Source organism: Phacochoerus africanus, chromosome 10 (genome assembly GCF_016906955.1).
Source record: "Phacochoerus africanus isolate WHEZ1 chromosome 10, ROS_Pafr_v1, whole genome shotgun sequence".
Taxonomy (NCBI): domain Eukaryota; kingdom Metazoa; phylum Chordata; class Mammalia; order Artiodactyla; family Suidae; genus Phacochoerus; species Phacochoerus africanus.
Genome location: NC_062553.1, coordinates 101,681,280 through 101,969,637, shown reverse-complemented (window position 1 = coordinate 101,969,637; position 288,358 = coordinate 101,681,280). Strand labels below are relative to the sequence as shown.

General features: G+C 35.8%; 1 protein-coding gene across 11 annotated transcripts; it reads left to right on the top strand.

Moving 5' to 3' along the window:
• The first annotated feature begins 89,663 nt into the window (after positions 1 to 89,663).
• On the top strand, positions 89,664 to 287,899 carry BLTP1 (bridge-like lipid transfer protein family member 1). Of its 11 annotated transcripts, none has more exons than XM_047751650.1 (88): positions 89,664 to 89,752; positions 91,402 to 91,488; positions 105,236 to 105,357; positions 108,781 to 108,897; positions 109,895 to 109,973; positions 111,313 to 111,377; positions 113,747 to 113,933; positions 116,863 to 116,944; positions 117,317 to 117,510; positions 119,437 to 119,516; positions 122,488 to 122,638; positions 126,556 to 126,712; positions 127,274 to 127,352; positions 129,994 to 130,085; positions 131,405 to 131,522; positions 137,356 to 137,511; positions 137,761 to 137,858; positions 141,059 to 141,237; positions 141,405 to 141,511; positions 142,503 to 142,708; positions 149,968 to 150,195; positions 150,953 to 151,090; positions 155,021 to 155,200; positions 158,230 to 158,358; positions 160,594 to 160,713; positions 161,669 to 161,949; positions 165,234 to 165,484; positions 168,056 to 168,314; positions 169,011 to 169,848; positions 172,782 to 172,852; positions 173,362 to 173,535; positions 174,267 to 174,387; positions 174,740 to 174,883; positions 175,275 to 175,402; positions 175,728 to 175,927; positions 178,860 to 179,057; positions 179,725 to 179,936; positions 186,025 to 186,176; positions 186,614 to 186,764; positions 186,937 to 187,089; positions 188,742 to 188,982; positions 190,340 to 190,482; positions 192,546 to 192,765; positions 193,512 to 193,670; positions 195,755 to 195,930; positions 199,162 to 199,337; positions 205,549 to 206,255; positions 206,526 to 206,771; positions 207,514 to 207,607; positions 209,930 to 209,980; positions 214,308 to 214,514; positions 216,222 to 216,460; positions 221,462 to 221,706; positions 226,194 to 226,299; positions 232,066 to 232,163; positions 232,846 to 233,031; positions 234,188 to 234,356; positions 235,915 to 236,126; positions 237,222 to 237,420; positions 239,431 to 239,490; positions 241,691 to 241,917; positions 242,675 to 242,875; positions 243,060 to 243,190; positions 244,664 to 244,787; positions 246,672 to 246,781; positions 247,935 to 248,025; positions 248,570 to 248,632; positions 251,186 to 251,439; positions 252,018 to 252,233; positions 252,962 to 253,142; positions 253,597 to 253,798; positions 255,822 to 255,983; positions 256,795 to 256,934; positions 258,184 to 258,385; positions 261,997 to 262,197; positions 262,951 to 263,130; positions 271,145 to 271,282; positions 271,933 to 272,190; positions 273,052 to 273,202; positions 273,601 to 273,758; positions 273,874 to 274,066; positions 274,280 to 274,497; positions 277,439 to 277,690; positions 278,605 to 278,808; positions 280,407 to 280,601; positions 281,048 to 281,182; positions 284,303 to 284,468; positions 287,170 to 287,899. In XM_047751650.1, the coding sequence occupies exons 3-88, from the start codon at positions 105,261 to 105,263 to the stop codon at positions 287,384 to 287,386; spliced, it is 15,276 nt and encodes a 5,091-aa protein (XP_047607606.1). In that variant the 5' UTR covers positions 89,664 to 89,752; positions 91,402 to 91,488; positions 105,236 to 105,260; the 3' UTR covers positions 287,387 to 287,899. The 11 variants fall into 11 exon arrangements, with proteins under 11 accessions (XP_047607606.1, XP_047607615.1, XP_047607605.1 ...); XM_047751649.1 differs by having other exon boundaries at positions 89,691 to 89,938; XM_047751653.1 differs by having other exon boundaries at positions 89,692 to 89,938; positions 253,597 to 253,693.
• Positions 287,900 to 288,358: the final 459 nt, after the last annotated feature.

Genomic DNA, 288,358 nt, shown 5'->3' with positions numbered 1-288,358 from the left:
ATTAAAAAATAAAAAACAAAAGCCTGTTTTTATAAGTAAAGTAATAAATGACTCAGGTCAACTTTAAAGATTTTATTAATTTAAAATTTCTTAATGGATAGCATATATACAAGCTTCTACTTTTATAAGTCTTATATGGTGATGCACCAACATTTGCCTTGGGCTTCAGTATTTAGCCAACTTATGATTTTCAGTATTGCTTGGGTCTCAGGATTGTGAAGGCTGAGTAACCAAAAACCTGTTTCAGTGTCATTTATTATTCTATCACAGGGAGTGTTCTGAAATCAGTGTGCATAAAATGAAAACTGATATGAGATGGAAATTTAAAGGGAGTTTTATTATCTCAAAATCATTTTTGTTTGAATGCTACATTTGTAGATTCGAATGACAAATTTTTCTCAAGCAAGTAATATTCAGAATAAAAAATGTAAATAAGGGGAATTCTCATTGTTGCTCAGCAGTAATGGAATCAGCTAGTATCCATGAGGACACAGGTTTGATTCCCTGGTTTCACTCAGTGTGTTAAGGATCTGGCGTTGCTGTGAGCTGTGGTTTAGGTCACAGACATGGCTCGAATCTGGCGCTGTGGCTGTGGTGTAGGCCAGCAGCTGCAGCTCTGATTCAACCCTTAGCCTGGGAACTTCCATATGCCACCTTTTTTAGGTGCAGCAATAAAAAAACAAAAATTTTAAAAAAAAAGTAAGTAAGGGTAACTATCTGAAATCTTTATGTAGACATAGTGGAACTGCTTTGCTGAGAATGCACCATTTACCTGTGACCAAATCTCCAGGTTCAGGAATTAAAACAAAGCTGAGTCTTCATGTTAGTTGCTATTAGGGAAGAAGGCAAAATTAATAGTACAGCAGCTATAGCACCATTAGCAGGACCTTATGCTGCCAGAGCTGACTAAGAAAGTCTGTTGCTCCTACACTCACTTCAGTTGAAAGAATGAAATTATTTGGTATTAAAAATGTACAGTATAATTTTCCATAGCTGATGACCGTGCTAAAAAAGAATTATTGTCTCTGCAGTAAAATGTCAAACTTGTAAAATGTGGCTAATAAGTTCTAAAAATAAAATTGTAATTATAACATCAATTCAAATATATTCCATATACTTATATTCCAGAAGGTCATTTTGTGATGCTGATATTTGGCTTTAGCCTTGAGCTTAGCCACCTATTGATTTCTAACGTGCAGTCATTTAGCATCTGGCCAAAATGCATAGTCAGTGCATCCCTACTTTCTTATGTACTCTTCAAGCATTTTTTAAATGCAAATACAAGCAAATATTAGTATATATTCTTATTTTTCCCTTTCTAACATATGCACCACTTTGCATTTTAATATACTAGTTTCAAAATGCAATCCAGAATCTTGATTTTCCATAAAAAGGCAAATACTAACTAAAAGAAAGCTGTTGCAGAATACAAATGTCAGATATAGTAGTATTCAATGTGAAAGGCCTTCAAAGGGAAAATATAAATATGTTTTATATTGGCCAAAAACATAATTAAACAATAAGAAATTAACCATGAGTTTTTAGGCTTCTCTAACAACATGGCTTCAAAATTAAGTAAAAGTTGGTAGAGCTACAAAGAATAATATACATATCCCCAGTCCTACCAAGAGATGCTCACATAGCTCTCCCAGAAAAGAATAGATGGAAATTAATAAGTATATAGGAAGTTTGGATGACCCAGTTCCCAAATTTGCTCTAGTAGGTATGCAGGGAGAAAACATTATACCTAACAAAAAAAAAAGAATACGCATTCTTTTCAAATGTACTTGGAGCATTCCTCCAAACTGCTCATGTATTGACAAGGAAATATCAACAAGCGTTTATACTACACAGGCTGCATTTACTGACCACAATGCAATACAATTAGAGATTAGAAACAAAAATCTATTCAGAAATTCCACATCTGTAAATTTTAAAAATAAAAATAAAACTTCTAAATATCAGCTGAAAAAGGAAATCAAAATGAAAAATTCAAATGATTCAGAACAGAACAAAACTAAGCACTCTAAATAGTAAAAGTAATACGTAAATGAACTAGGCTTTCAACTCAATGTGCAAATACATGCACAGGTAAGGGGAAATTAATGAAACAAAACTGAAAGTTAATAATAAATAAAGGGAATTCCCATCATGGTGCAGCAGAAACACATCTGACTAGGAACCATGAAGTTGCGGGTTTGATCCCTGGCCTCCCTCAGTGGGTTAACAATCCGGCGTTGCCGTGAGCGGTCACGTAGGTCGGCAGCTACGGTTCCAATTAGACCCCTAGCCTGGGAACCTCCATATGCCATGGCTCAGCCCCTAAAAAGACAACAGACAAATAATTAATAATAATAAGTAAAATAACTAAAGGAGAAATAACAGGCAGAACAAAAATGAGAACTGACTTCAGGTAAAGGGAAACATTTTTTATCAGAAGAGAATAATACATATATTTTTATGCCAATAATTTTAAAAACCTAAATGGAAAATTCCTACAATTTTGTAGGAAAATATAAATTTCTAAAATTAGCTTAAAAGGAAACAGAAAACTTAAGTAATAGAAATTGAAATACTAGTCCCTCTTCCCCTGCAGCAATGGCACCAGGCCCAGGCAATTCTGTAGGTCATTTCTACCAGGCCTCGAAGGAACAGGTAGTTCTTTTCTTGCCGAACAGTTTTAGAGCATAAATGTGGGAAGCCACATAATTCATTTTATGACATATAACCCTGATAAAAACAGCCTCCATAGAAACAATAAGCAAATATCCTGTGTGAATATAATTATAAAAATATGTAAACATATTAATAAACTAAGTCATATAAAGTATTCAAATGGGATTTGTGTCTTTTAAAAATAGGATAACTAGCATTTGTCCCAAGAATGCTAATAAGGTTCAGCCTTAGACGAGATTTGAACCACCGTACCTCATTTCAGAAGGTATTAAAGAGGAATTCATATAAACCTCTCAAGAGAAGCCAAAAAATCTTTTGATTAAATTCAACATCCCTTTATGAAATAAATTCTCATAAAACCAAGAAACATCTTAACCTGATAAAGATTAGCCACCAAAATCCAATGGTAAGTACCATACTTAATTCTGAAACTGGGCTGGGGTTAGGGTAAGGCAAGTGAGGCACTCACCTCAGGCAGAGTAAAGAGGCACCAAAAAACTCAGTAACCAAGATAAATAAAATTTTAATGTAATTTAAAAAAAAATCAATACTGGAGTTTCCTTGTGGCGCAGCAGGTTAAATATCTGGTGTCATTGCAGCAGCCCAGGTCACTGCTGTGACACAGTTTCAATCCCTGGCCCAAGAACTTTCACATGCCACAAATGTAGCCAAAAAGAGAAATCCATGTTAATACCAAAAAAAAAAAAAAAAAAAATCCATCATGGTTTTAGAATAGCAAAGTTTTGTTTTATTTTATTATTATTTTTTTCCGTTTTATGGCACATGCATGGCATCTGAAGTTACTGGGCTGAGGGTCAAATTGGAGCTGTGGCTGGGGCCTACGCCACAGCCACGGCAACACTGGATCCAAGCGGTGTCTCCGGCCTACGCTGCAGCTTACAGCAAGCCTGGATCCTTAACTCACTGAGTGAAGTCAGGGATTGAACCTACGTCCACACAGAGACAATATCAGGTCCTTAACCTGCTAAGTCTCAATGGGAACTCCTAGAATATCAAAATTTTAAATGGGAGTTCCCGTCGTAGCGCAGTGGTTAACGAATCCGACTAGGAACCATGAGGTTGCAGGTTCGATCCCTGCCCTTGCTCAGTGGGTTAACGATCCGGCGTTGCCATGAGCTGTGGTGTAGGTTGCAGACGCGGCTCGGATCCCGCATTGCTGTGGCTCTGGCGTAGGCCGGTGGCTACAGCTCCGATTCAACCCCTGGCCTGGGAACCTCCATATGTCGCGGGAGCGGCCCAAGAAAGAGCAACAACAACAACACCACCACCACCACACATTTTTAAATGAAGGCCACGCAGTGCCAAGCCATGTTGGAGCCTGCGACTAAAGGAGATCTATGTTTCCCAATATAGATGCTTTTATGTATTGTTGGGGTTTTTTAATGCTTATTTTTTTCCCCAGAACATTAAAGTATTTGAAAAAAATATTGAAAATTGAAAAGTATGAATATTAAAAGTCAAAATATAATTTTTTAAATATTTTATTTATACCCAAACCAGAATTCCACAGTTTTTCTTTTCTAGATTTAAGGGAAGTTGACATGTCAATAACATTTTAAAACTCTATTGCTTTGCTTCTCTCATTTTCAATGGAGAGAATTGCCATTTTTAATAATTCTTCTTGGCCAAGTAACAATCTTAAGTAACCATTATTAGGGTAAAGAATAGGATGCATGGGGGAAAAATGTAATTGTAATGTATACATGTAAGGATAACCTGACCCCCTTGCTGTACAGTGGGAAAATAAAAAAAATTAAAAAAATAAAAAAAAAGAATAGGATGCAGAATTCCTAAATTATAGAAAGGGGAAAATGTCCAAGAAAAAACAATCATTATAGTAAAATCAGAAAAGAAGGAGAAAAGGGAATACCAAAAAAAGAGGTTATCAAGGAGTTCCCAAAGTGGTTCAATGAGTTAAGAACCTGACTAGTATCCATGAGGGTGCGAGTTTGATCCCTGGCCTCCCTCAGTGGGCTAAAGATATGGTGTTGCCGCAAGCTGTGGCCTAGGTCACAGACACGGCTCAGATCTGGTGGTGCTGTGGCTGTGGTGTAGGCTGGCAGCTGCATCTCCAATTCGACCCCTAGCCTGGGAACCTCCATATGCCGCAGGTGCAGCTCTAAAAATAAAAAAATAAAAATAAGTTAAAAAATAAAAAAAAATTAAGAGGTATCAAGTAAGATGACAAGAATCAGATTTAACGTTAATTCTATAATGATTGCAAAATGCCTAAATTTTTAATTATCAAAGATTATCAGATTGAGTAAAAAAGACATCTTGTATGTATTATTTGCAAGAGATATAACTAAAAGATTCCAAAACATTGTCTATTGATTGATAAAGAGTATCAATCAGTAGAAACAAAAAAGAGAGCAGGGTGCCAGTAATAAAGTAGGAAAAAGTAGAGTTTAAAGGAAAATGCGTTAAATGGAACAAAAATAGGAAATTAAAAAGGAAGCTGCAATGGCATTTAGCTTTTATTTGTTAGAAGTGGAACATAAAGCCAAGACTTTTTTGAAGGAACAGAGGAGAATTTGAACATTACAATTATAGTGGGAGCCTAATGCTTCTTTTAGACTTTGATGGATCAAGTACTTTAAAATATAGAACCATTACATAATACCACTAAGAAGCTTGATTTACAAGATATATTTAACTTTATAGAGGATATACATTCTACTCAAATGTCCATGAAACATTTCCAATAGTTGAATAGTTCAATATAGTCTCAAACCCAAAAGGTCCCGTTCTCTATCACCATATACAGTAAAACTAGAAATTTACAATTGAAAGTTAGCAAGCAAACAAGACCGAGAATTTCACATCATTGTGCTCTTCTAAATAACTCTTGGACTAGAGAAAAAAAATCGAAACTAAAATCGTACACTATTATGCATATATTTGGGTACCGTGTGTCAAGCATTTTTCTGGGTGCTAGAAGTGAACAAAGTCCCTAAAGGGATTTTACAGATTCATGAGGAAGACAAACAATAAGCACATAAGCCAATAAATATTTGCATGTGAAAAGCAAATGAAAAAAATTAAAGAAAAATAAAGCTGAGTGCGAGTAGACAGGGATGGTGGTCACAGAAGGCCTCTCTGGGAAGTTTACATCTGAGCAGAGACTCAGCATTGTGTAGGAGCAAGTCACACACCTCTCTGGGGAAGACCCTCCCAGAGAAGGAGCAGCCAGTAACTACCCTGAGTGGGGATAGTTGTGCCCAGTGAGCACCAGTCAACAAGAGGAGAGTGGCTGGAGGGGAGACATGGGGCAGCTCAGGGCTACTAGTAGGAACTTGGGTTTTATTCAAAATGTGATAGGAAGCTATTGATGAATATAGTGTGGAGAGGAATGTGATATGATGCATTTTTTTATTTTTTTTTTTACAGAATAAAATACATATATTTAAACACAATTACATTCACACAGATTATATCATAGATCTTAAGAAAGAGATTAAGTGACTCCCTCTGGAGAAGTGGAATGGAAAATAGGCAGAGACAAATAGGAAATTTATTCTATACATTATCCCATTTTGTATGGCTTTCATCTTTACTATTTAGTATTACCTATTACATTTCAATTTTTCTTTAAATTTTAGCATTATATTAAATTTGTATATATTATGCAACTAAAATTTATAAAGAAAAAGCCTTATATACCATTAGATATTATATATAGCATAATAAAAAGAATAACTTAACTGGTAAGAATAACAAAAATAATACACCCTCTGAAAATAAGTAAAATATAAAATGCATAAATTGGTTTAAAATCAGTGTAACTATATAAATATATCCTCACAATTTGTTACATCTTATTGATTCTTCAATATCACACACCATTTTAGGTGATGTGATAAACAAGACATTATAGACCTTACATTGTACCATGGAGAGAAATGGTTATTAATAATACAATTGTAGAACTGTATTATTTAATTATACAGTGGCATTATTTAATTATAATTATCATGAAGTCTTTGATGGAGAGGAAATCAGAATCAGATCTAAGAAGACTTCAGCATTCCAAGAATGATGTCAAATGACCCCCTTCATGGTGGATTATGCACTTATTTACTATGAGATATATTTCTTCTCCAGAGATTCCTTGTTTGTGTATCAATTGTAGATTTTTGGTTTGCAGTTATTCTGAAGTTTTGATATAAGAGTCTATATGTATATGAGATTGTTTTAAGTTGTTGTTCTTTTAATTGCAAGTTCATCTCCAGTGTCCTGCATTTGTACCCATCTCTTCTCATGATTTCTGATTTTGGTGGTATAATCGTGCATGGATGATTTCATATCTTTACTGTATATATACCTTTCCTGGTGAGCCTTGTCATTTGTGATATTTTTGTGTCCTGTTGCTGTCTTTTCTTTTCTGCCTAGAGAAGTTCCTTTAGTATTTGTTGTAAGGCTGGTTTAGTGTTGCTAAATTCTCTTAGCTTTTGCTTATCTGTGAAGGTTTTGATTTCTCCTTCAAATTTGAATGAGAGCCTTGCTGGGTAGAGTAATCTTGGTTGGAGGTTTTTTCCTTTCAACATGTTAAGTATATCATGCCACTCCCTTCTGGCCTACAGAGTTTATGCTGAAAAATCTGCTGATAACTTTACTGGGGTTCCCTTGTATGTTACTTGTTTCTTTTCCCTAGCTGCTTTCAAGATTTTCTCTTTGTCTTTAATTTTGGACAGTTTGATTAATATGTGTCTCAGTGTATTCCTCCTTGGGTTTATTTTATATGGTACTTGTTGTGCTTCCTGGGTTTGAGTGAGTGGTTCCTTCCCCATGTTAGGGAAGTTTTTGGCTATTATCTCTTGGAATAAGTTTTCTGTCCCCTTCTCCTTCTGGCCCCCCATAATACAGATGTTGGTGCGTTTAACGTTGTCCCAGAGTTCTCTGAGGCTCTCTTCATTTGTTTTCAATCTTTTTTCTCTTTTCTGTTCTGCATCTGTAATTTCCACTAATCTGTCCTCCACCTTGCTTATTCGTTCTTCTGTCTCCTGTATTCTGCTGTTAGCTGCTTCTAGTGAATTTTTTATTTGTTATTGTATTTTGCGTCTCTTCTTGTTTAAATTTTATATCTTGTATCTCTTTGGTTAGTGTTTCCTGTAAGTTATCCATCTTTGCCTCCAGTTTATTTCCAATGTCTTGCATCATCTTTAGCATCAACAATCTAAAGTCTTTTTCCTGGATGCTGAGAATCTCCTCATCACTAAGGTGATTTTCTGGGGTTTTTCTTTTCTCCCTCATCTGAATTATAGTTCTTCATCTTTTCATTTTTATAGGTTTTTGGTGTGGTGACCTTTTTACAGATACTTGAGTTGTAGCCTCTCTTCCTTCTGGTGTCTGCCCCCCTTGTGGTTGAAGTCAGTATGGGGACTTGCTGTAGGCTTCCTGATGGGAAGGACTGATGCTTGCCCACTGGTAGGTGGAGCTGATTCTAATCCCTCTGGTGGGTGGGGCTTAGTCTCTGGATGGGATTAGAGGCAGCTGTGTGCCTGAGGGGTCTTTAGGCAGCCTGTTTACTGAGGGGCAGGGCTGTGATCCCACCTGGATTTTTTGCCCTGGGGCTTCTCAGTGCTGACTGATAGGTGGGGCCAGGTTTTCCCAAAATGGCCACCTCCAGAGAAAGGCATGCTGCTGAATATTCCCGAGAGCTTTGCTTTCAATGTCCATCCCTCACAACAAGCCCTGTTTTCCCAGGATGTCCTTCAAGAACTGCAGTCAGGTTTGACCCAGATTCCCATGGAGACCTCACTCTAGCCCTGGGACCCAGCGCACGTGAAAGTCCATGTGCACCTTTTAAGAATGGGGTCTCCGTTTCCCCCAGTCCCTTGGAGCTCCTGCACACAAACCCCACTGGCCTTCAATGCCAGATGCTCCAGGGGCTCTTTCTCCCAGTGCCAGATCCCCGCACGTGAGGGTTTGATGTGGAGCTCAGAACTCTCATTCCTGTAGGTGAGTCTCTGTGAACCAGTTAGTTTTCAGTCTGTGGAGCTTCCCACCCCAGAGGTATGGGGTTGTTTATATCACAAAATCACTCCTCCTACCTCTTAATGTGGCCTCTTCTTTTTCTTCTGGAGTAGGGTATCTTTTTTAAGGTTTCTGGTCCATTTGGGGTGGAGATTGCTCAGCCTCTAGTTGTGAATTTTGTTGTTTTTAGGAGAGAAGTTGATCTCTAGTCCTTCTATTCTGCCATCTATGATGCTTATTTTTAAATGTTATTTTTTATTGAGGTAACATTGGTTTGTGACATCATATAAATTTCATGTGTACATTATATTTCTACTTCTGTATACTCTATAGTATGCTCACCACCAAAAGTTTATTTTCCACCTGTCACTATACAGTTGGCCTCCTTTACCCATTCTTGCCCTTCCTACTCACCCCTTTCCTTCTGGTAACCACTACTCTGTTCCCTGTATCTGTGAATTTGTTTGGTTTGGTTTGTTCATTTATTTATTTATTTTTATATTCTATGTATGAGTGAAATCATGATATGACATGTATTTTTAAAACTCGCTCTATTTTTCCATTGATATGAAAAACAAACCACAATGCAGTGGCATTGGGGTTGATGATGGTTTGGACTATTGTGAGAACAGTGGAGGTGGTGAGAAGTGGTTGGATTCAGGATGCATTTGAAAGCTAGAGTAACATGATTTGGGGTAACTAGTTGAGAAAGAGAAAAATTAAGGAGGAGCTCTATGTTTGTGGCCTAAGTAACTGGTGGGTGGTGGTACCACAATTTGAGAGAGAGAGAAGGGGAGAGGGAAAGAGAAATAGTAAGTTATAAGACTGATGTTTTTATTTAGGTCACTTTGGAATTTTCAATGCCTCAGTATGAGGCTCTTCATTAACACTTTATTGATGACCGTAAAAAACAGGGGATTTGCCTTAGATATTACCCAAGAAGGAAGAGCAAATAGAGTGTTAAAACTAAAAATAAATATATAAATAATTAAGAAAAACAATTCATTTACCTAGAAAGCAAGGACCAAGCTCTGGGTCACTTCAACTGTTAGAGGGTAGGAGGATGAACAGGAGTCAGTAAAGAAGTTGCCAAGAAGTAGGAAAATTAGGAAAAATGCTATCTTGAAAGCCAATGGAGGAAAGTTTCAGGATGGACAGAGGTGATCAAATTCCACTTCATCACATCAGTTGAGGACTAAAAATAAATGACTCTTGGATTTACCAGAACAAAGTCACTGGTGATTAAGGTCGTTTCAGCATGGTGGTAAGCTAAAAAGCCTTACTAAAATAAAGAGAATGGAAGGTGAAGAATTGGAAACAATAAATATGGACAACTATTTTGAGGGATATTACTATAAATGAGAGCATAAAGATGGCAAGGTCACTGAGAGTATAAGGCCAACAACTTTTTTTTTAAGATAGGAGATACTGTTGCTGTGTTAAGTTACATGGAAATGTAGAGAGGACAAAAATTGATGAAGCTATTTACAAATAGTAATAATAAAATTATAATTCATCAAATTCAATAGGCTTGGAATAAAGCAGAACTCAAAAGAAAATTTATTTAATTTATTTTTTAGGGCTGCACCAAGGCATATGGAAGTTCCTAGGCTAGGTGTCGAACTGAAGCTACAGCTGCTGGCCTATACCACAACCACAGCAACTCAGGATCCAGGCCACATATGCAACCTATACCACAGCTGACAGCAACGTGGGATCCTCAACCCACTGATCGAGGCCAAGGATCGAATGTGCATCCTCATGGATACTAGTCAGGATTATTACTGCTTAGCCATGACAGAACTCCTACTCCAGTGTTTAAATAATGTTATTATTAGACATAAACAAGAAACAATGAAATGAATTAAGTACTGACTTCAAAAAGCTAAAGGAGAACAAAAATTAAACCAAAGGAAAGGAGCAAAGAATTACTAGCAATAAATTGAGAAATTAATCATTAAAAAAGAACCAATAGATTAAATTCAAGAGCTGGTTCTTTGATAAGACCAAGAAAAATAAATAAGCATTTGGTATTTTTTCCAATAAAATGAGAAATATACTGTATCAGGAATTTAAAAGGAATATAATCATAGATATGAAGGAAATTATAAAATCGTAGGAAAATAATAATAACAAATGCAACATGTCACTTGCCATATCACTGTTCTAAGTGCTTCATATACATGTGTGTGTGTGTGTGTGTATAAATATATACATGTATATATATACACACAAAATGATTTAAATCTTACAACTTGATAATTATTTTTTTAGCCCAATATTAAGATAAACTAAATAGGAAGAGGTTAAGAAGTACCAAAATTACTGACCCGGTAAGTGAGAGACTGGGATTCACATCTGTCAGCCTGGCTCCAGAGTCTGGGCTTTCTACGTTACAGCATACAGATTTGGTATGTAAGGCAGAAGCCTGTGACAACAAATAGGAAAATGTAGATTTCTCAGAAAAACAAACTGCTGAAATTAATTAAAGAAAAGGTAGAAAATCCAAAAAGGTCAATAGCCATGGAAGAAATTGAAAGGTTAGTCAAAGATTAATGCCTATAAAATCCCCAAGTTCATATGGCCTTATAGATAATATCCTATGTTATTTTGAATGTTTCAAAGCCTGAATTAATAGAAAGCTTTAGGATTCCTTTTTATGAAGCTAACACAACCCTGACATCAAACCTGATGGAGGTAGCAGATATACATATTCATATACACAATTAGAGCTCATTTTTACCTATTAGTAGAAATAATAGCTAAGACATATATAGTGCTTTTTATATACTAGGCCACTCTAAGAAGTTTACAATAGTTCATAATATTGACTCACCTAAATTTCACAACACCCTATTATTGTAATTTTATAAAAGAGGGAAGCACACAGAAAACTTAAGTGACTTACCCAAAGTCACATTGCAAGTTAGTGGAAGGTAGTTAATAGCGAAGCTGGGATATGAACCTAGGCAAACAAAATTGATGAAACATTAGGAAATCTACTAATTCTATTCATTACATCAGGAGAATAAAGGAGAAAAGCCATAACACATTCATAAATGTTGAAAGGCACTTGGTAAAATTCAGAGTTTCTAATTAACAAACACATGAAAACATTCATGATGAATTAGAAATAAAACAGAGCTTTCTTAGTATGTTCAAGAATATATCATAAAGTGAAAATTATAGTAAAACACTAACTTCCCACTACAATTAGGAACATTAATATTAACTACCTTAAAATAAGTAAAATGATATGCTATACATTTATTGAGGGATAAGAAGAATTTCACATGTTTGTATCCAAAGAAATACCTGTTTTTATAAACAATTCACACATAGTACCTTCTGTATTTTAAGAATTAACAATTAGAATTCTGTTATTAATCTCTTCATTTTGTGGGGTTTTGTTGATATCTGCTATTTCTTTTGGGGAGGTTTTGCTATTTCTTAGGCCTTTTGATAAAACAATAGACAAAAGCCATAGAATAGTAATCTTCCAAAGTAATATTTTGAGGATTTCGTGGTCCTTTCCTCACAATTTCTCCTACTCTCTCCCTCAGCTCCAGCTCCTAAGTCAGACATCAGTGGTTGGTGGGATGATTAGCATTTCCAGATTTAGCAAGTAAAAATACAGAATGGATACCCAATTGATTTGTAGTTCAGATAAGCAATTAATTTTTTTAACGTATCCTCCTGAAATATTTGGGACATACTTATACTAAAAAGTATTTATTATCAGAAATTATAATTTACCTGGGCATCCATTCAGTATTTTATCTAGTTGAACTAAGGTTGATCGCAGGTGTCAATTTTGCATTGTCTTTTTTTGTTTTTGTTTTTGTTTTTTGTTTGTTTGTTTGTTTGTTTGGTCTTTTTAGGGTCACACTTACAGCACATGGAAGTTCCCAGGTTAAGGGCTGAACTGGAGCTGCAACTGCAAGCCTACATCACAGCCACAGCAGTGCAGGATCCAAGCTGTGTCTGTGACCTACAGGACAGCTGATGGCAACGTTGTATCCTTAACCCACTGAGCAAGGCTGGGGATAGAACCTGTGTCTTCATGGATGCTAGTTGGGTTCATTACCACTGAGCCAGGAGGGGAACTCAACATTGTGTCTTTCTGAAGCCATGGCTAGCCACAAGATTGAAGACGTTTCAGTACCAATTTTTCCTATCTTACTCAAATTTCATCTATAAATTCGAGTTTTACAGTGAATCTAAGATAGCTGGTTTTCAGCACTCTCACATATGGATATAAGTTCTTAAATATAATTAAGCTTTATTTTATTCCTGTCCATCAACCAATAGACAGATCTCTGACTCTACATGGAACAAGTAGATAAGTGAGTTTTTTTCTAGAGATATTAATGAGAAAGACAGAATTGCAGCAAATGCATTTTCAGTATCTATACCAATAACAGGGCCCCAGGGAGCAGTAGGTACTCCTCTTAAAAGAATCCATCAAGTATAAAATTAGGAAATGTGTCCTCCGGTGGCACAAAGTGTTTATGTCCTAACAATCGTATTTTAAAGACTTGAGCTTCCCAGGGTTCATATTTAGAAATTCTAATAATCACTAATTTGAAAGAAAAAAAGTGAAGTGTCTTATTTGTACATAAACTAGTTATGCAAATAGACACTGTGAGGTTTAAGGGAAAGTATATGGCTTTTAACTAAAATAAGACCTGAATTCTCACTCAGGTTTGACTACTTGCTAGCAGTGATTTTTTAAAAGATGTATTTTTTATTTTGAAATTTTCTAAACCTACAGAAAAGTTGAAAGGATAGAACACAAAAAGTCATATGCTCCTCATTTCAATTCACTGTGTTAATACACACACACACACACACACACACACACACACACACACACTTCCCTTTTTCCAAGTCATTTCATTGTAGACCACAGACAAGGTGACATTTCACCTCTAGATACCTCAGTATTCATTTAAAAAGTCAATTATAGCTCTACCCCATCCAGTATAAATCAAGGTTCCTGCATTAAATTGGCTCTTTTTATCTCCTTATATGCTCCCTCAATCCAGAACAGTTCTCCACTTCCCTTGGTTTTTTTCCACAACATTGAATTCTTTGAAGAGTTCAAGTCAACTCTTTCAGGAGATTGGACCACACTTCTGGAATCTGCTGATTCTTTATGAAGATTTTCCAGCCTTAACACAGGGAGGTGATGTCATGTGTAGCTTTTACATCATGTCCGGAGACAGAATGCCATGATGTCAGGTTGTCACACTCTTGGCACTTTTCATTATAGAGGCACATTTTCCCTGTGGCAATTAGTAAGTAATTTGTGGGGTAATCATTTGAGTTCATGTAAACATTCTGTGTCTTGATAAATCTGTACCTCTGTGACTTAATTATTCATTAATAATTCATGTCTGAATCAGCTATCATGTATTATAAAATAATTTTCCAATGTTATCATTCCTTCTACACTTATTAGCTGTCATTCTACTGTAAAGAAGAACTGTCCCTTTCTCTTCACCTCTCTTTTCTCATATTACCATAAACTCATGATCTCTCTCTTTTTAAAAAAAAAATTCAGTGTATTACAATCCATTACCATCATTTTTCTTTTTGATGCTCAAATTGTCCCAAATTTGGTTAGCGGGTGGCACTTTGTGCTGGCTCCTGGGTCCTTTTGACATGGACCCATTAATCTTTGAGCACTTGGTTGCCTTCTGGCACAAGCTATTCTAGGCTCACTGTGTACTTGTGCTTTCCTTGCCTCATACCTGGAATCTTCCATTACTCCAAGGGGATCTGATTCATTTAATTGGAAATAAGCTTTAGAAATCAAGATCTGGGAGTTCCTGTCATGGCTCAGTGGTTAACGAATCCGACTAGGAACCATGAGGTTACAGGTTCGATCCCTGGCCTTGCTCAGTGGGTTAAGGATCCGACGTTGCCGTGAGCTGTGGTGTAGGTTACAGATGCAGCTTGGATCCCGTGTTGCTGTGGCTCTGATGTAAGCCAGTGGCTACAGCTCTGATTCAACCCCTGGCCTGGGAACCTCCATATGCCCCGGGAGCAGCCCAAGAAATGGCAAAAAGACAAAAAAAAAGAAGAAGAAGAAGAAGAAGAAGAAGAAATCAAGATCTGGTTTCTGGATACAATTGAAACAGGGATGTTAGTTCTTCTAGGCCCCTTTACCGGGGGTGGGGTGGGGGATGTATATATATATATAGTGTATCTTGAAATCATGAATTCATATTAATATGTAGAACTGAAATCCAACACTGTAGGATTCTTTATCTTTAGTCTCTTCTTTGTAACTTCTTATCCCTAGGTAAAAATCAGCTGAGGTTTCCAAAAGCATCAAAATAGTTATGCATTAATTCTATCCAACATTCACACAAAACAGAACTACAACAATATTACCACCAATAACAAATCTTGTTAAGTACAATTGTAAAATAATTTTCAATGTCCTTTTATTTCTGACAAAAGTATACAATCTAGAGCATATGCTTAGAAGTTACTTGAATGAGGAGTTCCCGTCGTGGCGCAGTGGTTAACGAATCCGACTAGGAACCATGAGGTTGCGGGTTCGGTCCCTGCCCTTGCTCGGTGGGTTAACGATCCAGCGTTGCCGTGAGCTGTGGTGTAGGTTGCAGACGCGGCTCGGATCCCACGTTGCTGTGGCTCTGGCGTAGGCCGGTGGCTACAGCTCCGATTGGACCCCTAGCCTGGGAACCTCCATATGCCGCAGGAGCGGCCCAAGAAATAGCAACAACAACAACAACAACAAAAGACAAAAAGACAAAAAAAAAAAAAGAAGTTACTTGAATGAATTTTTGTCTGTATGGATATGTTATTCATTTTCATACTGTTAAAACCATTTGTATCTATTTGTATTTCATTTTAGTGCTTGATTTTTCACACTTTTAAATTTAGCTTTATATTTGAAAATATATAACATTGACAATTGGCAAGTCAAAACTATATAAAAAGCTATATTCAGTGAAGTTCCTCTCCAAATATCCTTTACCTTGTTCCCACCATAGATTGATAATAGATGATAGATAGATAGGTAGATACTCATATCCTTAGATCATCTTTCTTACACAAAAGGAAGCATACTATATATATTCTTTTATTTCTTGTTTTTTCCTCTTAACATTATATTCTGAAAATGATTCCATATCAATTTTTTAAAATCTTCTTCATTCTTTTCATAGCTACTATTATTCTTTTGTTTATTTAATCAGTCTTTTATGGATGGGCATTTAGGTTGTAACAATATTTTGCTATTACAAATAATGCCACGATGAATAACTTGTGCGTATGTTGTTTTGAATTTGTGGAGATGCATGTTAAGGGTAAATTCCTAGGAGTGAAATTTAGGAGGCTTAAAGCAAATACTTATATAATTTTATTAGATGTCAAATTTTTCTTCATAGGGATTACAACATTTTGCATTCACACTGACAATGGATAAAACTGCTTGGCCAATGGAATATGTTGTCAAGTTACCAATCTCATAGGTAATAAGCAATAAACTTAAAAATATTTTAAATATAGGAGTTCCCGTCGTGGCGCAGTGGTTAACAAATCCGACTAGGAACCATGAGGTGGCGGGTTTGGTCCCTGCCCTTGCTCAGTGGGTTAACGATCCAGCGTTGCCGTGAGCTGTGGTGTAGGTTGCAGACGCGGCTCGGATCCCACGTTGCTGTGGCTCTGGTGTAGGCCGGTGGCTACAGCTCCGATTGGACCCCTAGCCTGGGAATCTCCATATGCCACGGAGCGGCCCAAGACCAAGAAATAGCAAAAAGACCAAAATAAATAAATAAATAAATATTTTAAATATAGAAGTATAATCACAAGCAAGTTAGACTCTCTGAGATTTAATTTCCTAGTTAACACAAAAATATCCATCTTAAGATGTTGTTCTGATGACCAAATATACATAATAAATAGATTTATGGGTATATTAAAAATCTATGACTTGGCATATAACAAATACTCAATAAGTGGTATTTACTATATATTATTTTGTATTTAATAGGCAATAACTTTTAAGTAACGTATATATCTTAGTAAATAAGTCTTAGTAATTAACATGGAAAGCTGTCATTCCTATGACAATAGAGAAAATAGGATCAGAGGCTTTAAAGATCATTAAAGGCAAATAGTTATCTCATATTCCATACTTTAATTGCTTGTTAGTTACTTCTAGAGTGTTATGTTAATAATGATGAAGATGACAAATCTTTGTCACACACGTTTCCTATCACCAATTTGGTTAATTTGGTTAAATTTGGTTAAATTCATTAATTTTATAGTGAGAAACTGAGGGCAAACAGATTGGAATATACTATAGATGATACAGCAAGGTAATGTCAAAGTCAAGATTAAAAAATAAATTTCCTAACTTCCAATGTCATGCTTTTTCCATTGTACCATGGCATACTTCCTCCCTCCTTTTTCTCTCTCTCCTCACCTGCTCCCCCCCACAGACATACCCTCAAAATTTTTCCTTTAGTTACACAATTGAACCCTCTTCCTGGAAGAAAACTTTAGACTAGTAATCACATATCAATTTTATATTTGTAAAACTTTGCTATAATATGATTTAGGCTGGGGCTTGCTTTGTGGTGTTTACATTGTGGGAAATGATCAGCAACTTGCAAAGGGTGATCCTTCCATGTTTGTACAGCATGACCACATACCAGTCAAATTCCTGTCCCTGGAACTGAGGAGATATTCTGCAGAGTCAAGGAAGGGAAACGGTTATCAAGTTTGTGTTTGGGTGATTTAATGTGAATGGCAAACTGAAGGATGAACAACTTTTCAAATGGAAAAAACTGATCATAACAGGCATCTTACGATCATTGATTCTGTTGTTCATTCTTACTTTTCCAAAGTGTGAGGTCTGTTTGTAAGCAGAGGCAGTGAGTCAACATTCACTGTGTGAAGAGCAGTGTAGTGGGAGGCTAAGGGTTACACGAAGAATAGTCCAGCTGCAGAGGCAGAAAGTGAAAAACAAAATGACAAGCATTGCTACAAAGCAATATATCAAGTGCAAGTTAATACACAGTTACACCTTATCAAGCCATCAGTTATCTGATGACCTCAACTCTGGAACATAGCCTTAGAGCCTGAATATGCAAAACAGTTTCTGCACAAATGAAAATTCAAGGTAGAAAATGTACATACTTTACCAGAACCATCTTATTTAGTCACAATTCAGAATACTGTAAGGACTCTGGCTTTTATTCTTAAGAAAAGAAGACTTTCAGGGTTTTGAGCAGAGAAGTAATAGGAAGATGGGATCCCTCCACCTGTCATGTTAAGAACAGACTATGAGCAGAAGGGATCAGGGGTAGAAGTAAGGAAACCAGTTAGGAGATTATTGCAACCATCCAGGAAAGAGGTGATGGAGGCTTGCATCCAAATAGAAAGAGTATCATTGGTAAAAACTGATCAGATTCTGGATATATGTTGGAAGTAGGGCCAACAGGATTTACTATTAGATTGGAGGTGGGGATTGAGAGATAGGGAGGTATGAAGGATGACTCCATTTTTTTCTGGGCAACTATAATATGGCATTGCTAATAAATGAAATGGGAAAGACTGTGGGAGGAGGAGTTTGGATAGAAAGATAGATGCTTTCCCATAATGGTGCCTTGGCATCAAGAAAAAGCTGATAGTTATAAATGGCATAATATAATAAAATTCATTGAATTAAAAATAAAAAGGCATAATAAATAGGTGATATATCGTTATAAAAAATTACCTTTAAAAAACTATACAGATGACTAAACATTGGTAGTCAAAGAAACAAGCTTGTCTTCAAATTATTTTCCTTGTGTGGAACAGATCGTCCCCTCAAAAAACCAGAAAAATTAAGATGTTTTCTTTACTAAGAACTGAGAGGACACAACATAAAGGAATAGTTATATTTAATTGGGCTAATTCAGGGAAAATCTTTTGAAGTAGGAACAATTTAACCCAGAAGAAAGATTTCCCAAAAGAATGGAAGGCGGAGGAATCTTAGAAAAAGATGCTGCAGCTTAGAGAACTCAAGCAGCCTCCAGCTAAAAACCAAGCCCATTAATTCAGGGAGATGAGAGAGAAAATGGATCCGTGGAGGCTCTGAGAGAAGGAGATGGGTTGAATTGAGGAGTCACAAGTAAGAAAAAGAACAAGTAGTTGGGCATCAGAATTTCTGGGGCCACCACTGACCTGTTTGGCAAGTGCCCACTTCCTCTCCAGAGAGGCGACTAAATTGTGTCAAAGGCACCTTTATGCCTCGATTAAAATTCTATAATTCTAAATGAGACTTCCTCTTAAAGCCTGGGAAGGGGTTATTATTCAGAAGGTATGAACCAACTGTTCACCACCTTCAATAAGGACCGGATGTGAAGAAAAAGAAGGATAAGAATATTGCCTGTTATTAAATCTCAGAATGAGGTCCTGAGAACAATCTGCCACCAGATTAATCTTCTTCAGCTCTCTTTTGTGCCACTGGCCTTTGCCAAACTCCCATGGTTTCTTATTGCTACCAATTCAAGTCTCACATGCTAAGACCTCTGCTGTTTGGCCCCAAAGTGTCTGGGCAGACTCATTGTCCACCCTCCTTCCCACATGCTTAAGGGTGTGGTCAGTCTGGCTGCCCATCAGTCTTTCAGCATATGGCAGTTGGGGTGCCTTTGCTCACGGTAGTACTTTCTCTCTGGACTGACTCTCATCCCAGCTTCTCCTTCTCCCAACTCCTTCAAGACCTAGTAAAGTCTTCCTAGGCTGAAATGTGTGTGTGTGCGCGTGTGCGTGTGCGTGTGTGTGTGTGTGTGTGTGTGTGTGTGTGTGTTACAAATAGCATGGCCATCCTGCCTCCTGGCTTCATTACCTTACATATTCATTCATTCATCGATCATCTCTGGTGCACTTAACATGCCCCTCGCTGTATCTTAAAGCAGCAAAGTAGCCATAAACAAATGGGTGGGTATTCTCCTGGTACTTTTAGAAAATACGGCAGAATGGCTTCATATTGGCTGGGAATAATGTGAAGTCCTGTTTAAGAGGCAAGGAAAAGATGAAAAATCTGATGCCCAGTTAATGTTCACCAGGTTCCAATTTGATATGCATGTTCAGCCTTCTTGGTGAGTACCCAAGGACAGATTTTATGATGTGATGTGTGCTGGTTAACTCCGGATACCAACTTTGATAGAGCGTATTTTTGTTTACAGGAAAACCAACGAAAATGAAAAAAAAAAAATCAGAAGCACAAATATATGTTCTTTCAGATTATCTGTGAATTCTAGTCACCAAATAGTGCCTTTACAATATACCAAACAAGTGGCAATTATATGTATTAATAAATCAGCTGAAATTAGGAATGGAGGAAAGAAGGGGAAAGTAGGAAGGGGTGAAGAGGAGGGAAGAGCAATGTGAAGTTTTCGGGAACACATAAGAAAGACGATTTAGTGCCCAATGAGAGCCTGAATTAAAGATCTCCTATTTTACAAAGCACAATTTAAAACATGAATGTATTCCTCAAACTTTAAGAAACATTTGAATTAATTTTGAGGCAGTGCTCTTATTTCACTCTGAGAAGGGAAAAAGAGAGAGCTGATCTTGTTAGTGATGGCAATGAAGCTGTATGTCATTAGTGAAGGGTAACAAAATATGAAGACCCAGGATCTCAGATCTGTCCAGTGAGCAAAATAATTTGGTTTATTGATGGTAGCAATATATGCCTAACTCTGCATGGCCAAAAGTATATTAAATTAAATCCCATTGGCTTATTATTTGAGATCTTTATACAAAATGATTTCTAGTCAAACCACTTAAGTATTTTGCATTTCCTCAGCATTGGATGTTTTATACCCAGTCTTTGTTAGCTATGGTCATTTACTTTTATGCTTTATTTATGATAATTCACTCAGGATGAATTGTCACTTGGTAAGATCATCTTGCTGGAAAAAACACTGATAATAATAACCTGATGCAGAGGAAAATGATGCCATTATAAACATATATTGGCATTCCTTTCTTCTCATCAGTTTTTGAATTCTTAACTCTTTATGGCTTAGACCTAGATCTTCAAAGGAGGAAAAAATAGTGAACAGTTTTTTGTTTTGTTTTTTTAATGCTGTTAATTTCCAGCATTTCTCTCCTGAAACTAGTCTACAATATTCTCATCATTTTTAAGAAGCTCTAAATCCCTATTTGGTAAAATATTTTATTCTTTACTTCTTTTTCATCCCAGAGTTTCAACCCCTTAAAATAACTAATTGACAAAATATAGTGTTTTATTATGGAGAATGATTGCATCAGTAATGGATTAAAGAAAGAACCTAAAACATTCCATTTCATACAATAGATCTACCTTCTCTATGGTTGTTATTCCCATGAGAATTTCTTTTATTCCTAAGAAAGAAGGGGAGGGGAGTACCCATGGTGGTTCAGGGGATTAGAATGCAACCAGTATATGTGAGAATGTGGGTTCCATCCCCGACCTTGCTCAGTGGGTTAAGGATCCAGTGTTGCTGAAAGCTGCAGTGTTAAGTTGCAGATGCAGCTCAGGTCTGGCTTTGCAACTGTGGTATAGGCAGGCAGCTGCAGGTATGATTCAAGCCCTAGCCTGGGAACTTCCATATGCCAAGGGTGTGGCCCTAAAAAAAACAAAGGGTGTATGTGTGTCTGTGTGTGTTTTGATTAATTTTTGAGTTTTCAATGTTGTTTAATCTTCAGCCTAGATGATTATCTTTGTTATCTGATGGGATGACAACAGTGTAAATACTGGACCATAAACATTTTGCTAATCCTGCAAAAGTAGTTACATGTAAATAACACAAATGACTAAGTAAACAGTGCTTTTTATTAGATTTTGCCCCAATTAAAATAATTGTGTCAGATCAGAATTAATTTCCCTCAGTAAAATTCCATAGCATCTCGATGCCAATCCATTATGTATTGCAGACTCTCTCATATACTAGCAATGTGGAGAGGCATGGGGAACCCACTGGTAAGCCACTTAGCCCAGAGGGACCTAACCTGGGTCAGGGAGAGGGCGGTGGTGATAACTAAGCTAAGACTTTTTCTTCCTAACAAAGAAAAAGAGAAGAAGAAATGGTGAGTAGAAATTCTCCCCCAGTCACAGCACTGACAGTGACCATGCCTGAAGTGGAGCTAGTCAAATTGCCTAAAAAAGGGGTAAGACCAGGAGAGAGGGCAGTGCTTTTTGGAAAGCTAAGCAAAGGTGTTAAGAGAGAATGAAGTGGACAGATAATGAGGAACTAGAGAAGGGCATTCTTACCACTCATTTTAAGTCAAACTATGTATCTATTAATTCATGTTCTATAAATAAGGTGAAAGTGAACAAAGAATGACAGAAAAAATTCCCAGGCAATTATGAGTACCGTTGGCCATTTAGATAATTTTAATTTCATATGATTCTAAATTGCCACTTACACATTTGTAGTGTTGGAAGAACCAAATTAGAAAACTCTTGTGTTCAACCCATTTAGAGCCAGATATGTATGGTGCTGGCTTAGCCCAGTGGAGAGCCCTTAATTGGTTAGCTTGATATTTGGTTTCCTCAGTGCACTGTATCATTTTTATCTCTTGATCCTTACTTAGATGCTAGGATACCAGAACCTGGGGTGAATCTGCCTTTAATTAAGTATTAAGGGTTTCAGTCTCCAAATTTACTATACCCAGGCTCTATCTACTTAGTCTACTTAGTCGTACTGATCTTTGTTCTCAACACCTAAAACTTAATTAATGGAGCGAACACCTGCCTGGTAAGATCAGTCTTCCTCACAGTAAAAACCTAATTCAGTTCCTTCTAATGAAAGTTTAATGTATATTCTGTTACATCCTGTGACACAGCAGGGACAGAAAAATTAAGAGTAGCAGGATACCGAGATGGAAATTAAGGAGTCAAGCTGCAAGGAGGGAAGCAGATCCAACTTCAAATGGGAGAAAATTCCGCCAAGCGCCACTACACTATATCCAGAGAGTACAGTCCTGGCAGGAGCTGGTTATCATCCAGAAAAGGAAGACACAAGGAAGGGAGGGAGAAGGAGGCCATCAGCATATCTGGAACATTTCATTTCTCATAAAAGAAAAAAATATAATGCAAATACAGCAAAATGTGAATATTTGTTAAATCTGGGCTGAGGCATGTGTACATAATAAACCAATGGTTCTAAGATAAATGGCCCCCAGATTAGCAACATCGACATCACTTAGAAATGCCAAATCTCAGGAGTTCCCGTCGTGGCTCAGTGGTTAACAAATCCGACTAGGAACCATGAGGTTGCAGGTTCGATCCCTGCCCTTGCTCAGTGGGTTAAGGATCCAGTGTTGCCATGAGCTGTGGTGTAGGTCGCAGACATGGCTCGGATCCCATGTGGCTGTGGCTGTGGTGTAGGCCGGCGGCTACAGCTCCAATTGGACCCCTAGCCTGGGAACCTCCATATGCCACAGGAATGGCCCAAGAAATGGCAAAAAGACAAAAAAAAAAAAAATGAAATGCCAAATCTCAGCCTCTACCCCCGACCTACTAAAATGCTGGAGTTCCTCTGTGGCTCAGCAGTTTAAGGACCCAGCGTTGTCACTGCTGCAGCTGTGGTCACTCTGTGGCATAGGTTCATTCCTGGCCCTGGAAACTTCACTATGCCATGGGTGGGGGGGAGAAAAATAAATAAATAAATATGTCGCTGTGATGATAGGAGAGTCCTGACAGGGATGTTGGTGGAGGGCGGCTATAGGGAGAGGTCAAACTGGTCTTGTGTCATAGGGCAAAGTTGCAGGAATACGACCCTGGTGCCTGCAGAATGAAGATGGGGTGGGTAAGGCCTGGTTTAGAACAAAAGTGAAAGGCAAGACTGTCATTTACAAGGAATGTTTTTCTTAAAAAAAGAGAAAAACAACCAAGGAATGGTGCTGAGCAGGTTAAGCAAGATTTTTAGGTACAGGATAAGGCAAGGACCTTGTTTGTTGGGTGGAGACTTAGACTAAGACCATAGAGGGGCCTGGAGCTGGCAAGCAGGGCCGCTTCAACACCTGACTGCTTAGCTGCAGCAAAGCTGACTTGGTGCTTAAATGCCTGGGCTACTGAACTCCCCTTTTCCCCTCCCCTCCTTTTCTTCCTGCTTCATTCTCCACCTAGGCCAGACCACAGGCAAACCTGTAGGTGGGGGCCAAGGGGTTTTGTAGCAGCTGAGTTGCGGGGCTAGGATGGCAAAGAGTGAGGCAGATCCCGGCCTTTAGACAAAACTTTTCCCTGTAACAAAACTCCCCTCTCTCCTTGCCTATTCCAGACCTGGGCAAAAAAAGCAAAGATAAATTAAAAAAAAAAAAGTAACATAATTTAAACTGTGTACAATATGTTTTGATGCAGAAAATCAAAGTTTTCCAACAGTCAAGATCATGAATTAAAATTTCGCACAGCCTCCAAGTCTTCAGATTTGTCTTGAATTAACCCAGATGTTTTCCTCATCCTTTGAGTTTCTCTGAGCTGTTCCTCCCCTGCGTACTCCCTCTTTCACCCCAGAAAGTTCTTAAGGCTCCTGGAGTTTAATGTGCTGACCTAACACTCCCTGCCAAGACATTAGTACTAATGGCCCGGTCTGAAGAGGTTGCTGTATTAAGACACCAGTTCTCACTACTTGAGTCACATTTACCTTGGTGAAGAATCCCTTATTGTTTTGCCTCAGATGGTGGATGCTGAGAAGGAAACAAAGATGCAGGGGACTTGAATTCTAACCTTTTTTTTTTTTTTTGGTAAACTTTAAATCCAATTTATTTAGATACCTGGTTTTAAGATCTATCACATTTGGAAAAGATATCACACAAGGATAGGTAAATCAGAATGAGGAAAGTACATCAGTAGGTGTCTTACTAAACAATTATTTTGTTGTTGTTGTTGTTGGTTTTGTTTTGTTTTAGCCACAGTGTCCAGTGACTTGATGTGGGATCTCAATTCCCAGACCAGGGATCAAACCCAGGCCGGAGTAGTGAAAGCACTACTAGACCCCCAGGGAGCTCCTCCCAAACATTAACATTTTTTATTTCTCAGTTCCATAAACATCCTAAAAAGGCACCCCAGGAACATACAGCATACTTGATAGTTGGGCATCCAAGTATTAAATCTGTGTAGATAAGATGAATCAAAATTATTTTTTCTTATTTTAGATAAGATAAAAACAAGTATTAATAGTTGTTCTTGGAGTTCCCATCATGGCTCAGCTGTAACAACCCAACTAGTATCCAGGAAGACTTGGGTTTGATCCCTGGCCTCATTCAGTGGATTATGGATCCAGTGTTGCTGTGAGCTGTGGTGTAGGTCACGTTGCTGAGATTGTGGCCGGCAGCTGCAGCTCTGATTCAAATCCTAGCCTGGGAACTTCCACATGCCGCAGGTGTGGCCCTAAAAAGCAAAACAAAAAAAATTATATTAATTTTTCCATGACCCAATTGATTATGTGCCTTTTGGGGTTCATATACAATATGCCCATAACATTTACAGCACACATTGCAAAGTTCTTGCATTGTAGAAATAAAGCATGTAATTTCCCCATAAAAAGAAATAGGTACAACAGGAAAATGGAAGCCATTCACAGATCCTTAGTGATAATACAAAACAATGAAATTAATTGTATTATTTTAATTATTTTTTAATTGGGTATAGTTAATGTATAGTATATGTAAGCTCTAGGTATACAACATAGTGAAGGTTGTATTCCATTTATAGTTATTATAAAATATTGGCTATAAATATTCCCTGTGTTGTATACATATTTTTGTACCTTATTTATAGTAGTTTGTACCTCTTAATCCCCTACTCCTGTGTTTCTCCCCCTTCCCTCTCCCCACTGGTAACCACTAGTATATTCTCTGAGTCTGTTTCTTTTTCGATATATTCACCCATTGGTTTTATATTTTAGGTTCTAACTTTTTAACATTGCTTTTGAATTAATCACACATGGCACATCAAAGACACGTCACTATTTCATCAAACACCTATACACCCCATGGTTAAGTTTATAGAACCTCGTCGAATCAAGTGTTTTATTCTTTCACAGAGATTTATTTAGCACACCCGGAAATGTTTTTGTTGCACTTTTGTCATTTACAAAAGTATAAGAATAACATCGTATTTCCTCACAAGGATTTCTAAAATCTCTGAGATCTACTAAAAGGCAAATAACTCTCATTATACTGTATTTGAATTATAGTTAAGAATTGATATTCTTTTCATTATCTTCCCTTTCATACCATAGTAGAAAAAATCCCGGAAAGCATGCCGTATAAAGTTAGAGGATCCAGAACAAGGGAAAACTTTCCCAAATGAAAATTATAATTTTATAATAGTGAAAATTATTCTGAACATAACTTTACTGTTAGTAGGTTTGTAGGCAGAATAATGCCACTGCAAATTTGTCCACATCTGAACCCCCACAATCTGTGAATATGCTAGGTTCCAGAGAAAGGAGATTGAAGGTTGCTAATAAGTGGTTTTAAAAGGGGGAATGGAGCCTAACTTATCCAGGTGGGCCCAATATGATCACAAGGTCCTTAAATCGGGAAAGGTGGGTGGGGGTAGAAAAAGGGAAAAGGGTGAAAACAAGTAAAATGGCAGAATGAGGACACAGCTGTGACGTTGCTAGTTTCAGAGATGGAAAGGGGCCACAAGCTAAGGCAGGAAGCCTCTAGAAGCTGCAAAAGGCAAGGAAGTGGATTCTCCCTTTGAGCCTCCAAAAAGAAGGTCGCCTTGCGAATACTTCAGTTTTAGCCCAGTGAGATGAATTTCAGACTTCCAATCTCCAGAAATGTAAGATAATAGTAAGTTTGTGTTGTTCTAAACCAGTAAGTTTGTGGTAGTTAGCTATAGCAACAATAGGAAGCTAATAGAGTTGGTTTCTGGGAGATTGGGTGGAAAAGTCAGAATCTCCATTATCTAAGACTTACTTTGAAAACTCCTCCATCTTGCACACTGCTAAAGGCGGGGGCGGGGGAGAGTGGGAATGGTAGGCTTTCTGAGGTTACACTGGCCAGGTTCTCCTCTCAGTCTCTTTCATTGTGAATCTTCTTCTAGAGAGAATTCCTGGGGACAGTAGAGCTGGGTTAGGGTTGACTAAAGTTAGCTCCAAAGTTAGCCTTGAAGCCAGGTACTAACTTGAAGTCTAAACCCTGGCTTCTTTTTGTTTTTATTTTTTTCTTTTTTGGCTGCCCCACAGCACCTAGAATTCCCGAGCAAAGGTCAGATCCGAGCCACAGTTGTGACCTATGACACAGCTATGGCAATGCCCAATCCTTTAACCCACTCTGCCATGTTAGGGATAAAACATTCATCCTGGTGCTGCAGAGATTCCACCAATCCCACTGGGCCACAGCAGGAACTCCTGAACCCTGGCCTCTTAATTTGTAAATGAGGAGATTAGATCAGATCATTTCAAGAGAAAACCAAGTCAATCTCTGAAATGCCCTAATCCCCTCAATGAGGAGATTTGGCTATATAGTTATCACTTCAAGTATTAAAAAGCCTCAAAAATTAAATCTGTATGTTGCTTGGTTCTAAAGAGTGAGGACTGTGGATATTCTGCTCCATTTGACTATGTTTGAAAGGCCTCTATTTTCTATACTAGAAAAATGGCTTCTGAGCTTGATTTATAATTGCTCCATTGGGATTAAACTATGACCAAAGTGAAGCTCAGCAGGATAGGATTTTGTAACTGGCAATCATATGCAGGGGTGGGATATCTTCATGCAGATGGGGTTCTGTCTGCCACTCAAGTGATTCTGCAACTGATAATTTTCCAATGTCCCAGCCACAGTGCTTATTGAAGAATGGATGGATGGGTGAATGAATAAATATATATGCTATGTGCTTCATTTACCCCACTCTCTATACAACCCAGATGGGAAATGTGAAAAAACAATGGTTGCCTTTGGCCCACAACACACCTGATTTGCATTTCCCCATCCATGCATTTTCTATCAAATAGAGGAGGTTTTCCTTTAAAAAAATTAAATACTACTTTGAAAAGTATCATTCTCATACAAATGAAATGAATTAGAAAGAATATATATTGAGTCTCATTTAAAACAAATTAATATTTCTAAGGAAAAATGATGGGGAAAAAAAAGTCTGCCTTGGACTAAGTTGTAACAGCGTGAAGAACTGACTCAAATGCTCTGCATGCCTCAAATTTGCATAATCTGTCTCTTCTCTTGCCAACTCATTTTCTTCTATTTTTATGATTATCTACGTTCTGATATTGACTCTTATGTCATGAGTTTTTCAAAGTGATCTTTTGTTTGAATGATTTGAGATCGGCTGTGTAAAAATGCATTGGCTAATACCATAAAGCATGAATGAATTAATCTCCTTACTTTATTCCCTCCACCATGTGCAACTAATATGGCATCAGAGGTTGACCTTGATGGGTAATTAGAAATAAGAGAAGAAAACAGGCAACAGGTTTTCAGATAGCAACTATTAGAGGATTCATTCTTTTCCCAAAGGACTGAGAATTTTAAATTTTCATTTAAAACATTTCTTAAATAGAATGTAAATTACTCACAGAATAGCCTAACAGTATATGGTATAAAAATAATACCTCTTAGGTCAGTTTAAGATCACTTGACCTTCTTACCAAAGTAGAATATAATCTTGGGAAGAGCTCATTCTTCTTTTTTTCCCCATCCTGAATGTTATAGCCAAATTGAGCAAAATTATACATTTCCTACTTTCCATTTCCCATGATGCTGGAATATTACCCAGGAAATAAACATGATTGAGTCTGTTTATTTCCTAAAACCATGAGAAAAATGTGAACTGCTTGGAAAGTTACACCCAAGGGAAAAGACTCATGCCGAGATCACTGACGTTGTGAACGTGTTTGGTTACTTTTCTCAAGAGCCCACTTCTCATCACTGGATTCGGAAGCCTGCAGCCCTTGGTGAAACAGCTGTCCAAGGTCAACAGAGTGGGGAAAAGGACTGAGCTTTATAGATCCTCTTTAGTGTCTAAAGATGTTGACTGTGGCAGAAATAGTGCACTCAACCTTCCACCTCTGCCTGCCTTACAGAGCAGGAATTGTGACATTTGAGGTATAATTTCCTAGATGGCTTTAAACCATCTTGAATTAATTTGAATTAACTTGAATTAATTTCTTCTATTCCCCAAGCTGCCTTTGTTTACAGCTGTGGCTGCAGCTCTTGTGGAGTTAATTCTTTGTTTAGCTTGCTTGCAGTTAAATGTATAAGTAAAGTGGCAGGTTGTAAAGGAGTTTTGGGACAACTGCCATCGCAAGGATAGGGAGTTGCCAAAGAGTAAGAGAGGCATAAGCAGCTCTGCTGTGTAGTAGGCAGGACAGGAAAATAACGGAGGAGGTGGGGGAGGAGAAAGGAAATAGGAGAGCTCAGTGTCTGAGAAGTATCCAGGGAGAGCACAGGGACATGGAAAGCTTGAGATGGGTAAAGGAATTCAACAACAAAACAGGATGTAACACTCTTGCAAGGCACAGCAGGAGAGGCAGGGTATCTAGCTGGATTGCTTTAGAAACATTCCTCTCTTGCCCAAAAGGTCAGGAAACTGGATGAGATGTTAGCTGGCTGAGAAGGCAGGACCTGTGGAGCATAGTAACAGCTCAAATGAGACCTCTTCGTTATATTTCAGTATAGATGCTACAGGCCTTGAAATTTAAAAAAATTAGTGGCAATAAAGAACGGTTAACAAGAATATTTTAAATGTTGCCTTGAAAAGAAACTCAAATCACTTTCCTTCTCTTGAGAAAGCTGTGCTAGCTTCTTCCTTGCAATTTCCTTGCTTCTTGTGACACACTGCTTTAGGAGTGTGGCTTTCCTCGTGAGGTGCTTTCCAGATGTGGCTGAGACCACTTTAGCTCTCTGGGGCCCATGTCCCTTTCTCTCGGATATATAATATCTCACATCTCCCTGTTGTCTTGACCAGATGTTCTCTGCCTGTTGCTGGCTTTTTCATCTATAGAAATTTTCATAGAGTAAAGGTAGAATCATGGCAAGTCACTGTCACTTAGCCACTTGCAATGTTACAGTAGCCCTAGAACACAATCGAGGGATCATCTAGCAACTGCTTCATTCCCAGTAAGTGTTGAAAATGCTGAAGCCCCTCCATCTTCTCTCCCTGTTACATCATTGTCTAGAGTTTTAAAAAATGTTTTTATTATAATAAGATGCAGGTGAAGTGGTCCAGAATAATCCACTGTGGCATACAAATTATTTTGTGGTAAGGGTTTTTTTTTTTTTTTTTTCTTCCCTTAGCTCCCTAAAAAGTAGAACCTCACAAAGGGACTTCATTGTCTTAAATCCTCTCCCCGGGAGTTTTCCAATCAGGGAAGGGTGACACTTAGCACTGGAGAAAAGTCACATACCACATACCACACCTAAACAGTTATCTTAAAACTATCACTGTTTCCCATCTATTCTCCTAAAAGCCCAATTATTTCCTAAAAGTCATCTGTGTTCTTTCCTCCCTTTCCTCTGTTAAAATGATATGTAAGTCTCAAATTCTTCCCACCTCCTTGATTCATATTTTTTTATGAACTCATATTTACGTGATTAAATTTTGTTTTTTCTCACACTTTTAATTTTTTTTTATTAAAGTATAGTTGATTTACAGTGTTGTGCCAATTTCTGCTGTACAGCAAACTGACCCAGTCATACATATTCATACATTGTTTTTCTCATATTATCTTCCATCATGGTCTATCTCAAGAGAGTGGATATAGTTCCCTGTGCTATACAGTAGGGCCTCATTGCTTATCCATTCTACATGTAATTGTTTGTATCTACTAAACTCAAACTGCCAGTCCATCCCATTCCTTCCCCTCCCCACACCCTTGGCAACCACAAGTCTGTTCTCTATGTCTGTGAGTCCTTTTCTGTTTTATAGATAGTTCCTTTGTGCCATAATTTGGGGTCCTGCAAATTGACAAAAAGCAGATAAGTGACTTACTTCACTTAGAGATTCTGATACTGAGTAAAGCAGGTCACTAATCTGTCGTTCGTCGGTTAGTTTGCAGGCTCCCAAGTTTGAAAGCAAGAGGCTAATTTTTCTTCTTTTACTTTCCCTTGTCATTTGAGTGGGGTGGGTGGGGTGTCCAACATGTCCACTAAACTCATCTGCCGGCTATTTGTTATAATCACACCATTTGATTTCTTAACTCTATTCTTTATTCTGGAATTGCCCATCTCTTCTCTCTCCTGTTTTTCCTTCTGTTCCTTATAAAACCCTCTTTTCAAAATCAGCCAAAATGCTATCTTCACTGTCAAACCTTTCCTAAAAGTTCATGTAGAAACTACATTGTGTTTGAACATTGATAGACAAGGATTTGAACTTCTGATCCATTATTTATTAACTAGGTGGGCTTGAAATTCCTAGCCGTCCTCTCAGTCTCAGCTTTCCAATATATCTAAAGGGGGTAATGCCTACATAATAAGGTTGTTGTAAGGATTAAATGAAGTAATAGCTTACTTAAAAAACACTTAGCTTGTAGTAGCTGGTAAATAAACATAGGTTAATTTCATTTTTATTCTTCCAAATTCATACTGCCTTACATTATAGATATTTAAATATGTGGTTTTTACCACTTACTGGATTTGTTTCTTGAAGTACACATACATAAATGCGTATACCTGTGTGCGTATGTTTATTGTGGGTGCGTCATCTAACAGGTGATTCAAGTTAATATATGAAAGTTTACTTGGGGGTAAGGTTTTTATATATTATCTTCCAGGGAAATAGTCTTGATTTATTTTAATCGTTATCTGATCTTTCATCCAAGAAATATTAACTCTAAAGGCATAAGTGTCAACATCTTTTCTCACAGTACAACTTTTATTTCACTTTAACTAACCAATCTTTAGTTCTTTTATACATTAAAAATATTTCCTCCCAGCTTCTGCTATATATGACACAACCTCTGAAAGCAATGTTATTGAATCTTTGACCTCAGCTCTATAAATGTTTTTGTGTGCTACCTAGAGCCATAAATATCCTGGACCCAAAAACAAAAATAAAAATGTGACTTGAGGGAAAGAAAAATATCCTTGATGGAAATACAGCATCCTGTATTTAAGCACTGTAAATAGTGCTTATGTGTTTTAAATGAACTCTTGCATACTCTTTCTTATTTGGTCTTTAAATCCACTAAAAGGGAAATATGCTATAATTTTAATTCACAGATGAGGACATCAAAGTTCTAAGATAGTAGTCAGCAACTTCAGCCCACTTTTTGCTTTTGTGCAGCCTGTGGCTAAGAAAGGTTTTCACATTTTTTAAATGGGTGGGAGAAAATTTTTTAAAAAAATAATATTTCATGACATGTGAATTACATGAGATTCAAGTTTTGGTGTTCATTCATAAAGTTTTACTGGAAGACAACTCTGCTTGTTTAAATATTGTCCATGGATACTTTACACTGCAGCAGCACAGTTGAGTACTTGGAACCAGAGACTCTCTGTTCTCAAAGATGAAAATATTTACCAATTGGCCCTTTACAGAAAAAGCTGGCTGACCCCAGCTCTAGGAGGTTAAATGATTTGCCCCAAGTTACACAGCTTGTAGGGTGAGGCTTTACAACTTGAATCCAGCTCCTTTGGCTATCTCAGAGAACAGGCTCACTGGCTAGATGTCTCTCTGCTTTTTTTGATGAAAAACAGTCAGGCTTCTTTGCTTTAATTTCAGTTGTAAAATGCTTCCATGGTAAGTGCAAAATCTGAAGATGCAGCCTCTGAGTGCAGCTGAACTGAGTGCTTCCTTCTCCCCACTAATCAGACAGCTCCACTCCTCTGCCCCAAGCCATCCTCAAAGCTAAAGTGTATCACCTGCAGGATGCTTATCTCTTCCAAAACAGGATGAGACTTATTCTTAGCCTGAACCCAGCCATGATACTTAGCAAATATTACACCCCTTGCTGTTCTTGTGACTAAGGAAAATCAAAATAACGTCAGATGGAGAAAGAAATACCACCGTCGTATCATACTTTAATAGTGGCTTCTCCTTAAAAAAAAAAAAATTAAGTGTCTGTTGTATTTGTTTTTACTGTATATACAGAAAATGCTTTAGAAACCAACTGCTTACCTTTTCTGCTTCATAAAAGGTTTTAATAGTAAGCTTACAATAACCTGGAAGACAGCCAGGTGTTTTCAATAGGAAGTTGTCAAAAGGATTTGAACAGGAGTAAGATGGCTAATTTGGGCACTTTTCAAAGTTATCATTAGGCCATGGTATCCATTATTTTCTTTTTCTGTATGAATTGTCATAAAATTGATGATGTCCTTATCCAAATATGAATACATAAGCATATTAAAAACCCAGTGAATTTTTGAAACACCCTAAATTTTGAAATAAGGCCCATTCTACCTTCCTTGTGTTATTGCTCATAGCCAAGAATTGATCTACTTTAATGTTAGAAAACATGGTATGTAATGTCTTTTCCGAATATTACATGACATACTAGGATTAATTATCTATTAGGTGTTTATGTTCTATAATTCCTCCTATATATTACAGTTATTAATGAATTTGTCAGGAGAAAAGGCAAAACATATACTACAGTAAGAAAATTTCTGGGAAATACAGCTAGAAGGCAGTTTATTGTATCATCATCATCACTACTAATAAAAGCCTATGGGAAAGACATTGGGTTTGATTTTTTTAAATGAAGTATAGTTGCTATACAATAGATGTTATAGGTGTACACTGTAGTGATTTTTAAAGGTTATATTCCATTTATAGTTAAAAATATTGGTTATATTCCCTGTATTGTACAGTACATCTTTGTAGCTTATTTTATTTTTCCTTTTTAGGTTTGCAAGTGTAGCATATGGAAGTTCCCCAGGCTAGGGGTCCAATCAGAGCTGCAGCTACCGGCCTATACCACACCAACACCAGATCCAAATCGAGTCTGTGACCTACACCACAGCTAATGGAAACACTGGATCCTTAACCCAGTGTTGAGTGGGGCCAGGGATCAAACCCTCATCTTCATCAATACTAGTCGGGTTCGTTTCCACTGAACCACAACAGGAATTCCTATAGCTTATTTTGTGCCTAATACTTTGTATCATATTATTCCACCCTGGACTTGATTTTCTACTAAGCTATCAGCCAGGAAAACTTCTGTCAAGGTAGTAATTAATCAATAATACAATGAATATGGCAGAGATTGTTCACCTGCCTTGGTGTGGCAAAGTCATGAAGCCCTCTTAATATATACAAAGCATTTTGTGACATATCAACCACTGCAGGTTTTGTCATTGTTATTTCGACATGATTTAAGATTTACAGAAAGGCTGCAAAAATACTGCAAAGACAAAATTTATGTATAACCTTCACCTAGATTCCTCAAAAGTTAACATTTTACATTTGCTTTATCATTTTTATATAGATAGAGGTAGATGAGTATAATTATGTTTTTGTACCACTTGAGAGTAAGTTATAGACATGATGCTCCTTTATCATCAAATGCTTCAGTGTGTCTTTTCCTAAAACCAAGGACATTCTCTGCATAACCACAGTATAGTTATCAAAACTGGGAAATTAACTTCGATACAGTTAAATTGGGAAATTAACTTTGAATTACAGATCTCATTCAAATTTTACCAGTTGTCTCACAAATATCCTTTTACAGGAAAAGAAAAAAATCTGGCTTATGATTCAATCTAGAATCACAAATTGTTTTGGTTTTCTCTTTTTAGTCTCCTTTAACCTGAAATCTCCAATCTAATGCCCTTGACACTTGGAGAATCCAGGGCATTTATTTTGGGGAACATCCATTTGTAGATTCTGATATTTTGTCATGATAAGATTCACACAGTTTAGGGTGGGGGCAGGAATACCACAGAGTTACATTTGGCCCTTTATCAGTGCATTGTATCAGGAGATGTGTGAGATCTATTTGTCCAATTATAGATAGTATTAACCTCGAGCTCTTGGTAAATTCATATCCACTGGGGTTTTTCCCCACTAAATTGTCTATATTTTCTTTGTCTCTGTGGAGTTACATTTAGACTGTATCATATCCTTTTTCTAATCAAACTTTTAATCAGTAATTTCTTGCCTGAAACAGTTATTCCTATGGAAATTGACAAATGGTGATATTTTTCAAATTTTATCATTCCTTTTACATATATGACTATACGGAAGAGGTTTTCCCTTCTTGCACACTTATTTATGTATTTATATTAGAATAAATATGGATTTATTTTATTCAGTGAGTTATAAACCATTATTATTGTTTATTTTGATTAAGGAGGCACCAAAATTTCGATCTTTGTTCCTTCCCCCAATTTTGTGCATCCTCCTCAGTGTGTTTTCCTTTAGAGCCTATTGTCATGACATGAGATGGCCCAGCATCAAAAATAGAAACAGGAGTTCCTGTCGTGGCGCAGTGGTTAACAAATCCGACTAGGAACCATGAGGTTGCAGGTTCAGTCCCTGCCCTTGCTCAGTGGGTTAAGGATCCGGCGTTGCTGGGAGCTGTGGTGTAGGTTGCAGACACGGCTCGGATCCTGCGTTGCTGTGGCTCTGGCATAGGCTGGCAGCTACAGCTCTGATTCAACCCCTAGCCAGGGAATCTCCATATGCCGCAGGAGTGGCCCAAGAAATGGCAAAAAGACAAAAAAAAAAAAACCAAAACCAAAAACAGAAACAATTACAAAATTTAAATAGGGCTAAGGCAAGTGAGACAGGCTGGTGGGAGCCTTAACTGAGAATTTTTGAGATGAGCAGTAAGGCCATCTGACTGTTGATGGTAATTTTAGCAGCATTGTAAAGGGTGCTTCAGGCATACAAGACAGGAGTTGGAGGAAACCATGAGAGATGAGGAGAGCATTAGGTCTGAAAAAGACAGAAGGGATTTTTAGTGTCTCTGGGAGACAAATCAATAGGATTTGGAAACTGAGTATAGATGTAAAGGAAAAAGAGGTTTAGGTCTGGATAACTGGGAAGGCAGTGGTGTCACAGGCAGAAACAGAGGGGATGCAAATGAAGACAAGTTTCATTTTAGACTGTCATACTCAGTCTCCAAGGTTATACCCATGTGAAAATGCCCAGCACTTGAAAGTAGAGACCTAGGGCTCAGATGGGAAATAACAGTAGAGGAGTAGACTTGGGAATCGTGAGGGACTGAGGCTTTGGAGGTAAATGAATTCATTTTGCAGGAGGATAAAGCCAAAATGGAAGAGAAGAGGGCCAATTTCAGGGATGCCTATAATTAAAATGTCAGTGGTGGAGTAAGGCAAAGACATGACACAAAATAAAACTATTAGAGAATTTTGTGATGTGTCAGCAAAACCTGGGTAAAAGACACCTTTGCAAGTGAAGGAGCAGTAAATGAAGCCAAGTTCTGAGGTTTAACAGAGTGAAGTATGAGAAAAAGCCCTAAACGTGGCAGTTAGAAAATCAGGGTCATCTTTAAGAGAACATTCTCATTAAATCAGTGTGGATAGAAGCCAATATACTTGTAAGGTGAGGTGAGGAACTAAAACAGTAAACATAATCTTCAATTTTAGAATGTTGGGCAGTGAAAGGAAGATAGAAAGTGCCTAGGATGAAGCAGGAACGAGAGGATTTTTCTTAGGTTGGAAGACAACCATTGCTTTAGTCTAATGCACAGGTTTATCTTTGGAAAACAGAAAGTTGATTCTACCTGGATTATAGGAGAAAATAATGGATGAAATTATAGAGAGGTCTTGACATGGAAAAAAAGGCTGTTTAGCAAGGCTGATTTTTCAAGTGAAATAACCTGATTTTCTTAGTGTAGTCAAAGTGAAGGAGAGACAATGGATTCAGCAATTTTTGAAGCTTGGAAATGATTCTGAAAAATGGCCATAAAGAAGGAAATATGCTTCATAATAATGTGGCAGCATTTTTGTATATGTGAAAATCTGATCGTGTATTGACCATGTTAATGATAGTTGAGTACTTTAACACTTCAGATTCTTTATAGACAGAATAGGGAAATACAAGTGAATGAGTAAATTGTGATTGCATCAGTCTCCTTAAGAAAGCAAGTGTCAGGGAGTTCCCGTCGTGGCGCAGTGATTAACGAATCTGACTAGGAACCGTGAGGTTGCAAGTTCGATCCCTGCCCTTGCTCAGTGGGTTAAGGATCCGGCGTTGCCATGAGTTGTGGTGTAGGTCGCAGACGCGGCTCGGATCCTGCGTTGCTGTGGCTCTGGCATAGGCTGGTGGCTACAGCTCTGATTCAACCCCTAGCCTGGGAACCTCCATATGCCGTGGGAGTGGCCCAAGAAATGGCAAAAAGACAAAAAAAAAAAAAAAGAAAAAGAAAGAAAGTGTCAGATTCCTGTTGTGGCTCAGAGGTAACAAACCCTGACTAGTATCCATGATGTTGCAGCTTTGATCTTTGGCCTTGCTCAGTGGGTTAAGGATCTGGTATGGTCACAGATGCAGTTCAGATCCCATGTTGCTGTGGCTGTGGAGTTGGGTGGCAGCTACAGCTCTGATTTGACCCCTAGCCCAGGAACTTCCATATGCCAGGCGTGCAGCCCTTAAAAAAAAAAAAAAAAAAAAAAGCATGTATCAAGTCAAGATTAAATGTGCAAGAGATTTATTAGGAAATTCCTGTGAAGCATAGAAAAGAGAGAGTTAGAGAAGGTGCGAAGAAGCAGTTTGACCCCTGTGAAGGAGAAGGGGAAGAAAGGGAAGATGAGGTAGGAAGAGTCTCAGACTTAAATGCAATTCTAAGTTTGGCCAAGCCGTTGACAAATCCTCCAGCCAAAGTCTCTGTTAAGGGAATTTCCCATATTGCAAGAATGGGCAGGCTTTGGTATTCTTTCCATGGTCAGTCTTTAGTTGAAAACAGCCTGCAGGAAGCATGGAATGGGCCTGTGGGTTAATCCAGAGAGAAGGCACCTCAGTTTTGCTCTGCAGAAGGGGATTTGAGTGATTTCCATGGCTTCTAAGTGAGCATGTGGTGAATATACATATTTTGCAAGACTAATTCCTTGGGGGAAAATCACCTGAAAGAATTCCCAGCAAAAGCTCCAAAGATGGGGCGAGCTGAAAAACATAGACTGGGAGAATTTGTCAATCTCTAATCTGTTGTGATGGAGGGTTGGAAATTGAACCTGAGTGGATGGACTCAAGGGCCTTTAGTTTTGAACTGCTGGGTCAGAGAGAGAGAAGTAGAAGCAACATCACCTTAGGACAACTTTGAGGAACTTTCAGCACTAAATTTGAATAGGCAGGAAGGAAGGAAGCCATGCAAATGTGCCTGAACAGTTGTGCAAACTTAATATGAGTAAAAGTCGTGTTACATTAGAATGAGAGAATTGGGGGTTCAATGAAGGTTTTTACTGCTTCCCTGGAAAGTTTAAGAGCCTATCCTCTATGAAGTTATTTCTAGGTTTTCCAACAGGGCTGAGATTAGAGTGAGGTGAGTGAGAAAGGATTGTGTAAGTGTGGGATTGGATCCTTTCTTTATTTAACATTTTGATACTTGTGTTCATCATGGATTTTTTTTTTTTAATTTCTTTATTTATCTTGATTGCTGAGGTTTTGGCACCTTCTTAAATACTGAGGGGAGTGCCTCACTTGCCTCAACCCTGTTTCAATTTTGTAATCTTTTCTGTGCTGGGCTGTCTCATGTCATGGCAACAGACATTAAATGGAAACACACTGAGGATGTAAAACTTTGGGGAAGAACAAGGATCTCACTTTTGGTGCTTCCCTGATCAGATATTGGATGGCTTGGTGCCCTGTATTAATAGAGAAGTTGTTTCCTGATGGGTGAATGAAAAGATTGGCTAAAACATTCAGGACTCAGCTGAAGTTGGATAAATTGAATTTTTAATGGCTCTAGATATTATGGGGATCTTGCCAAAAGTTAAGGACTAGCAAGGGCTATGCCAAAGAACTGGGGGGAGGTAATCCAGGATATTGGTCATTACCTCCATCACCCCACACCCTCCTTTTATTCTTCAGTGTAGCCTTTGTTCATCCTTAATTTAGAGTTAACCTCAAAAAATTTTTCTTGCATGCTTCTAAAAATTCTATCCAAACTATGTGTCAGTACCTAGAACATTGCCTGGAGAATAGTAAGCACTCTATAAGTATTTGTTGAATGAATGAAGGCAGAATTCATTGGGATTTTTAAGAGACATCAACGTCACTTTGGAGGACAAACAAGAAAGCTGAAAAGTAATTTTTTTTTCTCCTGCTTATCCCAACTAAATGAAGTCATCAGGTCATCTTCACTAATTTGTCGCCTCCAGTATGTTTTAAGTGTCCTGTTGCTTTTATTATAGATAGTACTTAAAGATTCTCTACTTTGAAAGTTGCTATATTAGTCTGAGTTCTCCGGAGAAACAGAACCAATAGCAGAGGTAGATAGATAAATAGATAGATAGGTAGGTAGATAGGTGGGTAGATAGGTAGGTAGGTAGGTAGAGGAATTTACTATAAGAAATTAGCTCATATGATTATGAAGAGTGATGAATCCAAGAACTATAATCAGCAAACTGGAGACCCAGAAGAGCCAGTAGTATAAACTCTAGTCTCTGTCCAAATGCAGGGAAAGACTCAGGTCACAGCTCAAAGACAGGCAAAGAGAAAGAATTTTTTCTCACTTAGTCTTTTCCTCAATTCAGGCCTTCAAAGGATTGAATGAAGCCTATCCACATTGGGGAAGGCAATCCACTTTATTCAATCTATCAATTCAAAAGTTAACCTCACCAGAAACACCCTCACAGACACAAGCAGAAATAATGTGTAACAAAGTATCTGGCCACTCCACATCCCATTCAAGTTGACACAGAAATTAACCTTCATTGTTGTCAATTGAACATCTAAGAACAAAGTTCTTTTTAGATTTTTAATTGAAGTATAGTTGATATACAATGTTGTGTTAATTTCTGCTGTACAGCAAAGTGACTCAGTCATACACATATATACAGTCTTTTTTTTTTTTTTCTTTTTTTGTCCCACCTGTGGCATATGGAAGTTCACAGGCTAGGAGTTGAATTGCCAGCCTGTGCTGCAGCCACAGCAGTGTCAGATCTGAGCAGCATCTGAGACCTACACCATAGCTCACAGCAACGCTGGATCCTTAACCCACTGAGTAGGTCTGGGGATCGAACCTGCAACCTCATGGATACTAGTAAGTTTGTTACCATTGAGCCACAATGGGAACTCTAATAAAGTCTTTTTTATTTTCTTTTCCATTATGGTTTATCCCAAGGTACTGAATATAGTCCCTGGGCTATACAGTAGGGCCTCATTGCTTATCCATTCTAAATGTAATAGTTTGCATCTACTGATCCCAAACTCCAAATCCATCCCTCTACCTCACCCTTCCCTCTTGGAAACCACAATTCTGTTCTCCGTTTCTGTGAGTCTGTTTCTGTTTTGTAGATAGGTTCATTTGTGCCATATTTTAGATTCCACGAGCAAGTGATATCATATGACATTTGTCTTTCTCATTCTAACTTCACTTAGTGTGAGGATCTCTGGTTGCACCCATGTTGCTTCGAATGGCATTATTTTGTTCTTTTTATGGCTGAGTAGTATTCCATTGTGTATATGTACCACATCTTCTTAATCCATTCATCCATTGACAAGACATTTAGGTTTTTTTCCATGTCTTGACTACTGTAAATAGTGCTGCTATAAACATAGGGGAGCACATATCTTTTTGAATGAAAGTTTTGTCTGAATATATGTCCAGGAGTGGGATTGCTGGATCATATGGTAATTCTATTTTTAGTTTTCTGAGGAACCTCCGTAGTGGCTACACCAATTTACATTCCCACCAACAGTGTAGGAGGGTTCCCTTTCTCCACACCCCACTGGAACATTTGTTATTGGCAAACTTTTTAATTATCAAAGTTCTGTGAATAAAATATTTAAGTGCCACTTCCTTAGAATATTCTTATGAAGATAACTTCCTCTAGGTGGCTTTAACGCAAATGGAAATAAAAATTAGACTTGGAAGATTACCAAGTTTTCAAAATTATAAGTTTGCCTAAATGAGACCATTTATAAAGGCAAAATTGTAATTTAAAAAAGAAAGAGCACTTCCCATTTTAATACTAAGCATCCATAATGTATGTAAAAGACATAGAGTTCATTGCCCCCCTGGGCCAAAAGAACCATCTCAGTTCTGATTGTGGGTCATCATCCTTCAAGGTATGAGTGAAGGGGCAGAGGCAAGAGATTTCCATTTTCAGCTAATGGGTTATGTCATTTTAAAATAATTTAAATTATTTTTCTAACTCAACTTTGGACTTTTACATTTATTGCTCTGAACTCAGTTATTCTATTGTACAATTTTTGTGTTCAATAACTTTTGAGTGGTAAACAAGTGGGGACTACAGAACTGCTACCCTATGGCCTTGTTCACACTCTGTATGGGGTTATGTTCAAAGAAGCACAGTCCTAACAGTCCTGCCTCTGATTACTTCCCAGGTGTTGGACCTTTATTTTTAATAAGTGAGTTCAAAATTCATTTGAAACTCTTCTTGTGGAAAACATTTAATCTTCACTTAGAAAATTATGTTTTCAAGATTAAGTAGGCAGTTACAAATTTTTTTAAAAATGAGGCACAGTTGTATTATTTTTGGTTGTAAAGATGATATAACAATGGCAACATTTCTTCATATCTGTTTTCAAAATGGAACCTCTTTTGAAAAGTTCTTTTCTGATTCATTTTTTCCGAACATCACCTTTTCTTTGGTGCAGATGGATTTAAAAAATGTTTAAGTAAATTCTACAGTCAAGTATGATTAGATGTAATTATTTTAACCTCTTAAAGTGTCCCAGTAAAACCTGCGCTACCATTAGAAGATTTATCTCTGACATTTGTTTTCATTTACTTGTGCTTGTTATATGGTCTCTATCTTTGATCTGAGGCTTCTTTGCAGGAATATTTTTGAGGCCACTAGTCCATTTTATAACCACATGAAACAGTAGGAGCATGTATTGTTTTGATGGTCGCCCTGGGAATTTAGCTTCATTTTGGAGTCATTTGTGAATCCAGCCTAGTGAGGCCAAGGAAATTCCAGCTCTGAGTCACAGCAGAGATATTTAGATCCTTCAAATTCTTCAGAGTGAAGCAACATCAAAGCAAACAAACCTTTCTCTTGCTGGTATTGCTATCTTCTCCTAACATAACTGATGCATTATTTTTCAAAAGGGTGTCTTCCTCTTTATCCTGCCTTACCCAAAGCACTCCCCATATATAGGAAAGGCTAGTAGGGAATGAGGACTCAAAGAGGAGGGGAAAGAAAATCCTGTCCTCCCACATTGTCAGGGTCAAACCTGGCAGGGTTTAGCACATGCCCCACATTAAGTACATGTTCTGCATTAAGTTGTCATAGCGATGTACTAGCGATCTTTTTGTGATCTCATTGGATGTTAGGTCCCATTAGTCTCTGACATGCTCAGAATCAAACTTGGCTTGAAAGACCCTCCTCTAGCACTGACATTCCTTGAGTCTATGAATTTGGGTGCTTGGCGAAATCTGCCCGCCTTGGTCGGCAGCGCTGCACCTGGGTGATGTGCTGGGTCTGAGTCCTTACTTGCCCCCGTATCTCACTCTATATTTTGTGGAATACAAGAAGTGCTTCAAAAGATGAGCCTGAAAATGGATATTCGTGAGAATTAGAAACAAATCGCCGCAGGGAACTAACAACAGAAAAATACTTCAATCTGCGAGGAATTGAAGCAACAGTTCCTGTTGGGATGTACACAATGGGCACAGCATGTGAGCAGCTATAAAAAACACTGAAGGAAAAAGTGTATCTATGAAAAACAACTTTTAAAAAACCCACAGAGCTCAAATGGTAGTTACAGAGGGTAACTACCACAGAAAATCACTGGGGTCAAGAGAGGAAATCTATGGCATACATTTCAAATTTAAACCCAAAGTAAGTTTTGCCAGGCTTTGTCTAACTCAGGGTGCCCACAAATCCCTCTTCGTGAAACCAAAGGTCTTTCTGCTTCTATCAGCCCAAGAATCACATGGTCAGTGTTACCTTGTCCATTTTAACATCATTTAATTAATCACACTGAATGAGGAGGATGAGAAATCCAGGTTCAAACCTCAATCAAAAGGCATTTATTTCTAGATTAGTGTTTTTTAAAATTTTTTATTAGACTATAATTGATTTACAGTGTTGTGTCAATTTCTTCTGTGCAGCATAATGACCCAGTCACACTATATACACATTCTTTTTCTCATATTATCTTCCATCATGGTCTATCCCAAGAGGCTGCATATAGTTCCCAGTGGTATATATTAGGATCTCATTGCTTATCCATTCTAAATTTAATAGTTTGCATCCACCAAACCCAGCTCCAGTCCATCCCACTCCCTCCCTTCTCCCCCTTAGCAACCACAAGTCTGTTCTCTATGTCTGTGAGTCTGTTTCTGTTTTGAAGATATGTTCATTTGTGCCATATTCTAGATTCCACATATAAGTATAGACTAGTATTTTAATAAAGGTCAAACTTGTGAGATGTTATGCATAGGGACTACATCATCACCATATTATTTTTCACATGTCAAAATATCCTGGTGTCTCAAGACAAGGTGACTCTGAATTGAATAAAAAATGAAAGTAAAAGTATAAGCCTATAATCATCATTTAATATTATGTATGACAAGAAGAAATTATTTTAATTAAGGATCACATTCTTCTGGGGAAAAGGTTTTTTTAAACATCATATTTGACATATAAATCTTATAGTGACCCAGAACCCCCATTTTAATGAATTTTTTTATATTTATAGTTGTACAACCATCATCACAACCTGATTTAGAACATTTCCATCCCAAATCCCCACTCTATACCTCCCCCCACAACCCATTCCCTTTGGTAACCATAAGTTTTTCAAAGTCTATAAGTCTGTTTCTGTTCTGCAAAGAAGTTCATTGTATCCTTTTTTTAGATTCCACATATAAGTGATGGCGTATGATATTGTGTCTCACTGTCTGACTAACTTAGCATGATAATTTCTAGGTCTATTCATGTTGCTGCAAATGCCATTATTTCATTCCTTTTTATGGCTGTGTAATATTCCATTATGTATATGTACCATACCTTCTTCATCCACTCCTCTATCGATGGACTTTATCTTGCTTCCATGTCTTAGCTATTGTATATACTGCTGCAATGAACATTGGGATACATGTATCTTTTAGAGTGATGGTTTTCTTCAGATAGATGCCCAGGAGTGGGATTGCTGGATCAAATGGTAATTCTATTTTTAGTTTTTTGAGGAATCTCCATGCTGTTTTCCATAGTGATTGTACCAATGTATATTCCCACCAACAGTGTAATAGAGTTCCCTTTTCTCCACACCCTCTCCAGCACTTACTGTTCATGGACTTTTTGATGATGGCAGTTCTGGCTGGTGTAAGGTGGTACCTCATAGTAGTTTTGATTTGCATTTCCCCAATAATTCGTGATGTTAAACATTTTTATGTGTTTTTTGGGCATCTATGTGTGTTCTTTGGAGAATTGTCTGTTTAGATCTTCTTCTCATTTTGGGGGAGTATTGTTTGTTTTTTAGGTATTGAGCTTCAGGGGGTGTTTTGGAGATTAATCCTTGTCAGTTGCTTCATTTGCAAATATTTTCTCCCATTCTGTGGTTTGTCTTTTCATTTTGTTTAGGATTTCCTTTGCTGTGCAAAAACTTTTAAGTTTAATTAGGTCCCATTTATTTATTTTTGTTTTTATTCTCATTACTCTAGGAGGTGCATCTGAGGAGATATTGCTGTGGTTTATGTCAGAGACTGTTTGGCCCATGTTTTCCTCTAAGAGTTTTATAGTATCCACTCTTGTATTTAGGTCTTTAATCCATTTTGAGTTTATTTTTGTGTATGGTGTTAGGGAGTGTTCTAATTTCATTCTTTTACATATAGCCGTCCAGTTTTCCCAGCACCACTTATTGAAGGGACTGTCTTTTCCTTGTTATATATTCTTTTCTCCTTTGCCATAGATAGTTGGCCATAGGTATGTGGGTTTAATTCTGGGCTTTCTATCCTGTTCCACTGACTTATATTTCTATTTTTGTGCCAGCACCATACAGCTTTGATGACTGTAACTTTGTAGTATAGTCATAAGTTAGGAAGCTGGATTCTTCCAGCTCCATTTTTCTTTCTCAGGATAGCATTGGCAATTGTGGATCTTTTGTGCTTCCAAACAAACTTTAAAATATTTTGTTCTAGTTCTGTGAAAAATGCCATTGGTGATTTGATAGGGATTACTTTGAATGTATAGATTATCTTGGGAAGTATTTTCATTTTGACAATATTGATTCTTCCAATCCAAGAGTATAGTATATATTTCTATCTGTTTTTGTCATCTTTGATTTCTTTCATTAGCATCTTAGAGTTTTCATAGTAGAGGTATTTTGTCTCTTTAGGTAGGTTTATTCCTAGGTTTTTTTTTTTTTTGGATGTGATGGTAAATGGGATTGTTACCCTAATTTCTCTTTCTGATCTTTCATTGTTGGTATATAGAAATTCAGTTGATTTCTGTGCATTAATTTTGTATTCTTCAACTTTACCAAATTCATTGAGGAGCTCTAACAGTTTTCTAGTAGCATTATTAGGATTTTATAGGTATAGTATCATGTCATCTGAAAACAGTGATAGTTTTACTGCTTCCTTTCCAATTTGGATTCCTTTTATTTTTTTCTTCTCTGCCATGGCTAGGACTTCCAAAAACATTGAATAGTAGTGGTGAGAGCGAACATCCTTGTCTTGTTTCTGATCTTAGCAGGAATTATGTCAGTTTTTCACCATTGAGAATGATGCTAGCTGTGGGTTTGTCGTATATGCCTTTATTATGTTGAGAAAGATTCCCTCGCTGCCCACTTTCTGGAGGGTTTTATCAGAAATGGGTGTTGGATTTTGTCAAAAGCTTTTTCTGCATCTATTGAGAGGATCATATGGTTTTTATTTTTCAGTTTGTTAATGTGGTGTATCACACCGATTGATTTGCAGATTTTGAAAAATCCTTGCATCCCTGGGATGCAAATGTTTTCAACTTTTAAAAGTCCCTTGAATACGTGTTGTTGTTGTTTTTAATTGTCACTGAAATTAGAAAAAAAAATCCACATTAATTTTATGACTTCCATTTTCCTTTTTCTCCAGAGGTGAGGTTTGCTTTGCATTAAACTGGGAACAATAAATTATCCTTTCTAATCTGTTCCTAGTTCAGCTCGTACCTAGATGGATTGCAGAATGTCCCAGAATCATTTGTAGCCTATCTTAGAGAAGAGTTTTGTTACCCTATTTCTGAAACAGTGTGATAAAAAACTCTTGCCAAGAATCATAGTGTCAGAATTCTCGTGCAGTGCACTGGATTAAGGATCCAGTGTTGTCACTGCTGGGCTCAGGTCACTGTTGTGGTAAGTGTTTGATCCCTGGCCCAGGAATTTCCACATGCCATGGGCATGGCCAAAAAAAAAAAAAAAAGAATTATATTGTCAGAATGTCTTTTATTCACATATTTGTCCTATAAGATTGCACTATAATATGTCTTTTGGGGATTGAAAGGAGTTCTAAAATTAGGGGATGCACTTGTTATGATTTTTCATTGCATCAGAAATCAACTCCAACTTTTAAAATTCAATTAATTTAAACAGTAAAAGGGAATTATCAAAAAGGGTAAGAGGTGGTCGTAGAATTAATGAGAAATCTAGAAAACAAGAACCAGGCAGTTCCCAAAGTGATAAAGCAAAGCCAGGATTAACCCCTGTCATGGTGGCTTGCTTGAGACTTCCACCCCTGGCACTGGTGCCTCTGGACAAGTTCTATCCATGTCATTGGCCTCTATACTCCACAGCTACTAGCTGAAACTCTCTTACTGACCCTGTGCCTTCAGGTCAGTTCTTGAAGAGCCAAACTTCCAGAGAGAAGCATCTGATTGACTATCTTTAGGTCAGATGTCCAGGACAATGGAGGGAGAAATACCTGCCCTTACCTGAGGGTCTTCTTATTCTTTTTTTTTTTTTTTTTGGTTTTTGCTTTTTAGGGCCATAGGTGGTGCAGCACATGGAAGTTCCTGGCTAGGGGTAGAATCAGAGCTAAAGCTGCCAGCCTACAGCACAGCCACAGCAATGCCAGATTCTTTTTTTTTTTTTTTGTCTTTTTGCTATTTTGGGGGGCCACTCCCGTGGCATATGGAGGTTCCCAGGCTAGGGGTCTAATCGGAACTGTAGCCACTGGCCTACGCCAGAGCCACAGCAACACTGGATCTGAGCTGCATCTGCAACCTACACCACAGCTCACGGCAATGCCGGATCGTTAACCCACTGAGCAGGGGCAGGGATCGAACCCGCAACCTCATGGTTCCTAGTCGGATTCGTTAACCGCTGCGCCACGACGGGAACTCCATCAATGCCAGATTCTTAACCCACTGAGTGAGGCCAGTGATCGGACCCTCAACCTCATGAATACTGAGCCACAGTGGGAACTTCCCCCTCTGTTGCTATAAAAAGAAATCAGGCTGAGTCCTACCTGCTTTTGGATTCCTACAAAATAAGAATGTTGGGAAGCTGGTCAGCCCAAACAACAAATACCCATTACAGAGGCCACAGATGGGTGCTACAGAGGAATAGGGTCACTTCACTCAGTTATACAGGATGTTGCGATGAGGGAGTATAGAAGCAGTGAACCAGCATGGATGTGAGAAAGCAACACTCACCAATAAAAAGAAATTAAGTATGAAATTAAAATGGAAATTTTCAGACATGCAAGATCTCAAAAAAATTCACTTTTTATACACTTTTCAGGAAGCTTCTAGGACATGTACTGCACCAAACAAGGAAGTAAACCAAGAAAGAGAAAGGGATAGGGACGAGGAAACATTGTATCCGAGGTAGGAAAGTGCTGTGAAGAATGCCTAGGATGACAGTAAAAGAAGATCCTAGGTCAGAGTTGAGCAACAGACCTAGACATCCCACCAGTTCACAGTGGAGCAGGAGTGGAAGGATGGAGGACTCAAGGATCAAGGACTCCAAAGAGTGGGAGGTGACGTGTGGGTATATGTGTGGAGATCTTTGAGAATACACTAGTGACAGATGCATTAAAAAACCTAAGCAAGTGAAAAATGAGTTACTAACTCTAGATAAGATGTAAAATTATATGAGGGATGAAATATAGTCACAGTCTAAATGATTCAATCATAAATAATACAGGTATAGTAATGCAAACACTGAATATTGATCTAATAAATTATGACAGGAGTTCCCATCGTGGTGCAGTGGTTAACGAATCCGACTAGGAGCCATGAGGTTGCAGATTTGATCCCTGCCCTTGCTCAGTGGGTTAAGGATCCGGTGTTGCCGTGAGCTGTGGTGTAGGCTGCCGGCTACAGCTCCAATTGGACCCCTAGCCTGGGAACTTCCATATGCCGAGGGAGCGGCCCAAAGAAATAGCAAAAAGACAAAAAAAAAAAAAGGAAAGAAAAAAAAAAGAAATTATGACAAAACTAGATTCTGGGATTTGCTTTAAAATAGTGTGAGATGATGAGGAAAATGGGGTGGAGTGAGGATGGGGCGGTACTAGACATAGGTTAATGGTTGCTGGGGTTGGGAAATGGGTACATGAGGGTTCATTGTACAATATCCTTTTTGTGAGTATGTTCAAAATTCTCCATAATAAAGAGCTTTTTTAAGTGATGCTATAACTACATTGGAAGGATATGGGGAGAAGGAGGTGTTGGATAGGATTATAAGAGCGCTAATCCCCATCTTCCATAGTAGGAAGTCCATAGACAGTGTTTAAAACTAAAACCTCAGGAAGTGTTTGAATATCTATGTTACTCAGAAATATGGACATAGGAGTTCCTGCTGTAGTGCAATGGGATCAGTGGTGTCTCTTCAGTGCTGGGGTGTAGGTTCCATCCCTGGTCCAGCACGGTTGGTTAAGGATCCGGCATTACCGCAGCTGCAGCATAGGGTGCAGCTTTGGCTTGGATCTGATCTCTGGCCCAGGAACTACATATGCTGCAGGGTGGCCAATAAAAAAGGGAAAAAAAAAAGAGAGAAATATGGATGTAAACATCAGATGGTATAGCTAAGAGATAAAATCAGGTGCCCTAAGGAGATGGGATCAAGGACGAGGACTTGTAACACAACTTGACTTTTAAAGCCATGTGTGAGTACATTTTTTAAAATAAAAATTAAATAATAATAATTATTATTATTTTATTTTTAGGGCCTCACTGCAACATATGGAAGTTCCCAAGGCTAGGGGTTGAAGTGAAGCTATAGCTGCCACCCTACAGCACAGCAACAGCAACATGAGATCCAAGCTGCATCTGCAACCTACCGTGTAGCCAGTGGCAATGTTGGATCCTTAACCCACTGAGTGAGGCCAGGGATTGAATCTGCATCCTCATGGACACTGTGTCAGGTTCTTAACCCACTGAGCTGCAACAAGAACTCCAAAATTAAAATATTATTATTATTATTATTATTGCCACACCTGCAGAATATGGAAGTTCCCAGACCAGGGAATTGGAGCCAAAGCTGTGACCTATGCTGCAGTTGCAGCAATACTGAATCCTTTAACCCGCTGCGCTGGGGGATCAAACCCATGCCTCCACAGTGACCTCAGCCATGAAAATCAGATTCTTAATCCACTGTGCCACAGCAGGAACTCCCAAAAATTGAATTATTAAAATTCACATAAAATAGAATGAGATAAATTAGGAGTTTGAGGTTAATGTATATACTCTACTACATATAATTAAAATAGGTAAATGACAAGGGCCCTACTATATAGCACAGGGAACTATACTTAATATTTTAGAATAACTTATGGAAAAGTATCTGAAAAAGAATAACTGAATCACCTTGCCGTGCACTTGAAACTAACACAACATTGTAAGTTAACTCTACTTCAGGGAAAAAAAAACTTTTTAAAGTTCATATAAGAAAACTTTAAAAGAAAAAAAGAAAGCAGAGGAACTAGCGTGAAAGAGTTAGACCTTGCTGTGAACCATTAGAGAATCTTCTGTGGGTTGAATGAGCAGATTCCCGGAAGAAGTCAAGGACAAGGATGAAATCAGGCCAGGAGCTAGACTCGGCCCACAGGTGAGCTTCCTCCACTACCCAAGATGTCCATTAACATTAACAAGAAAAACAATTCGGTCATTACAAATATACTCAAATATCTAATATCGCAATACTGGCCAGCATCTTACAAGCTAAATTTCTAACTTTGCAAAGGTAAGAGTCACTAAATATTCCTGGGGCTTTCTGGATGCTGCTTCTCCTGACTAGAAGAAAGGTCCCAGTGAAGCTCCATTCTTTCAACACATCTTTGGACTTGAGGCTGTTCTTTTCCTCATAGCCTCCACTGGCAGATAATTTTAGTTTGCAGTGATATTAAATATATTTAATAATTGATATGGGATAGGTCATGATCAGTTAGAGGGGACTCCAGCCATAATGCAGACCAGGCATTAATCATTTGGTTGTTGGACTGTGTGGACATCCTGAGGGTCAGCCAAGTATCAGGCCTGTCTTAAGAATCTTAACACTTGGCAGCTGGCCCAGATGGGAAGGCCATATTTCATGCAGGTCAGAATCACCTCAAGTTTGGATCTGCTTGGGACCAGCACCATGGGATTTTAGCACTTTTACCACAACTTAGCCTTTGGAGAGAGGGATAATGCTTTACTTATTATGTGCGTAACTATTATTCCTCATGTTCACTAGTCTGTTGAATGGCCCAATGCATTTTTGGTTTTCACCAGTTTGCCATTTTTCTCCACTCTACTATCTCCTTAATGCCTATCTTCCACTATTACCAGATGTCTTTCGTTGTTCACTGCTGAATCCGCATTGCCTAGAATGGTGCCAGGCTTGTAGGAGGTGCTCCAGTGAATAGTCACTGTGTCATCTAGGAAAGAGGAAAAGTATTTTATGCTGAGTGAGGTGAGGGGAAATCTGGAGGAAGATCCCTAGAAATCTGATACGATCTTGAAGGAGGGCATTACATGTATGGAAATCATGTCTAAAAGACAGCACCCTGGGGGTCCCATTCTCATCTCAAATGGCAAGACTGTGCAAGTCAAAGAGACTTTTGATAGCCAGGTGTGTTAAGAATAGGGCAGTGGGTGCTTAGTGCTTTTGCGTTCTCCTCAGTCTTATCTGCCAATAGCAGTCAGGGTTTTTTTTGACAAAGGAAATTGCTCTGCTCTTAGGTAAGCCTAACTGCCTTATTCTTAGCCCCAATTACTTCCTGATCTCAGTCTGAACAAGACCCTTTCCCCTACAACCCCAACATGTGCGTCTCTTACTCCACCCTCTTCAGGTACATTTGTCCTTGGTTTGACAACTCAGTTTGACAACTGAGTCAAGTGTTGCTTTAATGCTTTTATTCTGCTCTATGTCCACATTCAACTGTCTTAGATTCTAAATTCCAGGAAAGCAGGGAATGAACATGTCGTATTAAACAGTCAAGCAAATGCTAGGTATAATTGTGTACTCCACAGGTTTCTAAATATGATGGTAAGGGACACTGAGATCTGAAGTATAGGTGATAATAATAGCCCCTTCTGCAAACTGGGATTCTTAATCAGGGATTCATAAACTTGGGTGGAAAAATTATATATATATATATTTTACTATCTCTAACTGAAATTTATGCTGTCTGCAATTATTAATGCAGGCAACAAGCCACAGAAGTATCAGTTATGCATGCGACTTTGTTTCCAATAGAAATCACATACTCCCTTTTCACATTACACTTACTGTAGAGAGCTCAAAATAATGTTTATGCTAATCACTACTTCAAAATTCCAGTAGAATGTATATTTTGCCGAAATAAAAAAATTCAGTGGTTATTAGACCTGCCACTAAATCTTGCTCTTTGTTGCATTAATAGAGAAGTATATGTAATATATAAGTTTGTCTTTCGAAAATATTTTGCTGACTATGCTTAATATCATTTATTTCCTTTGAAATCCTATGTATTCGATTTTATGTTTTTCAAAACACACTCTGAGAAGCAGTTTATAAGCTTGGACTGTTCAAGAGTCCTGGCACACACACACTGAAAGGGAAGATTCCTCGTTCTGTGAGAGCACTTGACATAGCTATTCAATCATTATCATAGCCCTGAGAGTTAGATATTATCATTCCCCACAGTATAGATCATGACACCAACCCTTAGAGAGATTGGTAATATGCCCAAAGTCAAAACACACAGGCAAAAATGCAGCAAAGTCAGAATTAGTCAATCTGACTCCAAAGCCCCTGCCTTAATCACCACACCACAGCCCATCTTCTGGGTATCATGAGACTTGTGTGCAAAAAATTATTTTATGAATTAAAATGAGGTTAATTTCTGGTGTGAAATGAGTATTTAACATTTCTAATGTGAAATGTAAAAATATTAACTTTAGTATCAAAAATGATTCTAGTTATTTCTGAGACTTAAAAATTATATTTCCTGATTACAAAAGTAATATAGGGATAAAGTGGTAGAACAAAGCAAGATCATAGGTTCTCCTTCCTCTAATAATTAATGAAATGAATAAAAAAAATTAGTCTAAGAGGCAGCAAATATTCATCTCCTGTGATGCAGCAGATACTCTTCTAGGTTCTGGGACTATGGCAATGAAGCAAAGTCCCTGCTCTGCTCTCAGTTCACACCAGCTCCAAATTCCACCAGTAGCAAGCAAACATGGAAAGAGCCTTATGGAACAAACTATCTTTCCAGGAAAGAAGATCCAGATATAAGTGATAGGGGTGGAGTAGGCACAGGTAGTTGTAGAAGTCTGAATAAGGGACCATTGATAAAGGAGAAAACTTAGGGAGATCACCATAAGTTACTCAAGAAAGCCATCAGAACAAGGCAGGCTTGCTTGAGTAGTGGAGGTGCGAGACCTGCCTCAGGTTGTTGGGTGAGGGATGGGATGAGGCCTGCATTCAGATTCAAACCAGGGCCAGGAGTTTGAGGACCGCCCTTCTGCTAATATGAATATACACCTTACCTGATATCAAGGAGGAGTAACTACTCCCAGAAAGGAAGAGACAGTCTTTTCCGACCCCCACTCCCCTTGGCTGATAAAACTGTAGACACCTAATCCTCAGGGCAGTCTCCTTGCCTGCTGCTTTCATCTCTCACAAGCGACCTATCTTAACAAATCTATTTCTTGCCTATCACTTTGGCTCTTGCTGAATTCCTTCTGCCAGGAGGCATAAAGAAATTGAACCTCAGTAAGTCCAGACACTGGGTGAGTGATTCTAATTTAAAACGTGGGTTCAAGTCCCAATGTGGGTTTAGGCTGGGTTCAGGCCATTAGTGCTGGGTTCAGGCCATTCAAGTCCCAGTATGGGTTTAGGCTGTCAGTTTCATAAGGAAACATGATCAGACTTCAAACCTTGTTCCTGCCTCCCAGGAGTAGTCCTCAGTGCAGAGGAAGGGATTTCTCCTTACAAGGTGACAAGGTTAGGCAGGCAGGTCTAGTAAGTCCTAGAAAAGACTTCATAAGTTAGCCCCTATGTGCCACCATAGCACCTCTGCAGGGGTCAGAACTGGCACTAGGGTTTGTCACTTTCCAGGGTACTAAAAATGCTTGAGTTGGGGTTTTTTCTGCTTCGTCCATTTGACAAATATTTTTAAAACACAGACCTAACTGATAAGAAGCCATTCATTCTTTTCTTTTTTTTTTTTTTTTGTCTTTTTGCCATTTCTTGGGCCACTCTCGCGGCATATGGAGGTTCCCAGGGTAGGGGTCCAATCGGAGCTGTAGCTGCCAGCCTACGCCAGAGCCACAGCAACGCGGGATCTGAGCCGCTTCTGTGACCTACACCACAGCTCACGGCAATGCTGGATCGTTAACCCACTGAGCAAGGGCAGGGATCGAACCTGCAACCTCATGGTTCCTAGTTGGATTCATTAACCACTGTGCCACGACGGGAACTCCCCTAGAAGCCATTCATTCTAAGAATCAGAGGGCAGAGATTTTAGGCTAAGGGAACAAGGAGCACAAAAACAAATTTGGAGCATATAATGATTAGTTTTCTGTCTCAGTTTGGCTAGTATAGTTGTTGCTGTGAAGGTATTTGGTAGCTTTGATTAACATCTTCCATCAATTAACTTCAAGTAAAGAGATTACCCTGGAAAAATGTTGGTTAGTCTCAGCCAATTAGCTTTAAGGCCTTAAGAACAAAAACAGGTTTCCCAGGAAAGATTAAATTTTGCCTCAAGACTAAAGCATTAACTTCTACTTAAGTTTCCAGCCTTCCCTATGGATTTCAGACCTGTCAGCTCCACAGCTGTATGAACCAATTCCTTAAAATATATGTGGACTGAGAGACTCCGAGAGAGAGAGAAATGTATGTATGTGTATAGTACGTATATTCTATGTGTATATACCCACACATACACACAATCCATCTCATCATCTGCCCTGAAGAACCCAGCCTGCAAGGATTTCTGCCAAGATAGAGTATATCATACTCATTCTAGCTTTCCTGGAAAACAGTGACTGATACAGAGGGTTTGAGGAATCGAAAGAAGGCCATGTTATCAGGGCACAATGAAAATGGAGTGGAAGATGGCTTGGTGGGAAAGTGATAGGTGAAAGGACAGAGAGGTAGGCAGTAACTGAGTTATTTTGAGCCTCTTAGATTCCACAAAACAGGAATCCATGGACGAGATGATGAGCACCAGGTAAAGTGAGGAAAGAAGTCAAACTTTTACAGGTCTGAAAATTAAATTAGGTTTCTTGCTTATCCAATTGGCAAATATTCCAAAGACTGACAACCCACTTTGTTGTTGAGGCTGTGTGAAAAAGAGCACTTTCAAATATGTCAGGTGGGAGGTTAAAATGACATAACCTCTCCGGAGGGGAATGTGAGAATATCTAACAAAATCGTGTATGCATTTATCACTTCATCAAGCCATCAGACTTTACTCTGAGGATGTACATCCATAAATATGAAAAACATCAATTATTTGCAGCATAATTTGTAATAGCAAAATAGTGGAATCAACCTAAATGTCTATCCATAGGAGATCAGTTAATAAACTAGTGCCTGCTCTGCATGTAGTAGAGTCCTATGCAGTTGTTTTTTTGTTTTGTTTTGTTTTAAAGAAAATTTCTATATATTGATATGGAATGATTTCTAGGTTATTTTGGTAAACGAAAAGCAAGAGGCAAATGAATATAGATAGAAATCTAACTTTTAAATAAGCAGGAAGGGGAAATAAGAGAGTGTGTGTATGCGTGTGCATGTGTTTGCTTACTTTTGCAAAAAAAAAAGCAGGCACTAAGAAAATGTTTTTTATGGAGTCTAAGGGATGAAGATGGGAAGGAGACTTCCTTGAATATAAATTTTTACATAGTTTTGACTTTTAAATTATGTAAATATTTTATATAATCCAAAACATAAAATTAAAACAATGTGAAATGTGCCACCCAGATCCTCTTTCAAGGAAGCAGGCTGCCCAGCTGTGGGGAATGCAGACAGCAGACAGCCTCCAGCTGTCAGCTCTGTCAGAGTTTGCCTCCTCTGCTGATGAAAGGCCTCCTGCAATGTCACACCCTTCCTGGGGCGACCACATCCTGTGACTGAGCCAGGGTGGAGGAGGAAGGCGGGGCGGGGGGACGGACGGGGCTTAAAGGCCCAGAGCTCCCCCTCCCCAGGTTGGCTGAGACTTTGTTTGGCATCAGAGTTTGTCTTCTCCCTTTTCCTAAATCCTGTTTCTTCTCCCTTCTCTTCACAGGTATTAATCTCTAATAAACACCTTGCACCCCAAATTCCATCTCAGCGTCTGTTTCCCAAGAACCCGGCCTGTAATAGTTGCAGCCAAAAGCTGGATTATCACCACCTGGCTGGTAATGAAGACCCCTTCACTGGTGGCAGGTGGAGCACAGCAGCCCCTGGCACAAGGTGGTGTTCCAATTGTTCACTGGTGATGAGTTGGAAGGGTGTACTTGTGAAAGGAAATGCACTATTGAAATGCACTTCTCACTGAGAAGCACAGAGGAAAAAATGGCTCTGAGGATTGCAGCATTGGATGGTATTGCCAAGCTCCTCTGAGCCCCTACAGAAAGATAGTGAAGAGCTAAGGGCCAGTTAACAATTAAAAAGGCCTCTGGAAGCCTAAAGTCCTCTTTGTTTACAAACAAATAAACTCAACTCCTATAGCGAGAGAGCCGAGAAAGTTGAGGATCAAGTGCTGAGTGGCTGAGTTTCAGAGAAAGTTTATATCCAACAATCTCAGTCTGTTACACTTAGGTCAGGGCTCTGATGGAGAAAACTTGGGCAACTGACTCTGGGATGGAGACATCTGAGCCAATGCTTCTAAAGATTTTGACCCCTTAGTTCCCCTGAATCTTCTGATCCTATAGCAATGTCCCACTCCTCCCTGTTGAAAGATAGCACTACAAACACATGGGAAGAAATTGCAAAGGCCTCTTTCCCACAGTAAATGCCAACCCTCAGGATCTTCCCATTTCCCCTTTGGGTCTTTAGGCCTATAATTAGGGTTAAATCACAAAATAACACAGATGGGAAAGAGCCAGGCATCATAAGGAGGGACAGAAATTATACCCTAAAGGAGCTGCAAGACCATGGTAGCAGGTATTGGGAGCTGGGAGAAAATGTATTGATTGGATTCTGAGGGTGCTGATCAAAGGAAGAGTTTATTAACTAGGATACAGTTAGTCCACTCAGATACAGGAGATGGTGTGAATTCTCTCTTAAAATGATGCCTAGAGGCATGGAAAAAGCCTGCCTACATGGTGCCCACATCATGGCCCACAATGAGCAGAGCTGAAATGCCAGAATTTCTGTGGTAGACAGTATAAGGGAGGGATTAAGAAGATCAGGGAAGTGAGCATGCTTGGATGGATATAGTATGGTGATGAGAAGACTTGGCAGGGAGGCCCAGAGGATGTACCATTTACTAAGTCTGTGAGAATGAACTGGTGAAAGGGGCACCAGCATGAACAAAAATTTTTATGGGGGATCCTCCTCTACAGGTCAGGGCTGCTGGGAGGACAAGAATGTTACAGAACTTGGCTTACTGATAGAAATTAGGATAGCAGCAAGTTCTGGTTGTGGCTCAGTGGGTTAAAAACACAACATAGTGTTTGCGAGGATGTAGTTTTGATCCCTGGCTCTGCTCAGTGGGTTAAGGATCTGGCATTGCCATAAGCTGTGGCCTGGGTCACAGATGTCACTCGGTCTGGCATGGCTGTGGCTAAGGCATAGACTGGCAGCTGCAGCTCTGATTAGACCCCTAGCCTGGCAACTTTGATGTGCCTCAGGTGCAACCATAAAAAAGACAAATGAAAAAGAAAGAAATGAGGGAGTTCCCGTCGTGGCGCAGTGGTTAACGAATCCGACTAGGAACCATGAGGTGGCGGGTTCGGTCCCTGCCCTTGCTCAGTGGGTTAACGATCCGACGTTGCCATGAGCTGTGGTGTAGGTTGCAGATGCGGCTCGGATCCTGCGTTGCTGTGGCTCTGGCATAGGCCGGCAGCTACAGCTCCAATTAGACCCCTAGCCTGGGAACCTCCATATGCCGCAGGAGCGGCCCAAGAAATAGCAAAAAAAGACAAAAAAAAAAAAAAAGAAATGAGGATGACAGAATCCCAGAATAACAGAAGATCAGATGCATTTAAGAACCAGAGGATGGCAATTATTGTAATGATGAGAAAGGTCAGATTGGAGCCCACAAAAAATTACAGATTATTAACAGTATACAGCATCCCCAGGGGTGAATTAAACGGGCAGCCAACAGAGGAACTATTTAGCTTATACCAGCAGAAGCAATGAAGAGTAGATGACCAAGGGGTGAGCAATATGATTCCTTGCCCAATTCTGCACCTGAGCTAAGTTTCAGATGAAAAACTCATTGACTCAGAGGTGGCAGGGTCCCAGGGGGGAAGGACCCCATGACATCACAGCGAAAAACATGGTGATGGTTTCCCCAGTGCCTCCCTGAAGAGACTTAGAGCCTTTTGTATGAGTAACCATGCACTGAGGAAAAAGCAATATCACACATTCAAGGACTGATAGACCCAGTGTCTAGGTGACATTGTAATCTGGAGTGGTGAAGTGTCATCATGGTCCCCTGTTAGTGTATAAATATATTAGAGGCCAATTAACAGAGTCCTGGTCAAGATCAGGCTTACACTGCGTTCTCTGAGTCCCACTGGTTCCACTAGTTCACACCCATTGGTCATTTTCCCAGTCCCTGAATTGAAGTCAATGTACTTGGTAGTTAGCATAACCCTCACAGTGGTTTCTTGCACTGTGGAGTAAGAGTAGAGAAGACCTAGTGGAAGCCTCTAAACCACCCCCACCCCACCCCCGACCAAGATAACGGATATAAAACACAGTATTGTTTCCCAAGAGATCAGAAATTAGTGCTGCCTTTAAGACTCTAAATGATGCAGCAGCAGTGGTCCCCATCCATTTAATTCACCAGTCTGGCTCCTTCAGGAACTAGATTAATGCTGGAGGATAATTATAGAGTACCACAAGCTCAACTAACTAGTACCCCTGATTAGAGCCACCATGCTGCATGTGGCATCTTTGCCAGATGAGATTAATCTGGCCTCATATATATAGTATGCAGCTGTTGATTTTGTGAACATATTATTTTCTATCCCAATCAGGAAAGAGGATTGAATGGAACAGTTTTACTCCAGAACTCTATTAGCTCTGTTATGCTCTGCCATCATATAGCCTGAAGAGATCTGGACCATCCACAGAACATCACATTAACCCATTACATTGATGGTATTATGTTGATAAAGCTACATAAACAAGAAGGGGCTTGTATGCTGGAGGCCTTGTAAGATCCATGTGTTCCAGAGGGTGGACAGTAAACCATGCGGAGTTTCAAGAGCACGCTACAATGGGAAAACATTTAAAGTTTCAGTGGTCAGGCTTGCGTTGAGATATCTCTTCTCAAATAGAAGTCTAAAGTATTTCCTTTTGTACCTCCTCCCATAAAAAAAGAAGAGACAGGCTTTGGGTTCTAGAAGCAGCACTTCTCTGGCATGTGTACTGAGTGATGGATGGCTGCCAGCTTTTAATGAAGCCCAGAGCAAGAAAGTGCTCTGCAGTATATCCAGATTGCTACATAAGCCATGCAGCCACGAGCCATATGATTTGCAGAACCTATGGTGTGAAGATATCAATGGCAGGAAAAGATGCTGTGTGGAGTTTCTAGCAAGCCCCAGCAAGGAAATAACAAAGCAGGGCCCCTGGGGTTTGAGAGCAAGACCATGCCAGAAAATTAGTACCTGGCATGCTACTTGGGCCTTATGGAGGTGGAATGCCTGACCATGGGAAACCAAATAATCATACATCATGAATTGCCTCTCATGAGAACTCACAAATTCCTAAAATTGAGCAGGCCAGCAATAATCTCTCAAAAGATGGAAGTGGTACATTCACCACGACTAAGCACTGTCAGGGCCAGAGGGCACAAAGCAAGCTACATGTGCAGGTAACCCAGACTTCCACGATGCCCACTGCTGTTACACCAGTGCCTGTCACTCAGGTGCAAATGGAGGGGGAAAAAAATGTCTGATCTTGGTTTATGGGCGGGTCAGCTCTACATGTGGGCACAAGTTGCGCTGGAAAACAGCTACACTATGCCTCATTCAGAGGAGGCCTTGGCAGTGATGAGGGACAATTATCTCAGTGAACAGAGGCCTCACCAGCAATGGCTTGGCCAAGATGATCAGTGACAAGGAGGACTGAGGTAGAGGCATGTGGATGGACATTTGGAAGCACACACAAGGTGTGAAGTTTTTATATCACACTTGATGTCCACCAGAAAGTTTCACTATGAGAGCCACCAAGTAGACAAAATGATTTGGCCAGTTGATGCCCACCAAAGTACTGGTATGAGAGGAACAAGTAACAGTGTGATATGTTTATTTCCTATCACTAACCACTGAAATGACCTAACAGCCATAATATTCTGGTAACAATGAGTACATCTAGCTCTCAGATCTTGGTTTTTAAAATACCAATATCCATTAAAAAGGATGCAGGAACCCTTGGAGAAATGGTTGACTCCAAATCTGGGACAGAAAATGTACAAGGTGAGCCTGGAATATTTTTTCATAGCCAAAGGGCAAGAAAGTTCTCAAAAGGCCACAAAAGCCAGCTTGAAGGAGTTCCCACTGACTAAACTTGGGACAATTTGAACATCAAATTGAACAATGATGCTAATGAATTTTAACACATTGAATAAAAGACAATCGTAAGTTCATAGTGTTCTTTACTAAAAATGGAAGGAAGGGAAGAGACCTTATCTGCAAAAGAGTACAAGCCTATAGATGTAGTAAAATGATAAATAGAAAAAGCACCACTTTGCAACCACTGATTGATATGAGTAGTAATCATTAATGGATGCTAAAACCCCTAGGTGAAAAGTTATTGCGGAACAGGATATTCAGACAGTTTTCTTTTTTTTTAATTATTTATTATTATTTTTTCCCACTGTACAGCAAGGGGGTCAGGTTATCCTTACATGTTTCAGACAGTTTTCAAATATCATGCCACAAATTACTTACTCAGTACAAAGAAGGGAAAAAAGATGAAATTTTAAATGACAGTGGAGAGATTTGATGGACACCAGTGTAACCAAGTGATAAAACTTTGCCTTATCAATAACAGAATAAATGATATTTTTACCTCTTGAGAGGTACTGAGAAAAACACAACATCACCTAAGCTATGCTCTTGCCAGAATGTTTAACCTTAATATAACCACAAGCAAACAGTCAGGTAAATCCAGATTATGAGACAACTTACACTAAAACTAGGTTTCCAAAATGTCAGTCATTAAAAGCAAAATAAAAGGTGGGGATCTTTTCTACATTAAAGAACATTAAACTCTCCTATATTAAAGAAATACATTATATAACATTTGCTTGGATACTGGATCCAAAACAAAAACAAAATGAAAAATAACTAGAAGCACATTTGGTGGACAACTGGAGAAAACTGAGTATCAGATAGTATATTAGGTTAAAATGCTGTATTATTGCAGCACTATTCACAATAGCCAAGACATGGAAACAACCCAAATGTCCATCGACAGATGATTGGATTCGGAAGACGTGGTATATATACACAATGGAATACTACTCAGCCATAAAAAAGAATGACATAATGCCATTTGCAGCAACATGGATGGAGCTAGAGAATCTCATCCTGAGTGAAATGAGCCAGAAAGACAAAGACAAATACCATATGATATCACTCATAACTGGAACCTAATATCCAGCACAAATGAACATCTCCTCAGAAAAGAAATTCATGGACTTGGAGAAGAGACTTGTGGCTGCCTGATGGGAGGGGGAGGGAGTGGGAGGGATCGGGAGCCTGGGCTTATCAGACACAACTTAGAATAGATTTACAAGGAGATCCTGCTGAATAGCATTGAGAACTTTGTCTAGATACTCATGTTGCAACAGAAGAAAGGCTGGGGGAAAAATGTAATTGTATACAAGTAAGGATAACCTGACCCCCTTGCTGTACAGTGGGAAAATAAAAAAAAAAAATGCTGTGTTATTTTTTAATTTCTTGAGTATAATGCTGCTGTTGTGATTATATGTAGCAGAATGCACTTATTCATAGGAGAGATTTCCTAAAGTATGTAGGGATAACGTGTCCTGAGAGATAAAGGGACTGTGGCAAAATATTTGTTAACTATGGTAAATTAGGTTGAAAGATAAATGATTGTTAGCTTTACTATTTGTTCATTCCTTTTTGTTTCTCCCTTTTTTTTTTTAATGGCTGCACCCATAGCATATGTAAGTTCCCAGGGCAGAGCCTAAATCTGAGCCACAGACACAACCTATGCCACAGCCGTAGCAACGCCAGATTCTTTAACCTACTGCACTGGACCAGGAACTGAACCCAGGCCTCCACAGCAACCTGAGCTGCCACAGATTCTTTTGTGTACATCTCTGGGAAAGAAGCCAGATCCTGAGGTCACCTTGGGACTTCAGTTGTCTCAGCTTTTTTTCTTTCTTTCTTTTTCTTCTTAAATTATAGTTGATTTACAATGTTGTACAACCAATTTCTGCTGTACAGCAAAGTGACTCAGTTACACATTCTTTTTTATTATTTTCCATTAGGGTCATACATTCTTTTTAAAAATATTATTTTCCATTATGGCCAGAGTTTTTTCTAAGTAATTCATCTTTCCAACCATATTGCCACCAGAAGATCTAGGAGTATCCTTTTTTCCCTTTTTTCTTTTTTTTTTTTTCTTTTTCAACATTTCATTATGAAAAATGTTTATATGTATGGTAAGTTTGAAAAAAACTTAACATTTATATACCCACCATCTAGACTGTACCATTACCATTTTACTATGCTTGCTTTATCACACATCTATCCATCATCCCTCTACTCTGGATGGGAACACTCTTTTTCTTAAAGTTGTAGCAAAGTCCTTCTTACGTGAGCCCTGAAGATAAGCTCTGAGATCTGAACCGTGCATGAACTGGATATTAGAGATAAAATATTGAAAATCCAGCATTTCCTAAACTGTTATAACTATGGAATTAAGTTTTGGAAACACATAGAACTTTCTCAAGACAGGAAAGAAAAAATGGCATAGTTAGCATCTATATAACTGTCTGTTGCATAAACATTTCCTTGTTGTTAACATTTCTTATTCAACAAATCAAGATGGAGTCAACAATATAAAATAGCTGTGTTTACCCGCTCTGGGGGCAGTCATGTTCTCCACTATTGGCCTTCCATACTAAGCTGACTACCTTTATTTAAGAAAATGAAAAAAAAAATTACAATCCAAGCATTTTGGTTTTCTGTGCTTTTCCTATGAATATTTTGTACATAATTACACACAGGCTCTGGGTTGTACATAGCATTTTTCTACCACTACAAAGAAAAAGAGTATCACTGGTCAGGTCTTTGGGATACAAACGGCAAATACCAATAGCTCACCACTCTTTGTCCTTAATGAGTTTCATTTGAAGTTTTAGCTGGGCCCATGTCTTGAGATACTTCCCCATACATTTCTCTTCATACTTGGGATGATAAACTTCTCACTGAAGTGAGAAAATAGACCCACAAGTCTTTAATGTGCTTTTGAAGGGTCGTAACATCACATGCTCCTCCTATTTATCTTCTGCTTTTATGTTTCTTTTTACTCCCTTTCTTCACCTTTCCATCACCTCACATCTTAGGAGAGATGAGTCAGAGCTTTGTAAGGCAAGCTTTTCCAAACTCCACACTATGTTCTAGGTGTAATCATTCTTGAAATGGTTGGTTCTAAATGGAATCATAGCTTGAAATGCTAGTGAAGATATTAAAAATAAGACCAGTGAAAAAGTTTATTTTTTCCTCAACAATAATGAGCCACAATTAGGCAGGAAAAGATTTTGTAATTAAGGTTTCCAACAGTTATTCTCAGGATTGAAAAAAAATTCACCACTTATCTCACATTTACATATATTAATTATTGTTTTAGCAAAATGTTTTATTGCCATCTAGAGAATGACTTTTTAAAAATATGTTTTGATTCCATTCGAAAAACATCCAACTGAGTTATTCATTTTAAATTGATCTTTCTGGAGTTCCCGTCGTGGCGCAGTGGTTAACGAATCCGACTAGGAACCATGAGGTGGCGGGTTCGGTCCCTGCCCTTGCTCAGTGGGTTGACGATCCGGCGTTGCCCTGAGCTGTGGCGTAGGTCGCAGACACGGCTCGGATCCTGCGTTGCTGTGGTCTGGCGTAGGCGGGAGGGGGACAGCTCCGATTGGACCCCTAGCCTGGGAACCTCCATATGCCGCGGGAGCGGCCCAAGAAATGGCAAAAAGACAAAATAAATAAATAAATTGATTTTTCTCACTGGAACAGGGGAGCAATAGCAAGATCATAGAATGTTAGTTACAAGGCACTTTGGAGATCACTCAACACAATCCTTATCTGGCTCATTAAACCTATACACAGTATCCTCAGCGAGGTCAAGAATTGAAAGATCCACCCATAAAGATCGTACTAGAACTACTTGTTTTTGAGGGATATTGAACAAGAAACTTGCAATTCTCTTTTGAAAATGAGTCCGAAAGGAGCTTATGTTGTGACTCAGCAGGTTAAGAACCTGGCTAGTATCCATGAGGATGCGGCTTCCTATCCCTGGCCTTGCTGAGCAGGTTAAGGATCTGGTGTTGCCACAAGCTGTGGTGTAGGTGGCAGGTGCAGCTCAGATCTGGTGTTGCTATGGGTGTGATGTAGACCCCTAGCCTGGGAACTTCCATATGCTGTGGGTGTGGCCCTAAAAAGAATTTTAGAAAAGAAAAGAAAAGAATATGAGTCTGGAAAAAGTCATCTGGGATAGTAATAACAAAAACAGCTAAGAAGCCAAATTCTTTTTAAAAAAATAATTTTCTCATTTGGTTAGTGCAATAGACCTGCTCAACCTCACAAAAACAGCCAGAAATTGTTTTTATTAGATGAGAAATGCAATGTAAGGATTAAATACTATATGTAAGAAAGAAATATTTCCATGTCTACTTGTGTACTTGTAGTATTTGTTTTTCAGGTGCCGAGGGGGCAGAGAATTGAAATAATCTTTCTCCTTACTCTTAGCACATTATCAATATCTGTTTATATCCCCATATTTTTCACTCATCTTAGGCCTCCATTCTAATTAAAGACAATTACAAGGATAAATTAGTTCATAACTATACATTTATCCTTGTAAAATATGTTACTGGATGCAGTGCTTTGATGTGTGTAGCATTGTGCTATAAATCTCATTCATAACACTTTTACTATTTTTGATGCCTATAAGGCTTGCTTCTCTCTGGTGCATATTAGTCCATGGTATGCATCTATCATATTCTACATATCCATTCTTCCAGCTTCCTGTTCCCCACAATCACCAGCAATGCCACAATGAATATCTTAAAAAATAGCCCATCAAGAACTTATAAAAAGATTTTTCCAGGATACACCAGAAAGGGATCACTGGGTCACAGGATGTGCACATACCTAATTCTTTGACCATGATAAGATCAGATCATTTCCAGGATGATCTGACACCAGCAATGCACCATTACTCATCAAACCTCAGTATCATTCATCTTCATAATTCAAAGAACATGATAGTTTAGTGTAGCATATTATTAAAAATTTCCATTTCTCTGGTTATTAGTGAATTTGGGACCCTTTCGGTATGCTTATTGGACATGGGCTTCTTCTTCTATGAATGTCCTATGCCCATTTTGCCATTATACATGAACTTCAAATTATACCTTCACTTGGTTCTTACATTCCATTGTTTTGTTTTTTAACTTAATGATTCAGTGATTTTAAAATATTGCACATATTTTTTCTTCATCACCTGTCTACTAAAGTTACAGGTGGTATCTTAGCCTGAACGAAATTGTTTCTTTCAATTTTGCTATAGTCAACATCCATTTTCCATCTTATTGTTTGCCTTCAGGGTCCTGTGTGGGAAGCCTGTCCCCAACCATATAGCACAAATATATCTTATAGCACAAATATATCTTCCTATGTTTTCTTCCACTAGCTGTATTGACTATCTATTTATACAAGAAAAGTAGGAGTATAGTTTTATATTTCTTAATATAATGACTAGTTATTCCCAGCATCTTGGAAATAGGCACCTTCATTTCTCCATTGTTTTGCAGTATGAATTTTATATATCAATTGCCATACATACACAAAATCTGTTTCACTGCCCTATTTGTTCCAGTATCATATTATTTTTGTGAATAAAGTTTTGATTTAGTCATTACCTAGTAAGACATGCCCCTGCTCATTCCTCTTGTTTATTAAAATTGATTTAGGTATTTGTGGGCTCTATTCATCACTATAAAATTTATGAGTTTTTTGAGTTCCTCATACCATCAGCTGCATTTATTGGGGGAAGGGGATAATGGCATTGAATTTACATAGTAAACATAATTCATACTGTGCTAAAGTAAAACATTATGAGCATAGCTATCTCTTCACTTACTCAGGTCTTTTATATCCTTTAAAATTTTGTTCACAAAAGTTTACATACTCTTTTTTTTTTTTTAAGCTTTTTAGGGCTGCACCTGCAGCATATGGAAGTTCCCAGGTTAGAAGTCAAATCGGTGCTGTAGCTGCTGGCTTATGCCACAGCCACAGCAACTCCAGATCCAAGTCTCTTCTGCAACCTACCCCACAGCTCATAGCAATGCCTAATACTTAACCCACTGAGTGAGGCCAGGGATAAAACCCACATCCTCATGGATACTAGTCAGATTCTAACCTGCTGAGCCACAAGGGGTACTCCTACATTCTTTCATTAATGCTTAGTTCTGTTAATGTTTTTGTTAATATTGTCCTGTTTTCTGTATTTTTTGTTGAAATTGTGTGGGTTTTTTTTGGGGGGGTGCTCCCATGGCATGCAGAAGTTCCCAGTTGAGGGATCAAACCCATGCCACAACTGTAACCAGAACCATAGCAGTGACAACTCCAGGTCCTTAACCTATTGAGCCACAAGGGAACTCCCTGAAATTGTGTAATGAAGGTATAATATAATATTTACATACTGTAAAAAACTGGTACCACTGCTTTTGAAAGGAAACTAATTTTTATAGTAGGTTCATGCTTATAAAATGAAGATACTTTTTAAAAAAATTTTTTTTATTACTCAATGTATTTGCTACATTTATAGTTGTACAATGATCATCACAATCCAATTTTACAGGGAAGATACTGTTAAACAGTGTGTGTGTGTGCAATCTGTCTTTTTCCATGGGAAATCCCATACACATTTCTAATCTTCATTTCTTTCTGCTCACGATTCCCATATTAGGTTTCTTTCCCCCATTATTGAAAAAACACGTCATTTAAAGAAACTAAAGTGATAGGAAGTCTTGTATAACCTCCATATTTACATACCTTTCAAGTTTGTCTTTCATTCAGATTCTTCTCAAGTCTGACTCATTTCTTAACTCAAAAGAGAGGGACTTTCAAGGTGTTTTTGGACCCAAAAGCATAAAACCTGATTTTACTATCTACTAACATTTGTGTCAGGTGCCAGGGAAACAATTGGTTTGTGTAAACTGAGATGAATCATGTTATAAATTGTTGAGCTTTGTATGAATTGCCATTATAGTTTAGGGAAAAAGTAGCAATGGACTGCCTTTGATGACTGGATGAATGGAACAATAATTCAATTACATATTACTAAAGTAGGAGTTTCTGGAAGAGAAAATATGATGAGAGTGCAATAAAAGTGTATATTAGAGAATTACATCCTTGATGTATAGTAACAAGTAAACAAACTAAAATATTTTCTTCTAATGAAAATGCTGACACCAATTTGTGATCTCTTTCATTATTTAGTATGTCCCATAAAAATTGCTATTGAGAATTACAGCTATTGCTGAAAAGTTTCAGTAATTTTAGAATAATAATTCAATGGCAATATGTCCAACATTTAAACTTGATTGAGATAGAAAAAAATTATTCCAAAGTAATAATATTGGGTAATGCACACTGTTTCCTGTGCCCATACAGTGAAGTGGGGACCTTTTGTTGTTATTCACTTTTGCTGTTACTCAGAACTGATTCTGCTAAGGAGAAATGATAGAAAACTTACATCAAATTTAGTAGATGTATAATTTTATTTTGCATATTAACTCATGAAAAATAGAATCAGTGCTATATAGATTTTCTGTCTAGACAAGCTCACTCCTAAATTCTCTGCTTCTAAAATATCTATCTTCCAGGAGTTCCTGTTGTGGCTCAGTGGGTTAAGAACCCGACATAGTGTCCATGAGGATTCGGGTTCAATCCCTGGCCTCCCTCAGTGAGTTAAGGATCCGGTGTTACTGCAGCTGTGGTGTAGGTTGCATATGCAGCTAGGATCCTTGCATTGTTGTGGCTGTGGCATAGGCTGGCACCTGCAGCTCCGATTTGACCCGTAGGCTGGGAACTTCCGTATGCTTCAGGTGTGGTCCCAAAAAGAAAAAAGAAAATAAAATACCTATCTTCCAAATAACTTATGCTTTCCCACCAATGCCATACTTGTATTTTCCCTTACCTCATTTTGTGACAGATGAAAAAGTTCATCTTTCAATTGCAATTGTGTTTTTTTTAGTCTATGGGACATATCTTCATTTTGAAACATCCTCCCTAGGCTTCCTTGCCATTGTCTTTTTGTGGATTCCTGCCCACTTTATTGGCCATTTTGTCCCATTTTGGCTTAGTCTTCTTTCTCTATTCCCCTGATAAATGCTAGAGACTGGCACAGCTCGGTCCGAGCTACCCTTAAATTTCATGCCCTACTTGCTTCCTGAGTGATCCAACGCATTTTCTTAGCTGTAGTTACCAAATGTATGCAAATGACTACTATCTCTGGTTAGGTGTAGAGGGTCACCTTAAAAAATGAAAACACGGAGTTCCCATCGTGGCGCAGTGGTTAACGAATCCGACTAGGAACCATGAGGTTGCGAGTTCGGTCCCTGCCCTTGCTCAGTGGGTTAACGATCCGGCGTTGCCGTGAGCTGTGGTGTAGGTTGCAGATGCTCTGGCATAGGCCAGTGGCTACAGCTCTGATTAGACCCCTAGCCTGGGAATCTCCATATGCCGTGGGAGCGGGCCAAAGAAATAGCGAAAAGACAAAAAAAAAATGAAAACACATTGAATAAACTAAAAAGTCATATTTTTATTTAAAGACACAAAGAAATATGAATGAACTAAATTCAGAAATGGACAAGCCCTCATGAATGAATAGAAACCTAGGGTTTCTTTGTCCAGGGAGATGTTTGCTGAGTTTTGAGGGACAGGAGGGTAGAGGCCATAGCCAGAACTCTGCTGGACAAGGAGTAACAAGTCAATTTTTTAAATTTATTTTTTAAACTGTTTTATTTAAGATGAAATCTATACCATTTGCCCATTCAAAATATATAATTCAATGTTTTTTAATATACTCACAGGGCTGTGCAATAATCATCACATTCTAATTTTAAAACATATTTGTACCCCTAAAAGAAACCTCATACACATCAGCAGTGAATCTCCATCCTCCTCCTCCAGCCTAAGCAACCACGAATCTACTTTCTATAACTATGAATTTATGTATTCTGGATATTTCGTATAAATGAAATTATATAATATATGATCTTTTGTTACTGGCTTCTTGATGTTTTTGAGGTTAATCCATGCTAGAGCAAGTATCAGTACCTCTTTATTTTTATTGCTGAATAAAATTTCACTTTATCAATATAGCACATTTTGTTTATCCATCTGTCAGTTGACAACATTTGTTTCCCATTTTGGGTTTTATAAATGATGCTGCTGTGAACATCTATATATAAATTATCTGTGAACATGTGTTTGCAACTTTCTTAAATATATGCCTATGAGTGGAATTGCTGGGTCATATGGTAACACAATGCTTAACATTTTGAGGAACTACCAAGCTGTTTTCCAAAGTGGCTGTGTCTTTTTACATTCCATCAGCAAAGTACAAGTGTTCTAGTTTTTCCGCATCTCCTTCTACACATCTGTTGTTTTGATTATAGCCATTCTAGTTAGTGTGAAAAGGCATTTGATTTCCACTTTACTAATGACTAATGATGTTGAGAATCTTGTGTTCTTATCAGCCATTTCTGTATCTTTTTGGAGGAATATATATGCAAATAATTTGTCCATTTAAAATTTGGGTAATATATATTTTTGTTGTTGAGTCATAGTAGTCCTTTATATATACAAATTCCTTATCATGTATATGATGCCAAAATTCTTCTCCCATTCTATGTGTTGTCTTTTCTTTTATTGATGATATCACTTTAAAGGTTTTTAATTTTAATATAGAACAAATTTATCTTTTTGTTTGTTTCCTGTGCTTTTGGTGTCATATTTAAGAAACCATTGCCTAGCTCAAGTTTTTGAAGACTTACTCCTGTATTGTCTTAGAAATTTTATGAGTTTGTATTTTACATTCTATATAAATTTGCATTCTTCATTGAATTGCCGTTGCTCCTTTGTCAAAGATCAGTTGACTATATTTGTATGGGCCTATTTGGGGGCTCTCTTTTCTGTTCTATGATCTATGTGTCTATTCCTTCACTAATATCACACTGTCTTGATTACCGTAGCTTTATAATAAGTCCTAAAATTGGCTAATGTGGGTCCTACAACTTTGTTCTTCTTCTTCAGCGTATGTTGACTCTTTGAGGTCCTTTGCCTTTTCATATAAACTTTAGAATAATTTTTTTTATATCTACAAAATAGCTTTCTGGTATTGCATTGACAATTTATAGATGAAGGTGTGATAAACTGACATCTCAACTCTACGAAGTTTTCCAATTCATAAATAGAGAATATTTCTATATTTAGATAATCTTTGATTTCTTTCATCAAAAGATTTAGAGTTTACTGAATATATATCCTGTACATTTTTTGTTAGATTTGTACCTAAGTATTTCATTTTTTGGTGCTATTGCAAATGATATTTTTTAAATTTCAAAATTCAATTATCAATTGACTTTTTTGTATTAATCTTGTATTCTGTTACCCTGCTCTATTCACCTATTAGTCACAACAGTTTTCCTATTGGTTGTAGGGGATATTTGACATATATTATCATGTCATCTTTAAATTTTATTTCTTCCTTCTAAATATGTATACCTTTCACTTTCCTTTCTTGTCTTATTGCCCTAGTTAGGATTTCTAGCAAAATGCTGAATAGGAGTGGGCATTCTTTCCTTGTTCTCCATCTTAAGGAAACATACATAGTTTATCACCATTAATAATGATGTTAACTGTAGGGTTTTTGTAGGTATTCTTTATCAATTTGTGGAAGCGTCCTAGTTTGCTGACAACTTTTATCATGAATGGATGTTGGATTTTGTCAGTGATTTTCCTGCATCAGGTGACATGATGATGTGATTTTTCTTCTTTAGCTTATTGATATATGAGTTACATTGCTTAGTTTTTGAATGTTGAACCATCCTTGAATACCTGGAATAAACCTCACTTGGTCAAAGTGTATAATCCTTTTCATACATCATTTGATTAAAATTGCTGATATTTATTGAGGAATTTACATCTATGTTCATGAGAGATATTGGTTTATAGTTTTCCTTTCTTGTAATGTTTTTATCTGGTTTTAATATTAGGGTAATGCTGGCCTCATAAAATGAGTTAGGAAAGATTCCCTCTGCTCCTATTTTCTTAAATATATTGGGGATAATGTGTATCATTCCATCCTTAAATGTTTAGAAGAATTCACTAGTGAAACTACATGAACATGGTACTTTATTTTTTTGAAGGGTACTAGTTATTGAATTCAGTTTGTTTAACAGATACAGGATTCTTTACATTTCTATCTTTCTTTATGTCAGTTTGGGTAGTTTCGTCAGATTCATATAAATTATCAAATCTATGGGCACAGAATTGTGTGTAACAGTTTTTTTTTAATCCAGTTAATGTTCATGGGTTCAGTAGTGATGATCCCTCATTCATTTCTTTTTTTTTTTTTTAATTTTATTTCACTTATTTTTTTTTTTTGGAGATTTGTTAATTTACTATTTTTTTTTATTTTCCCACTGTACAGCAAGGGGATCAAGTTATCCTTACATGTATACACTACAATTACATTTTTCCCCCAGCCTTTCTTCTGTTGCAACATGAGTATCTAGACAAAGTTCTCAATGCTATTCAGCAGGATCTCCTTGTAAATCTATTCTAAGTTGTAACTGATAACCCCAAGCTCCTGATCCCTCCCACTCCCTCCCCCTCCCATCAGGCAGCCACAAGTCTCCAAGTCCATGATTTTCTTTTCTGAGGAGATGTTCATTTGTGCTGGATATTAGATTCCAGTTATAAGTGATATCATATGGTATTTGCCTTTCTGGCTCATTTCACTCAGGATGAGATTCTCTAGCTCCATCCATGTTGCTGCAAATGGCATTATGTCATTCTTTTTTATGGCTGAGTAGTATTCCATTCTGCATATATACCACTTCTTCCGAATCCAATGCTCTGTCGATGGACATTTGGGTTGTTTCCATGTCTTGGCTATTGTGAATAGTGCAGCAATGAACATGCGGGTGCATGTGTCTCTTTTAAGTAGAGTTTTGTCCGGATAGATGACCAAGAGTGGGATTGCAGGGTCATATGGAAGTTCTATGTATAGATTTCTAAGGTATCTCCAAACTGTTCTCCATAGTGGCTGTACCAGTTTACATTCCCACCAACAGTGCAGGAGGGTTCCCTTTTCTCCACAGCCCCTCCAGCACTCGTTATTTGTGGACTTATTAATGATGGCCATTCTGACTGGTGTGAGGTGATATCTCATGGTAGTTTTGATTTGCATTTCTCTTATAACCAGCGATGTTGAGCATTTTTTCATGTGTTTGCTGGCCATCTGTATATCTTCTTTGGCGAACAGTCTATTCAGGTCTTTTGCCCATTTTTCCATTGCTTGATTGGCTTTTTTGCTGTTGGGTTGTATAAGTTGTTTATATATTCTAGAGATTAAGCCCTTGTCGGTTGCATCATTTGAAACTATTTTCTCCCATTCTGAAAGTTGTCTTTTTGTTTTCTTTTTGGTTTCCTTTGCTGTGCAGAAGCTTTTTAGTTTGATGAGGTCCCATGGGTTTATTTTTGCTCTAATTTCTATTGCTTTGGGAGACTGCCCTGAGAAAATATTCATGATGTTGATGTCAGAGAGTGTTTTGCCTATGTTTTCTTCTAGGAGTTTGATGGTGTCCTGTCGTATATTTAAGTCTTTGAGCCATTTTGAGTTTATTTTTGTGCATGGTGTGAGGGTGTGTTCTAGTTTCATTGCTTTGCATGCAGCTGTCCAGGTTTCCCCAGCAATGCTTGCTGAATGGACTTTATTTTTCCCATTTTATGTTCTTGCTTCCCTTGTCAAACATTAATTGACCATAGGTGTCAGGGTTTATTTCCGGGTTCTCTATTCTGTTCCATTGGTTTGTCTGTTTTGCTATCAGTACCACACTGTTTTGATGACTGTGGCTTTGTAGTATGTCTTGAAGTCTGGAAGAGTTATGCCTCCTGCTTGGTTTTTGTTTCTCAGGATTGCTTTGGCAATTCTGGGTCTTTCGTTGTTCCATATAAATTTTTGGATTGTTTGTTCTAGTTCTGTGAAAAATGTCCTGGGTAATTTGATAGGGATTGCATTGAATCTGTAGATTGCTTTGGGTAGTATGGCCATTTTTACAATATTGATTTTTCCAATCCAGGAACATGGAATATCTTTCCATTTCTTTACATCTTCTTTGATTTCTTTGATTAAAGTTTTATAGTTCTCGGCATATAGGTCCTTTACCTCTTTGGTCAGGTGTATTCCGCCCTCATTCATTTCTGAGATTTGTAAATATATCTTGTCTTTTTTTTTCTTTCCTTTTTCCTTTATTTATTTATTTATTTATTTAATTTATTTATTTTTTTGTCTTTTTGCCTTTTCTTGGGCCACTCCCACGGCATATGGAGGTTCCCAGGCTAGTGGTCGAATTGGAGCTGTAGCCACCGGCCTACACCAGAGCCACAGCAATGGGGGATACGAGCTGTACCTGCAACCTACACCACAGCTCACAGCAATGCCAGATTCTTAACCCACTGAGCAAGGCCAAGGATGGAACCCACAACCTCATGGTTCCTAGCTGGATTTGTTAACCACTGAGCCACGACGGGAACTCCTTCTTTTTTCTTTTTAGGACCATACCTGCAGCATATGTAAGTTCCTGGGCTAGGAGTGCAATCAGAACTACTGGCCTACACCACAGCCACAGCAACACTAGATCTAAGCCGCATATGCAACCTACACTGCAGCTTGTGGCAATGCTGGATCCTTAATCCACTGAGTAAGGCCAGGGATCAAACCTAAATCTTCATGGACACTATGTTGTGCTCTTAACCCACTGAGCTACAATGGGAGCTCCTATCTTATCTCTTTTTTTTCTAGTTAGCCTGGCTATAGGTTTATAAAATTTATTGATTTTTTTTGCCAAAGAGTCAGTTGTTGGTTTTGTTAATTTTCTCTAATGTTTGTTTGTTTTCAATTTTATTGGTTTCTGGTCTAATTTTAATATTTACTTTTTTCTGCTTTCTTCTAAATAAAATTTCCCTTCTTTTTCCAGTGTCATAAGGTAGAAGCTTAGGTTATTGATTCTAGATATTCCTTTTTTTATAATACTGTTTTAATTCCATAATCGTTTAATCACTGCTTTCAATACATCTCACAAATTTGATAATTGTATTTTCATTTTTATCAAGTCAAAAATATTGTAAAGTTATTCTTAAATTTTCTTTTTTTTTTTGACTGCTATGTTACTTAGGAGTGTGTTAATTTTCAAATATTTGGAAAAATTTCCAGCTGTCTTGTTGATTATAAATCAATTAAACTAGAAGTTTAATTCCACTGTAGTTTGAGAGCATACATTGTATAATTCCTATTCCCCACGTCCAGGATGGGGTCTATGTTGGTGAATATTATATGTGAGCTTGAAAAGAATGTGTATTCTCCTGCTATTGAATAGAATATTCCACAAATGTCAGCAAGATGAACTTTACCGGCCATGCTGTTTGATCAATTATTTTCTTACTGACTTTCTGATGTATCAATTAATGGAAAAGGAATATAGTTGATTTATAATGTGCCAATTTCTGCTGTACTGCAAAGTGACACGGTCATATATATATATACATACATACATACACACATACATACATTCTAAGCAAAGGCATCTTTTAAATCAATTAAGAATAAGAAAAATATAATGATTTATTTTACCCTAATTTACATGGTTTCTGATAAGAAGTCTTTTGTAATTCTTACCCTTTTTTCCTTAAAAGACAAAGTGTTTTTTTTATCTGACTTTCAAGATTTCTTCTTTAAGTTTTCTGTGGTTTCTTCTTTAAGTTTTATGTGTTTTTGTTGTTGTTGTTATTTTTGTTTCTGTTTTTGCTTTTTTTGGTATTCATTCTGCTTGTTGGTGTTGTCTAAACTCCCCAGATAATGTATTGGAGTCTATTAGTAACTGGGGGAAATGCTCAGTCATCATTACTTCAAATATTTCTTCTCTTCCTTTTTCTTATATTCCAAATGCATCTATTTTATACCTTTTAAAATTGTATTTTAGTTCTTTGATGTTTTATCCTATTTGTTGTCATTCTGATTTCTCTTTGCATTTCATTTTGGGCAATTTTTATTTACATATCTTCAAGCTCACTGATTTTTTCCTTGACTACCTCCATTTTATCAATGAGTCCAGCAATGGCATTCTTCATTTCTGTTAGTCTTCTTAGTTTCTAGAACTTAGAGTGCTTATTTTTCTTATACTGCCCATATTGTAGTATAATATGTTCTTCCATGTTGCCTACTTTTTCCTTTAGAACCCTTGATATATTAATCATAGTTATTTAAAATTCATATCTGATAATTCCAGCACCTGTGTCAGTGCTGTGTTGATGGGCCTGTGTGCATCTTGGAGAATGATTTCAAGACTACCTATTTGTCTTGCTCTGATTGCTCCTGAGTAGGTATAGCCTAGCATATGTACACCCCTTTCTCACCCAGAGTTGTCTATGATCTTAAGAAAGTTTCTGCCTCTTTCCCTGTCTCTTTCCATTAAAGTTCTGGCTGCTATGCTATTTTGCTTATATGAAAACTAACAGCCTTTTCTTAATTGTCCTCCACCAAAATCTCAGTTGTTTTCATTAGGCATGGAGTTCTCCACTCTGTTCCAGATAAAAGTTCCTTCAGGCAGAGCTCTTTGTCTTTCCCCCTGGGCAGAACCCTGGCACCACTGCATTAACATTAAAGGAAAGAAACTGCTCCCCCTCACCCACAAGGGCAGAAGCAAGCCCTAGTTTTCTCGACCTACTCCTCCAGGATGGAACCACCTCCCTACAGCCTGCTGGGGCTGGGATAGATTAGAGCCTTAGTATTTTCAGACTGCCATGCCTGAAGTAGCACTTCCATCCTTGAGGGGAAGCTGTGTGTTGACTACTGCTAGTACTGTCTGGAATAGAGCTACTGTAACGTGAGCGTGGTGAGGAGGGAAATACCAGAGCACCTGACCTTGTGGTCACCATAATCCCAAAGTGGAAATAAGGGGGAGAGGAATCTTATTCTTTGTTGTAAATACCTGTGGTAGAAACTTTATAATGTGGAGCTGAGGGCGGTTGTGTAATGGAGCAGATCATGGTACATATGTTCCAGGTTCTCACTGTTCTTACCTAAGATTATATTTCTTTAGTAATGTTTATTTACTTGCTGTATGTTCTTGGCATAATTTCCAGAGTCTTAGAATGATTGATTTTATAATGTTCACCAGTTAAATCATTGTTAGACTGGGAAGAGGCTCTGCTGAACTCCTTACTTCATCATTCTGAAAGTCCTGCCTTAAACATGTCCACCTCTCCTTTTTAACTATTGCAGGCATCCATTGTGGCAAATTGGAATCTGGAGGAGCCACAATAAAGGATTAGTCCTCACTACTAGGCAGAAGCTAAAGAAAACTGCTTCCCCATCTTCTTCCCCAGATGGATGGTCCCAAGGAACATTTCTTATAGAACTGTCAAGGATAGCCAACTTTTGTATCTGTTCCATTTCTATCCTTGCTTTTCTTCTTCACTTCCCGATCCAGCAATTTTTCTCAAGCCTCTGCCTTTGATTCTGCTAAAATACATGCCATGCTTTGTATCATACTTTTTGCTTTATAAATAACTTACAGTTTCAGCTAACCACTGCAATGTGCTAAGTTAAATTATGAAAACTAGCAAAAAATGTATTCTCTGGCTTATAGATTATTATGAGAATGAAAAATTATATTAAACTATATGATTTTAATCTTAAAGTCTTTACCTCTAGTTCTCTACATTATGGTTTACTTTTCGATGTTATTATTCATCAAAATGCATACAAACACATGCATTTGAATTAAAAATTAAGACATTTTTTAACAGAAAGTCTATCTGATTTGGCTAACTGGAATAATAATGAAGTCTAACTTTGCTAATTAGATTCAAATAGACATTTTCTATAAACAAGCTTAATCTGAAGCTCTAAGATTTTGGCAAAATGCATTTAAAGCACATGGCATGATAAAACATTTTATCAAACATACTGTATGGGAAATATTCTGAAGTTAACAACATTTCAATTTTCTCAAAAGTTTTTGAGTGTAATGGGTTAAACAAGGTGCCTCTAAGTGAAACAAATATATAGTTAATATTTGAGAAGTTTTGGTAAATTCCTCTTAGAATAAATGACTAATGGCTAGGTAACAAATCATTTTGCAACTCTAGAGGTTTCTTATTGGTTTCTAATTCTTAGTATTAGAAAGACCTAAAATCAAATAAATAATTTTCGATGATAGATTATGTGTTTTTTCACACGCAACTCTGAAGGAGTTCAAAGAATTAAGTGATATTCATGTAATAAAACTTCTTTCACCGCTATTTCCTTCTTTATATGAGTAAGGTTTCTCAGAGTCTACATCAGTGCACATGAAAAAATAAGAATAAACTGGTCTTCTTCAAGCAATCAGTAAGATTCATCCACAGATGTACTAATACGGGGGAAAAAACACACTTTTCAGAATTACAGAAACATTTTCAGTATAATTTACTTCTTATGTAATAAATTTTGCCAAAGTTTATAAAATAGTTATTTTGGTTAGTTGCCTTAATTATAACTCAATTCAGAGGGGAAAAATTAACTCTTAGAACTTTCTGGTCACATGGAATTTTAGAAATTAAGTTCATGTTTATACTTTGTTGCAAAAAAGAAAGAGTCAATAAAATACTTATAAGCATTTTAAATATATGTTAAATCAGGTAACATTTTGCCAGGGAAATATGGTGAAATTATAAGTTCAAAAGGAAAAAGAAATGATACAAAATTTTTAACTGTTAAAGAAGAGTTTGTCCATTATTATTTTTAAGTGAATCATAGTGGGTGTAAATGACTATGGTATTTAGATCTCACTGAGTATATTTCAAAGACTGATATTGGCTGTTTTTTAAATTTGTTTGCTGTTTTTTGTTTTTGTTCTGGCCATGTAGCAGCTTGATGTGGGATCTCAATTCCTAGACCAGGAACTGAACCCAGGTTGCAGCAATGAAAGCACAAAGTCCTAACCACTAGACCACCAGAGAACTCCATGTATTGTTTTGTTTTATTTTATTCTACTTTTATTTTTATGTCCACATCTGCAGCATATATGGAAGTTATCTGGCTAGGAGTTGTATCGGAGATGCAGCTGAGGCTACACCACAGCCATGACAACACTGGATCTCAGTGTATCTGCAATCTACACTCCAGCTTTTGGCAGTGTGGGATCCTTAACCCACTGAGCAAGGCCAGGGATTGAACCCCCATCCTCACAGAGACAATGTTAGGTCCTTAGCCCACTGAGCCACAACACAAATTCCTGATATTGCTTTATTTTAAAATGTCAGCCCAGCCTGGAAAATTGCATCATTTGCAAACATCTAATCTTATAATAAAAAAATTAAAAATATTAAATGTGAAGGGGTATATTGCTTATGAAATCTTTCAGGAATACACAAGCAAAAGCATTTGAAGACCACTGACCTGGACCTAGCTGACCTGACCTAGTTCACCACCTGGAGTTCAGCCCCTGAAATAATGCATAGAGAAAACCCCCAAACCTGCAAGTTGACCTAGAACCTTGAAATGGCCTTCTGCTGGAGGAGACAGAAAATAGCCTGAACAGAGAACATAGTGAGTCTCATGGAGATTGAAGTATAGTGTAAAACAAATTGGATGACAACTCTTTTTAAAGTCTTTCATGGCTTCCCATTGATTTAGCAGAAATTCCAAACACCTAATCCCAGCCTACATGCTTGATACTCAAATTTGTTGCATGGAATAGCAGCAGCAATATCACTTAAGAGTTTGTTGAAAATGCAGAATCTCAGATTCCCACCCCACACCTTGAGGCAGAATCTGTATTCTAAAGAGATCGCTGGTAATTTGTATGTCTATTAAACTGTAAGGTATACATGATCATAAATAATTTAGATAATGTAGAAGTAGTCAAGGTATTTAGGTATTTAGCTTAGAAAAAGCTGATGTATGCTAGAAATGAAAGAGCAAGATCTGGAGTTCCCACTGCGGCACAATGGAATTGGCAGGGTCTTGGGAACACTGGGACAACAGGTTTGGTGCCTGGCCTGGCATAGTAGGTTAAAGATCCAGCATTGCCACAGCTGCAGCTTAGGCTGCAACTACAGCTTGGATCTGATCCCTGGCCAGCTACACCATATGCTGGGGGAGGGGGGGCAAGAAAAAAAAAAAAAAAGCAGATGGCACAATCTTTCAAAAACACCCAAAATATTTTTCTACATCATCAATGCTATCCTTCTGTCCCACTCTCTCCCTTATTTACTGTGCCTCTGATCAAAAGAATCCTCTATCAATTCCTTTTGCACTCTAATTTTTTCTTGCCCCTAGTGACTTCTACACATACTGTAGGAATTCTGCCTGGAATAGTATTCCTTTCCTTCACACACAGTCTTACTCTCATCTTTCTGATCTCTGCTCAGAAGACACCCCCTCAAAGCTACCTTTCTTGATCACCCTCCTGAAAGTCTCCAGTTCCCTCACTGTCCCCTCTTCCTCTCCTACATAGGCTTTAGCACAAAGTGTAAGTTATTTATTAATTTTTAACTTTTTATACTGAAATAATTGGACTCACAAGAGGTTGCAAAAACATTATAGGGAGTTCTGTGCATTGCTTACCCAGCTTTCCCCACTGACATCTTATATAACCATATTACAAATTTAAACTAGGAAATTGACATTGAGACAGCAAACGTTAAAACTGTAAGTTTTGCCTATCTCTTCTCTTTGTCACCCTATTAAGTTAAACCCAGTCATTCCATATAACATTTCCTTGTTTGATTTCCTTCTTTGGACTCATATATTCTACTCATTATCTAGAACTACCTAATTTATTTTTTTTCCTTGGATGTTTTCTGTCTCCACTCTTAGGACGTAAGTTCCCTGAAGGCAAACAATTTGTGCAGCATTGTATAACCAGCACATACAGCCGTATTATAATCATTAAGCAGAAACACCGAAATTGCTCGATATATATTGATTTGATATGTGAATGGATGGAGGCTGAGATCCAGTTCCAGATATCATGATTGATTTGTATATTAGTAGTTGAGGAAACAAACATATTACAAAATTAATTGTATTCAACTAGTAGATAAATACATTCTGGAGATCTAGTGCACATAATGGTGATTATAGTCAAATACTATATTATTTATTTCCAAATTGCAGAGACTAGATCTTGAATGTTCTAAACATAAGAAAGAAATGATACTTACATGACGTGATAGAGGCGTTAGCTAAAGCTATAGTGGTGATAGAGGTGTTAGCTAAAGCTATAGTGGTAACCATGCTGCATTATGTTAATGTATCAAATCAACAAGCTGTATACCTTAAACTTACAGAATGTTACATGTCAACTGAAGATCCCCCCCCCAAAAAAAGTAATTGTAGAATTCAGTACTTCTCATGAACACATTTTATTGTTGTCATATGTTAAGGGAAGGAAATATATAACTTCAGTTTCCTCCTCTACAAGACAGGAAAATATAGTAATTCAGACTTTGAAAACTCAAGTCTCAAACATTATCCTTTGTTGACCCATTTGGTTAAATATGTGCAAAAATTGTTTAGAATGAGGATAGTAGCATATATCGTATTTCTGTAAGATAATTTTTTTCAGGCAGATGATTTTCATTTCTGCTTCTTTTTAGTTGGACACAGATAGCTGCTTTTTGAATTGTATAAAAAAGTTCTTTATTCAGGTGGGGAGGAAGATTACTGATCTAGAGTTCAGCTGCTGGACACTTGAAAGCCAATACTTGAGGCAAATGTTAGTAGAAAAGAAAGGTTGCTTTATTCAGGAGGCCGGCAACCTAGGGAAAAGACGGGCTTGTGTTCAAAAGCCAACTCCCCTCTGCTGATCAGGGGTAAGAACTTTTAAAGGAATTTCAGTGGTATGTTGGTGGAGGGAGAGTGCTATGTGCAGAACACCACAGCTAGCTCTGATAATCATCTTGCAATTGGTCATGCGGTGGTCTGATCAGTGTCATCTTGACTGTTTTAAGCACAGTGAATCTTCAGTTCCAGGGTTGGTTTGTTCTCATTTCCTTGAGATTAATTCTTTCAACTATGTGAGGTAAGCAGCTCATGTCATGGCTACAATCTGGTCATCATGTAGCTAACTTCTTCTACCAGATGGGGGTTTCGGTATTTGCAAAACAGCTCAAAGAATATGGGACAGAATATACCTACAGCTCTTAAGGAGAAACTAAAGTTCTTGTCTTTGTTTAATTATTATTTGGTCTTATTTGTGTCCTACCAAAGTGCTTGTATAATTCCTTCAATTTTGAGTGTGCCCTTGCACTATTCCAAGATACAAATTTTAGTTGGGAAATGCCTGAGACATCTCCCTCCAACTGCTCCTTCTTATTCAAATGTGATCACAATAGGTTTCCAATCTGTTCACTTTCCCTCTGACCTGGGACATGACACCCAGGAAAGGTTCTTCTCAGCACTGAGAGACAAAAGGCCACTGAAGGCTCATAAAAACAAACAAAGTAAATAAATAAAATAAAATCTAACTCTTGATCAGTAATGCTTTCAGAGCATGATCTTGATCAAACTGGGGAAATATGAAAAATAATAAAGACAAAGGACTAAAATGGAGTCAGAAGACCAGAAGGGGGAGTTCTCATGCACTTGACATTAATATAGTTTGCAACAGGAAGAGACTACCTTGCATGTCCAGCAGGAAATTACCTTATTCCCACCAGCAGGAGGAGAAAAAATATTTTCTCCTTGCATGGCAACAGCTCAGCCAATGAGAGACTGTCACAACTCAGCCAATGAAAAGCCACTATACTTCAAACTCCCAGTTTTCTCCAATGGACTTTTTTGTTTATAGCAGACCCTCACAACTTTATCCTCAATAAGAGTTTCCTCTCCTTTGCTTTCCCAGACTTGCATGTTGTTCAACATAGTTGCATGTCTTAAATTGCAATTCTTTGTTCCTGAATAAATCCATTTTGCTGCTAAAATAACTACCTGTTTTATTGTTTTTGGTTAACAGTTTTAACTATAGTAATTATGATGATATCACTCAACAAGTTTGAATATGTGGTTTTCATAGAAAATGTAAGCTCCTTCGAACATAATAGGTGTTGGATTATTATGTATAGTCAAGTACCAAAAGTGTTATATAATGGTAACTTTAAAAGTATTGCTCAATAGGGAGTACCTGTTGTGGCTCGGCGGGTTAAGGACCCCATGTTGTCTCTATGAGGATGTGGATTCAATCCCTGTCCGTGCTCAGTGGGTTAAGGATCCAGCATTACCTCAAGCCGAAGTGTTAAGTCACAGATGCAGCTTGGATCTGGTGTCTCCCTGGCTGTGGCTTAGGCCACAACTAAAGCTCCAATTTGATCTTTAGCCTCGGAATTTCCATCTGCTGCAGGTGTGGCCATAAGAAGAAAAAAAAAAAGTATTACTCAATAACTGGAATTCCAATGTAAAGCGTGCCATATTTTACATTCAAACGAAAGGGGTGACATTGATTTTAAACACTCTTTGACACATTTGTTTTTAATGTAGATTTCTGTGTCTGAACCTAATTTTTCCTGCTTTCATTTATTTTAGTAACCCTTTATTGAGTGTTTACCTTATGGCAGACACAATGCTAGGCCTGAATACAAAGCTCTGTAAGACAGTTCCCTCCTTAGAGAATTCACAATCTATCGGGGCAAAAAGGTATTTAGAAACAGAAATACTGGAAAACATTGTAATACATCTTTATTGATTATGTAATGGCAGCACAAAGTTGGTATGAGCTCTGATTCTGGAACTGGAGTGCATACCAAGGTCCATACCAATCAACACTGCTGCAGTTTCCATTGCCATTAGAGAGAAGCATGGGACATAGGAATAGTCAATGAGACACAAGAAGACCTTGGCTGAAATTTCTGGAGAAGAGATTCTTGCTCTTTTTTGCTGATCAAAAAATGAGGAGGAGTTCTCTTGTGGTGCAGTGGGTTAAGGATCTGGTGTTGTCATTGTGATGCTGCGGCACAGGTTCGGTCCCTGGCCTGGGATTTTCAACATGCCAAAGCCCCAGCCAAAAAAAAAAGATAGATAGATATATATGGGGAGGGTGTAGGAGTTCTGCTACCGTCTTGCTACAATAGGAAACATGATTTTGAAGTCCACATAGTGAATGGTTTTGCACATAGATTATAGCCAAGCCTGGTCCTAAAGACATATATGGCATGGAGCCTCAGCCTGGCCTGGACCCAATCTACTCCTGGGGTTTAAAGCTTATGAGGACCAGTACATGACATTTACTTAGGCCAAACTTATGTTAGTTTTCTACCAGATAAAATCAAAAGAATTTGAACTTAATGTGAATTGGGGGAAAAATGCCATTAACAGGAATCATTAGACTGCAGTAAAAGGATTAGAATTTAACTTTTGGTTTGTTCTCTGTCTTTACCACTGACTATAAAAGCTCTTCAAGGGGCCGAAGCCATGTCTACCTTGACTTTTTCTGCATACTTAGGACCTAATCCAGTGTCTCATACACATAATTTTAAATATTTATGACTGATGTGAAGAAAAATAGAGACATAAAATGTCAAAATAAATAAAGAAGACTTTGAAATAGTTTTTTTCACATTTGACCTGAGCAATGGAGATACAGTGATAAGATGATTAATGGATTGTAGAAGACTGTAGCTGCAAAGGCAATAGAAAGAGTTTATTAGAGAGATAAGATGCTGTCAGGCTAGTGCACAGGCCAAGAGCAAGCTTGATCAATACTAAGGGAGAAGGGGAAAAAAAAATTAACCATCAGCCTTTTCTAGAATACATACAAGACCAAATGATAACTTACAAAATTGTAAACTTTACACATTTCTAAAAAGAATGATAAGTGAATAAAATAACAAAATACAAAATAGGGGTAGCAAGAGTTGTTTTGTTTCTGATTAACAAAGGTTTACTGGACACCTACCATGAGCTATGCTCAGCTAGGCACTGGATACATCACATTGAACAAGAAGGGCTTGGTCCCTACCTTTGGGGATACTCATACTAGTATAAAGAGATGGATGATAAACAGGTAAAGTAACACAAATTAAGAAATAATAAATTTTAGAATAAGGTATGTGGAGTATATATTTCAAAGACTTATACAAGAGAGAAAATGAGACTAGTTCTAGGAAAAGATCATATTTGTCAAGCATTATGGGCTGAAATGTGTCCACTCAAAATTCCTATTTGAGGTCTTACCTCCCAGAACCTCAGAATATGACTATATTTGGAGAAAGGGCTTTTAAAGAGGTAATTAAGTTAAAATGAAGCCATAAGAGTATTTAATTTGACTGGCGTCTTTGCAAGAAGAGGAATTAAGACAAAAAAGGAGATAACAGGGTCACACTTGTGCAAAGAAAAGGACCACGTGAGGACACAGTTAGAAGGTGGCCATCTCATACATGTATATAAATGTTATTCTACCTTATGTGCCATCAACTGGAAATTTAAACTTTTGTCCAATTTAGTCTTTTGACCAATACATTTTTAAAGTCAGTTTGTTGGCTTTGGCCTATTTACTTATTATTTTGCACACACACATATATTTTTGCTCTTCATCTTCTTTATAACATACACTGTAGATAATGTCCTATCAGTGCATTTATAGCTATCACAGTTTTTCACTGCTCTACAGATTTTTAAACTATATTTTTAAACAATCTTCTAGAACTGAACATGTTTAGGTCATTAATAATCTTTTACCTTTATAAACACTAGTTAGCATTGGCTCTATTGTCATTTTTGTCAGTGTGAAGATTTCTATATGATTCCTTTCTAGAACTGAAATTGCTAGGTCAATAGATATGAGCACTTAAAGCTTTAAAGAGTTATTTCTGTATTGCTCTCCATTGAGGCTAAGTCAATTCATATGCTCACCTGCAAAGTAAGAGGGTATCTATTTCTTCAAACTCTTTCTAATATTGATCTAAAAAAAATGTTTTTAGGAGTTCCTCTTGTGGCTCAGCTGGTTAGGATCCAACAAGCAACCATGTGGATCCCTGGCCTTGCTCAGTGGGTTAAGGATCTGGAGTTGCTTCAAGCTTTAGCATAGATTACAGATGAGACTAGGATTCTGGGTTGCTGTGGCTGTTGCATAGGCTAGCAGCTGCACCTCTGATTAGACCCCTGGCCTGAGAATTCCTATATGCTGTGGGCTGGTCCTAAAAAATGTTTTGAGCTTTGTCAATTGAAAAGAAAAGAAATGACACTTCAACTTTAGCTTTAATTGGCCTTTATATTTTTATGAGAATGAAGAGACATATATTTGACTTAAATATTAGTTTGTTTGTTTTAGCATTGGTGGCTCCTGGGACACTGGTATCACAGAAGCTTGACTTGTGGCCTGCATTGGCTGGGGATAAGTGAAATGAAAGAAATAATTTCAGTTGGCAAATATTGGTAAATAATACAGGAAAACATTAATGGTTTTGGGGAAATAATACAGGAAAACATTAACAGTTTTTTGTGTTTTCAATGGATTTATTGATGTTACTTTGGGGGGGGGGGGCGTGCACCTGCGGCATATGGAAGTTCCTGGGCTAGGGGTCATAACAGAGCTGCAACTGGCAGCCTCCATCACAGCCACAGCAATGACAGATCCAAGCCATGTTTGTGACCTACACCACAGCTCATGGCAATGCCAGATCCTTAACCCACTGAGCAAGATCAGGCATCAGACCGACATCCTCATGGATACTAGTTGGGTTCATTATTGCTGAGCCACAAAGGAAACTCCCTCTTTTTTTTTTTTTTTTTAATGTGAGAATTACCTTCAGATTTGGTATGGTGTTATAAACAGTGTATAATAACTTAAGGAACAGTCAAGGTTGTACCTATAGAAATTGTGGTTATAAGAAACTATTAAATGGTAGTGAAATAAAAATCTGAATTAAGCATTCACATCAACTTTAACATATTAAACTTGGTGGCATTAAATTCTTTTATACATTAAAATATAGACAAAATGCTGTTTTAACATCCTTGTTTTCTGTAAAATAGTTGTATTACTGAACCAAACTTGGGTCCACTTGCTGGTGTACAGAAAAGTCAATCTACTGACAACAGGTTGTAGTGAAGGAATGTGCTGCGTTTATTGCAGGGCGCCAGGCAGTGAGTCCAGGCAGCTAGTGCTCAAAAGGCCCAAACTCCCCAATGGCTTTTTGGGAAAGGTTTTTAGAGACAGGGTGAGGGAGAGGGTTGTGGGGTGTGTGATCAGCTCACATTCTTATGATTTGTTGGTAGTGTGGTAATTGAGACTCAACATCATCAACCTGGTTCCACTGGTCCAGGGACTACATGCTTGTGGGCAGCATACAGTTAACTTCTTCCACCTGGTGAGGGTTTCAGTATCTACAAAACAGTTCAAAGGATATGGCTCAGAATACTCTCTATATAGCCTTTGAGGAGGAACTAAATGTCCTTGATTTGTTTAATGGCTAAATTATTATTATTTTGTCTTGCTTGACTACTTTCCTTTATTTTTGCCTTTTTTCACTTCTCTGATTAAATTTATTCTTCGAAACTCCAGCAGGCTTAGGAGGCTAAAGTCTTTCTACAAACAAGACACAGGCAGAGGACATGGGGAGTGCTGATTATGTCCCAGGAAGGCCCCATAGAGTCCTGCTCAGTTACAGTTGTGGTTTTACATTATTATCTGTTGCAGTACTACATTTTAAGAAACTTTTTATTTTATTTTAAACTTGGAACTAGTATGGAGTAGTGAAATACAGCAAGTCTTGGAGGTGGACTCTCTTGAGTTCAACTTCTGGTTCCACTTTCTAGTTTGTGTTATTTAACTTTTTTAAATTTCCTATTCACAGTGGAATTTACACTATGGTTTGTGTGAATCAAATGAAATAGTTTATATCAGGTAGTAGCCAAGTACCTGGCAATTAGTATATATTTAATTTAAAAAATTATTAGTATATAATTCATTTAGTTTTTGAAGCACATTTTATTGTACTCCAGGGTAAAACATTTTCATGATGAAAATAGTGTAAATAGAAAGCGGCTAAATTTGGTTAATTTGGTGGCTACCTTTGTGGATTATTTTGAAAGTATCCCTTCGATCCTTAAGTAATCTTTTGATGGTGCATGAAATTATACTGTTAGAGATTTGTTCCATTAAATCTCTTTAAACTTGAAGATTTTTATTGTCTTTAAGGTTTTTATGTAAAAGTGAAATATCCCTCAGGAGAGGAGAAGGATAATTTCAGGGGGACCATGAGATCCTGATTTAATTCAACTTGAGGCTGGCCTTTGTATGTGAACCTGTGAGGTGCAAATGAGAGTAACAAAGGGGACAGTTAAAGTTGAAAGAGGTGACTATTACCTTGATCCCAGCTTTAAAAAAATAGTCCTCTTCAGTGGGCCAAAAGAAATGAAGAACAAGAAAATGTCATATCTTTTTTTAATAAACAATGGACCACAATGAAAACCTATATACAATTATTCATAGCAATTTTATTTGTAATAGCCCAAATGGGAAACAACAAAAATGTTCCTTAGCAGGTGAATGGTTGATCAAACAGTGGAACATCCCTACACAGAATACTACTTAGCAATAAAAAAAAAACACTCACTCACTACATGGAACAAGCTGGATAGGTCTCAAGTGCATTGTGCTGAGTGAAAAAAGCCCACTTCTAAAGTCACATACTGTATCCTCATGCATATTCTTTAAATGATGAAATTACAGAGATGGAAGATATATGTGGTTTCCAGAGGCTGGTGATAGTACAGGGAAGAGAGTATGTGTGACTACAAAGTGGTGAGGTAGCATGAGGGGATGTCTTTGTGGTGACAGAATAGCTCTTACCTTGTTTGCAGTGATGATTATATGACTTTACATGTGATAAAACGATATAAAAGTATATATACACATTACCCATGTCAAATTCCTGATTTTCATGTTGTACTATAATTAAGATAAAACCATTGGGGGAAATTGCGTGAAGGGCACACAAAACCACTCTGTACTACCTTTGCAATTTCCCATGTATCTATTATTACAAAGTAAAAATTAAAAAAAAACCCAGAAAGATCATTAGAGAGCTTCCATCATTACAGCAATTCTCATGGAAGTCTCTGGATGGCGATAGTTGCTTTTGAGTTGCTTTTGTACCCTATTTTAGTGGCACAATGGTGAATGGTGAAAGTAGGTGGTAGACAACTGAAGGGAGTAAACCTTGTCATGAAAATTAGTGAGTCAAATGAAATGTCAGATAGCTTAATGATCTCCACAACATCAAACACCTTTAGAATAAAAGGCTTTTAAAATAAATAATTCATTTTTATGATGCTGTCTAACACATATCTGTAATTACAGGGTGGCTCTTGGTGCTAAGGATGAAAGGAAATAGAGTCAGAAGCTTTCTGATTCCAACTCTTCACTCAGTGGTTAAATGAAGAGCACAGTGAATATCACCTCCCTCTCTCCTCTTTCCTCTTAACACTTTCATCTTCACTCCAGAGTAATTTAGTTTCAGTTTAGTTTTTCATTTGAGGAACCTGGATCACATCTCGGCAATTTCTAGTTCAGAGAATTTGTGATGGGGCAATTTTCCCCTGGGGCAAAATTAGATGTTTGATTTAGCAAACTTGGATTCTTGTGGGGGTTTTGGAGCCTTACTAGGAAGTAAAGATTAAGAATGACTGAGATTTTTTCAGACTTTGAAAAAGACTATTGCAATTAATTTCTCTGTGTAAGTACAGAAATAAATTCTAAAACGTTATTTCGAATAAGGGACGTAAGGGGTGCCCTGGTGGCAGGTGGAAGTAAGTAAGATAGTTATATGCTTTTTCATTCTTGGCTTTCATCCAATCCTTTCATAGGCCTTCTATTTCCTTATAGGCAATAAAGGTTAACACCTGTACCTCATGTGTTCAGCCTTTTCTGGCTTTATCTTAAATTTGGCTTCATAGCTGTCACTTTTGAGGTAAAAGTGAAACTCTCATTTAAAAATGTTAGGAGAGTAGCACTTCAGCTCAAGAGGGAAGTCAGAACTAGAGATTGTAGACATTTAGAGTTTGAGTCAGTATATGGTAGTGCCTGGGAGTGAACTTTGGAGTCATACTGATTGGGAACCTTAGCTCTCAAGTTTGGCAAGTTATGTAACCTCTCTGTACCCTAGTTTTTAATTTGTTAAGTGGAAATAAGTGGGCATAATAAGAGTATTTATCTCACAGGATTTGGGGAGTATTAAATGAGTCAGTAAATATAAAGTGCCTGGCTCCTGCTTGACAGTGTTAACTATTGCTAGTATATTACGGTTTACATTTCTAGTTGTCTTATGTGCGTATTTCACATCTGCTCCAAGCAATCAGAAAACTTCTACACAGCTAAGACTTTTACACTTTTCTTATTACATTATGTACAGTATCTGTAATAAGCCTCTAACTCCAGGAAGTCGTTTGCTTGGGTTCATTCTCTAATAACATGAAGAGTCTTTCTCTTTAAAAATGGTGAGCCACTTTTCATTACTATAACAACAACAGACTTACTTGAAGGATTCACTGTGGCAGCGTTTCACACAATCAAGCTCCCTTTACTGCTAGAGTCATAAGAGTATTATTGCTCTCTATTCTGAGTGGATTCAGTTCAAATCACAGCACATGATTTTTCTTTTTGTTAGCCATCTGTCCCAAACTGTGCTCATCTGTCTTCTGACCTCTTTCTTAGACCAGGAAGCAAAACGACTTCAAATTCGCTCCTAACCTCCGCCTCTAGGCCCAGGCTCCGCCCCCAGCCCGGGGAAAGGGCGGGGCTCAGGTGGCGTGCCTCGAGGCGCCGGCGCCGTGACGTCTGACGTTACCAGTTGACGCAGCCGCAGTGCCGCCCGGCCCTAATTCGGACCCCTCCCATTCTCCTCCGCCCCTCTCTGGGTCAGTGGCTCCGGGGTCCCGGGGTGGACTTGGGGCGGTGGGCGCGTGTGGTGGGGTTAGAGGGTCTGGGCGCGGACAGAGCTCTGCAGGCCGGGTCCGGCTCAGTGCTGCAGCTGCCGCCCAAGGCCCTCGGCGTCCCCAGGAGAAAGACCAGAGCAGTTCCGGGCCGCCCGGGCGCTCGTTCAGGTGAGGGGACTGGTCGGTCCGGGGAGGGTTAGGTGGGCAGCACTCTTCAGCGTTTCTGTACCTCAGCCTGGCCAGAAACTGGGTATTTTGGCTTTGTCGCGGCTGACTGCTGCGGCGTTGACTCATCTTTTACTCTTTTGCCATCCTTACCTGCAGCAGGGGGGACTTGTACATTGTGTGTCGGAGGTCAGTGAGAAGGCCTGGAAGGGCCATGACAGTCAGATGACTGGGGGCTCAAATGCAAGAGCTGGCCCTGCAGATGGTAATAAGGCGGGTGGGCGACGCCCACTTGCTGATGCGTGGGCAGGACCGTGCACCTGCAAGTTCAGGCTACAGCCTATTTAGCACCGGGCTACAGGAGACCCCATACTGCTTAATACGGGGTCGATTTTGGACCAAGGGCTGTGGATCTGTAGAAACTCCCTTTACTCCCGAGCAGTGGTTTGTTTTGTATTCTGAATTGGTGCTTGCTGAGTCTACACTATGGAAGAGTACATTTCAGTGGAAACATCTTTGACCAAAGGAAGGTGAAGAAAAGTTAATTTTCCTTCTGTGGAATTGTCCCCCTTCTGTCCCTCTTGGCATTAGTTTTGACTGTAGCAGGATAGGGGGCCGCTTGTTAAAGGGAAAGAGTTCTTGTAAATTTCCTCTGTAAGGAAATCATTGTTTTCCGTGACTGTCCAGGAGTCTGTTTCAACTGGTTTCATGTTGCTGCTTTCCACTCCGTGCATAGCAATAAAGCTGATTTAAGTTAACTAGATACATGAAGTATAAAAATAGACGAGTTAACCAGAATATTTGTTATATAACTATTGAGTAATACATGCTTTATGTGCATGTTATTTAATCATCATAACAATTCTATCATGTAAAGTCCATGATTACTATCATTTTACTGATGAGAGAAGTAAATCCCATAACCCTAGAAAACAACTTGTCCAAAGTCAGAGCTGTGATTTAGATCAGATAATCAGACTCCAGTTTACAGTTCCTTAATCAGTATGCTTTACCATTCTCAAGCATCTTGGGTATTTGCAAGGTGATTTTTATTTGATAACAAGTGTGCAGGTGCTGCGAATAGGAGGGAAACTGAGGCATCATTCTTGTCAGCAAGTTTGAGAGAACATGTTTTTCATGGTGACACCTGGAGTATGTTTTAAAGGTAGAATTTGACTTATAGAACCTCTGACTATCAAAATCATACTCTTTCCATAAGTACAATGGTTTTGAAACCTATAGAAGACTGTAGTTTGGAGATTGTGGTCGTATTCTAGTTTTAGGAGTTTTTCTTGCTCGGAAACTTTAAAGAAGGAGGTGTAATATTGGACTAACATTAAAGCTTTCCTTGCATGTGCGAGTGTACACACAAGTGCATGTGTAATCAACTCATTTAATCTGAAATGGTGAAACTGCTGATAAAGCAGAATATCTTGTATAATTGGTTAAAATGGTGTTCTTTTCAGGTTTGTGAAGATGAAGCACTGCAGGAAGGCCTTCTGAAGATCAAGAAAAGGAAAAACAGAACATTACAGACTGAAAAAAGCAAACAGGTAAATATTTGGGGTTTCAATTCAAGTTCAGAGGAAATCGTCTGACTTTGTGCTTTGTAATTAAACCTGCTTAAATGGCCTAGGAATGGGGGTGGGGTGGGGATAGTGTATAATGTGACCTGCCAATCACTTTACTTTTTGAACTATTGCTCTGTGATCGACAGTTGAGTCATGTGTTTTGCTTGTGTATTGGCAGGAGAAAGCCAAGGGGTTGATTCTATCAAGTGTCATCATTCTTTTCTCTCTCATTCTTTTCTTGCTCATTAATCTGCCCATGTTATAAAGAGTTTTAAAAAGAAATTAAGAAAATTAGTTGAGTTTTGGGTTCTTCATAGAATACTGTACATGGTTGAACTTAGGTATATTTTTTACTATGAGTTCTAGTAGAAGACATGGTTAAAACATGATTAAGAAAAGCTTAATTCATTTCATAAATACTGAGTACCATATACCAGGCTTTTTTTTCAGGATTCAGTTAAGAGTAGTGGTCATCATGGTCCTGGAGAGTACTAAGGTAGTGAATTTTTTTCTAGCAGATAACATTTTTGTGAACCCATAACTTTTTTTGAAGTTTCATATACAAGGATGTTTTTGGTTTATGTGAAAGACTAGGAAAACAGCACTACTCACATGGTAAATGTTTTATATATATAAGAAGTCATTTTAGTTAATAAAGGAAGATGCTCTACTAGAGCTACTTTAAGGTACAGTGGGAGACAAGGATTCTTATAAACTTCATTTTAGCATACTCTTTTTCAGGTTAAAGATATCTTCTTATCCATTCATCTGTTGATGGGTACTTAAGTTGTTTCCATATCTTGGCTATTATAAGTAATGCTGATATATATGTGTATATACATATATATATGTAACTGCTGTTTCATAAAAACAGTATGAACTGTTTATAAAAACAATGAAACTTTGTCATTTGTGACAACCTGGATGCACCTTGAGGATATTGTGCTAACTGAAATAAGATGGAGAAAAACAGGAGTTCCCGTCGTGGCTCAGTGGTTAAGGAATCTGACTAGGAACCCTGAGGTTGTGGGTTTGATCCCTGGCCTTGCTCAGTGGGTTAAGGATCCAGCATTGCCGTGAGCTGTGGTGTGGGTCACAGATGCAGCTCAGATCTCGCGTTGCTGTGGCTCTGGCATAGGCTAGCAGCTACAGCTCCGACTTGACCCCTAGCCTGGAAACCTCCATATGCCGAAGGAGTGGCTCAAGAAATGGCAAACACACACACACACAAAGATGGAGACAGACAAATAACATATGATTTCATTCATGTGTGGACTATAAAAAACAAACGAATAAACCAAACAGAAACATAGATACAGAGAACTGAAGAGTGGTTAGTACAGGGGAAAGGATTAGGGCAAAATGGGAAAAGGGGATCAACTGTGTGGTAATGCATAGAAACTAAATTTTTGATGGTGAGTGCACTATAGTGTATACAGAAGTACAAATATAATGTACACATGAAACTTCAATCAGTGTGACCTCAGAAAATAAATTAACATGGTCAGATAGGCAACAATCTGGAGGATGATTTGGAGAGAGATGAGGTCAGAAGCATGGCTGTCAATTGGAGGCCTTGTAGTAATCCAGGTGGCAAATGAGAATTAGAAGCAAAGTAGTGCAAATGGGAATTAAGGCTTGGAGATGGGTTAGATAGATGTAAGATCTCACAAAATTACCATTCTCATACTTTTTATTAGTTATCTACCCCAAACTTTGTGGCTTAAAATATTTATCTCAGAGTTTCTGTGAGTCAGGAATTTGGGAGTGACTGAAGTGGTTGCTCTGGCTTCAGGTCTTTCATGAAATTGTAGCCAAGATCTTGTACTCAACTGGGGCTGGAGGATTTGCTTCCATGATGGTTCATTCACCTGGCTGTTGGCTGGAGGCCTCAAATCCTTACCACATGGACCTCTCTAGCACTCGTTAAGTGTCCTAATAAGGCAGCAGGCTTCTTGGAGCACATAATCCGAGAGAGCAAGGAGGAAGCTATGATGCCATTTTTGACTTAGTCACACACACCACTGCTTTGCCATATTTTTTTAGAACTGCATCACTGAGTACAGCCCACACTTGGGAGGGGAATGAATTAAGCTAAGCTCCACCTCTTGGAGGGAGAATATAAAATAATTTTTGGACATATATAAAAACTACCACACAGCTTCTTTCAGTTGTCAGTTTTTTAGTTTTTTTGTTTTTATCTTTTTAGGGCCATACCTGCAGCATATGGAAGTTCCCAGGCTAGGTGTCAAATCGTAGCTGTGGCTGCTGACCTACACCACAGCCACAGCAAAGCAGTATCTGAGCTGGGTCTGAGACCAACACCACAGCTCATGGCAATGTTGGATCCTTAACTCACTGAGTTCAGGGATGGAACCCGTGTCCTCATGGATACTAGGCAGGTTAGTTACCGCTGAACCTTGAGGTGACCTCCCAATTGTCAGTTTCTTTAAGGGGCAAGTAAGCTCTTTAAAAATATGTAGACATAGCCTTTATGTCCAAGTGAGAGAGAAGTGCAGAAAAGTGGGGAGGTGGTTCAGTGAGATTTGACTCACTTTACAATTCGGCCTCCTTTGCCACTAATTAGGCTCAGTAACTTGATGATGTGTTGCTTCCTATAGTTTAAAAAAGTGGTTGCTGACCTTTGATTTAATGGAGGATTCTTTGAGGAGAAAAAGGTGCCATAGTGGGTAAAATATGAATTTTTTACACCAAAATATGGATTTTGGTAACATTAATAGTAGCTCCTAAACTAGAATTTAGAGCTAGAAGGAAGGAACTCATTTTTCATAGTAAAGAAATTGAGGACTAAAAGATAATTACAGGTTGATTTCTGTGTTATACTGCTTCATCTCATATTGCCTTATCTGTTTACCTATATTGTATATACTGCCTCATACACAATATGAGAGGCAGTATAACACAGATTCTACAGCGAGACTGTCTAGGTTTTTTTTTTTTTTTGTCTTTTTGCTATTTCTTGGGCTGCCCTCGCAGCATATGGAGGTTCCCAGACTAGGGGTCCAATTGGAGCTGTAGCCACCAGCCTATGCCAGAGCCACAGCAACGCAGGATCCGAGCCGCGTCTGCAACCTACACCACAGCTCACGGCAACGCCGGATCGTTAACCCACTGAGCAAGGGCAGGGACCGAACCCGCAACCTTATGGTTCCTAGTCGGATTCGTTAACCACTGCGCCATGACGGGAACTCCGAGACTGTCTAGGTTTAAATCCCAGGTCAGCTCTGTCTTAGCTATATCTGTGTCTAGCTTCTCACAGCAACTATTTGCTCATCTATAAAATGGTGAATTGTAAATAGGTAGTTATTTCTAATTATTAGATCAATAAATAAGTGTATAGAACAGTGCCTGGCACACAGCAAGCAGTGAATAAATGTTAGTTTATGGTAGTTATATTTTTATAATGGTAAGTTGATACCATGGAATGAACATTTCAAAGAGTAAGATAGCATTGTTCACAATGTTTACGTTCTAGACTTTAGACAACTGACCTTATTGAACTTTTGTCACTTTTTATGTATATGTACAGTATGTTTCTGTTCAGCTCTGTATCCTTTTAAAATACTATGTTGGATATCAGCAGTAGTATTGTGTAAGATCATACATGCATTAAACTTCCTGAAGCAGCCTCTTTTTACAGTATGTACTCAAAAGCTCATTTTCAATTGTAACAGTGTTCTCAGCTCATAGGAATTGGCTATTAAATGGACCTTTTGGGCTCTTTGCACAGCAGCATGCTAATAAAAAATATTTTCTTTGAACTTGATGAGAGTGTTGGTAAACACACATGGCCAATTTCTTCCTCCCTCTCCCCCATATCCAAAGACCCTATTTTATTGGGTGAGAAGTTTGGATAGGTATTAAGTGGGATTTTCTAGGAGTTCCCATTGTGGCTTAGTGGAAACGAATCTGACAAGCATCCATGAGGACGGAGGTTTGATCCGTGGCCTCGCTCATTGGATTAAGGATCCGGTGTTGCTGTAAGCTGTGGTGTAGGTTGAAGACGGGGCTTGGATCTGGCATTGTTGTGGCTGTGGTGTAGGCCAGTGGCTACAACTCCAATTCAATCCCAGCCTGGGAACCTCCATATGTGGTGGGTGTGGCACTAAAAAGCCAAAAAAAGAAGTGGGGTTTTCTGATGTAAGTGACTTAAGGCAGAAAATAATAGAAGATTAAAGGTCAGATAAGAAAATGGAAATACTAGTTTTATTACAAGAAACCTTTAGGATTTTGCTTTGCGGATGCTAGTTTTTTAAAAAGTTTTTTTGCCTTCCTGTGTATCAAGATGGAAGGAATATATAGCATTCTTTTTTTTTTTTTTTTTCAGGGCCACACTTGTGGCATGTGGAAGTTTCCAGGCTTGGAGTCAAATTGGAGCTGTAGCCAATGGCCTACACCACAGCCACAGCAACATGGGTTCCGAGCCACATCTCCCACCTACACCACAGCTCACAGCGACGTTAGATCTTTAAACTACTTAGCAAGGCCAGGAGTGGAACCCTGTCTGCATGGATACTAGTCAGTTCATTACAGCTGAGCCATTGCTGGAACTCTTGTTGATGACTTGAACAATACGCTGAAGGTAGTAAATACTTGTGATGGACTCTTTGGAGATGAGTAAAATTTAGAAATCATGGTTTCTTCTAAATTCCAAGAAGCTGAAGTTGGCTCTTTTTATCCCATTGTTAGTAGATGTGCTCTCTACAGGTTTTTAAGAGTTTTGTTTGTTTTTGTGCTTTCTATGAGTATTTAGATGAACCAACATAAATTTCTGGCTATAGAAGAAAGGTTTGCTAAAGTGCAATATTTTTATTGGATGGTATGACTTATTAAATGTTAAAAATTCTTTCATATGTAAGATGAACCATTTTTTTAGTATAGATTGTGATATTAAAAAGTGCTTTACATTTGTTTAGTTTGCTGATTTATACTGTTTGAATTACTGGTCACCATATCTGAATACTACTTCAGCAGTAGTTGCCTGGTGACCAGTGTACTTTGGTATTTGATCTGCTTTTAAGAATCTCAATGGTGTTTGTAGAATTATATTATTTGTATTAATGTGTTCTTGAATGTCATTTATGTCAACTAATTTCTTTAGGTTATAGATTTCCGTTCTTTAGTAAATATATATTTTTCTCATAAGGAATGAGATACATTTTAGTCATTGTTTACTGGTATGCATTTTATTTTTTCTTAGCTTTCACCTTGTGTTGAAGTGATTTACAAAAAAAAAAAATTAATGGTAGCTTAGCTACCGCTGTTTCTTGTCAAGCAATGAGTTTTATGTTTGCTCTTCAAGGAAGAGATGGCCATTTTACAACTTGGAAAGGGGCTCAGATATTCAGTAACTTGCTCAAGTTATTTCACAGCTAAGGAAAAGATAGAGGGAATTGAAGGAGCTTTCCATTTCAAATCTGCTTTAAAGCCTACTCTCATTCCAGGATACCATTTTTTTTTTCTTTCTGATTGTTATTTTACCACTTAAATCTGTTGGTCTTGGAGTTAGTTAATAGTTAATATGTCAGACTGTGCTTGATGCATGTAGAATACTGGTGCTGAAAGGGACCTGGAATGACTCTTTCTAGGTAGAGAAGATTATACCTTATCTATTTACCTAAGAGGATAATTGCCTATTTTGCTTAAATTAACAGAATAGTATATTATATGTTGCTTTATGTACACAAAGCTGTTGACCCTGTCCAAATTTGTTAAGGAGACTACTTTTTTTTCCCACCATCTCTTTTTTCAAGTTTTCCCATCTTCAGGAATCTCAAGCCTTTTAGGATATTCTTGAGTCCAGCTTATTAATGAGAAAACTAATCTAAGGAATTGATTTATATTAATAACATGGGTTAATAATTAATGGTAGCTATTATTGATACACTCTAAGGGTATCTTAGCATTTTAAGAGAGAATATTGGTTGGTACTCTGTTTGAAGAAATGGATGGTGGGATTTTTATGCTTGTATCCTGATGGGCAAAACTTTTTAGGCATAGAGGGCTCTTAAAATCACTATATGTTAAGTTCCAGTAGTGTCTTAAATGTAAACGTTTACATATTTCTTTTCCATGAGATGTTCAATTACAGGTCCTTCCTGTATTCTGTTTTGTATATTTATTTGTATAGCATCATAGAATTGGAAGGAGCATCTCAAAATTACTCATTTCAGGCCCTCTGCCTTTTGTTGGTGAGTGCTCAGACAACTTGGGCTGTTATAGAAACAGTCAATAAATTTAACACTCTTAAAATTTCATTTTGGATAAAAATGTTGTGGTCTGATTTGTGTTTTACTTTTGTTTTGAGATATCATCATGCCATAGGAAAGGTAAGCAGTCTGTGTGGGCAGTTTCTTTGTGTTGGTATTTACTGAGATCATTGGGTCAATTACCTGGCTTCTAAGTAAGGAGGACATAAATGACTTTGAAATTGGGACCCCAGCAAAAGTATCTCAAGATAATTCTACAAAAACCAAACGGTAGCTTGAAAGTTTTCAAGTTAAGTATGTATTCTGTAACAGTTAATGTAAAATCAGTCAAGTTTGTCTGTGGATAAACAATGCAGAAATATGTACAGAGTGCATACTTTACAGAATTTCTACTGTAAAGAATGCTGCTGTGTGCTAATAGGTATTCATGCTTGATGATGATGAGAATGTGAATGCTGATTAAGTTCAAAAAAGAGCTATAAAGTTGATTTACTTTCCAGCTCTTGAAACGCATGTAGTTTCCTTTATGGAAAACGAACTGTGATTAGATCAAGAGAATTTTAATATAATGGTCTGAAGATACAAATAATTGTGACTTATACAAATAATTGTGACTTTATTGTTGCAGGAGGGATTTGAGTATGATTAATTTTTTCCTTTATTTTTATTATATTTTGAATTGAGTTATCAAAATGTTGGATGTCCTCTTTTTAAACTCAAGCAAATGAAACCCAAATTTTCTTGAGTGTGAAAAAGATCAGTTAGGAGTTCTTTGGCCTTGAATACAGTGGAAATACTTGCTTAACTTCGTGAGTAGTTTATAATTACGTACTTTCTATAGTGATGCATTTATTTCAGTCATTTATGAAACAAGTATTTGTTGAGAGGCTACTGCATACCAGGAACTTTGTTGAATATTGTGTACTCAAATGAATAGGGCAGACACATCCTTAAAGAGCAGTTAGATGTTTGGGGTGGGAGGAGACAGACTTCTAAACTGATAATTATAATACAATGTCATAAATGCTAGGTACAATTACCACTGTGGGCATCTGGAGTTTACTACCACTGGGGAACTCTCAGAGACCAAATAGAATATACCTCAGAGTTCTCCCAAGCCAAGAGCAGGGGAGCTGCAGGTGTTTACCCACCAACTTCCTAGCCATCATTGACATTAACTCTGGCATTTCTGGCTTGCCCCAAGTACAAACTTGAACATGTTCCTACAGTCAGAAAGCAGTCCACAGCAGGGTATTATAGGTTTCACAATGAAGCGTCTTCCTGCATAAAGGTGAGTGTCCACTGTATATGGGCAGGACACCAATGGGATTGGTTACCAGTATCAGGCATTTATACAGTATATTATCTGTTGTGTGCCAGGTGTTCATTGCTCTAAATGCTTTACATATCCAAACTCATCGGTTCTCATTATATACTCTGTGAGGTAAATACTGTCAGTGTCCTCATTTTACAGATGAAGAATTAGAGCACAGAGAGGTTAAATAACTTACCCCTGGTCATACGACTATAACGTCAGAACTGGTATTTGAACCCTCCTGGTCTAATACATAGTCCATACTCTTAATGCATTTAATGGTCTGCTTTTGGAGCAATACACAAGCAGGACCTTTTGACTCTTCTGTTTTTCCCTGGTAACTGCTTCCTCTTTCTCCCTTCCTCTAATTTCTTTCCTGCTAGTGTTCTTTACTTCCTTCCTGTTTATAGCTTGCTCATCTCCTTTTTCTAGAGCAGTGCAGCTGTTCTTCCTTCCATTTTTATACTCGGGGCTATCAAATAATTCTTGCTAAGGCATTAACTGATCTTTCTGATGTTTTGATGAAGGCTTTGAGTTTGATATCATTAGGTATTTGCATTTTAATTTTATAAAAGGACAGGGATTTAAAAACTATAGAAAGAAAGACATGGTGGTAGAATGACAGATGACCAAGTTGATTCTTTTGGGTTGGGAGATACCTATTCGTAGGCCGTAGTAATAAGGAGAGGCCGAGAGATGTGTGCTTGGGCAGGAAAAGCCCCTTTCTCACCTGTTTTGTCCTGTCTTCCAACCACTACCCTCCGTTTTTCTTTTGAAATTGTGGGAAGTATTACATGACAGTTGTAAAACATTTAAATAATAGGTATGAAGAGTAAAAAAAAGTCCTGCTTTACTCATCCTTTTCCTTCCCTTAAACCGCCTCCCAGTGTTCTCCTTTGAGGTGGCCACTCATGGCTTTGCTAATGTTTCTGCAGATTGGTAAAAGTAGGTACATATACACACACCTTACATATGCCATATATATCTATATGGTAGTACATATGTACTACATACAATAAGATAGTCTTTTCTTTTTAAACATAAGTGGACTACTATTCAGTTTGTTGCTCAACTTGTTTTTCTTCTGCTGACATTATGTATATCCTAGACATTTCTCTGTATTATCCCCTGTAGAAGTATTTTGTTCTTTTAAAAAATGCTGCATATTATTTTCTATGGCAAGAGTGTACCATGATTTACTTAACTGTTGTTTCCCTATTATTTGACATTTTCCCCTATTTTCTCAGTCTGATATATAATGCCGCAGTGATTATCCTTGAAAAAACATCATGTCTAAGTATTTCTCAGAAATAAATATAGCCCTAGAACTGAAATATTAAGTCAAAGTCAGAGCATGCTCATTTTTATAGTATCTGATAAATTGTTCTTCTTAAGGCAGTTTACTCCCCTTGACTATGTATGACTACCCATTTCCCCATACTTTTGTCAATATAGTTGCTTGTAATCTTTCTAATTTTTGCATTTATGACTAGTGGGTGACAAATTGTGATTGTCCACAGTTGGTAATGACATTGATTATATTTGTGAATTGGCTGTTTATATATTTCCTCCTATTTCTATTAGATTATTTGTATTTTTGGTATTGATTTGTAGGATGACCTCTATTCTTGTAGGACCAAAGCAAGCTTTGGTCTTCTAAGACTCTGATGATGCAAGGACTAAATGTTTTATTCCTTTCTGTTAAGGGGAGAGAAAATAGGTTAAATGTAGTATTTGAAAAGATTTTAAAAGTAATTCATTTTGGAAAGTAGTCTTGGAGTTCCTGTCGTGGCTTAGTGGTTAATGAACCCGACTAGGATCCATGAGGACGAGGGTTCGATCCCTGGCCTTGCTCAGTGGGTTGAGGATCCAGCATTGCTGTGAGCTGTGGTGTAGGTCACAGACGAAGCTCATATCCAGCTCATATCCCATTTTGCTGTGGCTGTAACGTAGGCTGGCAACCACAGCTCAGATTCAGCCCTTAGCCCGGGAACTTCCATATGCCGAGGATGCAGCCCTAAAAAGACGAAAGAAAAAAAAATAGTCTTTCGTAGAAAGTTATTTCTGAGAATGGTGGTAATAGTGATAGTATTAAATAAGGAGCTTTGATAAGTCTCTGGTTGGGGCTGTGTTTGGTTAAACTTTCACTTTTCATTTGCTTTTCTTTGTACATCACCAAAGTAATAATTGCCACAATTTTCTGATGTGGACAGCAGTTTTGAAATGAATGCCATGGATTTTAAGAAGGATGAAGAGAATATATGTGCATCATGAAACTATTAAGAGAACATGTCTTAAAAATGTAGATCAGTGTTACTTATGTAGTAGATAAAATAGGCAATATAAAATGATATGATACTTGAAAACAGGTGGTTGTGTTCAAAGCAGTATCACTGATTTTATGGATATGAAGATGAATAAAACAGTTTCTCTTGGTTGTATCAGAAGAAAGAGGCAAGATAGATTAGATTCAGGTTGTGCATCTTTGGCAGGAATATCAAGGAAATGAAGCTGTTTTATTAAAAATGCACTATTTTGGAGTTCCCATTGTGGTGCAGAGGAAACAAATCCGACTAGGAACCATGATGTTGCGCGTTTGATCCCTGGCCTTGCTCGGTGGGTTAAGGATCCAGCGTTGCCGTGAGCTGTGGTGTAGGTTGCAGACGTGGCTCAGATCTGGCGTTGTTGTGGCTGTGACGTAGGCTGACAGCAACAGCTCCAATTAGAGCCTTAGCCTGGGAACCTCCATATGCCTCGGGTGTGGCCCTAAAAAAAAAAAAAAAGTGCACTATTTTGATTTATCCCCAAATTAGATACTTTGATCACTTAATTAATTGCCACCTTTCTCAAAAGTTCCTGTTCTCCCCTTTGTCATTAATAATTATTTTGGGAGGCAGTTATTTTGAGACAGTATGAGTATTCTGTTGCTCATCAAAGTTTAGTTGATTGTATTGGTGTGATTCACAAATTTGTATTTATTAAATGGGTTGTCATTTATTATTATTATTGGTTTTAATGCTTAAATTGTCCCAGATTTTGCCAGTGACAGCCTCTTTAATCTGGTTTCTGTGTCCTTCCGACATGTTTCCATCATTCTTTGAACACTGTCCTTTCTGGAAACAAGGCTCATCTTGACTTTTCCTTGACCTTGTGGAATCAGCCATATCTTCAAGGAGCCCTTTCAATGGAAAATGTTCTTTTTAACTATCAAGGCTTTATCTGTTGTTTTCTGTTAAAGATTTTTTATTTACTAATTGGACAAATGTTGGTTAAACTGTGTGATACTGCAGTTTTCTGACTTTGCAACTTGAATACCCTCTTTCTACATTCTTTTTGGCTATGGATTATTATGTGATGGGTGGTCCAGGTGATTTTACATGAGGACTATAGATTCTTTTGCTGGGTACATCACTTTCCCTTGGATTTGATTTTAAACAGACTCCCTTTTATGTGTAGATCTGAATGCCGGAGCACATCCCTCATGAAGCATCTCTTAGGAATCACAAGCTGCTCTTTTCCTCTTTAGTAGTGTGCTGGTGATACATCTTTAAAATGGTAAAAATAAGTGTGAAATAGGTGCAGATGTTATTTTATAATATGTAAACCATTATGTAGTATGTTAATGTTTGGTTTTAGATTATAGGTCTTGTCAAAATATTTTCTCCTTTTAAAATTATTTCTGTTTTTTAATCTACAGAACTAAAAAAAGGAAGGGAAAGCTCATGTTGTGAAAGTTAGTCTCCAAATTTTAAGTTGCCAGTGACACAGTTTTCAAAGCCTTGAAAAATATGATATTTTACCATTTTATTGAAATGTAATTGACATATAGCATGTATTAGTTTAATATATAGCATAATAACTTGACATATGTATATATTGCAAAATGATTGTCACAGTAAGTTTATATATTTTTTTTGTCTTTTGTTGTTGTTATTGTTGTTGTTGTTGTTGTTTGTCACAGTAAGTTTAGATAGCATCCATCACCTCTCATAATTACAAATTCTTTGTTCTTATGATGTGAACTTTTAAGATATATTCTCTTAATAACTTTCAAATATGCAATACAGTATTGTTAACTATAGTCACTATGCTGTTCATTACATTCCAGAACGTATTTATCTTATAACTGGAAGTTTGTACCTTTTGACTCTCTTTCTTATTTCCCCTACCTCAGGCCTCTGGCCACCAACAATCTTTTCAATATGTGAACATTTTTAAACTCACCTTGTAAACTATAGGAAAAAAATGGTTATTGAAAAAGGTAAACGTTAAAAAATTTCTCTAACTACTTTGTCCTTAAGGTTTTCATATATCACTTTTTTTTTTTAATTTAGGGCTACACCGATGGCATATGGAAGTTTCTAGGCTAGAGGTTGAATCAGAGCTACAGCTGCTGCCTGTGCCACAGCCACAGCAATACCAGATCCATGCCGCATTTGCAACTTACATCACAAGCCGCATTTGTGACCTACACTGTGTCTGCGGCCTACACCACAGCTCTTGGATGTGCCGGATACTTAACCCACTGAGCAGATCCAGGGATTTAACCTGTGTCCTCCTGGATACTAGTTGGATTCATTACCAATGAGTCAAAACGGGAACTCCCTCAATTTTAATAATAAACATTTAGTTATTGAGCTCATTTTAAAAAAATAGATCTTTGAGTCTACATTATACTGAGATTTCAACAGCATAGAAATATGAAATATAGTAATCTCTTATAGATAATATCTGCTGTCTCACCCAGTTTTTAAACATGTTTTGTGGTCTGTGAAGATAGGATTTATGGTGAGTAAGCAGAAAACATTTCAAAGAAGTTCACAAGCCAGCTGTACTGAACTTCAATTAAAAAGTTGTCCTCACATATTCTTCCTGCTTTAAAATCTTTTTTTGTGGTTGTCTAGATTTTTTTCCTTCTGATTTATCACAAAATAATTTTTTTATAGGTGGGTTGGATTAGTCATGTTGTATCATCAGAGCAGTAATTTTCTTATTTCTTAGATCATAAAATAACTTTCATTCTTCACTTTTTGCTCATTCTTAGTACATATATACACATATCAAATACACACATATACCTTTACAAAATGTACATACATTTTTCATGTCTGCTCACAATTTGATGTTGTATTGTAATACAGTCAAATACCTGAGCATCTGATAGCAGGAGATATGCTTACTGTCCAGACTCTATCCAGAGTGAATCCAGAGTAAGAGGATTGTTCCCCCTGGAATATTGGGGAATACCCATTTGATGGTGGTTAAGAAGAATTGATATGATTTAATATATAAATATCAAGTGACAGCTTTTGGGACAAGTCTAGATGAATTTGGCTAATGTAGATGATTAATAACTTACTCTCTCATTGTTGAGATAAATATCTTTGATTAAATTTGAGAATAATAATATCCCTCCTATTTTAAGCTAGAGTATAGTAACTGAACCTGAGTCTCTATTCATACTCAGAATGGTGAAATCAGAACATTAAAAATATGACACTGGGAGTTCCCGTTGTGGCTCAGCAGAAACAAATTTGACTAGTATCCATGAGGATGTGGGTTCGATCCCTGGCCTCGCTCAGTGAGTCGAGGATCCAGTGTTGCCTTGAGCTGTGGTGTAGGTTGCAGAAGCGGCTGGGATCCCCCCTTGCTGTGGCTGTGGCCTAGGGTGGCAGCTGTAGTTCTGCTTTGATTCCTAGCCTGGGAACTTCCCTATGCCATGGGCACAGCCCTAAATTAAAAAACAAACAAAGACACAGTTGTTTTTCATTTTATGTAGTAAAGTGGACATGTTTTTTATTGTTATATTTTTGCATTCTTGTCATTGAAGGAGCCAGAATGTGATTTAGTAACTTTCACATTTATTAAATTTACCTTTTTCGGAGTTCCCATCGTGGCGCAGCGGAAATGAGTCTGACTAGGAACCATGAGGTTGTGGGTTTGATCCCTGGCCTCGCTCAGTGGGTTAAGGATCTGGGGTTGTTGTGAGCTATGGTGTAGGTCACTGATGTAGCTTGGATCCTTTGTGGCTGTGGCTGTGGTGTAGGCCAGCAGCTGTAGCTCTGATTCGACCCCTAGCTTGGGAACCTCCACATGCTGCTAGTACAGCCCTAAAAAGCAAACAAACAAACAAAAAAACTTTTTCCTCCCTTATATATATATATGACCTCTTTCATGTCTTTAGATGCTCTTCTGGAAAAACTTCAGTGATGGATCAAAGGAAGAATGAGAGTATTGTACCTAGTATCACTCAATTAGAAGATTTTCTTACAGAACACAATTCCAATGTTGTTTGGCTTCTTGTTGGTAAGTCGAATATATTTTCTTATACTTTAGTGATAGTTTTTCATGTATGAATTAACAACTGCCAGATTTTAAGCAGTGGTCAACTGAAGTTAGAATGTTTATAATATCATTTGTTTATTTTTTGGAAAGAAGATTTTATTCTATGTTTCTATGAACATTTGCTCTGGAACCTGCTCTGGAAGGCTCTTTTCTTTAGACTGCCTCCTTGTCTGACCTAGGGGAAGTGGAATGAGAAGAAAGACATTGAGCTTATTAGCTTATCTTTGCTGTTTCAGGTTTGCTCCTCCATTCCCTGTATCAACTTACATGCAGACTTTTATCTGTTGTATTATGAAAGTGATAAGTCCTCATGGTAAATATGTTTTTGCCTAATTATTCTTATCTCTTTGCTCACTTCTTAGGCACTTGGCAGTGGGCATTTCCAATAACAATTTTTTTGCCTTATATTCCAGAACTTTTCTAGGTGTATACAAACAGTACAAAACAGTGTATAATTAAAGTGCAGGGAGAGGGAAGGAATGTGAGTGAATGAATTAATATGAATACATGAGAAGGAGAAATACAAACATAATGCCAAGGGAGAGATTGCTTACTATATAGGCTGTTACTACCTGGGAAGTTTTTCTGGAGGATTAGTGTTCGATTTGAATTTTAGCATAGGGATTAGAAAGGAACAGAAAAGAAAATAGGAAGGGTAAGATGGGTGAGAGAAGAAAGGGGGAATAATGGTAATATTTATTGAGGTAATCATTGGTGGTATTTATTGAATGTCTTCTGTGCCATATACCACAGGCATTTTGCATATATCATCTCACTTAAAGGTAGGTGTTATTTTCCTCTTGAGGGAATCGAGGCTCATAAAGATTAAATAATTTACATAAGTTACATAGCTGTTTTTTTCTGAGTACAGACAGGCTTATGCTTCTTTCATGACACCATAGGATGTGTGGTAAGATTACAGGTGGAGGTGAAGTTTATATAAAGGGAATTATAATGATTCATGATTTGTAGGTAGGATTGGATTACTGTTTAAAATTCAAGCTTTTTTTTTTTCTAATTGATGAACAGGAACTGTTGTAAATTATCATTAATGAAAACTTTAAAAAAGTAAAATAAAATGCAAAACATTAGCATGAAATATAATTTCATAAAAGTAGCATTGGAAAATTACCTTTTAGTTTAAGTAAAGGCAGCCTTCTTTCTTATTTCCTATGTGTCCCCTCTTTTTCACTGAGAATGTCTCTTTTTCACATTGTACGTGGCTTCTTTCTTTAAGGTGAAAATACTAGCAACAACAAGAAAAACATTGAGGGGTTGTTTAATGCTTCTGTTTTACCAGTGGCTTTAGCTATTGAAGTGGGGGGTGGGAGACGATACATTGAAAAGACCACAATTTCCAGGTGGTTTACTATAAGAGGCATATGTTCTCAGCAAATACCTCTTGCCTTTTTAAAGGGCCCATAACAACCTGCCATGCACACAGTGATTTACAATAAAAATTAATACAAAATGACTTAAAGCTTAAAATATAATGTCCTGTCATCAAAATAGCTGTTCAAAAGAATTATTCTAGAAATAATTTTTATGGACAAGTTAAAACACTTGCTACCTCAAAGCTATTACTGTCAGTTTAAGCTACCTTGAGGAATGCTGTGACCGCTTTGTTTTATCTAAGTTAAATAATTTTTTTAAATTATGAACTGAATATGATGTTGCTAAAAGGTTACACATATTAAATTGCTTTTGAATCTTGAAAATGGTTATACTTTTAAAATAGAAAAGTAAAAGAAAGTTTATCAAAAAATGCTTTCTTGGAGTTTCCGTTGTGGCTCAGCGGTTAATGAACCTGACTGGCATCCATGAGGATACAGGTTCAATCCCTGGCCTCTCTCAGTGGGTTAAGGATCTGGCGTTGCCGTGAGCTGTGGTGTAGGTTACAGATGTGGCTTGGATCCCATGTTGCTGTGGCTCTGGCATAGGCCGGCAGCTACAGCAGCGACTGGACCCCTGGCCAGGGAACCTCCATAGGCTGCAGGTGCGGCCCTAAAAAGAGAGAAAGACAAAAAAAAAAAAAAAGCATTCTTGTGTTTTGCCTTTTGTATATTCATAAACTTGTTTTTTGGGGGGAATATTACATTTTATAAGTGACTATAAATTTTCATAAAAAAATAGTCAAATGTAGACTATCATTTACAATAGCATACTTAATGGCATTCTTTTTTTTTTTTTTTTGGCTTTTCTAGGGCTGCTCCTGTGGCATATGGAGGTTCCCAGGCAAGGTGTCTAATCGGAGCTGTGGCCCCCAGCCTATACCAGAGCCACAGCAATTCGGTATCCGAGCTGCGCCTGTGACCTGCACCAGAGCTCACGGCAACGCCAGATCCCTAACCCACTGAGCAAGGCCAGGGATCAAACCCCAAACCTCATGGTTCCTAGTTGGATTCGTTGACCACTGAGCCATGACGGGAACTCCCTTAATGGCATTCTTGTTTTTTAATTTATTTATTTTTGTCTTTTGTCTTGTTGTTGTTGTTGCTATTTCTTGGGCCGCTCCCTTGGCATATGGAGGTTCCCAGGCTAGGGGTCGAATCGGAGCTGTAGCCACCGGCCTACTCCAGAGCCACAGCAACGCGGGATCCGAGCCGCATCTGCAACCTACACCACAGCTCACGGCAACACCGGATCGTTAACCCACTGAGCAAGGGCAGGGACCGAACCCGCAACCTCATGGTTCCTAGTCGGATTCGTTAACCACTGCGCCACGCCGGGAACTCCTTAATGGCATTCTTAAAAGTGTATTATTGTCATCAATTTCAGCAAAATAGTGTAAGGTTACCTATATAATATAGATATATTATAGGTTAAAATTCTCACTTCTTTCCAGTAGTTTTTTTACAAGCAGAGACAGTTGATTTTTTTAAAAAGTGACATTTCTCTGATGTAAGAAAAGTCATTAGCTTTCTTTTTAGGTGAGTGCAGCTTTTAGGAAATAGCTTGGGAATGAGCTTTTAGCCTAATAAAAGTAGATTTTTTTTTCCAGAATATTTAGAAATACTGGCTTTCTCTTCCCAGAATATCTTTGTATATGTCTAATAACTAAGATAGTACAAATTAGTGAAAAAGGAAACAGAACAAGAAAAGCAGTTTTACTTGAAACAATGATTTAATTGATATGATTGGAATCTATGTTTTTATGGCTAATAACTAAGGAGAATGAAGAAAGTTGAATAAAGCAGAATCAAACTCTAGTTTTAAATAGTCAACTATTAAATTATAAGCAGACAAATTACCATATGGAAGTAAATCCTATCATTTCTGAACATGATAAGTGATCTTTTACTAACAAATTTTTATTAAGATATTAAGGTGATTGAAAGGAAACATAGTGAAATTTTTTTTTTTGCATTTTTTTTCTCCCAACAGCTACCATCTTGTCCTGTGGATGGATTATTTATCTCACATATTATAATTCTCGGAATGTCGGTCTTATTTTAACACTAGTTCTTAACAGATTGTATAAGCATGGCTATATTCATATTGGTAAGTTTGATTTTATCTTCTTTGTAGTTTGGAGATGTATATTGTAAATTAATATTTTATAAACAGATAGTAGCTTTAGAAACTTACCTGTGTTTCATGAAAGTTAAATTAATGTAACTGAAATTTCTCTCACATAACACTCTGACTAGAAGAACTACCATTTGGTTACATCCTATATCTCATTCTTATTTCTTAAAATGTTTCTTAGTAAGCTTTGACTTTTTTTTTGTTTATAAGAGATACTCATTAAAATAATTTGAAAAATCTAGGCACATATAAAATATGGAAATACAAATTTCTTAAAATTCCACCAGCCAAAGAAAATTTCTAATGCCCGATAAAGTTTTGTGTTTTTTTTTTTTTTAAACTGATACTTAATATAACTATAAGCGGAATCATTTTGTGTATTTCATTTTGCAGGCTGCTTTATTAATTTAGTTTGACTACTTACAAATGGAAAGTTTGCAAAGAGATGGGAGGATGTAATAGGAAGTTATACGCTTTGGAAAGCCCTAAACCACTGGGAGAAAGGGCTGAGGGGTCACCTGTTAGAATGTTTCTAATCTTCATTAGAGTTGAATACCTCTTCATGGTTATAAATAAAGCTTCTCTCAAACATAAATAGTCTTTCATTAATTAGAGGTGATGACTGGTTCCTGGAATCACCCAGACTAATGGAGAAAAAAGGTGAATTAGTCACAGCTTTAAGTTTATTTAATGGCTGTGCCTTATTAGGGGAATTATCGATAGGAAGCAGCTATTTAACTGATATCCTCAGATAGTTATTTAGTAGCTCAGTTCATAGTGTTGATATGTATGGCCCTTTTTTATATTTGAGGAAAAAATGAGAGAATATTAGTAAGGATGTTAAGAAGGGGGCAGGGAGAGAACATTTAATTATTGAATGAATTGAATGCTAAGATTATTTAAAGCTTTAAGGGCTCTACTATTTTTCAAAATGATTATATTAATTGCTGTTCTTTTCCCCCTACAACAGGCTCATTTTCTTTCTCTGTTCTTTCTGGAAAAGTCATGGTTCGTGAAATCTATTACATTACAGAAGACTTGTCTATTAGGTAAAAAAAAATAAAGAATCCATCTTCAACAAATTTAAGATATTATAATTTTTTTGATTATTAAACTATTGAATATCATTTGCTTTTACATATTAAAATGTTACATTTTTCAAATAAAAAATCATAAACATAAGAAATTATTATTTCCAGTGACTCATACCTGGTGAATTAATTTTTTCTAATGTTTCTCTCATTGGATTAATTTCAAGTTTAGACTGACAAAAAATTGGGTAACAGCTTATAGAAATGAATAATCTTTTATCATCACTAGTTTAAAAATTGAACCATTAGATTACCTGACCATTTTTGTTGTAGAATTCATCGTGGTCATTCGTTATATAAGCATAGGTTGGGAATATTGATAATGCTCATTTATTAGCTCCATATTATATGTTTTCAGAATTGTTTAGCCTTTTTTAACATTTCTGATTTTGCCTTAAGGAAATGAAAATCTGAATATAGTAAGAAATGGTAGTTCTCTCTTCTATAACCTTTGAAAGAAAAGCTTAGTCTATTTTTGTGATTTTATTAAAATGTGTTACTTAGCTGAAACTTGCAAATTTTCAGCTAGTTGAAAACTGCTAGGGTTTGGCAGCACTCATATCTCACTTAAAACAATAGAGACAAATTCTTCATGAGTCTAACATTATTTCCAAATTAAAAGTAAAAAGTGGAGTTCCTGTTGTGGTGCAGCAGAAAGGTTGAGAGTTCAATCCCTGACCTTGCTCAGTGGGTTAAGGATCCGGCGTTGCCATGAGGTGTGGTGTAGGTCACAGACACAGCTCAGATCTGGCATTGCTCTTTCTCTGGCGTAGGTCGGCAATAATAGCTCTGATTAGACCCCTAGCCTGGGAACCTCCATATGCCGCAGGTGCGGCCCTAAAAAGATAAAAGACAAAAAAAAAAAAAGTAAAAGTAAAAAGTAAAAGTTAGGCTGTAATTCCATCCTTTTGGGATATGAATGAAGGAAAATCTTTAAAAGTTTCCCTTTAATGTTGCTAATATCTCCCTTTCAAGATTTGGCTTTCTGTTTGTATACTTTTCACACCACTTAAAAATATCACTTAAAAGGAGAACTTTTTTTCTGTTAACACTTAATTTTTTTGTTAAGTGTAGTCTGGTATTACAGTTACCTAAATAGAAGAATCTAACTTAGAGCTATGCAAATCTTTTCCTTGCTTAATTTGAAGATTATAAAACAGGTAGGTATGCTAGTGTCCTGTTGAAATTTTTCCGTATTTCCTTATTATCATTTGCCTGCCTTTTATAATAACTAACTAGGAAATGAGTTAAGTAAATTGTTATTTAAGTTGTCGTTTTTATAATTTATCTTGCTTAGAATTCAAGATGGATTTATAATTTTTCGGTGGTGGAAAATGTATAACCCAAAGCAGAAGCAACATGGTGAGTTTGCTTTTTTCATGTGTTTGAGATCTTCTATCATACAATCCTAATTTTCATTTGTAGATATTGAAATGTTTCACATTTTATAATAGATAAAAATATTTTTTTTTGGTCTTTTTTTGTTGTTGTTGTTATTGTTGTTGTTGCTATTTCTTGGGCCGCTCCCGCAGCATATGGAGGTTCCCAGGCTAGGGGTCCAATCGGAGCTGTAGCCACCGACCTACGCTAGAGCCACAGCAACGCGGGATCTGAGCTGCGTCTGCAACCTACACCACAGCTCACGGCAATGCCGGATCCTTAACCCACTGAGCAAGGGCAGGGACTGAACCCGCAACCTCATGGTTCCTAGTCGGATTTGTTAACCACTGCGCCACGACGGGAACTCCAAGATAAAAATATTTTTAAAAGCTTTGGAGTTTATAAAATTCTGATTTTAACACCCCTTTGTTGAAAAATCCTTCAGCAGCTTTCCTCTTGTATGGTTAAATTTTGTTACTTTAGCCTATTATTTATTTAGAATTTTTCCTCTCCATGACTCTTACCCACATTTCTAGCCTTACCTCAACCTCATACTGTGATTAAAGTGGCCTTCCTACACTTTCTTTTTTTCCTGCATTGATACTGTTGTTTTAAGAATTTTTTAATGATTTTTCTTTTTTCCATTATAGTTGGTTTATAGTGTTCTATCAAGTTCTGCTGTACAACAGAGTGACCCAGTCACTCACACACACACACACACATTCTTTTTCTCACATTATCCTCCATCATATTCCATCATAAGTGACTAGATATAGTTCCCTGTGCTGTACAGCAGGATCCCCTTGCTTATCCACTACAAATGCTATAGTTTGCATCTATTAACCCCAGACCTCAGTCCATCCCACTCCCTTCCCCTACCCTCTGGCAACCACAAGTCTGTTCTCCAAGTCCATGAGTTTCTTTTCTGCAGAATGGTTCATATGTAGTCTATATTAGATTCCAGATGTAAGTGATATCATATGGTATTTGTCTTTCTGACTTACTTCACTTAGTTTGAGTGTCTAGTGCCATCCATGTTGCTGCAAATGGCATTATTTGGTTCTTTTTTATGGCTGAGTGGTATTCCATTGTGTGTATATACCACATCTTCATCCATTCATCTGTCAAAATGGCTTAAAGACTTAAACATAAGACAAGACACCATAAAAACATTCTCTGACATCAACTGTACAAATGTTTTCTTAGGTCATTCTCTCAAGGCAACAGAAATAAAAGCAAAAAGAAACCAATGGGACTTAATCAAACTGACAAGCCTTTGCATTGACAAGCAAAGGAAACCATTAAAAAAAAAAAAAAAGACAACCTATTGAATGGGAGAAAATAATTTCAGGTGATGCAACTGACAAGGGCTTAATCTCTAAAATACACAAACAATTTACACAACTCAACTGCAACAAAACCAACAACCCAGTTGAAAAATGGGCTAAAGACCTGAGTAGACATTTCTCTAAAGAAGATATACAGATGGCCAGTGAGCACATGAACAATGAGTGCTGTCTCTGTAGCACCTTGGATTGCTGCTGAGACATGGTTTGATCCCTGGCCTGGAGCAATGGATTAAGGATCCAGCATTGCTGTAGCTGTGGCATAGGTCACAGCTACAGCTTTGGCTTCATTCCCTGGCTGGATCCCTGGCCTGAGAACTTCCCTATGCTGTGGGTGAGGCTGAAAACAATGCAGAACAAAACATGTATCCCTTGTAACAAAAGAAAGCACTGACTGTGGTACCTGTCTTCTGCCCCTTTTTGGTTGCTATGAGATGCATTGTCTTAGATTATTTCCTTAGTAGAAAGTAGCCTCTCCTATCACTTTATAGGTGGATTTGTTAATTACTGTTGTTACTTATATTTAATGTAATTATGTCTTTTATTTGAGATTATCGTTTGAATCTTTTAGCATTGTGTAGTTTTAAAAAATAAACTAGTGTGTCTGTAATGCAGAAGTTCAAATACTAATGTGATGTGTAAATGCATCATACTTTAAACATTTTAGTAGTATATTTTAATATACACTGATGGCTACATTGGGATAAAGTTTTACTCTGAAAATGCACCATACTGTTCTTAGCATAAAATGTTTAAATTTTGTTGTTATACAACCAGAATGTAGAAATTCAGATTGTTTTTAGAATGCTAGATTGAAATACTGTAGTAAATCAGCTTTTTTCTTTCTTTTGCCAGTGTTTGATTATTTTTAAAATATGATTCTCTTATCATAGGATTTTGTTCTAAAATAAATTGTTCAATTAACTGTCAAGTAACTTAGATTAATTTTGACTAAAGTTTTAAAAATGTTGAGTAAATGTTGTTCTTTGTAATTGGCATCTTTAGATCCAAAAGCAGAAACCAGATTATACATCACAGTCAATGACTTTGAATTTCATGTCTATAATCGTTCGGATCTTTATGGACGTCTTCAAGAATTGTTTGGTTTGGAGCAAACAATAATTCCACCCAAGAAAGAAGAAGATAAAACACGAGAAAATGGAAGAACAAGAACCCAGTCCAAAATTGAAAGGTTGATTGTCACATGCGAATTTATTAATCTTCAGCATTTAAATATTTGCTTTTATTAGAGTGTTATTGACATTATCCACCTAAACAGCCTAATCTTTGCAGATTATCCACAAATTTTATTCTCATAAATAATTATATAATTCTTTAGGAAATTCAAACAATACAGAATTATGTAGTTTATAAAAACAGTCCTGGACTACTTCTGCTCACTGGTTCTACTTCCCTCCATGTCGATAACTATTGCTCTTAATTTTTATCCTTTTGAGTGAACATACATAAATCTATACAAACAAACGTATTTAAGATGCATATATGATTATATGATTTTGTTTTATCTGTTTCTGAGCTGTCCGTTCTGTTTCATTGACCTATTTGTCTGTTCTTTCACCAATACTGCAGTGTGTTGATTCCTGTAGCTTTACAGGAAGTCTTGAAGTTGGGTGGTGTCAGTCCTCCAACCTTATTTTTCTCCCTCAATATTGTGTTGGCTATTCTGGGTCTTTTGCCTTTATAAATTTTGTGCCTTGTAAACTTTATAAACCTTCTGCCAAAATAATTTACTGGGATTTTGACAGAGATTGCATTGAATCTATAAATCATGTTGGGAAGAACTGACAGTGTTGTCTTCCTATCCATGGAGATGGATTACTCTTTGGTTATTTAGTTCTCTTTGGTAGCTTTCCTCATATTTTATAGTTTTCTTCATGTAAATCTTGTATGAAAATTGTTAAATTTATATCTAAGTATTTCATTTCCCGTGGTGCTAGTGAATGGTATTATGTTTCTGATTTTACATTCTACTTGTTCATTACTGGTACATAGGAAAATGACTAATTCTTGTATATTATTAACTTTGTATCCTGCCATTTTCTATAATCACTTAATTTAAGGGTTTTTGTGATCAGTTCTTTCAAATTTTCTTGATAGATGATTGTGTCACCTGCAGAGAAAGTCTTACTTCTTCCTTTCCAATATGTATACGTTTTCTTTCTTTTCTTTTGTCTTATTGCAATAGCTAGAACTTCTACTACAAAGTTGGAAAAGAGTGGTGAGAGGGGACATCCTTGCTTTGTACCTGGTCTTAGTGGGAAAGCTTCTAGTTTCCTCACTATTATGATGTTAACTGTTGTTTTTTTGGTAGATACTCTTTATCAAGTTGAGGAAGTTCCACTCTGTTCCTAGTTTACTAAGAGGTTTTAATCATGAATCATTATTGGATTTTGTCAAATGCTTTTTCTGCATTTGTTGGTATGATCCTTTCATTTTTCACTTTTAGCCTCTTACTCGATTTTTGAATGTTGAGCCAGCCTTGTATACCTAATAGTTTTTTTTTGTTAAAGTAGATGATATTTAAAGGTATTAGGTCCTAGGCACTGAGCTGAGGTACTGGGGACACCAAGAATATGAAAACTGTTCTATCTTAAAATTTATAGCCTACTCAGGGGTTAGAACAATTAATAGTCAATTTTAGTGCAAGAGATATAATATATGGCCAAGAATAGAATTCTCTGGGCACACGTAGAAGGATTAGTGGAGGTTGGAAAAGGGTGAATGAATTAAGCAAAGGAAGAGATGAAGGGTCTTCTGTAGAGAAGAAACATCATATGCAATAGAGAAGTTGTCTTCTGAGGCTGGAGTAGATTACTTGATGGGGGATAAATTAGACTAAGGAAGTTGCCAGGGTCCAGGTGTCAGAAATCTGGCTTTACCATAGGTCAGCAGTGCTGTATTGCGATTGGAAGGAGATATGACTCAAGGCAGTGAGACTAGATAGAAGGATGTTGTAATAATTCAGGGAAGAAATGATCATCAACTGGGTTGTTGGCAAGAAGGGAGAAGTGAATGGATTCCAGATACACTTAGGCACATGAATACTTGAGAGTGATAGATTAATTGTGGAGAACAAATGAGAATGATGAGTCAACTGTGAATCAAAAATTTTAATTTAAGCAGTGGTTAGTCAGGGAACTTTAGAGGAAGGGGTAGTTAGGGGAGGTGGATAGTGAGTTAGTTTTGAATTTTTTTTTTTTTCTTTTTACAACCATACTCACAGCATATGGAAGTTCCTGGGCAAGGGGCCGAATCAGAGCTGCAGCTGAGGCCTGTACCACAGCCACAGCAACAGCAATACTAGATTTGTGCCGCATCTGTAGCCTAAGCCAGAGCTTGTGGAAATGCTGCATCTTTAACCCACTAAGTGAGGTGAGGGAATGAACCTGCATCTTCACAGAGACTATGTTTGGTCCTTAACGAGCCATGGTGGGAACTCCAGTTTTGAATTTAGTTTTAAGCACAGAGGGCCACCTTGCTGAATATTGTTTCAGAATCGTGATTTAGGAGTTAATGGATTATTGAAGAGATAGGCCTTGAATTTTCATAGGAAGTCTTTAGTGAATTACTGTGAATATTTCACTTCTTAAATTTTGTGTACTTGGTATATGGCTAATTTCTTTTTTCTAACTCTTGGTTTATCCTTTTCATTTTATTGGCACAAATTGGTAGAGGTAGGGAGGGAAAAGGATCAGAAGTGCTTCCAAGACTTAAAATGACTTGTACCTTGGCCATTTTTGTTTTAATCATAATTTTGATTCTCTTGTAAAATGACATATTGTAGTATAGTGGGCATAATGGTGGCTGTAATGACAATACATCATAATTTATATGTTTGTCATTAAAGCTTCTTATTCTAAAACTATGCTTTTGTTACAGCTTGCTTACATAAAAATTGATGCATGATAGAGTACATTCTAAGAGATATTTTAGGGGTATTAGTGTTCCAATAGATAAGCATTGTTTTATTTACTGAGTAGTCATTAGATGTATTTGAAAATGTACAGCTGTATTAATAATGTGTGTTGTAAGGAAGTCAGCTGTGTTCTCAAGTACATAAGTTGTTCTCATATATGTCCATTTTTGTTTTATTTTCTCAGAGTTAAAGTAAAAACAGAATCTCAAGACCCCACATCTTCATGGAGATCACTTATTCCAGTCATAAAGGTCAATGTGAGCACTGTAAGTAAATTCCACTATAGTTAGTGTTTAATGGGTTAATAACAGAATGTTTTACTTTTGCAGATAAAATTTTCACTTAAGAAAGCAATTTTGTAGAATTTTGGGGGGTTCCATTTTTCATAAAGTGAAAGAATTATTTCAACACTAATACCACTTTAGCACCAATATATAGACCTTAAAGGCTATTATTTATTTATTCAGAAATGCTTAACTTACTAAATTGATCAGTGAGGTAATTCAAATAGTACACAGTGCTAAAGTGGAATCATTTAGTAGTTATTGAAAATGCTTGTTAGAAGGTAAGCTAAGAAAAAAATATGGCCTAGATAGTGTGGCATAATATCATTTATCTTTTTTTTTTTTTTTTTGAAGGGACGTTTGGCCTTTGGAAATCATTATCAACCTCAAACTCTGTGCATCAACTTTGATGATGCTTTCTTAACTTATACTACGAAACCACCTTCTAGTCATCTTGACCAATTCATGCATATTGTGAAAGGAAAGCTTGAAAATGTTCGGGTCATGCTTGTTCCCAGTCCAAGATATGTTGGTCTTCAAAATGATGAGTAAGAAAGTCATAAAAATAACAAATAACTGCTTTATGTCTATTATAGACTATCATTTAGAATCTTTGGTATCCTTATTCCTTGCTCTAAGCTGGGCAATGATTAGATACATTTCTCTATTAAATCAATTGATAGTATTCCATTTTTATAAGATAAATAGATATGCTGTCCATTGGTAAACTCTGATTTTATATATTTTTCTATAAGCTTATAACTCTAACTTTTCTATCCTTTTCTCTTCATTGTATTTGGGAAACTTATTTTGGACAATTAAGCCTTGATGTTTGTATGTTAGAAAATATTATACCACAGGTAGGTTTTTATTTTCAGAAGGGCTGCAAAGTAATAAATTGAATGAAGTCATTATAGTGAAGTAGTATTTGAGTTAGTCAAAAGTTGAAAATTAAATCAAAATTACTCTTAGAAAACTGATAAAGTTAGGACAGTTTTGGAACTTGCTTGACATGTAAGTCTCAGTTTTCCAACCAGATTGCTTTCCTTCAGTGAAATAGTTGCTTGCATTTTGGAGACACATTATAATAATGATGCATATTAGAGTCCCACTCTCAATTGTGGTGGGATGCTTCCATTCCAGTGGACTAGGACCCTCAGGTAATAGCAGACATGTCACTTTGGTCTGATTCCAGGCCACATGCTCACGAGTGTTCATCTTTGTTATTCTCAATCTCTTTTTTATGCAAGAGCCTCTGTGATTGAATCTGTGTAATTTAAGTATTCATATGATGAGCGTCCACTGTGCTTCAGCTTCTGTCTTTGTGTGTCAGCAATACTTAGTTTGATGTTATGAGAAACATGATTTTTAGTTCCACCTTTTTGCTAGCTTGCTATTAGATTTTTTAGAGGTTGTCTAGAATGATAAATATTCTCTACTTGAGTACCAGGGAGGCTGTGGGTTTCACTCTTCAGGATCACTGAGTTTGTTAAGCATCTTCTGGAATGTGAATCATGCACACAATTACATATTTATAGGTATAAGTTGTAATGCTGAAAAAATAAATCTGGCTTTTTGGAAAACTACTACAGAGTAAAATGAAAAAACGTTCTAGTATTTGTGTAAAAATATTTAAAATTGTTTTTTTCACTCTCTAAAAGTCAGCATGGAGATTGATGATATTAAACACTAAGCTTTGTGATTTAATACATATTTAGAAGAAGATTATTGAATTTATATATATTATCTAATGATTGAAAGGTTAATTTTGATATAGAAGGAAAATATTGTAGTGTATCACAAAGAGAAAAGTTGTTAAAGCAACTGAAAATTTATAGTTGGGAGGGAAATTAATTGGTGATATACAAACATTCATTCCAGAGTTCATGATGTTTGCTTTAAGTTTGTTTCAGTTTATTTCAAGTTGATCAATTTAATATTCTTAGAACTAGGTAATATAAAGTTGATATAAATGACATAACATTTTTTCTTATTTAATGTTTCTGAAAGGTTCTACTTTATTTTATGGATATTTAAGGTATTTCTTATTCAGTTTTATGGCCTTATTAATATAAAATGGTTGAATTTTAGGTCTAATTTTCAATTTATTGTTTCAAATATAGCATATGATTATTCCAATGAAGAGAATTTTTTTCCCATTGTATTTAATTAAACTTTGTTTTAAATTGATTTCTCATTCAAAACTTAAAATGGAAAATGTAAAACAGATTTTTACTTCTTGAACCAATTTACTGATCAAAAATTTTTCAGTGCTATTTCATTATATACTTTAATATGTAGAAAACAATTATAGAACAACTTACTGTATGTTGAAAGATGTTTTCCCTTTTCGAGATGCTGCACTTGATTACTTTTTGTTTTTTTGTTTGTATTAACCTATTACCATCATTAATTAGAATACTGAACATTTTATACTCTGGAAATGTACTTAGCCTTCACCCTCTTTTGTATAGACCACCAAGATTGATGGGAGAAGGATTTGTGGTGATGCAGTCAAATGATGTTGACATCTACTATTACATGGATGAGCCAGGTATTACTTTTGATAATATGCTTCATAGATGCAATTCTCTTTCTTACTTAGGATATAATATCAGTAATGGTATTTGTGATTAAATAGTGGTAAATGTGGATATAAGAATACCTACCTAAAAATATTTGTGTCTTGTCAAAAGTTGAATATTACCTTAGTATTTTAGACCAAAAGAGAATAATATGGTAATATTTGTTTCAATTCCGTTTTTGTAAATATACCTCCAAATTATGAATACAAATAATAACCATGAGTGAAAACCTTTAGAGAATGTGGGGATAGTTACAGTAGTTCATTCTGGCTTAGGAAAAAAATCACAGTAAGTTAGAATTGAGCTTTAAAGTTTAAGGATTGCAATCCATCTAGTTAAAATGCGTCACAGGTGGCCTCAGTTTTATAAATGTAGCTAAGTATTGGATTTATTTATTTATTTATTTGCCGTTTCCGGCCATACCTGCAGCATATGGAAGTTCCTAGGCTAGGGATCAAATTGGAGCTACAGCTGCTGGCCAACACCACAGCTGCAGCAGTGTAGGATGAGAGCTGCATCTGCGACCTACACCACAGCTCACGGCAACGCCAGATCCCTGACCCACTGAGCAAGGCCAGGGATCAAACTCACATCCTAATGGCTACTAGTGAGATTTATTTCCACTATGCCACAATGGGATTTTTAGTTGTTTTTTTCCAAATTCTCAATTTTTTATACATTTTAGAAGGCTTATGAGGTCAAAGTATTTTCAAAATTAGGATGTTATTTGCCTTTTTTTTAACCAAAAGCTGTGGTGGGTAAAACTGCTGGTGCTTTAGTATGATTTAAAACAGTGGCTCCAAACTACACTAGTAATCACTGTCTTTTCCACTGCTACATATTCACAATAAGACAATTGCCAGTGTTACTTTTCAGTGTCTTTGATTAAGCAGTAAAATTTACTTTTATCAGATCTTTTTTTTAGGGCTGCACCCGTGGCACATGGAAGTTCCCAGGCTAGGGGATGAATTGGAGCTGCAGTTGCCAGCCTACGCCACAGCCACAGCAGCCCAGGATCAGAGCTGCGTCTATAACGTATACCATAGCTCGTGGCAGTGCTGGATCATTAACCCACTCTCTAGGCCAAGAATCGAACCCTTATCCTCATGGATACTACTCGGGTTCTTAATCTGCCAAGCCACAACGGGAACTCCTACTTTTATCAAATCTTGACCCTTGAGTGAACTTCTCAATATTCAGTATGATAAAATAGTAAGAATACATAATGTGCTAGTGCTGCATACCAAAATATACTGGTGTTTTGAGGAAGAGCACTGTGTGATGAGTTCCAAGCTAAACTGTTTGCTCTTTTCATGAAATACTAGGTTTGCTTGCAAGAGCAAATAGAGACAAACAGTGGTTTTGAGCTTTCATGTGAAAATTAGAATTTCGGAAATAGGAGTCTTCCATTGTGAGTTTTGTAACTTTTCTGATGAGATTACCAGTGATGTTAAGAATATGGTTTTGTAAATGTTTAATAATGAGATTTATCTATGTAGGGGAAAATGCATGTTTCAGGGAACCAGTATTTTCCAAATGACCAATTCATGATCAGTAAAAGATATATTTAGAGTGCAAGAGAGGTCAGTACATTGTATCAGAGTGTGAAAAGTTTAGCAATACAGTTTCAGATTCCATATTGCAAGTAATATTTAAGAAATTACCACTTGTTGAGTAGGGATGGATTGAGAGTTTGGGATTAGCAGATGCAAACTACCATATATAGAATGGATGAACAGAAGGATGCTGCTGTATAGCACACAGATCTGTATTCAATATCCTGTAACAAAACATAATGGAAAATAATGTGAAAAAGAATATATATGTGTGTGTATATATATATAGCTGAATCACTTTGCTGTATAGGAGAAACTAATACAACATTGCAAATCAACTATACTGCAATAAAATAAAAAAGAAATCACTTGAATTTTGGTGTAGGACCAAAGAATATCCAAAATTACTTGAAAAAGTTATTAACATATTGCTCGCTTTTCTCTCTCTCTATTTGTATGAGGTTAGGTTTTCTTCAGATTATTGAGTAACATATTAAATGAAGAAATAGCTATGAGAATTCACTTGTTTTCTGATAGGCTGGATATTAAAGAGATTTGCCAAAATAAAAAATGCCAGAGTTCCCGTCACGGCGCAGCAGAAATAAATCCGACTAGGAACCATGAGGTTATGAGTTTGATCCCTGGCCTTGCTCAGTGGTTTAAGGATCTGGTGTTGCTGTGAGCTGTGGTGTAGGTCAGCAGACGCGGTTCAGATCTGGCAATGCTGTGGCTGTGGCGTAGGCTGGCAGCTACAGCTCTGATTAGACCCCTAGCCTGGGAACCTCCATATGCCGCAAGTGCAGCCCTAAAAAGGAAAAAGACCAAAAAAAAAAAAGCCAACATTTCTCACTAAATTAATTTTTAAAGAAAATGTTATTTTGATTAAATATTTTCCTTAAAAATGAAATTAGGAGTTCCTTCTGTGGAGCAGTGAGTTAAGACTGACTGCAGTGGCTCAGGTTGCTGCAGAGGTGTGGGTTTGATTCTCATCCTGACACAGTGGATTGAAGGATCTGGTGTTGCCGCAGCTGTGGCTTGGATTCAAACCCTGGCCTGGGGATTTCCATATGCCATGGGTGAGGTCATACAATGAAAAAAAAAATTTGTTTTTTATTAAAATACATTTATTTTTACATATTTTCATAAAATTTTATTAAACATTTCATTATGTAATGAGTTTTTTAATATAAAAATATTTCAGTTCTAATTTTAAATACAGTCAATTTTGATATAATGCAAAAAAATTTCTCATATGGGAGTCTGCAATAATATTTTAGAGTGTAAACTGTTCCTGAAATTAGAAAATTTTAGAACTGTTGATCTAAGGAATATTTTTAATGATTGTTTAAGTCATTATCTTCATACTTTATATTCTGCAACATAGGACTTGTTCCAGAAGAAGCAGAAGAAAATATTGAAGGAGAAATGAGCAGTGAAGATTGCAAATTACAAGATTTACCTCCATGTTGGGGACTGGATATAGTTTGTGGTAAAGGAACAGATTTCAACTATGGGCCATGGGCTGATAGGCAAAGGTATTTGATTAAATTATATTTCTAAGTCAAATATATTGGGATAATACTCTAATTTTTTTTATTAAAAACTGGCTTAGTATTTTTATAAGCTGTTTTATTCTGGCAGGGTAATATATCATTAAGCATTTAAATTCAAATAACTTGTAGAGAAATTGGCATTAGCATGTTTGCTCTAAATGACGAGCTAACTCATTAGAAAAATGGTGAATGAGCAGTGTATTTATTGCTTCCTTTGTTTTCTCTTTTGTTTTTAATCCATGAATATGCCGGGGATTGTTGGGACTATGGAGATTCAAAGCCAAAAGACATAAATAGTTCAGTTTTAGGAAAAAGGAAACAAATTTATTAAGTGCTGTAATAGAGGTAAGTATAAAGTCTTGATGAAGAACTTAGAAAGGCTCTGTATTAGTTTTCTAAAGCTCCCATAACAAATTACCACAGACTGTGTAGCTTAAACAACAGAAATTTCTCACAGTTCTGGAGGTAGGAGTTCTGAGATCAAGGTGTTGGTAGGATTGGTTCCTTCTGAGGGCTGTGAGGTAAGGGTGTGTTTGAGGCCTCTTTCCTTGGCCTGTAGATGGTCTTCTCCCTGAGTCTTCACATGGTCTTCCCTTCTGTGAGTCTTATAGGTCTCTATGTCTGCATTTCCTCTTCTTGGAGAAACATCAGTCGTGTTGGATTGGAGCCTACCCTAGGGACCTCATTTTAATTTAATTACCTCTCTAAAGACCCTGTCTCTAATTACGGCTAAATTCTGAGGTACTACAGATTAGGACATATGATATGTCCTATATGAATTTTAGGGGGGATACATCCAGCCCATGACAGTTGCACAACTCATTGAAGAGGAGAGAATTGGGGAATGTTTTTTGGTAGCAGTAACATGTGAGTTGAGTTTTGAACATAAATAGGAATTAGCCAGGAAGGCTAAATAATCAAAGCAAGGAAAGAATTCTGCAAATACATGATGGCAGTGGAGAATTATCTCAGTAAGTTCTATAGGTTGTTAAGAGATTTGTAGGTAGTTAATAAATATAGAGATTTTACACTGGAGGTAATGGGAAGTGCCTGAAAGGTTAAAAAAAAAAAAGGTTTTTATGTCTTATTCTATTAATTTTGAAGTAATTTTCTTATTTTTAATATATTACGAACATCTATCTACTTACTGAAGAATTTGACATTTACCACTAAGAGGGAACATATAAATTTTCATGTAAATAAACATTGTTGAAAGCTAGTTTAGTTTTTCATAAACTAGTTTGAATGGAGAAATAAAAGCCAAATCAGTCACTTGAGGCAGATATTACTGGGCCATTAATGGACTAATAAGAGTGTGGATCCTAACTTGATGTACTGACTCTCTTTATAATTAATTGTTTTAAAAAGTGCTTCCTATCTAGCATTGTTAGAAAGATCATATACTTTGTCAAGTACTACGTGCTATTAATCCTGGTATCTCTAGTATTCAGGAATACTTGGCTCCATTAAGTAGCTATTTAAATATTTAACAGTTGTATGGTAAATGAATGTGTATTATTTGAAAATTTGCATTTTGCTAATATAATAATTGTTCTGAGGTAGATTATTAGACTATGAAAGTAATCCGAGCTTAAAATTTCAGGTTAGAAAACAAATCTATATTTACTATGGAATAGTTGAAAAATGAGGGCTTTTACATTCCATTAAGTAACAATTACATTTATTGTATTTGAGAGAAAAAAATTAAAGTAGTGCTTTAACACGTAAAATATTTTTGCATTTTAGCATTTGAATAAAGTGTAATTCTTCTTAAACTGTATTTAATTTTATTGTATTTAGAAAAACTATTAGGCTATATTTACATGAAAATCCAAGCTAAAATTATTGTAATACATAGCCGTATAATTTCTGGGGTAATATATCTGTAACATAGAGAAATGATACTGAAGACAATGTGAAAAAATTGTGCTTTACCTACTCTCTTCAGTGGATCCTGTCACTGCTAGGAGAGAATAGCAATGTATTTCTTAACCTGGACTTAACAAAACCATTCAGATTTATTTAAAAAAAAAAAAAGAAGAAAGAAAGAAACTTAACATATGGGTTTAATTTCCTTACATGAGTGATAATAGTACTCATCTCCTCCCTTCCATGTACAAATTATGTATTTCCTCTTTTGGAGTGATTTCCTTTTGTCCTTCCCTATTTTGAGTTTTTACACAAATATGAACTGTGATCAGAAATGACAGGTCAGTTTGCTTAGCATCTACCTGTTATAAGAAATATAGAAAGAAATCTCAACCGTTTAATTATTGGATAGTTCACTTAGCATTGTGAGAAGTTTTTAATCTCTGATGTAGCATGACCTTATTTAGCTTGCAGATTTTAATATCACCTTTACCTAATTTTCTGAATCTTTAAGGTATTCAGCTTTTCTTTTATGATATTTAAGAGTTTTCATGACAGAGTAGAAATGCAGTCTTTATACATCTGTAGTTAATCCTTAAATGATTAATAATGCAAATATTCCTGACCTTATTTGGCCTTTTATTGCTTTCACTTCAGTTGTTTTCATTTTTTTCACATTTGAGCTCTATAACTCAGTGAGAGACACAGAGACAGATATGTGATTTCATTATACCTGTGAGAAAATGAAGATGCAGAGAGGTTCAGTTATTTGGGCAAGGTAGTGAAGCTCTAGCGTCTAGAGCCAGGGTTCGAACCAACCCTTCAAGTCTACTGCTCTTTTCATTTTATCCTGCTATCTATTTATAGGCTATGATCATTTGCTGCTCAGATGGATTCCTTGTCTTTAATAGTGTTAGTTTTACATATTTATGTGTCTTAGCCAAAACATTTACAGACCTAATTTTCTTTTCATGTACATTAATTTAATGATGTCCAGTGAAAATCTGTGATGGATCAATTTGCAGATTTTGTTCTGTTCATCGCATTTTTTCCTAGTCAGTTTATCTCAAGCAGCATTTCCTGTTATGGAGGATTCCTTCCTCAACTCTTCTGTTTCAAAGTCACAAACTAGTACCTTTTCTGAATGTATGTGTAACATGCTAATTTTTTATAATTACGTAGAAGACTCTGAATTGAAAATGTTTGGGTTTGTTAAATCTTTGTCAAATGATAAGGGTAGACAAATACATTAGAGCCCTAGCTTCCAAATACATGTCTACTTTTTAGAAATCTGTTGTTCTTTAGACTCTTATCGTTATAATATTGATTAAAATTGATTATGAAAATAATAGAAATAATTGCCATTTTTTTCCCTGTGCCTTGTACTGCTAAGTGTTTTTTGATATATGTTGTCATTTAATCTTTGGATCTATTCTGTGAGACTGGTTATGATAACCCTATTTTACAGATGAAGAAGCAGGCAAGTGACCCCAGAAAGGTTAAGTAACTTGTCCAGTGTGAAATAATGATTCTTATTAAACCACCCTTCTTCAGCTCTTTGTTTGCCATTTGGATCATTTATATACTTGTATTTTCTCACAGTATACTTGAATAGTACAAATTTGGTTTTACCTATGGCCTATTGGATAGTAGTATTTTTTTTTTAGTGCCACACCCATGGCATATGGAAGTTCCCAGGCTGGGGTCGAATTGGAACTGCAGCTGCTGGTCTACATCACGGCCATTGCAACACTGAATCTGAGCCACATCTGCGACTTTCACCACAGCTCATGGCAATTCTGGATCCTCAACTCACTGAGTGAGTCCAGAGATTGAACCCAGATCCTTACCCCACTGAGCTGGTCCAGGTGTCCAACCCGTCTTCTCATGGATACTAGTCAGGTTTTAACCCACTGAGCCACAATGGGAACTCCAATAATACAAGGTTATAACACTGATTTTAGTCGCTTATCAGAGGTAATTTTATTTGAATAACATGTCATCATTATTCTTTCTTTTTCCTCGTATAGAGATTGTTTATGGAAGTTTTTCTTCCCACCTGATTATCAAGTTCTGAAAGTTTCTGAAATTGCACAGCCTGGAAGACCAAGACAAATCCTTGCTTTTGAACTACGAATGAATATTATTGCAGATGCTACAATTGACTTGCTGTTTACCAAAAATAGGGTAATTATAGAAATAACATGGTAGAAAACAGTGTTTAAAGAATTTATTTTCTTTTTTGGCCGCACCCACAGCACATGGAAGTTCCCAGGCACACCCACAGCAATGCCAGATCCTTAAACCACTGTACTGGGCTGAGGCTCGAACCTGTGCTGCCTCAGAGACAATGTTGGATCCTTAACCCATTGTGCCACAGTGGGAACTCCTAGTGTTTAAAATTTGAACATTATTTTCTGAATATTTTTCTAGTAACTAATCCTATGTTGATTCATTTTTATGAGCTTCCCCTGACCCCCACTCCTCATAACTGTATGTATGTTACTTTCATTAAGAGCTAAATAGTAGAAGGAAGTTCATTGATATTAATAAAGCTTCATACTGTGGTCTGATTCATTTTCTTCTTTATCTGGCTAAATTGTTTTAGTATATTTTTGGTATAAATTTGAAGTTTTGCTCTTAGGAACTTTTAATACCTATTTAATATTAGTGATTAAGTTTTATCTGTGAAAATAACTGAAAAGTAAAGATAACTGTCTCCTATAAATTAATTTTTTCATTTGGTAGGAAACAAATGCTGTACATGTGAATGTAGGAGCTGGCTCATATTTAGAAATTAATATTCCAATGACAGTTGAGGAAAATGGTAAGCTGCAATGAGTATTTTTATGTTTTAAATGCTTAGTAGGGGAATAATTAATATATAAATAATTGTTAATCCTTTTAGACTAAAATTAATGGAATTTTCTTTTCAGCTTTCTATTATAGTATGTAATTATTCATTCACCTAGAGAGAAAGGAAAAATATTTTAAGCTAGGTCTTATTATTCTGTACTTTCATTATACCTTCTCTTTTGTAAGATTGCACATAGTTTGCTGAGCATATGCTTTTCCTGTTAGTCTGTTGCTCTGTGAAAGCAAGTACTGCGTATTTCTTTTCATTGGTGTATACCTGGTGCCAAACCCATACCTGCACATGGTCCATGGGCAGAAATTACATGAATGACTAATAGGTTTTGTTTTATTTTCTCTTTTCTTTATGGCTGTACCCACAGCATATAGAAGTTCCTAGGCCAGGGATTGAATCTAAGCCTCAGATGCCACCTGAGCTCCAACTGTGACAAGGCTGGATCCTTTAACCCACTGTTTCAGTCCAAGGATTGAACCTGTGTCCCTGCAGCAATCCAGAGTAGCTGCAGCCAGCTTCTTAACCCACTGTGCCACAGTGGGAACTCCTGTGCTTTATTTTGGGTTATATTGTTAGTAGATTTTTGTTAGGGATTAAGCTGGGTATTTTGAATGAATAACTATTAAGAAAGCAGAACATTTCATATTTAAAATATTAAATAATGCCCTGATAACTGTCATTTCATCTGAGCTAAGGTGATCTAAGATCATTATACATTTGAATTTGGGGCTCTGATATGGGTTAATCAATAACATGATTAAATATTTTTTGTTAAATTTATTAAAATATTATATAGTTTTCCTCATTTCTCCTTCTTCCTATCCTCTTATTACTTTTGTAATTGAGAGCAGTTGAAATAAAATTATGCTTTATTTACTCACTTCCTTGAGAGTACAGAGAATAGTAACTTAACTCATAATTTTAAATCACTAACCAGCAATGTTACTATTGCTATGTATAGAGTAATTTTTATGTAATTCTTGGCTTTCTTTCCTTATTTCTGTCTTTCATCTTGTTGCAATGTTAAGAAAAAAGCAGGCAAAGGGGTTGACTAGATTCATTAATTTTTATAAAAAGTTAGCAGTTGAGTCTGCTTGCTTAGATAATTAATTGAAAAAGTGACTGAGAATGGCATAGTATGTCTTTTTGCTGTAACTTTGGGGCTATTTCGATAAAGAACTAAACCTTATTTTAACTACTTTTAAACTAATAACCATACTGAGTCTTGAGGTAGGTGCTTCAGATTTTCTAGAATTCAGAGCAGTCAGTTGGAAAGAAGCATTTTTTAGGTAATTCAGTTACTGATGTATAGGATCTATAATTCTATAGTGGAGAAGGCAGTTGGAGGTTGCACAAAATTGAGAATGGTTCAATTAAGGGAATGCAGCTACAATTTTGAAACGGATCATGCACATAGGAAATAATATTTGTGCAATTTTTTTTTTTTTTGTAGTGCAATTACTGGTGCACCAGGGTGAAGGGTCCATCTGAGGACTGAGGCATCAGCATTTTTTTTTTTAACAGTCTCACGAGCTTTTTTTATTGAAGTATAGTTGATTTACACTGTTGTGTTAATTTCTGCTATCCAGTAAAGCTAATCAGTTATATATATATATATATACACATATATATACACATATACATATACACACATATATACATATATATACACACTTTTTTATTTTATTTTTATCCCAAAGTTTAAAAAGAAATTTTTTATTACAGTTGATTTAGTGTTTTGTCAATTTCTGCTGTACAGCAAAGTGACCCAGTCATACATGTATATACATTCTTTTTCTCACATTATCGTCCATCATGTTTCATCACAAGTGATTAGATAAATAGTTCTCTGTGCTATACAGCAGGATCCCATTGCCCATCCGCTCCAAAAGCAACAGTTTTCATCTACTAACTCCAGACTCCTAATCCATCCCACTCCTTCCCCCCGGCAAACATGAGTCTATCCTACATGTCCATGATCTTTTCTGTTTTGTAGATAGATCATTTTACCATATTTTAGACTCCACATATAAGTGATATCACATGGGGTGTGTCTCTCTCTTTCTGACTGACTTCGCTCAGTATGAGAGTCTCCAATTCCATCCATGTTGCTCCATATAACAAGGCCCATAGCATTGGTGTTCATAAGAGTGCAATCCATCAAGAAGTGATGTACTCAGAACTTTTGTGCTTTTATTCAGAATGGGGCTGTGTTGTTTAGAAACTGTCATTGTATAAGGAGTAGTTGAAAATGATGAAAGTATGTACCCGTGAGTCAGTGAAAGACAAGACATGGAAGCTGTCTTAAATAGCTACACACTATCATTAGAAAATAGACTTGTAGTTTTGTATTGGAAAGCAAAATCAGAATAGACACTGTATGATAATGTATCTTTTTTCCATCAGAGCTGACCCAAATGAGAAAAGTTACCTATTAGATAATATATTGTAGATTATTGGGGTGTATTTAAACAATGACTGATCACCATTTTTAATGGATTCCTTCTTTGAGTGGTGGGGGGAGTTGTTTCTAGTCCAGATTTTTAATTATATAAATATTTTTTTAGGTTCTTAATTTTTATGTTTTCACTTCTTTTAGGTTATACTCCTGCAATTAAAGGACAACTCTTACATGTTGATGCCACCACCAGCATGCAATACAGGACTCTTTTAGAAGCAGAAATGCTAGCAGTAAGTATATGATATGCATATGTATATACATAAAACACAAATTTGGTTTTAATTTTTTAATATAAAATTTTAATGGTCTAAAGTCATTAGATGGTCTGTCTTCTCATTCAAGAACCAGCAGATGCTCTTGACCATCTTGGGGGAAGAGGAGTAGATTGCCAGTGCTGTGGGCTCCCTTGAGCATCTCTCTGTTGCTCTTCTTTTTAGGAAATGAACATAAAGGAATGATACATGGGTTTTTGGTTTTTAAAAATGTGAAAGTCGTTAGAATATTATTTTAAAGTCCATCGTATGGCTAGATTAACTCTCTCTTATGCTATAAATAATTTCTTACTATATATTTTCTGTCCACACTGGGTTCTTTCTCAGGGCTTAATAATTCATTGACCCTATACTTGATAAATAAGGTAAAAGGAAGAAAATCTTATTGATACCGTGAATTACTCCACATTAGAAGCAAAATGAATATGAAAAGGCTCATGATGAAAATTGCAGATCAGGAAATCATGAATCAAGCAGATTTTTTTTTTGTCTCAAGGACAACAACAATAATAACAAAATTACTGTGTAGAATGGCTGTTATTTAAGGAGGATTCTTTTATATTAGATGGTACCATTAGGTCCTCAATTGTCTAAAAAAGCATATTTACACATGATATATGTAAAGAGGAAAAATTTGCAATTACCAATAATATATGAAATATTATAAATATATATTAAATTGACATATTTAGCATTTTAATGAATTCATAAGCTATTGCTGATAAAGCACTGTGCAGCAATGCTATACCTGGTCAGGGGTAGCTCTTGGCTTTGCAGAATTGCCAAGCTTTGGCAGGTGGAATACAGCACAAAGCACCATGTCAGATTTATAACTACTGTGCTGTTAAATGAGAGCTCAGGAGGCACTGGTGGTCAGCTCTCTGTGTGACAGTGCGCATTGCATTCTGCCTTCCCTTACCCTGAGCTTGTCACTTAACAGATTATGTAAAAGGAAGAATTAAGGTAGTTGGCTGTTGCTCTGTTTTGCTATAGCATCAAAACTGTAGCCTGATTTGTTCTTAAAGTTTTTTGGCTACATCATGGGTTAGTATTTCAATGATTTGGATGTAATATTAAAATCTCTAAGGGGCCTTCTGTTCAGCTTAGTAGGAAAATAAGTTTTAATTACCAGTTTGTGTGAATTCATTTCTAATGCTGTTCACATAATGTGTAGGAAAATAAGTTTTAATTACCAGTTTGTGTGAATTCATTCTAATGCTGTTCACACAATGTCACATTTTAAGCTCTAACCTTTTTACTTAACATGTGGTTTGCAGTTCCACATCAATGCCAGCTACCCCCGAATATGGAACATGCCACAGACATGGCAGTGTGAATTAGAGGTTTATAAAGCCACCTACCACTTCATCTTTGCACAGAAGAACTTCTTTACAGGTAATTTGCTAATAGGTATAAATACCATGAGATTTATCACAGTGAACTAGTTTATCTTCAGTGAGTTTTTCTTTCAGACACAACCTAGGGATTTGATGACATATTTCGTACTTTCTTACTTATACTTCTTTTGGGGCCAAGAATATCAAAGGAAAATTTTAAATATAGATATTTTTTGCTCTCTTCTAATGAACAAGGAAAATATGAACCCCAAATTGAGCTCAGAAGTAAGTGAAAGAACTCATCTTGTGTCAGTGTAGTGGGGAATAAGATGGGGAAGATGAATCCGCTTCTCTTCTTGAATTAGGCATCATCATGGCTTATTTACTTTTAATTATTATAATCCAGACAGTATATTCAGATAGCAAATATGTTACTTCTGTATTTGGAGTACCTCCTTCATTCCCTTCCATTAGCATGTGTCATTGAGTTGATGCTATCACTAATTGGAAAATCTTTTATTTTTTGCAGCTTATTGTAATAGCTACTCATTTTATGATTATCGAAACGTGGAGTTTTAGTCTCTGAATAACATAAATATAAGTAGCATTATTGAGCCTTCCTATAAAAAGTTTAACCCTACAGAGTTGGTCTGCATTTCCAGGATCAGTGCTATGCCAGAGATCCTAATATTGCTTGATTGATTGCTACATTTATCCATTCATCCATTCACCCACCCATTGTTTACAAGCATTCTGTGATGAGTACTATTAGATATTTGTGGGGATAGCAGTGATTAAGATATTTATAGGTTGTCATGTCCTACTTAATTAGCAGTATGATGTTGGCCAAATTGCCTAATAGTTTGAATTTCAGATTCTTTATTTTTTTATTTATTTTGTCTTTTGTCTTTTGTTGTTGTTGTTGTTGTTGTTGTTGTTGTTGCTATTGCTATTTCTTGGGCCGCTCCCGCGGCATATGGAGGTTCCCAGGCTAGGGGTCCAATTGGAGCTGTAGCCACCGGCCTACGCCAGAGCCACAGCAACGCAGGATCCGAGCCGCATCTGCGACCTACACCACAGCTCACGGCAACACCGGATCGTTAACCCACTAAGCAAGGGCAGGGACCGAACCCGCAACCTCATGGTTCCTAGTCGGATTTGTTAACCACTACGCCACGACGGGAACTCCAGATTATTTATGAAAGGAGGGTTAACAATTTCTAACCTAATTTTGCTATTGTTAGAGTTTTGGCCTTTTGTAATAATGCCATTACTACAATACGTTTAATCATTACTCTTTTATATTTTTTTTTTTTGCTTTGATCAGGAGCCTTATCTTGGGGATTAGATAGAATGATTCCTATATTTTTGGAGTTTATATTTCTTTCCAAAGCTCAAGTCAGAGGCCCAGTAGTAAAAACTTTGACAGAGTCCCTGACAAGTTAAGCTTTTGTCAGTGAAGCTGAACATTTAATGAGTAGTACATAATTCAGATTTATGAAAAAATAGCTAAAATTTATAGTGTGTATTAGTGTCTGTCTCTTTGCTAAGAAGGTTCACATATTAAGTCATTGAATACTCATGATAACTCGCAGGGGTAAATTTATTTTCATTATGCTTATTTTAGAGGTGAGGAAAGTGAGTTACGGGATGGTCAAGCAAGTTTTCCAGGGTTACATGGCTAATACATTGGTCAAGCTAGGATTCCAACCCAAGGAGTCTGGCTCAAGAATCTGCTTTTGTATAGATAACTTCTTTGCATAGCCTTTTCTTTCTCACTTAAGATTTTGTTGTTTCTAACTTTGCTAATTTTTTAAAATATATTTCAGTTTTTCTTTTTTTGTCCATAAATTTAAAATTATTTATTTAAACTTAACCCAGCATTTTTAAGCATTCAATCCTCCAGAATTTCCCAGTCTGACTTTATTAGTGCTAAGAATAGTTGGAGTAGAAGTATAAATTTCTCAAGATTTAAACTTTTAGACTTTAAACTTTTTGTTTAGATTTAATATTGTAATAAACAGCAAGTACACATTTCCTAAATTACAATCGTTTTCCTAAATTATTTTCTTTCTCTAACGGTAATCTTTATGCTATTGAAATTCACTGTTTTTAGTTGTTTTTTTCCCTAAAATTTACTTGGAGAAATTTTAAGAATATAGAAAGGTAAAAAACTTTTAAGTTCTCATCTCCTAGATTTTTTTTTTCCCTTTTTTTAGGGCTGCACCTGTGGCACATGGAAGTTCCCAGGCTAGGGGTTGAATAGGATCTGCAGCTGCAAGCCTACCCACAGCAGCTTCACATCTGAGCTACATCTGTGACCTACACCACAGCTTATGGCAACGCCAGATCCTTAACCCACTGAGCGAAGCCAGGGATCAAACCCACATCTTCATGGATACTAGTTAGGTTTGCAATCTGCTGAGCCCTAACGGGAATTCCCCTCATCTCCTAGGTTTAATAGTTGTTAACATTTAGAAAAACTGCTTCCAGAATCTTTCTGGAGTCCTTTAAAAACTTATTTCTAAAAAAGTTACAATCAGAAAATGATACTAGTTTAGCCTCAGAGAGAATGTACTTGGTGATAGTGTTTGAATTTCTTTTCTCAGTTTGTTTTTTGCCTTTTGGGGGCTATGCCTGCAGCATTTGGAAGTACCCAGACTAGGGGTCAAATCAGAGCTGAAGCCGCTGGCCTATACCACAGCCGCAGCAACACCAGATCCGAGCCTATGCCACAGCTCATGGTAACACCAGATCCTTAACCCACTGAGAGAGGCCGGGGATTGAACCTGCAACCTCATGGTTCCTAGTCGGATTGGTTTCTACTGCGCCACAACGGGAACTCTCTTCTCCTGTTAACTTAATTATAAAGTGAGTTGTAGATGAGTTTTTTGTTTTTTGTTTTTACCAGAATAACATTTAGATTACCACCTTCACAACTTTTAAAACTGTTCTTGAAATGAGTAAGGCAGTCATCAAGAAAGTGTTTTCTTTTTCTAATAAATTTTTTTGGTGAGACCATCTGGTAATGAGAGCAGCTTTTGGTTTAAAGAGAAATACATATTGGAAATAGTTTTTGAGGTTCTTAGTAAAAATATTTTGTTACAGTAATTTTTAATATTTATCAATAAAGATGTTATATAAGCTGATAGGAAAACTGTTGCAGATTATGTTCAAATTTTAGATGTTATTAAAAAACTAATAAGCCTTGTTAAAATAGAAATTAGCTAATAACTTCAAAATTACATTGTTTTCTTTAGATGCTTAGTAGATTATTTGAACTTGTGTTTATTTTACTAGTAGTTTTTTACATAGTAGAAGTGTAAAGTAGATAAACACAACCAATGTAAGTTGAGTCGCTTATGATAGTGATTCAAAACAAATATAAACCATGATCTCAACCCTCAGAAAACTTAGGGGGCTATTGCTTATGGTCATTTCTTTATCAGTCTCCACTATATTGGCATGTGCACTAGATTTAGATAAATGAAATAGTATATTACAGCGTGTATTGACTGTAGAGCCTATGGTTTCTCTAAAGCGTCATGCTGTTGTTAAAGACGATTAGAGTTTTCCTTCAGCAAAGAGGTTACCAGAGAGTGTGTTTATTTTAGATAAAAGTTGAGAACCAAAAATGTTTATGAGGAGAAAAGTGAGAACATGTTTGATGAGTGATGAATTTGTATTGTGCAGTTGGGTAATTCCAGATAACTTTTGGGCATCTCCCAGGTGCTGAACACTGTTAAAGAATAAAGTTAGATAGTAAGCATGTAGTCAGGTCAGTTAGGTAGGATGACATGTAGAAGTAAAAGTTTAGAAGTAAGCGTAGATACTATAAGGTATGATGAACTACTGTGATTACTTATTAAATGAAATAATACATTTAAAGTAACATTGAGAAGTGGAATTTCCCTTTGTCTTGTCTTAAAACAGGTTAATAGCCATATGCCTTTTATTTTTGGTATAGTAAAACCTACATCTTACTAATTTATTATTGAAATTTGATATTAAATGTATTATTTTGCCATTTTATCAGGAGAGGAATTTCTCTCTAATATATGTGCACAAGTTTCTGTACATTGCAGCTGTATTTTAAATGAGTTCATGTGATATTTGACTTCTGATTTCATCACTGAATCTAATATTTTTCAGCTTAAAGATATCCTTTAAAATTCAAAGACAACTACTTTATTTAATTATTTTTGCCTATTATTTTCCTTAGAATATCTTCAATAGTAAGTGCTATTATTTCTTGAGCACTTGTGCACCTTGTGGCAGTTTCTGTGCTAAAACTTCACAAGTGTCATCTGAATTTTCAGAATAAGTTTGTGAAATTGTCCCTGTTTTGTAAAAGAGAAAACTTACAGCATTTAAGTCATTTGTTGAAGATTACATAACTTATAAAATGATAAAGCCAGAATTTAAACCCAGGACCATCTGGTGTCAGTTTGTGCTGTAGTAATAGTACTTTCAGTTGTTTCTATTTCTCAAAAACAAAAGTTCTGATTTCCCGTACATAGGATTGTGTTATATGCTGTGAATATACAAAGATGAGCTTGACATCTCTCTGAGGAGACCATTTCTTATATGCTATTGCTGGTAGTATACAATGCATGCAAATGATTTGAATGCCAGAAGGAAAAGTAAAGGAAAGCACTATGGTAGAACATAGCTAACATCTTTATTTAAAAAAAAAAATTTTTGTTTTATTGAAGTATTGTTAATTCACACTAAAATCTTTATATAAAGAGCTTTTGCCTGGTGAGGTTAAAAAAATTAAGGTACAAAAAGATAAGCAGACTAAGTATCTGAACACAATTTTAAAAGGCAACACTTAAACCATATAGATCAGCAGTACAGTAAATCAGCAATCAACAAAGATGATTGACTCTTATTCTCAGAAGGCCAAGTTTTTGTTTTGTTCACATTGTATCCCCAGAATCTAAAACAAAGTCTGGCACACAGGCATTTTGTACGTATTTGTTTGTGAATAAAACAACATGAAAAAATTTAAAAAATATAAAAAATGAACAAATGAAAAAATGTTCAACCCTACTTGTAATTAAGAAATTCAGTTAAACTGAGATATCATTTTTTATCAATACCCCCCACCAAAAAAAAAAAAAAAAAAGGGAAAGGGAGAGAGGTAGAAAGGAATAGACTTCAGGAGTAGGTGCAGTGAAGTAGATAATTGACCATACATTTCTAGTAGGAGCATAAATGGATTCACAACTCTTAGAAAGCAGATATTTAATTTATAATAGCCTTGATAAAATTCATAAATTTGTACCTGGCAGATTTACTTTTGGAATCTATCCTGACAAAATAATCCTGAATATGCAATGAAAATATACATGGTAACATTATATATAACAAAATTTGAAAGAGTCTAAATATCCTAGTACAGTAAATGGTTAAGTATATCTTAGCAAATCTCTTTAGTGACCTATTATTAAAATTTTTGTTAATGTGTATGAAATAGCATGGAAAATTGAGTTCAATGAAAAAATATATGTATATATGTAAAGTATGTGTATCCGGAATAGTATAAATATATATATAAAAAAACTGGAATGAGATATATCCACAATATTAGATATTTGGGTAGCAGAATATCAGGTGATTTTTTTTTTCTCTTATATCTTCTAAAGTTTCTTTAAAAACATAATAGGTCTGTGAAATGCATTGAAATTTTCTTCTTTGGAACTCTTGATTAGTAAACATATTTACTCTCAAATCATTTAGCTACGTCTTAATTACTTTTTATATTTCAGTATAAAAGGTCCTTTTAGTTACAATAGAAAACTTCACTTTTGGTGTTAGAATATTTGTATTTCATCTTCTAAATTTCAGTTAATTTTACATTCTGTCTCCCACCCCAACAATTTTAGATTTAATTCAAGACTGGTCAAGTGATAGTGCTCCTGACATATTTTCATTTGTTCCGTATACATGGAATTTTAAAATAATGTTTCATCAATTTGAAATGATTTGGGCAGCTAATCAACACAATTGGATTGACTGTTCCACTAAACAACAGGAAAATGGTAAGTACTTAGAAATCATTAAGAATCCTGTTCATTAAGACAAATACCAAACAAAGAAACTTTGTATTGATTTTACAGTTTTAATAGATACTAGAAGATCTTTTTTCCATTGTGTTGTGAGATTCTCAAAGAACTGTTTTAGAATTTGTATTGTACTAAGCATATGAAATTTAATTTTGTTCAGGTGTATATTTAAGGAGGTTTTTATTTAAAAATTTTTTGAAATTAAATTTTTTTCTTTTTTTGCAGTGTACCTGGCAGCCTGTGGGGAAACACTAAACATTGATTTCTCTTTGCCTTTTACGGACTTTGTTCCAGCTACTTGTAATACCAAGTTCTCTTTAAGAGTATGTATAATTGGATACATTGTTTATTACACAAGGTTTATTAATAAGTTTGATTTCCCAATGCTTATCTTTTTTTTTTTTTGGTCTTTTTTTGCTATTTCTTGGGCTGCTCCCACGGAATATGGAGGTTCCCAGGCTAGGGGTCTAATCGGAGCTGTGGCCACCGGCCTTCACCAGAGCCACAGCAACTCGGGATCCGAGCCGCGTCTGCAACCTACACCACAGCTCACAGCAACGCCGGATCGTTAACCCACTGAGCAAGGGCAGGGACTGAACCCGCAACCTCACGGTTCCTAGTCGGATTCGTTAACCACTGCGCCAGGACGGGAACTCCTCTTTCTTTTTTTTTTTTTTTCTCTCTTCTTTTTAAGGCCTCACCTGTGGCACATGGAAGTTCCCAGGCTAGGTGTCGGATTGGAGCTGCAGCTGCAGGCCTACTCCACAGCCATAGCAACTCTGGATCTGAGCTGTGTCTGTGGCCTTTGGCTCAGCTTGTAGCAACCCTGGATCCTTAACCCACTGAGTGAGTCCAGGGATTAAACCTGCCTTCTCACGGACACTATATCGGGTTCTTAACATGCTGAACCACAATGGGAACTCCCCCAATGCTTATCTTTACTCTTTCCTGCCCACCCTGTTGCCACCCTGAAATATTTTAGCTTTCCTCTATTGTTCACTAACTTCAGTGTCAAGGAATTGCACCTGTTTCTTTTTTACAGTTAACTCTAATGTTCTACCATTCCCCTAAGTTCCCCCAAGCTCCCCTAAGGAATTGGACAATAATATGGAAATATAGGTGTACCACAGTGTTCGTAGCAGCATTATTTACAATAGCCAGGATATGAAAGCAACCTAAGAGCCCACTGACAGATGAATACATAATAAAGATGTGGTATTGGAGTATTATTACTCACCCATAAAAAAAGAATGAGATCTTTCCGTTTGTGACATGGATGGACCTAGGGAGGTATTATACCTAGTGAAATTAGTCAGAGAAAGGCAAATACTGTATGTGACCGCTTATTTTTGGAATCTAGAAAACAGAACAAATGAACAAATAAAATAGAAACAGACTCCCAGATATAGAAAATAAACTACTGGTTACCATTAGGTGGTAGGGATAGGGGTGCAAAAAAAAAGGAGATTAAGGGGTACAGACTACCAGTCACAAAATGTGTTAATTGCAGGGATGTAATGTACAAGCACAGGGAATATAGTCAGTATTTTTGATAACTTTGTATAATGTTTAATCTATAAAAACATTGAATCACTCTGTTGTACAACTGAAATGAATATCATAAGTCAACTATACTTCAACTTTAAAAAATTGAACAATAAAAAAATATTCCTTGAGTCAATTATTAGAGCTCATTTACCTCTGTGATTAATCTATATGTAGTATTTCCTATTGAAAAAATCCATGTGCAAGTGGAGTTGCACAGTTCAATTCTGTGTTGTTCAAGGGTTAGCTGCATTTTATTCCTAATTGTAAACGTGAATTCAAGGAATATATGACAAATACCTTTCTTTTATCCAATATCCAGTTCTTTTATCCAAAATCCAGTTCTTAGGAGTTCAAAATGTTGTGGAACACCTAATATGTAATCAATAGTAGTTGCAGTATTGATGATGGTTATGGTGGTAAAAAGTAGCAACAGTAAGAAAAGCTAACGCCTATTAACATTTTCTTTGTTCTAGACACTATTCCAAGTGCTTTATGCATAGTAACTCATTTAATTCTCAGAACAATCTTGAATTAGTTGTTGTTATCTGCATTTATGGCATAGGAAACTCAGGAGGCAGGTTTATGGAACTTGTCATTTAGCTAGTGAGGGCCAAGTTGGTATTTGAACCAGAAGATACAACTTCAGGCTCCATTTTTTTTCTTTAGACTTGCACCTGTGGCATATAGAAGTTCCTAGGCTAGGGATCCAGCTACAGCTGCCAGCCTAGGCCACAGCCACAGCGATGCCAAATCTGAGCTGTGTCTGCAACCTGTATTATAGCTCAAGGCCAGATCCTTTACCCACTGAGGGAGGCCAGGGATCGAACCCACTTTCGCTGCACCACAATGGGAACTCCAGGCTCCAATCTTTTAACTACTCTTGTGCTACCTGTTAAGAAACCAGGCATCAAGATGAACAAAGATTAGGGGACCTAAAGAAAAAGTTAAACTCAGTGACGATCCTTTGATGTAATTCTTTTTATTTTATTTTATTTTATTTTTTATTTTTTTGTCTTTTTGCTATTTCTTGGGCCGCTCCCGCGGCATATGGAGGTTCCCAGGCTAGGGGTCGAATCGGAGCTGTAGCCACCGGCCTACACCAGAGCCACAACAACGCGGGATCCGAGCCGAGTCTGCAACCTACACCACAGCTCACAGCAACGCCGGATCGTTAACCCACTGAGCAAGGGCAGGGACCGAACCCGCAACCTCATGGTTCCTAGTCGGATTTGTTAACCACTGCACCACGACGGGAACTCCTGATGTAATTCTTAAAAGCAAATTGAGGAGCCAAGACTTACTACAATCAAAAGAGACAATTATATTGTAAAAATTAATAAAAATACAAAGCATATTCTACCTGAGCTTGTATTGGTGAGATGGTTTTTAATTTCTTTTTTTGTGTGTGTCTTTTTGTCCTTTTTAGGGCCACACCCATGGCATATGGAGGTTCCCAGGCTAGAGGTCTAATCAGAGCTGTTGCTACTGGCCTACACCAGAGCCACAGCAATGCCAGATCCGAACCACATCTGCGACCTACATCACAGCTCACGGCAACGCCGGATCCTTAACCCACTGATCGAGGCCAGGGATCAAACCCGCAACCTCATGGTTCCTAGTCGGATTCGTTTCCACTGCACCATGACGGAAACTCAGGTTTCTAATTTTTTTTAACTGAGTTACATGTGAAATATTCAAGGATGGGATGGAAGATAACCTTTTTACTGTTTTCTAGAAACTATGCTCTTTATTTCCCTCATTTTTTTCCTTGACTTCATAAGTAGAATTTAGTTTTAGTTAATGTAAAACATTATTCCACTTAACTAACTATTCAATGTAAAATCTGCCATTTCTAATTTATTTTTATTTTCTGTTGATTAGTTTCAAGATTATCGTAGTTAAGCTTGCTTGTTAACTAGTAACCTAACAAATTTATGTATTTTATTATTTTGGGTTATTATAAATTATTTTGTAGGGAGAAGATGTTGATCTTCACTTGTTTTTACCAGATTGCCATCCTAGTAAATATTCATTATTTATGCTAGTAAAGAATTGCCATCCAAATAAAATGGCTCATGATACTGGTATTCCTGCTGAGTGTCAAAGTGGCCAGAAAACAGTTAAACCAAAGTGGAGGAACATTACTCAAGAAAAGTAAGTGTATAATTTAGTGATTTAAGTATATTGTGTTTATGTGAAGAAATTACTCTTATAATTCTTTTAGAGATTAACAGTAAAATTTGATTATCTGTAACTAATGTCTGTAATGTAGTTAAAGGAATACGTACCTGACTAGAAGCTTTATTTTTTACTTTTCAAAGGGCTGGTTGGGTTGAATGCTGGACTGTCCCAAGTGTCATGCTTACAATTGATTATACATGGCATCCAATTTATCCACAAAAAGCAGATGAACAGCTAAAACAATCATGTAAGTGTTTTTATATAATTCACACTTTGAAACATTTGGTGTTACAATTAATAAGCACTAAAGATAAAAAAAAAAAACATTTGGAAATGCATCTTTTCTTCTGATGTAATTGTATACATTTAAAATCTTTTAAAGATTTTGGTATAATTATACCTAACTTTCATTGAGCATTTACTATATATTAAGTACTAGACCAAGCTGTTTCCTGGATAATTTATCTTATTTAGTCCTTAAAGCAATCCTGTGAGATAAATATTATTACTGTTATTGTCATTGTAGAGTGGAGGAGATATGCTCAGAAAAAGTAATTTTCTCAGGGTCTGCTGAGCTAGAAATATCAGAGCTGGAATATGAAACTAGGTGTATGTGAATCTGTATAGGTGCTTGATTTTGTGAAATGCTAGTTTCCTTAATGCATTTGGACAACTATCAAATCATTTATAGTTTCTCTGAGACTTAAGTGCTGCCTTACTGGGAACCAAAAGGAATTAGTCAAGTGAAATTTCTTTTAGGTATTTTTCCAGTGAATTAAGTTTTAAAGAATAGTTTTCAAAGCTTTTTTACATATGGGGCTTGATAATGGTCACACTGCATTTGAATAGCTATATACCTATTTGTGTGAAAATAACTTGATAGTTTAATGTCCAAGTGTAGTTAAAGCCTAATTGTGACCTAGATTTACAGCATATTGGCAAAACTTGATGAGAATGTTGTCTTTGTTAATGCGAACTTTTCATTCATTCTTCGTAGTCTGATTTATGTATTTTTATACGTATTTCAATGAAGTCTGTTCTTTATTGTATTCTCAATTATTAGTATTTCAGGTTCATTTTCATTGTATACTACAGATATTTTATCAGTATTAGTTTTCATATTTGCAATGTAGAGTTTCTTAGTGAATAGTTGCTTGAAAAACTTTTTAAGAGGTAGAGGTGCTTTTCCCCCTCATTCAGACATTATTCTTTTTTTTTCCCCCCTCAATTTATTCCAGTGTCAGAGATGGAGGAAACAATGCTCTCTGTATTAAGGCCATCTCAGAAAACAGACAGAGTGGTTTCTTCTCCCTCTACTACTTCTCGTCCACCTGTTGATCCCTCAGAACTTCCACCTGATAAACTTCATGTAGAAATGGAACTTTCTCCAGATTCTCAGATAACTCTCTATGGACCTCTATTAAATGCCTTTCTGTGTATAAAGGTATGGTTTTTAAAAGAACTTAGATATTTTTAAACAAGGCAAAACACATCTGATGGAAATCGAGACTATTTGAAAGAGCCAGTTGGATGATTTAAAGTATTGAGGATATATATGTTGATTACACTTATGGTGTTAGATGCAATTACACAATTATAAAAATAGTATACTCCTCATTTTAGCATTTTTTGGGGAGCAATTAGTATGTTCTAGGAATTGTGCTAGTTGCTGTAGAGATGATATAGCATCTGTTCTTAAGCTAGAGGGGCATAGCATGATAGACATGTGTATGTACAGTTTTACTGCATCATAATTAATTCAGTAGCGGAAGTATAAGAAAACCTTTTTATCTGAGGATAATTGTACCTGGAAAAGGCTATTTCAAGTGAGTCACTTAAAAACAGACAACTTTATTTCATAGTAAATAAAAAGCAAAGATTTGTTTGGAGCTCTGTCTTGAAAATTGAAGCAAATATATGAAGATGAATTCATTTCAAAGTATGACAAATTTAGGCTCTTAAGAAGTATGCACTACTTCTTTGAGCAATGACTGAATCAAATAGTGATTCATTTTGGTATAATTTTTCCACACAAATTGCATGATTGTATAGTATGATAGCACTTGAAGGTTGCTGTCTCTAGCATGATTACAAAGAGAGGCTATTTTGAGAAAAATATCTGAGCACTTGTCAATTTCTATACGTTGCTTTTATTCTTTTGATACTCAAACCATACTTTTAAGAAGTCCCCAGCAAAATGACCACTAATTCTTGCTGATTACTACCCTTTATAGGTAATTTCTCTAAGCCTTCCAGATTGTCATTTATACTGCTTGTGTTACCTGTGATTTGAACAATCATCCAGTATCACTTTCAGCAACTTCATGAAATTTGCATATTTCTAAGATCTTGCAAATTCACTTTACTTTACATTTTCATTGTACCTTTGGGTGTTTACTACATCTGATAAAGAGAGACTAATTGTTCTAACATTACCAGTCATGAACATTTAGAGTTACTTGTGACATGGATGTTTGTGTGAGTCTAATTTTATCAATGCATACCTGTTTGTTTCCTTTTGTAATTTCACAATTGCAGAGGTTTGAATATTGAATGCTTGGCTAACAAGGAATCCTGTAATGTTCAGTAATAGGGATAATTCTGGTGAGGGTCTAGGATGATCCAGGTTGGCCAAGAAAGGACAATCAAAGTTTGTTAGCAAAAAAAAAGGCTGTTTGGAAGAAGTGCTAGCTGAATAAGTTTTGAAGTTTTTGTGAGTTACTGTATTAGATTTACTAAAAACTATTATAGAGCATCAGATAATATAATTTAAAGTAGAAGATACAAGGGGAAATGCATTGATTGATTGATTGATTGATTGCTTTTTAGGGCTGCACTCACGGCATATGGAGGTTCCCAGGCTAGGGGTCTAATTGAAGCTACAGCTGCCGGCCTACGCCACAGCCACAGCAATACCAGATCTGAGCCATATCTGCGACCTACACCACAGCTCATGGTAACACTGGATCCTTAACCCACTGAGCAAGGCCAGAGATCGAGCCAGCAACCTCATTGTTCCTAGTCGGATTTATTTCCCCTGCGCCATGACGGGAACTCTGAAAATGCATTTAACATTTGTAGAAACCTATAGTTTCTGTTTGTTTCCCCAGAGTTTTAGAGATTCTGGAAGGTGTAATTCTGATTCCAACTGGGGAGACATGCACACAAACATACACACAAATGTTTTTTTCTCTCTTTGTGACCGATTTTCTGGTCAGTTTTGAATACTATTAGAGAGGTATTAACTATGGTTTTTATATCACCACATGTATATTGAACCTCAATTATTTATTCATTTATTTATTTTTTGACTGTGCCTGCAGCATGTGGAAGTTCCCAGGTCAAGGATCCGAACCTGTGCCATAGCAGTAACCCAAGTTGGTGCAGTGACGATGCAAGATCCTTAACCTGCTGCACCACGAGGGAACTCCATTTTTTTAATTTAAAAAAATCCATAGTAATATATAAACAAAAATGACTGTAACAAAGAACACAAAGAAAAACATCTATCTTTATTTTGGACTTCCTTATAAATTCTACTCCATGTATGTTACATATTTGGTAGTTTTTTTTTTTTTCTTTCTTTTTATGGGTGCGCCTGCAGCATATGGAAGTTCCAAGGCTAAGGGTCACATCAGAGCTGTAGCTGTAGGCCTATGCCATAGCCATGGCAACACCTACATTGCAGCTTGTGGCAACACTGATTCCTTAACCCACTGAGCAAGGAGAGGGATTGAACCTGCATTCTCATGGACACTATGTCAGGTTCTTAATCTGCTGAGCCACAACGGAAACTCCTATTACATATGTTGGCAGTTTATTATGTTTTGATGCAGACTGTGCATTACAGACTTTATAACAGCTTTTTAGTGTCAAAAGTTTGTTGCACTGAATATTATATTGGTATTTGTATTCAAGTGAATTTAGAACTTAATATGAAGCGTCTACTGAAATAAATTGAAACTTTTTTTTTTGTTCTTTTAGGGCCGTACCCTCGGCATATGGAAGTTCCCAGGCTAACGGTCGAATCAGAGCTACAGCTGCTGGCCTACGCCACAGCCACAGCAACGCCAGATCTAAGCTGTGTCTGTGACCTGCACCACAGCTCGTGGCAACGCAGGATCCTTAACCCACTCAGCAAGGCCAGGGATTGAACCCACGTCCTCATGGATCTTAGTCGGGTTCGTTAACCACTGAACCGCCACAGGAACTCCCAAATTTAAACTCCCCCCCCCCCCGCTTTTTAGGGCCGCACTCTCAGCATATAGAGGTTCCCAGGCTAGGGGTGCATTCAGAGCTACAGCTGCTGGCCACAGCCACAGCCACAGCCATAGCCACAGCAATGCAGGATCTGAGCCGTGTCTGTGACCTATACCACAGCCCATGGCAACGCCAGATTTTTAACCCACTGAGTGAGACCAGGGATCGAACCCACAACCTCATGGTTCCCAGTGGGATTCCTTTCCGCTGCACCACAATGGAAACTCCCAAATTTAAACTTTTTAAGTTTTGACATTTTATAAAATATTTTCTAACCCCAGTGCGGGAGGGTTCTGCTTCCTTTTATTGGGAATATATGTAACTCTTTAAGTTTTTCTCTTTTTCTTTTTTTTGACTTAGTGTCATGCTGACATGGGACTATTATCCTATATGAAATAGCTATCTCTAATATTTATTTTCTCATCAGTTTTAATGTATAACTTATCTTCAGCTTAGTATCAGTGTTAGAACTTTAAAACTTTTTGGAAGTTGAGTTTGAGATATGTATAATGTGTGTATACATAAAAGAAAACAAAGAGAATATGAAGATTTATGTAACTGAGATTTTATGTTTTTTTTTTGTTGTTGTTGTTACCAAAATTAAACATCAAGAAATTCTAAAGGATGCACTAGAGGGGGGAAAAAATTACTCTATATTGATTTAACTGTAAAACTGACTTCCAAAATCTATAAAACAAACCAGACTTGACATCACTACTACAAAGAATTCTAGGAAGAGTATATAGTGAACATGCATTGCAGTTTATGAGGACGTTTCTGTGAAACTGGGAGGTCTTCTGAAGATGCAGAAAACATTGCAACTCTGTTGGCCCAAAGTCATTTCAGTCATATTAAACTCCGTATCATTTCATACGTTGGGGACACAAGGTTGGATAACAGTGCCACTTGTATTAGTTTTATGAATTGTCTTCTTTTAGTCTTACTAAGTTTTTCTTAATGGGAGAAGGAATCCTGACTCTAAATAGTATATCATTGGTAGCAAATAGAACTGAGGATTAAGGTATATATGGCATATATGTTTTATTTAAAAATCATTTTCACAGGGAATATAGCCAATATTTTATAATATCTATAAATGAAATGTAACCTTTACAAATTGTGTAAAAATGTTAAAAAAAATAGTGTTCTTGAACAGAAGTTGGCTATCAAGTTTCCATTAAAAAAAAACTTTAATAGTGAAAATAGAGTGCTTGTAGGGTTTTTTCCTGCATTTCCAATTTTATTAGCTGTCGTCTTTTAACTCTTGTTGATAATTCTCCCCCCACCCTATTTTTGAGAAGTGAGTATTATTGGAGGAGTGTGAATTTTTAGCTGGGGGAAAATGGCAGTCTCCTTTACTTGAAGTAGGTTACTTGACACTCAAATAATTAAATATCTCTAGGAAAATCTCAGAAGACTCTTAAATAAATTGAGAATGTTGCTTATTCTATCATTCTTAAAGTTATACATTGTACAAACTTGACAAAAGAACACATTTTCCCAATTCTGTAAGCCAGTGTCCCCCCCCCCCCCCCAGGATTGTTTAAAATTGAAATAGAATTTTTATTTGTATTTGTAAATATTTGTGTACATTTACTAATGTTAAAATATCATAACTGTTTGCCACAATATATTACTACTTGCTAGATACTTGAGTCAACCTTTTGGTATTTTTTTTTTTAAGTGAATTCTTAAGAAATTAACCATTACAGACGGAATTCTCATATTAAAAACCCCAGGAAACTTAAGTCAGACACCCACCATTAAACATTTAACCTTTGACTAACTTTTAAGAGTTACCGTTTTTAGGAGTTCCCGTCGTGGCTTGGAGGTTAACGAACCCGCCTCTAGCATCTGTGAGGATGTGGATTTGATCCCTGGCCTCACTCAGTGGGTTAAGGATCCAGCCTAGCTGTGAGCTATGATGTAGGTCACAGATGTGGCTTGGATCCCGTGTTGGTGTGTCTGTGGTGTAGGCTGGCACCTACAGCTCCTATTGGACCCCTAGCCTGGGAACCTCCATATGCCGTGGAGGCGTCCCTAAAGCAAAACAATACAAAAGAAAAAACCCTCAAAAGTTACCATTTTTAATAAGTAAATTTTGTTGATAATGTTCAATATGTACAAATGAATTAACTCAGAGAAGGCTCCTAGGGTTTTATAACTCCTTAAAAACAGTCACTTCCACCATGTTAGGAATTCATTGTTTCCTGTAGCATCTGATATATTTCTGTTTCAGATATTTAAGTGGAGATTGGTTTAGTAGCAAATTGAACATTATGCCCAAGAGAATCTTTTTCTTTTTTTCTTTTTTAAAATTTCATTATAGTTATACAACTTTCATGACAACATAATTTTAGAACATTTCCATCCCAAACTCCCAGTCCACCACTCCCTTCCCCCCACCTGTGGAATCTTTTTTTTTTAATTGTAGTAATCTACAAGAATCTTGTTGTTGTTTTTTTTAAGATAAAAAATTATAAGAGACCACAAGGGTCTTTTAAGAATTAGAGATTATTAGTCTAGGATTATTGAAAATTAGCTAAAATAATTTATTTCTAATGATCTGTTAGTAACTCTTAGTATGTCGAAATCTAATAGACATGAATAGTGTACATTGACTTCTTAGATCAGTTGTGTGGAGGGAAGTTGAGGCAGAGATGATGGGGTCTGGAGGCCATTTGCAGATAAAATCACCAGATGGATTTTTCCATTTTCCACCTATCTCTAGACTCCATGACCATTGTAAACCTACTGAACACATCTCCAAGACTGAGGTGGCATCTCTATTTTGAAAAGGCTTCTCAGATGATCTAAGGAGAACTACTGCTCAGATGTTTCTAATCTTGAATATCTCTCTTTTTAATGTTGATTGAAATCAGATATTTTTAGTTTAAAAAAAATTTTTTTCTACTGTACAGCATGGTGACCCAGTTACATATACATGTATACATTCTTTTTTCTCACATTAAATGTTCCTTCATAAGTGACTAGAGAGAGTTCCCAGTGCTACACAGCAGGATCCCACTGCTAATCCATCCCGAAGGCTACATTCTGCATCTATTTACCCCATGAGATACCACCTCACACCAGTCAGAATGGCCATCATTAATAAGTCCACAAATAACAATTGCTGGAGGGGGTGTGGAGAAAAGGGAACCCTCTTGCACTGTTGGTGGGAATATAAGCTGGTACAACCACTATGGAGAACAGTATGGAGGTATCTTAGAAAACTATACATAGAACTACCATATGACACAGCAGTCCCACTATATCCGGACAAAACTCTACTTAAAATAGTTTTAAATATTTAATGTTGGGATTTATATAAAAAGTGATATTTATTTGCCTTTCTTTTGTGCTTGAATTTGTCCCTACTTCAGAGTTAGCACAATTAAGTCAAGTAGATTCTAAATAGCATGTATATTATTTAGAGACAGATAATAACAATAGAGAATTGATGAAGAAGCTTCGGTTCTGCAAGTTAGTAGATTTGGGATTTTAATATTTGTCCTACCAGTTAACTGAATGACCTTAAGCCCCTCAATATCCTTTCCTATGAAGAAATATTAATTGGCCTGATGTTCAAAACCTTTGCCAGAAAATAAATGTGTCAGTAACCGAAGTGCAGAATTTATCAAAATAATTGACTTGGTTTTAATATTGAGCAATTTTAGTTAACAGCATTAACTGGAATATTTTAACAACTTTTGATTACTACTGACAGATCAAATAGGCAAAATTTAAATTCAGAATCAATGGGAAAAAATTTCAATTAAAAAATTCAAATTCTGATACAAAAGAAACCAGAATATTAATATTTCAAACACTTCTGAAATTATAATGCTTAAGAAACCAGTATGAACTATGTGAAAATAAGTTTTGGTAACTGTTTATAACATGTTTTTGTCATCAGTAACCAAAACTGGACATCCTTATTAAGTCTGTTAAAACATTCCTGATAAATATCTCAACCAGAATATATTAATTATAGATTTACCTAAATGGATTTAGCCAAATTGATATTTAGTGATATTATTTAGTGATATTTAGTGAATCTGCTTCCCTCAAAGGTTATCACTGGCTATTTTGCCTCAGAATTCTGAGAAGCACAGATTGAAAACCATTGAACATTACAAATCTTCATAGGTTTCTTTTAGAACCTAAATTGAAAGTTTTTGTTGTATTCGGAGGTTTTGATGTTACTAAATTTTACTTCAGATTTCTTTGCCTTTTTGTGGGTTTTGCTACATAATATTTGCTAATCAGCCAAGTGTATGTCTTAAATACATGTATCTTGTTTACATTTTAAGGCCATAGACTGATGCTTTTAATTACATGAAATAGGTTAAGAAAATATTTAGTTTAGAAATTTTGGGCTCTGAGGTGAAAAATTATTATTACATATCTCTTTTGCTAGCAGTTTATTCTTAATATTTATAGGAAAACTACTTTGGGGAAGATGATATGTATATGGATTTTGAAGAGGTTATTTCAAGTCCTGTTCTGTCACTGTCAACATCATCCAGCTCTGGGTGGACTGCTGTTGGAATGGAAAATGACAAAAAGGAAAATGAAAATTCAGCCAAGTCAATTCATCCACTTACCTTGCGCCCTTGGGATATTACTGTACTTGTTAATTTGTACAAAGTTCATGGGCGTCTTCCTGTTGTAAGTGTTTACATATCAAAATAATCTGGAATTTATCTCCTACCCAGCATAGGAGAATCTTATCTATGTGTGTGCACACACTTACATTTAAAAATTCAGATTCAAAAACTTCCAAATTTATCCTTTTATCTTTATAAAGCTAGTTTATTATTTTCTTCATAATATAGTTACTTGATCACTGATAATTGTACTTTCTGGTTTTCTTCTTTACTTTAGTTTCTTCTTTGCTGTTCTGTGTAACTTTAGAACTTGACATGGCACTGAGTTGCTAAGTTTATAGCTAGCCTGATGGATAGTCCAGGATGTTACATTTTCTTACTCTAACTCCAGATCAGTTTGGGACTGTATGGTGGACCTATTACAAAATCAAGATCTAGGGTTGCCCCAGGAAGTTGAATTGGGTCAAAGTAAGGATGACCCTTGGGCCTATAGGGGCTGACTTGTAATGAGATTATATTGCCTGAAGAACTCATGGCCCATGGAGCCAGACAATGTATGGAGGGGTGGTTCTAGAATTTGTGCTGCATCCTGGGTCCATGTCATGTACCTAAGTTTGCACATCAGAGAAATCACCTCTGGTGCTTAGTGAACCTGATATCTTTACTGGGGTATAGAATAGCTATTTTTGTGAGTAAGCTCTGTTTCTCCTTTTTAAAAATCAAAGTCTTTAATTATATAAATGTAATTTTTATTTTCCTGTGTTTGCTTGGTCTTTTTTTTTTTTGTATCTTGATGATGGTATTTTGTTTGACTTTAGCATGGTACTACTGATGGTCCTGAGTGCCCTACAGCTTTCTTGGAAAGACTATGTTTTGAAATGAAAAAAGGATTTAGGGAGACCATGCTGCAACTTGTCTTGTCACCTCTGAATGTGTTTGTCAGTGATAACTATCAGGTAATGTGAAAGTGAATTATGATAGTTTTATTAAACACTGATTTATTATCGCTATTTATGGGGTCAAAACAACATGTTAACTTCTGTGCATGGAATATATAGCTCTTTAAACTAGAAACCTTTAATTTAATTGTACTAAGAAGTTTTGTATGTGTGTATATAGGTATGAGAATTGTTTCAAAAATCTTAATTTCTCTTTTTTTCCCTTCTGTTCCTTAATGTGATCCCTAACAATTATATTTTATGTCTATTATTTTTAGAAATGGAAAGTACTTTTTAACTTTCTCATATATTTATGGACAGGAAAAAATAATTGTAGAAAACATTGGTAGATTCTGTTGAAAATCACAACCTAAGTGTTAATTTTAAACAGTACCATAAATCTTGAAAACATGCATTAACTGCATGGTCAATGATTTATTCTTTTCAGCTAACAAACCTATAAAGTATTTGGTTAATTCCTTCAAGATATTCCAGGGGATCTTTTGGAAGAGAACCAATGACATTTATCAAATGAGAATATTTTACATTCCTGTGTAGATTATTACATTATCGTTACTATTTTTTTTTTTAATGCTAGTGGCTTCTCCTGGCATCTACGATTACTTTAGGGATCTTCCCTAATTTTAGTCAAGTTGTATGCTTTAGAAATATGATGGATTTTAAAAATTATAAACAGGAGGGTTTATCTGACACCCCCCAAATCATCAGTGAACTCACTGTGGATTCTGTGTAGTAACTGATCATCTTATTTACCCTCTTATATTTCCTCTTTTCATTCTTTTGCCATACTAACTACATTTTTTCTTCATGAAAGTTTAATTATTATGTATTTATATATAAATGCATAAATATGTTTGATATAGCTGAGATCTAGTTGCTAAAACTTAATGCTTAATGTATGCTTATTTTTGTTCAGAATATGTTTCTTTTTTAAAAACATATTTCAGAGGAATTATAGATTTACAGGAGGTTATAAAGGTAGTACAAGAGAGTTTCTGTGTTTTCCCCATGTTGATATTTTACATAATTATGATATATTATCAAAACCAGATTGATCTTAGTAAAATATGTGTGCATAGTTTTGTGCCATTTTATCACATGTGTAGATTTTTGTATAATTGCCACCAAAATCAAAATACAGAACTGTTCTTTTTTTTTTTCTGATTATGTGTTGTATTTATTTATTTTTTATTTCCCCAGTACATTATTTTTTTTCTACTGTACAGCATGGTGACCCAGTTACACATACATGCATACATTCTTTTTTCTCACATTATCATCCTCCATCATGAGTGACTAGATATAGTTCCCAGTGCATGGCAGGATCTCATTGCTAATCCATTCCAAAGGCAATAGTCTGCATCTCTTAACCCCAAGTTCCCAATCCATCCCACTCCCTCCCCATCCCCCTTGGCCACCACAAGTCTATTCTCCAAGTCCATGATTTTCTTTTCCATGGAAAGGTTCATTTATGCCATATATTAGATTCCAGATATAAGTGATATCATGTAGTATTTGTCTTTCTCTTTCTGACTTAATTCACTCAGTATGAGAGTCTGTAGTTCCATCCATGTTGCCGCAGATGGCATTATTTTGTTCTTTTTTATGGCTGAGTAGTATTCCATTGTGTATCTATACCATATCTAACTAATCCAGTCACCTGTCGATGGACCTTTAGGTTGTTTCCATGTCTTGGCTATTGTGAATAGTGTTGCAGTGAACATGCAGGTGCATGTGTCTTTTTCAAGGAAACTTTTGTCCGGATATATGCCCAAGAGTGGGATTGCTGGGTAATATGGTAGGTCTATGTATAGTTTTCTAGGGTACCTCCATACTGTTCTCCATAGTGGTTGTACCAGAACTGTTCTGTCATAACAAAGATCTTAACTTGCACAACACTTAATTTGTCATGTGAAATTTTAAAAATAACTCTTGTCCTGTGCTTTCTAGTTAATGGGTCATTAGAATTGGTTGTTTTTTTATTTTGGGAGGTGAGTGTGTAGAAAGGAAGCCTATTTCCTTTTTCAGTTTGTTGAGGAAATTAATAGAGGTAAAAGGGAAATATCTTCTTATGGCTAAGTTCTGAGAATCTTGAGGGAGTATTTCTGGTTTCTTATGAGTACCTCTGGCTTCTTATGAGTACCTGGTGATACTTCAACTTCTGTTTTAATCACTGTTTTCTCAAAAGACTTTACTACATGTAGTAATTCTGGAGATTGATTTTTCATTTTGTTGATAGTTTCCTTTGTTATGAAGAAGGTTTTCAGTTTGTTGTAGTTCCACTTGTTTATTTTTGCTCTTATTGCTTTGTTTTTGGTATTAGATTAAAAAATAATAATCACCAATTGAAACTATAGATTGTTTTGGGTAGTATGGACATTTAAACAGTACTGATTTTTCCAGGCCGAGATCCACATGTATTTTTGAGCTCAAAAGAACTTATCAAAAACATTGTATGGAGAATTATTGAATCTCAGTGCCCAAAGTGATTTTATTGACCATCCTCCTGGCTGCATCAGATAAAATATAACCGATACTGGAGAAGTTAGGTGATTTTATATACTATCACAGCCCTTAGATAAAAATAAAAAATGTATCAGAGAGTTTCTAGGACTGTTATTATGATCACAATTTGAAGTGACTTCAAAAGAAATTCTTATGAATTAGATTTAGCCCTGTCCTTAAAAATACTTCTTTATGGAGAGTTCCTCCTGTTGTTTGGCAGGTTAAGGATCCAGTGTTGTCTCTGCAGTGACTTAGATGGTTGCTGAGGTATGGCTTGATCCCCCATTTGGCGCAGTGGTTTAAGGATCTGGAATTGCTGCAGCTGTGATGTAGGTAGTAGCTATCCCTCAGATTCAGCCCCTGGCCCCAAATTTGTTTTGTAGCAAGAAATACTAACCCTGTAAGATGGCCTTCATGCACACACCAAAAAGACTATCATAGTAAAATTAGATAAATATTATCAAGTCTTAAAAAATGCTGCAAAGAGAGGTATGAGATGCTTCAGTAACAAGTAATTGTTTTGAGATAAGAGCATGATAAAACTTGCCTATTTATTTATTTATTCATTTATTTATTTATTGGCTGTGCCTGCAGCTTATAGAAGTTATCTCTGTGGTGGTTTTGTAGAGTATGAAACAGATAGATGTAAAAGTGAGTGCTACGAGTCTTTGCAGAGGTCCCAGCAAGAGGTCATATTCTTTGGACCAGGATGATAGCAGTAAAGCTGGAAGAAACTCAGTGCATTTGTGAGAGATTGGGCAGTAGATTCTATAGAAATTAGTGACTGATAGGTAGAACATTACCAAACTTGATTTTGTGTTCCTGATAACAATCTGTGGAACTGCTATTCCACTGAGCCCTATTTTAGGGCATACCCTTTAGCTTTATGTAAGTCTTAGAAATTTTCTCTCTGAAGTGTTCCTTTTTAGTTGTGAATTTATAATTATTTTCTGTAAAATGAATTTATCTTTTCAATATATATATGGAATTCTCAAAATCTTTATGAAAGATGACAAAGCTAGTGCTTTATGGTCTTAATGGTCTTTGTTTTCCATGTTATTTCTTCTTTTTAATATTTTAACACCATGATTCCTGCCTTTCCATGAAAGACAGGCCTCTTAAATTCCGTCAGTCAGAATACTTGTTTCATTTTATTCGTCGAGGCAGTTACCAATTAGAAATCTGCATTATTTTTAGGACTTTGCTGTCTTGCTTTGCATTTGGGCGCTTATGGATATTGTCACTAAAACAGCTTAACTCTGACACTTTTGTAGGTACAAGGTTGTGTTAGAAGCTTGTGGATTCCAAAGATTTATTTTCCAGATAGCATGTTTTTACCATTTGTCTCTGGGGAAAAAGAGCAACCAGAAATTATAATGCTGATTTTTCTGATTCTTCTTATGGTCTTATTATTGTTTTTAGCAGCGACCCCCTGTGGATGAAGTGCTCAGGGAAGGTCACATCAATTTGTCAGGTCTCCAGCTGCGAGCACATGCTATGTTCTCAGCAGAAGGTCTTCCCTTGGGAAGTGATTCCTTAGAATATGCATGGCTAATTGATGTGCAGGCTGGAAGCCTTACAGCTAAGGTCACAGCACCACAGGTATGTTCTCCGAGTGCTAGCTCCTGATTTACTTTCTTTTACTCACCCACCTCCCCAGGAATAAGTTGTATGACCATTTGAATGTTCATTGCATTTGCCATTCAGAATTTTCATAGCAGTATATGAGTCAGAGACAAGTTCACTTTTCTGGGCTACATAAAATTGACAAGTGTAATGTTTTGTAATTCTACATAATACTTTTAAGAATTGAAGACTTTGAGAAAAACTCAGGAAGAAATTTCTGGAAATCAAATTATATATTATTAAAATTGTATTACTTGTCTCTCCATTGTTGAAACAATCTTGTTTTCCCAGTACATAGAATAATTTTCTAGGAACTTTACCTTCTTGTATATTTCTTAAGTATAATTTGAAAATAGCATTTATGATATTAAGGTGGCGTGATTTTTTACTTGTCATATCCCAGAGCAAGGGACTATCATTTGTACCTTCACTTAGTGATGTGAATAGTAATTTAGAAAAGTAAAAATGAATTTATTGGTAAGTGAATCTGGTCTGTAGTGCAAGTTGTGATCCTTTTGGATAAGCCCCCCTTCCCCCTCACTGTCTGACTTAGTCTTTAAAAGACTTGGAGGCCATAAGGGTTACAGGCAGCTCTCCCTATCCACAGGTTCTACATCCATGGATTCAACCAACCAAGGATTTAATCAACTGTAGATGCGAAGCCTATGATATCAGAGGGCTGACTGTATTTAGTTCTAGAAACAAACCATCGAAATTTAGTTGAAAAGCTGCATTACTGTAATATTTTACCTGTTGAGCCACATGCAGGCATATCTCATTTTATTGTGCTTCACAGATTTTGTGGGTTTTTTTTTGTTTTGTTTTGTTTTTTACAAACTGAAGGTTTGTGACAACCCTCCATCAAATAAGTCTGTTGGCACCATTTTTCTGACAACATTTGCTCAATTTGTGTGCCTTTGTCACATTTTGGTAATTCTTACAATATTTCAAACTTTTTCAAGTTTTTTTTTTTTTTTTGTCTTTTTGCCATTTCTTGGGCCATTCCCGCAGCATATGGAGGTTCCCAGGCTAGGGGTCCAATCGGAGCTGTAGCTGCCAGCCTACGCCAGAACCACAGCAATGGGGGATCCAAGCCATGTCTGCGACCTACACCACAGCTCACGGCAACGCTGAATCGTTAACCCACTGAGCAAGGGCAGGGATCGAACCCACAACCTCATGGTTCTTAGTCAGATTTGTTAACCACTGCGCCACGATGGGAACTCCTCAAGTTATTTTTTTATGCTGATCTTTGATTAGTAATCTTTAATGTTACTGTTGTTAAAAGATTATGACTCACTGAAGGCTCAGATTAGCATTTTTTTTTAGCAATAGAGTTTTTTGTTTTTTGTTTTTGTTTTTGTTTGCTTTTTAAGGCTGCACCTGCGGCATATGGAGGTTTCCAGGCTAGGGGTCGAATCAGAACTGTAGCTGGCAGCCTACATCACAGCCATAGCAATGCAGGATCCAAGGTCTGCAACCTACATCACAGCTCATGGCAAGGCCAGATCTTCAGCCCGCTGAACAGGTCAGGAATCAAAACCTCATCCTCATGGATGCTAGTTGGATTCATTAACCACTGAGCCACTATGGGAACTTCTAAAGTATTTTTTAATTAAGTATATACTTTAGTTTTTTATACATAATGCTATTGCACACTTGATAGGCTACAGAATAGTGTAAACATAATTTTTACATGCACTGAAAAACTGAAAATGCATGATTTGCTTTATAGTGATACTTGCATTACAGATTTTGTTAGCATGGTCTGGAACCAGACCCACTGTAACCATGAGGTATGCCTGTATTTGTAATGTGTATTTCGTAATTGGCATTTCAAAGACTGGAACGTGGTAGAAATATACATACTCATTTTTTAACAAAACATTACAGATTGGGTGTGAACCACATACAATTTGGAGGTAGGTAGTGGCTACAAACAGCTGAATGAAGACTCTAGATAGCTTGTATACCTGAAAGAAATTGTTGGAGGGAAGCAAAAATTAAGATTTTAGAAATAGGAAAATGAATGGAATTGAAAAGGGATATTTTATGTAAAAATGAATGAAAAGAAATAGATAATAATGGATGTGTACAAATAGTGCTCACTGGCTCCACAACTGTCTTCTTATCTGTCATTTTCTGTCTTTAAATATACTAGTAAAAACTGAAGTGCATAACAAAACAGCTTGTTCCCTAACAAGCATGCAATGAAGCCATACTCACCTCCCAAGACTGGACAGAATTCTTCTAGTCTAAGGATTTCCATAATCTCATATAAGCTGCCCTTATCAGAAGATGAAACATTTTTCTTTCTTCTTCACTAGAATCTTGGCATCATTGTTTCCTGCAAGATTCATGAATCTATAGGCACTTTTCATATTTATTCTATTCTCTGCATGTTTTAAAAGTAAAATTCATGTTCTCTGAGAGATTGTTATATACATTTTGAAGTATTTACTCATGTCTGTATTGTAAACAATTCTAATCAATTATAAGATTAATTTTTTTAACTTGAGATTTGATGTAGATCTAGTATGTACTTAAGCTTCAATTACATAGAAGTCCTTTACTCTTCAAAATACTTGTTTTTTCAAAATTGTAGCTTTATAGATACGAATTTACTTCAAAGCTTGGTTTATTATTAGGTAGAGAATTTTAGGTGCTTTTCTGTGCAAAGGATTCCAGTTAGTCGTGTAGAAAGCAAGATGTAACCATGAAGAAAAGTACTTGCTTAAGAAGATGCCAAAGTTGAATTTTTCAGTTGAAATGAGTTTTCATTTTGGCAGTGCATTTTGTCATTCACAAATTAAAAGTAGCACAGGCTTATAAATGATGTAATGGTATAAAAATTACGATATTGGCTAGCAAGGAGATTATTTAGCAGGTATAAGGCACTATTGGGGTTCTTTAAAGCTGTATTAATATTCGTGATAAGCTTTTGAACACTGAACACTTCTTTAGAATGCTAACAGTGTTGTCAACCTGTCCTGGCTTATTTGTAGCTGGCTTGTCTCTTGGAGTGGGGACAGACATTTGTTTTTCACGTGGTATGTCGGGAATATGAATTGGAAAGACCAAAATCAGTAATAGTATGTCAGCATGGAATTGATCGTCGGTTCTGTGAATCCAAGGTATGTTAACAAATATGTTAGTAGTATTAGAAATATTTTTTTCAAAACGAAAGATTGAGATGCTGGCTTTAAATCAAACACACATTACATCTAGTAAATAACAAAGTACATTTTTTTCAAGTAATTACATTACTTTGCAAATTCATAACTATTTGTTAGTTGTAAATATCTAAAATACAAAGTAATTATTGAGATATACATTCACAAGTAAATGGAGATATTAAGACATATCTCTTACCTTTTTACTGTTAACATTCATGTCTTGTTGCATTATTACACTAACTCTTTGGGATATGGATATGGCTGTGTATTTATGTAAAAGATTTAGAAATTGAAGAAAGAATAAGGTTAAATTAATTATGTGACATTCTTTGCAGACCCTTCTGAAACCTGTTCTATAATGTGATTAATGTTGGGCATTTGCTAAGTTTCCTGATTCCAAACGCTTTCCACGGCATGGTACTGCCGTGACTAAGGGTCATTACAGTACCTTCAAAAGGTTGTGAAAAGTAGATGGTAATTCCTAAATGCATGTATAGTGGTAATGAGATGCAGAATGTTATTTTGCAGTAAATACTATACTATTCCTTATGAATTTGTGGTGGAGTGCTTTTTTTTTTTTTTTTTCCGGTTATACTCACTTCAAATAACCTGAAAAACATGACAGGTTCAAAAAAGAAAAATAACTTACCCTAATTCTATAGCATAGAGATAGCCATCACTAAAATTTGGTTTTTCTTTCTAGTTTTTTTCCATGTCTTTTCTTTTGTGTTATACAAGCTATATTTCTTTGCTGTTATGTTAATGTGAATTGAAAGTAATTCATAGTGCTTTTAATTTGTCTAAAAAAATCTGTAACCCATGCTTATTTACCAATAATAAAGGAAACAACTGTAATTGGTCATAAAATTATTTTTTTCTTGTTATAAACACATAGCCGGGCTCTAGAGACCAAGTTCCTTAGTTGTTAGTTTCTTGTGGATAATTGGTACATGCTTGTAGTCATGTCTCTCTCTCTCTAATACTCAAAGATTGTAAGTTGCATTGTAATGTTAAAAAGTCAACTTTATTAAAGCATAATTTGCATACAATAAATACACCCTTTTAAAATTGCACAGTTTGAGTTTTGACAAATGTTACATATACTGTTATAACCATTACCACCAGTCAAGATCTAAAACATTTCTGTCACCTTAGAAAATTCTCTAGTTACGCTTTGCTGTCAGCCACTATTCCAGGCAACAGCTGATAGGCTTTCTGTCATTTTAGATCAGGGTTTTGTTTGTTTTTTTTTTTTTTGCTTTTTGTTTTTGGCTTTTTAGGGCCACAGTCGCGGCATATGGAAGTTCCCAGGCTAGGGGTTGAATCGGAGCTACAGCTGCCGTCCTACTCCGCAGCCACAGCTATGCCAGATCCCCCACCCACTGATCAAGGCCGGGGATCAAACCTGCCTGCTCATGATACTAGTTGGATTCATTTCCGTTGTGGCACAGTGGAAACTCCCAGAGGGTTTTCTTTAGGTCTATTTTGTGTAGAGGAAATATATTAGTATAGAGTACTGAGAATCATGCAAAGACATCTGCCTTCTACTCCTGACTCTGCCATTGATGAACAGGGTACATGCTATTGAGCTGGTGATTTGTTCAGGGCTCTCATTTCCCAGATTGAAGTTGGTGATGTGTATGTTTTCTTTGAACCTAATCACAACTAAATATATGTTTTGGGAGTAAAACAAAAATAAATGGATTTTCCTATATAGCATCATAAAACTTACAGGTTATGTATTTGTGGATGTGTGTAAAAAGGTGCCTGTGTGTGCACATGTGTGTGTAAGGAATATGGAATACTCTTACGAAAATCTTACAACTTTAAACTCCTATACAGTTCTTACAGGCCTGTGACATTGTATATCAGTTGATTTTTGGCTGTTCTTTTTGTGTCCCAATAACAAGTTATATATATACTCTGTCAGTTTGGTATTGCCACTTGCCACTTTTGAATAAAAATGGCACATGGTTACTTACTGGTTTTCTAATTGGTAAGACTTTAATTGCTGATTATTTCATGTATCATTATAAATATATCTAATCATAAGTATATATAATTATAAAATAAAATTCGATTTCTTAAAATATACACATAACCAGAATTTTATTTATTTAAATAAGCAGATTTAAGTATTACAATAATGAATTGATGATAAAGAATTAAATGTTCAATCCCTTTTCATTTTAGTTGAGTTGTATTCCTGGGCCTTGTCCAACTTCAGATGATTTGAAATATACTATGACTCGTTTAGCAGTAGATGGAGCTGATATTTATATTGTGGAGCATGGCTGTGCTACAAATATAAAGGTACACATTTATTTCTTGACCAGTGTAATTCTTTTTTCTTTTTACCAAACCAAGCCTCCATTTCTTGAAAGAAAACACATATTTATAGCTTGTCATCTCAGAGAATGACAAGAATAAAATTCCAGGAGCTAGCTTTCTATGTTTTTACTCATCCATTTATCTTCTAGTATTTTCTTTTTAAGGCATTCTTTCATGACTTTTTTTGCTCTAACTTAATTGTTATAACTTTGCTTATGGCAAGGATATGAACTAATAGGTTTCTTTTATGGCAGGAACACAAGTTTTTCAAAAGATTTGATTTTGGTAATAATGCCTTTAGGCTTTATTCATTTATAATAAATGCCTGGTTCCTGAAAACATTTGTTTGCCACCTCTGCTTTAAGGGTTATTGTTTAAAACTAAGCCTTGTGGAGTTCTCATCATGGCTCAGCAGTCAACGAACCCGACTAGCATCCATGACGACATGGGTTCAATCCCTGGCCTCGCTCAGTGGGCTAAGGATCTGGCATTGCTATGAGCTGTGGTGTAGGTCACAGACACAGCTCAGATCCTGTGTTGCTGTGGCTGTGGCGTAGGCCAGCAGCTCCAGTTCTGATTCGACTCCTAGCCTGGGAACCTCCATATGCCGCAAGTGCAGCCCTAAAAAGACAAAAAAATAAATAAAAATAAAATAAAATTAAGCCTTGTTAAGATTCTGTGATTTCATTACTTCCTACTCTTCTAACATTTCTTTGCTCCTCCTCTAATTTTCCTTTAAACTTTTCTTTTATTTTTAATCCTCTTTCTTTAATTAAATGTTTATTTTTATTCTTTGCATTTATATTTTCTATTTCCCTTTTCCCCTTTCTTCTATTTTTCATGCAATTTGAAATAATTAGCTACTTTCTAGTTTATTGTATGTTGCTTAAAAATACAGGAACTATAGTTTTGTTCCATTTCCTTCATTCAACTTTAGATGGGTGCAATTCGGGTTGCAAACTGTAATCTCCACAATCAGTCCGTCGGGGAAGGAATAAGTGCTGCAATTCAGGATTTTCAAGTGAGACAGTACATTGAACAATTGAATAATTCCAGAGTTGGACTTCAGCCTGCAGTACTACGGAGGGCCTATTGGCTTGAAGCTGGGTCAGCCAACTTAGGACTTATTACTGTTGATATTGCATTAGCTGCTGATCATCATTCTAAACATGAAGCACAAAGACATTTCTTAGTGACTCATGATACCAGAACTAAAAGGTGAGTGAAATTTAAGAATGATAGTAGTCTTAAATTCAGATAAAAGTTACTAGATAATTATAAAGGAAATTCCACTGGTAGGAGTGGAATAATAACATCTTAAAGAAAGGCTGGTGTATACCTCAACTGATATATAAGGACCTGATACCTAAATAATTACATTGTATATATATCATCTCTGATGATGGTGTGGTTGCTGGAAAAAACATTATTTTCTGATTTCTTTCTAAGTCCATGCTGTGTATGTCGGCAGTGAAACAAGGAGTTCCCATTGTGGCTCAGCGGTAACCAACCTGACCAGTATCCAGGAGGATAGGGTTCAATCTCTGGCCTCTCTCAGTGGGTTAAGAATCTGGTATTTCCGTGAGCTGCTGTGTAGGTCGCAGACATGGCTCAGATCTGGTGCTGCTGTGGTGTAGACTGACAGCTACAGCTCTCATTTGACCCCTAGGCTGGGAACTTCCATGTGCTGTAGGTGTGGCCCTAAAAAAACTAAAAACCAAAAACAAAAAAACAGTGAAACAAATTTAAATTACTGATCCCCAAATAACATTTTGTAAAGCACTACACCCCTTTCTCTCTCACCACAGCTCTCTACTTTCATCATTTCTAGTAAACACCATTGCTAATCAGCATTTATTCTACAAAACTCCATCTTTTGTACACTTTCACAACTGCAGGGAAGATTGAATGTACCTAAACCTTAAGAAATGGTCCTTAAGAAATTATACTGCTTTTTTTAATAATTTGTTTTTAAATGAATTGGTGCTCTCTTTTATTTATTTATTTTTTTGGCCACACCTTGGGCATGTATAAGTTCCTGGGCTAGGGATTGAATCTGTGCCACAGCTGTAACTGGAACCACAGTAGTGACAACACTGGATCCTTAACCTGCAGAGCCATGAGGGAACTCCTATGTCTGCTTTTCAAAAACTTGCCAAAGCCTCTTACTGAATCACATTTGTTTAAAAATGACGGTATGACTTTTTCCATCCCTGTCTCCTCCATTATAAGTTTATGAAGCTTATTTTAAAAAGATAAAACTATTAAATAAAGGAAAATAATTATCGTAATCCTACCACACTGAATTTGTTACATTTTTCCAGTATTTTTAGTGTATTTTTCTTATACTTAAAATATCCTGTATTTACAGTTTAATATTCTGCATGTATATAATGTTGCCCTTAAAAAAAAAACCAAAAAAACAAGAGAGGAATTCCTGCTGAACCTCAACAGATTAAGGATCCAGCGTTGTCTCTGCATTGGCCCAGGTTTGATCCCTTGCCTGGAACAGTGGATAAGCTTCAGACGTTGCCACAGCTGTGGCGTATGTTGTAGCTGTGGCTTGGATTCAGTCATTGGCCCGCAAACTTCTGTATGCTGTGATCCTGGCCAAAAAAAACCCCCCCCCCAAAAACCAAGAGAGCCAGTTTTTTGTTTATTTATTTATTTATTCATTCATTTATTTATCTATTTAAACCAGCACAAGGGGTTTATTTGGGAATACCAGAGAATGGCAATTTGGGACAAGCAAACTGTGATGAACCATAGGAAAGCCTGGAGAACAGAGAAGAGGGGCTTGCTTTTACAGAGGAAGGGAGTTTGGAGGGGCTATGATGGTTCTTCACTGGATGCAGCTGTTGGAGTGAAAAGTTCCTTTTAAACAAATGGTAGTACACCCACAAAGTATATTATGCTTTATTTAGCATTTGCCCGTATATTAAATATGTAGGTTGTTTCTAAATTTCTCATAAATCATAGCAAGAGAACCATTTTTGCACATAAAATCTTTCCCACAGTTTGCATCAGGTGCTTTTTATATGTTATACATGTATATTTTCCCTTCTGTCTTCTCTAGACCGATGTTGCTCTTCTAACTTGATATATTCATTCCATCTCATATTTCACATCTTGAATACTATTTTTTAAAAGAGTGCCCCTGTTTTCTTTGTCACAACACCCTCTTCTTTACCTCAGAGCACTTACTGTAATTTATGATTAGGTATTCTTGTTTATGGCATTGTCTTTGCCTCTGTAAGTTTTATATGGATAAGACTGTATCAGCTTTGCCTAACATGATACAGACACATAATAGGTAGGTTCAAGAAATATAAATGAATGAATGTAAAATGAAAATGGTAATACCTGTCTGTCTTCTTGTGAGAGTCTCAAGGGTCCAGTGAGATAAGGTGCGTGAAAAATGTATAGAAAAATGAAGTGCAAAAATGAGGTTTTATTATTTAAAGTTTAAAAAAAAAAAAGGGGGGGGGAGTTCCTTTTGTGGCCCAGCAGGTTAAGTATCCAGCTAATATCCATGAGTATGAGGGTTTAGTCCCTGGCCTAGCTCAGTGAGTTAAATGATGCAACGTTGTCACAACCTTGCAGTGTAAGTTGCAAGTGTAGGTTGTAGACAAGGCTCAGATCTGGCATGGCTGTGACTGTGGCATTGGCCAACAGCTGCAAATATGATTCAACCCTTAGCTTGGGAACTTCCATGTGCTGCAATTGTGGCCCTTAAAAAAAAAAAAAAGCACCAAAGAAGTAAAAAAAAAAAAAAAGGAATAAAGATAAATTTCCCAGATTTATATAATATTTTTTTAAGAAAGAAGAGATAATAAATGCTGATAGTTTCATATGTAGATTAATCACTGGGCCTGATGAATTTTACAGATATTTACTCTTATTGTCTTAATTCTGAATACTTAATTCAGAGTTCTTATTACAAAATTATTATATATTTTTTCTAAAATTATTTTCTAAAATGCATTATTTTGATTTTGTTGAGAAATAATTTCTTGCCCCATATTTATGATATTTTGGTATACTAAATTTACCATGTGAAATAGACTCTGAAATGCTAAAGGGAATAAATTATCTATTAAGCATAATATGTACTAATAATTTTATGTATCTTTTAGATTAGTGTTTAATTTTTAGTTCTTTTGAATGTTTACTCTGTTTTTAAACTGGATTTAAATGTCTTAATTTTATATATGCTTCTTTTTTAGCTCTTTTTTGTTTTTAGATGTATGTTGTATATCTCATTTTTTTTCCTACTTGTTTTCATTTTTCATCTCACCATGGTGAGACTGTTGTTTTTTCCTCTTAGAAAGGTAAAATAATAAAAAAGACATTCTACAGTAAAAATAAAACCTTTGTGTTTAATTTGTCTTTTAAAAATATTATCCATTAACTTTATATTTAACTGATTATCCTCCCAAAAGTTTCTCATGAGGTTTTGCTATGTTGTTCTTTTGTTTGTTTCATTTTGGGCTTCTGTTTAGGTTGTGGTTTTTGTGGCCAGATGATACCCTGAAGAATAAGAGGTGTCGGAACAAGTGTGGTTGTCTTGGTGGCTGTAGATTCTTTGGTGGCACAGTAACTGGCCTAGATTTCTTCAAACTTGAAGAGTTGACACCTTCCAGTAGCTCTGCATTTTCAAGTACAAGTGCGGAGTCTGATATGTATTACGGACAGTCTCTGCTACAGCCTGGAGAATGGATTATTACTAAAGAAGTTCCCAAAATTGTGGATGGTAATGTGTTGTCAGTTATGCTAAACTTTTACTATCTTTGTCCTTTTGCTCCTCTGAGAGAAGTTCAGTGTTTAAGCTTGTTTGTTCAACTCAGTTTTTTGAGCAGTCATATAGGTACGGTTTAGTATAATCTTTCCTTGTTTTGCAGGTGATTTAACTAAAGCCAGACAAAACTAGCACAAGGCAAAAGTAGATGTACTTTTCACATCTCCTGTTGTAAACATGGGTGATTTTTCTTGGCCCAACTTATTCTAAATAGTTTCTTATCTTTCATTTCCCTAGAACCCAGATTCCAGAGGTATACTTAGGAATATTTATACTCTTGGCCCTCATGCTATCAACTACTTCTGCAAAATATTCTTCTTATCATTAAAATTGTACATGTCAAGAAGAGAAATGTGGTCTTTCTTAGAGCCTGTAGGATAACTTTGCCAACACATGAATTTGGTATGAGCAGTGAATGGTGGCTTTAGGTATATTAGATTTATATTTATCTAATGTCTTTTCTCCAAAGACTTCAGAAATGCATTTTCTTTTGGGTCTTAGTTGTGTTTTCCTACAATTAAGTTGCCATGCTTTCAATAAGTGAAATACAGTAGAAAAGTCTTGATATTTTGCCAATATTTAGCCTTTTCCCCTTGATCCATTTAAAAACAAAAAACGTTGACTTAGCTCTGCCTTTTGTCAGTAGAAAGACAGATAGGAAGCAGTAGTTTTAACTTTAAGAATTTATTGGGTTGATTTCCCATGTATCAGGAGCTCTTATAGAAAAGAGCTGGACTATTACATATGCCAAATACGTGTTTAAATGGTTTCTCATTGAATATTAATATCTATGTTATTTTAAGGTTGCTTGACTTCAACAGTTTTACCAGAATAAGAGCAGATTATCTTATAAAATCAGCAAATACCAAAACTTCTTTACATTTAAAGGACAAGAAACATGTTAAATAAAATTTAACTTAGCTGTCTTTTTATGGTATTACTTTTCACATTTGAATGTTTGTTTTTAAAGGTTTTCATAGGCATTTCTTATTTCATCCCCAAGCTACCATGTGAGTTTTTTCTTTGCCCTATTTATAGTAACTAAGGTTCATCATTGAGACCGAGTTGCACAAATGCATACAGTCACTTATATGGCTGAACAGAAACTAGAAGCAGGGTCATCAAAGCCACTTTAGTTCTCTGCACAATACTATAGCTGCCCCTACTTATAAAGACTTTGCTTGATTTTCTAAATTGCAGATAAAAATTTAGCCATCAAAAAGTGAAGACAGTCTACAGAGAATTTATACATGGTATAAAAGGTGGAAAATAGCAAATTCTCTTACAGTGAACAAAGGAAACCCCATTATAATTCTTATAATGAATAATACGGAGTGTTTGTGTCTCCTAGTGACTCTCTTGGGAGTAAGTTTCTTATGAAGTGAAGATTGGAATTAATCCCTACATAGGTACCTTACTTTCAGATTGTTGAGTTTTCCAGAACCAGTTATAGATGTACAGTGTCAGGATAGAGTCAAGGGGGGCATATTGGTAGAACTAAGAATTTCCTTGGAACGTCAGTGAATGGTAGTTTCCTATCACTTAGAAGTGAATCAAACATTTTTCTTCTGACTATTCCAACTTTTACCTTTGTGGTAGTGGAAGCAAATAATATTACTTATATTGTAAGTTCTTAAGTCTTCTTGCCCCTTAAGTTCCATCCAGAACTGTCTTATGCTTGGGAAGATGTTTTCTCCTACTAGCAGGTTCTTCTTTCTTGGGTAGCACAAGGATGGCTGGAAGAGAGGGAAGTAGGGCAGTAGCTATTTTTTTGTATCTAAGCAGCCTTAGAACTCTCATTTTATCCCTCCACCTTCCAATTTTCATGACACCATCACAGGGCTATGATAAAAGGCTGAGGAAATGTTCTAGATTGACAGCTGAATGCTGAACAATAAACCATCCTAGATTGGATCTTGTCCTGGAGACATCAGAGGTATTTTCAAGGACCTTATGGGGTCAGTTGTGAAAATTGGAAAGCACATGGTAGATAAAACAATAGCATGGTAATAAACACCAAATATTACAAGTTAATAATTATATTGTGGTTTTGTATTATTCTTAGGAAATATAAATGTTTAAGTATTTAGGGTAAAAGGCTACGATTACGCTCATGTGGTTCAAAAAGTATTACATCTTTTATAATAGAATACATAGGGCAAAATGTTTGAAACAGGTAATTTCAAGTAAAAGATTTTTAGTGGCTTTATACCACTCTTTAAAGTTTTCTAAGTTTGAAATTTTTCATGTAAATAGTTAAGAAAAAATTCACTGTGGACTCTGGATTCATACTTTCCATAGGGTTTAGCATATTTTTATTTGAAGTTAATTATGCTTGTGCAAATAATTATATCTGTCAACCTCTAGGCTTGGAACTTCCATATGCCGCAGGTGCAGTCCTAAAAAAAGAAAAAAAAAGTGATTATATACTTAAAAGATAAAAGATCGAGTTCTCATATTTTTATAAATTGCTTTTATAATTGCTGAAATTATCATGTTTATGTAACCTACTGTTTATTTGTTTAGGAAATGTGAATGGCATGAAGAGGAAAGAATGGGAAAACAAATCAGTAGGAATAGAGGTAGAGAGAAAAACTCAGCACCTTAGTCTTCAAGTACCATTACGATCTCATAGCTCATCCTCTTCCTCAGAAGAGACAAGTAGTTCTAGTGCTGCACAGCCTTTATTGGCTGGTGAAAAGGAGAGTCCCTCTTCAGTTGCTGATGACCATTTGGTTCAAAAAGAATTCTTGCATGGTGCGAAAAGAGATGATGGCCAAGTAAGGTCAGTGTTCAATTAGATTTAGAGACCTGATCATAATAGGATTATATGTGTTTAAAATTGTAGCAAGAAAAACTTCTCTCAATTCACCTATTGTAGAAAATTTTTTCTTGTCCTGAATTTATTTTTAAAATCCATTTGCTGTTTTTCTGATTATTAAAATAATACATATGTATTCATTCCAGATGTTAGGAAAACACAGAAGAGTATAATAAAAAATGACTTGTCATCCCACTACTCACTGTGAACCATTACTAACATTTGCATGTTATTTTTCCAGTGTAGCGAATATTTTTTGGTCCTTCTCTTGGCACCTTAATAGTTGACTACTAGAGAAACACACTTTCCTCTAGACTGGATAGCACATTTCAGAGTCCTCCCATCTCCTTGTGTCTATTCCTTCTCAGTTGCTATTTCCATATCCTCTGTTTTCCTTACCCCCACCCCTTTCTTCTTTCTCTTCCTCTGATGGTCTGCCATTTGTTAAATGTTGCTGACACTCAGGTTTTTGTTCTCTGTGCTATTTCGCTACTTTGTGTGGATATTTTAATGTAAAATTTTACATTTTCTTTATAACAAATGGTTGAGATTACAGAAAAGATTTTGTAATTACTTCTATTTATTTATTTTAATACTTCTATGTATAGAGAGAATTATATGATGTGCAATTAATAGTAATAGTTTTGCTTTCTGTTTTAGTATTCCTACAGAAATTTCAGGAAACAGCCCTGTATCTCCTAATACTCAGGATAAGTCAGTAGGTCAATCTCCTCTGAGATCTCCCTTGAAACGACAAGCCTCTGTATGTTCTACCCGACTTGGAAGTACCAAGAGCCTTACTGCTGCTTTTTATGGGGACAAGCAGCCTGTTACAGTTGGAGTCCAGTTTAGTAGCGATGTCTCTCGAAGTGATGAGAATGTACTAGACTCGCCAAAACAGAGAAGAAGTTTTGGTTCATTTCCATACACACCGTCAGCAGACTCAAATTCATTTCATCAGTATCGATCAATGGATTCCAGCATGTCAATGGCTGACAGTGAAGCCTACTTTTCCGCAGCTGAAGAATTTGAGCCCATTAGCAGTGATGAAGGCCCTGGAACTTATCCAGGTAGAAAAAAGAAGAAAAAGCAAGCCCAGCAGATTGATTACAGTAGGGGTTCCATATATCACAGCGTAGAGGGACCACTTACTGGCCACGGAGAAAGCATTCAAGATCCCCGCACGCTGCCGTTCAAAACTCATCCTTCCCAGGCTTCCTTTGTTTCTGCATTAGGTGGAGAAGATGATGTTATAGAGCATCTGTATGTTGTAGAAAATGAGAAAACAGTGGAGAGCGAACAGATTACTTCTCAACAACCTGTGATGAATTGCTATCAGACTTATCTTACACAATTCCAGGTAATTAACTGGTCAGTGAAGCATCCAACCAACAAAAGAACCTCTAAATCCTCATTGCATCGTCCCCTCGATCTGGATACACCAACCAGTGAAGAAAGTTCGTCATCATTTGAACAACTTTCTGTTCCAACTTTTAAGGTATAAGCCAAACCATTAGTTTCCACTGATAAGTGTATTTAAGAAAATTGATTTTTAAGAAGTTTAAAAAAATACTCTCTGTCATTTTGCTACCTTTCTGAAAACTAGAATTCCTAAAGTCATGGTTTCATGTATGACAGTAGACCTCAGGGTTATTGATGAGTATTATAAATCTAAGCATATAAAATTGAGGAATAGTTTTAGAGTTCCCACTGTGGTATGCTGAGTTAATGATCTGGTGTTTGATTCCCTCCCAGCACAGTGGGTTAAGGATCCAGGGTTGCTGCAGCTGTGACGTAGGTTGCAGTTGTGGCTCAGATTCATTCCCTGGCCCAGAAACTTCCATATGCCGAGAGTGCAGCCAAAAAAGAAAAAGTAGTAATAAAATAAAATTGAGAAATAGTTTCAGACTTGATTGTCACAATATTAACAATGTATAGTCTGTCTACATTATTTATACTTTTTAAGATAAGGATCAAGTCTCTGTAAATTCATGTTTTCTGTGTCTTAAAAGTAAAATTTCGAAATCGTTTTTAATAGTTGGTGTTCTTTATGTTAAACCATAAATGTGTTTATGGAAATCCATTTCTGCACACCTGATATATGAGATCTTATAATTCAATATGACTTGGTTATTATCCGTTTCTGTAATGTATTCTATAAAAAGCTTTTTTTTAAGGAAAACTAAAAATATGTCAAATTTAATGACACTAGCCAACATAAAAACATTTTTATAAAATTATAAATTTAGAAAGTGCCCATGTGGTGCAGCAGAAACAAATCTGACTAGTATCCATGAGGATATGGGTTCGATCCCTAGCCTTGCTCAGTGGGTTAAGGATATGGTGTTGTCCTGAGCTGTGGTTTAGGTCACAGATGTAACTGGGATCTGGCATTGCTGTGGCTGTGGTGTAGGCCGGCAGCTCTAGCTCCCATTCAACGCCTAGCCTGGGAATGTCCATATGCCGCAGGTATGGCACTAAAAAGCAAAAAATAAATAAATAAAAATATGAATTTATAAGATAATTTTTTAGGTTTTAACGGCCAAAATTGAGCATATAAAATTTCATGGAACTGACTGATAATTCAGGAATCTTATGTGGTATATACTTTGTGTGTGTGTCTGTGTCTTATACTCATTTTAAATTCAGATATTTATTATATACTACTGTATGCCAAGCATTTCATATTCAGTAATAAGGGAAATGGACGGAGCTTATAGTTGAAGGGTGGAATACAGGCATAAATGGATAAATGGATAAGTACAGTGTCTGATTACAGATTGAGACGTCCTATAATCAGAGGATGTTGGGATGGACAATAATGGTGGGTGGAACTACCTAGATTGTACTGACATGAAAGGTCTATCAGGAGGTAATATTTAAACTGAAACTTAAAGGAATGAAGAGGAATTGAGAATGGGAAGACTTGGGGATACTGCATTCAGGACACAGGCATCAGACTTTAGCTAAAATTCTAAAGTGGAAAAGAGGTCACTGTGCATGAGACATAGTTAGCAGGGGGCCTTGCACATGATGAAGCTAAAGACCTAAACAGGGGCCAGGTCATTAAGGACTTATAGACCAGACTATCAGTAGTTAGAATTTTACTTTAATTTCATTAGGAAATTCATGAGAGTTTTAAGGAAATACAATGTGATCTCATGTACTTTGGCTACTAAGTAGAATTTAATTGTTATTAAGCAAGGAGGAAGTGGGTTGATCACCTTGAAGGCTGTTGCAGAAACCTGTGCAATAGATAATGGGCTTGGATTTAGGTAATGATGGGAATGTGATAAATGGAATGGGCTATTCTTACAGATATATGCATTTTGAGTAATATGTATTGAGGAATAAAGAAACATTAGTGACAGTTACAAATGTTTTAAGATTGTATCCATTTCTTGTCTAAGTTTTTAATTTTTTAATTTTTAATTTTTCTTTTTAGGGCTGCACCTGTGGCATAAGGAAGTTCCCAGATTAGGGGTCGAATCAGAGCTACAGCTGCCAGCCTGTGCCACAGCCATAGCAAGGCCAGATCCAAGCCACATCTGTGACCTATGCCGCAGCTTGTGGCAATGCTGGATCCCTAACCACTGAGCAAGGCCAGGGGTCAAACCCACATCCTCATGGATAGTAGTCGGGTTCTTAACCTACTGAGCCACAATGGGAACTCCCCCCAAATTTTTAAATGATATCTTTATTCCATGTGAAAATATGTTGGTAAATGAATGTTCCAGGATAAAACCGAGTGTTACTTGCTATGTAGAATAGAGGTTAGAACTGCTGTGAGAGGTTAGAATTACTTTAGTATTTTTAGTAAATTCAGTTTGATTAGACAGTCAAATCTCTGGAGAAAATAATCAAGGAGTTCATATCTTTAGATAACTGCAAAAACAGAATACAAAGTTACTTTTCTTCATTAAATCTAAATAATGCTTCATTACTTAATGCTTCACTAAATCTAGCATTTAAAGTGGTTCAGTTTGAGTATTGAAGTGCATTATTTATTATCTTTTATGGATATAAAGTACAATTTAATTTTTCCTTTAATTTAAGGTTACTCTGGGATTCTTTCCTACTTAAAAGTTGATTGTGCTACATGCCTCTAAAATTAGCTTAGGAAAAGCCTAATGAAAAAGGAACTATGAAGCAAAGACATTTGAAACACTTGCTTTTTAAGCTTTAGTTGAATAGTCTTTTACTCTCATTACTCAATCCTCATAACCTGCTCTGTCATTTGTCTGAATGATCAGAAAATGAAATTGCTAATTGAGTGTTTTCTATGATTTTTTTCAATTTGTCTGTTAAATATTTATATATATCAGAATCACATAAACAAGTAATTTGGATATTTGCAAATATCACTTCATAGCATAAAATTAGAGAATAATTATTAAATTTCTAGGCTGTAAGTAATGTTTTATATTCTAGGTTATCAAACAGGGACTCACAGCTAACTCTTTACTAGATAGAGGAATGCAATTTTCAGGATCAACTTCAAAGTAAGTAAAAATTATATCCTTTTGAAGTTTAAAGCCAGTCCTGATTATGAGACATAGAATTTTTATTCTGAGGAATAACCACTCTATTTGACTGTAGTTTTTATTTTATGAAGAAATTTTCCCAAATAATTCAACTTTCTTGTCTTTCGTGACTTTACATATACAAGCAGTCCATAGCATTTCTTTGAGACATACTTTGCAAACCATAACTTGGCATATTAAAATTGGAAACTAATAAGAATTCAGTAATTTTTATATTTTTGGAAAAACCAATGAGGTAAATATATCAAAAAGTTTTTTTTATCATTTCACATATTAATCATCTTTGATTAGTTTGCATTTTAGTGCTACATTTATCTTGTCCTTAAAAAAATATTTGGGACTATTATATCTAGTCCACTTTTGTGAAATTTTTAGTTGAAATAAGTGTAAGAGTCAGTCATCTTAAGGAAGCTCCAACTTTTATTTTTATCATGCTCTTTTTAATATATACTTGTTAAACTGTATAGTACACCATATACTCCTCTGGAAAAGAAAGCTGTTGATAACACCGATGATGAAACGTTAACAGAAGAGTGGACCTTGGATCAACCAGTCTCTCAGACCAGGACAACAGCCATAGTTGAAGTAAAAGGAACTGTTGATATTGTTCTGACTCCCCTAGTGGCTGAAGCTTTAGACAGGTATTTTTATAAAATAATAAATGTATGTAATATGGTTAGTATATGTGATATAGTATTTTCATAAAAAAGAATGCTGGAGTTCTCACTGTGGTTCAGTGGGTTAAGAGCCCAACTAGTATCCATGAGGATGTGGGTTCAATCCCTGGCCTTTCTCAGTGGGGTAAGGATCTGGTATTGCTCAAAGCTGTGGCTTAAGTTGCAGATGTGTTTCGGCTCCTGCACTGCTGTGGCTATAGTGTAGGGTGGCAGCTGCAGCTCCAGTTCAACCCCCTAGTCTGGGAACTTCCATATGCCGCAGTTGCAGCCCTAAAAAAGAAAAAAAAAAAAAAAAGAACGAATGTTGATGGCTATTTTGATTCAACAAAAATGAAAATAAGTTTAAAAAGGTCTGTGTTACTTATTACTTTTTTAGCCTAAATAATTAAATATTGCAATATTATAATAATTATATTGCATTATATTTTCTACCTTTTCTTGGGCTAATAGGCATAAAATGATCAAATACCCAGAAACTAATTACTAAGTTTGATAGTCATACTACTATCTAGTTAGTGAAGGGACTAAGGGGAAATAACATATTCTCTGTCCTGCAAGGAGGTTATATTCTATCTAGCGAGATAAAACGAACTTAAATAAAATCTAGAGTGGAACATATTGGAATAATTAAGATAAACTAGATCATAGTATTAAGTGCTAGTAAAATTTTTCATTAACTGTTTTTCTTCCCTCAGATACATTGAAGCAATGGTTCATTATGCTAGTACTCGACACCCAGCTGCAATCGTAGATGATCTCCATGTCAAAGTCCTCAGGGAAGCTGTCCAAAATAGCAAGACTACCTTCTCAGAAAATGTAAGAACTTTTTACTCAGTGAGTGTGACAAATTGAGTGTTCTTCACATTTACATAATATCCAAACTTGAAAAAATGAATGTTAAAACTTTATTTGCCATTTAAATTGGAATAGATGGATGTCTCTAAATAGTCTTTATATGCCATTGGCTCTGTAAGAGATAGGCTATATAACTATAGTATGTATTAAATAGGCTTCTAAAATATTTATTAAAATGTAGCGGTGCTAAACTAGATGGAACTGACACATGGATGGGTATAAAGGAACACAGTGAATACCATATTGCTGTTGTAGATGATATGGGAATTGTGAAAGGTCTGTGAAATAATAATTGTACTTTCAATCTTTTTAGCTATCTTCCAAACAAGATATTAGAGGAACAAAAACTGAGCACACTACCATAGGAATGACTAACCAAGGACAAGCACAGACAAATATAATGAAGCAAGATAATGTAACAATTAAAGGTCTTCAGGCTAATGTTAGCATACCAAAGGTAATAATTTAAGACATTAAAAATTTTCCTGATAGGGAATGTTTTGGTGGTTTTTATCATTTATAGTCATTGAACTGAATGGTGGTAGAATAGATTATAATATCAAAAATATGCATTTTGTTTCCTTGATGATCTAGTTAAAGAAGTAAATGTAATAGTTTGCTTAAGCAGACTAAAGTTACTAAATAGTTACTAAAATATTTCACATCCATCCTCTAAGAATTTAAATATTATTTTATGGGAGTCTATATTTACAAGCTTTGCTTTCATGACTCTCAGACACATATATACGCCATTCCTTATAGTTGTTTCTCATACTCCTGTATATCTTACATTTAAGTGATAAATTTTTACTTTTCAACTCTGAAATTTTTGACATTTTGTGTGTTAGGTGAACTTATGTTTGTTACAAGCCTCAGTGGAAGAATCTCCAAGTACAGCTCCTAGTAGAAGTGTGACACATGTTTCCCTGGTAGCACTGTGTTTCGACAGAATTACCACTCAAGTTCGTATGAACAGGTAAAAAAGGTTTTTTGATTGGAATCATGATTATCTTGCTGAATGTAAAAGCAAACCATAATCATCTTTTTAATATGTTTTTGAAAAATTGTGATGTTGAAATTCAAAACTAATACTGGAATTTCAAATCTGACTGTAGATTAGCAAAGTAGGTTTTAAAAAGTTTCTACTGTTTTTATTCATACTGTCTTTCAGTAAACACTGAAGAATTTGTTACTAATATCAGTTTAAATAGAACAATAGAATGGTTTTTAAAAACTAGTTAAATGTTTTTACTAAACTGTATATTTAAATGTTAACATGACTTTTTTTTTTTTTCATTAAGAGGTGTGGTTGAAGAGACTTCAAACAGTGCAGAGCCTGGTAGAACAACAAATTTTGATAGGTATGTCCATGCCACCAAGATGCAGCCTCAGTCATCTGGATCTCTCAGATCAAATGCTGGAGCAGAAAAAGGCAAAGAGATTGCAGCCAAGTTAAACATTCATCGAGTTCATGGGCAACTGAGAGGTCTTGATACAACAGGTAGGATTCTACAGCATGCTTTTGCTTTGATGTGTATAAGAGGATTTTGCAAAAGGAAACATAATTTTTTTCTTTTGAATATTGCTATAATTTGAGTGTTTTATAAGAAGAAAGGTATTTCTAACCACGGGGTATTTATTACTCACATTCTACTCAGGATGGTAGGAAGTTAAGTGGTATGGCCCTAAATTGCCCAGTACTTCTATCTCCCATCATTTTTCTTCGTGGTATTATCTATTTGCTCATTGTAGAACAGAGAGAGTTTAATCTTTATAGTCTTTCTTTTTAAGATCATTCTCTTGGGACAGTTTTCTTTCACAATGAAGAATTATGATCTCAAAAGCAGATAGTCAAATTTGTAATATACAGCGGCAATAAGAATAATAGAAAAGGCTGTGCTTCTTAAAGTCCCTGGTGAGGTAAAAGAGAAAACTAGTAATAGCACATATCATTTCAATAGTTTGACTCATTTCAGTGCATATGCTCATTTAGAGGCTTAAATGATCTCTGATTGTCAGAAATTCAATCCAGAAAAAATTGAATTTGCTAATCTTGTTTGAGATGATTGTCATGCTAAAATCTCTATGTTGGACAGTTGACCAAGTCGTGAATGAGCAAATGATTTCTTTGAATTTTCTGTTACTTTGTAGATGCTGAAGTTTCCATGATTCTAGTCTGTATTCTGAGTCTGTGTTACTGCTATGCCTTTCTCAGGGTTTATATCACCATCTTCGTGTCTGAGGCAAAAGCATTTGGCCTGAAGATGTCAAATGGAGAGATCTTTTGTGACTACCTGAAATATATAGATGTAAAGCTGGTGCAAAGTATACTATAGAAAAGTCTTTCAGACTCAGTGGTTTGAATATAAAAGATTTTTCTCAGCTCTGTAGTTTGCAGTGATAACCAGTTTGCACATGGGTGTTGTACAGACCATTATGCCATACCTAAATATGATTTTGTCATATTTGTCTAGAAAACACTCATCAAAGACAAAACTCCCAGTGAAGTTCCAAGGTGGACATTGTATAAAACTGCAGTAAAAGTTGTCAATATCTTTGCTTTTATGTACACAAGGTATCTGTGAAAGGACACTCATTAGATGATAATCTAATGATATTTGTTACCTGTGGGGAAGGGAAGTAGATGTCTGGATGTGCATGGTATTAGAGGCTTTTCATTGTGTATTCTTTCATACTTTTGGAACTTTAATCTATGTGAGTATATTACCTAATAAAAATTTTAAATAAAATTGAGATTAGGGAATTTCCATCATGGCTCAGCAGAAACGAATCTGCTTAATATCCGTGAGTTTGCAGCTTCAATCCCTGGCCTCGCTTAGTGGGTGGGGGATCCTGCGTTACAGTGACCTGTGCTGTTGGTCACAGGCAGCAGCTTGGATCCCACGTTGCTTTGGCTGTGGCCACAGGCCAGCAGCTGTAGCTCTGATTGGTCCCCTAGCCTGGGAACCTCCATGTGCTGCGGGTGTGGCCCTAAAAAGCAAAAAAAAAAAAAAAAGAAAAATTGGTGATAAATCCTAACCTTATACCATACATCACAGTAAGTTCTGAATTAAAGCCAGACATTTAAAAATGAGAAAATTATTTAAAAAATAGATGAATATTTTGGAGTTTCCATCATGCACAGTGGAAACGAATCCAACTAGGAACCATGAGGTTGCGGGTTCGATCCCCGGCCTTGCTCAGTGGGTTAAGGATCTAGTGTTGCCGTGAGCTGTGGTGTAGGTCGCAGAAGTAGCTCAGATCTGGCGTTGCTGTGGCTATTGTGTAGGCCGGCAGCTGTAGCTCTGATTCGACCCCTAGCCTGGTAATCTCCAAATGCCATGGGTACATACACACAAAAAAATAGGTGAGTTTTTAATCATAAATTCAACAGGTAGTATTTTTCTATGGTGTAATATTATATAGTTATTAAAGTAATATCTTTGAAGAATTTTTAATAACCTGAGGAAATTATGATTGTTGACTGTTACATGAAAAGTGGGAACCAAAGCTGGGTTTGTAAAATGATCTCTAAAGAGCTAGAAGGAAACTTACTTGTATCTCTTGGGGGTAACTTTACATGGGTTTTTTTTTTCTTAGAGAATGAAATGAAAAAGAGTAAAATAGAAACTTCTGTCAGGTAGTTGGAATGGTAGTTTCCATATTCCATATTGAAAGTGATGCAATAATGGCAATTTCTGTGGTTATATAAATTATATTAGCATAAAGCAGTGTAGTTTTCCTGGAAAGTAATGTTTTTCCTAAGGTCAGGAAATTAATTAAAATACTTTATCTTATAAAATGATGAGAAAGTACTTAAAAATAGTTCGCTATGAACCTAAATTACTAAGGAGCTTTTTAAGTGTAGGTTTTTAGAGTACCTGTATCGTTCATAAATTAATTTATGCTGTCTCTGAGAAATTATTTGTTAATTCTTTTCTCCCTCTTCACTGTGATTCTGGCATTTTTTAAGTAATATATTAGGCAGTATTATTTTTATTTTTTTAATTTTTTAATTTTTTTTTTTGTCTTTCTGTCTTTTTAGGGCCGCACCCATGGGCATATGGAGGTTTACAGGCTAGGGGTCTAATCAGAGCTGCTGGCCTATGCCACAACCACAGTAAGGCGAGATCCTAGCTGCATCTGCAACCTACACCACAGCTCATGGCAGTGCCAGATCCTCAACCCCCTGAGCGAGGCCAGGGATTGAACCCACCCCTCACGGTTCCTAGTTGGATTTGTTTCCACTGTGCCACGACAGGAACTCCAAGGCAGTATTATTTTTAAAATTAGTTGGTTTGTTTTTCTTTTTGATAGAATACTAACATATCTTTTAAGACAGCCACTGTGCCAAATCTTTACATTATTTGTTTTTTTTTAAATATATAAACTCAGTCTTTAAAAATGATCATTTTGTTCTTTTTTGATGATAGATATTGGTACCTGTGCCATCACTGCTATTCCCTTTGAGAAGTCCAAAGTTTTATTTACTCTTGAGGAGTTGGATGAGTTTGCTTTTGTGGATGAAACTGATCAGCAAGCTGTTCCAGATGTGACTCGTATAGGTCCAAGCCAAGAAAAATGGGGTTGGATAATGTTTGAATGTGGACTTGAGAATTTAACTATAAAAGGTAAGCATTTTTCTTTTGAATTCTGCTTAAGTAAGGAACACATTGGCCCCACATTGCTGAAATGTTTTGAATAATCATGACTTTGAGTAATCTGAATTAGCATTTTCAAGCAGAAAGTGTGGTACCTGTGATTACTTACTAGGAATGGGTGTCCCATCCAATTGCATAGTGGAACTTTATGGAATAATTATGCGATTCGAAATTAGCAGAGCATTTAAACATAGAAAACCTCAATGCCTGAGCAAAGTAGTGCATGGTTCAGAAAAAATTCCTTAATAAAATATAAAGCCTCCTAAATTTTGGAAGCTTGCCTCTTTGGAAAGTGGATCTTTGATTAGTAGAGCTTTGCCGTATAGGATGAAAATATTATAAATCCTTTATTCAGTGATACCGACTTATATTTATTTTCTTTTACACGACTCATACATTAAAATAGGAAGGCTGAATTGTGTAAGACTTGTAGGTTTAGTTGTATATAATGGTAATGTATTTGCCTAAAATTCCTTACCTGATAATTTAATATTCCATCACTTTTATAGATAAGAGCAAAGTTTTGGTGAGGAAAAAAAATCTTTATGTGATTTTTATTTTTATCTTTATGGATATTATAGACTACAGCATTGAGACACCTTGTGTTTTTAATTAATACGTCATTTTATTTTTATAGGAGGAAGACAGTCTGGTGCTGTTTTATATAATACTTTTGGAATTATGGGTAAAGCTAATGTCACAGAAAGGGGTGGAGTGCTGACATCAAATAATTCTTCTGATTCTCCAACTGGCAGCGGCTATAATACTGATGTCTCTGATGATAATCTTCCTTGTGACCGAACAAGCCCTTCATCAGACTTAAATGGGAATTCTGTTTCTGATGAACAAGTTGGTGAATTTCTAATAATAATAATAACAACAATGCTTGGGAAAATAAAATAGAAAACTACATACCCAATTCACATTTAGTTTCTAGAGTATATTTACTTGTTTCATGTTACAGATTTTGCTTAAATGATAGTAAAAGCATTTTGGTGATTATATTCTACTAGAGTATAGTTGCTGAAATGTAGGTTCACATCATACATATGTTTATATTTATATCCATTCTAGTACCTAGTGAAATACCTTGATTATGTTAGACAATTATAATTGTTGAATTAATAGAATTTCAGAAAAGCAGGCTTTGTTTTTATACTATCTGAAGAATTTCAGCAGAATGCATTTTTTAGTTTTTGTGGGTTTTGGTTTTTTTTGTTTTTGTTTGTTTGTTTATTTATTTTGCTTTTTAGTGCTATGCCTGCAGCTTATGGAGTTTCCCGGGCTAGGGGTCTAGTTGAAGCTACAGCTGCTGGCCTATGCCACAGCCACAGCAACACCAGATCTGAGCTGCATCGGCAACCTACACCACTACTCATGGCAATGCTAAAATATTTGACAGAAGCCTAAGTGTCCTCCTTGATCTCTTTGATCCTATTCTGCTTGCTGAAAATCACCAAATTTGGTAATATTGCTTTCTGTGGGTTCTCTGATTTTTCTTGGTCCATTTCCTTATGTAGTTCGTTGTCCTCAAACATAGATGTTCTCTCATGGATGTGCCATGTTCTCTTCTTGGCTACCTTTCTCTTCTTGCTGTTTGTCCATTCCCTCATTTATTTCATTTCCTACTCCAGCTCCATAATTTGATGATGCTTCTCTTTCCTATAGGTTATGCCTTCATCACCAACCAACCCTTCACCTGAGCTTCAGAATTGTATCCAATGGCCATTTAGATACCATCACTTAGATGTGCTACAGTCACCAAAAATTCAATCTAAAAACAATTTTATTATTACTTTGCTTCACATACCGTATAAATACTTGCTTAGGAGTTCCCATCGTGGCTCAGTGGTTAATGAATCTGACTAGGAACCATGAGGCTGTGGGTTTGATCCCTGGTCTCACTCAGTGGGTTAAGGATCCAGCATTGCTGTGAGCTCTAGTATGGGTCACAGATGTGGCTTGGATCTGCGTTGCTGTGGCTCTGGCGTAGGCCAGCGGCTACAGTTCCAATTAGACCCCTAGCCTAGGAACCTACATATGCTGTGGGTATGCCCCTAGAAAAGACAAAAAAAAAGACAAAAATAAACAAATAAATAAATACTTGCTTATTATCCAAAAGCTCCCCCCTCCCTTTTTTAAAGTTCAAGTTCACCTAAACTATCTTCTATATATTTGTGTACTTAGTGTTTGGCTTACAACTCTGAACTGAAACCTATGGGCCAAATGTACTTGAGAATTCAATTTTTTTTCTTTTAAAAGGAGAAATATCATTCTTTTATATGTTCTACCCCTATATTGCTATTGTCTTTCCTTAGTGGTAACTACTAGTTTGTTCTAAATATCTTTGAGTCTGCTTCTTTTTTTTTTTAAATTGAAGTATAGTTAATTTACAATGTTATGTTAGTTTCAAGTGTACAGCACAGTGATTCAGTTGTACATACATATATATAAATATATATGTATTTGTTTATAGAGTCTTTTCCATTAGGTTATTATAAGATATTGAGTATAGTTTCCTGTGCTATACAGTAGGTCCTTGTTTATTTTATGTGTAGTGGTATGTGTATATTAATGCTAGACTCCTAATTTATCTCCTCCCTGCCCCTGCTATGCCCTTTGTTTTCTGTATCTGAGAGTCTATTTCTCTTTTGCAAATAAGTTCATTTGTATCATTTTTTAGATTCCACAAACACTGATATATGATATTTGTCTTTCTTTGTCTGACTTCATTTAGTATAATATTCTCTAGGTCCATCCATGTTGCTGCAAATGGCAATATTTCATTCTTTTTTATGGCTGAGTTATATTCCATTATACACATACCACATCTTCTTTATCCATTCCTCTGTCAGTGGACAAGGATGGTAACTCTGTTTTTAGTTTTCTAAGGAAACTCCATACTGTTCTCCATAGTGGCTGCACCAATTTACACTCCTACTAACAGTGTAGGAAGGTTCCTTTTTCTCTACACCTTGTCCAGCATTTATTATTTATAGACTTTTTAGTTGTGGCCATTCTGACTGATGTGAGGTGGTACCTTGTTGTAGTTTTGATTTACATATTTCTAATAATTAGCAATGTTGAGCATTTTTTCATGTGCTTTTTGGTCATCTGTATTGTCTTCTTTGGAGAAATGTCTATTTAGAGTTTCTCATTTTTTGATTGGGATTTTTTTTTTATAGTAAGCTATATGAGGTATTTGTATATTTTGGAAATTAATCCCTTGTTGGTAGTATCATTTGCAAATATTTTCTCCTAGTCTGCAAGTTTTCATTTTGTTTATGGTTTTCTTTGCTGTGCAAAAGCTTTTCAATTTAATTAGGTTTTATTTATTTTTTATTTTTCACTTTTTGGTTGCCCAGTGGCATGTGGAGTTATCAGGCTGGAGTCAGATCTAAACCACAGCTGTGGAAACACCGAATCCTTAACCCACAGTGTTGGTTTGGGAATTAAACCTGTGTCCCAAGGCTGCAGAAATACCACCATTGCACCACAGCAGGAACTCCTAATATATATATATATTTTTTAATGGCCATTCCCTTGGCATACATATGGAAGTTCCTGGCCCAGGATTGAATCCGAGCTGCAGCTGGAGCAATACTGAATCCTTTAACCCACTACGCTGTGCCAGGGATCGAGCCTGCACATTCGCAGTGACCCAAGCTGTTGAAGTCAGATTCTTAACCCACTGTGCCACAGCAGGAACTCCTTATTTATTTTTGTTTTTATTTCCATTATTCCAGGAGATAGATCTAAAAAAAACATTGCTGTGATTTATTTCAAAGAGCATTCTGCCTTTGTTTTTCTCTAATGATTTTATGGTATCCGACCTTACATTTACATCTTTAATCCATTTTGAGTTTATTTTTGTGTGTGGTATAAGAGAATGTTCTAATTTCATTCTTTCGCATGTAACTGTCCAGTTTCCCCAGCACCACTTAATAAAGAGATGGTCTTTTCTCCATTGTGTATTCTTGTTTGTTTTGTCATAGATTAGCTGACCATAAGTGCATGGGCTTTTTTCTGGGCTCTCTATTCTGTTCCATTGATGTATGTTTCTGTTTTTGTGTCAGTATCATACTGTTTTTATGACTGTAGCTTTGTGGTATAGTCTGAGGTCAGGGGAGCTGATTCCCCCAGCTTTGTTTTTCTTTTTCAAGATTGCTTCAGAGTCTTCCGCATTTCTATACAAATTTAGAAATTTTTTGTTGTAGTTCTCTGAAAAATTCCATTGATAAGAGATTGCATTGAATTTGTAGATTCCCTTGGTTAGTATGATCATTGTAACAGTATTGATTCTTCCAATCAAAGAGCATAGTTTGTTTTTCCGTCTGTTTGTGTCGTCTTCAGTTTCTCTCATTACCATCTGTTATTTTTCAGAATACAGATATTTTGCCTCCTTAGGTAGATTTATTCCAATGTATTCTATTATTTTCATTGTTATGGTAAGTGGATTGTTTTCTTAATTTCTCATTCTGATTTTTCATTTAGTGTATAGAAATTCATTAGATTTCTCTGTGTTAATTTTGTATCCTGCAGCTTTACCGAATTCATTGATGAGCTTTGATAGTTTTCTTATCATGTCTTTAGAATTTTCTTTATTTTCATCATGTCATCTGCAGGCAGTGATAGCTTTACTTTTTCTTTTCTTATTTGGATTCATTTTATTTCTTTTTCTTCCTTGATTGCTGTGGCTAGAACTTTAAAACTATGTTGAATAAAAGTGGCAAGAGAGTACATTCTTGTCTCGTTCCTGATCTTAGAGGAAATTTCAGTGTTTCACCATTGATTGTGATGTTGGCTGTGGGTTTGTCAGCCTTTATTATATTGAGGTATGCTTCTTCTATACCCATTTTGTGGAGAAGTTTTTATCATAAATGGATGTTGAATTTTGTCAAAATGGTCTTTTACATCTATTGAGATAATTGTATTTCTTATTCATCAGTGTGTTAATGTGATGTATCACATTGATTTGCATATATTGAATAGTCCTTGCATTCCTAGGATAAATCCAACTTGATCATGGTGTATTATCTTTTTTATATTTTGTTGGAGTAAGTTTGCTAGTATTTTGTTGAGGATTTTTGGGTCTGTGTTCATCAGTGATATTGGCCTGTGATTTGTGTGTATGTTGTGCTGTTGTTTTCTGGTTTTGGTATAAGGGTGATGTCCTCATAGAAGGAGTTCAGAAGTATTCCTTCCTCTGCAGTTTTTTGTAAGAGTTTCAGAAGGGTAAGTGTTAACTCTTCTCTAAATGTTTGGTAGAATTCACCTATGAAGCTATCTGGTCCTAGATTTTTGATTGTTAGGAGTTTTAAAATTACAGATTCAATTTCACTACTGGTAATTGGTCATTATTCTCCAGTTTGTGACTTGCCCAGCTTGTGGATATGGAATTTGATTATATCATAAGCTTGCCCCTCCTACCAGTTTCATTGTGGTTCTTTTTTTATGTCTTCAGCTGTAGAGGATCTTTTTTGGTAGGTTTCAGTTTTCTTCATTGATAGTTGTTTAGCATATTTTTGTGATTTTATTGTGCCCGTGAGAGGAAGTGAGCTTATGGACCTTCTACTCCATCATCTTGACTGCTCTCTCCTACTTCTTTTCTGTTATATTCACTAGTTTTGTTGTATTTTATCAGAATCTGTGTATTGGTGATTAAGAGGTACAAACTTAGGTATAAAATAAGCTATAAGAATATATTGTACAACACAGAGAATATAGCCAGTTTTTTATAATAATTATAAATGGAGTGTATAACCTTTAAAAATTGTGAATCACTATTTTGTACACCTGTGACTTATATAAAATATTGTACATCAGCTATACTTCAATAAATACTAAAAAGTAAAAGGTAATATGTGTGAACTATATGTTATGTTAACTCTTAGTGGAATCTGAGATAGCACTACATTTTGACATACTTGAATATTTTTGCAGCATAGCATTAATAAACATACCAGGTGGGATAAATGATCTCTGATCAGTTCATATCAGATTTTGAGGCCACATTTACAAAAACTGATTTGGATTTTCAGAATATTGTTTGTTTTAGAAATGCAGATACCAGGAATGTAGACTTACATTTAGTGTGTGCTAACTCTAAAATCACCAGGGCCTATTGTTCACATTGTCTTGTAACAGGATTTAAAGCTGTTTTCTGGATACTTAATCATTACTTAATTATTCTACAAGAAAATCCCACTCTTGACTTTATTTCAACGAAGACTATCTAAAAGTGAATTAGAGGCCTATAAACAGTTGTAACAGGCAATAGACTCTTTTGTTTGTTTGTTTAATATTATGCTTCATACTTCCTGCAGTCTGAAAAGTGATTACACATTTAAAAATATTATCCCAATTTCTCAATTCAGAGCTAGATTACTAGATGTATGATAATTAAGAGTATTTTGTTGTAGAGTGTTTTTTATTTGAATATCGGCTATAATAGTATTTCTTATGGCACTTTATTTGGAAGTTTGAAATATTTTGTTAGAATGGAAAGTATATTGCATTAGGAAGCAGAAGACTTTAATGCTATCACTTATTCTTTTACTTAATAGTTGTATGACTTCTGGCAAGTCACAAAACTTCTCTCACTTTCTTCGTCTAGGGAAAAAAATACTCTTAAAGCATATGTTACTGAATGAAGTGATTAAGAGAAACCCTTTAGTTCTAAGATCTCCAATTTATCGTTTGTTACAATGCAGAGATTTTTCAGATTGTGCTACTTGGAGCTTCAAGGATTCATAGGTATTTCTCAGAATAAAGTTTAGGCTGGGGAAGGCTAATGTTATTTTTTTAATATCAAGGTATTATCTATAGAACTAGATTTGATGGAAAGGTGTTGTGCTTAAAACACTAGTTAACTTCCATGCTGGTGGTTTTAAGGGGCTATATTTTTTATAAGTTTTTGATATCCTTTCTTATATAGGATGAAGGAGTGGAATCTGATGATTTGAAAAAAGATCTACCTCTAATGCCTCCACCTCCGGATTCATGTAGTATGAAATTAACCATCAAGGAAATTTGGTTTAGTTTTGCTGCTCCCACCAATGTGAGATCTCCTACACATGCATTTTCTAGGTAAAAAGTTAAATATAGTCATATCCCTTGATTTTTCTTTATTTTAAATAACATACAATTATTTCTTTGAATTATTTTTCTGATATGTCTAGTATTAGGGTTCCCACCTTTTTTCCATCTTTCCTACTTCATATTTTCTTTACACATCTTCCCAGTTGTTTTATCCTTTTTCTTGTCTAGGGCTTTAGTTTTATTTTTACATGTCACCCTGCCATGAACCTTTTACTCTTTTCACCTTTTATAGGCTTTTATATTTTTCTTACTTTCCTATAAGCTGTTCTTTGCATTTCTTACTTATATGTTCACAATTTATCCGCTGGTCAAAGGAAAAGTAGTTTTATATAAATAAAATAGTCACTAAGTACTGTAGGATGGAAGATTATTTGAAATATAAATTTTGATACTTGTTATTATATATATATTTTTGATTTTAAAAGGCAACTGAACCTTTTAAGTACTGCAACTCCAGCTGTTGGCGCATGGCTTGTTCCCATTGATCAACTCAAGTCATCCTTAAACAAATTAGAAACTGAGGGAACCTTAAGAATTTGTGCTGTTATGGGATGCATAATGACAGAAGCATTAGAGGTATGTCTTTCAACATCACAGAGTATCATTGAAGCTTAACAGAGTTTTTCATTGAAGATGATCCCTTGTTGTTCATCATTGTTGAACAACATCAAATCTGCAAGTTCTTAATTACTGAATACCTTTAGAATACCTGTGTCACTCTAAATCTGTTGTTTTTTCTCTTTTTTAGAATAAAAGTGTACATTTTCCCTTAAGAAGTAAATACAACCGACTTACAAAAGTTGCCCGCTTTCTCCAAGAAAACCCTTCATGTTTACTGTGTAATATACTTCATCACTACCTGCACCAGGCAAATTACTCCGTAATTGAAGATGCTACAATGGTGAGTTACTGGAACCAGAAAGCTTTTTTAAAAAGCCTCTAGCTGTTGACCCACAAGGTTTGAGATGTGTGTGGGAAGTCCAAAAGAGAAATGTGGTTAGAAATACAGACTTATGGACAAGACTGAGCTCAGATTTATGGTTTGGGAGTTGCGAGAATGAAGGTGTTAGAAGCTGTGGATATGGGTGAGCCTTTTAAGGATGATTTATTGAATGAGAAACCAGTGAAGAGTGGGATCCCTGAGAAATACCAAAATTAAAGGGGCACAGAGAGATTACATAGAAGTGTACAGAGTGCTGAGAAGGGAAGGGAAGAGATAGAAGAACCAGGTAAGAAGGTCTTGAGAGCTAAAGCTATGAAAAATTTTAAGCAAGAGAATAATCATTAGAGTCAGATTTCACAGAAATGTTTAATAAAATAAGGACTAAGTAATAATTGAGGGGAGAATATATAATTATGCAAAATAAATACAACATATCTCTGCACTATTAAGATATCTACTACAGAATGTGACACATCCTGGTTAGGGGTTTAGAGCTTGAGGATGTCTTTTCTTTAAGCTTTTGGTCAGTAGAGGATACTGACCAAAACCTTTAGCTGAACTAGTAATCAATGTCTCAGTATTATTAATGGGCAGTCCCATTCCTGATAATCTCTAATGAAAGAATCTATAGTAAATTATGGACTTGATAAAGGTACTTAGACCTTAGGCTGGTTTGTTAGTTTCTACTCCCATCCTATGAATTAAATACTGCGAGGTCCACAGTGCATGGTCAACTTGCCCATCTAGTCATAGGTGGAGAAACTAGAACAGGGAGAATGGATGGATGCTCTGCCTGGATATTGGTGCCGTGTAAGAGGAAGAAACACAAGATGACCCTCGTTATTTGAGTCTGAGAATGAAAGTGCAGGCTAAGGGACCTGATGTTCTTGAGAAGGTAAAGGAGTTCATTCCTGCCATCTAGTAAACGGCTCTCTTCAGTCAAAACCATCACTCCTAACACAAGAAATTATAGGAAAGGGGAGAGAGAGGACTTGGATATTTTCTTCCCATGCTAAGGCTCTAGTAGGCAAATTTTCTTTCTTACAGTCATCACCAGTCACAGTGGAATAAAATATATTCTAAATTATATAATTGTTACTACAGTTATAATACATTTTAGTTTCAGAGCAGTTACAAATCCATCTATGCCTAGCACTTAGCTATAGTAATTTATGTTTTTAAATGTTAAGTAGAGGTGGTTACCTAATCTTTGATCAAAATAATTTCATTTGCTCTTTGCTTAAGGAATATCTTGGGTAGCACAAAATACATTTAATTCCTCACTTGAGCAAAACAGGTAGAGTGGATTAAATGTTTCTTAGGGGGAATCCCAGTTTTATTTTCCATGTTTAGCTTGTCTTTCACCTGGTACTGCTGTGTGGTTTATGACAGAAAGATGAAACATTGTGTTTAAAGATTCAGTTCTGTAGTCAGCTCGAAATACTGACTCACTTGTATAACCTTAGATAAATTACTTAACATGTAACTTTTAGTTTCCTCATCTCTAAATGGTAGTTGTGATATTTAAATGAATAAGTATATGTAAAACTCTTAAATAGTAACTTTTTGTCACAGTAAGATTACTCCTAACCATGTCATTCTTTTCACAGAGTGATGGCCTTCCTGCTTTGGTAACTCTGAAGAAAGGTTTAGTTGCACTGGCAAGGCAGTGGATGAAGTTTATTGTGGTGACACCAGCCTTTAAAGGAGTTAGTTTACATCGACCAGCTCAGCCCCTGAAACCTCAATCAGCTGTGGACCATGAACATGAAGATGGCCTTGGACTGGACAATGGAGGTGGTCTTCAAAGTGATACTAGTGCTGATGGAGCAGAATTTGAATTTGATGCAGGTATTTTTCTAATATATTAGCTAGATATTATGTATTTAGTAACATAATACATGTGGTAATTTTAATAACTTCTGCCCCAAATTTGAAAATGTCGTGGTTTAGTTATACCAGTATGATTTGTATTAGTCCAAGTAAATAGTAACGTTGGAATCTTTACAGAGACTTGACTTTTAAATTTAGTTTTGTGAAGTAGAGTAGATTTTTTTTCTCCTAATCTATCCAGTACAATTAGCAGACATATTTGTATAATTAGAATGCTTTGAGTGAAACTCACGAATTTCTTTTTGAAACTTATATTTGTATTTGTCTATTTATCATTCTCTCTAGCTACAGTCGTTTAAAGGAGCCTTTGAATTTTGCCTGTTTAATTCTGAATGTGTATAATGCTCTAGAGGTATGCATTCAGCCTACAAGTCTGTCACCATAGTGGCTCTTTCAGAAAACAGGTTATAGATATGCATTTCAGAAATATACATGCATACTTTAATGCTTTTTCAAAAGTTATTTTTTATTATGTAGTATTCAATTAAAATTTGTGATTCAAAAAAAATAGTAAAAAGGACCATGGAAATGGGACAGTAGTCTTAAAATTAGAGCTTTTAGAATGTTGACACATAATACTTTACCAAGCTTTTTTTAAAGTTAAAAAAAGACCTTTGTATTTAACAAATGAATATGTTATGAGAAATAGGCTGTTTTATTATTTATTTTGAAAGATTACCAGTGTACATAAAAATTGAAAGAACAATGTAGTAAACATCCCTTCTAACTATCTGCAGATGCCTAGATTAATCTGTGAACATTCTGTACTTTCTTCAGCTTAATTGAATTTTTTGTTTTGTTCTGTTTTTTGTTTTTTGTCTTTTTAGGGCCACACCTGCAGCATATGGAGGTTCCCAGGCTAGCAGTCAAATCAGAGCTACAGCTCCTGCCCTATACCACAGCCACAGCGACACAGGATCCGAGCCGTGTCTGTGTCCTACACCACAGCTCAAGTCAAAGCCAGATCCTTAACTCACTGAATGAGGCCAGGGACCTAACCTGCGTCCTCATGGATGCTAGTCAGATTTGTTTCCACTGAGCCATGACGGGAACCCTGCTGAATTGGTTTTTGATATCTATACCATTTGGGTGGCATGTCTGAAAGATTGAGTAGGAGCTATCTGTTCTTTTCTTGAGACTGAGTGAGAAGATTGGAATTTGTAGAATAAAAGAGGAGTGAATATTACAGAAGAGGCTACATTAATTTGTCAAGAAATATGAAAAATTGAGTTCAGTTATACCACCAGAAACATTGGAGTTGATATTTCAAAAAAATGATAATCCATAGTCCACTTGCTCTTTTGGACTGTTTCAGCCACAGTCAGTGAACACACAATGCTACTGGAAGGAACAGCCAACCGGCCTCCACCTGGCAGTTCTGGACCTGTAACTGGAGCTGAGATAATGAGGAAACTTTCTAAGACTCATACCCATAGTGACTCTGCATTAAAAATAAAGGTACCTTGCTGATATTTTCTGTTACAGAGTTGATTTACAGAGAAGACCTAAACTTTTGTTATCTCAGATGTAAATATTAATCTACCCTAAATGTACAAATAGTATTTTTATTTTGAAATTAATGTGATTAGGGAGTTCCCATCATGGCGCAGCAGAAATTAATCTGACTAGGAACTATTAGGTTGCGGGTTCAATCCCTGGCCTTGCTCAGTGGGTTAAGGATCTGGCCTTGCCCTGAGCTGTGGTGTAGGTGGCAGAGGCTGCTCGGATCTGGCATTGCTGTGGCTCTGGGTATAGGCCAGCAGCAACAGCTCCAATTAGACCCCTAGCCTGAGAACCTTCATATGCTGCGGGTGCAGCCCTAAAGAGACAAAAGACCCCCCCCAAAAAAAATTAATGTAATTAGTAACTTTTCGTGTACACAGTTCTTTGAAAATTATATCAGTAGTAATTAATTAATAGTAATTAATACTGAACAAGGACTACTTTAACTACGAAGCCTTAGGGCTCTTTTCAATTTATTGAATATTGTAATCTCTAAAATATAATATTGAAAATGTTTATCAGCTTATAATTATTAGTTTTAATGAGAGACCTTATAGGTAGTACATGATCAATCAACAGTTTCAGTTAGGCTGTTTCATGGTTTTAATTACTTTTTTTATTTTAAGAAATTAACCAATGCTAGATAAGACTTATGTATAAATAGCAAAGTGGTTGACTGCTACTTTAGTAGCTAGACTGCCTTGGTTTTAATCCTGCCTCTGTCACTTTGTTGCTTTGTGACTGGACAAGTTATTAAATGCACTGTGTGTCAGTTTCTTCACATGTTAAAAATGGAGAATATAATAGTAATCTCCTTCAGAAGGTTGCTGTAAGAAATAAAGTTAACACATGAAAAATACTTAGAACAATACCTGGCACATAGTAAATAACAACAATGTGGGAATTATTTTTTGGTAGTTTCTTTTTCTTAACTGAAAACAAAAGGTAATTTGCTTTGACAGTACGGATATATAATCTTTTTTAAAAATCTATATATAATCTTAAATTCATACCAAGAGTTCTTTCGGTAAATGGTAATTTTGACTATATTAAAATATAAAATATCTACACAGAAAAAACAATACATTGTAAACAAAATAGAAAGACATATAACAAAGGGCTATTTTTCTAATATGTAAAGATTTCCTCCTAATCAAAAAAAGAGCACAACCAAATAGAAAATAATTAAAGGCAGTTCACAGAGAAACACACACACACACACACACACACACACACACACACACACACACACACACACACATGTGTACAGTTTGGACTATAAGGCTTATTCTGTTTCTGCAGTACATTTACAAGGTGAGGACACTTTAAATTCTCAATTCCTTCATCCGTCTCACACCTTTTATTCCTGGTTGATATTTTTTTCATATTTAGACATTTGCTGTTAATGTTGTTCTCTCTCAGAAATGTTTTGGAACATTCCTTTGTTTATGGATTACAAAAGTCCTCCAAAATATTGAAATCATAAGTGCTTTGTTATAGATACCTGCTTTTCAGGATCTTTCTGTCTGCATAGTATTTCTTTGTACTGTTTGAAACAGACCTGGAATTTTAATCTTAGCTGTTGATAGAGATAGGAAAATTCTGTAATTTTTTGTTTTTTTTCCCTCAGAGAATTGCTGGAAATTGTTTTTGGCATATTAGAGCTCTACAGAGAATCAAGTCTTAACATAGAAATGCATTATCAAAGTACTAAGAGGAGTATATATAGTATTAAGAATTTTGGGCTAGAAGTCTTGCCACCAGATTTCCTCTTCAGATTTTAAAGGGAGTTAATCATTGTTAACATTAAGTAGATGATAGTAAATGTTGTCCTTTGTTTTGTACTTTAGAGTTTAAAATCTTATTACATACACTGGAGATTCACCACAATTTCTGATAGACACTACAGTTGTTTCAATGTGAACAATAAATAGCAGTAATAAAAACAGTATGTAGTTGTGATTGTCAGCAGTCATTTTTATGTGCATAAGAGTGAGCCCCATGTTGTGTCTTTGTAGGGCATTCACCCATATCATTCTCTGAGCTATACCAGTGGAGACACTGCCACAGATTCTCCAGTGCATGTCGGACGTCCTGGAGTGCCCATTAAGGAGAGTCCAAGGAAGGAGAGCCTACTCAGCTACCTGACTGGAAGCTTTCCAAGCTTGCACAACCTCCTGGAAGGGACTCCTCAAAGAAGTAGTGCAGCGGTGAAAAGTAGCTCCCTAACGAGAACAGGTATATCCTTAGTTTTGACAATTTGGAGTTTACTTCTATGGGGAAATTAAAAAAATAAAAACAGGACTTAAGTTTGTTTACATATATAGTTTGGTTTCATAACTTGTCTTTTGTATTATACCTTATCTTTGAAAAAGTATTTTGGGAAACTGTTCTGTTTATACCTTGTTGGTGTCTCATGCCCTTAGTTTGCGTTTTTAAGTTGCAGCACTTGCTGTTACTCTCAACCTAGGGTGTTAAGGGATGTTGCCTAGGCCAGCCAACAGAAAATTTCTTCCTATTATAATAAAAATAAATTATTTATTTAATGCCTTAATATCTAAGTATTTATTTATTAATGCCTTAATATCTAAGTATCAAGAACATGCAGTGAGATTAAAGACATGTAAAGAAGACATAGTTTAATCTGACTTTTCAAAAATAATTACAGGAGTTCCTATCAGGCTTAGTGGTAACGAGCCTGACTAGTATCCTTGAGGACACGGGTTCAGTCCCTGGCTTTGCTCAGTGGGTTAAGGATCCGGTGTTGCTGTGATCTGTGGCATAGGTCGCAGACCTGGATCGGGTCTGGTATTGCTGTGGCTGTGGCACAGGCTGGCAGCTAAAGCTCCAATTCAACCCCTAGCCTGGGAACTTACATATGCCACAGGTCTGGCCCTAAAAAGACAAAAAAAATTTTACATAAATCACATTTTCTACTCTTTAGTACATAATTATTACTATAATTAATAAAACTTTATTTTCAGGAAATGCAATGGCCACTGATATGTTATCTGAACACCCTTTATTATCTGAGCCATCATCTGTGAGTTTCTATAATTGGATGTCAAATGCTGTGGGTAATCGAGGAAGTGTGGTACAAGAATCTCCAGTTACAAAATCAGGACACAATAGTCTTCCAACAGGTATTGGAATCACATTATTTTACTACCTGTCTAAGAGATACATGTAAAGTTATAATGAAATACTGTTTTTCAGAGAATGCTTAAAAAAAAACTCAAATGTTTTAAGTGCTGTTTAATTGAAACGGGCCCATTTATGAAATACTTTTTGGAAATCTTGCAGTTGAGAGAGTTGTAAGCCATCCCTCAGTGTTCTTATGAAAAGGAAGATATATTAAATGTGAGACTGTATATAATTTAAAGAGTTTAAAACTTGCATTTAATGTGGCTGGTTTAATTTTCAAAACACTAAAAGGAGGTAAAAAAGAAACACTAAGTCAGAGTTCCCACTTTGGCTCAGGTTAAGAACCTGATGTTGTCTCTGTGAGGCTGTGGGTTCGATCCCTGGCCTAGCTTAGTGGATTACGGATCTGGTGTTGCTACAAGCTGTGGCATAGGTCACAAATGCAGCTCGGATCCTTTGTTTCTGTGGCTGTGTTGTAGGCCTGCAGCTGTGGCTCTGATTTGACCCCTAGCCCTGGAACTTCCATATGCTGCAGGTGTGGCTGTAAAAAAGAAAAATTTTTTAAAAATACAAAATATAACTACAATATCATGTACCTACAATTCAGAAAATATTTTCAGCTTATCCAGATTCCTCAGAGAATTTAGGAAGAGTATATAAACTAGGATTTATATACTGTTTATGGTTACTGAAATATTTAATTAAATCTGCAAGTGTACTAAAAGGAGTAAAATATGATTCTTGCCCTTAGGGAGAAAGACAAATGAGGAAAAATTATTAATTAAAAAAAATACTTATAAGTAGCAAGAGAACAGGCAGGAAATTCACAAGAAAGTATTGGTGACTGGTTCCAGTAACATAAATGGAGCTATCCTTTCTTCTATTTTTTTCCTATTTATCCAAATTTACTTGATGCCTGTTCTATTTTTCTTGTAAAATGCATATATATTTTTAAATCATTTCCCCAATACAATTTTTTTTCTACTGTACAGCATGGTAACCCAGTTACACATACATGTATACATTCTTTTTTGTCACATTCCCTCTTGCACTGTTGGTGGGAATGTAAGCTGGTACAACCACTATGGAGAACAGTATGGAGGTACCTTAGACATCTATACATAGAACTACCATATGACCCAGCAATCCCACTCTTGGGCATATATATTTTTTAAAAGTTATGTGAACTAGTTTGATCCTAGTTACTGAGGGCAACTGAAATTAATCAGGGTAACAGCTGTTTGGATCACTTGTAAATTCTATTCGGACGAAAATATGAAATTATTGAAAGTGGTTGACATGTGACTACCTACTCAGTCCCCCTCCACCTTTTTCTGTTTTTTGTTTTTTGTTTTTGTTTTTTTTTTTGCTAGTGTGTGGACCACTTTTGAATCTGAAACCAATCCTAATTCTGACTATAAGAACACTTAATACATGCTAGTTCTTGGTATTGGCCCTTGGTTGAAGATAGAAGGATGATGCTTCTACCAGCTTTCAGCACTTTTCTGAGCTAGTCTCACTACACGGAGTTTAAATTTCAAGAGAACCAGAGGGAACATTTTCTTTCTCTCATAGGTCCTTTGCCCTATGGAGTTAGAGGATAAAGTTTGTACAAAAGAAGGAAATAGTGCCATTTCAGTTTTGTTCTGCCTGAGAAAAGCATACTTCGGGAAAAATTTATATGTGGGATTCTATGTCACCTATGATTCCTTCCCTGCTGCAGCTGCTTTGGTAGCTCTGCTGTTGTCTAGTTCTGTTCCTCATTGCAAAGCTAATGGGATATCAAATACTTTTCAAGTATCTTAAGCCCTAAAGTTTTATATGTTGGACTTACTGGCTCTAGTACATACTTGTATGTACTTGGATGACTAATATATTCTGAAAATTCAGCTTAATTTCATTTTTTTATTAATAAATCATGTCTGTAAAATAACCTGAAAGTTTTTTTTTTTTTCCCTTCTCAATTTAAATGGTCTGGTAATATGATTATATTACAGGTTTCATAAGTTTACTTTGCTGTGCCCTTTTATGTTGTTTTCATTTCCCAATAATATAGATTTTATTTTTGTACACTTACTGTTAGGTGTTGCACCCAACCTTCCTACAATACCCTCGGCATCGGATTTCAACACTGTCTTATCTAGTGACCAGAATACTTTGGATGGGACACATTCTCAACATAGCACTAGTCAGGATGATGTGGCAGGTGTAGAAGAAGCCAATCAAGGATTTCCTGCTGTACAGCTTGCTGATGCTCAGGTGAGCCAGTCTTTTTTCCCCTAATTATAATTACCCCTTATTAGGCAGTACTTAGCAGCTGGAACCATCATGTATGTGCACCTTGGAATTCTAGTGAAAATTTTTTTCCTTGCCTGTCCGCCTAAAAATTTCGTGAAAAAAGGAGGAACCTTTTAAAAAGTACATGGGTTAGAGTTCCCATCATGGCTCAGCAGGAAACGAATCTGACTAGCATCCATGAGGACACAGGTTTGATGCCTGGCTCTCTCAGAGAGTTAAGGATTTGGCATTGCCTTGAGCTGTGGTATAGGTCGAAGATGCTATTTGGATCCTCTGTTACTGTGGCTGTGGTGTGTAGGCCAGCAGCTACAGCTCTAATTCAACCCCTAGCTTGGGAACTTCCATATGCTGCAGATGCGGCCCTAAAAAGACAAAAACAAACAAACAAAAAGTACATGGGTTAATTATAAGTACAAATTAAGCATCTGTATTAAACCAAAGAGTGGCATATAGTTAGTTTTATCATAAAGCAACATTTTTGTTATTGGGAGTCAGAGATTGGCTAAATAACATGACTAGAAAATTAAATTTAATCACTTTTATTTCCTGTAGTCTTTAGTACTGTGTTAAGACTTGAGTGAGCAATGGAGAGGCATTGAAGATTTTAGAGCAGAGGAATAAAGTGCCTAGAACTGTACGTGTAGAAATATTACATGGGTAGTAGTGTGTTAGATGGATGGAAGTGGAGAAACTAGAGGTGAAAAGATGAGTTAATGAAATAGTTCACACAAGTTTAATGAAACTTTTAGCTTATTAGATGATTATGGCTTTGATAAAGTAAAGGAGAAATATTTGTGGAGATGTTACTTAATTGACTAAATGTAGAAAGTGGGGTACAAAATCCTCTGAAATGTACGTTTTAGTTTGAGTGACCATAAGGCAAGTGGGGGAGTGAAATACGGATATTAAGAGGAGTTATTTTTTTCAGATTGAAAGAGGACTTGAGCATATTTATGTACTTGAGGGGAATTAGGAAACTCCTGATTTAAAAAAAAAAAAGGAAAAAAGAGTAAACTGATAGAGAAAGATGAGAAGTGTTGCAATTTAGAGTCATTTATAGAGAGGGATGCTTTTAGACATAAAAAGCAGATTTTCTTCTGAGAATTTTGGGATGGCAATAAGGATAGTTCCTAACTGTACAGATAAGTTTGCAAAATTTGTAGCTTCACTTTTCTCTCACAAGAGGAGGTGATTTATGTTAAAAAATGTGTCAGGCACTTTTAAATTTTCTTGAGATTTACTTCACTAATACATTGGAGTAGATTTTAGGGACTCACTTTTTTTAAAGAGAAAGGGAATAAATATATTTTTGTTTGTGTGGGCCTGTATACATATCCATTGTATTTATTAGAATCTAATATGCTTTTTTAGCGATAACTATAATATTTTACATGTAAGATTCTAAACTCTGCCAGAGACATTATCATTAAATAACACAACAAATAAACCGTGTAAGGTGATTTAGATAGATGAAAAGGTAGGAGTGAATGTGAAAGAGAGCTTACCACATACCCCCAGAACAATTGCCAGCTAGTACTGAGAGTCTAGTTATTTAGGTTAGTAGTAGTGAACACAGTGATATCATTCCTCTCATTGTCCTTAGCAGCTCATCTATAGGAGTAGAAGAGGATTGATCAAAAGCAGATGTAGCAAGAAAAATGAGGTGATGAGATGTAAGTTGTTAAAATGCAGTTCAAGCCAAGATTGGCAGGGGATGGGGGGAAGGAAATGATATCACTTGAAACATAGCATTGGTTATCTACATGGCCAAGGAAGTCATTCAAGATGAGAAACTGGGATAGAAGAGAAGAGAACCCAGGTCGTGATGGGTTTGGAGGAGGCATAAATGGATGACAAAGATTAGGAAAGGTAGAGTGTGGTTTGAACCTGAAGAGGGAACAGTTTTTCCATTAGGACTAAAGAGAAAATCTAAGAAAGAATAAGCCAAGCAAATATATAAGGGAAAGAAAAGTTCTGAGTTTCCAGTGTAGGTGAAATTGTTTGAATTCTCTCATTCTAGGCCTTCAGACCTTCACAAGAGTACAAACAAATGAGAAGACTGAGAGACAAGTGAAAATGTGGACTTGGGTCTCATTGCATAAATGGCACTTGTCCGTTTTGATTGAATTTTTAAGCTTTAGGAAAAGATCACTAAGTGAGAATGTGCAGAGAAGAGTTAAAAGGGGGTCAGGAAGGAGTTCCCGTCGTGGCGCAGTGGTTAACGAATCCGACTAGGAACCATGAGATTGCGGGTTCAGTCCCTGCCCTTGCTCAGTGGGTTAACGATCCGGCATTGCCTTGAGCTGTGGTGTAGGTTGCAGACTCGGCTCGGATCCCGCGTTGCTGTGGCTCTGGCGTAGGCCGGTGGGTACAGCTCCAATTCAACCCCTATCCTGGGAACCTCCATATGCCGCGGGAGCGGCCCAAGAAATAGCAACAACAACAACAACAACAAAAGACAAAAGACAAAAAAAATAAATAAATAAAAATAAAAAAAAAATAAAAGGGGGTCAGGAAAAGCATTGGATAGATAGCACCTAAATTTAGCCTGTGGAAGGAGGAAAAGGGACCATTTAGCTAAGAATGAATAGTCAACAATTGTAGTGATCAGCTGTTGAGTACATATAGTTGCTTGTCTCTGGGTGCGCTCTTAGTGACTATAAAATTAATTTAGCTAGATGTTTAGTCTAGCTAAATTAGTCTTATAGTCTCAGCATATATTATATGTAAAGGAAGTTCTTTGTCAGAAAATAAATGTTAAATGACTTTTATAGCCAAGGGATACCACTTAAAAATAGATCGGATAGTTATAGCATATGTATCACAGGAAACTGATCAACTTTTGTGAAGCTTTTATACCAGATTTTTATAGAAACACAGTATTCATGCCTTTTTTAAAAGCAAGAAGTAGAATGATTTAAACTAATTCATAATTTTATTTGCCTTGTACTTTTACTCAAGCAAGATCAAAGAATCTTTGTCCTTATGATTAATTTGAGGATGAGTGACACATAGTAGGTGATCAAAAATACTGTTAACTTTTTAAGTAAAATTAGAGCTATACCTACTATACAAAACCTTTCTTTTTCTTTGACACTACAGTAATAATATGTACTGAGGTAAAGTGTAAGAAAAAAGCCACAGTAAATGATGAATGATAAATTGAACTACTACAAATGTCATGTCTTTTAGGTTGTTTTCAAACCTCTTCTGAGTCATACAGGGATTCAGTCACAGGATGCAATGCCACTTTGCTACCGAATGTACTTTGGGGAACACCTTTCATTTTCGGGGACTTTGGACTGCCTTAGAGCAGATATCGTGGATTCAGACACAGCCAAGGAGAGAAAAGGCAAAAGAGCAAGAAGGTATCTTGAATTGCTAATGTTTTTATGTAAAACTTTGTACAAAAGTTATAATACCTGTTTTTTTAACTTTGCTTTCATCTCATGCTGATGTGGAAATAATTTTAATGACTTAATGAGAAGATAATTTTAACTTAACAGAAATAGTAGCCACATTTTCTTAATAACCTGTTTATGACTAGTTTCTGAGGCTTATTTTTAGGCATATTTTTATAAGATTTTAGCACACTCATGAGGGTCAGCCAAAGCACATATGTTGATATATACACTTATAATTTATTTACTGGTGCATAGTTTAATTTTTATGATCTTATGGGCTTTAATTTTATATATTATCCTTAGAATTTATCCCTAACCTCCTTTCTGAGTTGACTTGTAGTAGGTTGTATTTTCTGGGGAAGAGAATCGAGGTCATGTGAGTATAGCCATCAAAAACATACATAAAAATACTAAATATAGCATGGTAAAAAGAACCATCCTTTACTGCCATTCTTTATCATCACAGGTAGCTCTTCAGTTTCTTTACTGCTTTAGTAGGAAATAATATCTGCACTAATAAGATTGACTAATTTTTTTTGAACTTGGAATTTTTCAAGTTGGATGGTCTTGGTACAGTTTATAGGAAGAGTTATTTGCAACTATCTTGATTTTATCCAATTTCTGCTTTAGCAAGCTGGTATATTAAAAGTAAAATGCACATATATCCAACATATAGCTAAGTGAAATTTATTTTTCATTGGAATTAGACTATTTAAAAAAATAATTTTAGCAAAATCAGTTATAGAAAATTTCATGGCAATTATGTATAGAAAGATACAGCTTTCATAAATTTTGTTTTAGGTGTAACTATCTTAGAATTTCTAGTGACACAGGAACATAGAAATTGCATTTTTTTTTCCACTAAACACAAAATAGTCCTTGCTTTTCACAATAGTGTGGTACTGTAAGAATGACTATGCAAGCTGAAATACTACAGGTATGACCTTGGTGATGATTAAGATTAATGGGGAAAAATTACCTTTGTTCTGTGACCTGGAAAAATGTTTGTCAAAACATTAAAAATTCTCTTACTGTTCATTGTAACTGTGTAGGATTATAAAGAATATGGTCAAACTAATTGTTTGTTCATATAATTTAAAACATTAGAAACATTGAAAGTTAAAGTATTTTCTTTATTTTCTTTCTTTCTTAAAAACTCATCAAAGGGTAGTTTGTATAGTTCTTGCCATTTTATCATTGTGTAACTTACAACACAGAATGAACATCTTTTCTATGCCTTGGCAAATGTCATAGTTGATTCTCAGTATTGATCAGTGTCCAGTATTTTACCTTTGTACTTTCAGTGTCATGAAGTATCTTTAAGATATCTTTTTACGAGGAAGTTTTTTGGCCACATCACTTTCCTTGGGATATCTTTGTCCTTTTTGTCACAACCATTTCCTCTCTGTGCCAGTAAGTTTACCGAGTTGCTCTAGTTGCATAACTAGAATTTCTACAACAGAGGAATTGTCAACATTTTCTTTTTTTTTTCCTTTTCTGTCTTTTCTAGGGCAGTTCCTAGAGCACATGGAGGTTCCCAGGCTAGGGGTCTAATCAGAGCTGTAGCCGCCAGCCTACATCACAGCCACAGCAACGCAGGATCTCCGAGCCTCGTCTGCAACCAACACCACAGCTCACGGCAATGCTGCATCCTTAACCCACTGAGCAAGGCCAGGGATTGAACCCGCAACCTCATGGTTCCTAGTTGGATTCGTTAACCACTGAGCCATGATGGGAACTCCCAACATTTTCATACTAAGTTTTTTCTTCTATAACTCCATTTACTTTTTTAAAATTTAATTTTTATTGAGGTAACATTGATTTATATCATAATGTAAGTTTCATGTGTACAACATTATATTTCTACTTCTGTATATACCACTGTGTGCTCACTACCAAAGGTTTAGTTTCCTTTTGTCACCATACAGGTGATCCCCAATTTGCCCTCCCCCCCCTTACTCTCAGCCTCTTCTTCTGTGGGGCCACTACTTTGTTCTCTTTATCTGTGTGTTTGTTTTTGTTTGGTTTGGTTGAAATCATATGGTATTTGTCGTTCTCTGACTTATTTCACTTAGCATAATGCCCTCAAGGTCCATCAATGTTGTCACATACGGCAAGATTTCATCTTCATCTCTTTCTCTCTCTGCCTTTTTTTTTTTTTTTTTTGCTTTTTAGGGCCGTACCTGTGGCATATGGAAGTTCCCAGGCTAGGGATCAGATCAGAGCTGCAGCTGCTGGCCTGCACCACAGCAACACTGGTCACCTTTTTTATGCTGAGTGGTATTGGGGGGGGGGTGTGTGTGTGTGTGTGTGTGTGTGTGTGTGTGTGTGTGTGTGTGTGTGCGTGTGTGTGTTTACACACCACATCTTTGTTCATTGATGGGCACTTAGGTTCTTTTCATAACTTGGCTTTTGTAAATAATGCCATGATGAAAATATGGATGCATATATCTTTCTGAATAAGTGTTTTGTATTCTCTGGGTAAATACCCAGAAGTAGGATAGCTGGCTCACAAGGCAGTTCTTGTCTTAATTTTGGGGTGAATATCTGTATTGTATTCCATAGTGGTGCACCAATTTATATTCCCACCAGCAGTGTACGAGGACTCCCTTTTCTCCACATCCTTGCCAATAGTTGTTATTTCTTATCTTTCTGATGATAGGTATTCTGACAGACAAGAGGTGATACCTTATTTTGTTTTTTATTTATATTTCTCTAATAATTAGTGGTGTTAAACATCTTTTCATGTGCCTGTTGGCCATCTATATATATAATTTGGAAAAATATCTATTTAGATCTTCTGCCCATTTTTAAACTTTTTTTTAATTGTTCTTTAAATATTCCTCTTATCAGATATATTATTTGCAAAGATCTTTTCCCATTCAGTAGGTTGTCTTTTCATTTTGTTGATGGCTTCCTTTGCTGTGCAGAAGCTTTTAATTTGATGTAGTTCCATTAGTTTATTTTTACTTTTGTTTCTTTTGCCTCAGGAAGTATATCAGAAAGGTCTTGCAAAGACCAATGTCAAAGAGATATATTGCCAGAGTTTTCTTATAGGAGTTTTCTGATTTCATGTCTTACATTCAAGTCTTTAGTCATTTGAGTAGATGTTTGGGTGTGGTATGAGGTAGTGGTCTAGTTTCTTTCTTTTCTTTTTTTTTTCTTTTTGAATCTGACTGTCCAGTTCTCCCCACACCATTTATTGAAGAGCCTGTCCTTCTCTATTGTATATTCTTTGCTTCTTTATCATGAACTAATTTTCTGCATATGTGTAGGTTTATTTCTTGGCTTTCAGTTCTGTTCCGTTGATCTATGTATATCTGTTTTTCTGCCAATACCATTCTGTTTTGATTACTTTAACTTTGTAATATAGGATTATGGTGCCTCCAGCTTTGTTCTTTTTTTTTTGTCAGGATTGCTTTGGCTATTTGGGATCTTTTGTAGTTCTGTGTAAATTTTAGAATTCTTTGTCCTGTTGCAGTGAAAAATGTTATTGTGATTTTGATAAGGATTGTGTTGAATCTGTGATTGCTTTAGGTAACATGGACATTTTAACAGTGTTAATTCTTCTGGTCTATTAGTACAGAATATCTTCCTCTTTATTCGTGTCTTCAGTTTCAACACTGTCTTATAGTTTTTGGTGTACAGGTCTTTCATGCCCTTGGTTTAATATATTCCTAGGTAATTTATTCTTTTTGTTTTGATTGTAAATGGGGTCGTTTTCTTAATTTCTCTTTCTGTTAACTCACTGTTAGCATATAGAAAGATAACAAAGTTTTAAATGTTTATTTTATACCCTGTGACTTTCCATTTACTTCTAATTGAATTTCATCACCAGTATTATCATTTTTCTGTTTTGTTGCACTTTCATCTTTGCTGTCCAGTTCTCTCTTGATTAACCATTTTTCTAAAATGTCATATGAATTTATCACAAGAAGGCAGTACAACTACATGCTTTACTGTCTGTGTGTAAAATGAATAACAAATGTGCATTGAGCAATCACTGACAGACTGGCAGAAGTGATGTGCCTGGTCAATGACTATGAGTTATATCTATTATTTATATAGTGATTTGTGGACCAAAGAGCTAGCAGCAAGTTTATACTATATGCTGTTATTCGCAGTGAATTATAAATAAAATTTGAACCATGTTTTTGGGGTCTAGTGTTACTTAACTTTAAATTTTGGTAACTGAAGTCCATTCCATTGGAATCATCAAATCCAGACACTGAAACATTAATGCCTGCTTATGCTCCTTGATTAGAGTTTAAAATTCTTAGTTAAATTTGTATTCTAGTTGCAGTAGCCAACTTTCATATACATGTATTTTTAATAATGTATATAATATACATTAAAATGTAAAATATATAAAATGGTGTGTATATGCATATAGTATATGTATCATCATAAATATAATTAGGTTATGCATAATTATATAATATGATTAAATACATTAGATTATATTGCCAGCAGGCTACACCTTCATCTGACCACACATCGCTTTTTATGTTCCCAGAGAAATTCTTCAAGTGCCTTTGAACTTACTGTCTTTGGTCTAGCCGAACCTAACATTCCTTTTAATTTTTCTATGCTCACATCAGCTCTGAGTGTTCTACATTTCTATTAGTAGCTGTGGTTTTGCTTTTGTTTCTCAGATCTCCTGTAACTCTGCCTTAAACTCTTATTTATTGGGAAGCCTTTGTCACAGTATATGTTTCCTGGTCACTGATTTCAGTCCTATCAGGGCTTTTTTTTTTTTTGTAGCACATTGTCCATTCTGCTAATTATTATACATTACTGTTGGATTTTTGCCTTCTTGTATAAACATGTTTATCTCTCTTAGCCTATGAAGCCAGAAAAAATTATTAAATCATTTAACATAGGTCCTGGCATGTAGTAAGTCCTCAGAAATATTAGTTTTCTTATATCTTTGCTGTCTCCAATTAAAGTAGTTGAAAATATTAGGGACTTAATATATATTTAATTTTATTTTTAGTTTTAACCTGTCTGGCTGATTTTGCCTTAAATGACTGCTTCATTAAATGCCCAGATTTTTTTTTTTTTTAACTTGGATCTCTTTAAGACTTTCTTGCCTTTCTTACATGTTTTCAGTTCTTCTTTTTGCAGATGTGGATTATTTTAATCTCTTTTGAGTCTCTCTCCTATATGTTCTAATTCTCATAATCTAGTTTTTCCTTCTCTGCACACTTAGCATTGATTGTAGGCTTTTTCTGAGCTTATACCTTTTCTTGAATTATACTACAAAGTGGAATTTTTATTAAATACTGATATTCATTAAGGAATTATGAGTCTCTTAATTATAAATTCTTGAAGTTAAATTGAGAACATCAAAGCTACTTTGGGGTTTTTTGTTGTTCAATAGAAAAAAATACCCTGTTTAATTTGACCTATATGGCTACACATTTGTATTTTACATAGAAGAAAAGGGGGAAAAATACCTTTTTACAGTTTTGGTGCTTGAGGGTTATTGTAATTAGTAGTTGGTTTATGGAAATCTGAGATATTTTGACTTTTTTATACATTTATACATTTTTTATAATACTTTTACCTGAAAATTTTTATATAAGCAGGGGATTTGCCAAATTAATTTCTGTATAGGTTTTAAGTTCTGTTGTGTGCATTTCTCATATTTCAGTTGCTTTTCTCAGCACTTTTTCTTTGTTTTTTTTATTTTTTATTTTTTGAATGATGTATTTATTTTTGGCCACGCTTACAGCATGTGAAAGTTCCTGGACCTAGGAGTAAACCTATGCCACAGCAGTGACAACATTGAATCCTTAAATTAAACCCCATATATTTAAGAGAAGAGGAGAGACTGGTTAAGGGAGGTATTCTGGTTGACCTTTTATTGACTTTAAATTCTGATACCATTGGGGTGTGTATTCAGATGGCAAGAAAAATTGTTTTATCATTTCACTAAAATCATTAATGCAAGTCTGATTTTGACTAGTTATAGAGTAAGATCAGAAGGAAGACTTAAGGTCCAGTTTCAACTTAGGAAAAAGTGTATTCTACTTAATTTCTTACTTAAAATGATTTAAGTAGATTTTAACATACTTCAGTTTGGAGATTATTTTGCCTATACATTAATAAATATTGTGTGGTTCTGAACAAAAATAAATAAAACTGTATCTTTTTTTGTTCACATTTTTAGGCAAGGCCATGTGAATCTTCCTCCACTTGAGTTCAAACCAGCATTAATGTTGGAAACCTTTAGCATCAGCGCTGTTGTCATGGAAAAGTCTGTGTGTACCCCTCAGAACTCCACCAGTGCTCTTTCTTTTCATGATCTCAACAAGCGTTATTACAATACCTTTCACTGTAACTTTACTATTTCCTGTCAGTCAATAAGTCAGCATGTAGATATGGCTTTAGTTCGTCTTATTCATCAATTTAGTACAATGATAGATGACATCAAAGCAACTCAGACTGACATTAAACTTAGCAGATACACAGCTGGATCAGCTTCCCCAACGCCTACCTTCAAAACCAGAAAACATCGGGATTTTCGCTCATCTGACTTCAGCCGCAGTTCTAGAGGAAGTCTTAATGGTGGCAATAGAGTAAATAATGCAAAGAACAAACGGACCAACAACGAGAATAATAAAAAAGAATCTCGAAACAAAAATTCATTAGGAAGATCTGAAAGAAGAACTTCAAAAGTGTCTAGGAAAGGTTCAAAAGATGTGGTGGATCATATGACTATACATATGGATGACTCTGATTCAATTACAGTGTCGGAACAAAGTGAGCCTTCAGCTGAGTGCTGGCAGAATATGTATAAATTGCTTAACTTCTACTCACTTATCTCTGACCCAACAGGAATATTGGAAAAATCTTCAGAAACATTTGGACCAGCAGGTAATGGAAATTTTTGTATTTAAAAAATTTTCCTTCCTAACCCTCACACAGTATGCTCTTAAAGAATGCATTCAGATATCTGACTCTACTACTTATTTTCAAATGTGACCATGGGAAAATGTTGAAAATTTTAAAAATATCATTTTGGTGAAGAGGACCTAGAGGGCTAGTTTGGAATGTGAAGGAAGGGAAGATAAGGTGATGTTTGGAGCATCCTTCTATTTTGCAGTTTTCACATCTTAACCCCTGTATTTCCATTTACTTATAAAGGAGTTCGGAGCCCTACAGAGCCAACATGTAAAGTTGTATTTGAGAATGAACAAGACAGTAACAGTTTGACTAAGACGCAGAGGAAACGCAGCTTGGTAACTGCTGAACCTCAGCATGTTACTCTAATAGTGTTTGGGATTGGCATGGTGAACCGCACGCACCTGGAGGCAGACATTGGCGGGCTAACAATGGAATCGGAACTGAAGAGGATCCATGGCAGCTTTACACTTAAGGAAAAAATGAAAGGTATGGTGATATTCCAATACTGTGGTGCCACTTTTTTGAAGAAAGGCAGTGCCATGTCTTGTAAATTGCTGCTTGGCAATTTTTCTTCAGAAAATAGAGCTTCCTATTTATACAGATGAAGAGTGTTAGTTTATATAATTTTCATATTCTTAATGTTTTTAAAAATATTTTAAGTCTTCTGTACTTCTGAGATTTAAAATGTCATTTTGTTTAATGTCATTAGTCTCTTTAATGCATGAATGACATGTTACATTATATACTCAACATTATTTCAGTTTTGACATATAACACATATGTATATGTAAGTGCATAGGAATAAATATTTTCAAAGAATTTTTTTTTTGTCTTTTTAGGGCCAAACGTGTGGCATATGGAAGTTTGCAGGCTAAGGGTCGAATCAGAGCTGTATCTGTCAGCCTACGCCACAGCCACAGCAATGGGGAATCTGAGCTGAGTCTGACCTACAGCACAGCTCAGGGCAATGCCAGATCCCTAACCCACTGGGTGAGGCCGGGCCTTGAACCCGCATCCTCATGGATACTAATCGGATTCGTTTCCATTGAGCCACAATGGGAACTCCCAAGGAAATTTGTTTTAAAGTATTTCTTAAATAGTTTAAATTTTATTGTAACTTTATGATTATCTTTGTCACTGAATATATTATGAGTAAAATGAAATTTTAATATGAAGTGCCAGCTAATTATTTCCATAATTTACATAATTATTTTTCTTACATTTTAAGATGTTTTACATCAGAAGATGACTGAGACATGTGCCACTGCTCATATTGGTGGAGTTAATATTGTGCTGCTTGAAGGAATTACACCAAATATACAGTAAGTGTGCTTTTTTAAATTATTTTCTTAATATTTAAACTTAAAAATCATTGGATGAATCCCATACCTAGCAAGTTTTGAGAGTTACATACGTAGTATTCCCAGATACTGTGATTCTGTCACTAAGAATATCTCCAAATGAAATGTTTTCAGAAAAGTTACTCCCTTTCGAAAATTGGTTTACTACCTCCATCACAACCCTAAAAAATTAACTCCCAGTACATTTTAAGGTTGTGTAAAAAGAAAAATGATGACAATGCTAATTTCAGGGAAACATATGATTCAAAAGCTCCTATAGTTCAAATAGTAAAGTAAAATAAAATTATAGTCAGAGAACATAGACTGTCTCTTGGTTTTATGCTAACTAATCATTACCCATATTTATGCTGGGTTTAAAAACTTTATCTTACCTTCTTTTCATTTAAAGAATTTAGCAATTAAGCCTATGAGACCCCTCTAATAGTATAGGTAAGCTTTCAATAGTGAGTATAGCATGCCATACTGCTTTTCTTTTCACTCTTTGTGCTCACCTTTTCTTTATGTGTTCTAGTCGTGGATCTGTCTAAAATTGCTCTGATAATTATTACCTTTATACATGATCTCTAGATTACTAATCTTTTATCAATACATTTAACCATTGACTTTGTTCATATACTTGGGGTTATATACCTTCATTTCTAACTTCCTTTCAGTGGAGGAGGTTTATACTATAACTACAAAATATATTCTCATAATTTAGGTCAGATTTTGAGGATTTACTCTTTTTTTTTTTCACAGGTGGGCACACCTGCAGCATATGAAAGTTCTCAGGCTAAGGGTCAAATCAGAGCTGTAGCTGCCAGCCACAGCAACATGGGATCCAAGCTGCATCTGTGACCTACACCACAGCTCACAGCAACACCAGATCCTTAACCCACTGAGTGCAGCCAGGGATTGAAAGCACATCCTCACAAATACTTGTCAGATTTGTAATCTGCTGAGCCATAATGGTAACTCCTCATTCTTAATATTATAACTAGTTTATGTCCTACTCTTGTCCTGTTAAAGCATCTATCATGCTAAAATACTGACTAAATAGAGGATTTGGTTCACTCTTATAAATATTAGTCCTGGCTTGTCTCATTACAAGCCTATTTTTTAACATTTCCAACATGGGTCATAAAGCTGACTGTCTTGGGGAAGATACCCTGAAATGGATGTCAAAGTCTTGCTGGAGTAGTTTGGATCTGTAAGTCTAGAACTAAAGAGTGTATTTCGTTATAGCTGCCTAAATGGTCCAGATCATAGTTCCTAAGCAGGCTTTCTAAAGACTAGGAAATTTCAGTAGTTGAGAGAGAAAAGGTCTTTTCTGATCATTCTGTGTGGGAAAGGGGTATTATTATTAACAGTACAATCTAAAGGAGTATCTACTGTGGACCAGCAGCCTTATAAGTATAATTTTAATCAGTCCTCACCACAATCCAGTTAACTGGAGTGATTTTACCCCCATTTTTACAGAACAATAAATTGAGATTCAGAAAGATCAAAGTGTTTTCCTACAATGCTTGAACTCATACCCGTTAAGAAAAGATGCCTGAACCTCAGTTCTTTCCACCTCCCCATGACGCTTCTGCAGAAAGTCATCACACACCTTGGGTTTCATTATTCCTTTGCTGACTCTAAATTTAAAGTATGATGGCTACTTTAGCCTATTTGCAAGTACAGCAAATTTCTTTAGATATCTAATGTTTTATTTACTCTATCCTATTGAACCTTTTATCTCCATCATCTGTTGTCTCTTAAGAGATGGGCTTTAAAGAGTATCTAAATTTGCAAAACATAATATTTATAAAACAGATTTTTAAAAAGGTATTAGTTGATATTTTTTGTCTTGAAATGATACCTCAAGCAAAGATCCCTTAACTTTTTCATTAAAAAAAAAAAAAAGGGAGTTCTCTTTATGGCACAGCAGGTTAAGGATCTGGTATTGTCACTGCAGCACCTGGGGTCACTGTTGTGGTGCAGGTTCAAACCCTGGCCCGGGAACTTCCACATGCCATGGGCACACCCAAAAATGATAATAATAAACGTTATTATTACTCACTGCCAAACTTCAGTAGTATTAAGACTTTCTGAATTTATTCTTTAGCTTTTCATTTCCAGTTTCAATTAAAAGGAAACAGAACTTTAAAAAAAAAAAACAGTTGAAAAAGTTCCTTGAGGGAAATTTTTAAAAGTGGGAAATAAAAGCTTACCAGATTGGTCATAGTGTGACTAATTTATGTATGAATGTTTATTTGCTTCCTTTTTGTTTCTCTGCTTTCTCTTGAACCTTCATCATAGACTGGAGGATTTTCCTACATCTCCTACAAGCACAGCCAAACAAGAGTTTCTGTATGTCATTATTATTCTTTTTCATGGACTTTGTGATTAACATAGTATTGAGTAGTTTTAAAGATAAAGTAGATTATCTGCATGGCTGTGAGTGTATGTAATTAGTTATTTTGTAGTTTTAATATAGACCCTTTTATAGATTAAAGCTTACTGATATTCAAGGAGAACACACAGGTAAGGACCAATTTTTTGGTAGTTCGTGTTGGAAGATTGTAACACTGTAGTTGTGTGTTGCTTTGTGCTTTTTAAAGACTTGTTAATATTAAAATTTGTATTATCACATCTTGTTAATATTTGATGTGATAATAGAAGATAAATTTTGTAACTTTGCAAGAGTTTTTACACATTGCAAAAATAATTATTAAAACATTAATATATGAAAATGTCTACATAGCTCAGTCTCAATTCTGTTTTTAAGATGGGGAGAGTTTATTGCTTTATTGTCAGTTTTTATGTATGGCTTTTGCTGGAAGTACTTTTATATTTTGACTGGCTTGATTTGACATATATATCTGATATTTTGTAGTTTATTATTATCTGATATTTTCTGAGCTATACCAAGTGCTATATTTAAATATTTGTCACAACAGTATTACCACTGTGACAGTTGAGTATGTTACTTAACATTGATTATCTCTTTGAACATTTTCCATAAAATTTGAGTATACTGAGTAAGTAGATGAATATGTATATTTTGTTCCAAGCTGATAAGATTATCAATACCTGGTGAGATTTGTTTCTTTGTGTATTGATAACAGGCCATAGAAAAAATATCATCACTTACTAACCCTTTGTTGGGATTACCTATGATGTATATCACTTCATCAGCCAAATAGAAGTACTAAAAAAGCCTAAATACACTAATATTATATTAGAAAATTGTTTTTTGGAAACCACTTCTAACAGGTTTAGAAAAATATCTAAATTATTATCATCTTAGTAGGTATAGAAAAATATCTAAATCTTCTTTATTGATCATCATAGCTAGAGAAAATTTATTGTTTCTCTTCCTTTTATTCTCTAGCTTTATAATAATTTTAAAAAATTACTGTATGACTTTGGAGGGGATGCTTTTTAATAGCTGAAGATCACATCTTCATCCATCACAAATTAGGTTTTTTGTTTACATACTGTAGCCTGCAAACGGTATTAGGGTTCAGAAATGCAGCAGTAAGCAATTTAAAGGTGGTCCCTGTCGTGATATCACTTACAGGGCCACTCCCACTTTTTTTAGGCTTTCCTGCTGAAAGAATTAACATGTAAGATATAATTGTCAAATGAGAAAGAAAGTTCCAATGACTTTCAATAGTTAGCTAAATAACATGTGATCACAGCACTCTCTCCCCGTTGCAGAGATTTTCGGGGAAAACTGATTTGAGGCAAGCAGGGTATGTCAGCGTATATAAATCAGTTTACTTCTTTTCCCTGCTTCAGATGTTTGGGCCTGCATGCTCAAGGAAGTGGGGTAGGGGTGAAAATAGACTAGAGATAATGAGGCCCCAAAGTAAATCCTCAGATCCTCAACGTGCAAGTAACAAGGATGCCTGGCCTACCTTTAAGGCCCTATTGACCAGACACAGGAACAAAACGATGGGGGAAAGTCTTTGCCTATTAGACACTGCGGTCATTGTAATTTAGGCTCACAGTGGAACTAGCAGAACCTTGTCAAGTGGATCACTGTCAATGAATTCTTGAACCAGATTTTTTGGTCACTTGCCAAGAACTTTTTACATATATGAAGCATGCCTGGCATACTACAAGTTTTTTTACAGTCTTCTATTTAGAGCGATTTTGGCCACTTCTTTCTTACGTAAAAGTCTTACATACTACATGCTTTATGATACAGATTAAATGACCACTTTTTAAGAATTAAAATAAAATTAGGACTAGATAATTCATATTGGCAGCCTGAAAATTGTTTCTCGTTCAGATCTTCTTACATTTTTAACATGTACTGTTCGACAAGAGTTAATCAAACACTCTACAGTGGCTGGCTCAGTTTGATCAGGGTAGGACTACCATCCTATTGTCTACCTTCAAGGGACATTACTCACTCTGTAGTCATGGGCATCATTTAGATAGCCTGCTGTATGAATGATGCCCTCTGGAGTTGGGCAGCAGAGAGCCCTTGAAGTCCCTAACATCTAAATTTCCACTGTGATACCACAGTAGGAGAGCAGTCAGCCCCATAGCTTTCTCTTCTGATATTTGGTGTATTATTGGAATTGAGGGTTGTTTATGTGCTTATATTATCACAAGGAATATTTTTGTTTGTTTGTTTTTTGGGGTTTTTTTTGCTATTTCTTGGGCTGCTCCTGTGGCATATGGAGGTTCCCAGGCTAGGGGTCCAATCGGAGCTGTAGCCACCGGCCTACGCCACAACCACAACAATGTGGGGATCCGAGCCGTGTCTGCAACCTACATCTCAGCTCACAGCAACTCCGGATCCCTAAGCCACTGAGCAAGGCCAGGGATCGAACCCGTAACCTCATCGTTCCTAGTCGGATTCGTTAACCACTGAGCCATGACGGGAACGCCTCACAAGGAACATTTAAGTAGACTTCTCTAGATTATAAAAGTAAAATGGTGTGATTGGTGTAGCATTTCTTGACTGTCATGATAATAAAAATTCTTTGTAAACACATGTTTAGTTTCATTCAATAGGTGGATACTGTTCACAAGTAGAAAGCCCTTTGCATTTTAGCATCATCTGATTGTTCTGGCTTGTGTCGAAATTGAATTTAAAAAGGAATCTCATTGAGGATAAAGGATAGCTTTATTTATTAAATAGTTAAGATTCAAAAGTCAGTAATTAGCATCCAGAATCTACCTGCTGGCTAGAACAATTCCATTGATCACTTTATTCTCTTTCTAATTAATGATAGTCTCTGAGTAATAGCTCCCTTTGTAGAAGAAAGCAAATATAGTTCTTGAGTAATCATTTCACTGTCTCTAATCAGTAATAATCTGATGGAACCATGGTTATACTTCTCAAGGTTTATTTTACTAGAAGCTAAATATAATTAATTATTTCATTCTTTCTTTCTTTTTTTTTTTTTTTTGGCTTTTGTCTTCCTGTGGCATGTGGAAGTTCCCAGGCTAGGGGTTGGCCTACACCATAGCCATAGCAACATGGGATCTGAGCCACGTCTGTGACCCACACCACAGCTCACAGAAATGCTGGATCCTTAACCCACTGAGCAAGGCCAGGAATCGAACCTGTGCCCTCATGAATGCTAGTTGGGTTTGTTAACCACTGAGCCACGATGGGAACTTCTAATTAATGATTTCTTAGATTCTTGAGACTGTAAATAAATTCTCATTGAATCCTTCATAGCCTAAGTAGAGATAATTGTATGTGAACTGACATGTAGTTAATCTGAAATTTGCATTATGTGTTCTTTGCTAAATCTATTGTCTCATCCTTTGCCCATTCGAAAGATAACATTTATGTTAAAAGCTAACATTTATGTTAAAAGGATAGCTAAAGGTCTAAGCCTTTAGTGGTGCAGTTCACTGATGTAAACTGTGTATATCAAGACTGCTTCATCACAACTTTTATACACATGATTTAGCAAGTGCTGTCAGTGGAATTCCAGTTGTAGTGTTGAGTCATTCTTCTGCTCATTCATTTCACAAAATTCAGTGTGTGTCTGCTGTGTTCAAAGCATTGTTCTAGCCATTGGGAAGAAAGAATGAGAAATCAGTAAGACAATAGTTCTGCTTTGTATCTGTGCCAGTAAAGCTTACCAATTTTTAACTAAGTAGTAATTACTCATTATAATTGGATTCCTGTCATTTCGTTGCCACTCACTGAAAATAAAAAGTGAAAAAATGCAAGTTAAATTTCTTCCTCCACATTAACTTCTTAACATATTAGATGTTTATTAGATTAATTTCTTTGGCTGATTAGATTTTAAGAAAGTATAGTGGGTTTTTTTTTATTCTTTTAATGTTCACTGTCTATACTTTCTTAGTGGTTGTACAAATTCCTAAAATAAGCTGAAGAGAAGAGGAGCTCTGAATGGGAAAAAAAAATCAAAATGGAATTTTGTCTGTTGTGTATGTGTAATATGTCAGTGTCTCTTACCTATAAGTGTATATGTATATTCTTTATTAAAGAAATAGAATAATATTCAGTACAGATAGTATAAAATATATTTCAGCATTTTTAGGAAACGTTTCTTTAGCATGATTTAAATCCATGAAAAATCAAGTCATTCACTTCATTGAATGATTCAAAGACATTTGTATTGCTCTCAAAATATTTTTTCAAAATCTCTTCTTGTTTGGCCGTATTTAAATGATCCTCTTTCTCTATTAATAGAACTGTAGTGAAATGTAGCATTGCCAAGTCCCAAGCCCTCTACAGTGCCCAGAGAGGGTTGAAGACTAACAATGCCGCTGTGTTCAAAGTGGGAGCTATCAGCATCAACATACCCCAGCATCCCGCCACCTTACACAGCATGATGGTTCGAAGTTCTCATCAGCTGTCTAAGCAGATCTCAGATCTCATCAGACAACCTTCTACAGCGTAAGTTGTTTACTTAGATTCTGTGTAGTGTTTCCTGTCATTCTTTGCTGTGTTAACAATAGTTTGGAGGAAGACCAAAGGTTACCTCTAAGAAGTGACCATTATGGATAGTGGGGCAAGTAAAAGGTAACTAAACATGATTGTGGATATTTATAATATGGGATATTATAAAAGTATTATGTTAAAAATACAATTGTCAGTCTTTCACATTGCATCAGTAGAACTTAAAGAGATCCTAGATTAGATGAGTGGACATGATAAGAGGTACTAATAAAAAACAAACTGACAGATTCTAGGACTCTAGCAATACTTATTTACTTTGAACTCATTGAAATTAGTGATTGCATAGATTTAAAAAGTTGTAGTGGCCATTTATGTCCTATGTATGGTTTTGTGCTATCCTCTATATGAAATTAGTACATGGTTCAAAGTAGGATTTGATTATGCTGTATTGTACATACACACACACACACGTGTGTGTGTGTGTATACATAGTCTTTTTAGGGCTGCACTGCAGCATATAGAGATTCCCAGGCTGGGGTCGAATTGGAACTGTATACCACAGCCCCAGCAATGCCAGATCTGAGCCATGTATGCAACCCCACAGGTCATGGCAGTACCCAATCCTTAACCCACTGAGCGAGGCCACGGATTAAACCTGCTAGTCAGATTCATTTCCACTGAGCCACAATGGGTACTCCCCATATTATAAATATTTTAAAGGGCAGAAAGTTGTACCTTTACATAGTAACCTTTATTTCTTGGGTCTGCCTTGCTGAGCTTTCTTCCTGGTCTCCAAAGCTATAACTAATGAATAGCTAATAAAAATATAAGTAAAATATAAAAATTTGTCTTATTATGTTTCCTTTTTCCTATTCTGTAAGGAAATAGGAAATTAATATGTCTTTTGATGGTGTCTTAAAGCAGTGATTTTTCCAGGTGTCCTATCTGCCAGGTCTTTAATTCTGACTTAATATCAATTCATGTCTGAGTGACTAAGTAGTAATAATTTAAATATGTTTCTCCTGTCAATGGAATATGGAATCCAGAATGTGTACATGAGTCTTAATTCAAAATACTCTAAGAAAATTTTCTGTATTAGAGTGTTTTGGCAGTAGAGTGGAGTACTTTAAAAAAAAAATCAGACGCTGGAGTCAGACTGAGTTCAAAACTAATTTCACCACTTTCTAGCTATGCTTCCTCATTTGTAAAATGGAGATAATACTACTCAAAGGGTTTTTTGAGATGAATAAATGGTATAAAATGCACAGAACACTAAGGACAATACCTGGCGCATAGTAAGCACTGAAATAATTTTTTTGTATTTCTTGGTGTTGGTATTATTAGTGGTAGTAATAGTAGTGGCAGTAGTATTATGACCAATAGTAAAGTGCATAATGGTTAAGTCATGGAATTTGGAATCAGACAAACCTGAGTTTAAATTCCAGTTTCATATTAATGATATGAATGGTGTTGGCAGTGTAACATTTCAGATTATACAGTTATTACTTTTTTATTTTTCTATATCATCATTTTTTAATGGCTATTTTGTGAAAGTCTCGTGTTGGGAATAAGACATCTGTTCATTTTAGTTTTGCTATTTTTCACTGAAAATTCCAATTTTATACAGTTTTTATTTTTTATACAATTTGTTTCATTAGTAGCTGTTCTAATTGTCTTTTTTAAACTTTTTTACTTGCTTTATAGCCCACAGCCTGTAAAAGAAGATATTGCCACGCCTCTACCTTCTGAAAAAACCCCAACAAGTGTTAATCAGACTCCTATTGAAACAAATGAATTCCCTCAGCTACCAGAAGGTTTAGAAAAGAAGCCTATTGTCCTTAAATTCAGTGCCATGTTAGATGGCATAGCCATTGGAGCAGCACTTTTACCATCTCTGAAAGCAGAATACAAAATGGGAAGAATGAGAAGTCATGGAATGACAGGTAACACTGAATTTGAATTCATTCTTAACATTTATGACTGGTTTGAGAAATTAGTAATGTTTTAGTGAAAGATTCAGTTTTACAGATTTCATACAGAAATTTAAATTTAATCAAAACACTTTTAAATTTCATTAATAGTATTTTTCAGTCAAGTGAAAATATCAGTACACTTCCCTGAATGATCAGCATGGACCTGCTTTCATCTGGATTTTTTTATAATTATTCTACTCTTGAGACTATTACCACCTTAAAACTTAAGCTGAATACATTTCTACATCTATTAGGTTCTGATAGCCTGAGTAACTCGGTTTATTTTCCCATTGGCTGCATTTAGCTCCAATCAGAGGTAATTTGACTTCTTCAAATTAGCTACCTTTGTAAGAGTTTGTGATCCTTATATGTCCTCTCCAAAAGCACTTTACTGTTGAATTTTTAATCTGAAATGTAGCAAATATACAGAAGTGTGTGTAGCACAGGAATTGTATCCTATCTCTTGGAATAGACCATGATGAAAGATAATATAAGAAAAATACACACACAAAACACACACACTGGGTCACTTTGCTGTATAGCAGAAATTGGCATAACATTGTAAATCAATTATACTTTTATTAAAAAAAAAAAAAAACTTAAGAAGGACTTCTTGTTATGGTGCAGTGGAAACAAATCCGACTAGGAACCATGAGGTTGCCGGTTTGATCCCTGGCCTCTCTCAGTGGGTTAAGGATCTGGCGTTGCCGTGAGCTGTGGTGTAGGTCGCAGATGCAGCTTGGATCTGGCATTGCTCTGGCTCTGGTGTAGGCTGGCAGCTGTAGCTCCGATTAGACCGCTAGCCTGGGAACTTCCATATGCCGCAGGTGCAGCCCCAAAAAGCAAAAAACAAAAACAAAAAAACTTAAAACCTTACCAGTACTTAGAAGGCTTCTTCAAGGAATTTTATCACTACCACATAATATTCTTTGTGACTACTTGGTGAATAACCATTATCATGAATTTGGTGTTACCCATTCCTTTGCTTTTCTTTATAGTTTTACCACATATGTGTATACTCATAAATGACTTTGTTGTTGCCTACTTTAAACTTTAGTCGTGTGGCGTCTCATAGTGTATTTTTTAGCTTGGAAATTTTTTGTTGTACATTTTCTTTGAGAGTCATCTAATTTCATTCATACATCTTTGATTCATTCATTTTTTTACTGAAACATAGTAGTCCTTTAAGTGATTATATCACAATTTATTTATCCATTCTGCTATTGATGGATTTTTGGCTCATTTTACTTTTTTGCTGTTACATTTGTTCTCATACGCATCTTTTTGCACACGTGCAAAAGTTTCTCAAGGGTATTTACTTTAGAGTGATACAACTAGATTGTTGAGTAAATGCATTTTCAATTTTACTAGAAAATATAAATCTGTTTTTCGGTTGAGTTCACCAGCATTTACTCTTCCACCGGTATTAGATGAGAGCTCCCACTGTTCCACATCCTTGTCAGCACTTGGTATTATCTGACTTCAAAATTATTGCTTGTCTGGTAAAGGTGGATGATATCTCATTGTAGTTTTAATTTATCTTTCTCTAATTTTTAATGGAACTGAATTTTTAAATATGATTATGATGATATATATTTATGTAAAATAGCTGTTGATGGTTCATGTTTGTTTTTTGCCCATTTTACCATTGAGTCATTTGTATTTTTCTTGGTTTATAGGAGTTCTCTGTATACTTAGTAAATTAATAAATACTTTTGAAGTTACATGTTCAACATACATTGTCACCCAGTCAGAGGCTTATTTCACTTTTTGGTCTTTTGATCAGCAGATACTCTTAGTTTTAAAGTAATTGAATTTACCATATTTTCTTGTTTTATTGTATATTTTTATGTCTTGAAGAAATCCTCCTGTTCTTAGGATCATGAAGATATTTTCCTATATTTTCTGTTAAACATTTTGAAGTTTTGCTTTTCATATTTAAATTCCTAATCTGTAAGGAATTGATTATTTCTTTCTTTAATTTGGTATAGATTATGCATAACCAGTTATCTCACGATTACGTACTAACTAATCTGTTCTTTTTTTCAGTGATAGATAATCCAACTTGTCATCTGTTAAGAGTTTCTGTTTATGGCAGTCTGTTTCAGAGATGTGTGTTATGCCTCAGTAGTCTGTTTTGATGCCTGACTTTTCCTTTTTTAAGTTGTCCTGGGTACTTTTGGGTTTTTGCTCCTTTGTATACATTTTATTTATTTATTTATTTACACTGCACCCACGGCATGTGAAAGTTCCCAGGCAAGGAATGGAACCCACCCACAGAAGTGGCCTGAGCTGTTGCAGTGACAGCACCAACCCTTAACCCTCTGCTCCATAAGTGAACTATCTTCATACACATTTTAGAATCAGTTTGCCAAGTTCCCTGAAAAAAACCTTTTTTGATTTTTATAGCAATTTAGTTGAATCTATATATTTACTTAGAGAATTGAAAATATCAATTGATATTGAGAATTGATACAGAATTTAACCTTCTTATTCCTGAATATATCTATTTCTCTGTTTCTTTAGGTCTTTTTCAGTGTTTTGCTACAAAATTTAAAGTTCTTCAACCTAAAGCTTTTGTGTATCTGTGCAGGATATATTTATTTACTTAGGTACCATATTAAACTATTTTTTATTGCTAATAAGATGTGCAAAGAAGATTTTTGTTTCTTCCTTTGGAGTCTTATACCTTTTTACTTATTTTTCTTATCTTATTGCACCTCTACTACAATGTTCAGTAAAAGGGGTATTGTGGGCACCCTTGTCTTATTTACATTTTTTAAGGGAATTAATATTTCACCAGTGAATATGATGTTTGCTGTAGATTTATGCTGGGTTATTTATCAGCTTAAGAAAATTTATTCCTTGTGTGCTAAGAGTTTCTATGAATAATTGTTAAATACTTATTATTGGATACTTTTTTCTGCATTTGTTGAAATTAAAATATTTTTCTCTTTTATTCTATTAACAATTTTAAAAACCACTCATGTACACATATATGTGAGTACATACATACATACATACATGTAAGTATTTATATACATATGTGTATTTATTCCTGCTTCCTCACATTTTAGGTTTTTTTAATTGAGAGGGATTTTTTTTGACATCTAGATCTTTTTGTTAACAGAAACAAAAGAACTTTAAAGTGAGTTTCCATATATAGCAGAGTCAGAAGTGTTGGCCCTTCAAGTATTGGACTAACAATAAGTTAGACTCACCTTGGCCATTTATTCAGGCCATCCATGAAGTACAAGAGTCAACAGAAGCAGCAAAGCAAAAGTCAAAATGGCAGTTTTAGAACTAGGAGGATATAAAGATTTAGAGGCAAAGAAAACGTACTGTCAAATGTTCAGACAAATAACAACCCATAATTCTTCTTGAAATGAAGGAAAGGGACTATAGTAGTAAAATAATGGTTGCACAAGTGATAAGGATGACCTGAAGCCTAGGACTACTTTAGTCTTGTGATTTTATTCGGTGATGTTGGTGATATTAGTAGTGGTAGGTACTGTGGTAGATGGTCCACACTCCTTGCAGCCTGTAAGCCATGGTCTGTGAGTGCCTGGCGGGAATGCTAAGTAAGAGATCAGAGCAGTTGTGACCTTTCTGGCCTTTCACAATTGCACAAGTTGGAGAGCATTTTTCTGTTTATGAATAACTCATTCCAGTATGAATGTTATTGTATAGTGAGTGAATATAGTGAGTGTGACATATAAGAGATAACTTTTAATTAGTATTTTGAAAAAAGAATTATTTCTGATACAATCAAGAATACCAGGAATGTATAATAAAGTATGAGTGTAGGCAAAATAAGCTATTTAAGCTATTTAATGATGTTTGAGTGGAGAGAATTAGTTACATACAGAACAGTGTCAGTATATTTTGTTGGTTAGAAAGGAATATGCGCATATATTTTAGAGAGTATATGTAATGGTCAGTAATAGATCATAATTTTAACAAGGTATCTGCCACTCCTTAAAGCCCTCATAAGGAGTTGGAGAAATGTGACCTGAATAATAGTACAGGTTATCCATTTATAATTGTTTAAACTGCTACATGCCAAATTGTCCATTTAAGAGTTTAGGCTCATCAGTAAACCAAAAAACATACCATATTCTTATTTGAAATATGGTCTTACTCACCTTAATTATTGTTAAGATCAAAGATACGTATGTTTATATAATTTTATACTTGATGAATGTTTTCAGTGAGTATAATTTATTCGATTTGACAATTTCACTGCTTCCTTCCATACTGAATTGGGACCAGGAGGCAAGTTGTCAACTGCTGACTGTTCTCTGTGAATAAAACATTGTGTGAGAGTTCCCTGGTGGCTTAGCAAGTTATGGATCCAGCATGGTCACTGCTGTGGCTCAGGTTTGATCCCTGGCCTGGGAACTTCTGCATGCCACGGGCGCAGCCAAAAAAAAAAAAAATAACCACTCTGCGGATTGGGTTTTGTGTGTGTATGGTTTTGTTTTGTGCACTTAACTAATTTCTCTTATTTTAAGTCTTTTCTAATAAGGGTGATTTCTTTCTTTACATTCTGTGAAATAAAGAGAACATTTGTTGGATATATGTATATATATAACTGATTCACTTTGCTATAAACCTGAAGCTAATAAAACATTGTAAGTCAACTATACCTCACTAAAATTTAAAAAAAAGCTTTTGCAGGCATTTCTCTAGCACCTAACACAATGCTGGGTGCCTACTAGGCTTAATAAATGATATTTGCTGGTTTTATAGTACTGACTGAGTCTTTTTGGTAACCATTTATTTAAAGATAGGAAACATTTTATAAGCCAATTTAAAATATCCTTTTCATATCTTTCAGCATAGGTTTTAGAAAATGCACACATTTGTCATAGACACCATTTATTGAACAAATTAAGGAATGAAATGAGTTGAATGAGTGCCTGAATAACAACAGTCATTTTTCTTATTTCTTATTATTATTTCTTACAGGTGCACAGACCAGGTTTACATTTGAGCTGCCAAATCACAGATTGCGTTTTACCTCAAAAGTTTCTGCCACAGATATGTCAACCATTCCTCCTTCTGCCAGTCTTAACCTTCCCCCTGTGACTATGTCAGGGAAATACATAATGGAAGAGCACGACAGTTATTCAGATCAAGTATGGAGTATAGATGAACTACCTTCTAAACAAGGGTACTATTTACAGGGAAATTATCTACGTTGTGTGGCAGAAGTAAGTTCACTTTTTAATTTTCTTGGTCTTTATAATTTAGGAGTCTTCAAGCTTTTAGTGTATCAAAATATATAGTGATCCAAATTTTTAAGACAAATCATTGAATCATTTATTCCTACAGAATTTTGTACTGAATCTGGTGTGTTTGTGTGTCTTATCTCCTTATAGTTGTGTTTTAGCAGGCTTTTTTCCCTTAAGTCGTCTTTTTTTTTTTTTTTAATCAATTGCTATTTCTCCTTTAGTTGTCTTTGAATTTGTATTGCCTACATTAGGTTTGAGTTCCCATCCATCTCTGCAATATTTTCATGATTCATTTGACTGTTAAAAAGCTAATACTATATGACATTTTTCAATTGCTTCATATACATTGGCTTGTACAGCCCTTAAATCAGTCCTTTGAGGCAGATATAGTCTCATTTTATAAATAAAGAAACTGAGCCTTTAGAGAGGTTACAGGATTCTTCTGGCTACGTATCAACAGTACAAGGGTCAGACAGAGAGAGAAAATAATTACAATCAGATTCACAAACTAATTTCTTTACTAAGGGAAATTGAAAGCCAGCATACCTGATTGCATCTTTTTGTTTGTTTGTTTTATCTCTGTACAACTATCATAAGTTTAAAAAGCATTTGGATGTATTTTTCACTTGATTTGTGGTAAACAGGTCATTTGTTATTATCCAATTTGATATAGTAGAAAATTAAATTTGGAGACATTAAGCAATTTTCTCTAAGTCTCTTAACTATCAAATGAGAGATACCGGGGTCATACACTCTGCTGTCCCTCAGCTTAAGTTGTTAGTGTGTCAGGAACAATAGCAATCTTACCAAAAATCATTTTGCCAATTATTTGATTTAAAAGTTTTATTGCCTAGAATCTGAAGCATCTGTAAGAATGCTCTTTGGCTTCTTTCCAGAAATATTATAGCTACATAGGACATATTTAAGTCTGATTTACCTTCTTTGGATTTCAGAATGTGAAAAACAGGTGTGTACAAAAGAATAGTGTACATGAAGTTTCCTGGTGGCCTAGCAATTCAGGATCCAGCATAGTTATTGCTGTAACTTGAGTTCGATCCCTGGCCTGGAAATTTCTGCATATTGTGGCCACAGCCAAGGAAAAAAAAAAAAGAAAATAGTGTTCAAGATTCTAGCAGTCAAATATTTATTTACTGAAAGATAAATTATAAAGCATATTTCATTTGTGCTTTTCTACTCTGAAAAATAAGTGTTCCAGATTCTAGTTTAGCAATATATATATATATTTTTTTTTTTTTTAGGGCCGCACTCATGGCATATGGAGGTTCCCAGGCTAGGGGTCAAATTAGCCACTGGCCTATACCACAGCCACAGCAATGCCAGATCTGAGCTTTGTCTGTGACCTACACCACAGCTCGCAGCAATGCCAGATCTGTAAGCCACTGAGCGAGGCCTGGGCTCCAACCTGCGCCTTCATGGAATGCTAGTCAGATTCATTTCTGCTGAGCCATGATGGGAACTCCTTAGCAATACTATTATTAATGTTTCATTTGACAGAAAATAAATCTAGTTCAATATATTACATCATTCCTTACTAATATTAGGTATTATAAAGGTACAAAATTTGTAATTGGGATAGAACTATGCCAAATTTACTAAGAATGCAATAAATGACAAACACTAGGAAGTATCTAAAGTTGTTTCTCTTTCAGCGTTTCCCATTTTACTGTTGTCTGAAATAGATGCATGTGAAAATCATCTTTGCCCTTTTGGTACTACTCTATACAAAATAAAAGTTCCCAATGCAACTTAGACTTTATGTGACTTCTCACTTAAGACTGCTACATCTATTTTGCTCTTAATTTTTTAATCAAAATATGAATTCTATCAAAGTGACAAATGTTGAAGCATTTGCCTTACTCATCATTACTGTAAAATTAGGGCCTACTTTTTCTTCTGTTTATTAACTAATTCTTTTTTTATTAAAGTATAATTGACTTATGGTATTATGCCAATTTCTACTGTACAGCATAGTGACCCAGTTATATATACATTCTTTTCGTCATACTATCTTCCATCAAGCTCTATCCCAAGAAACTGGATATCCATTGCTTATCCATTCTAAATGCAATAGTTTGTATCTACTAGTGCCAAACTCCCATCCATTCCACTCCCTCTCTTCTCCCCCTTGGCAATCACAAGTCTGCTCTCTATGTCCCTGAGTCTGTTTCTGTTTTGTAGATAGGTTAATTTGTACTATATTTAAGATTCCACATATAAGTGATATCATAAGGCATTTGTCTTTTTCTTTCTGACTTACTTGACTTAGTATGAGAATTTCTAGTTGCATCCATGTTGCTGCAAATGGCATTATTTTGTTCTTTTTATGGCTGAGTAGTATTCCATTTGTATATATGTATTACATCTTCTTAATTCACTCATCTATAGATGGACATTTAGGTGGTTTCCATGTCTTGGCTATTGTGACTAGTGTTGCTATGAACATAGCGGTGCATTATCTTTTTGTATAGTTTTGTCTGGATATATGCCCAGGAGTGGGATTGCTGGATCATATGGTAGTTCTATGTTTAGTTTTCTGAGGTACCTCCATACTGTTTTCTATAGTGATTGTACCAATTTACATTCCCATCAACTGTGAAGGAGAGTACCCTTTTCTCCATACCCTCTCCAGCATTTGTTATTCATAGATTTATTAATAATGGCCATTCTGACCAGTGTGAGGTGATACCTCATAGTAGTTTTGATTTGTGTTTCTCTAATAATTAGTGACACTGAGCATCTTTTCATGTACCTATTGGATCTCTGTATGTCTTCTTTGGAGAAATGTCTATTTAGCTCTTCTGCCTATTTTTCAGTTGCTCTTTTGTTGTTTGTTGTTGAGTTGTATGAGTTGTTTATATATTTTGGAGATTAGGCCCTTGTCAGTTGCATCATTTTGCAAAGATTTTCTCCCATTAGGTGGGTGGTCTTTTCATTTCTTTTTATGGTTTCCTTTGCTGTGCAAAAGCTTTTGAGTTTAATTAGGTCCTATTGGATTATTTTTGTTTTTATTGTCATTATTCTAGGAGGTAGATCAAACAAGATATTGTTGCGATTTATGTCACAGAGTTTTATAGTATCTGTCCTTATGTTTAGGTCTTTAATCCATTTTGAGTTTATTTTTGTGTATGGTGTTAGAGAATGTTCTAATTTTATTCTTTTACATGTAGCTGTCAAGTTTTCCCAGTACCACTATTGAAGACACTGTCTTTACTCCACTGTATGTTCTTGCCTCCTTTGTCATAGATTAGTTGACCATAGGTGCTTGGGTTTATTTCTTTGCTTTCTATCCTTTCCACAGATGTATATTTGTGTTTTTTTTTTTGTGTCTACCACACTGTTTTGATGACTGTAGCTTTGTAGTATAGTCTGAAGTCAGGGAGCTTAATTCCTCCAGTTCAATATTGCTTTGCCTATTCAGGGTGTTTCCATACAAATTTTAAAATATTTTGTTCTAGTCCTGTGAAAAATGCCATTGGCAATGATAGGGATTGCATTGAATCTGTAGATTTTTGCCTTAGGTAGTATAGTCATTTTGACAATATTGATTCTTTCAGTCTAAGATCATGGTATATCTTTTCATATCTTTGTGTCATATTTGATTTTTTTCATCAGTGTCTTATAGTATTAACTAATTCTTGCCAGAAATTTTAGACTTATGCTAATCCTGTGGCATGTATTATAGTAAACCTAAGTGAATATATCTGATTTGCTAATTCACTCAAATGTAAGCTTCATTGGAGCATAATTTTGTTGTTTTTATTCACAGTTGTATCCTTAGCACCAAATGCAATACACAGAGTACATGGTCAATAAATATTTGAATGATTAAATACATTTACTTTCACTTATACTGGTCCATAGATCTAACACTCCAACAGTAGTCATTAAAAAAATAATTATATAAATTACAGTTTTAAAATTAACAGATTACATAAAGTATAATTTTTATTCATTTTCAAAAGATTTCTCATACCTTATTGGCTACTATTATTAAAAAATGGGGGAATGGCTCATAATAATATCAAGGCAATTGGGGAATCTGAATTTTTTTTTGTCTTTTTTTGCTATTTCTTGGGCCGCTCCTGCGGCATATGGAGGTTCCCAGGCTAGGGGCTGAATCGGAGCTGCAGCCACCGGCCTACGCCACAGCGGGATCCGAGCCACGTCTGCAACCTATACCACTCACGGCAATGCCGGATCGTTAACCCACTGAGCAAGGGCAGGGATCAAACCTGCAACCTCATGGTTCCTAGTCGGATTCGTTAACCACTGCGCCACGATGGGAACTCCTGAATCTGAATCTTTTTAACCCTTATTTAGCATATTAATTTCAAATAGTGTATAGATAATTGTTTTTCTTCAGAATTTGGGATGATTTATGTGAGATGTATTTAAAATTAGTATAATTCGTAGTGTTAATCTAATATTCTGTTTTTGTTTGGCAGGTTGGTTCCTTTGAACATAATCTTACAACTGATCTTCTAAACCATTTGGTGTTTGTACAGAAAGTGTTCATGAAGGAAGTTAACGAAGTAATACAAAAAGTTTCTGGTAAGATGAGCTGGTTCCTTATACTACAAAACATACAGCAAGTTTTTATTCTCATTGGTATACGACAGTGTATCAATGTATGAGTATTTTTTTTAGGTACTTTGAGTAACTCCTTTTCTGGCTGTCTCACCTACAAATTCTTTGGCTTATTACTTTTGTCATGTATAATATATGGACTTATAATTTATAAACTAAACAAAGCTCCATTTGCTTTCCCTTACCCCCCAAAAAGCTTAGTGTTTGTCTGTTAATCAAAATAATCTTACTCATTTGCAACAAAATTTCAACCAATATTAAGATTTTGATTTCAGTATGTGCCAGATAGTGACTGTGTACTGGCTACGTGGTAAATTGTTGATAGCAACCCTTTTTATATTTCTGCTATTCCTCAAGAGTAGATTACGAGTGAGATTCTTAACTCACCATTTTACACTTTAACAGGAAATAGGCATTTTATTTAAAAAATATTTAATTGATTTTTAATTCACAATATAATTCATTAAGAGTAGAGTGGAAAACAAGTTGACTGTGTAACAATTCTTAAGATTGAATATTTCTGTATATGTATAATCATGTTGAAATAATACTTAAGCTTCATATATAAATTGTCATCAGAGGAGATTCCTCCATGTTAATGGGTAAATTAGTTCATTTGTAAATTAATTCATGTAACATATTTATTGAGTAAGTAGGTATTCAATTATCATTGTGATGAATTCTCTGAATGACAGAAGAGGGTTGCTGTGTCTGTGTCAAAGGAGGAATTAACCTAATCGAAGGAATTCGAAAAGGTTCCCAGAGGAAGTCATATTCAAAACCTCTTAAGTGAAGTCTCATTTGGCAAGAAAGGAGTAGAGAAGATTGAGACAGGGCTTATGGACCAGTGTTTGATAAGGCCCTAAAGGATAGAACTATTGGGATAGGGAATTGGATTATGTAGCAACTATGTGAGCAAGAGATTTTCCTGGTTCTCATGGGTTGGTTCTGGTTATATCTGAGGAAGCTAACTAATGATCACATTGAAGAGGCCTGGCAGAGCTATTATATACAAGTTAAGTGTAAAAATCAGGTCAGTTGGTAGTCTTAGAATTTTTCTGGAAATGGTTGAATACAAACCGTTAAGGAAGAGGTGAATATATAGCAGGAGCCCTTTCTGCCCCTGAAGTTGTCTCTAATTGGGGACCGTACAGAAGTTTTAATGGTCCATTTGCCTTGTTAAAATTGCATTAGAACATTGTCTATAATATGAAAGTTAAGAATATTTCAAATTGGTAAATTTTTCTGAGTTTTAGAGTGTATTTTTAAGACTGCTATTGCTGAATATGTTTAATTAAAAACCAAGTAGACTTCCATTAATGAATCTCATATCTCTTTTGGTAAAAAACTGGGGATTATAAAGTCCCTAGTAATAGTCTGGTACTGTAAACTGTCCTTAAAGTGGGTTTGATGAAAGAGAAAGGCTTTTCTTAACCTTTGAATTACATTCTGTTAGAAGTTGGAAGTAAAGTATATCCCTCGGTCTATGAATAATGAACTGAAAAAAGAAAACTGGAAGTTAATGTTCCAACCAGGAAGACTAGCTAATCACCGTGAAGAATACAGCGTGAACCCTGGAGAAATAGCAGAAGTCAAGTTAAAGTCACTTTATCATCCAGCTGGCCCAGGGCCTCATGGAGCCACATAGGTTTCTTTATATTTTCAAAACTAGAGAATAGAACATATTTTGCAGAGGAAATACTTTGAATCCTTGTAGCCAGATTTCTTTGTATTCTAATCTCTGTCTTATTTCCCTACTCTCCCATAATCTTCGTGATAATTTTCCTTATTTATTTCTTAAACTTTTCCCTCATGCTTATCCTTTATGTTAAATTTAGCTTTAGAACATTTTCTGTTGCATAGGTATTCTCATGTTCATCAAGTTTGTTAGGAATATTCTTTTTTGAAGAATCAATTCTTATAATCTTATTGCCCATAGATTTCTTGGGTTTCAGAAGGATGTAGGTAAGCACTTATGTAGTAAAGAGAAGAGATCTATTTTCGAGTAATGTACAGCCATGAATATATAGGGAGATATAAATATAATGAGAATACCTTCTTACAATTGAACCAGGTATATATTTAATTCCCAACAAGGTGAAAACTGTGGAGTTAATGTGACTAGTCATGTCTCTGATATTTCTATAAAAGCACTGTATAATACATTTGTGAGAGGCAGAGCTCTTCTTTTAATTTTTTTTCTGAGTATAAATGATTTTCTGGGTAGTGATAGATAAACAAAATAGGCTTTTAAAAAAAATAGACTTTAGTTTTTAGAGCAGTTTTAGGTTCATGGCAAAATTGAGAGGTAAAGAGATTCCCCAGATAGCCCCGCCTTCAGTCAGGTATAGCACTCCCTCCCCTTATCAGCATCCTCCGTCAGAGTGGCACACTTGTTAACAACTGATGAACCTACATTGACACATCTTTATAATCCAGAGTCCATAGTTTACATTTGGGTTCTCTCTTGGTGTCATACCTTCTGTGGCTATGGACAAATGTATAATGACATGTATCCACCATTGCAGTATCCTACAGAGTAGGTCCACTGCTCTAAAAGTCCTATGTGCTCTGCCTCTTCATCCCTCCCTTGGTTGCTTCCAAGTTTTGGCCATTATGAGTTAAGCTGCTATAAACATCCATATGCAGGTTTCTATGTAGACATAAGTTTTCATCTCCTTTTGGTAACTACCAAGAAGCATGATTGCTGGATCGTATAGCAAAAGTATGTTTAGTTTTGTAGGAAACTGCCAAACTGTCTTCCAAAGTGGCTATACCACTTTCCGTTTCCACCAGAAATCAATGAGAGTTCTTGTTGTTCGACATCCTCCCATAATTTGGTGTTGTCACTGTGCTAAATTTACATTTGATGGGTGTGTAGTGGTATCTTATTGTTGCTTTAATTTGCATTTCCCTAATGACATGATGTGAAGCATCTTTTCATGTGCTTATTTATGATCTGTATATCTTCTTTGGTGAGGTTAAAATCTCTAGCCCATTTTTTAGTCAGGTTGTATATTATTATTGAGTTTGAACTCTTTGTGTTTTTTGGGTAATAGCCCTTTATCAGATTTATCTTTTGGAAACATTTTCTCACAGTAATGGCTTGTCTTCTTATTCTCTTGACACTGTCTTTCTCAGAGCACAAGTTTATTTTAATAAAGTCTATCTTATCAGTTCTTTCATGGATCATGCATTTGGTGTTGCATCTAAATAGTCATTGTTATACCAAAAATCATTTAGGTTTTCTACTATGTTGTATGATTTTTCTGGTTTTAGGGGTTTTTGGTTTTTATTTTTTTTTTTTGAATAGCTGATTTCTTTTTTTCTGACATAATTTTTATGTAAAGAAAAAGATGACCTAGTGAGTCATATCCAAGACACGTAAGTTGGCAACATGCCTGACTTCATTGAGCTTCATTGAAGCTTGTGAAGGGGTACAGAATAGCACCCCCAAATACACCTTTTAGTGTTGTGTTTTAAATTTGGCCTTGTGATCTGTTATGAGTTAATTTTTGTGAGAAATTTAAGGGCTATATCTAGATTTATTTTTTTCCATGTGGATGTTCAGGTATTCCAGCACCATATGTTGAAAAGACTATATCTTTGTTCTGTTGTATTGCCTTTTGCTCCTTTGTCAAAGACCACTTGACTATACTTATGTGAGTCTGTTTTGGGGCTCTTACTTCTGTTCAGTTGATCTTCTTGTGTTATGGTATTTCACTAATACCACACTGTCTTGACTACTGTAACTTGTATTCAGGTAGTTTCAGTCTTCTGGTTTTGTTCTTCTGCCTCAATATTTTATTTTATTTTTTGTCTTTAGTCTTTTTAGAGCTGCACCCATGCATGTGGAGGTTCCGAGGCTAGGGGTCTAATTGGAGCTATAGCTGCCAGCTTTCGCCAGAGCCACAGCAACACCAGATCCGAGCCATGTCTGCGACCTACACCACAGCTCATGGCAACACCGAATCCTTAACCCCTGAGCGAGGCCAGGGATCAAACCCGCAACCTCATGGTTCCTAATCAGATTCGTTTCCACTGCACCATGACTGTGTTTTATTGGCTATTTTGGCTCTTCATGTATACCTTAGAATGAGTTTGTTGATAGCCACAAAATAATTTGCTAGAATTTTGATTGGGATTGTAGTGAATCTATAGACTAAGCTGGAAAAAACTGACATTTATCTTAGCAGAATTTTGTGGTTTTTCTCCTGTAGATCTTGTTACCATATTGGTAATTTATACTTAAATATTTCATTTTTTGTGGTGTTAATGTAGATGGTGTTGTATTTTTAATTTCACATTCCACTATTGCCAGTACATAGGAAAGTGATTGACTTTTGTATATTATTAACTTTGTATTATGCAACCTTGCTATAAGCACTTACTAGTTCTAGGAGCAGGTGATCAAGGTCATTTGTGAACAAAAGCAGTTTATTTCTTCCTTCCCAAGCTATATATCTTTTATTTCCTTTTCTTGCCTTATTGCATTAACTAGGACTTTTTGTATGATGTTGAAAAGAAGTAGTAAGAGGGGACATCCTTGCTTTGCACCTTATCTTAGTGGGAAAACCAAGCTTGTCACCCTTAAGCATGATAATGGCTGTAGGTTTTTATAGATAGTTGCTCTCAAATTTAGAAAGTTCTGTGTTCCTAGTTTACAGAGTCTTTATTACCAAGAGGTGTGGGATTTTGTCAGATGCTTTTTCTTCATCTTTTAATATGATCATATCATTTTTCTTCTTTAGCTTTTCGATGTGATGGATTATATTAATTGAATACCTCCTAGGAAAAAAGTCGCATCCTACCTATATTTGCTCTCTGGTATTATACAAGCTCAATATTTATAGGAAAAGATGAATCATTTTAAGATAAAATATTTGAAGGATAAGCATGCAGAAAAGTTCTTACAATAAATTAGAAGTTTTTTATTTATTTATTTATTTTCTGTAGTCTTTTACGGGCAAATGGAAGTTCCCAGGCTAGGGGTTGAATCAGAGCTGTAGCTGCTGGCGTATGCCATAGCCACAGCAACATGGGATCCGAGCTGCGTCTGCAACCTACACCACAGCTCACAGAAATGCCCATCCTTAACCCACCGAGGCCAGGGTTCAAACCTGCGTCCTTATGGATGCTAGTCAGGTTCATTACCACTTGAGGCACAATGGGAACTCCTAGAAGTTGTATTTTAAAATAATAGAATATTGTTTCCTGAATGCTCCATGGCCTGGGCAACAAATAGTTTATTAGTAGGAACTTTATCCCCAGGGCCCTCTGCCCCGCCTTTTTTTTTTTTTTTTTTTGATGTATAGGCCAAACCTTTATTGTCACTCTCTTTATTACTAAAATATATATAACCTTATTTTTTACTTCTCCGCTTTTATTTTTTCTTTTCATTCTTTTTTGTTTATAGTGCATGAGAATATAAATGACAAATGTCGTATTTTTAATTGAAGAGATTATTGCATTGTAATTTTTTCCCTCAAATATATTTTCTGAGATGTATAATCATGTTTGGTTTAAATATATGTATAATGTTCTGTCTTAATCCTTATAAAATGTTCTTAACACACATACATCTGTCTCAGTGAAATGTGATATGGCTGAAGTTCCCTATTACAGATTGAGTTAATGATTGGAAAAAGTTTTTTTTTTTTAAACATGCGAAGTAGTTATTTTCTTTTTAAAGAAATTGCCTCAAGCCTTCAATTATTTAACGTCCTTCAGGTGGGGAGCAGCCTATTCCTCTTTGGAATGAACATGATGGAACAGCAGATGGAGACAAGCCTAAAATTCTACTCTATTCATTGAACTTGCAGTTTAAGGTAATATAAATAATAATAAAATAATGATTCTTTAAGAAGTGTTTTTCTACTTAATGTATGCTTATACAAAATTCATATGATAACATGAATATGCCAAATAGAAGTATAGCCCTACCCACTCAGAGAAGAAGCTGTAATGATTGAATGTCCTTTAGGATATTTTCCTATTTGTATTTTTATATGTGAGTAATTTATGCATATTTAAAAACAATACTTTTTCATGTCAGAACATTTAGGTCCACTTTTGTAACAATTTAACTGCTTCCTTCTGGTGAACATTTTGATTTTTTCTAATTATTGCTGTTATAAATTACTCTTTAAGAAATATTTTGTACACTTGTCCAATTAAAATAATACCTTAATATAAACGTTGTTATTTCTAATATTTATATTTGTGTTCTTAAAAACCATTCTTACCAAATAGTTAATTGTAATTAATGTATTTAATCCAGGAATAGTCTGTGTTTTATATACAAAATACTGAAATGAAATTTAATAGCTGAAAAAGTTCCCACTGACAGGAGAAATTAAAGGATCTTGCTAGTTTTATCAGTTCATTAGACATCCTATATCTGTTTTAAAACATGATATTTTATATATCATATATTGAAAGATTTCATTTGATTAGGTGTACATTGTTGATTTGATTTTTTTTTTTTCCTCCAAACATATAATCTGCTAGGGTATTCAAGTAACGGCCACAACTCCTTCAATGAGAGCTGTGAGATTTGAGACTGGATTGATTGAATTGGAACTTTCAAACCGACTTCAAACCAAAGCTTCACCAGGAAGTAGCAGCTATCTAAAACTGTTTGGTAAATGCCAAGTGGATTTAAATCTGGCATTAGGACAAATTGTTAAACATCAGGTAAGTGCTGAGAATGTTAATATTAAAACTGTGGCCTTTGAACTTTGCATATTAGTTTGAACTTCTTTTAGTATTACTATACTTTTAATTTTTTTATTTTTTGGCCATGCTGGCAACATGTGGAAGTTCCTGGACCAGGGATCGAATTTGAGCCACAGCTGTGACCTATGCTGCAGTTGTGGCAGTCCAGGATCCTTAACCCACTGTGGTAGGCTGGAGATCAAACCCGCCCCACAGCAAAGACAACACTGGATCCTTAACCTGCTGTGCCATAGCAGGAACCCCAATTTAAAAAGTATTTAAAGTTTCTAAGAATTTCTAATGAAAAATCACTTAAGAAGGCTATAATTTTACCTGGCATTTCATAGAGTATTTTCGTGGTAGTATATTGTTCAGTGCAAATGCAATCACATGAAGCTTAATCTAGTATCTTCATGAACATTTGTTCACTAGCATTTATTAGCATTAGCAGTCCTTAAAATGTTACTAGGTTTCCTAGCTGTCCTCTATGATAAGGCAAACTTTGCATGCCATAATGTTTAAACATGTAAAGTTAAAAAAAAATTATATATATATATATATATATATATATAGCAATACATCAGATTTTGTTTTATAAAAATTAACTTCCATAGCTCATCAAGGAATTTTTTGTTGTTTTTATTTGGCCAAAAATTATTATGTAGATTTTAACTGTTTTTCCTTCTTTAAATAACTGATTAATGGAATACCAGTCACACTTTCAAAACTGAATAGGTATCTTAAAGATTATATGGGGGAATAAATGAACAAAAATTTTATGTCATCTCTAGAAAAACACTAATTTATTCAAATATAAGTACAGTTTGAGAAGAGAGAGGATCTAACTGTCTCGAAACATTTAATACATTGCCATTGAGAATATGGACCTAATCCTAGCTTTTGTATGAATTTTATGATGACTTTGTATTTATCTCTTATATACACGTCCATTTTGTAAATTAACTTCAAGTGTTCTGGTACAGAGTGTCAGGAATATATATGTCATTGACAAATGAAATTAAAAATGTACTATAGTTCTTTTGGCGAACAATACCATTATGGTGTTAAAACTTAATTTTCTAAATTAAAACATTTTCCATTACTTGATTTTACTGAGCTTTTGATTTTATTTTAGGTTTATGAGGAAGCCGGTTCTGATTTTCATCAAGTTGCCTATTTTAAAACTAGAATTGGATTAAGAAATGCCCTGCGAGAAGAAATCAGTGGTTCTTCAGATAGGGAAGCTGTGCTTATTACCTTGAATAGACCAATTGTTTATGCACAGCCTGTGGCCTTTGATAGAGGTAAGATAAAAGTCCAATACTGCCTTGTTTGATTTAGAAATGTTTTGGTAACACTAGGAAAAATCATCTATAGTTTACCAGTGTAAACGCTTGACAGCTATACATCTCTTAAATTTGAAATGTGAGCATGCAAAAAAAAACTTTCTTGCTTATTCCCATCATTTCTTTTAAAATAAATGAAGTAAGTAAACTTTAAAAGTTATTTTACTTTCCAAAATTATTTGCTTTCTACATAAATCTATAGGACTGTCTGATTCAGAATTTTAATTGTAATGCTGTTTTTTTGGTTTGGATAACTATCACACTCATTTGCCTTGGAACTATCTTTATTCATTTAATGTGTAAACATTTCTTGCTTAGTAAATAGAAGTGAAATACAAATACGGAAAACAGTATCTCTGCCCTCAAGGAATCTCGGGTGGGAGAGAAAGCAAAGTAGACTACAGAGAGGAGGTTTTTATATATGTGTATACACACACACATACACAAAACACACATACACACATATGTATCTATGTTTGATATATCCTTTGTATATACACGCATATACACATATTCTAATATCTGAGGGAGTCTCTAACTTTCCCTGTGCTTCTCAGGGGAGAAACTAATTTTTCAAATTCAACTTGGAGTTAGGAGTTCACCAGGGAGACAGGAAATGAAAGCTCGTCTTACTTACCTCTGTATCCAAAGGCCTAGAACAGTCCCAGGCATGTAGTCAAGAAGTAAATAAATATTTTCCAAGTGAGAGAGAACATGAATAAATATATATGAGCACAGAAGTCTTAAGGAAATATAGCTGCAACTTTGATAAAATAATGGGAAATAAGACTGAATGATAGATAGGGTCTAATTAATGTATCTTCAGCAAATAGGAATTGTATTTTAGAAAGAACCATTTATGAAGCCATGAAAGATTTAAGTTGGTGGTGGGTATTGGCTGGAGATAAATTTAGTTTCTTAGAAAATGGCCTTTTGGCAGTATTATGGATAACATTTTATTTTGTTAAATCCAGAGCACATTTTTTTCATTTCTCTTCTTACTAGCCTCTGATCAGCTTTCAGCAACTCCTTAAAGTACTTTCTACTCTTTGTGTCCATGTCGTAACAGTTGCTTTTCCTTCTATTTCTCTGACCCCTTTATCTTCTCTTCAGGCTCCTCCTTCCGTATACCACAGTAAATTATGGTTTCCCTTAAGATTTCATTCTTGTTACAGACTCAAATGTTTTTGGCTTCTCTTTCTAAATCATGCTTTTTTGTTTGTTTGTTAATCTGTCTCAATGCCTGGCATATAATAGGCATTTTACAAATAATTTCTTGAATGAATGGATGGACCTGGATTTTCTTCTTTTGCCATTTTGCAGTTACTTGCTTTCTGCTTTTTTTCATTTGTCAAGTTGACTGTATCCTCATAGCTCCTTTCTAATTCTAATGCTACAATTTTCTGAGAGTAATTTTTATTAATGAACAGGATTTTACAGCTATAGAGGTTTACTTGCCGTATTGTTTACAGTTTTGATTTTAATTTTCTTTCTGCCCTGTCTTAATTATCAAAAGCTGTGCTGTTTTGGCTGAATTATAAGGCTGCCTATGACAATTGGAATGAACAACGAATGGCTTTGCATAAAGATATTCATATGGCTACAAAGGAAGTGGTAGATATGTTGCCTGGTATCCAGCAAACATCAGCCCAGGCGTTTGGGACTCTTTTCCTCCAGCTCACTGTGAATGATCTGGGAATCTGTCTGCCTATCACAAATACTGCACAGGTATAAAAAATAGAATCATAGACCAACATTAAGAACCAAACATTTTTTACTAACCATTCTTATGTATGTAGAATATAACAATAAAATTTTCAGGTTAACAGTTTATAACGAGTTGAATAAATAGTGAGTAAGATTGAACTTCAGCCATTGTTCATCCGCAGTGTATTAAATATGAATCTCATGAGACTTTTTTCTGAAGCATTCTGATGTGCCTCAGAATAGTAATGAGGTTGACACCCATCTCATACATCTTAATTTTTTACCTTGGAGAATAAGCAGCCTGCTTTTCAGAATTTTTACATTTGTTTTGTAGTTAGCAAAGATATCTTTGCCATTTACTTGTTAATTCAATAGGAACAAAGAATACTTAAGAATACTATTTCATAATGTTTAATAACCTTGTCTAAGAGAAAGGAATTTCAAAATTCTTTTATACTGTAATAATGAATGGTAACAAAACTTATAAGTTATGTATACTGGATAAAGCAAAATTTTCCTCTTTGTAATTTAGGACCAGTTCTCAGAAATACGTATTTGCATGCACATGTGTATGAGAGAAAAGGCTGTGAACCCCTATCTGGCTAAGAAGTTAGAACTATAACAAATACAGAGATCTATGTTTTACTGTTGTCACTTACCTAAAATAACCTGTAACCAGTCGTTGAATGAATTTATCTTTTAAAAGTATTTTGTTTGGCAACACAGTGTTAAGAAAAACTCTGGGTCAGGGATTGATATGTTTGTGCTTCAGGAGAAAAATGATAATATTTCAGTGGCATGGTGGAAAGAGCCCAGGAAGGCCATACACATCAGAGGTGGTTGTCAAAATGAAAATGTTCCCTACAATTAAAACAAAGGCTTGAGATAGAAAAATAGATAATTAGCCTTTTGCAAGTTCAGTTTTTAAAAAATGTGCATGGCAAATGCATTTCATTCTAGCAATTTAGTTTTTTAAGGTAGTCATCATCTTTGTAAGCTGCTTTTTAATGAAGCTTTCTAGGGTTGGCTCTTTCTAGATGTTTGGTCCTATGAATCCTATGAGATTTCCAAGTTTTGAAAGTTGTCACCTTTTGTCATTTCTTCTATATTTTGCAGTCGAATCATACTGGAGACCTTGACACTGGTTCTGCCTTAGTACTGACCATTGAAAGTACTCTCATCACTGCTTGTTCTTCAGAATCTCTAGTTAGTAAAGGGCATTTCAAAAACTTCTGTATTCGTTTTGCTGATGGCTTTGAGACATCTTGGGATGACTGGAAACCAGAAATTCGTGGGGACCTAGTGATGAATGCCTGTGAGTGTCTTTTATTTTTGTATGAGGTTTAGAATTTTTGAAATTAAAAAATAATTCCAGTATCTTTAGTAGTAAAACTAAAGGATGTTTGTAGATAGGAATGTTATTGGACTTTGTGAAATAAAGGCTATTTCTAATTAAAGATATCAAACCATATTTGTGAAAAACTGCAGCTTTCAGTAGTTCTGGTAAGTAAACCAACTAGATACTCTTTTTGATGTTGCAACATCTGAAGTTTTGCTTAATCCCTGGTCTTACCTATAATTGATTAATGAATGACTAGGTAAGATGTATTCGTTCTGTGGGGATCTTGAAAGAAAGTGATAAATGTGCAAAAGCCAATTCATTGTATAGTACAGGATAAACAGGAGCAGGAACTCCAGCCATAAATAATAAATCCACACTCCCAAATATGTAGCATACAGAGTGTAACTTGTGTGAATTCTTCTGATTCCATAATACTCAAGGTTAGGAATAAAGCTGTGTTTATATGCTATTTTTTCGGTTCTAGGTTTTTTATTTTTTAATTTTTCTTTTTTAAAAAAATTTTATATGTTATTTTGAAGGTAAAAGGGTACATTTATTTTAACTGTTTTATTTTAAATATTACAGCAGAGTAGATGAAGCATCATTAACCTCAATAGTGAAGAAAAATTTTATTTGAAGAATTAAACATTATGAACTAAAATTCCTCAGCCAATCTGTAAACCAAAATTAATCCTTAATTCATTTTTCAAAAGGTGGTATACCATTGTTCAACAGTTTTTCTTCCTCTCTACTGGAAGAAAATCTTTCCAGTTCTCGGTTCTTTTTGAGTATTGGGAAAACTTTCCACTTTTTTTATATCAAAAATTAACATTTGGGCATTTAATGTTGGCTAATATTTCAGGTGAAATTCTTGGTTTTGAATACTTTGCCTTTAGGTAATTCACAGGTAAAATACTAGGATTTCTTTAAAAACTTCAGGTTACTAAGAAGAATTGATATCAAAATACTTACGCCTAATACTCAGATGACCAATAATTGCCTTTATCAGAAATCTTTACAAATAATTGTTTTACTGTTATATATATATATGTTTTTAAAGTCACCATAACTGTCTCTTTTTTGCCCCTTTAAAATTTTTTAAATTTATTTTTTATTAAAGTATAGTTGATTTACAATGTGCCAATAACTATCTTTTGTTTGTGTGCTTTTTTCCTTAAATTTAAACATACTGATTTTTATTAAGATGACCTTTTGCCATCATTACAATCATACTGGACAGAATATACTTGGAAGCAAAGGGAGGATAACATTTCATTAACAGTTTAAACAAATGGAAAATGCATAAGAAATATGCCTCTGACTCAAAATCAAAAATACGTATTAAAAAATATAATGCTGTACAGTAGAAAAAAAATCGTATTGGGTAAATAATTAAAAACAAAATTAAATTTAAAAATATATATATAAATAATAACTCAGCACCTCGGTGGATATTACACCAGCAAAGTAGAACACTAACATGCTGATAATTGTGATAATCATAATTTATTTTGGATTTTGGAGGATATCAAATGATTTGTTTTCAAAACGTGCTTATTGTCTCTTGTCTTGGGAGAGTGGCAGAAGAAGGAAGTAGAGTAGTTGTTTTGTTGACATAGAATTCCAAATTACAAATGTGCCAAAGTTTTCTGCTTTGTAGTTTTTATTAGTAATTATTAGGAATTCACATGCATAATGTAAAGCTAAAACCTTTTTCTTTATTGAAGTATAGTTGACTTATTATGTATACTAGATGTATACAGTTTAGTTCTTTTAATAAGAATAAAATATTGTGAGATATGAAGTAGGCTTTGCAAGTCATATAAGGTAGCCCTTTCATTCTCCAGATTAGAAATTGTAACTTAGACAGGATAGTAATCCTGTTAATATTTAGATAATCAGTTGGGGTGAAAAATTGCAGTATAATATCTAGTCACAAGCATAATTTTATTGAAAATTATTTTGGGGGCAATTTTCGTGCAGGTGTAGTTCCAGATGGTACCTATGAAGTATGTTCCAGGACTACAGGACAAGCAGCTGCTGGTAATTCACATTTGGTATTACTTTTGCTACATATATTAGGTAGAATTCCGCTTTTATATCTATTTTTCCTTTATATTAGAGGATGTTTTAACTAAACTAACTCTGATATTCCCTAATTTGTGAAAACTATTATGCAGTAACATTAGCATGTTTTTATTTAGACACCATCAGTGTACAAGATACATGACAAAATGTTTTGGGGAAGACAAAGATGAATAAGATATACTATATACTCTATAAATTTAAATTCTCATAATGCAGTTAAGCCTCTGCAGTATAACTAAACTGTAATAAGTGTAATTTCAATAAAATATAAAATTCCAATTGCTAATGAAATTTATAAGAAGAAAAAAATTTCTGAATTTCAAAGGATAAGGATACTGCAATGAGGGAAAGCCTTATGGAAGAACAAGGATTTTTTTTTTTTTTTTCCCTGTATCTGTGACATGCAGAAGTTACCGAGTCAGGGATCAAACCCATGCCATGCCACTGCAGTAACCAGAGCCACTGCAGTGACAGTGCTGGATCTTTAACCTGAACCACAAGGGAACTCCAGAACAAACATTTAAACAGGTATTGAAAGATGGATAAAATTGTTTGTTAAGCAAAAACTGGAAAATGTGAGTAGAAAAAAAATTAGAATTATACCCGTAATAATGTTAAAACACAGTGTTTAATTAAAATTGTCCAAATTAAGACAAAAAAAAAAAAAAGGAGTTCCCGTCGTGGCGCAGTGGTTAACGAATCCGACTAGGAACCATGAGGTTGCGGGTTCGGTCCCTGCCCTTGCTCAGTGGGTTAACGATCCGACGTTGCCGTGAGCTGTGGTGTAGGTTGCAGACGCGACTCAGATCCCGCGTTGCTGTGGCTCTGGCGTAGGCTGGCGGCCACAGCTCCGATTAGACCCCTAGCCTGGGAACCTCCATATGCCGCGGGAGCGGCCCAAGAAATAGCAAAAAAGACAAAAAAAAAATTGTCCAAATTGGCTGGAATAGAGTTATGTGAAAATAAGATGGGAAAAATCTTAAATCCAAAATTAAGGAGTGTGGACTTTCTTTAGTGGACAGTGAGAAAGCCTTTGAATTTTTTTTGAGCAAGGAAGAGATGTGACAGTATCAAAGCCCACTTTCTGGGGTTTAAAAGGTAGAAATCCAGGAAACTCTTTGGAGATAACTATAGAAGTAATAACCTGTCTTGACTTAGATGATAGCATAGTGTAAACTTTTATTTTGCTTGGTATAAACTTAGGAAAAGCTAAAGGGAGATATTTATTTAAAAGCTCTTAAAATGTTGAAAGGGGTAAAAGCTGATTAAGATGAGTAGATTTCCTTTTTCTCCTTACTGTTTCCTCTTATCCTCCCAAACCTAGTCTCAGTGCTCATCCTAAGTAAACTCTCACAGTAGCAAGGCCTGCAAGTCCCCACTGACAGAGAACTGAAATGGTTAGGAAATTTCCAGCAGGAGAAAGGTGATGACAGAGGTAAACATACATGCTGGGGAAAAGGTCATATAAAAGTTTTTGTCAGGACTCTTAATAAGTGAAAACAGACCACTCAAACGATCTTAAAATGGGGAACTTATTGGAATATTTACAGATCACAATTAAACTTAGGAATGGCTATCTCGGTGAAGAGAAGGAACCAGGTCAATTCAGGGGCCCTCAGAAACTACTGGAAACTACATTCCAGCTGTCAGCGGGGCTCTTTCCAGCTCTTGTCTCTTCTTCTCTCTGGCTGCTTCATTTTTCCTTACTGCTTACCTCCTTACACATGGCAGGAACATGACTGCCAGCAGCTCATGAGCTTCATTTCCCCACCCTCAGTCACTAGAGAGGAACCAGAGAAGTATTCTTAGTTTTCTAACTTTGACCCTTGCCCAGACTAATTATCTAACTAATTCTGGCTAATGAAGGAGGGTCATTCCAGCTCCTACTATAGCCTTGGGAAGGTAGATCAGCTCGGTGACTGAGAGGAGAAAGGAACCCATAGGTCACTGGAGAAAGAAGGGTGCTACAGAGAGGAAACCATAGATGCACACTAGACAATAGGGAAATTAATCCCGTAATCTAATGTTTCTGACAGATTTAGCTGTGAGAGACATTAGTTATTTCACAGTGCCATCATTCACTTTATTCACTGGGTGTAGAGTTATTTAAGTTCCTATACCCAAGACTTATCAAAAATGTCACTTCTTTAAACAGAAAGTAGTAGTGCTGGAACCTGGACACTCAATGTATTGTGGAAAATGTGTGGGATTGATGTCCACATGGATCCTAACATTGGCAAAAGACTTAATGCTCTGGGTAATACCCTTACGACACTGACAGGAGAGGAGGACATAGATGACATTGCCGATCTGAATTCAGTGAACATAGCTGACCTGTCAGATGAGGACGAAGTTGACACTATGTCTCCCACCATCCACACTGTAAGTAAACTCACTGTTAAGACTTTTTCACCACTGGCTTTTACCCTGAAAAAGGGGTATTATGAAGTCAGTGTTATTTGTTGTAATTACTAATTGTGGAGGAAGGAAGGGAATGGTGTTTCTCTGTATCTATATTTATAAAATATTGGTTTTTAATTTCATAGTATTGTCTTTTAATTGAGTTACTTATTCATAATAACTGCCAGTCAACTTGTACTTTAACCTACAGGTAATGAATAAACGGCAAAAGGAAAGTGCAAGCAAATCCGTAGAGACAGAAAGTAGATTTGTGGTTGCCTAGGGCTGGGGGAGTCAGGGGGCATTGGGAAGGGGAATGGGAAGAGATTTCTAATGTTAGGAAGTTTTGTTTGGGGGGTGGTGAAAATATTCTAAGTGGATTCTGATGATGATAGCACAACTTTGTGAATATACTAAAAACCACTGAATTACACATTTTAAATGGGTGAATGTTATAACATGAATTATATATCAATAAGAATGTTAAAAAATGAAGGTCAAAAGCAAAGTTCACACTCAAAATGAAGTATATATTTTAAAAGTATGTATTTCTTTCTATACTATACTGTCCGTGTATTCTGTAGTATCATATTTTTTGGAAGTTAAAAAAAGTTTCTCTCTGCTTTCGTTCTAATATTAGTTTTTAAAAAAATTGAAACATCTTTTAACTGTTGTATCATGAAACAATTTTGTTCCTGGAAGGAAACTTAAAAAATTAATGTTACTGTTTATCATTTAGAGTTCAGATGGAAGTTCAGTAAGTGGAGATGGCCACAAGCTCACCTTTGGGCAACGACTTGTAAATCACCTCCTAGGCCTGAGGCCCCCACATCAGCGCTATTCTGTTCCTGCAGAGTATCTATGTGACTCAGACATGTGGGCCTCCCCTCAGTCTAGCCAGTCCCATTTGAAAGCATGCAGAGCTCACTCATGGGGAAACGTAGGTAGCAACTAGATTGCTTATGAAAATGAAGGGGTTTGAATCACTGGAGAGTCCAATCATCTTAATATAGATGGCTTTGATTCTTGCATGCTTCCTTTGATTTAAGATGTTATTTCTGTGACAGTATGGATTTGCTTTGTGACCTGAGGGTTTACTGACAGACCTACTTTTGATTTTTCAGGAAGCTGTAGATTATCGAAGACAAGGAGCATCTTGTAGTCAGCCAGGAGAACTTAGAGGAAGAAAAATTATGAAGCGTATAGTGGATATCAGAGAATTGAATGAACAGGCCAAAGTAATAGATGATCTTAAGTATGTATAATGATTTTTAATTTAATATAATACTTTTTAATAATAGAATCGTAAGATTCTAAATGTGAAGAAAATCGTTTTGGGGCCAATACAAGTGCTCTTTAGTTTATAAATGAGATCACCAAGGTCGAGAGAAGTTTGGAAATTTGTCTGAGATCATACATTCATTAGTGATAAAATTATAAATCATACACTAGTGCTCATCACAACTTTACATTTATGAGCAGCTTATGGCTGGCTGTCACATGTATGCATCTCTACGTGTGTATATATATATATGTATCTTCACATATGTATATATGTATCACTTTTTTTCTAACAATGGTATTTTTGGAATTTTTTGTTTGTTTGTTTGCTTTTTAGGGCTGCACCCTTGGCATATGGAGATTCCCAGGCTGGGGGTCAAATTGGAGCTATAGCTGCCGCCAACACCATATCTGAGCCACCTCTGTGACCTACACCACAGCTCACAGCAACGCCAGATCCTTAACCCACTGAACAAGGCCAGGGATTGAACAAGCAACCTGATGGTTCCTTGTTGGATTTGTTTCCGCTGAGCCACGATGGGAACTCCAAAATGCAAATTTTTAAGAGAGGAAACAAATTTAGAATTTATTAAGTACCTGTGTAATCTCAATTTAATCCTTACAACATTTCTTCAAGGGTAGATGGAATTATCTACACAAAAATTGGCTTGGAGAGGTTAAAGTGGAATCTGAACTTGTGTTTGTCTAAATTCCAACTGCCTGTGGAATTTGCCTGCCTGTGTTAGTGGCTCACTAGAACTGAGGTGATGGTAGGGCAAGTCAAGAGTAGGGAGGGGGTGGTAGTAATTTTTTTCTTTATCTGTTGCCTGCTATATAGTACGAGGTAATACTTCCTAAGACTAAATATGCTTTTAACCAAACTTTAAAACCTTTTTTCCTCATAGGTGGAAGTTATACCTCATCTTTTCTCATTTTCATACACATGTAACTATGGGGTTTTTTGTATTCAAGGACTTTACACAAATGTATGCATGTATAGTGAAAGATATTCCCTAAAAACTTGTCTGTAAAATCAGTTATGGTAACAGTGGTTCACTGTCCTGTTGACTTACATTATAGTTCGAATTTTGTTACCAGGGTTAAAAAAATGACTTGAAGAAAAGTATACTTCCTCCTCTAAAATCTTACCTGAGGCTTAAATTCTATACAGAGTTTTACATACAGATATTATTCTGTGGAGTGGTTCCGTAGGTTTCATGAAGTTATCAGAGATTCTTGATGTAGAAATGGATAAGAACTGTTTGCTAAAACAGTAGAGCTTTTTTTACACCTGGCCAGGTGTGAGTATTAACTCTATGGAGGATTTTTGCCTGTCCATATATAATCTTTGATATTCTGATAAGTGAAAGAATTAAAAAGGTGCAAGTAAAAATCACTCTTACTTTGTTACCTCTTTAAGCTAATTGCCAATTTGTTTTGAATCCAGAAAATTAGGTGCAAGTGAAGGAACCATAAACCAGGAAATTCAGCGTTATCAACAGTTAGAATCTGTTGCCGTGAATGACATTAGAAGAGATGTTCGTAAAAAATTACGGAGGTCCAGTATGCGAGTGAGTAAATATTTAGGGAGAATTTTATTAAAGTAGACTATTTAAAAATTTGTTTACTGTATGAAATTGTGTAGTAATACTTTCCTTGTTTTCTTTCCACCTCCATTGCTGGTGATAACACTTGATTTGTATATCTCTTGTGTACTATGTGTCAGGCACTGTTTAAAGCATTCAACATTTAATAACCTATTAAATCCTTACAAAAGCTCTATGAAGTAGCATGTACTATTTTTTTCAAATTTTAAAGATGAGGAAAATGAGGCACAGAGAGGTCAAGTAATTTGACTGAGATTATACAACCAGCAATCCCAGTGGTGCCAAGATTTAAACCCAAGCAGTAGAACTTTACAGTCTGTGCCCTTAGCCTTTGTGTTCTGTCTACCTTTCATGAAGTCATACTTTGTTGTGTCTTACTCAAATGGGAAGTCTTTCGAGATACCCATCCTACCCTATCCCATTTTCCACAACTGACTTTACTCTTTAGCCACTATGTACGCTCAGCACTTTATTCTTACCTTTATAAATTTGCATGCTTAGTTGCTCTTACCAGAGTTTGAGTCTCTTATAAGACATTCATCTTTGACCCAACTGCCTACCAAACTTTCTGAGATTTAGTACAATTGATGAACAATTGAAATTAATAGATAGATGTATTATAAAAATATAGTAGAAAGTAATTCGGAAACTTACTCAAATGGAGCTAGGTTGCTTTGAGTCAAGGTGGTCTTGTTAGTGAAAAACCTAATTTGTAAAAATATAGTCAGCAGAACTCTCCATTTTTTTAAAACCAGAATAAAGTTTTTTGGATGTTATCCCAATACATAAAACTGATAAAAATCAAAGCTGCTGAGGTTAGAGGAAGGAGGAAGATTGCAGGGTTCCAGGGTTCATTGGCTTAAACTTTCTTTCCATGGTCACCACCAAAGTCCCAGACAACCTCATTTGAATATCATTCTAAATTATTTATTTAAATGAAGAATTCAATTTGAGTTATTCATCACTGGCTTTTGATAGTACTAAATGGATGGTGATGGTCAGTAATGAATTACTCTGTGTTTAAATTTTGCCACTATGTACTTCACAGTTATACAATATAAGGAGAATATTGCTTGTGTACTATCTAAAAGCTAGTTTATACCTGGCAGTCGACTGTTAAAAATAACACTATGTAGAGAAGATTAGGGAAATTCTTGAAATTACATCTGTATTCTTAACATTTGTCTCATTTGGCATTTCCTTTCAATTCCCTTTTAGTCCTTTCATGTTCTAAATCTCCATTGTATTCAAATCTTTTTAATATCTAGCCACCCAAGTACAAATCTGGAAGAGAGGAATTTGGAGACAGGGAGAATGTTTCAAGCTACCACTTCCTTTCATTTTTTGTAATAAAGGGTTCTGTCAGGGGTGCTATAGGGTGGTCCCCGAGAGGATTGGTAGTCGCTGTCTCCCTCCTCCTCTTCTTTCCTGGTCTCTTATGGTCCCCCCCCCCCAATCCTCCACCTAACTTTCTCCTAGAATCTTCCAATTATCATTTTCTTTCACTTTTCTTTCTCTTTTTTTTTTTATTGTTTCCTTCTCTCTCCCCTTATTTCTGTACCCTCATCCCCTCTCCCAATCCTCTTTTATCTCAGGCCAGCCAGTGGCTCCTATTTTCATCATGCAGCCCTTCTAACGGATGTTAGGACTAAAGAGTAGCTGATTCCTGCCGCACTTTAATCCATCTATGCTGTTAAGTGACATTTAAAGTCACAGTTTAAGGTAGTTTGTTATTTACCTGAGGGAGAGGAGCTAACTTCTTTAATACTTGAACATTTCATCTGAAGTCAAATATTACAAGAGTAAACAAATGCCTGAAGTCACCCTTTTTCTCTCTCCTTTCATAAGGCTGCTTCCTTAAAGGATAAGTGGAGTTTGGGTTATAAACCAAGTTACAGCCGATCTAAAAGCATTTCAGCTTCTGGAAGACCACCTCTTAAGCGCATGGAAAGGGCAAGGTAATATATTTCAGACAATGCAACAAGTAATTGCTTACTCTCTTACCAGTTCATTACTTATTTATTGGGTTCTCATTATGGAAATTAGAAAATTAGAGAGCAATGGACCTTAGTAAAACCAGTAATAGTGGATACTGTCAAACTAAGGAGTTTGAGGAGGAGTTCCTGTTGTGGCTCAGCAGCAATGAACCTGACTAGTATCCATGAGGATGTGGATTTGATCCCTGGCCCACTTAGTGGGTTAAGAATCCAGCATTTCCAAGAGCGGTGGTGTAAGTCACAAGTGTGGCTCAGATCTGGCATTGCTGTGGCTGTGGTGTAGGCCGGCAGCTGCAGCTCCAATTCAACCCCTAGCCTGGGAACTTCCATATGCTGTGGTGCGACCCAAAGGAGTTTGAGGAATTCCTCTATCCCATTTGTACCACAACCATTGTGTGCTTTTTAGTAATGAAGTAGATTGCTATTTAGACAACTTAATAGTTTATCCAAAGAAATGAATATTTATAGTTTATCCAAAGAAATGAATATTTATAGCTGTAGCTGTAAATTTGTCATTTAAGAAATGTGTGTGATTATACACCATTTAACATATGAAAAAATGGAAATTTTACGTACTGTTGAAGAAAAATACAGTTTTACTAGTAAATGAACACCATAAATTAAGTATAAATTCTTTTCTATAAGGTTTAGTTTTAGAAAATCTTGTGTCAGTCAAAGCAATGAATGTTTTTCATGGGATGCTAAAGGTTAAGAAATGAAATACAAGGGAGTTGCCTTCATGGCTTGGTGGTTAACGAACCCAACTAGGATCCATGAGGATGCGGGTTCAGTATTAGTGGGTTAAGGATCCAGCGTTGCCATGAGCTGTGGTGTAGGTCGCAGATGCGGCTTGGATCCCACTTTGCTATGTGTAGTGTAGGCAGGCAGCTACAGCTCCAGTTCCACCCCTAACCTGGGAATTTCCATATGCTGTGAGTGCGACCCTAAAAAAAGCAAAAAAAAAAAAAGAAATGGAATACCAAAAGTTCAATCCTTGGATAAGGTAAATATTTAGAAATAGAATGTTAATGGCATTAATCAGACTTTTATAAAATCCAGAGATTTTTTTTTAACAAGAATGTTAATGTTTTATAACTTTATGTTTTATCTGCAGTTCTCGAGTAGGAGAAACTGAGGAACTCCCAGAAATCCGTGTGGATGCAGCATCTCCTGGACCTAGAGTCACTTTCAATATCCAGGATACAGTAAGAGACATATTATTTGTTAGAGATGAACAGTGCTAAATAGCTTCTAGCAATTACAAAATTATAGTAGTTACTCACATTAGAATACTAGTTCCTACTTACAATGAAAGTGTGGCTTGTAATAGTTGAAGTGTCTGCACATTATAGGCACTGCCTGTGTGCCATCATTTGAGACCCTTACTGCAGCTGTTAGTGTTTTGCATGTAGAATAAAGACTCCATACTGCTTAAATGTTTTGTTGAATGATTTTGCTTACAAGTGTGACTACATGTTAAACTAGGTATTTTACACAAATGTAAATGTGGAATGTTTATACTTAATGTTATTATTTATGAAAAAAGTTATTATTTATATATTTTACTTCAGAATATGTAGAGATAATAGCAGAAACCAGAAATAAAAAGGTCAGCTTCAGAGCTGTATTCTAATTTTATAGCATGTTAAAACTTATGTTAGAATGTTCTGTTTTTTTGTTTACTTTTAAGAGCATTGTTTTTTTTGTTTTTCATGAATTTTTATAAATTTTCTTATTATTTTAATTAAGTTGAAAAAAACGGTATGGGGAAGTACACCACAATCCAGCTGTCCTGGGGAAGGGTATTTTCAGGTACTTTTTAAGAACAACATAAATTTTGCTTTAAAACTATAATTAACCCACTCTGAAAAATCTGCTTTCAAAATGTCTTTCTCTCATTTCATACTAAACTCAGACTTTGGAGATATTTTACATTAAGGTTTAAGGTTGTTTGAATTCTTTTTCATCGTGTATATTTCAAAAATTCTTGTATGAATATATTTTAGTTCTTAAAATTTAATAGTAATTATTTAATCTCCAAAATTAAAAAAAGACTAAATCATTATAACAAATTAATTCTACGAACTCATAATCCAAAACTGCAATATACTAGAGTTAGTTGCTGATCCCTAAGTGAATCACTTTTCCCCTAAGTAGAACTTCAAAATGAGTATTTTAAGAAAAAATTAGTTTCCTAATTCACACTAGAATCAAACCCATCTCAAAAGAAGTTAATCATTAGATATTATTTACTCTGAGTCACTGGTGTAAAAAAGCATGTATAAAAGCAATCCATTAAAAAATGTTCAAACTAGGAGTTCCCGTCAAGGCTCAGTGGAAATGAATTTGATTAGTATCCATGAGGACAGAGGTTCGATCCCTGGCCTAACTCCGTGGGTTAAGGATCTGGCATTGCCGTGAGCTGTGGTGTAGGTCACAGATGCGGCTCAGATCTTGTGTTTCTGTGGCTCTGGCTTCGGCCAGTGGCTGTAGCTCTGATTCGACTCCAGTCTGGGAACTTCCGTATGCCATGGGTGCGGCCCTAAAAAGACAAAAAGACAAAGTTCAAAACAGTGTGGAAAATGTGCTACACAGTCATTATTAAGTTGAATTAACATCTTTACTAACCACATATTTTCCCTAAATATAGGTTATAAAAGTAAAATTGAAGTTCCCATTGTGGCTCAGGTTAGGGACCTGACATTGTCTCTTATGGGGATGCTAGTTTGAACCCTGGCTTCGGTGATTGGTTTAGGGATCTAGCACTGCTGCAGCCTACTGCAGCCTGCTGCATGGATCATGGTTGCAGCTCGAATCCAGTGTTGCCATGGCTGTGGTGTAGGCCGCAGATGTAGCCCTCATTCAACCTCTGGCCTAGAAATTTCCATGTGCTGTAGATGTGGCTGTAAAAAAAAAAAAAAAAAAAAAAAGATTTAATTTGAAAATTGTATCTGTGTAGTAGGTTTATAAATCTTTGTCTAGAAATTTTATGTCAAATTTAAAAACTGGGACTTCGCATTTTTGTTTCCTTCCCCCAGTATATGGTTTCAGTATATATCCCATAGTTATACTGAATTTAGTCAAGCTGAATTTTGTTTTAGAACTATTAGATTGTAATATAGTGAGCTTGACAGACATGTCCTTTTTTCTAAAAATGGACTTAGAAGTAAATCATTTATAGTGAATTGAATGGATTCTACTAATTAAATGATTATTTTCTTGTGTCCAACATTTTTTTAAGATCAAGATAATTGACATGTAACATAATTCTCAGGTAAACAACATAGTTATTTGATATATGTATATATTGTGAAACAATTGAGTTTTTCTTAAAAGCATTAATATTTGAATTAAGTCCTGTTTTAAATAGCAGTGTATAATGTTTATAAAAAACAGCATATTAAAATCATAGATTACAAAATAGATCATTAAGGCATGGGTAGATAGAAAATAAATATAAAACAAAGGGATATTTATCTAAACTCTTAGCACAGTTTTAAAAATTGAAGATTTTGTGATAAAATCTGATTTACTTATTTCCTGAATGATAGGTATTTTATAAAACGTGAAGAAAAGCTAGATTCTGCCCATGTTTGAAGTTTTGATTATAGGATTTCGCTATGTAATTAATAGTAGTATCAATAAATACCTTGCACATTATACTTTACAAAGGCTTATCACATTCTTAAAGGATAGGAATTAACTCTCAAAACAGGGTATCAAAATTAGGTCATAGGAAGTTGTATTGGTTTTTTTTTTTTTTTTGACCTCCTTAAATACAGTGGCTTCCTGGTATAATCCTCTCAGTTAGTAGCACTGTATTTATACACCATTCACCTTACAATGTAGAATTCTTAAGTTTGATTAATTGATTTCTTAATTACATAACTATTTGCACATCATTCTTCAGCCTATTAGGGGCCCATTTTTAAAAGATATGCTGACAAAAAGCATTTAGAAGCACGAAGTACATTCTGTACTGACACTGCATGCTCCTTAGTCACTAATGCTGTCTTGCCCTTCTCATTTAAAGGTGATCACATTGTTTCTTTTGTCTCCACAGCATGATTAACCTATGCTTTAAAGAATTAATGTATATACTAATCAACATGATGATATATGCTTATGTAAAGTACAAATTTCACTCTAATTTTTAGTGTGTCAGTGGTGTGACTTTCTGTGGTTTTAACTTCTGCTTCCTTCCTTGGTGTGCCATTTCATATGTTCATAAAGCTGACCTTTCTTTCAGTTCAGCCTGAGGAAATTCAACTTTGAGAGAAATTTTAAATAATTAAACGTATTTTTTAAAAAAACTGGAAAGAGGATTGTAGTACAAACCTGATTCATATTTTTCTCTCTTGACAGTTTCCAGAGGAGACAGAACTAGACCTTTTGTCAGTAACCATTGAGGGTTCATCCCATTACTCATCAAATAGTGAAGGATCATATTCCGTGTTCAGTTCTCCCAAAACTCCAGGAGGCTTTTCACCAGGCATTTCTTTCCAACCTGAAGAGGGCCGACGGGATGACAGTTTGTCTTCTACCAGCGATGATTCTGAAAAGGATGAAAAGGATGAAGACCATGAAAGGGAAAGATTTTATATTTACAGGAAACCCTCGTGAGTAGCCTTTTTCATTTTAAGATCCTTCAGCAGTATTTTAGAATCTAGAACTGAGCTTAAAGCATTATACATAACTGTTAATTTTTTACAGAAAAAATTCTTAATGTGCCTAGGAAGCCAAAGTAAGACTAAGAGACATATCTATGGTTTACTAATATAATTTAGCTTCATATGGCATTATTTTTTTTCTTTCTCTGTTTTTCTGTCTTTAAATAAAATCTAGAAAGTAGCATTTAAATTTTATAATTTACAGAAATAAAACCTCCTTCAAAATATAGAATGTAGTTTATGCACTTAAATTTAGAGACTCCTTAATAGTGATTGTTCCTGTGTCCTGAGTACTTAGCACACTGCCTGGCACATAACAGTTACTCAGTACATAGTTGTGAATAAAATATGACTCCATTAAACTTAGGAAAACTTGAACTCGTTAGGAGCTGGTGGGGTAATTTGTGTGAATTTATCCAATAGTAAAATTTATTTACAGACTATTGCTCACATAACATGTTGGAAATAGTTCATTGAAAACTCTTCCCATTTTACTACGATGTAGTGACCAGTTGTTCTTTCTTTAGACATGCATCTCGTAAAAAAGCAACAGGCTTTGCTGCTGTTCACCAGCTATTTACCGAACGCTGGCCAACAGCACCAGTCAATAGAAGTCTGAGTGGCACGGCTACAGAGAGAAATATTGACTTTGAACTTGATATACGAGTTGAAATTGATAGTGGAAAATGTGTGCTCCACCCAACCACTCTTCTTCAAGAACATGATGATATAAGCTTGAGAAGGTAAGACATTGGTCAGAAAAGGTCACATGTAACTTAATTTGCTAGAAATACTGTGTATGTGCTATGTATATGGAGTTACCATCATGGTACAGCAGAAACGAATCCAACTAGGAACCATGAGGTAGTGGTTTCGATCCCTGGCCTTGCTCAGTGGGTTAAGGATCTGGCGTTGCTGTGAGCTGTGGTGTAGGTCACAGACGCTCAGATCCGGTGTTGCTGTGGCTGTGGCGTAGGCCGGCTACTACAGCTTGGGTTAGACTCCTACCCTGGGAACCTCCATATTGCCACAGGTGTGGCCCTAAAAAGGACAAAAAGACAAAAAAATAAAGTCACTCTAAACAGTTATAAGTTTTTACAAATGTAATAGTGATGATAAACAAGAATGTTAATTTATTTTTGGTTCAACTGCAATAAACCAATACTCAGCTGTTTTCAACTATGTAAAGGGCAGTTTCATTTGGTTCAACCTAATGTGTTCATGTGAAACAACTGTAACCTCAGGAAAAAATAAAGGTAACTGCCCTTGTAGTTATGGAACATACAACATAAACCTCATCCATGGCAGGAATGATTAAGCCAGTTTAGCTAGAGACCTTGATGAGTTTCACTTTTTCAACTTTATTAATGAAGAATTACATTCCACTTACTGTGTAAATAAAAGTTTGATTTTAAACAAAATAGGAGATAAATGTGTTACAAAAAGATAAACTTTTTTTTTCCATTTATAGGAGTTATGATAGAAGTTCCAGGAGTTTAGATCAAGAGTCTCCTTCAAAAAAGAAGAAGTTTCAAACTAATTATGCTTCCACCACCCATTTAATGACTGGCAAGAAAGTGCCATCATCTCTACAAACAAAGCCTAGTGACTTAGAAACAACAGTATTTTATATTCCTGGAGTTGATGTAAAGGTAAAAGCCTAAATGTATAGGATAAGGGATTAGATTATTAGTAGCCATGTTTATTTTCTATCATATATTTTTTCTTCACCAATTACATTAAAATGAGACTTCTAATAGAGCTATATTCTATACATGAGACCTTCTAACCTGCAGGTTTCCCCCTTTTCCATGAAATTTTGACAGAAGTTAATTTTCTTTTTTGTGCATTGAGTCATAACGTATTCACTAAATCTTTGCTAGTACAGCATTTTTAGATTCTGGAATTATACAATCCTAGAATGTTTAGAATTTAAAGTATCTTGGATAACATTTTTAATTTTAAAAATGAAAAACTAGTACAGAACTTACTGGGGTCACAGAGCTAACTTGTAAAGTCTTCTGGCTCCTACCACATTTGTGTGCACTTCTTGGTTTTCCTCATCTGCACAATTTTAATTTTGAAAGTTTATTTGTTTTGATACAGTTGCATTACAACTCCAAGACTCTAAAGACTGAATCACCTAATGCCTCCAGAGGATCCTCCTTGCCAAGAACACTTTCTAAAGAGTCCAAGCTGTATGGTATGAAAGATAGTGCAACATCTCCTCCTTCTCCTCCTTTACCTTGCACTGTCCAGAGCAAGACTAACACCTTACTTCCTCCCCAACCCCCACCTCTTCCCTCAGGTATTTAAGGAAAATATACTGTATTTTTACTTTTTGTCATAAATTTTTAGTCATTACCTACTTGCTCTACTGAGACTTTCTTTCAAATTCACATGATTAGGGAAAAAGGACTTAGAATTGTCAACAATGACTGTACAAAATATGTGAAAGTGTGGGCTAACTACTTTGGGCTGGTTCTCAAGTTGATATTACCTTAGAATATCAGTTGCTAAAATAAACTTAATAGGAGTTCCCATTGTGGCTCAGTGGTTAACAAATCCTACCAGGAACCATGAGGTTACGGGTTCGATCCCAGGCCTTGCTCAGTGGGTTAAGGATCCAGTGTTGCCGTGAGCTGTGGTATAGGTCGCAGATGCAACTCAGATCCTGTGTTGCTGTGGCTCTGGCGTAGGCCAATGAGACTACAGCGCTGATTAGACCCCTAGCCTGGGAACCTCCATATGCCGTGGGTGTGGCGCTGAAAATGACAAAAGACAAAAAATTTAAAAAATTTAAAAATTTAAAATAAATAGACAATATACTAAATAACTTGCTTAATTTTTTAGATCTGTGTACATTTAGGAAAAGTCTTACAGTTTAGATTTGGGAACTTATGATCTAGAAATCATCAAACTTAGACATTTAAGACTGAGTATATTGGACTTAACCACATTTATTATCTATTATTGCATAATACATTATCCAAAACTTGGTGCTTATCTCAAACACAATTTCTGTAAATCAGAAATTCAGGAGCAGTTTTGGCTGGGTGCATCTAACTTTACAATCTTTTATGAAGTTGCAGTAAAGATGCTGGCTAGAACTGCATCATCCAAATGCTTGACTGGGTTTGGAAAATCTGCTTCCATCATAATCCCATTCACATGTCTGGCAAGCTGAGGCTTTAGTTTCTCCCCTCATGGGTCTCTCTGTGGGCTGCCTGAGTGTTCTCATGACAGGGCAGCTGATGATCCCTGGGAAGGAGTGATCCAAAAGAGAACATGGCTGAAGCTGCAGTATCTTTTATGGGTTAGTCTCAGAGGTCACATACCATCACTTCCACAATATCTTATTGATCATACTGGCCAGCCTTATTCAGTGTGGGAGGGAACTGCCCAAGAGCATGAAGACCAGGAGGCTAGGACTATTAAAAGTTATTTTGGAATCTGGCTACTATACCACATCAATAATACCATGTGTGTGTGTGTAATGGAATTTCCAAAAAAGGGAACACTGGACTAGACAAGAAGTATCTGAAAAAGTTTTTTTTTTTTTTGATAGAACTTGATACATAGATCTTTTAAAGTAGCCAGTAATCATGATAAGAATGTCTAACATTTTTATATTACTTTAAAATTGATAAGACACATCTATGTCCATTAAGTGGAGGCCAAATATAATCCCCATTTTATATGTGAAGAAAGTTAAAGCTCAAAAAGTTGAATTTATTTCTTAGGTTTACAAACTCTAATACATTTTGGGGTTGAAAACCTAAGCTAAAGTTAGCTAAATCTTAGTTAGCTGTTATAATCATTCTAGTGATGAGAACGTATTCAGTCAGGTAGAAGGAAAGAGAAATGCAGCCTGTGCAAGGAGGCATTATAAATAGGTACAAGGTAAGAACAGCAAGAACATAAGAAGGCCTAAAAAACAATGTTTTTGCTCACTTGCCACAAAATATTTTTAGAGTTCTCTATATCTTACTTATTAAGTGGATCAAATAATACTAAATAAGACACTAAATTCTGAAGTAACACTAATGAGAGAGTTAGCAAAGTATAAACTTAAAAAGTTGAACCAAAATTTGTGACCTAGAGCAAGTAGGAATAACTGTTGTGTTTATATACATTATTGATCATCTTTGTATTCTAACAGTAATATATGATTTCTATCAGCCCATTTTTATTGCATTCTTGTATGGTTTTAAGTATAAGGTGCTTCACCTGATTAAAAATCTTGCATATAATTCTGATTTCTCACAAAATTATTGTATGTTTTATGTAAACTATTTATTAAATTCACCTCACATTTGTAAATGTTCTAGCCAAAGGAAAAGGAAGCGGAGGAGTAAAAACAGCCAAGTTATATGCCTGGGTTGCACTTCAGTCATTGCCAGAAGAAATGGTTATTAGTCCCTGCCTGTTAGACTTTCTGGAAAAGGCTCTGGAAACTATTCCAATCACACCAGTTGAAAGGAATTATACAAGTGAGTGTCTTCTTTGTACACTTACTTGCACAACACACATGTTTTGGGGTCTTGTTACCTAGAAGGATTTCTTAATGCTATTATATATTATTACAGAATATATTCAGTGATAAATGTGAAAGGATTATAGAACTATAAAAGAACTTGGGAGACCATCCAGTCCGCATTTACAAATAAAGAAACTAAGTCCTAGTGAGGTTTTATGATTCTTCCATGGCCACGGTTAGTCAATGACACATCCTTAGGTCCTGTGTTAGTGTGTTTCTTGGACTGGAAACTCCTTGAGGGCAAAGGCATTGATTGCTGTTTAATTTGTACATTGTTTAATATAGCACCAAGGAATCAGAGTTTAGAGGAATGAGTAAGAGGTTTGAATAGGGAAAGATATATAGATAGCTAGATAGATAGATAGTCTACAGAAGCCAGTGTTTGCCTGTGTTCATACCCTTGACCTCAGTACTAGCATAATAGAAAAGGATCTTTTAATAAATAGTTGCCCTTGGAGTTCCCATTGTGGCATAGTGGAAATGAATCCGACTAGTATCCATGAGGATGCAGGTTCCATCCTTGGCCTCCATCAGTGAGTCAGGGATCTGGTGTTGCCCATGATCTGTGGTGTAAACATCAGACATGGCTTGGATCCTGCATTGTTGTGGCTGTGGTATAGGCTGGCAGCTATAGCTCCAGTTCAGCCCCTAGCCTGGGAACTTCCATATACTGGGGATGTGGCCCTAAAATGCAAAAAAAACATTTTTTAAACAAGTAAATAGTTGCCCTTGTCCTAATAGTAAAACTTTAAATATTTCAACAGCTGTCAGCTCACAAGATGAAGATATGGGACATTTCGAGATACCAGATCCTATGGAAGAATCAACAACATCTCTAGTATCATCTTCAACATCTGCATACTCTTCCTTCCCTGTAGATGTTGTGGTTTATGTACGAGTTCAGGTGATATACCTCATTTATTTATTTTTGTTTTAAAGAAGTTTTTTTTTCCCCCTAAAGTTTATTTGAACATTTACAATATTATTTCCCTTTAAAGTTGTCTTTGTCTTTAGTATGTCTATGATGGCTTAGAGGGTGCTTGGACCTTTGGGAATTAAATATACAATTTTATGTGTATATTTACTTTTCTACTGAAAAGTTTCATAGATCTTTGAGTTGTCAAAGTTGAGATATCATACTTTTGTGGCAAATGTGAAAGTATATAAGTTAAAACCCTTTTTTTTAGGATTTTATGCCTTTTATGCTGTAATATGGCACCTTTGTTTCTTGTCATCATGGTCACTTTGGAGTAGATAAAAAGAGAAATTGAGATATAAAGCCATAATAGTACCTTTGTTAGATTTTCCTAAGAGTTATATAATACCTATTGAGAATTTTACTCTAAAATTCAGTCCTATGTATAGGCCTTCAGGAGTATACCTCAAGAGATACTGTGCTTTCAGTTCCATACCACCACTGTAATAAAGCAAATATTGCAATGAAGCAAGTCACATGACTGTTTTTATTTCCTCATGCCTGTAAAAATCATATTTACACTATACTGTAGTCTATTAAGTATGCAGTAGCATTACATCTTAAAAAACAATGTACCTACCTTAATTAAAAAAATGATGTCATTGGAAATATGGTACCCTTAGACATGTTCAAGGTAGAGTTGCCATATACCTCCACTTTGTAAAAAACTGAAGATCTGCAAAGCAAAATAAAACAAGGTATGTTACATTAGCATCAAGAGCTTTATTCTGATCTTCTGGAGTTATGTGCTAGCTTTTTTGAAGGGCTGAGAAAACATGTAATGTATGAGGGCTTGAGAGTTTATGTAACTTCAGTCATTAATGCAACAGCCTTTTAAAATTTTAGTATAAAGGAAATTACTTCCTTTAAAATACTTGATTATAGACAATATGAACATAAACATCCTTAACGTTCGGAATTACCTAAATATCTACACATTTACTGCTTAGACAGAGTTCCTCACATGATTAGTTTTAAAAATGATACCATTTTGTTAATACATTTTGGTTAGTGTATCATATGTCTTTTTGAAAAAGATAGGACTATTAAAATTCTTTTTCAGTGTCAGATAATAAATTTGGTATATGTAGACTGAAATGGAAAATAAATGTAATTTTTAGAATTTTGAATCATCTAGTTCCTAGGAACTTTTTTTTTTTCTTTCTGCACTTTTCAGCCCTCACAGATCAAGTTTAGCTGTCTACCAGTATCAAGAGTAGAATGCATGCTAAAGCTGCCATCCCTGGACTTGGTGTTTTCTTCAAACCGAGGAGAACTAGAGACTTTAGGGACTACATATCCTGCAGAGACTTTATCCCCTGGAGGTAATGCTCCTCAGAGTGGATCAAAGACCTCTGCAAGCAAAAGTGGAATACCAGGTGTGAGAACATTCTTTTATTCCAATGGCATAAAGCCAAGTACTACTTTATGGTAATTATATATATTAAATTTGCAAAAGGAAAATATTTGAGAATTAGCGTATTTATAGGGAAAGTCTATAGTAGGTCAAAGTTTTGAGTGTATTTTGTTGTTGGCTCGCATGTGCATATTGCAAGCACTCTTAAGTATGAATGATAATGTGTTCAAGTACTTCTTAAAGTTTTTTATGCTATGTTTTTACATTACGAGTAATCATTGTTGCAAATGATAAATAGGAGATGTCATATTATATCGAGGATTTCATATCACACTGAATTTAAAGTATATCAAATTGTGTGTGTGTGTGTCTATAAATATTTTTTATGGTAAATTTTGTTACCTTACTTATATCCCTGTCGCATGAAAGGTTTAGTTTTAAAAACAGAAGTGATAATTTCCTGATGAGATAGTCACTCTTTACTATATTAAAACTCATTTTAATAGTGTCATTTCTGTCCTAAAAATCCTATTTAGAGCTCACAAATGCAAATAATAAAGATTTTGTCAGAACATTTTTTTTAAAGAGAGACTAAAATGAATGAGAATTGAAGAGAGAACTTATAAAAGAACTAATGTTAAAACAGTGGTTCCTATCCAGGGTTGATTCTGCCCCCAGGGAATATTTGGTAATGTGGAAAAATGGCTAAAACAAAACAATTCCTTTGCTGTGTGAATTTCTAAACGTTTTCACAAAAAAATTGGAAAACAAAAAGTTGATATTTCAGAAATAAAGTTTTTGCTAATGACATCAGCCACTGTTGAACTTAGCTGCAAAATATTGCTAAGGATTGTGCTGTGGTCAACAACATAATGGAGTGGCAGCATTGGTTTTTGAAACTATATTTTTCTGATTATAAAATTAATTCATTTTTCATTATTGAAAACATAAAAGTACTAAAAATGAAAATAATATCCCGTTATCATAGATAACGAATGTTATCAGTTCTGCCTACTCTCCAGCATTTTTGTGTATATATAATCTTTTTCTCAAGCATAATTGGAATAGTCTCTTCTGCTTTTCAGAATTTTTAAATACAGGTTTTCCCCAATTATTAAGTATTTACCTTTTTTTGTTGTTTGTTTTTGTTTTTTAAGGCCATAGCCACAGCAGTATGGATATGAGCCATGTCTCTGATGAACACCACAGCCCACAGCAACACCAGATCCCTGACCCACTGAGTGAGGCCAGGGATTGAACCTGCATCCCATGGATACTCGTTGGATTCACTTCTGCTGCGCCATGATGGGAACTCCTCATATTCAATTATTTTAATCATGTATTTGAAACTCTGAGCTTTTTGGTTTTTATTTTGTAAATAATATTGAGATAAATATCTTTGTATATAAATATTTTTAAACATTCTTAGGATAAATTCTTTACATTTATTTAAAAATATACTTAAGGCGGTCCTGTCATGGCTCAGAGGAAACGAATCCAACGAGTATCCATGAGGATGTAGGTTCAATCCATAACCTCATTCAGTGGGTTAAGGATCTGGCGTTGCCGTGAGCTATGGTGTAGGTCACATACACGGCTTGGATCCTGCATTGCTGTGGCTCTGGTGTAGGCCAGCAGCTATAGCTCTGATTTGACCCCTAGCCTGGGGTGCAGCCCTAAAAAAAAAAAAAAAATTACTTAAAGTTTATTCAGGAATTCATCAGAGAGAGTGAACATTTTTAAAGTGTTTGTTATTTTTAACTCTCTAGTAAAACTGTAAGTTTTCTGCGTCTTCATCAGATGTGTTTGGACACCAAGTTCACTGTATTCTTCCCATTGTGCTTTAAATGTATTTTCAATCATTACCAATATGATGCACTAAAATGGTATTTTATTATTTTAATCTATATTGTTACTTTATTGGCTATTTGAGGGAAGGAGATAAATATGCCCGTGTACATTTCTCATTGGGGTATTCACTTTTTTCTTGATGACAAAATGTTACAAATTATTAACATAATTATAGCAGTATATAAGCATTATGCTAGGAATACATAAAGGAATATAAAATGAACAGCTATTTTATGTCCACATTTATTTTAGAAAATAAAAAAATGAAATAGGACCTCACATTTTATCATCATAAAACATGCAAGAAGGAATGCTGATGAGAATAAATAAATGTATAAGAAGTATAGGTTATGACAGTATCCATTCTTTTAAAGGATCTTTATTGAACTTTATGGATTTCTGGGTCAGTGCTAGGAGTTGTATATACTCTTGTGAACTTAGCTAAAAGACATAGTCCCTGCTAATGTGGAACATAAATTGATTTTGGAAAAACAGATAATAAGCAAACAGGCATATTTTGAGAGGAAACATGAAGTAGGTTAGTATGAGTTAGCAAAGCAGAGAATTGGGGAATAAAGACTCCAGGTTACAGAATACAAAATGCAAAAGTAGGAAAGAATTTGACAACTTTGAAAAATAAAAGAATAAAATTAGTATAAGGGTAGCATGGTGAATAAAGGTCATACTGGCATGAGCAAGATGTAGATAGATAGCAAAGAGCCAGGTCATGCAGGGAAGCCACTGAAAGGTTAAGCAGGGATGTGGACGTGACTATGGTTTACACTTCTAGAACAGTAGTCCAGACTGCAGGGGTGGAGCTGATTGGAGAACATGAGTGGAAGGAAGCAGGAAGAGCAGTTGGCCATTTCTGCAGCCTAGAACAGATAATTGCTTAGGCTGGAATAGCAATAGCAAGATGGAGGGAAATGGATAGAGTTGGTATATGTTGTTAGACATAGAAATGATATGGGGATACTTTGCATGATAGGAAGTTAGAGTGGGAAGGATGGCAAATAACTCTCAGGTTTCTGGTGAGCTATTTGCATGGAAGTGTTCCTGGAGTTGGGAAGTACTGGAAGAAAAGCAGATTGGGAGGGAAGGTCAAGAGTGCACTTTCAGACATGGTAAGCTTTAAATTCCTGTGATCCATTCTAGTGAGATAGCAAATACATGAATTGCAATATATGAATCCAAAGGAAGTCTGGATTGGCAAAATCATATAATACTCTATTCAGATGGTCTCATCTTTTTTATGTTTGAAGCATATTTGGAATTAGCCTGTGCACCCATGGTAAATGTTGCCAGTGAAGACACATGGTTGCTTAAGACAGAGAGATCGTTAACATTCTGCTTTTGTGTACCTTGCTCTGTTTCCACTGTTTCTATGAAAATGTGGGCTTCAGATGTATGATTTGGACTTTTTACAGTTTGTTTTCCTTCCCCTTTGCTTAAAACCCAGCTATTTTGTACCTCTTCCACTGCCTGCCTCCAGTAGAACAAAGGAGAAAAGAAACAAGAAACCGTGGAATTGGCCAGTCCTATGTATAAGTAATTATTTCACAGATGAGCAGAATATACAGCCCTGGTTTACAGAGTAAATTAATTGGAAAGTACATCTAACTCCTCATTTTAGTAACTTCAAGGATTTAAATCCATTGATTAATGTTTGATTATTTTTATTTTATTTTCAAGTCATGTTTAGTTCTTGAGAATATATTAGTGATGGTATTTAAAACTCTTCTGTGGCTTATAAACATGCTAGATTTCTTGCATTCCCTATAGGTTCGTCGGGATTGGGCAGCCCTCTTGGCAGAAGTCGACACAGCAGTAGTCAGTCAGACCTGACCAGTTCCAGCAGCAGCTCATCTGGGTTGAGCTTCACTGCCTGCATGTCTGACTTTTCCCTTTATGTATTTCATCCATACGGAGCAGGAAAACAAAAAACTGCTGTTTCTGGCCTCACACCTGGATCAGGAGGATTAGGTACTTAGCATATTTGTGTCTTTTTCAAATTTATCACATCTTTTCGAGCTTGGATCTTTTGGGATATCATGACATCTTTAACAATGGATATAAAACAAGATCAGAAACTTTATTTTTCTTCTTGATAATATCTATCCCATCTCTATAATTAGAAATATGAGTTAAGTAATGCATATAAAACAATTATTCTAAAACTCAGAATATTTTAAAAGTTATACACTGTGCAGCCTCTTTGGATATGAGGTTACTTACATTACTTACATGTTTAACCAAATCTCTATTTATCAAAAATTATATTCCATAATAGTAAAATTTTCAAGTGTGTATATCGTATTTGTTCATTTAAAGTGAGACTCTTTATTAGTTTTAATCTAGTGGATTTAAATTCCACTGGCGTTGAAGTGCAAATTTACCACTAAAAATGGTTAAGATGTTGTTATCAGTGAATGTCTCTTGACTTATTTAGACAAATAATGAGGACACACATACTCCATGACAGTTCTAGTTTTTGTTTGAGAGACATAAAAATCATCAATTATGTTCATGGACTTGGACCTATTAAACAACCTGACCATTAGGCATTATTAGGAATGCCTAGTGATCATTAGGTCATTCTGCTTAAACTTTTACCTCACTTAAGTGACTTTGATAGATGGCATATTCTAGTCTAGTAGATAATAGATGTGTGTGTATATATATATATATATATATATATATATATAAAATGTGTTCATTTGTATGTGTTTTTTTAAGGGAATGTGGATGAAGAACCCACTTCAGTCACTGGTCGAAAAGACTCACTCAGTATAAATCTCGAGTTTGTAAAAGTGAGTTTATCTCGGATAAGACGTTCAGGAGGTGCCTCATTTTTTGAAAGTCAGTCTGCAAGCAAGTCTGCAAGCAAAATGGATACTACACTAATAAATATATCCGGTATTCAGCTTTATTGCTTTTAAATTAAAATACTGTTTTCCAGAATTAAATAAGAGCCTCCTTTTTAAGTGTTTAAATATTAAATATATTTAGTAATATTAAGCATTTAGTGACAAATTGATTTAACAACTCAACCAAGTACTAGCTCAGTGCAGGTAATCAATCTTATAAATAAGATTTCTAGATAAATATGTAGAAATACCACCCAAAGGCCAAAATATGCCTAATTGAATAACTGAAAACTACTACCTTTTCTTAAGGTTTAGTTCTTTTGAACTTAATTTTTATTTTATATCAAAGTATATTTGATTCAAAATGTTTGAGGTGTATGGCAAAGTAATTTGGTTATATATATGCATATATCCATTCCTTTCAGATTCTTTTTCCATATAGATTATTATAGAATATTGAGTAGAGTTCCCTGTGATATGCAGTAGGTTCTTGTTGATTATTTTATATACAGTAGTGTGTGAATATTAATCCCAACCTCCTAATTTCTCCCTGTTCCCTCTTCCTCCTTTGGTAACCATAATTTGTTTTCTAAATTTGTGAATCTATTTCTGTTTTGTAAATAGTTTCATTTATATCATTTTTTACATTCTATATATTAATGATATCACATGATATTTGCCTTTAATTTACCTCGCTTAGTATGATAAACTTCAGGTCCATCCATGTTGTTGCATATGGCATTATTTCATTTTTTATGGCTGAGTAATATTCTGTTGTGTATATGTACCATGTCTTTTTTTTTAGTTTATTTTTTTATTACTCAATGAATTTTATTACATTTATAGTTGTACAACAATCATCACAAACCCCCAGGTCATCCCCCCACCTCACAACCTGTCTTATTTGGAAACCATAAGTTTTTCAAAGTCTGAGTCATTATCTATTCTGCAAAGAAGTTCATTACATCCTTTTTTTAGATTCCACATGTAAGTGATAGCATATAATGTTTGTGACTCATTGCCTGACTGACTTCACTTAACATGATAATTTCTAGGTCCATCCATGTTGCTGCAAATGCCGTTATTTCTTTCCTTTCAATGGCTGAGTAATATTCCATTGTGTATATGTACCACATCTTTAGCCACTCCCTTGTCATGGACAAAATCAAAATGGATTAAAGACCTAAATATAAGACCAGATACTATAAGACTCTTAGAGGAAAACAGGCTCAACACTCTCCAGTATAAACTATAGCAGTGTCTTCTCAGATCCACCACCTAGAGTAATGACAATAAAAACAAAAATAAACAAATAGGACTTAATTAAACTAAAAGTTTCTGCACAGTAAAGGAAACCCTAAACAAAACAAAAAGACAGCCCATAGAATGGGAGAAAATATTTGCAAATGAAGCATCTGAACAAGGGATTAATCTCCAAAATTTGTACCATATCTTCTTTATCCATTCCTTGCCAGTGGACGTTTAGGTTATAATATTCCATGTCTTGGATATTGTAAATGGTGCTGCAGTGAACATTGTGGTACAAGTACCTTTTCAAATTAGGGTTTCTCCAGATAGTTGCTCAAAAGTGAGATTGCTGGATTATATGGTAGTTTTATTTTTAGTCTTTTAAGGAAACTCCATACTGTTCTCCATAGTGGTTGTATGAATTTATGTTCCCCTTAACAGTGTAGGAGGGTTCCCTTTTCTCCATACTCTCTCTAGCATTTACTGTTTGTAGATTTTTTCATGATGGCCAAGATGACCAGTGTGAGGTGATTCTTCATTATAGTTTGATTTGCATTTCTCTAATAATTAGCAATTGAACATCTTTTGACATGCTTTTTGGCCAGCCATATGTCTTCTTTGGAGAAATGTTTATTTAGATCTTCTGGCCATTTTTTTGATTGGGTTGTTTGTTTTTATATTAAGCTGCATAAATTGTTGGTATATTTTGGAGATTAATCCTTTTTGGTTGCTTAATTTGCAAAGATTCTTCTCCCATCCTGTGGGTTGGCTTTTCGTTTATGGTTTCCTCTGCTCTGCAAAATCTTTTATGTTTAATTAGTTCCCATTTGTTTAGTTTTTATTTTCATTACTCTAGGAAGTGGATCAAAAAGATACTGCTGTGAATTATGTCAAAGACTGTTCTGCTTATGTTTTCCTCTAAGATTTTTATAGTATCCGGCCTTACATTTAGGTCTTTAATCCATTTTGAGTATTTTTTGTGTATGGTATTAGGGAGTGTTCTAATTTTACTCTTTTACACACAGCTGTCCAGCTTTCCTAGCACCACTTAATGGAGAGACTGTCTTTTTTCCACTGTATATTCATGCCTCCTTTTTCAAAGATTAATTGACCATAAGTACATGGGTTTATTTCAGGGCTTTCTATCCTGTTCCATTGCTTTTATAAGTCTTCGGGCCAGTACCATGCTGATTTGGTGACTGTAGCTTTGTAGTATAGTCTGAAGTCAGGGAGTCTGATTCGTCTAGCTGTTTTTCTTTTTCAGGAATTTGGCTATTTGGGGTCTTTCGTGCTTCCATACAAATTAAATTTTTTTTTTTGTTGTTCTAGTTCTGTGAAAAATTTCATTGGTAATTTGATAGGGATTGTATTAAATCTGTAGGTTGCCTTGGGTAATATAGTAATTTTGACAATACTGATTCTTCAAATCCAAGAGCATGGTATATCGTTTCATCTGTTTGTGTCATCAGTTTCTTTCATCAGTATCTTAAAGTTTCTAAGCTCTTTTGCCTCTTTAGGGAGGTTTACTACTAGGTATATTATTTTTTGAACTAATGGTAATCAAATTGTTTCCCTAATTTCTGATGTTTCATTGTTAGTGTACAGAAATGCAAGAGATTTTTGTGTATTAATTTTGTATCCTGCAACTGGATTCATTGATGAGTTCTGGTAGTTTACTGGTAGCATCTTTAGGATTTTGTATCTATAGTCTCATGTAATCTGCAAACAGTAACAGTTTCACTTTTTTTCAAGTTTGAATTCCTTTGATTTTTTCTGATTGCTATGGCTAGGACTTGCAAAATTGTGTTGAATAAAAGTAGCAAAAGTAGACATCCTTCTCTTGTTCCTTATCTTAGAAGTGCTTTCAACTTTTCACCATTGAATATAGCTGCAGGTTTGCTACATACAGCCTTTATTATGTTGAATTAGGTCCCCTCTTGCCGGGGCCAGCTCAGCAGGATGGGGCTGAAGAACGGGTGCTGTGGAACTTAGGGAAAAATAGTTAACATAAAACAAGACACAGAGACGTTTATCTTAAGTAGAGGTGGGAGCCAGGGAACTCAAGGTCTCAGGGACCAAGAGCGTGGGGGACTCAAGGTCTCAGGGACCAAGAGCGCCCTGCCTCAAGAAACCACACTGTTTTTATTGTGAGATCAAGTGAGGAGTGGCTATGGGTGGATGATACAGGGTTTGTTTACTATATATAAGTTCTTTTACTATTTAAAAAGCCACTTAGGTGGTAAAGGGTTAAGCTCTTACTCTGACCTCTAGGCACATAACAGTTCTTAAGCTTAAGTCACTTATGCCTTTAGGTCTTTGCTCTTAAACTTAAGTCATTTACCAGCACTGTGACTGTTTTTCCAAGAAGGAAGATGGGATAAAGTAAAGAAGGACAAGATAGAGTTTTCAAGGAAACATGTCTTGCAACACCCTCTTTGCTCACTTTCTGGAGAATTTTTATCATAAATGGGTGTTGAATTTTTTCAAAAGATTTTTCTGCGTCTGTTGAGATGATCATATGGTTTTTATTCTCTGTTTTGTTAATGTGGGTATCACACTGATTTCTGGATACTGAAAAACTTTACATCCCTGAGATAAATACTACTGGGTCATGGTTTATGAGCCTTTTAATGTATTGTTGGGGTCATTTTGCTAGGATTTTGTTGAGTATTGTTGCATCTATGTTCATTAGTGATAGTGGCCTATAATATATGTGTGTGTGTGTGTGTGTGGTATCTTTGTCTAGTCTTGGTATCAGAGTGATAGTGGCCTCATAGAATGAGTTTGGGAGTGTTCCTTCCTCTGCAGGTTTTTGGAAGTTTCAGAAGGATAAATGATAAATTCTGTCAGAAATTTAGAAAAGAGTTAAATTATCTGTGAAGCCATCTGGTCCTGGACTTTTGTTTGTCAGAAATTTTTTAATCACAGTTTCAATGTCAGTACTTGTGATTGGCCTATTGATCTTTTCTATTTCTTCCTGATTCAGTCTTGCAAGGTTGAATCTTTCTAAGAATTTGTCCATTTCTTCTAGGTTGTCCATTTTATTGGTATATAGTTTTGCCTGTAGTAGTGTTTTAAGACCCCCTGTATTTCTGTGGTGTCACTTGTGATTCTTTTCATTTCTAATTTATTGATTTGAGCCCTCTCCCTTTTTTTCTTGATGAGTCTGGCTAAAGGTTCATCAATTTGGTTTATCTTTTCAAAGAAGCACCATTTAGTTTCATTTTTTGTAGTTTTCTTTCTATTTCATTTATTCTCTGATCTTTATGATTTCTTCTACTCATTTTGGCTTTTGTTTGTTCTACTTTCTCTAGTTGCTTTAGGTGTAAGGTTAGGTTTTTTATTTGGGATTTTTCTTGTTTGCTGAGGTAAGGTTGTATTGCTGGAATTTCCAGCAATTGCTTAGAATTTCTTTTACTGTGTTCCATAGGTTTTGGATCATTGTATTTTCATTTGTGTCTAGGAATTTCCTCTGCTTTCTTCAGTGAACTATTGGTTGTTTAGTAACATACTGTTTAGCCTCCACATGTTTGTGTTTTTTTAAACATTTTTTCCTTTAGTTGATTTATGCTCTTACAATGTTGAGGTCAGAAAAGATGCTTGAGGAGTTCCCATCATGGCGCAGTGGAAATGAATCTGACAGGAAACCATGAGGTTGCGGGTTCGATCCCTGGCTTGACTCAGTGGGTTAAGGATCTGGTGTTGCTGTGAGCTGTGGTGTAGGTCGCAGACACGGCTCAGATCTGGCATTGCTGTGGCTCTCGTGTAGGCCGGCAGCAACAGCTCCAATTAGACTCCTAGCCTGGGAACCTCCATATGCTGTGGGCGCAGCCATAAAAAGACAAAAGGCAAAAAAAAGAAAAGATGCTTGATATGATTTCACATTTCTTACATTTATTGAGGCTTGCTTTGTGGCCCAGGACATAGTAATCCTGGAGAATGTTCCATGTGCATTTGGGCTGTGTATTGTGCTGCTTTTTGTAAAATGTTCTATAAATATCAATTACATACTTCTGGTCTAGTGTGTCATTTAAGGCCTATTTCCTTATTGATTTTCTGTCTAGATCATCTGTTTACTGACATAAATTCATTGATGATAATGGGTTATTAAAGTGCCCCACTGTCATTGTGTACTGTTGGTTTCTCCTTTTTTAGCTATTAGCATTTGCCTTATATATTGAGGTGTTCCTATGTTAGGTGCATATTTATTTATAATTGCTATAACTTCTTTTTTGGATTGATCCTTTGTTAATTATGTAAGTATCCTCCTTTATCTCTTTTAAGAGTCTTTAAAGTCTATTTCGTCTGATGTGAGTATTGCTACTCCAGCTATTTTTATTCCATTTGTCTGTAATACCCTTTTCCATTCTTTCACTTTCAGTCTATGTGTCCCTAGATCTGAAGTGGATCTCTTGTAGACAACATATGTACAGGTCTTGTTTTGCATCCACTTCACTAGTCTATGTCTTTCACTTAGAGCATTTCATCCATTTATATTCAAGGTAATTGTAGATATGCATGTTCTTATTACCATTTTCTTAGCTGTTTTGGATTTGTTTTGTAGGTTTTTTCCCTCCCTTCCTCTTTTTTTCTTTTCTTTTGTAATTTGGTAACTATCTTCAGTGTTTTCATTTCTTGCTTTTTCTTTATCTATTGTAGATTTTTGGTTTGCTGTTAAATGAGGTTTTGAAATAGCAGTTTATAAACTTAGAAAGTTGTTTAAATTTTCCCATTTGCAATTTCAAATGCCTTTCCAATATTATGCATTTGTAATCTCCTCTTCTCATGATTACTGGTTTTGATGTCACATTTGTGTGTGGATGATTTCCGACCTTTCCTGTGTGTTTGCCTTTACTGGTGAGCTTTCCCATTCATAATTTTCTTGTTTCTAGTTGTGGCCATCAAACTAGATGTGCTTCTTCACTTCTCTACCATGAATTAGTAAAACAGTGAAGTTTGACTTTTTGTTGATACAATTTTTAATTATAAATTTTTAAAACACTAAGGGTTAAGTATTGAAAAAATTTTAATATCTTAAGTTGTGTGCATGTGCATCACTAGCTTTATAACTAGTTATATAAGTATGGGCAAATCACTTGCTCATTTTTTTACATTGTGATTTGAGTATTTAAAATTAAATCACATAGAATATTTTGAAGAATTTACAGTACTAAACATTTTAAAAATTATTCATTGAACAAATATAGTTAAGTACACTTAACACACTCAACACAATATGTTTGGTCATTCAGCAAACATTGAGTCTGTATTTTACAATTAACTTGTGTCAGGTACTCTGCTAGATACTCAAATATTCTGCAGGCATGAATAATTCAGTCTTATGAGTAAACAAATAAATTACACTGCACTGTGATAAGTCCTATATTGGAGGTTTACTTAAAGAGGAGGAAACAATTAAATTGTTTATATGAGAGATCAGAGAAGGCCTCACAAAGGAAATGATGTTTGGACCAGATCTTCAAAATTATATAGGAATATTCTTGGCTGTGGCAACATGGTATTTAATGCTATAGAAGCATCAAAAACATGATTTTGGATCATACTTTGATTCACTGAGGCTGAAACCTAGGTATAACTGAACATTTAGTTAGTTGTACAAAGTAAGGGTGGAGGGGAGTTCGCTATAGGTAAAACTGGTAAAACAGACCAGGACATGATAGTGGGGGGGGAGGCAGAGGACTCTTATGCCAGGATAAACAATAGAGTTCTGATCCTTTGGGCAGTTAGAAGCCATGAGAGATTTTTAAGAAATGGTATGACAACATTGTCCCTAAAGATGGCAATACTGTATTGTACACTTAAATTGTTGAGAGAGTAAATTTTCACATTGTGTTCTTACCACAAAAACAAATAAATTGTATATGGATTACATGATAATATGTTCACATTTAAAAAAAGGAATGGTACTTCAAATTGGTATTTTAGAAAGAGAATTGATGATTGAATGAAAAACAAAGAGTGGAAAGATGCTTGAGGCTGTTCAAGTAGACTAAGCAATATGGGATGAAGGCCTAAATTGTGACACTTAAGGGGGGGAGTGGTTTCAAGAGAAATGTTAAGAGTATCCACAAGCTTAAGAACAAGTTGTATGTGGAGAAAGGAGACGAGGATACCTCAAACTTTTAGCTTTAGTGATTAAAGGGACAGTGAAGTCACTAACTTAGAAAATAAAGAAGAAAGTGCCTAAAGGACATTGAGGTTAAAGAATCTTGCAGGCAGTTGGCTAATGGGCTGTGTGGAAATGGGCTCGGGCTGAAACAGAAACTTTAGGTTTGGGAGACATTGGCAGGTGAATGTCACAGAAGGTATGGTGGAAGAATAGAAGAGCATATAAAGCAGGAGCAGTGGAGTGCCCAGAGCAGAGCCTCAGAAGACAGTCATCAGAATGCTTTCAGGTTGACAAGTCACTTTTTGTCTAAAAGTAAAATATTAGTTCTTGCCATTGAAGTTATTTGGTTTGCAGCTGCTCTTGAGGAAGTCTGTATTCTAACTCATCCTGTGGGTCATTTCCTATATTTGAGAAGGTCTCTATGTTAAAGCTGGTGCTGTCTATAATGGAATTCCAGTCTGCCCTCACCTCAAAAAATGGAAGTAGAACCGATAGTGCTATAAAGTGCTATTTTTATCATTTGTGGAAGGAACACATTATCACTTACTAATCATACTTATTTTGGTATTTCATGAATTGTAGCAGAATTATAATTCATTTGTGTGATATCATGTCATATTACACCTATAGTGTGAAAATATTAAAAGCTTGGAATCTGTTCTTACAAATTTCATTTGTGTATCAGCTGTTTGTGATATAGGGTCTGCTTCCTTTAAATATGATATGCGCCGCCTCAGTGAAATTCTGGCATTTCCAAGAGCCTGGTACAGGAGGAGTATTGCAAGACGCCTATTCCTTGGAGACCAAACTATAAATTTGCCAAGTAAGCTTGTTCTGTAATTGTAAATTATACTTATGTTGCTTTTAATTTTGGTTATAACAGTAGCAAGATCCATGATGTTGTACCATGCAGTTCTTTCACTCATTCAACAAACATCTATTGAGCCCCCTTAATATGCTAATAATCCCTAGGAATTCACTAGCACTGGAGGTCACAAAATATTTGCTCTCTTAGGGATTAAGTTCAGCTGATATTTATTCTGTGATCTGGAAATGCAGAAATACATTTAGCCAAGTTAATCATGGTTAATTACCCATGGAAAAAAAAAGAAAAATATTGGGGACATGCTCCCATATTGGATTTTTTCTCTTGGACTTGGATATTGTAGTATTATACCATAAATAAAAGAGTTAGCATGATACAGTAGAAAATAGCAGAAATCTGGGTCTGGATATATTCCCTCATTTTTCAAATGGGAACAGGTGTGTCCTGCCCTTCTTCTAGAGTTTCTGTGAGAATTCAGTAAAATAACATGCTGGAATGTGTTTTGGAAACTTTACATTGTACACCTGTCAGAGAACTGTAAGGAATACATGATATGACTAGAAATGGTGAAGTGGTTCAGTTTATTATTTTACAACATGGTGATTTCACCCTTTTTATTTCGTGTTTGTTTTCTCCTTTTCTATTAGCATCTGGCCCTGGGACACCTGATTCTATCGAAGGTGTAAGCCAACACCTTTCCCCTGAGTCATCAAGAAAAGCTTACTGCAGGACTTGGGAGCAGCCCAGTCAGTCAGCCTCATTCACCCACATGCCTCAGTCACCTAATGTGTTCAATGAGCATGTGACAAATAGTACTATGTCACCAGGGGCAGCAGCACAGAGCCTCAAATCCCCAGCTTCCATAAGATCAAGAAGTGTGTCTGATTCTTCAGTTCCCCGAAGAGGTAACACTGCTCTCTTTATTATCATTCACCCTCCAGTGCTCCCAAGATGAAAGTCTTAATGAGTTACTCCCATATTTCTGTCCAAAGTGCAGGAAAATATTCTCTTGGCAGGTTTTTAATGGAAGGTTGGGGGAACCCTAAGCAAACAACAAATACCTCACAGTATTTGCCAGCAGAGGAGACAGGAGATGGGTAGTAGCTTTGAAAAGGAATAGGGAGAGAGGAATGTGTTGGCATGTTCCATATAGTACAGTTATTTTTAAGAAGTAAAACAATCTACAGTGTTGTAAAAGATATTTGATGTTGAAAAAAATCAGTTTTTTCATTCAGTCATTCTTTTATTCTTCCAGTATTTTTTGAACTCTTATGTGCTGAGTATTCTGCCTGTGTTTATATATAAAAATGATGTAGTTCATAACACAAGGTAAGATTAGGGTACAATGAGCAAATGCAGGATTCCTGATAAATACTGAGTCCAAAGAACAGAGAGAACATGCACACCAGCCAGCCTCTGCATTTCAGAAGAGTAACTGCCTTCAGGTTTTTTTTGGCAGCAGCAACTTATGATTTTCTCGTTTGTTAGGGAAATCCTAGGGTGGCGAATGACCTGTGCCTTAGAGTCTCCTCATATAAATGGAGATCATACAGAACTTTATGAGTTTTCAAGAAGGCTGGGAACCCTTACTGAATATTCAGTAAATGATAACTTACTTTAGATGTAATATGACAGCTATTAAATGTTAGGTTTTAACATAAGAATATCATAATTTTACTTTTTAGATTATAGTGATAATAGGTTTTGCTTTGTAATTGACTGAGCATCTATGTGAGTGAATGTACATTTGATTTTTCTATTTTTAGATTCACTTTCAAAAACATCAACTCCTTTTAACAAATCAAACAAAGCAGCAAGCCAACAAGGGACCCCATGGGAAACACTTGTCGTGTTTGCTATCAACTTGAAGCAATTAAACGTTCAAATGAATATGAGTAATGTAATGGGAAATACAACGTAAGCTATCAGATACAAAGAAAATATATTTAATCATTAGTTGTAATTTTTCACACATTGTAGTAAAGGAAGAAAAAACATTTTTTAATGTTAAAATGTTTGAGACGGTAAAGACGAGTAGATAAAAGATTATAAATTGCTTTATCCTAAGAAGAGTTTAACCTTAAAGATATTGTAATATAAAACAGCATGAAATGTGTGTTCTAAAAGAAAATATGGAAAATAGCATAATTTTCTAGCTAAGAAAACTTCATCATTAATGTTAGTAATCAAATGTTTATCACATTTTTAAAATGTCCAAATTTTTGCCCTGCTTTTTTGAAATTATCTAACTCCTGCTTTAATTGATGACATTGGAAGCCATATGCCCAATTAATAACTCTTTTTTTCGTTTCTAGTTGGACAACTAGTGGTTTGAAGAGCCAGGGCCGTCTGTCAGTAGGAAGTAACCGAGATCGAGAGATAAGCATGTCTGTTGGTCTGGGAAGATCACAGTTAGATTCTAAAGGAGGAGTGGTTGGAGGGACTATAGATGTCAATGCTTTGGAGATGGTTGGTATGTTGAAATTTTACAATGGAAAGATATATTGAAAAAAAGTATGTGAATCCTGATTTTGATGCATTTTCCCATTAGGCAGTTTTGTGAAAAGTACTTATTGTTTCTGTTTTAGCTCATATTTCTGAACATCCAAATCAGCAACCCAGTCACAAAATCCAGATTACTATGGGTTCCACTGAAGCTCGTGTTGATTACATGGGCTCAAGTATTCTCATGGGTATCTTCAGTAATGCTGATCTCAAGCTTCAGGATGAATGGAAAGTAAATCTGTATAATACACTGGATTCAAGCATGACTGATAAAAGGTACTTAGTAAAATATTACTTTCTGAATACTTTACATGGCTACTCTTAACACTTTCTATCATCTATTGACAAGACATAACCATTTTTCCTGCAAAATGATTTTATATCATATAAATTAATATGAATGAAAAGCTGATGGGGAAGAGAATTTTCCTTGTGCTTTTAAACTATCTTCTATAAGATATATGATAAAGACTCTGTTTTATGCTCTAGTGAAATATTTGTCCATGGAGATCTGAAGTGGGATATTTTTCAAGTAATGATATCAAGATCAACCACGCCAGACCTGATAAAAATAGGAATGAAGCTGCAGGAATTTTTCACTCAACAGTTTGACACCAGCAAACGAGCTCTGTCTACCTGGGGACCAGTTCCTTATCTTCCACCTAAGACAGTGACTAATAACCTAGAGAAAAGTTCACAAGAACAATGTAAGAGTTAAAAGACTAAGACTTTAGATATGCTTTTATCTTTTACTAAATATGTGCTACACTTTTTTTTTTTTGGCTTTTTTATGGCTGCACCCATAGCACATGGAGGTTCCCAGGCTAGGGGTCCAATCAGAGATGTAAATGCTGGATCTTTAACCCACTGAGCAAGGCCAGGGATCGAACCTGCATCCTCGTGGATACTAGTCAGGTTTGTTAACCGCTGAGCCATGACGGGAACTCTCATATGTTACACTCTTAATTTAAAATAATATCTATATACCATACTTAGAAAGTGGTCCATGTGCTTGTTAACTTACTCAGCAGAGTACCCAATTTCCTACTGGAATTAGAGGCCATCATTTGGGAAGTATTCATTTACTATCTCTACCCCTGCCACAGCTCATCTACAATCATACCATTATTACAAATTATATTACTGTATTACAAATTATTTTCTTACATTACTATAATTACAAATTACAACTAGTGATTAAATATATTTTGAGTTGCTTATATTGTATTTCCCATTACATTATTCATATTCACTTGACTGTTAATACATACACTACTCTGTGCTCTTGAAGACTAATTATGATAATACCCTGTTTTGGTTTAAAGCATGAGCTACAGAATGAGTGTGTCTGAGTTTGGATTTATTAGCTGTGTCATGTTAGGTAGATTATTATTTTCATTCAGTAACTCAAATATGTATTATATATCAACCACGTTCTTAAGCGCTGTTTTAGACATACAAGATGTATTAGTGGTCAGATGTTTTCATGAAGCTTACATTGTAATGGGAGAGACAAGACCATAACTAATTCACTAAGTAAATCTGTAAGATAATTTCATGTAGAGAAAGATGCTGAGAAAAAGAACAAAGCAGAGGGAAGGATGTGGTGAAGGATGGTGTGTGAGGATAGCTATTTAAGAAAGAATGGTCAGGGAAACCTTTCTGAAGTGAAAGAGCTATGCTAAGATCTGGGGGAAGAGACTTCTGTGCAAAGTGGGCTCCTAAAAGGTGCAAAGCTCCTACAGTCCGGAGTAAACTTGATTGTTTGAGGATCAGTAAGGTGGCCCACTGTGGTGGAACAGAGTGAGCAAGCAGGAAAATACTGGACATGAATTCAGAGAGGCCACAGATAAGATTTTTAATGTGATTAGCAGCTTTTGGAGAGTTTTGAACAGATTTGATATTATTTGATTTACTGTTTAAAAATAATAATAATCCTTTTAAAAGCATCACCCTGGTTACTGTGTGGAGAGCAGTAACCAAGGTGGTTTAGGAATGAAAGTAAGAAAACCACTGCAAAAATTACCCTTATCATTGTTACACACTTACATTACCATTGTAAGGAGGACATTTCAAGAGCCCAGGCAACAGTGGCTGCTGGCTTTAACTAGAATAATAGAGGTAAAAGTGAAAAGTAATCAGAATCAAGATTATTTTTAACAATTTATTATCACAGAAGCAGTACGTGTGGATTGGGAAAAAAATTAGAAAACATACAAGCAAAAAATAAAAACATCACATTCTACCCAGAAATCATTTTGAACACTTTAGAGCAATTCTTTCAGATACTTTTCTATGTATATATATGTGTGTAATTTTTATCAAAATATTATTCATATTGTTTTGTAACCTTTCCCAGTCAACAACCTCCAACTTTCTATTTTGCTGATTATCTCCTCTGTCCTTCTCACCAGAGTCCACAGCTGATTTAAAATTACCTTTACACCAGTTAAATATGGTTATGTTCCTTTACTCTTTTTCAACTCAGTTTAGTCCTTTTTTTTTAGTGACCTCATTTTTAAGAGACTTGGCCAGATGTCCTGCAGAATGTCCTACCTTCTGGGTCTTTTTTATTTACTTGTGATTTCATTTATCATGTTTCCCTAGCCCCTGTATTTTCTTTAAACTAGAATTGGTATCAGACATATATAATTAAAGGGATGTTCCCCAAAGTGCCTGGCCTGGATTCTTCCAAAAAAGTCCTTGCCATGGAAAACAAACAAGCTTAGGGAATTGTTTCAGATTAAAGGAAACTAGAAAGCTATGTCAACTAAATACAATGCATGATCCTTAGTTAGATCCAGAATAAGAATTGTGGAAAACACCCAACAGGATATTATTGGAATAAGTGAGAAATATGAATTGTACAGCTGACCCTCAAAAAACAAAAGTTTGTACTGTGCAGGTCCACATGCAGATTTTTTTCAACAGTAACAAATACTATGGTACTACACGATCTATGATTGGTTGAATCCTGGATCTATGGTAGATACAGAGAGCCAACTATAAGTTATATGTGGGTTTCTGACTGTGTGGAAGGTCTGCGTCCTTAATCACCACTTTGTTCAGTGGTCAGATATATATCTGATTAGTTCCTCTTGAAATTTAATGTGCATCTCAAACATCTGGAGATCTTATTAAAATGCAGATTCTGATATAGTAGATATGGAGGGGTAGACATAAGAGTGAATTTCTAACAAGCTCCCAGGTGATGCTGGTTCGCAGACCTCACTTTTTAGTAGTAAGCATCTAAAAGAGTTTTTGGGTTTAAGTATTTAAAATTGGGATCTGCCTTTGATTTTTAGGTCTTCTTATCACTGGTTCACTTATTAACCCCTCTTCTGTTTCACTTGACAATGAAATAACTAGTTTACAAAGTTACTGTGAGAATAGCATAAAATTTCATACAAGCACTTTGTAAATCATCAGTCATCATAGAAGTGCTAGTTGTCATTTTAGCAAGTTGCTACTTTTCTTAGTTCTCTCCATTTACACAGCATCTTTTCCCAGACTGTTCTGCTTAATGTTAACCAGGTGCTGAATTACTGTTTTCATCTCTTAGCTAAGTCACTTCAGCTGTAGAAAGTTGAAAGCCACCTGTGTCTTCCCACGTACCACTCATGAGACACTTTTTTGGTTTTCTTGCAGTGCTCGATGCAGCTCATCATCGACATTGGCCCGGAGTGTTGAAGGTGGTATCAGGATGCCACATATCCTTATTTCAGATTCCATTACCAGAAGATGGAATGCAGTTTGGAGGATCAATGAGCTTACATGGAAATCACATGACGCTAGCTTGTTTTCATGGTCCAAATTTCCGTTCAAAATCATGGGCCCTTTTTCACTTAGAAGAACCAAATATTGCTTTTTGGACCGAAGCCCAGAAGATCTGGGAAGATGGTAAACTGACATGTTTTCAGCTTTCACGTTTCCCCATCTTCTTGTATGATTATATATGACAGAGTAATTTTCTTACATATTTTGTTTTTCTTACATTTCTGAAGTCCATATATATTTATTACCAAGTACCTGACATGTCAAGGAGTTAACTGCCAATGAGTCAGTATCTATGAAGTCTGGGACATGTTAAAGGACTTACTGCTGAACTTCCCATCTTATTGTTTTACTTAGGCAATTAAAGTTTCTGCTGCTGTGGCTGACCATAGTCATAGTTACAAGTATTTCTTATAAAAACATGAAAAGAGGAGTTCCCATCATGGCGCAGTGGTTAACGAATCCGACTAGGGACTATGAGGTTGCAGGTTCGATCCCTGGCCTCACTCAGTGGGTTAAGGATCCAGCATTGCCGTGAGCTGTGGTGTAGGTCACAGATGCGGCTCAGATCCCACATTGCTGTGGCTCTGGCGTAGGCCGGCAGCTGCAGCTCCGATTAGACCCCTAGCCTGGGAACCTCCATATGCCGAGGGAGCAGTCCTGGAAAAGGCAAAAAGACAAAAAAATAAATAAATAAAAAATAAACAGGTAATCAAGATAAAAAAATGAATCAAAAAATAAAAACATGAAGACACACAGTGGCAGTTAAGGAAATAACTTGGCAGTCAAGACTATTTTACAAAATTTTTATTGGCAAGGTTGTGCTTTGTAGTTTCTTTTAGCTTTAATTTTCTAAGTTGTTTCTTAATGATGAAGGGAAAAAAAAATGGCTGATGTTCTTTCTTCATCTTCCTGGGGATATAGTTGTAACTAAAAGAAAAGGTATTTGTGATTTTTTTTCTCACATCTATTGCTATAGGGCCACACTCTTGTTGCACCTAAATACAGTTTGTTACATTAAGAAACTTTTTTCCCTCTAGGCTCTAGTGATCATTCTACATATATTGTGCAAACACTGGATTTTCATCTAGGCCATAACACCATGGTTACAAAACCATGTGGTGCTCTGGAAAGTCCTATGGCAACAATAACCAAGATAACAAGGCGTCGCCATGAAAATCCACCCCATGGAGTAGCAAGTGTGAAAGAATGGTTCAATTATGTTACAGCCACAAGGAATGAAGGTTAAAAGTTTGATTCTTAGATTTCTTGTTTTGTTTTTCTGACTTTGGGGCTCTGTTTACTGTGTTTAGAATTTAAGTGGAGTGAGAATTTCCATGTCTAAAAACAAGTTTCATTTTATTCCAGCTGCCATAAGTAGTAATATTAGTACATGACTCACCATCCTACTAGTGCAATACCTTTTGGACTAAAATTTTTTTAGACGTAACTGAAAGCATTCAAAATAAAATTGGTTTAAATAAATGAAATTAAGTTTATGTTATAACTGGAAAAATATACTTTGTTAACATTGAAGGTTTTGGAAAGTTAGTACACAACTAAGTAATATAATGCCACAAACTTAAGGTTCAAGATGGCTGGAATAAAATGAAAATAAGAATTATTCCTATGAAGTCATAAGTTTAAAGAGAGTGCTTTTGATGAATTTTTTCATTTGATTATTAGATTCACCAGCCTGGTAGTAATGCAGTCATAAAAATTCTTATTCTGTGGTTGTTTCTGTGTTAGATGAAAAAGTTCACATTACTGCTTTTACCAATCATTTCATTTGTATTAGAAAGCTGACTAAATGGAGATATGTTAAGACTTGAGTGTTTTACTTAAAAATGACCTCCTTTCCAAGATGGCTTGGGCCTCATGGAAAATAGTTGCTATGCATAGGCAACACCAGGGATCAGAGACAGTTAAAAATGTTCTGAGGAGTTCCTGTCATGGCTCAGTAGGTTAAGAACCCTACTAGTATCCATGAGGATGCGGGCTGGATCCTTGGCCTCGCTCAGTGGGTTAAGTATCTGGTACTGCTGCAAGCTACACCGAAGGCCACAGAAGTGGCTTGGATCTGGCGTTGCTGTGGCTATGGCATAGGCTGGCAGGTGCAGCTCTAATTCGACCCCTAGCCTGGGAATTTCCATATGCCACAGGTGTGGCCTTTTTAAAAAGAAAAAAAAAAATGTTCTGAGAACAGAGGAGGATAAGGAAATAAGTTATAAAATTTTTCACATATTGATTATTCTACTTTGCAATTGGAGACTGTGGGGAAGGGAATTCTTTCCGACCTGGATACTGAACTGCTACCTGTGTACCTAGAAAAATGCTAATTTTTATAAAACAACTTCCATGTAACCATAGCACATATGCTGGGGAAAATCAGGACTTCTACCAGGTTTCAAGGTCAGGATCATATTTAATCATAAATTCTATAAGAGTGAAGTATTCAGTCTATGAAAAACTTTGAGCTTAATGAAACTCTTAAATTCAGATATTAATTCAGTTGAAAATGGTATTCATTTTAAAGTTCAAGAAAAAACCAAACTATTTGATTTATCCAAAATCATGTTATAAATCTTCAGTATTGAAAACAGTGATTTTATATATATATATATGTATATGTATAAATATATCTTTGTCCATATCTACACAGGTAAATAGGTATATAACTAATCTCAAAACCAAAGCTTTAGTATGGCTTGATTTTTTTTTAATGTTTTCATTTTCTAGCTTTTGAAATAAAGGTTTCGTGTATCAGTGTCATGAATGCTATATGCTTATCAGTGCCTGTTGGTTTATTTGATTCTTACTGTCTTTATTATAATGCATGTAGAGCTAAACCTACTTCGGAATGTTGATGCTAATAACACTGAGAATAGCACTACAGTGAAGAATTCTAGTTTGCTGAGTGGCTTCAGAGGAGGTTCTAGTTACAATCATGAAACAGAGACTATCTTTGCACTACCAAGGATGCAGCTTGACTTTAAATCCATTCATGTTCAGGAACCACAAGAACCTTCATTACAGGGTATGTGGAAAAACAACTTTTAGTTTCTAAAGTTACTGATAAAATTCTAAAAGATTTTCACACTCCCCCTCCCAGGTTATTTTTGTAATATAATATGATGAAATTGATTTTCTAGGTCAAATTTATTGATCTTCTTACCAGTTATATGACCTCTAGCAACTAATTTAATCCAGTTGTATCTATTTTTACTCAAATGGGGCTAATAGGACTTCATTAGGTTTCTATGAGGAACAAATGTCGTATGTTTGGAAAGTGCTTAGTAAACTGTCGTCATCATTCTGTGAATCACATACAAAAAACTATTCATTTCTCAATAGCTGCATTTAAGTAGATTCATTTACAGGGATCTATGTAAATACATTGTTAACAGGCAGAGGAAGAGACTTATTTCAGTAACTCTTCTACTATAAAACAAACAAACAAACAAACAAACTTTGCCGTTGCAGATGCCAGCCTGAAGCCAAAGGTAGAATGCAGTGTGGTGACAGAGTTCACTGACCACATCTGTGTGACAATGGATGCTGAGCTCATCATGTTTCTTCATGATTTAGTGTCAGCTTATCTTAAAGAAAAAGAAAAAGGTGGGTAAGATATTATTCTTTTTTCATTAAAGCTTCAGGAAAGGCAGCTCTCACTACCATTTATAAGGGTTTTATGGTCTATTGATAAAATGGTATAACTTACAAATATCAATAAATAATATAACAGTAAGACTATGTGATAGATTCTCGGAGTATCTGCTAGGTACATGGCATTTTTTTTCTAACTGTACTTCAAACTGAATTGTGTTTTATACTTAACAAAATGTTTTCATATATGTTATGTACATTAGGTCTTGTAGGGTACTCTCAGAAAGTTGGAAAAGAAAACCTCTGAAGAAATACTGCTAGTCAAAGTGAAATGACTAAAAAACGACTACATAATAAAGTTACTGGTAGGAGTTATATACATAATTGGGAAATAAATTTAAATAAGATAAATCTGTTTGGAATGCACAGAACATTTTTTTATAAATATTTAGACCCCAGTAATGGTGTTTTGTTTTTATGAAGTACCTAACATTAGTTTACTCACTGCAAACTTAAATGTTTGCCCAGTAAGAAACATACAGTGATCCTAATATCCATATGGAATTGGTTGAATATATTATGGTATAGTCATATAATGAAATGGAATACACTGTATTTAAAAGAGAGGTATTTTGAAATTTCATGATTGCTATTATGGCATAGTCATATAATGAAATGGAATACACTGTATTTAAAAGAGAGGTATTTTGAAATTTCATGATTGCTCTCCAAATACATGGCCTTTATTCACTTATTGTACACTTATATGAATATACAATGGTAAAACAACAGATGTGCTTTTAAAAAAAAAATGCTTGGAATAGAGGTAATTTGTTCAGGTCACACTATAATCATGCTTTTTTTTTTTTTCATGAAGAAAAACAATTTGTAAATATTTAATAATGCCCTTATGAGGAATGCTTAAGTGAACAAAAAGATTACCAAAAGATAAAGTGGAAAGAGTACAGAAGTAGTCTACAGAAATTGAATTGCTCTTCTACTACTATTCAATGTAGAAGTGCCAAAAATTCAGTGAAAGTGAAATCAGTGATGGCTGGGAGAATCTATGAGACATTCAAGTAAAATGATTGAAAGCATATAATAGGAAAGATTATAATATACATAGATCTAGTCTTCCCATAGAGCAACAACATATATTAGTTACTGTTAATCCTCTTGTCTTTCTCTCTGCCTTAGTATTTAAGCTTAATATGGAGAAATAAAAATTCTAGATACATGTATGAAGTTCAGAATTCTTTTCTTATCTACCTAGACATGAATGCCTGCCAGATTTCTTTCTCTCAGTTATTATGTGAAACCTTTATCATTTTATGGAAACACTGTGTTGGTCTTCCTTGAACTATATTTCTTAAAATATATATACTTTTATAGAAATTGTTTTAAAACATTTCAATGGGAAAAGAGGAAATAGAGACTTGATTATTGAACCTAAAATAATAAAATTATTATCTATAGGGATTTTATTTTATTTGCTTTTTTAGGGTCTCATCTGCGGCATATGGAAGTTCCCCAGGTTGGGGTCAAATCAGAGCTGCAGCTGCCGGCAAATGCCACAGCAACCCTAGCTGCGTCTGCAACCTAGACCCCAGCTCAGGGCAACGCCACATTTTTAACCCACTGAGGGAGGCAGGAATCGAACCTGCATCCTCATGGATACTAGTAGGGTTCATTACCACTGAGCCATGATGGGAATTCCTATGGGATTTTAATTATAAATAAAAATATTTTAATAGCTATAAGTATATTTTCTTTTCAAAAACTAAAATTAGTTTTAGCCAAAATAAATATAAACATGCCTCAAAATTCTTAACAGCATGTAAGACTAGAGCAGAATCAATATATTTCTAGAACATCAAGATATAGCACTGCCTGATGGGAGGGGGAGGGAGTGGGAGGGATCGGGAGCTTGGGCTTATCAGACACAACTTAGAATAGATTTACAAGGAGATCCTGCTGAGTAGCATTGAGAACTTTGTCTAGATACGCATGTTGCAACAGAACAAAGGGTGGGGAAAAAAAATGTAATTGTAATGTATAAATGTAAGGATAACTTGATCCCCTTGCTGTACAGTGGGAAAATAAAAAAATAAAAAGATACAGCACTGTATTGATGGTGATCAATAATAAACAGAAGCAGAGCAACAAAGCAGGTAGTTACTGAAGACATCTGTGCTGATGTGGTTGATAGTACAGCATCATTCCTAGGTTCATTCCCAATCAAAATATTATCCCACTGCTCATTAACAAAGTTATACCAAAGCTACATAAGTCATATCATATTACCTAATCATTTTATGATCAATTTGTCTTGAAAACCTGTACCTTATAGAAATGCTGTATTTATTAAAGATCATATGAACACCACCTTTGTCTCAGATTTGATTTTAAATATATCATTTATGATTGCCAATTTAAAAGGTCTCATTTTTCATAAAACATTTACTCAACTATGAAGAGTGAAAAAGCTCCTTAGTACCACTGTTCAAATATATATAGCCAATAACATATTAAAACCATTGAGTTGTACATTTTAAATGAATTGTATCTCGATAAGCTGTTCAAAAGTCATCTACCTACAAGCACTTTTTTTTCTACATCTATCAATTTCAGCGCTCTATGCCTGCTATCAAATAAATCTCAGCAGCATTCTTTTTTTTTTTTTTCCCTTTGGCCATCCATGTTCCAGGCCAGGGATCAAACATGTGCCACAGTGGCAACCTGAGTCCCTATAGTGACAACAGCTGGATCTTTAACCTGCTGCATCACAAGGAAACCTCAAATCTCAGCATTCTTCACCATTAGTTTTAGGCATAGACGTATATATATGTCATATGCTATTATTCAAAAATATATGATGACGTTATTTCTAATTGTAAAAGAATAAAATAACTTTGATACTGTCTTTCTCCAAGACAATAATGGGCATGTATGTTTATGGCTTTCATGTTTAAATATTACTTGAAATGTAATTTATAGAGGCTTTGGCCAGTTCATAAATAAAATAAATAGAGCCCATTACTTTGTATGGTGATTTAAAATAAATTTATTATATATATATATATATATATATATATATATATTTGCAGTGTTAACCTATAATTTTCATTACAGCCATTTTTCCACCTCGGATTTTATCTACTCGACCAGGACAAAAGAGTCCAGTTATAATTCATGATGAAAATTCCTCTGACAAAGACAGGGAAGACAGTATCACTTACACGACTGTGGACTGGAGAGATTTTATGTGCAACACATGGCATCTAGAACCCACACTTAGGTAGGTGGTGGGTGTATATATTTACCTACTTCCTATGAGATTATTAAGAGAAAAAGGTTATAAATAAGGCTGCAGGTTACCAAAAATATTTTTATGTTAATCATGTACAACCTCTACAGCTTGTGACTGATATTTGTGTTGCACCTTTCTGCTTTTATAAGTGCTTCTAGTCAAGGCAAAACAAGTACAAATATAAGAATAGCACAGCCACTGATCAGCTGTCCACTGTGTGACATTCTGCCAGTTAATCAGTAAAGCATGAGAATAACTCCACTTTCACAGTTGCTGTTATTTTTTTCATCATCTCAGCAGGATGTTATTTTCAGATGTTTGAGGTAGCTGCAGTAAACTGTTTTTGTCACTTTGGGAAGATGCAGAAGTCATACATCATCATTAAGAAACTGTTATAATTTCGCACGTATGTCATGATATCGTAAGAGAACCTACAATGTCAGAGTAGCTTTCTCTCTGCTTACTAAGTGATATAAAACCATCCTGAAATGTCAGACTTAATTGTCAGGTTCCTTTACCATGTCATGTTTTTCAGTCATGATCCCAACTTGTTTTCATATCAAAATTTCTGAAGTATTTTCTTAGTTTTAATTACATTACATTTCTCCCATAACTGGTAGTACTTGCTTTGTATTGGCCTTCTATGTGATTTAACACTCACAAATCTTCCAATTATTTTTCTCCTTTCTTCACAGCTGTTTTGTTAGTCAAATTATAACTTTCCAAAATCATGCAACAGCGTCAAAAAAAAAAGTCCATCACAATTAAGCACAACATTCTGCAGAATGATACATATTTCACTTAGATAAGGTTATTATTATTATTATTATTCAGATATATTTATGCCAGAAAGTCATTCCAAACTAAGTTTCCACTATTCAGTGGACTCCTGTATAAGCAGAAAGTAGTAACTTTTTGTTAGTAATTTGTATTTAATAAAATTTGTTGTAACCCAATCAGCAAAACACTTTGGCATTAACAGTACCATTACACAAGTATATTAATACTACTAAGACTTCAGTCACTGATTGACAGTCCTGAGTGTCAATACTCAGGAACAAAATTAAAATCCTGCAAAGGTCTTAATGCAGAAAACTATTTAGTATTTGTAAATCTAAATAAATGTAATGAAATTGACTAAGTATCCTTTAATTTAAAACGAGGATAGGAGTTCCTGTCGTGGCGCAGTGGTTAACGAATCCGACTAGGAACCATGAGGTTGCGGGTTCGATCCCTGCCCTTGCTCAGTGGGTTAAGGATCCGGCATTGCTGAGAGCTGTGGTATAGGTCACAGACGTGGCTCGGATCCCGCGTTGCTGTGGTTGTGGCCTAGGCCAGCAGCTATAGCTCTGATTAGACCCCTAGCCTGGGAACCTCCATATGCTGTGAAAGCAGCCCTAGAAAAAGAAAAAAGACAAAAAAAAAAAAAAACCTGAGGATAAAAATAGTTACATTTGCCATAAATCTGTTGCTTTTTCTTAAGAAAACTACCAAGAGATTAAAGTAATACATATGGTAGTGGAGAAGAACATGGTTAAGAGCTCTGGCTCTAAGCCCAGCTTTCTTACTCAGTAGCTCAGTGACCTTGGCTAAAGGACCTAACTGCTCTCTGCCTCAGCTGCCTCATATGAAAAATTTGGAAAATAGTATTTTCTAGGTTTGCTATATTGGTTACATGAGTTAATTAGTGCAACATGCTTATAACTATTAAGAGTTTTCGTAGACCAGTGCTTAATGCTCCTTTTTTCTCTACATAAGGTCAGGATCAATTGAAATAGGAAGTGAGGCAGCTTGAAATCAAAATGACAGCTTCGATACTGATAGCTGTTAACAGAGAATGTGGTTTGATGTCAGGCAACAATGTCTTTCTACTACAAAGTCCAGGTTTTGACATACCTACAGGGATTCAGTGATGCAGAACTCAAGGGGCTGGGGTGCAATGGGGTGCTGAAGTTGCACAGTCAGCAGTCCTGTGTACTCACCTAGTTACAGGCAGCCATGAACAGTCCTAGGCTAACCTATTTAGGGACCTGTCCTTGTAAAACTATGGCTTGGAGGAATAGTTCAAAATAGTGACTCCTAAGAGCTGGCAGGGAGGAGAGTACTAACTACATTAGTCAGTCCCTCTGTTAATTTGCCAATCAGATAAGTTATAAGTAAGGGTGCAGAGAAAGACAAGGAGTGTTTCACTAATGCTGTTCCTCTATATGGAAGGAAGGGAGATAAAGTGGTTCTTCCTTCAGACATGTTTAGCACATAGCAAACATTTAGTAAATTTTAGCCTTTTTTTCTGCAGCTTTATTGAGGTGTAACTGACAAAACAGATACTTTAAGTGTACAATGTCATGATTTAATATATGCCTGCATTTTGAAAGGATTCCCTCATCAAGCTAATTAACATCTTTCAGAATGAACCAGATGTCCTTTAAAACTTTAAAATGACCATATAACTTGAGGCCTAAAATAAATAAATCCTGGTAAAATTCATTAAACCCCATTGCTGTATAGGCTTACACATCTCTTGAGTGCTCCTACAGTGAATCTAGGAACTGCAGGGTTAATCAGTTGCACATACTGAAAATATTTTGTCTTGTGCATATTATGGAGGCTTAGTGATGTTCTGAACCCACCTTCAGGACTGTGCTAGGGCGCTGAACTCCTTAATAATAATAATTTATAATTATTTTAGATTAATTTCTTGGACTGGAAGAAAGATTGATCCAGTAGGTGTTGATTATATTCTTCAAAAATTGGGCTTTCATCATGCCAGGACTACTATTCCTAAATGGCTTCAAAGAGGAGTCATGGACCCACTGGACAAGGTTCTGTCAGTTCTTATCAAAAAACTTGGTACTGCACTACAGGATGAAAAGGAAAAGAAAGGAAAAGACAAAGAAGAACACTAAAAAAAGTAACTTCATCTGTGAACAAATTTTGATTCTGTCCGTTAAGCTTTATTACACTGGAGTGTTGGGGTTTTTGTATAGTAAAATTATTTTAAATATAACTTTAAAAAATTCTAATTTTGTGGCCATTATATTATAAGTTTATAAGTTAACCTGTTTATTCTAGTTCCACCATTCTGTATACAGTGAAGTATTGCATGATGATGTAAATTTTGTGAAAAACTAGATTAAAATATACAGATCTGTTCAGTAGAGTTTATAATTGTATTATGTGCAATATGATTCCTGCATCTTTAAAATATTTTCAGAATAACTGTGAATTTTCTTTGTTACTGGCCATAACTTTTAGAAAAAAATCTTGTTGATAATGTGATTTTCTTTGGTCATTAAATGCTTTTTTAAAACATAGACTTGTATAAATACCTATTTGTATATAGTCTGAGTAACTGTGATACGAATAAATACCACTAAAGTATTACCTGTAACTATTGTAATAAAGAATAATTGGTTTCATTCTGTATTTGAGACTTTTCTTCCTTTACTAGCTTATTTTTATAATTACTAAATGCCTTACTAAATGCCTATCCAGTGTCACAGTCTTTCCATAGAAAATAATTTTTATAAAAATTAGCTCAAGGAGGATATAGTCAGAAGCATAGCAGAGGTTTCAGAAATATTAGGTACTGTTCTATTTATTTATTTATTTATTTATTTATTTATTTATTTATTTGGTCCTCCTGCCTTTTCCAGGGCTACTTCCTGCGGCATATGGAAGTTCCCAGGCTAGGCGTCCAATCAGAGCTGTAGGCACCAGCCTACGCCACAGCCACAGCAACGCGGGATCCTAGCCGAGTCTGCAACCTACACCACAGCTCATGGCAATGCCTGATCCTTAACCCATTGAGCAAGGCCAGGGACCAAACCCACCACCTCATGGTTCCTAGTCGGATTCGTTAACCACTGTGCCACGAC

Coding starts and splice junctions, on each gene's coding strand:
- BLTP1 (XM_047751650.1), top strand. CDS start 105,261: ATGGATCAAAGGAAGAATGAGAGTATTGTACCTAGTATCACTCAATTA. Junction 239,491..241,690: donor TACAGGACAAGCAGCTGCTG/GTAATTCACATT, acceptor TTCTTTAAACAG/AAAGTAGTAGTGCTGGAACC. Junction 281,183..284,302: donor TCTTAAAGAAAAAGAAAAAG/GTGGGTAAGATA, acceptor TTTTCATTACAG/CCATTTTTCCACCTCGGATT.